We start from the raw sequence: 288358 nt of genomic DNA, 5'->3' as shown, positions 1-288358 counted from the left end.
TATCAAATTTACATACATTTCGTATTATATAAATTGTGGTAATGATTTAAACAACGTTATAAATTTAAAAGAAAAAATAAGTTAATGATTAAATATGATTGGAAAGACGGAAAAGCTATCCTTAATCACCGACGAACGCAAGAAAAATTATACATTTAACCAGGGGTATCCAACCAGCGGTCCACAACATTCTTTAAAAATAAATAATATTAAGATACTACCAAAAGTTTTCATTTTTTTAAAGCATTGCTTTTACATTGAATCAAAAAGGCCAATAAAAAATATCGTTTCATGAAAATAGACCAAAGACTATTTTTTGTTAGAGAAAAAAAAATATTTTTTGCATTGCAATAAAACTCAATTTTTAAAAGCATTATATTTATTAAACTGCAAGAAATGTACTGTATATAAAAAAATAAAGATTTGAAATAATCTTTGGTCTTAGAAACAACTATTTCAAGCAATGATTTCATAAAAAATAAATTCATTAGCAAAGGCAAGTTATGTGAAACAAATTAATTTCTAAGTAAAGCAAATTCGTTTACTGTATATGAATTTATTTAATAATCGGTTCAAAAAGTATTTTTCCATAGCTTTGGATGAAAGCACTGATGTTACAAATATGGTTCAACTTCTTTATTTACAAATTAATTTAATACTACCGAAGAACTGACTTTTCTAGTTCACTTAAGAGCAAGTTTTTTTACAGATTTTTATGAAGCAGAAAAAGCAAATTTAGCAAGACTTCGCTTATCCATGATATGTTTGATATAGTAACTGATGGTTATATAAAAAAATATTAACGAAACTACAGCGTTAGACTACGATGCAAAAAAATCGATAATTTTCATTTCATTTATTCAATAAACAATTTCCTTAAAAATTAATAAATATTATAAACGTCATCGTTAACAAAATACACTTATTAAAAATCAAAAGGATTAAATCACAGTTAATTTCAAGTTTCTGAATTCGAGACACTGTGTACTTCAGTAGAGAGATTTAGTCCTGAACTCAAAAAAAATGTATAAATAACATTTCTGAAACAAATGAAACAAATGTTTCAAACAGCGTTGGCATTTGAAATTAAACCGAAATTATAACTATAATATCTAAGAATAGGAACAATAACATAATATACTTTGAAACACTGAACAAACCCACGTAAACAGCAAAAAATATACCGTCGTCGCAGTGGGAACGTTCGGATAACTTCTTGAATAAAAAATAAATAAATTAGAAAATAATGTGTTAGAAAATTATTTTAATAGGAAGTTAATAAGAAATAATAAGTTATATATAGATTTAATAGCAATAGAGACAATTTAAGGAAAGTTAGGTATATACAGGGTGTTATTTTTAGAGGTATAGAATTTTAAAATAAAATAAAACACATAAAAATCGTGGTAATGGTCATGGGGTTTGCTTTATTGGAAAGATAATTTCATGCCATTAGTGTTTAAATGTGATTTCAGGCATATGGGCGCCGCGGCTCTAATAAAGAGCAATTTTCGATCACTTTTTCAAGCAGCTGTAGCCATATATCGGCAATAACGCGGCGAATGTTGGCTTGCAAGTCGTACATCGTCTCTGGTTTATCGGCGTAGACTATCGACTTCACATATCCCCACAGAAAATAATCCAAAGGTGTTAAATCACACGATTCACAGACCAATTTTATGCGAAATTATGCGCTCATCGAATGTTTCCTTCAATAAATTGATTGTAGCGCGCTGTGTTGCATGTTGCGCCGTCTTGTTGAATCCAAAGCTTTTTCACATTAATGCCATTTAATTAGGGAACGAAAAAGTCAGTAATCATGGATCTATAGCGCTCTCCATTGAACGTAACAAATGATTCCACCAGCCCATAAAGCATACCAAATAGTGATAGTCAATAATGCTTTAATTCTTGCACGAGCTGGATCTTGTAAGCTCGTAACCAAGATCTTTCCGCGAAATCTTCCATAAAGTGGATGGACACAGCTCCAATTGCTGTGAATGATGGCGAATCGATTCATTCATGTCCTCCTCAATACTACGCTCCACAGCAGCAACAACTTCTTCGGTGCGCACTGTACGACGTCTCTGCGGATGCGTATTATCAATTAGAGTATGCGTGGTGCAGAAACGATCCATGGTTATTCGAATTACTTGCTCGGATGGACGTTTATTTCGAATTTTGTTGTGAATTTGTATAATAATATTTCTAGGATAATAAAAATGTGGCGGGTTTCCTCAATGGAATAAAGGAACACCTTCATGCAGTAAGAAATAAATTATAATATTTTATTTTTTATGTTCTGTTTATATTATGTTTTATTAAATTTGTTTAGAGTATAAACAATTAGCTATATTAGCTAAATAAATTAATAAAATAATAATAATAACTAAGAATATGTTTTACGTCTGAAGCAAAGATCCAAGAATCCAATGGCGTAGCTATGGGGGGCGGGCCGCCCCGGGCGGCACTTGCTTGGGGGCGGCATATTCGCGATGGGATCGTTTAGTGTGGTTCTTAACCCTGAATGTACTAAAACATATATAAATCCACGAATAACAAGAGCTTAATAAAAACCAATTGATTATTTAAAAAATGCTGATTTTATGACCCTGCAAAAAATGTATGGGGGGGTGGCAATTTTAAGGATCGCCCTGGGCGGCACATACCTTAGCTACGCCACTGCAAGAATCTTAAAAGAAAACATCGAAATTTTTAGCTGCTTCCACTAATTAATCATATTTTTAATATTCACAGGTATGAATTATATATTTACTTATGAGTGTGTGACAAAAACTGGTTGTAATCTTCATAATTACTTTTGATAGGGAAGTATTTACCAATGGTTCGCATAGCTTACACATTTTCAAATCATCCGCCGTCGGCAGTACATTAAACACATAAATATATATTTTTAAACTGTATTTCTAATCAACATGCCGTTTCTGTATTTTGTCGCTATATTTACATTGTGGTGGAAAACAAACAAAGCATAGACAAATTACGTAGACAAGAGAGGCCGGCGGGCATTCGTCACGCGCGACACGCCGCCGCGCGCGTCTCTTCAGACCGACCGTAACGTATTTCTACTCTCTTTTTGTTCTCATCCCTCGTAAATAGTGATCGTGGTTTAATCCTATATAGTCCACATTGATTGAATTTCTTGTTTGATTCGAATTTAAAACCGATGCGAACTGTAAGGATAATCTGAGATTTTAAGGGATTGAAAAAGTTCAAAGTAAAGTTTTCTTTAGACATAAATTTTCAGAATAAAGAAAGTAAAATTTGTGTAATAATATGTATTTAAGTACAAGTGCCCTACACAGGTATTTAAATAAATAAATAATTGTGAATTGAGAAGTCCTTAAATAACCGTTTAATTTTTCTAAAAGTGACTTCCGCACGTGTGCTAATTTACTGGTATAAATTTTAATTGCTCGTCTCATGGGCGTTGAGTTAGTTAATTAAAACGAAATAAGTCTTGGTTGATAAAATTGAATGGTTCTTCATTGTCGACGCTGCAAGACGCCGTGAAATTAACTTTTACGCTCGACGCAACAGGTAGTGTGCAGAATTGGCTCCGGATCAAATTCGAAATTCTCTACTTCATTATATCGGGCAATAACAGAAGTTCGTAAGCTTTTTTCGCGTGCTAATTTTCATTTTTCAATAGGCGAATTAATAGCTAAAAGGTATCCCGGCAAGCTGTCGAGTGGGGCTTTACAAAGCGTTTTAATGTGATGATAAAAATAAAATTCCCAATTAAAAATGATTTGTATCTTTCATTTTGTTTCAAGTAGCTTTTTAATTATTACGTAAGAGAGCTATAGTCTATTCCTTTATTGTAAAATCATAGTATAATATAAAAAAGAAGCTCACGTATATATTGCTAAAAAATAATCTTGGGTCTCGAATTTATGTATCATGTGGCTTTATAATGTCCTTTCTAAATCTGTGAGGTTTGTCAAATAGTAAAATTAGTATAGTTTTAATTCTACTCTTCGTCACCTCGTATAGGATGGGAGTAAATAAGGCGAAAGCAATCAATCCTGAAAAAGCCCTCTGTTCTGCAGCTAAATGATTTTCACCACTCTGGTGGTCCGACTTGCTCATTTTGTACATAATGCGTTTCACATGTGCATCTCAATGGCTTTCATCGTTCAGACAAGACCGAAGCACGACCATAAACTTGGCTATGAAATATTTTAATAAATCGACCGAGAACCGCATAATCTATTTACAAATCGTCCGTTGGACTTCGCTCGGTGGTATGTTAACAACCACAAAAATATGATTATTTTTCAATTGATATATGTATTTTTATTGTAAATATTCTAAGAAGATTTCACAAATATCATAGCGAAATTTCACTAATAGTTTGTCAAGGGTGTGTACTTTTGTTATTCTAGACAAAGTTAGAAGTTATTTATTTTTTGTGCAACAATTAATATCGTTACTTACAGTTTGTATATGTTAGTTATGCGTGGGTGTCCAAGTGTCTCCGGAGCGGGTATAACTCTAAATTATGTATGTCAAACTGGACCAGGGGATGCAAAGAGAGAAGCGGCGGCTCCTGCGATCTTCGATGGTCTGAAGTTGGGTCGGCCTCCTCTTGGCGTAACTAGAAATTTTGGGCCCTCATGCAAATTTTTTTTGTATGAGGGCCCAAAAAATATTTTTTGTTAAAAATTGAATTTGTACAAATGTTTTAATATTATTTTCAACGATTACAATACGAGAGGGATCAACCCCACCGTACAAGCACCCCAACAGAGAGGGATCAACCTCCGCAATAGTGTCGCTGCCACAACAACCAGAACTGTAAGGATCTTCTATGGACAACATCCTTGCGCTAGCTTCTCCACCACTGTTCGGAGAAAACTTCTCGTCCATTATAGTCTGTCGCAATATCTAATATAATCTATTAAAATTCTCACTAGTTTCCACCTGCGTCTTACTGGCTGCGAAGTCACACACCCCAAAGGGTTAGAATCCCGAAAGTAACATTTCTAATTTCTCTAAATTTGTTTAAAATATATATCGAACGTATATAAAAATTAATTAAATATTTGATATATTTAAATAATTAGACAATTTTAATTAATTAATTAATTTATTTATTTAAAATCAGGTTTTCATTTATTTTAAATGAAATTAAATAGTGTAAAAGAAAATCGGCATTTTTGTAAGAAGAGGGGACTCGATAAACATGTTGGACTGTGGACCCGATTCAGGATGTGGGAGCCATCATCTATTCATTGTCGATATATGATCCAATTTCAGTTTCTGAACTTTAAAAAACACACACACACATACAAATTTATGGATATCTTCGGATTTTTTATTATTAATCGATCATTTGATGTATTTCATAATTTATCAAAAATAATATCAATTAAATGGCCGCCTGGATTATCTTGTATTTTTAAGTATATTATGTAGGTAGGTACCTAACACTAGATTCTTCTTCTTCTTCTTGTGGAGTTCAGCAAATTCATATTGACGTTGTCATACAAATGCTTTATTTTTTCTTGCTAGCGTATGGAAATCGATTGTGTGCGGCCATCAAGGGGCAGCAGGCTTAAAACGAGATGTGTGGCATTTTGTATCTCCCCACAGCTATATTCATTCGATTCAGTGGAGTATTCCTTTTTAACTCTATCTTACTTAGTTCTGGCCATTCCGACCCTCAATATGTGGGGTAGCTAGTCTGTTTTTTCTGAGGAACAATTCTAAGAGTAAAATAATTTGCAGTAAAAATCCGAACAAATGAATTTTATTTAATATGAATTATATTTTTATTTAGTAAAGTGTTATTGTTTATTTTTAACTTTGATAAAATGAAATTGGAAAATGTTCGAACGGACATGACGCGTGTTCGTGAACGCCATTTCGCGTCGCGGTCTGCGCGCATGCGCATTGCGACTGACGTTAGATGCTTCATGTTGGTTAACCTGATTGGGGTAAGCAGCGAGGGACACCGGCGCTGATGGCAGCAGTAACGGCCGGGGGCGCAGGCCCCACCGGTGGCGCTGGCGAACTGAGGACGCAGCTCGAAAAGGCTCGTCAGGGTCTGCAGCGCCTCGAGAAGGACATACGTCGAGCGGCGGTTATAAACGACAGACACCACACCGACAGGTGACACCTCTTAGATCTGTTTTCACCAAAACTCTGCCCTTTTGTCTTATTCTACGACTGTAACGCGTATATATACATCCGCCCGATGCTATTAGACACTATCCGATTATCAATTATTCGATAATATTACGCCTAAACGATAAACAAATATTGTTTCGTTCTATTTTAGTAACGTTGTGTTTTGACCATTTTAGAAACAACGATCGCAGCTTTCAATCTAACGCAAACAATGCGCGAGGAGGTCCGAGATTAGGCAAAGGCAATTTTAGCCAAGATAATTTCAACCAAAGGAATTTCTCAGATGAGAGACAGCCTAAGAAGAGGCCGCAAGAGACCAAAACAGTATTCAGCAGGTTCGTATTTTGTATTTTTTTTATTAGAGGTTGTCTCAAATTTCGGACCATCGGTACCGTTAATTTCAATGTAAACAACAACCTAGGACGTCATTTGGGGAGAGGGGGCACCTGCTCAATCATTGAGTAATCCTTCCTGAAGCCAAATTGGTGATTGGGGATGAGGTTTTCTTGCTTCAGTATTGGTTTTAATCTTTGAAGAAATAGTTTTTCAAATACTTTTGATAAGATCGGGAGCAGACTAATTGGTCTGTAGGACTGGTTTGATGGTATCTTTTCTTGGTTTTGGAATCATTATAATTTCTGCAACCTTCCATTGATCAGGGCAGTATGCTATTCTTAATATGGCATTTAATATAAATGTAATGAATTTCATTTAACGCCTTTTTCTGGCAATTCCTTTAATTTACCTGTAATTAGATCGTATCCTGGTGCTTTTTTTGAGTTTAGATCTTTCATTATCGCTGTTTTTATTTCTTAAACTCGAAATAATCTTATTTGTGGGCTAAGTTGAAAAGATGTTTCGAGATATTCATGTACTTCTTTTTCGGTTTCAGTCTGGGAAACCAGAATGTTTGGTTTAAAAATAGTTTCCAAATGATTAGCAAAAGTTGATTTTTCTTCATTTCTTGCTCAATTGCCTTCATTATTTAAGATTGGTGGCTAATGTATTTGAGGTTACTTTGTTTTTTTTGTCGCTCTCCAGAGTGAGTAGTCTGTTGATTCCGTCACAGATAAATTTTCCAACTATTTTTCTATGGAAGAATTTGTTAATTATTTAAGAGTTATTTTGCTTTCTTTAATGACTCGATTTAGTTTTTGTTTGTCCCCTGGAGCTCTTGAGATCTGCCATTGTTTATGAAGTTTTCTTTTATAGATCATCATTTGTTTTACTATAACTGTGGAAGATCGATCTTGGGATATATGTTTTCTTGTGATGTTGATTGCATAGGAGTTTTTTTTATTTTCAATTTTTGACATTTATTGTTGCCGCAATTTTGGGTGGTTCAATTACCCCACGGGCACTAACTTCATACTTGTTTGTCACATATTCACATAATACCTTTTTTATGATTTAATACTATTATATTATAATTTGTGATTAAAATGTTTTAGCGATTAGGTTAATTTGTCATTTAAAGAAATACTATGAATCTTAATGAAATCGAAATATTAAAAAAACGAGCACTGACTGGTCAACTTTCCCCCCCCCCCTTCTAGAAATAGCTAAAATAACGTCCCTGATTCTAAACCAAAAATTCTTGAGTTATTCCTTAAAGAAATCGTAAAAAAACAGTACCAATTCAATTCCAAAAATATTTTTTAGAATGTCATTTCAGTTAAATCATATCAGAATACATTTTCACCGGTAGATATATATTTTTACCAGTGAAAATATAATTTATCTGGCAGGTGCTAATAAAATAATATAATTTAAACTTTTTCCTACATAATAACATGTACCTTTACATACCTATCATTATTTATTAACATGCGACTTATAAATTGTACAGTGAATGTGTATTTTTCAATGAAGTTATATTTTCACTAGTGAAGTTTAAATACATTACACCAGTAGGTATATATTTCTACTAGCAAAAATATAATTTAACTGATATAACCTAATGAAAGTTCTAAAGTTAATTAGTTTTATAACTTTCATTAAGTCAAGTCCAAAATATAAACTTAAGTCAACTCATCTCTTAGGAGAAAATAGTGTAAGCGGAAGAAGTACAGATAGACGCCGCATATTACTCCATAGTTTGTCTGCATTAGGATATTACACTGTTTTAAAAATATGATAGCTATCCTTATCGATATTACTATGGATTTCTGATATGAGATTATTAAAGTATATTCAAACCAAATTTTGGTCAATAAGAGGGTGCAAAAACAATTATCATTTTTCAGAAGTAAAAAATTCACGTCAAAACAAGAAAATCGTGTGGGAACGCTCGGTAAATCGCAGTGGGAATGATCGGTAATGAGCATTCCTACTGCAATGACACGATTTTATTTCTTTTGATGCGGATTTTTGACTTCTGAGAAGGGATAATTGTTTTTTGCGCTCTCCTAGTGGTCAAAATTTGGTTTAGATTTGCTTCATTCGACTCAACAGCAAGATTTTATTGCTATGAATTCTAAATAGGGATGTTATTTAATGAAATTGAAATATTAAAAAAACGACAACTGACTTTCCAACTTTGCCCCCTCTTGGAAAAAGCTGAAATGATGTCCCTGCGACAATCCTTGCCCGATTAAAATATCTGACCGAGTTCTACATCTCCTTAAAACTGAATCTTCTTTTTGTACAACGATTGAAACTATAAATTTGTTTAAAGTTTGGAAAGTAGATAGAAAAAGATGTGATTTTAATTCGTTTGAGTATATATTGACTCAATTTAAAAAAAAGTTCTGAGTCATTTTAACCCATTGTGTAAAAGCCCTTTGTGAAAGTGAAAAATGCTACTTTGTATTTTAAAAAGGCATTAATCTATAACATCAGCAGTGGCTTTACGTTCTAGCAACTGGTATATAACTTTTCTTAGGATATAACTAACTTATGTTTTTGTTTTAAAGGCTATCTGCACGCCCTACCGGCGACAGCGATGTTGAAGATGAAGTAGCTGTAGTTAAAAAACCTCGACTGTCCTCGCAGGTGATAAGAGATCTTCCCACCAAGCAAGAAGTGCTGAAAGCGCAAGAGGGAGACGAACAGTCCAAAGCCAGAAACAGACGTATGTTTGGCTCCCTATTGGGTACGTTGCAGAAGTTCAAACAGGAGTCTATAGTCTTGCAAAATAAAGAAGATAAAAAGGCACAAGTCGAGCGTAAAATAGAAGAGCAGGCCAAGTTGGAGAAGGAGAATCAGAAGAAAGAAAGGCAAAACTTGTTTGCTGAGAGGGAGATTAAAAAGGCTACGATCAAAGCTTTGGAGGCGAAGATGGTTAGGATGAGGGAATTTGAAAAATGGGAGGCTGCACATACGATGATGCTCGGTTTTATACAAACGAAGGGTAAACCGAGTATATATTGGAAGCCTAAGAGAATGTCTGAGAATGCCCAAGAGAAATTAAACAGTAGTAGAAAGAATCTTGAAAGTAAGTTCCATATTTTTACAATTTATAGAATAAATACATGTATACTAAATTTAGAGTCCTTTTTTCTATAATTGTGAGTGGCGACTATATATTATTGCAATAATAGCATATAATTTAAAAAATCAGCTGATTCACTATGACGATGCATATTTTTTCAATTAAGTGTAGTATTTAAAAATATCTAGACTACATATTATTTTATATAATAAATCTAAATTTTATTTTTGTAGGAATCATGGAGAAAAAGCGTCAAGATGTGACGTTTGAGTTAAACAATATCGAACAAAGGTGTCTTAGAAACATTAGATTACCGCCTGGCTCTCAGCAGCGACCAGTTTCTTTGTCTGAATCCGGAGATCTCAATAATTCTTATATCGACAATGATAACGTAAATAATGATGACTCAAACCCAGACGACAGCTATGAAGAACCCGTTCAAAGAAGTAGTGTAGTTGTTAAGAAAGAAAAGGACGACTCTGATCGAAAGCCTAAGATTAAGAGTGAAGCTCAATCTGTACAAATCAACAAAGAAGATAAAAATATAGAAAATGGTAAAACACAAACTAACGAGAAATGGAACCGAGATGAAAGTCAATCTTCATCTGAAAACGAAGATAATCATTCGGATGGTAATATTTCTCAAAAATATTGTATGATTTATTATAGTAATTATTATATTAATGTTCAGGTCACAAATCAACGAATGATGCACCGCCACATGTCGATAATGAAAACGGCGAAGACGATCCCGGTGGTGTGGAGGCTGCTAATCAAGATGCCGAAACTACCGAGGGAGACGACTCTAATGTAAAAGTGGAATAATTACTGTGTTTTATAGGACGGTGTTTTAAAATGTGTGTTTTTGAATAAGAAATAAAATGCTACTTATTTTTTCCACTGAAGTAGTGTAACTTTTGTACAATTCGCTTAGTCCTAAATGTTTAAAGAACATGTATGTATAATTTAGTACGTGTACAATATTATATAAAGTATTGATAATATTATGTGTTTAAGAGTTTGTCGAACACTTCTATTTCATAAGTAATGTATTTATCTATACCGAACCGAGTTTGATTTGGTACACTATGTATTTCACGTTGCAGTTTATTGATTTAAAAAATAGTTTTACATAATAATATTTCATCTGCAAGTATGATAGGTCTGTGCATTTATAATATTTTTTATGTGAATAAATTTCTTATTAAAAATTGTATTATTTATTTACTAAAATTAAGACAACCGTGACCTGATAGGTTAACTTAAAAGCATAAAATATATTAAAATTTAAAAAATATTTACATATATGCATACAAATGTGACTAAAAACATAAAAATATGATAAAAGGATAAACAAATCACCTCAACGTTGCATTGTCCCATACGAACTGAACCAACTCCCCGTATGTGCTTGAGAAAATGTCATTATCTCGACGCACAGTATTTGAGCAGTCAGATGGCCTTTGCCAGAGAAGAGTTGACGAGTGCTCTAGTTCTAGACATCACAGCTAAGAACAGTGGACGTGATCGAGAACTATAACCACCTTCTGGAGCCTAGATTTGGGGCTGCTCGAGCACCGAAGGGTTGTCTACTATACATTTGAGCAATTATAAACATATGCAGTTTTTATCTAAGTCTTGCCTGCACGGTGTAGTTTGCGCAAACTATATGGAACAGGTGCCTTATCCATACAAAGCAGGCAAGCACGCGCAAACCACAGTCCAGCCTCGATATTCGACAACGATCTATTTCTCAGTCATGTTGCTTTCATTAAGATTAAATGACATACATTTTTTTGGTCAGATTCAAGGGAGGAGGGGGCAAACGCTTCCACCTGCCACTCCCTCAAATGACGTCTCTGAGTTCACTTCCATCATTTTTTAACTGTTTCCTTATTATTTTTATCCGTCTGATAATTCTGCAATCAACGCTTGGCGAGATGGTTTTTGCTTGTGGCCCAAGCTCTTAAAAATCTTCTCCAATTTTCTGTAAAAACTAGCAAATGTACTCAATAACAGATCTAATCTCTGAATAACTTTATTGACCTTGTGAAAATGATACATACTATACCTACAAGCCATGTTGGCTGCATTATCGTAAGACTGCCCTCGGCATTCTCTGAAGTCAATGTCAAGCTCAGTAGTGAGATAGTTATATACTTTTAATCAGACATGTTTTACCCGAGTGATTTTTTAGCTCAAGGAAAGGTAAACATCCCTCATTTGGTACACAATCTTCAGATGCTAAATATCTGATAATTAAAGTAAATTGATCAGTATGTGAAATGTTGGGAGTGGAATCTACAAAGAAGTTGAAATATCTAGCTATTCACATAAGCAACAATCACATCCATAACTTTCTTTGTTTAATCATTTCCTCATATATAGTTTTTGACAAATAAGGTTTTGATTTGGAATTTCTATACTGATTGATAAAAATGGATCGAATTTTGCTACTATTGTAGTTCTAAAAGACCAAGCTGATTGCCATCATTTAGATATTTAAATAGTTATGATTATACATCTCAGCTGGAGGCTCCTGTATTTTGAGATCTTAGGCTTCAGTCTACTTATAGATAAATCCGAACCTGCTTGTTCCCTTCGACTTCTATGTTAAAAATAATAATAATCGAAATCCAAACAACCGCATATATATTGAGATAGAATAAATAAGTTTGTAGACAGATGGAACAAGAAAAAATTGAACAAATGACACAATCATTAAGGCCGGTTTCACACGTGCTGGATGGATTCACCCGGCACCGGGCCGGCGCCGTGTACCTACCATTTCAGACGTGCCGGACGAATCCATCGGGCGCCGGCCCGGTGCCGGGTAAATCCATCCGGCACATGTGAAACCGGCCTAAAGGTTTATGTGTATGTACAACTTTATTATTTCTTTTCATGTTAAATTGCAGCTTTCATTGACAAAATTCTTCTTTTAAGTTTATTATTAATGTTAATTTTTGGAAGGATTTGGGATACTCAACGAATTAAAACGAATGGTTCACAATTATCTAATTTTATTTTAAAATATATGTAAGATTACACATATTCCTCTTATATATAATAGAACCATACAGGAGTCGGCGACCTAGGCAAACATTATTGCCATTGTATTTATGTCACTGTAATGTTTTCAATGTTGATTTTTTATAATTATTGTTTGAGGCCCTGCGAGAGAAACAGAATATTTTAAAGATATTAAAATATTTGCCTAGTGCGCCAAAATTCCTTAGTATGGCTCTATGTGTACATATGCATATATATTTACGGCCGAAAACCGTAACTGGGCAATGACTGCACAAATCATGTTTGAACCTAATTTTCACATATAAACTAAACGATATATTGAAGAGCGAATTTGAAGACGGGAATATTCTCGGAGATTAACAAGAATAATTGAGAATCTTCTCGCGCTCCATTTGTTTATATCGACCTTCTCTTACAATTGCGAAAGAAAATCCTCAGTTATTCTTTTTAAAAAATATTACAATACAACACTAGGTTTTGGTGGTTTAAGTCAAAACTTGAAACGCAAAGATTCGTTCAATACGACAACCGAACGAATCTCTGTCAAATCATAAATTGTTCTACTTGATACAAATAGAAACAAACTTCGTCGTTTTTGTATCTGATTCCTGCGTCGATCATTGTGTATGGACATGTTTTTATAGTCAACCGTCGGTTATTAATTAAAAATAAAGACATTAAAAGCCAGACGATACAACTAATTAAACTTCAACAACATCAATTTATTGATTAAAAAAGAAACTCTAATAATACATCAAATAGAAAATAAATTTTGTAATCAATTCGAAAATACGTGCGTTGTAAGTATATTATATAAATGGCACAAATCGAAGACAAACAATTCAAAAGAAGCTTGAATCGTTAACATTACTATATATTATTATATAGCGTACTAATTTAGATTAAACAATAAGTTAGAAAACACCGCTTTGCGTCACAACTATATAAATTTTTAATCTTATATAAAATTAACCACGTTTCTTAGGAAACATTAGCATAATGTACGTCGTACGCAATCACTAATGTATGTGTTTTTTGTATGTGTGCACATATAAACTAAAGTTTCAACATTGTTAAATATAATAAAGGATCATGAGTGTTAACAATTTGTAAAATTTGAATTTAACAATAGAAGAAATAAATTCATTTAGTGCTGAAGACTAACAGTAAAACTAACAAAATATTTACAATCAGACCTAGATGAGAGGTAAAATTCTCAATTTTACTATATTTATCTTTTTTTTATATTTATTTATATTGGCACTGACTTGTGTGTGTATTTTTCATCCATAACAGATAATAGATTTTCTTTTATATATATTTTTTCGTTATTACATTAAACTATGATTTTTAAAATATAATATATTTGAGTTATTTAGACATATAGAGAAGAGACATCCAAATTACTTTCGATATAATATAGATATAAATAAATGCACCACAAAAAGGAAAATAATACTTAGGCTATTCACTTTGAGAACAAAAATGACTAGAATAACATATTGGCATACATATATATGAAATAGTGAAAGGTATAAATTGATCCTTAAACACTTCAGATCAATTAATTATAACGACTCATAAAATAAATTGTTTATAACAAAGCACAGTTTTACAACAATGACTTGCTGTTAAGATAATTTTTGTTAGATTCAGTGGCGATCTGTTTAAAGAGCTGCGGCACTAATTGAAATTAGATTATAGTATTAATTTATACGATTCGAATTTCAGAAAAGAGCTACGTAGCGTCCCCGGCATTTTTACCATAAACCGCCACTGGTTATATTAAAAAAAACTATCATACATTTAAAATACAATTAAAAAAACTTAAAATGTATCTGTACGCAAACTTCATACCTTTTAATGTAAAAAGCTTTATATATTACAACATGCATCTAGAAACTAAACTATAAATATTATTTAGTGAGTATTTTTTGTAAAAAATCGTTCAGAACAACAAAATAAAAATAAACAACGCACGATTTGTGTCTAGGGCTGAATAGGTTAATTCTTATTGTATATTTTATGGATATCCAACATAATAAATTAACCACAAATTAGCAAGTGCTCTCATGTAATAATCCTAATACTATATTTGGTATAATTTTTTTTTAAATTAAATAAATTGACTATGCACCATTAATCATCACACAAACAAAATTAATGACAAGTACGAACTCTTTAGTGTTTAAAAATAATTTACATTCAATTGCACATATACATATTTTCATCTATATAAATTTTTCTATTAAAAACTAACTAAGAGCAAAAAAATCAAGTATTATATAAATCAACAAAAAAATATAATAATATAGGTAAAGTAGATTCACACAAGCGAGATTTCAGTTTTTTTACGGAGACCGATTATGTAAACTCCCTACAATAAATTAATTTATCATCGCAAGCTAATGGAGCTAATATACATATACATAATTCCGAAGAGAATATTTTTTTATTTATAAATTTTAAGCGCATATTTAAGCATTACAGATAGAAAAATAAAATATACTTTGGATATTCAAGAAATATGTTAATTTCTTATTGTGATGAGTAAGTAACATGTGTTCTGTGTTTCACATACAGAGGTGTCAAAAATTCATACTCGTAAGAAAATAAATAAACGTGGCAGAATTTGAGTACAAATTTTTGGAACATCGTGTATGTTAATAATAAACATAGGTACATACATGTATTTTTATCATATATACTTGACATGTGATAATCTTCAATAACATATTTAAAACATTTTTCCATCAGAACAAAACGTCAATGACGATAGATTTTCATTTAATAACACTTCATAAAATTAATAATCGATAATGAATATGTTTTATATATGATAATTTATATTTCTTTCAGAATCACATTTGTATAATTTGTTTCTAATTAAAAAAATAATATTTTTTTTATGTAATATAGAAAAATAATACTGCAAATTAAATAAATACTTATGATACTGAGATCTGTTAATATAGACTGATAAATGATATTAAACATAGATATTTTGTGGTTGTGCGTTGATTTATAATTTAAATATATATATATATATATATATATATATATATATATATATATATATATATATATATATATATATATATTGTATACATAATATGTATATTTATACATTATATAATATAATAAATAATAACAATGGCATTTCAAAAATATCTTCACTATAACTGCTTTCTATGTGTCAAGTATTACGTCGGATTTATCGTGTACTATTTACCTTTATTGTTTAAAACATAGTCGAGGTTAAATAATGAAAATAATATAAAGGTAAATGTTAACATTGTTTAAAGCAAATGAGGCTGTGTTCTAATAATTGTTTGATTCCAAAAAGAACAAGTTTTTTTATATACTTAATGACTACTTACAATATTACGTTGAAATTGTCACACCTTCCAGTAGGGAATTCAAAGGTGTCAATAATAATTAATTCACATAACATATCATTTTTTTTTAATTTTACATAAATTTTAACCTCGTTACTCCACTTGGACTCTTATGAGACATTGCACTTTTAAGCAACAACATTTTACTATTACTAGATATAATGGGGTCATTATTCATCCATATATACAAAGATGGGATATGTAATAAATAATAAAAAAAACATAAATACGATAGCGTAGGTAAATGAAATACCTAAGAATATAACATACAAAAATAAGTATCGGGGAATACTGAACGACCTGTTTGTCACTGTTTAAACTTAATAAAACAATAATGGAAATGATAACGTTATATCCCTCCACAAAGGGGAAAATACGCATGTTGAGTAGAAATCACAAAAAAACCTGAATGAAGGTGTCATATTTGCTGGACAATTCGGTTTGATTCAGATTTTTCAAAAAAGCAATGCGACAACATTATCAAACTATGTTCTAATACAATGGAATTCAAAAATTCGACATTTAAATTTCATTGCTTCGCTAACTATAATATTTATATAATAATATATACTGTTATAGTATATACTAATTTATACAATACATTCAATTCAATAAATAAATAAAATAAATAACAAACAGAGCTTAAGAAGCCGATCAGGTATGTAGATTATGTTATGTATACATATATAAATATAATTAGTGAAAATTTTAAATTTCCTAGCACTATCAGCAGTGAAGGGCTCGTTAACCGTACTCTTTTTTTTATAATAGTACTACAATTTTTATGTTTAAACTTTATTAATATGTAATTAACCATAAATATGATAATTTGCCGACGAACGCGTTTTAAACAATAAATACATATCATAATCGCTTAAGAAGAATTAATGTAAGAATTCACAATAAAATAATTCGTAATAAGGCATACATGACACAATAGTAACATTCAGGTTTACAATAGTGTAGATCTCGTTAGCACATAAATATACATATATATTTTTTTCCAATATAGTACCGAAATTAAAGGAAATATTCGAAGAAAGAGAATGGTGCCGTAGACAGAAGTAGAGAAAACTTCTTACACCTGCGGAGCCTTATCCGGTGTGCCTCGCGGAGGACAGAAGTCCTTATTCACAAACGAGAAACCTTTAAATTCTTCCTGCAATGCAAAAAATACAAAACAAATTCAACAAATGTATTATAATAAACTTTCGACACAAATGTAGAGGCACAAGTATTCCTGGAAATATATAAGTTGTAGGAATGTATTGGTAGGATATCGGGAAATAGGAATCTTGATTACTCAAGATTAACCTTGAAAATTCTAAGAATGGGTCATTGGATCATGATAAAGATTTACTAGAAAATAGTTAAATTTTTATATTGGAATTATTACTATGTATAAAATGTAGGAATTGCATTAAATAATAACATATATCAAAGCACCATAGAGTGACATAGTTAATACATGTTGATGTAAATCTGCAAGATTAGGGAGATCGGGAAAAAGATGATTTGAGCATAATAAAAAATATAATATAATATTAATCGATTGTTTCATATGAAGTATCTAATTTTTACTAATCAAAAACAAGATGATCATAGTATATAAATCGGTTGATTTTTAAGATTATTTTTTTATCTGATTTAATCGAAATTTTAATTAAAATATATTGGCAACAAATTAAATTGTTAGAATTTAAATCAACTTTGGGCCAGAATAAAAATCAAATCTCAGTCAGAATTTTATTAACAGCCTGGTCATAATTATATTATTCAGGGTCAGAATAAATATCAAACGGTTAGAATAAAAATAGCATACGATTAGAATAAAAATATAGGACGATCAGAATTAAAAAATTATAAAATTTATACGATAAATATATATGGGCAATAAATTATTTATATTACAAATATTTTATAAAATATCTCGCTCGCACCAAAACTGTAGATCAGAACATTGAACACCCCGTGAATAGCTCTCAACGTATCTATTTAATTATATGTAGGAAATGAAGGTATTCAGAGCGACAAACGAAACAGGAATAACGACAGAGCGGCGGCGGAGAGCACTTGTTGCGTTGACATCTGACAATGTTGCGAGCCCAACCAAACAAGTTGTCCCTAAAATACTTTGATAATGATAATGAACTGGCAACATGCGAATGACAATCTTCAGCATTATAGCAATTACAAAACTATACTATCCGCCAAAATAATTCTTACCATTTAATATTAATCCTGACCAGTCCAATTTAAATTTTAACCATTTAATATAAATTCAGACTACAACCATATTACAATTCTGACCAGAAAAATACGAGCCAAATATATTTGGCCACCTCACAACATAGGTTACAAATCTTTTTTTAATTATTAGTCCTTTTTTCCGTTCAACTTAATGTATAATATACAGCAGAAGCAAAAAGAAATGGCAATTTGGCTTCTGGATTAGGCAATACTCTATTTGTTGTAAATGAAGAACAATTGAAACTAATCCATAAATAACTGTTTGAACACTCGCAATATACTTTGAGGTATCTGCTCTAAGATTCGCGACATTTAGATCAAATCAAAAAAGTGTTTAATACTATAAGCAATGTGATAAAAATTCAAAGTCTTGGAGATTTTTTTTTGTATATGTTCAATAAAATACGAGGTAGAATTTCGACTCAATCATTTGTATATGATCTTAGATGTCACCTTTTTGGAAATAAATCCTTTAACACACCAAAGATGTTTATAAGCAAGAGGCATATTCCTTGTTATATTACATCAACAAAAATGGTCACTTTGTATGAAACAATCTAATAATTTTATTAATAACTGTAATTTATTTTGCAATTTAGATAAGGCAAATTATCTTAAAACGTCCTATATTATGATAATAAAACATAAAACGTACTTGATTGATGCAACGGAGAACGTCTGCGGAAACGGGAGTCAGTACCGGATCTTCCTTTGTGAATTCGGCGTCAAAGTTCAAAGCATCCTTCTTATTTTTCTAAAAAGGCAAAATTTAATTGAAATAATACTGAAAGCGTCGATTTATTAATAAAATAATAGAGGCAAAGCTTACAATTTTTGGTTTAAATGGTGGTCGTACACGCCGTGCCTCTAACGCTTCCCAATCCATGTCTTTGAAGAACGGATGAACTTTAATGGCGGCCTCACCCGTTGGCGCACCGTTGTTCTGGTTATTACTGCCTCCTGTGCAGCCGAGACGCCGAGCAGAATTTTTCGTCATAAATCCTTGGAAATGAATTATATATTTTTGTAATGTTTTTATTATCAGAACCATGAAAGATTGTATAATTTATACCTTTTAATATGGACACAGCTTCTTTAGATAGCCATACTGGATAAAGAACGTCGTCATGTAAAATTGATTCGAATAAATCGTCTTCGTTATCGGCTTCGAAAGGCGGCTGTCCAGCCATCATTTCATACATTAAAACACCTAAAGCCCACCAATCCACTGACGGGCCGTATTCAAGCTCTTGAAGAATCTAAATTAAACATAATGTATTATTTCATCATCTTCCATTCAAGCTGCTCATAAAATATTAAATTACCTCAGGCGCAATATAATCAGGAGTTCCGCAGAATGTCGTTGTTGTAATTCCATCTAAAAATCATAACATTATTCGGTATAATTCATATTATTAAATTATGTAGAGCAATCGTCATATTGTACTAACCCATGATCCCCTCTTTACACATTCCGAAGTCAGCCAGTTTACAGTGGCCTTCGTTATCCAGCAGAATGTTGTCGAGCTTTAGATCGCGATATATGACTCCATGTTTGTGTAAAAATTGCAATGCGAGAGTAACTTCAGCGGCGTAAAATCTGGCTCTAGGTTCGTCAAATTTTCTAGCGCGTTGTATCTGAAACATTAAATCGCCACCGTTCACGTACTCCATCACGAAGAATAGACGGTCGCGAGTTTGGAAACATGAATGGAGAGCAGTGAGGAACGGATGGCGCGCTGCCAACGCTAATATACGCTTCTCTGTCATTGTGCAGTCGACGTCGTCGTCTTGGATTATGACGTCCTTCTTTAACACTTTGACAGCGTACACCTAAAACATAAATAATATTAAATATTTATATCTATACAATTAAAATTGAAGTTAGGATTAGGAAAATTGGTAGAGAGTTATACTACCTACCGCTCAAAAGTTTAAGATAAAAAACACATAGTGAAGTTCAGTGCAATGTATTGTTGATCATTTGTTAATAATAATAATGAATATTAAAATCTAAATATATTTTGGTATCAAAATACCATTTGTAAAAGGAGACCAAAGCGTGACTCATGAGTCAAGCGTAACATATCAGTTGGCCATTCCCTTAGCAAATGTGACTGATTAGTTTATATTTTTATAGTCACATTTATGCATAGGAAATACAAATTAAAATCTTGAACGTATTTGTTCAATATTTAATTTTTTACAAGTGTTTTGAGTTCATATAAAAACGCGATTTTGGAGGAAGATATCAAGGAAAAGTTTAACGATAAAAAGCAATTTTAAACTTTGAACTAAAATAGACAAGAATTACAAAACTAGGCATAATTTCACAGTAACCTTCAATCTAAAAACTCAATATAAGATTTAGTTTATAAAAAACAGTTAATAATGTTATGGTGGCAAAAGTAAATGGTAGATTAGTAGAAGCTAATCAAAAAGACGAGTATCTATAAAAACTTTATTTCAAAAGCAACAGAAATTTATAAAAAAAATATAAAGCCATTTTAAAACATTAGTTTTTCTGCGGATCGACGATTATTTGGGTTCCGATTTTGTTTCCAACAAGACAGAAGGCAAACTAAGCTGAAAGAAAGGTAAAATGTCTTAAAAGTAATGGCATGGGCTACTCCATCACCGATTCATGTTTAACATTTTTTTTTAAATTCAAATGTAACTTTATTTTGTATTTAAAATATATATGTATGCTCTTTTATCACCATTTATTTTTAAATTTCATCAATAATTGTCTAAAATATTCCAAAATAACCGGTTTTAAAATTTTGAGCGGCAGTGTCGATATCCCTTTCTAATATTATTTTTCTAAATAATTACCTGCCCATGGGATGGAAACTATAATCCTTTAATCATCGCATGCAATAATTACTGTAAGAATGAAAATTATTACCTCATCGGTGTTTTTCTTTTCGGCAAGCATAACTTTTCCAAAAGATCCTTTACCGAGCACTTTGATGAAGTGAAAATCGTCAAGGCTCACTTTGTTAGCTCGACCGGAATCGCTTCTTTCTAAATTGCTATCGTTCGAACCTGCAAAGGCGATCAAATTAAAACCAATAACACTGCATTATAACGGATAATAAAAAAAACGATAAACACCTTTATCGTCTTTTTTATCAATATCCCTGCCTAGTTCCTGTTCTACCGATGCCGCACCTTCACCATCTCCAACGCCTTGATTCAAATACTGAAATAATCGTAAACAATTAGTAAAAACAAAATATGACAATAACCACAAAAAGACAACGAATAGAAAAATATTCACCTTGGAACGTCTCGGAGTTTGCTTATCCGGTGAAATTCCTAAACCGCTAAGTATTTCTGCCATTTGCTTTGTGTTGATGCCGCAATTGTTGGCCACGTTCTTTTGACATCGCTTGTGAACGTTTAGACTACACACTAAAATTATCACGAATCATATAAAAGCAAGTTATAATAAAAACTCCAATAATCTAATCAAATCGTTCACATACCTTCGCATTGCAGACCTTGTTTAATAAGACCATACAAAAGACTACCACAGTGATCACAAAATGTGAACCGTTTGTAAGAGTGGACGACAAATCTGTGCGGCACGTTGACGTTGAATCTTTGTCCAGTAGCCGGTACTTGGGACGTCTGCTGTAAATGATGAATAAATAAATAAATTAACAACATTATCATATGAACTATAGCTTAGATAAGTCTGTAGATTTACTTCGTCTTTCATTCCTGGACACTTAGTGACTACTGACAAATGACATCTTTTGTGAACTACACAAGTACAAACTGAAATTAAGAAAAAATAATGTTATTATTATAATTTAAAATATATTTAATTTTAATTCAATCATACCTTGGCACTGGTAACCTTGTTTTCCTAAACCCCTGTAATTTAAATATATTTTTTTAGTACAAATTCAATGTAGAATATTTGATTGCATAGTCTGACCAACTAATCTAGTCCGTTGATAGAAACTTGTAATTTTTCAGATTGAGTGGTTTACTATTATTATTATTATTGTTTTAATGAACATATTTTAACACATTACATGGCATTGAAGTACGTTTTTTTATTTATTGCAAATGATAGGCGTTAACCTAATGTGTTACTGGTTTACCAGTAAATAACCCGAAAAGTAGCTTGGTAATTCACCAGTAAATCCACAAAATATATTTAGCTGTGTTTTATCGCACTTCTGTTTTTTTTATTTTGTCTTCTGACAACACTGGTTCGTATACATATATGTATATAAACTAATAATTAACTAAAAAAATAGCATATATAGATATATAATGTAAGCTAACACTACTAACAAAACTAAACCACTAATGTATTAAAAATGAATAGAACAAGTAAAGGAAGATTCTACTGGGTATCTTCTAACGTGTAATTCTCATTCCCTTGTTCTTACTAACCAAAGAAAAAATAAATATAAAAATCACTCATTGTTAAAAGACAGGCTGTGAAATAAAGGAGGTAAAATAAAATATAAACTAAAATTGAATTAATCCATTTTATTGAGGCTTTATTGTGTTAGTTTAAAAAATTTAATATACGTATTTGATTTTTTTTTAACTATTCATATTAGGAGTAAATTTAATCTTCTTGGTAGATTAATTTCATCTACTAATATCTGCTAGATTATTTTTCACGTGGCCTCATTGGGGCCACAGAACATTTCAAGGGGTGCAAATATCAAAAATTAACTTTTGGGGAGGTATAAAAATTTCTAGGAAAGCCACAGCTGGAATAAAATAATAAATATATTATGTTTAAATAATATTCAAAAGTAAAGCTTAACACTATGTTTACGGGTATAAACCCGTCAATTTGACGGGTGTCATTAAAAATAGATATATAGTGACCAAATTTACAAAAATAAGAAGTTTCCGAAAATAAAGATAGTGTTAATATTCAAATATAAAAAGTCGTAAAAAAACAAAAAAAAAATATACAAATCTTTTGGTCCAACGACTTTAAGTCCACGACAAAAGACTAGTCGACAAAGAGTACACAAAAATATATTCAAAATGATTTTTTGTATAAATTGATGAATCGAGGGGCATAAAACTCTTTCGCAGATTACTAAGCATAGGTAAACCGATCAGATCAAATCCTATCGCGGATTAAACTGTGAATTAAAATTTTTAACGTTTAATAATCCATCTTATGTATTATAACATGAAATTGTGTATATGACATATCAATACTGTTAAATACATATTTCGTAAACCTCGTAATCATATGATACTATCAGTAAAAATATAATTTGTTGATGATGAATGAATAACACATTGTCACGCATATATAATCCTATCGACTTTCTAAAGTAATTGTAAAAACGCACTGATAAAAAGATACATAATAAAGGAAGTATAAAGGTATTATGTTTTAGTAGCGTATGTTTTTTGTATAATCATAATGTTCTTTTTTAATTTAAAGAATTTGACACTCGATAAACTTTGTACTTCGTGATAGGATTCGAGTTGATTGGCTTACTTATGTTTAGTAATCTGCGAAAGAGTAATATGCAAATTTCTGTCACCCATCGATTCATCGATTTATTGAAACAATCATTTTGAATGTTCGTTGGATCAAATGGTGTGTGAACCATTTACCGGGTGGAGCTTTTGTCGGCTAGATCTTTTGCCATGGACATATAGTCGTTGAACATCTCGTTGGCCACTGCAATTTCTCGTTTTGGTGAAAGTGGTACATAGATGCATCTGTTAAAACGCATATAAATAATATTCATACATAAACAGTATCCAACTAAGCCATAAATTACCGAACTGAGTTGTAACGATTATAACTTCTACAATAGATTAGCATGATAAATGGTGTAAGTATTTCTTTGTTACGAAATGAAAGGTGTTGACAACAATAAAAATGCAATTGTTAATAATTGGTCATCCTGAAATTAATGTCGTTTTATGGCAACCCCATTTTGCGCATGATCATTTGCGCACTGTGGTGCAGTTATGGTGTGCTGTTGAGTTGATTATGTTGCAGCAGTCCTCTTTTTGTTTAATGAAAAAATATTTATTTTTTTTGGAAAATATGAGAGTAGATTGCTCGTCAGAGGAACACTTACGTAGTTGTATGCTCTATACAGAAATTATATAGATTCAGTGAGCAGTGAGAAAAGAGACCGGCCATAGTGAAAAGATATTATTCTGCAACACGGCATCGAAGCGAAATTGACTCAGAAAAAAATTAACACTAGGAAGTTTTGTTGCACCCTATTTATTCACAAATTTGGGTGCTTCAGAATAACATTTGTTTTGGTCGATGCAACGTTTTTTAAAGGGTAAAAATAAAATTGGATCTTTATGAATAATAAAATTTTACATAAGGGATTTATGATTTGGTCGAAAAGTGGAGAAAGGTAGCCAAAAACGAGAATTGATTCAATAAATGACAATAATTTGGGAAGACCTATTATCAATTGTGATTATTTCTCTACGCATAAAAGGCTACACAGGAAACCACTGTAATAATGATAGATACTTAGTTTTTTATTTATTTATTACAGATTTAACCATTGTGACTTGACAGGTCATGATGGTCTTTATACAAAATAGTTCAAAAATTTCATACGCATACATACATACATAAACTACACATCAGCTCAAGCAAGTACTCATATTCACACACTTCAACACACATATTCTTTATACAAATGCATACAAAATATTTGGTTAAATGAAAAGATAAAAAAATGATAGGGCACCATCACACAAAAATTGTTCCAGCTCCTCATAGCTATCGCCGGAAACATCCTAGTAAGAAAACATCTGGCAAGCTTGTTGAGAAGCTGGATAGCTCGTGTAAGAGTTCTTGAGCGCTGACCTCCTAGTTGCAATAGCCAAGAATAAGGGAAGCAATCGCAATTATATGAAAAACTCACCCAAATGCCAGTTAACTGATTTATTATATTCTTTAGATTATGCTACTGTAAATTGTATTATATAGTGATAACATCCCTAAGTGGACTAGATTTATCGGCTGGCCAGCAGTATTGGTTAATTTACCATATGAACTCTCGGCAGTGGGAGCAGAACGTCGGTTGGCGAAGAAACGTCGCCATGAATTTGTGGCCGTTCACTTGGTGAACGCGCCGACGCATGGCACCACGACGCCTGTTAAAGCCGGCTCGTTCTTTGAACTCCCTGCCGGTGTCTCCAGAGCTCGTAATGACGCTTCCTCCTCCACTTCCACCGCTTCCGCTTCCTCCGGTGCTGCATATCGAGCTCAGGCCCGAAGTCATGGACGTATCTGCAAAGATGTCGCATAAATATTTTCGTATTATTTTGCATTTTTAAAACAATATGAAATCATACCTTGAGAGCTCCATTTTAGATCAATGCGGACGTGTAATCTACCTTGCGGCTCAAGATCCACCTGTAAAAAAAAACATAGTATATCATTTAAGAATAAAGTAATACTTATTAATTATTTTACTTCATTGTGTAGGCTCAAGTATTTATTTTTTTGTCGAATATTATAGATATTCTCTCGTTTCAGATAGTTCATGGTGATTGGAGCGAACATGATGGAAAATTTTCAGAAGACAGCAGTCTGTTGTAAAGTATTCGAACAACTGCTTTGCAGTATTCAGAGAGAGCAAGATAAGGTTGAATTAAAAGCTTAAACCGAACATATTGGCATAGGTGCTAATGAGTAAATGGTGTTTAAAATCTGAGTTTGAAACAATTAATTAATTAAAAATCAGGTTAGGTAACAGTATATTATATCTATATTACAAAATTTAAAAAGATACTTAATGTCTTTTGTTAAATTGTTTGATCTTTGCGGTAATTAAAAAAACTACATATCTCTTCTTTATTTACCATGTATTTTTCTATTAATTTTTTTATTGCGATATGAGCCAGTAATAAAACAGTCATATTATGGTATCATAAGTTCTAGGTCAGATTTCCAGTTTGGTAACAAAAATTAAAACAACAGTCAATAATATTTAGTTAATTATTATAATATAAAAAAATAATTTTTATAATATATAAAAATTAAGGCAATGGAAAACCACTATACTTAATTTCATTTCTAAGAAAAAAAACATTCATCCGAGTCGTCCTCATTAGAGGAGGAAAAACGGTTTTATGTATACTCGATAATAAATAATAAAAATCTACGAAGATATAGCGGTTAATATAGTAATTTATTTATTTAAAAAAAAGAGCAGCCTGTATACGTAAAGGCCACATTGATGAAGATAAGGCGTTTTAAGTAAACATACGTGCCACTCTTATCGCGTTTAGCAAACACAATTACCCAGAAATCAGCTGAGTCCTTGTCTCGTTGCACTAGATCTTCAAACGGTATTGCGCAATTGGCGACAAAGTCGTCCGGCGGTATTGCGGCGTCGTGGAAAACAGTAAGACCCAAGCTGAAACGATAACAGACTCAGTACAGTGCAATTTATGTGAATATCTATGCAAATAAGAGCGACGTTTAGTGATATATTAACCTGGCGACGTTGTGAACGTCGTGGACGAACGATTCGTTCCATACGGGATCGAACGTCTTCGGCTTGGTGGTCGATCTGTCCAGATGATGCTCGTCGGCGTCGATCGAAACGTACGGATCGATCGGCTGGTCATCTAAAAAAAATAACACATGTACTTGTTATCTCGAATGTAGTATTACTATATTGTATAGCTTTAACGCAAACCGTCGCAACGTGCGTCTTATCAATGACATTTGTCACTCGCTGAGTGTTTGTAAACATTCCATTTTGTATTTTTTGCAAGTGCTAATGAATAATTTATGTCACGTAGATAATGTGTCAAGTTATGGATATATACATATTTAGATATGGTCGTACATTGTAATATAATTTTCAAATTCTCTCTGTAGTAATTATGAGAATGTTTATTGTAAAGTTGAAAATCATTATATATGTATATATTAGTTTAATTTGTGCATATATATGAGAATCCAAAGGCAAGAACATGAACTAATTTTTTTAAAAGCTTAAACTGATAAAACATGTGATCTACAACTTTTGTGGGAGGCAAATTTATGGCACGAATGACTTAAACTACACATGTGTTTTAACATTAAGTTCTGCAGTGTTTTCATTTTAAAAAAAGATTTTCTGAATTTATTTATATTAAATCTTATTTTATCTAAAAACATAAATCGAATGTTGTTTCTTTATTTTCAATTAAAGAAGCTGTTCAATGCCTTTACTAACCATTGATTAGAAGGCACTACAGAATGATTCATCTGTAGTTTTAAAATTAACTATTTTTCTCATAAAAATATAGCAACACTAAGTTTGTCAATTAACATTATTTTATCTTGTGAATTTAATATATTATATAAACAAAACTACATAATTATGAGCTACGTTAAGTATGTACAAATAAATATTTTTGTTATAATAACAAAATAGAATATATTTTATAAAGGTTCTATTTTAAAATAGTTTATAATTAATATCCAAGATATATTACGATAATGTATACACATTTTTATACAATTAAGTATGTAAATATAATATGACAACTGATAAAACGGCACTAATCAATTTATATTTTTATGTCAACAATTTATAATATAATAACAATCATTACGTATTGATAGATAATACAATTATCTATTTTAATATTAAGCTGTCAAATAAAGACAACTATTTTTTGCAATAATTTAAATTTTAACAGAACATTATCAATAAAATGGCACTTGTCTATTATAATGACATATTAAATTCAGGGCCATTAATTTTATCACGTAATATAAAATATTTACATAGCACAATAAATCATTAAGATTGTTTTTATGTTCCATAATTAAGACAGTTTTATGTGTCATTACATAATATTTTGTTCAATGAAAGGAATGCATGTAATTTTCGATAATTATTTTAAAATTGGAATTGATCCGTGAATAGTCGCGTGAATAATTGCTGTGTTTATGTAATGTATAAACAGAAGAAACAGATCGGAGCAAGATTGCACCTTGCAGTACTTCAGAGCTTATTAAGTATTGCGAATCATAAATAGCATAGAATCTTGTAATCGGAAAACCCGAGATCCATCAGCATCGAGTGGTTGGTACACTTTATCAAATTTGTTACGAGAGATTTTATCAATAAATCTATTAATTATTTAAGGTGACTGATTTCATTTATCACAATCATGACAGTTTAATCATATAACAAATTGTTAATTTGTTATTTTGTTCCATTAAGAGAAATGCATGATAAATTATTAATTTGTTCCATTAAAAGAAATGCATGATATTTTAGATAGATCTTTAGCATTGAATAGTAGTGAACCAACATTTAAACCTTGCGGCACTCCAGTGCATGCATAGTTACGAAATATCCTAATTAGGTCATCGGAAAACCCGAGATTTATCAGTTTATTTTATCGTAAGCTGTTTTAAAAATTAATTTCTATAGATTTTATTAGTGCTATGTATGATGCTAGATGTGCCGTGGTACATGTAAAGAAAAAATCTTAAATAATACCATATAGATTTTTGTTTTTTAAATTACAAAGATAGCATAACTCATTCTAAAAAAATAAATGTAATAATGAAATTACATGCCAAAATCATCTGTATTAAAAAAAACATTTAATTCTTGCGGACTTATAATAAAAATAATATTTATTTAAATATTAAACACAATTTATTGACATATAATACTGACTGTTCATAATTATAATATTAATAAAAAAACCTAAACATAATAAAAAATAAAAAAGCAGATCGAAATATGATATAATTTTTTCCGATAAAAATAAATCGAGTATACATTAATGAAGTTTTTGGTGAAAAAATATTATTTTACATAAAAATCATCTCATTTTTATATCAGAAAAAGTGCAAAATAATTGTTAATTTAAAACGAAGTGTGTCTGTACATTTAGAATTTGCATATTTAAATTTTTTTATATTTATAAAAAAATAGCTTTTTTATGTAACAAAATATTATGTTAAATAAAACCCGAATTAAACTTTTTCTTTGACATATACAGTGAAAATAAATCACTTTTAGCAATCTAATATTTATAATTTTTCACTCTAGTGCCATAAACACTTTTATATCTACTACAAATGAGGTTAGATCTTTTTATTACAAGCATTCATTTTTAACACTTTTTTTTCTGAAGTTATATTTAAAAATGAAAATACTGTGTATGCACAGATTTATCTGTATATATGTATACCTTTTCAATTTATTTTGTTTTTGATGTGCCGAGGGGTGAGAAAAGGTATCGGAGAACTAATCTGTATGTTTATCTTATAAAGTCTTGATATTTTTCTAGTGAAGTTTTATTGCGCAATAAATTGTTGATTTGTTCCATTAAAGTAAATGAACACGATTTTTGATGTTTATTTGGAAATTTGAATCGATGGTCGATTTCCGTCGATCTTTGGCCAAAATCGTGCGTATTTTTAAAAACGATCGATTTAACGATTTCGGACGAGCCGATTTGGGGGATGCAAGTCAGGATGTCCAGGTGTTCGGTTTAGGTATTGTGACGGATTTATCGAAGGGCAGGAACCATCAGCGAGGGCGCGCGCCCCTGACGGGGTCGCCAGTTTTGCTAACGAAAATAGATTTGACGTTTGCGCGGGGGAGGTGGGAGGGGGTTGGGGAACGATAGGAAAAGCGATCGAACGGAGGAAAAGCGGAAAAGCGAAAGGCGGGGGCGGAGTGCCGGACGGTGCGGATCTCACCTGGTTTGCCGAACGTCATGTTGTGGCGCTTCTGGAAGTCAGTGGGGCGCAGGCCGGTGGCCTCGCACACCTGGAGGCGCACGGTGCCGCTGAACATGTCGGCAAGGGGCGGCGGCGCGAGGGGGGCGAGGGGCGCGGGGCCTTCGCCGCTGGGGCGCTAGGGCGCCTCGCACGCCTCGCACGCTCGCGCGCGCACGCCCGGTCGGTGGCGCGCACGCCCACACGCGCCGCCCCCACTCCCGGGCCCCAATGCGCGCGCACGGTCGACGCGAACGCCGAGCGCCGAGCGGGAGCGAGATCCGCCGCCGCTCGATGCTTTTCCGAAGCTTTTCCCGAAGCGGCGCAGCTTTTCCCTACGCGACGCCTCAATTTCCTTATCGCCGTTCGCTCGAATCCGAGAATTGAATCATCGCACGGGGAAAACGCGGGAATGAATAATAACAAAATTCCAATCGATTGATTGCCTTTTCCTGTGAAGCATGATGGCGAAATCGAAAATTTTCGCGCTACGATGTCGCACGTTTCAAATTATAATGTACAGTACTGGTTTTTGAACACTGAACTGGTTAGTCGTGAGATTCAGCTAGAAATGAAATATTTGTTTTTTATCCTATATTCCACGACAGCGAGCTATTTTAACTACACTTAGTTTTGTTAAAAATGTGCATAAAATGATGGTGGGGTACACATTAAAATGGACAGCAAATTAAATGGTCAGAATTTAAATCAACTATGGATCAAAATGAAAATTAAATGTTGGTCAGAATTTTATTAACAGCCTGATCATAATTATATTATTCAGGGTAAAAATAAATAGCAAAATGGTTAGAATAAAAATAGCATACAGTCAGAATAAATCATATTGGACGATCATGTGTATTAAAAAAGTATTATAACATTTATAAATATAAATGCGCAATAAATTATTTATTTTAGAAATATCTTATAAATTATGTCGCTCGCGCCTAAACGTTAGATAGGTTAGGTGCGAGCGTTGGTCAGAACAGTGAACACCCCATGAATATCTTTTAACTACGGACGCAAAGGTATTTAAAGCGGCTAACAAAGTGGAAATAACGACAGAGTTGCGAGCACGCTTTACTCGTTGTGTTGACATCTGACAATGTTGCGAGCCCAACCAAATAAGTTGCCCCTAAAACACCTTGATAATGCCCATGTAAGTATTATTATGCTGACCATCTGTCGACATAAAACTGAGCTTGAGGTTAAAATACAGAGCATATAATATAAATACTAACCAAGGAACTGTAATAAATACTGAACTGAATAAAAAATGATTCTGACCATCTGTCAAAAAATTTTTTTTATCATTTAATATAAATTTTGACCATTTAATATTTATTCTGGCCGCTTATATTTTAATCGATGTTTTTTGCCCTATAATATAAATTCTAACCATAAAATGCGAACCTTAAAAATATGTGCATATCTTTGTTGTTCCAGAGCTTGCTGAGAAGCTGGATGGATCATGTAAATTGAATGCTCGTTCACGAATGCTGTCGTGAAAAATCTAAAATCAACACTGGCGTACTGGCAAGAAATAAGGGACGCAATCGCGACTCTATAGGGCAGCGTTTCCCAAACTATGAATCACTACTTAAAAAATTCTCGAAAATCTTCGTTGGTTTTAACTTTTTCACGAACCTCTAAAATATAAGTAAGCAACGCTAAATTGCAACTAGTAAATCAATCGAGATAAACGACGCACTCTGTCTGGTCCACGCCGCCTGTAACTGTCGTGCGCTACACTGGCTGAATCGGACACGGTCAACTGGGCGATGGTCTTTGGGCGATACGATAATAATGCAATCCAATTAAATATGTAAGGCAAATATTATTTTAATCGTTTTATTTATTAATATGATCCATTTATTAATTCATTAACACGACTTACTACATATTAAAATACATACATACATATACGAACATATTTTAGATCAAAATATTAAAAGGTCTAAGCGAGATATACAACATACATTTTTACTAATCATTTATGTATAATTAATCATAAAATATCACTTAAACCTTCTAAAGGTGCTACTTGATATCATAAAACTTTTCAGCTTAAGCAGGTGATTTTAATAAAGACGGTCTCGCTGACTTTGAATCGCCCAATTGTCACGTACTCAGCCGAATCGTCTGGATTTTTCTCAAATCGAGCTAAAAACTTTCACATCAATGGTAGTTTTTGATTTAAGTATAAATAATATACGCCCATGATTAAAACATAATAATTTAAAATTTGCATGGAAGAAAAGTGTGGCAATGGAAGGTACTGTACTTTTTTCTGAGGATTAAAGCCATAGCCTATGTACAAATATAATATTTATGGATACATTGTAAAAATTGTCATTTATATTAACTACGACTATATAAGAGTAAAACATTTATAAACATTATAAAAGTTATGTTTGGGTTTGAACAGCAAGTCAACGTTTCGCATCTGTCAAATTTAATTTCATAGACATTTAATTTCACTAGCGCTTAGCAGTAAAATTATATTTTCTCTAGTAGAAATATACGTAATAACATATGGATATAACTTCACTGAAAAATACACATTCACGTGTATATTATTACATATGGAAAAGTTGAAATCATATAATTTTACTAGCACTTGCCAGGTAAATTATATTTTCACTGGTAAAAATATATATCTACCGGTGAAATTGTATTTCGATTAAATAAGATGAGGACTATATTAATATTAAAAAGTAAATAATACTTTTTAATTTAAATTTTCCATTATTTAACTTCAGAAAACATTAAAAATTATCGTATCACCGTAAAACTTAGCTGAGACACTAATGACAGTTAACATAACCTTACAAAATATGATGGTAGGTCTACCTAGTTCTATCTTCTTGCTATATGAGTCTTGTCGAGAATTTTTTAATCTCTTCTCGTATACATTCACATACATATATAATTGCATTGTGTCATTCAAATGGTTAAACGTATATTCTATCATTATATGAATGATTGTTTCGAGAGTTCTCAATTGAATTCAATTGGTGAGAATATTTCATTTTTATCTGTCGCCCTTCTAGGGTATTGAACGGAAACTCTTGATTGCTTTTAGTGATAGGTGAGATCAGATCATAAAATAATACATGATTATAAAAACATCGTTATGTCATGTAGATATTGTGGATAATGAAAAGTCTTTGCCATTATTAATAAAAAAATCTAAAAATATTCGTTTTGCACTCGCCTTGATATTTGTTATTACGAGGTCCTAACCGTCGAGTTGAACCTTGCTGCGACCGTATTGGGTTCTCGTATATAGGCCAGAGGTAAAAACGGGTCACCCAGAAAGGTCTTGTCCCCTAACCCGACAATTTTAGATCTTAATTATCAATTATCTGACGGTTATGTAAGCAATTTTCGAAACCGAATAATGAATAATGTTTCTGATTTATTAACAAATTAGCATTTTTTTAAATTACTTATTAAAAATAATATTTGTTAGCCCTAGTTATGTAAGAATGGTTTATCTTAAAATATGACGAATATTTAAGCAAACGTTGGAATTTGACTAAACGAAAATATCAAAAGGAAGTTTATAAAGTAATATAAGCAGTTCAGATATGTCAGGGTTACGCCCCTGAAATAGTGCCCAGACGTTTCAATGGATAAAATAGTCTATCGCAACGCTTCAATACATACACGCACAATAGGTATTTTTAACTAAAAGACACATTATACTTATTGTATACGCATAGTAGCAAAGGTAAATCACTTGAACTGTATATTTTTTATAGTACCGAACAGTTTAACGCCATACGCATATAATATTTATATACATTTAAAATAAAATCTTCAAAATAAATGATAAAGAAGAAAAATACAGAGGAAATAAAACATTGATTCGATTCAATACTATTCAAGACATGGACATATTAACGGGTATAAACATAGTTACTAAATACAGTTGAACCTCGATATAACGGACTAATGCGAAGGGTGTGTCTGTTAAAGTCGAACTCCGTTATATAAATGTAGGGTTTCCGAATGTTTTTTTTTAAGAAAATAAACAGCACAATACAGTGTCAGTGAAATTTCCATAAATTTATTGAAAATATGTGATTTTAAACAATGATGAGGTAGGTATAAAACTTTTTTCCGAAAATAAATTTCTTTGTTAGTAATTTATTTAAAATAATTTCGCAAAATAAACTATACTACTATACTCCATTTGCGTTTACACAGTCAGTTCGAGAGCTATCCATTTCATCATTATTCATGATTGAGAAAGAGATGGCAAGTTTTGGTTTTCGCCCCTTTAAGCACACGATATGCATATACGTTCGATATACTTATAATTACTCCGATTGGTTTATAAATATACAAAATATATAATAGTAATGATTTTAATCTCTATGATTTTGTTCAAAATATAAACAGGAGTAATGATAATATTATCCAACTATCCGAATATGGTAGGTTTTGAAAGTCATATTGTTGAGTTGTATTATTGTCGGCTGTGATTTCGTGGAACAGTTGGAACCCATCGTGATGCGTTCTCGTAATAATACTAGATGACTCTGTGGCGTCTCTCTTGGTGCTTCTTTCACTGCATCGAAGCTGTGATAAGTGTCACATATTTTATAGTGCTGGCTTGAGACAGCTCTGGTGAATCGCAGATGAGGATGTTTGCGCATTAAAAAATAAACGATTGGGTACTTATAGATGATTAACGTCTTGGGACGGATGTGCTATTAGGTGGTTCATGCAATATTTCCAATAATTAACTTAATTAATTGGTCATGAGATCACTTTTCCATTGTTGTGGAAATATTGCGTGTGGCCTTACTTTCGAGACATGTTTTAGTTTATTCAAATTGATCGTTAGAATAACTTATAAATTACAATAAATTGTGCAGTTGTTAAAAACTCCATAAAACGTTAATCACAAAAAAAAAATATAATATTACAAACAATTAATCAGACTAACACATGTTTTCCACTGAGAAAGCGTAGAGTAACATAGTACTATTGACATATTTTTCTAAGCAAGGCATACAAAATAAAGTCATAAAAATAATCTACAATACATATGTTTTTAATAATCGCAAAACACCAAATTAAACAACATATACACTAGAAAGTATTACACAAATATTTCGCGTAACCACACTAACCTACTAATCTCAAATATCGGAGCAGACGATAAAAACAACCGCAAATTTATATATAAGCACCAAGTGCCAAAGCACCTTTGCTTTATAGGCGGAAGCACATGTTCCAATGGTTCCAGACCTTTTAAAATCCATTATAATTAAAATTTTATATTTTTTTCATATTTTTATAAAAGGTTTAAAGTTTGTTCATTGAATTATAACTACTCATGTTTAATTTTTGTTTTTATTGTTATATAATTGTATAAAAATAACGCAATCTTAAACATGATAATGGATGAAAATCAGTGACATCTATTTTATTTATAAGTATGTTTGTAAATCATATTGCAATAAACGTTTTACATATTATATTATATTAAAATTCCTAGAGCTCCTCAATCGATTTAAATAATGGAGATAAAAAGCAGTCGGTTAGTAGTATTACTACATACACATATATTATTTATGCAATAGTCTTGAATTAATAATGAGATATTTGAGTCATGTAAAAATTACAGAGACTTTTTTTATACGTAATATGAAAATCTCTAATAAAATTTTCTGGTATTTTCTTATCATTCTAAAAAGAGGACCTCGAAGTTATTACAAATTAGGTTTTTCCAACTTTTTATACTCTTTATTTTTACTCAAGCACATAAACAAATATACAGGGAATTCACATCATTACTAAGACTAGCAGGGCTGAATTAAAAAAAACTAAAACACGTTTTCAAAATAAATAAAACAATATTATTTTTATAAATGAACACCATTAAAAAATACACACTGAGCGAGGCAAGGCTTATAATAAATACAACATATGTCATTATAATAATAGCGATAAGATTATAATCTCGATAACTGCACCGCAAGAACAATTGACTAATACTGCTCAGTGTATTTACACAAACTGTTACCGCCCCTCAGTCCGACTGAGCAATCACTGGGCAGAAATTAAGAGCACGCGATGATACTGCGTTGAACGATATATTTATGCATTCGACTATTGAAAATAAAAACACAGTAGGTTATGAATAAATGGTAGCAAAAATTCTCCAATAGAGTTTAATGTAGATCATAGAGAATATTATGTATGTAAAAAATAGTGTGTCAATTTAACAGTAAATCTAAATCTGTCATTATATTGCTTATTAAAACGAATATGTTTTATGATGTTGAAACTACTAATAGGAGTCCACTAACGCCATCGTTCGTCCGTCTTGAAGCATCTCTGTTGTAAACATATTACGGCAATGTTTATTATGATAATTATAATTCAGATCAGAGGCGGTGTACGAGCTATTTGGAGATAAAAAGTAGTCAATTAAAAATAGATAATAGACTGGTGAGCGTGCGAGTACATTTCAGCGTTTTATAACTATAAAATAGAAATAGGTTATAAAATATGTAATTCATGAAAAATAGCATGTAAAATTTAACTATGTTAAAAAGAGTGTATGCTTCAGAATGATGTAAGAATTTCGTATATATTTGTTAGCGTGGTCCGTAACGTCTCAGACTAGTAACTCCGAGGTTGTGGGTTCAAGCCCTGGTAGCGGCACTCGAATTTTTATTTATAAAAAAAATATTAAAAACGCCGGTCTCAGCAGCAGTAGTGACAGATATTGATTATAAATTGTATAGCACATAATAATTAATAATATTGATGTCACCGTTTTCCGGACTTTTTCAGTCTGGTGGTTAATACTTACTTGTAGGTATTCGTTATATCAGATTGACTTAGTCAATTAATGCAGATTTACCCCGTTGTAACGCATTGAGCTTACGCCTGTTGGGGTTAAACGGAAGATTAAAAAAAATAGTTATGAATTAGTATTATTGTACAGTTTTTGAATCACGTACGGTTTGTGTTATTAATAAAATACGTGATGGGCTCGTAGGCGTGTCTGTATCTGTAGAATTTAGTCGTCTCCGATGGTCAGGTTTAACTATTTTTAATTTCGAAGATCGAAGATGTGAAGAGAGAAGCGGCTGTTTTCTTTGAATTTCCAATCGATTCCTGTCGTCTTTCTAATAAGGCATGATCGTTCAAATTTAAACAGGGGAAGATTCGACAACACAAAACGTCCTTATCGGCGACTCATTAAGTCAAATAGCATTTTTGTCCGTTTCGATTTTAATGCTTATATTTAAATGTTTTCCTTTCCTTTGATTTATTCTATGGCACATAATATTTATAACTTACCATAACAAATCAAATTTTTCACGTTAGTTACCTTTGAATTTAGTCATGCGGCACTAATCAGCTAATTGCATATTAATATATAATACATGTTCGTATAAACCTATATAAATACAACATTCGTACATATAGATATTATTCAAACTTCTCTCTCACAAAGAGCTTGTACCAACTCATATTATTGAAAATGAGAATTATGGAGGTTATGTTTTAAGTTATCTTTGCGTTGTTAGATTATACAAACAGGGCATCAAACAGGAACCGATATAAAAATATAATATCGGTTTATTTTGGTTTGATCCATGATCAAGCACATAGACACAAAAAATGTTAACTGTGCAACATTTAAAGAATATTTGGAACAAATTATCATTTTTAAAGAAATCAATTTCAATCACAAATGAACAGGCTCTATCATCTAGTGAAACATCCGATGAAAAGGTAGACGATTTAGAGAATTTTTTAAGAAGTATAGAATTGGCAATAGAGTCGCATAGATTTCCTATTTTTACAGATGTGGACATTGAATTCATATTGAATAACTTTAACCATGTACAAAGATTACAAATATAATAAAATATATTTTAGAATTTTAGGAGGAAAATAAAATATATATCCTCATTGATACAAAATTGCAATGGTGGTGTTAGGAGCTCGTTTCTCTGGCTTAGAAGTTTATTTTACGAAACAATCGAAATATTTTAAATATAAATACATTGAAAGATAAATTAATAATTAGAGGAAACTTTAATCTTTTTTAATTATAAAAAAATATATCTAATAATTTTGTGTATATCAACCGTGAATATACGAATTTGCATTGTTTACATGTTTCATTGAATAAATTATATTGTAATCATATATTATATTATAGCTTTAATATAATTATTTGTATTTTATTATTGTATCAATTAATATAGTTAGCTTATAAACAATAGAAGAAGTAAATTGTTTTAAAATAGGAAATTAATTTTTATACAAATAAAAACATTTAAGAAACAATACCGATATTTATTCTGGAACCGAACCAATATATTTTTTTAATTGAACTGGAACGAAAACCTAACGGTTCGATGCTCTGGATACAACTCCTTTCTTTGCCAATCGTGGCAGATAATAAAAAAATGGGAGTATAATTTAACAGCATACACTTAGTGTTTACGTTTATATAGTTTTAATAAAATTAGTGAACTATGAAACATTTGTACTGTTGTAATTGTTTTATATTTTTTTGGACCTTTTTTAGTTTTTACTAAGTTCACATATATTGATGACTTTTATGCGTATCTTTAGATTTAATATCTTTTTTACAAATTGTTATTTGCGTGCTTTAAAAGAAAACGGTATCTTTCCAGATGTGTGTTCAGACATGTCTCACAAGAGATAACAGCATTGAACAGAATAATGTTTCCTCATTGTAGCAACTCATACTCAACTCAACTCATCTATCTATATTTATTTTTGGAATACTGCTTACCTCACATTTTTAATCCGTATGCAATATAACAACATTTTCCATTAGCTTTGTGACAAGTTTAGCCGCTTTTTTCGCACAAAGATTACAAACTTCAAAATACGTATTAAATTAATCTTCAGACGTTCCTCCTTTGTCTTAAAAAAAGTGTGCGGGTTGACCGTTTTTAGTGTCCTTTGATATTTTCAAAATCTGGTCACCTTGAATGCTGTACAATTTTCTCTTTTACTTTATGACCAGCATTATCGTAGTATTAAACATAATCAGAAATATCGTCGTATGCATTTTCCACATATTGTTTATTGAACAACAGCGCATATTCTTAATTGTGAACTGTAGCTAAAATATTCAGTTTAAAATTAAAGTTTGTAGTGAATGCCATTATTTGGTATTATAACTGCTTTAAAAGCGTTTCATACGTCAATTTTTAAATCTGAATAAGTAAAGTAAAACAGCTTTACTAGGCAAAACGATAGCCGGTTTGGTTACATGACAAAATGACAGATGGAAACGCCATAGATATGCGGCCATAGCGTCCTAAAATTTGGCCATAACAAATTATTAATAAAACGATCATTTTTATAAATGAGAGCAATCTAAAGAGAAGATTAACTTAAAAAATTAGAAAATACATATAGAAATAAAATTAGGTAAAGGTGACGATTAGCGTTCGATATTATTAATTTGGCAGCACTACATTGCACGCACACGCACACATGCTCATTCGCAGTTTGACGTTTGATGGAATGCTGCGCGCGCATCCATAACATGACATTTGTTTATGTCAGCTTCTGCATACCTAATAGATAAATGATGAACATGAATACAAAATAAAGTTTTGTTATTTATTTTATCGATAATTAGTAATTTAAAAAAATGTTCATCGCTGAAATGATTTCTATACGTAAATTCGTGTAGATATGACTCGAACAGATAAATAGTAAATAAGGATATATTATGAATATTGTCGTTGAGTTCTGTCGTCTTCCTGCCATCGTGGGATCAAGAAACAGTAATGCAATGCCAATCGCGCAATAATCGCCAAACGTCAAACTTTGAATGAGTAAGGTGTGTGCATGAACGTGTAAGCTGTGCTCTGCATTGCTGCCAACTTGAACGAACGCTAATCGTCACCTTTACCTAAAATTATATCTGTAATAATTGAAAAAAATAATATTAATGATCGAAATTTTTGCCGAGTAGTCAAATAAATTACAATAATTTTAGGAATATTATTTGACAAGATAACGTCAAAAAGGAATAAATTTTGCCTATAGCATTATTTATTTAAATTTATCGCAGATACAATAACATCTAAAATCAGATCAGGACAATGGCAGAACTTCATAGTTCAAGACCCCACAGGGCACTATAGAGGGGCATTTCAAATTAGTTTATAAATATCTAATGAATTATTATAATTAAGAAAAAGGGTGTAAATTAGAATCTCAATTATGCTTATATATATATATATAGAAAAGATAGCAAATTTTATATTTAAATATAACATGTAATGATTCGTTACATATTTTCATGTTATACATTTTTATATTTTCGCAAAAGTCGGAGAATTACTATATTGGTAGAGAAAGGACCGTTAAAGTCAACCTTAAGAACTTTGTTTTTTATACACAAAGAGTTCCAAAGGCCCTGCAAAATTAAGATGGAGTTTTTGGTGGAGCGCAAGGCCGGCTCTGTCTAGATATTTGAATTTCCTGAATTGTAGTTTTACATTGTGTGTTAAAAACAATATTAACGTCTGTTTTTAACCAATATTTACTTTGAGCACGGGGCCCTACCTGAGGGAATCAGTTGAATATGCTCAGAGCCGGCCCTGGTAGTGTGGAAGGGATAGTAAATATAATGAGGTGGAGTTCCGTCATATATATTATATGATACTTTTGCATACGGATGGCTTACAAATTATGGTACACGATAGAGTGGTGGTGTAAACGATCGACGGACGAGGCACCACCGGCCGTTAATTTTCCGTCAAGTTCCACCAAAGAACGTGTTGCCCTTTGCCACCGTCACGTCGGTAGTATCAGAGCGCCATCTAGTTTTGACTCTAATAAATAAATAGGCCCCCATAATACAGAAGAAGATATCAAAAATTCTTTATCTGTATTTGGGTGGAATTTGAATTCCAAACTTATCACACAATATTGTCTTAGCTCAGTAGGTGCTCTGCATTTGAATTTTAAATTACGTCACATGTTGACACCCTCTACTTTTCTAAAAATGTTAAAAAACAAAAAGGTGATACTATCGTACTGTATTTAATATATGCAATAAAAATGTGATGCCCACTGATGTCATATTAAATAATTTGTGATACAAGTGAAGCAAAAACACCTAAATATTCTCAAATATAAATGGATAAATATAAATGGAGTGCTTGCGGCCTTGCGAGGCTCCTTGAAAAATAATATAATGGAATTAATTTATTTTTATACATTTGTAAGAAATATTTATCTAGTGAATTTATACAGCTAGGATATTTCCATTTGTGCTAAAGCTATATGTGCATTTACATTAAAACAAAAATATCAGCAATGACCCTACTTTTTACCATTATTTCAATCTATAGCTAATTTTAGATTTTTTAACTACTTTTTCGGTACTCAACTTAAATACGATCTTAAAAATACATTATTTTCCAGATATGCTTGCATTAAAATTAAAGAATAAATTTATTTACAAAATTTAAACAATAAATAAATGGATTTAGAAATTTGGTGTTTATTCGATTCACCGATATTTTTAAGTGTATGTTTGTTTTAAATTTTTTTTATAAACCGTAAAAAAATAATTACGTATTATTATTGTTATCTCATAAATTAAATTTATTGATCAAAATTATGACAGCTCAAAATTGCCATTTACAAGATTTATTTTTGATTGTTTTTTTACGTATTGCAACATTATTTATTTACTGTCATTCTCTGGGCTCGGTCGCTTGGTATGGGTCTGCGTAAAATTTTGAGGAAAATAAGGGAAAAAGAAAAAGAAATGCGAATATTAATCCTGTATCCTTTTTAAACAACAAATATTTTTTCACGTGTTACTATTTCAAGGTGATACGTTTGAATATATATAAAGTTATAGGTTAAACATTTATCCTTGAAATTTAAATGTATAATGTATTGAACGTTTATAGTATATTCCTTAAGCTTTTAAATAGCGGCCTGGACAATGCCGGCAAAACGACGATAATGAAGCGTATCAATGGAGAGGACATCAGCACTATATCGCCGACGTTAGGTTTCAATATTAAAACTATCGAACATGACACGTTTAAATTGAACATGTGGGATGTAGGAGGTCAAAAATCTTTGCGTTCTTATTGGAGAAACTATTTTGAGGCCACAGATGGTCTTATATGGGTAGTCGACAGCGCAGACAAGAGGCGAGTAGAAGACTGCCGAACGGAATTAATGTCGTTACTTCAAGAAGAGCAGCTAGAGAGCGCCACGCTGTTGGTGTTTGCGAATAAATCTGATCTACCAGGTTCACTGTCCGTTGAAGAAATAAAGATGGTGCGTATAATTGATTAAGTATATTTATTGCACTACAGAAGCTATATTTTATTGTGTTAATTATAGGCGTTGGAGCTGGATAGATTAAAGACTCATCACTGGAAGATACTATCGTGTTCGGCTATCAAAGGGAATAATTTGTTAGAAGGGATAGATTGGTTGGTTAAAGATATCAGCTCTAGGGTATTTTCTTTAGATTGATTAACGCTTCCTGAAATGCAAGTATTATTTTTACGCTACGATAAGCTACTACTGTAACATTTTTAACAGTGATATTTTTAATTTATAACGTATATATATATATATATATATATATATATATATATATATTGATTGAGACTGCTGATATCGTAGTTAGACTATGAAACCATCACAGTTAAAAAAATCGCAAAGTATGATCTTAATATGATAATACGAGTTATCAAACATTATAGGAAGCACTAATTATATTTTTTTATTATTGCTTGTTAACATTTAGTTGATTATAACAAAAATGTGTTTGTTATAATTTTATTAAGATAATTCCATGAGCACATATTGATTATTATGTAATACATTTTTAATTAATAAAAACATTACAAATACTTTTTTTTTTAATATACTGTAGAATTTTGTTTATTGATTATTACATATTTTTTTATTTGAATTCAATAACAATTAATTAATGAATTATTTAAATACAAATAATGAAACATTTATTGTAAAATTTGGAGAATTTAAATCAGTATCTTTAGAAGAAATTCTAAACACATTTTGTAAATTGAAAAAAGGGACCAGTACGGATGAATTGAATGTAAATTTAGTTGAAGAAACATGAGAAAAACTAGGAACTAAATTGCATTATTTAGTAAATAGAGCACTCTCTGAAGGAGAAAAACCTGATAATTTGAAGATTGCTACTATTATACCTAAAATAAAAAATAGTAAAAAGGTAGAGCAAATGAGAGCAATTGACATGTTGCTTTGTATGAAAAAAGTGATGGTAGAAGTAATAATCAAACAATTAAAGGATTTTATTATTTCACAAAACATTCTGTGTGAACAACAATCAGGATTCAGAGAAAAACATTCCACAGAGACTTCATTACAAGTAGTAATGAATGATTGGTTGTTGACCAAGGATATGAACAAAATCATGGAGCAGTTTTCTTGGATTTCAAGAGAGCTGTTATGTTAAAGATATTAGAGATTATAAGTATTAGTGAAATAGTTTTATGATAGTTTGATAATTATTTAAAAAAGGGAAAGCAAAAAGTTGAAATAAATTATGCATATTCCAAAGAAAAAATAATATCTCACGGTGTACCACAGGGACCAAATTAGGACCATTGTTGTTTGTAATATATGCATAATAATGATGTTTGCCAACATCTTACTTTAATAAATTAATCATAAATAAATTAATAAAATATCAAAAATTATCTTGGGTACTTTAGTAGTAACCACTGTTGGGGTTCCTATATAATTGTCCAGTAGAAAGCAACAACCAAACCAAGCAAAACACGAGAAGAGTGAAAAGCAGCTAGATGCAGACTTTTAAAGACTATTAGTGTTAGCATCGAGACATACGCCGAATAATACTCATTGTCTCGGTTAGTATTGTAACATGTATTTTTTGATTTTCGGTAAGCGATCACAATAGTTTCACTTATCAGTATGGCCGTCAGGGATGTCTTTTCAGCTTTTCCCAGAAAAAGACCAGTTAGTTGTCGTTTTTTTAATATTTCGGTTTCATTAGGATTCATAGTATTTCATATGTGACATGCATTTTTCTAGCCAAATTCAAGGGACGTTCCTGTTTAGAATCCATGTTACAAGCATTAAAATGGTGCCGTCGTCGTCGCAGTGGAAACGCTCGGTTATCTAGCGTTCATGTTAAGACTTTTTATAGCAATATTATGACTATTATAAGTGAGAATCGAATGAAGCATATCTAAGCTGAATTTTAACGCTTGTTTTTATTGCTTTTGACGTGAAATTTTGCCTTCTGAGAAGTGATAATTGTTTTTGCGCCCTCCTATTGACCAAATTTTGGTTTGAATACACTTTTCCCAATACTCTCATTTCAGAAGTCTGTGGTAATATCGGTAAGGAAAGCTATCACGTTTTTAAAACATAATGTAATATCCAAGTACAGACAAACTATGAAGCAATTAGAGTCGATTACAGCTTCCTGAGAATTGTGTGAATTCCTAATTGTGTTGGTATCTTCTATTATTGGCAACCTAATTATGGCAAATATATCTTTGTAATAATTCTTTTCTCAAGCGATATTTTTATGGCAGCCGGGTACTTAAAATCAATATTATTGTTAGGACTACCTGCAGTCGTCAAGTTGTGATTAGTTTTACAGGACTTACTAAAAGGTTCATAGAAATAAATGGTGTCCTTTGTATTTCCAAAGAGGAGCGCAGGAGAATAGTACCCAAAAAAATCTCTGATTCAAACAGAAAAAAATTCTCTCATAACCGAACTCGTGCGTTCCCAAGCAAAAGTATCCGTTCCAATGTCTAGAATAGTCTAATAATATATTATTCAGATGAAAATGAAGATTCCAGTTCTGACCCACATCATCCACATTGGTTAAGGGGTTGGTCTCTTCCTATTTCCCCGATCGTATTTAAGCTGTAACATGCCGTAGAATTCCATTTTACTTATAATAATAATTAATTAACAATAATTTATTCTAATTAAATTACTATTTATAAAAAAGCTTTTTATATTTTCAAAATATTTATTTTCAAAAACATTCTACATTCTTTATTATAAAAAATATTTATATATTTGATTTATTTATTCATGTAAGTACTGATAGATTTAAGGTTTATTTTAAGTTTTTATCTAATTAAATCAAATATATGTATACGATAAAACCTTTTGTAGATTGTATAAAAATACTTGTCATGTCGAAGTATAAAATTACAAAAGTTTCATTAAAGATTAAGAGGTTTCGTCGTGATGCACAATTGGAATGAATTGACATAATCTTTTAAAATTAATATTTATATAAAAATGCACATTTTCAATATATTTACATATTTACACATAAACTATCATACACAATACAATAAGATCAACTGGCAAGATTCATTATTTTTTATTTAATTAAATATTGGCCCATTGATTTATATTACATGATATATAAAATAAATTTATCATACTTTTTAAACATAAACTGTGAAATAAAAAATATTTGCATATGAATAATAAAATAAAACAACAAATAAAATCATCATTCTTCACAATAATAATAATAATTAATAAATAAAAAATATACATTATAAGGATTCAATGGTAAATAACAATGAGACCATATAATTTGTTTACTGTTTTTTTTTTCAGTTTACACTCTTAGAGAAATACATATGTGGAGCTGCAATGAATATCTATAAAACATGTTAAATAATAATAAAATGTAGCTAATTTGACAATATTTAATCTGTAAAATAATACAATTACAATTAACCATATCGCTAACATTGTTCTATTTATTGAAATTAATAAGGAACAGCCATTTACAAATTATAATATGTAAAGATTGATTAAATTAAAATGTTTAAATATTAATTTATCTATGACGTAATAAAATAATTTTTATATATAATTTATTATACATAATATGCAAATAGCGAAATTTGTTTATAACGCTTACGCAAAGAGATCAAATTGATAGAATTTATTAAAAAAAATGTATTTTTAATTCAATATAAATAGTAACTATTTCTCCCATATATAGATTTGGTCATAATCAAATTTCGCTATGAATATTTTTTCGTAAACTTAGTATCACACGCTCGTAGTATGTTTTTAATATCATGCTAATTTTACTTTTTTTATATACGTTAAATATACAAGTGAACACTAATAAGAATTACATCTAAGATGAATTTCATACGATGCCTTAAATTAACATTTACTTAATGTTTACTTTTTTTTCATAAAAATATTGCATATTTACAATAGAAAATCGACTTATATATAATTCACTGTACACTTATTGTCATTTTTATTTATTAAGGCTATTATTTAGACTAATACTGTAAGAACTTCAGCCGGCGAATTGGAATTGCTTCCGACGTTGTTGCCGCTACTCGGTAGCACATTCATGTTTATCACTCTTTTACCAAAGTCTTTATGGGCTGTGACATCGTCGAATACGCCCGCTGTGTTGTTTCTGATGTCAGGATTTTGAGCTTTATAAAGCAAAATTTGAGAACCCCTATGAGTGTGCGCCCGGCTTCCCGATGGGCTGGACAAAACTATCGAGTCACTCGACATTCCGGCTTCGGAAAGGGGACGCTGTTTGCCGCCATCGGCTGAGACTTGCGGTCCTGCTACCCCTCCTTTCAAGCAACTCATGCTTCCATTGAAAGAATTGCTAATTGTATCGTCCTTCAACGGATTAGCATATCTATAAAAATAATAACGTTATGATTAAGTTGTTGTACAAATGAGCCTTTAAATATATTTTTCAAAAGTGAGTATAATACCTTCTGAAATTCTCTTCGTTTTGAAGATTGTTAGATTTTTCATCGTCGTGATGCCGGTGACACGTTTCACCCGAAGCTGGTAGTGGAAGATTGCTCATTGAACGTGCTCGACGTCGCTGTTGAAGACAATAAAGAGCAGCTCCTCCTGCAGCAGCTAATCCAGCAACGGCCACACATACGAGAGCCACTAAATAACCGCTAGCTGAGCTTCCTTCGCTTATTACGGCCGTTTCTACTTTTACTTCAACAACAGCGGCCAAGATCGACAAGTTACTCTGCTTCCTTGATATGTGTTCACCAAGTACACGTACACCTTCAGCGATAGCATGCTCATTATCGTCCGATAATATCGACTGTAAGTAAATTAATATAAAGTGAAAACATTCTAATATGTTTAATTTGATTTGATTTGATAAACTTACAAGTGTGACTTCTATTGTGTCATTTGTATCTTTTTTAAGATCACAAAGTAACACGAGTGCTGGAGGAATAGTCGGCTCGCTGGCTGTTAAGTATCGGAGATGAGCAGCCGCTAATAGTGTTCTTAAAGCTCGGCAGACACCTTCAGTACTACTTCCACTGTTTAACGAAGCTTGAGCGACAACTAGAGTGACTCTAGCACATTTGTTTGATAGAATTGCCTGAAAGTGATTAATTAATAGTTAGACATGTAATTTTTTGTCAAAATTTAAACATTAGTATATATATTTTTCCAAAATATATACAGTAAAAAATATATCGGTATAATTACTTGATTTGGCCAACAATTAGCAGGAGCCGGTAAAGGAGGTGGAGCCACACGACGAGCTTCAACTGTTCTACATTCACCCATAGGTTCACAAGGACCCCGTAGACATGTATTTTCACCGACAGGAACACATACCTAAAATGTTTATTTATATTGTAGATTTAATTAATTTATTTATTTTAATAATTTTTTAAAATTTATTTAGCTAATATAGCTAATTTTTTGAAGGAATTAAAGCAAAAAATGTAAAGAAAGCCTAAAATTTTTAGTTGCTATGGTATAATTATCAGTTTATCATACTTTAAAACCGAACAATGAATCCATCAATCAATATAAAAGTCAATGATCAATTTTTCAATTCCAAAACCAGTTACACAGTTGAGTTCCTAAGCTCTCTGAGCCCAAGTGGATAATCACAGCATAAACTAAATCGCAAAGTTGGTAGTCCTATTAAGCTACTGATATATTTTGATCATTATACACACACACACACACACACACATATGGGATTGTGGCAGCAATCCTGATATATAAATATATTTAAAAGCAAGATGGATATAATTAAAAAAAGTATAACTTATTGGGCTAATATGATTATATATCTTACCGCATTAGTCTGACATATCCTCGAATGAGTCGCCATGCAGTCTGGTAATCCGCACCAAACTCGTGTACAAGCAGCTCTTCCATTGATACAAGCACATGTATTACATTGCCATTGCCAAGTAGCATTTGTAGCATAATATTGTCCACGCCATAAACAAGCACCTCCATCTCCGGCTACAGCTTCAGCGTTTGCTCCGCTGTCGGCTGACCATTCATCAGCATCTATCACTGAAATTAAGCACAACATTCAATTGAATTGTTATATAATGCTATATTTCAAATAAATTAATCGATAATACCTTGATCGCAAGTGGAACCTTCACGGCCTGGTGGGCAAAGGCATTGATAATGAGCTATGCCGTCCAAGCAAGTAGCTCCACGACCGCAAGGCGAAGAAGCACATTCATTAACGTTGATTCGACAATCGGGTCCGGAGAATCCTGGAGCACACTCACACAAGAACCAGTTGACACCGTCTATACACTTCCCTCCGTTATAGCATGGCTGAAAAAATAAATAAATAAATATAAGATTTTTAATGTTTTATTATATTTATGTACACTTTTTGAAGAATTATAATTATGTGGTGTATGAAAAATAGCAAGAAAATAATGTATAGCTTTAGAAAATGTTTTATTTTATAGAATCGTTGGAAAAATAAAAATTGACGCAACATGGGATGTGTGCCATGTATTGTTAGGAAAAAATAGTATTAAATAATATGTATATAGTTAAGGAATAAAGGTTACAACACATATTGTAAGCATTGTAGTTTATTTTATTTTCAGTAATTCGAAAAGAAAATACTGGCATTGTTCGGACTGTATTCAGATTTATATTATAAAAGCATCATTTACTTGTGAAACACATTCGTTGATGTCATTTTCGCAATGCATTCCTTCAAAGCCTTCTTTGCAAATACACGAGTAGTAATCTCCTGTATTAACACAAGTAGCGCCGTTCATACACGGATTTGATCTGAAATTTTTATACACAATTATAGAACATCCATTTTATGTAATGAAAAAATATAATAATTGAGTAAAAATTTACCTGCAAGCTGGCATTTTTGCTATTTGACAAGCCGTTCCGGTCCATTGCGGTGGACAGCGGCAAGAGAAAGTACTACCTAAATCTTGACACGTACCTCCGTTCTTGCACGTCGTATAATCGCAATGCGAGTCTTTCAAGTTACATGTTTTACCTAAATTAATAATTAAAACATTTTAAATTAATTAAATAATGCATTTTTGAAATAAGTAAATCAATAGATACAAACCTTTCCAACCATCTCTACATATGCAAGTAAAATCAGCTATACCGTCTGAGCATGTTCCGTTGTTACGACAGGGATTTGGATTGCATTCGTCGACGTCTGTGAGTATATTCAATGATTAGTACAAATATTTATAACTTATTTTATAAAACATGATTATGAACACGTACTTATATTGCAAACGTCTCCTTGGAAGCCTTCTTTGCATATGCATTTGAAAGAGTTGATTTTATCGACGCACGTTCCACCATTTTGGCATGGATTATATTTGCAATCGTTGATGTCTGAAATGTTAGAGATTATGTTATATACTTAGGTTATTTATTCAATAAAATATGGGTTTGAACATACTTTCATGGCAGTATTTTCCAGTAAATCCAGGATCACAAGCACAGTGAAATCCACCGGCTGGACGTGCAGCACAACGACCATGCTCACCGCAACCACCAGCGCAAACTTCGACTCCTAAAATTTTTGTAACACAAACTATTGTAGTAAAAAATAAAACAATACGTTTAGAATCAATATCAGACATGTCAATTATTTTTTTGTTAAAAGAAAGTAAATGTGAAATGCTTTGTAGTGGTATTTCAGTATGAATAAACGGTTATTATCGATGGTTGTATATGTAGTTTTGGCCGCTGCATGCATATAATTTGGGACTCTCTTGATTTGTCGTTAAGGAGATTTTTATATACATATACTTAGCGACTAATGCTTAGGATTGCCATATATACAAATACCGTTTCTCACTACCGTGCCGTAGTCAAAACATCAAAGTCATATAATTAACACGGATCCGCGTGTGATGCATGAAGCTAGTAAATGGTTTTATACTTAGCTAAATTTATATATTTATTATTTTTTGTTTTTTTTTAAATGTATACGTGTAAATATATGTAAAAACAATAGAACTATTAATTATATATCTATAAATCTCTATATTTGGTGGTATCCGTTTTACGCGGTCAAGAATAATAGCACTTTTTAAACCTTTTAACATGAAGTCGTTTCAGTTCACTTCTAGTCATTTTTAAAACTATTTTAAATTCCAAAAAATCTAAAATTATGTGCAATATGTTGGTAGGTATTACTATTTCTTTTGCATGTATGATTTTTTATAAATACAGAGAGTTTTAACCCTTAGAGTAGTGAGTTAATATATACACATTTGTTAATTTGTTAGCATACACCTAGGAGTGAGTTAATTTTACATATTTTTTCACAATTATTTCTGTTGCTAATTATTTATTAATATTTTATATTGCATTTATAGTAAATTATAGAAAAAACCCAGTGATTCTCAACGTTTTATTTTTTGATATATTTTACTACTTTTTGTTTTAGTATGTTTTAATAATTTATTTTACATATTTTTTGTATATTATTCCGATTCTGTAGATTTGTTTTAAATCAATTAATTTTCTTTATAAAACTAATATAAAATATATTTTGTTATGTTCCTTTATTTTGTAATTTATTAGTTACGAAAAAAATAAGAAAAATATTGTATAAATTTATTACTTTTTATTTTTTCAGTTATACATAAATGTAAATAAATAACTATTTGGGGTACATCAAAATAGTGAAAGGTTCGACCACCGTACATGTACGGCGATACCGCTCAAAGAGTTTATAGATTCAAATATTGGAAGCGCTGTAAAATTTCAGCGAGAATCAAAAATCATTTTAGCTTTTTCTATAGATTGGGGGGGGGGGGGGGTAAAAGTTAGTCATTTAGTGGTCGTTTTTTAATATTTTCATTTCATTTAGATTCATAATAGTTCATTCAATGACATGCCTTTTTCTGGCCAAATTCAGAGAGGTTGCTGTTTAGAATCCACGTCAAAAGCGATAAAATCGTGCCGTCGCCGTCACAATAAAAATGATCGGTTGAGACTTTTTATAATAATATACTAACAATAAGTGAGAAGCGAATGAAGCATATCTAAGCGGAATTTTGACCAATAGGAAAGCGTAAAAAACAATTATCCCTTCACAGAAGTAAAAAATTCACATCAAAAGCAATAATGCTTTTGACGTGAATTTTTGACTTCTGAGAACTGATAATTGTTGTTGCGCCTTCCTATTGACCAAAATTTAAGTTGAATACACTTTGATCGTTACGTTTATTAATTAATTAATTAATTGCACGTGTATGAAAAGTATTAAGCTTCGATTTACGCGATATTTCGTGGATGCAATATATAACCTGTAAATCGCAAATCGAAGTACAATAACTTTTTAAGTGAATTTTGTTGTGATTTTAGTGGTAGTTTTTTACCACGACTTTTATAGCAAAATTCACACCACAAAACTCGTGAAAAAACTCACACACATTAGTAAATGTGTTGTAAATTAATCTGAACTTTAAATACGACGTGGTATTATTATATTATCATTATTTTCTATACTGTTTGATTATCAGGAAAATACAAAATAAAAAAAATAACAGATAAAATAGCCGAGCTTAAGTAATAACAATGTTGACGCTAGATTCGCATGCAACGTGTGTTCGCGAACATCGCTTTTCTACAAGGCGAACAGGCGCGCAAACTGGCATTCATACGAATCCACGGGAGTCGGCCTCTACCAGCAAACGGAGCGGTCGGTGGTTTCTAATTTTTAAACACATACAATAAACACGATATCAGATTGCAAAGTTTTATAAACTTGTCTTTTTTAGGCATTGTTTTCGGGTAAAATGTTTATTACATTTAAAAAAACTGCTTTAAGGGAAAGATATAAAATAAATTAACTATCAAAAAGAGTGTTTATGAATAAAAATAAAAATAACAATGGGAACGACTAAGAATTTTCCTGGTGAATTTTATCTGATACTTTTGTGTACTTTCTGTCGGTTTTTCAACGGATACGATATAATATAATAATACGATCTGATGTTCTCTTATTGTTTTACCTGACAATTACACACATTACAAATGTACGAATTAGCGAAAATATTTTTCACCGTCGTCGCTGTAGCGGGGCAACGTTCCAAAAAGTATTTATTACGAATACACGAGTCGACCGTGAAATTGTGATGAGTTATCGTGTAAGGTGGGCATGTTACCTCGCAAATGGCGGCTTATTGGTCTGACGGGTTATTTATCCCCAGTTATTTCCTTCGCAGCATGACGCCGAAGGTTCAATCTGAGCGAATGCAAGATCATATCCAACCGATTCTTGGGTATGTATAAACGAATTATACGTATGTATGTGTGTACTCGTGAGCATCAGACCTCAAAAAAATTTAACGCGCCAACCAAAAAGTCCATCTCGCGCGAGAGAGAGACAATTCATAGACGTTGGATTTATTTTTCGATTTGTCTTTGTTCGAGCCAGTGTTTCTCAAACGAGCGTGAAGTTAACACACGTGTGTTATAATAGGAATTGTATCTTAAAAATGCGATCGCGTACAAAACGCGAGATGATTGATATTTTTTAAATTGAAATTGACAACCAAGCAAGAGTCGAGAGGAAAAAAATGAAACGCAAGCGTTGAAACAAGAATAAAAGAGTTATTGAGATGGAAAGTTTGTCTTAATAAATTGTGATACTGTATGGTGATTCTCAATTTTTGAGTTATTATGAATAACTCAAAATACAATGCAGTTTTTTAGACTATCACTAAAATACCATAAAACCGTAATATAGGTATCTATATATCACATATACAAATATATACAAATATAGTTACTACTTTTTGCTGGTTAACTGCTATAGTATTAATCAGAGTTTAATAAAACTTTACTGACAAATTGCCCTTATAAATATCTCAGCTTAGTTAGTTACCCAGTTTGCTCTGTTATCTTGTTTCAAAATGTACCTATTACTATAGCGTTTCATCATTTCATCACACATTAAACTGTGTATTTGCCACTAATATCATATTAATTGAAATAGTTCAAATAAATCGATATCCTCTCCTCCATCTCCTCTATCTCTTTAACTAATGAACACATTTCGACTCGCCTTTTTATTATTTAGATCCCATCACCATATGTCCGCCTTCCTATGCACATTCATCAATCTCTAATTTAGTCAGTGATTTCCAACCATTTTTTTACAAAAATTTATATTTATTTTATTGGTACGAGATCCAAAATTAACTGGTTTTACCATTGCTAAAAAATAGCACTACAAAAAAAGGAAGTTTTTCAATTATTGTATTATTTATTGTAGATTTTTTTGATCTCTTTACTTTTTATTTAAATTTTTTTAAATGGAGTTGTAAATTTTTAATTTTTATTCGTTTAAAAAAACATTTTTTTAAATTTTATATTATTAAATATTTTTGACAGTTTTAATTTTTTCGCTATGATTTTTTAAGGGAGCTACGAATTTTCCAAAAAATTTTTAGCCTCCATTTTCAAACAAGATGGTGGGTTGAACTTTATTAAGCAATAATACTTATTAAAAAAAATTAAATTAGTCAACGACTTTTAGCTTCCAATGGGCTTATATGTACCATTTTAAATAATATTATTTTTACCCGCATAAATAAATACATATGTATATGATAAAAAACATTTATATCAAAAACTGATTAAAATATAATAAAATAAGGTAGCAGATAAAGACTTTGTGTTGAGAGGCAATTGCGGATTAAGCAAAGACCTGTGAAACATTGTTAAGAGAAAAGGAGAATAATCTAATTTTAAATAAATAATCAGTTGAAGAATTGAATCATGGAAAGCTCTGGATAACTGCATTAACTACAGAGCAGTCCTGTACAATTGAAGCACATAGTCGAAAGTCGTGCTAGGTGGTAGGCGATCGTCAGACAGAACCGCTAATCCGAAGATTTATTCGACAATACTATTCCACTTTAATGGGACAACACAATCACGACAATTATGTGGAACGTCGAAACTCGAACCTAACAATTATTATAATTTTGCACCCATCCGTTCAGAAGTAACAATATAACCATGATAAATAATTTTCCACTATGAAGCGTCGCAGTTAATGAGAATCACGTCTTTGGCGAACACCACCTATGGAGGCGCAGATTATTTCGTACCGATTTGCAAAACGTCAATGCGCTGAAAAATATATAGTACCCATATACCAGGCGTTTTGCCAACTATGAATCACAAAACAGCATGGGTGCTACCTTCGGGTTTTTATTGCATTCCGCGGTGCGAAATCCGCTTTGACCGCGTGCAAATTGAAAATTGGAGATAATCAACGGAAGGAAAAATATTTACCATTGCACGGCGGTGAGTCGCAAGCAGCTCTTGGATGAGAACAGTTTCTTCCATTCCATCCAGCAGGACAGTGGCAATAGTAGTCTCCTTGAGTATTGAAACAAGCTGCGCCGTTCTCGCAAGGGTTCGGAGTGCAATGGTCTCGATCGTCCTGAAAAAATAAAACAATATTTATTAAATAAATAATATAATTATCAGTGTAAAGATACTAATAAAACTATTATTCTTTTGTTATTAAAATAGCATGCTATAATATATTCATTTAGTTTGTACATTGATAGTTAGGTTAACTCTTCGTTTATATTATTTTGATTTATTTATAGCAATTACAATACAGATGAAAATAATTAGGAGAGGCATAATTCGACCAGCTCCTCATAGCTAACACCGAATCTATGTTTGGGTCTAGCGAGCTCATTAAGGAATCGCTGCATTTTTTTCTTAAGCATACAAAGCCACTAAGACTAGTTCTCAATTATTCCTAGTTTTCAACCATTCAAATATTGAATAAAAAATGGACGAAGTATTCGAATATTTAAATATATTTGTGATATATTTTTTTCCGTTTTTAGCGATATTAATTTATTTAAGCAATTAGTGCAAAAATCAATTTAATGCCTGTAAAATATAATTTAATTATTTTCATTAATCATTAATTATTATTATATTTGTTAAACTTTTTGAATTTAATAAAATATATAACGGGTGGATCTTTCCAATATTTTATTTTGTACAACGAATTTCAGTCATAGTAGACACCACCGATAAACATTCTATTCACAAATGTTTTTCAAAAGTGTAAAAGCATTTTTTTGTTGAGAAGAAGCGTCTCAATGTCTTGTATTTTGAAACAAAATTAAGATGCATAAAGGACTATGAATTTTGGAGTGGATGTATAATACATAAATATAATCCTTTTCGCCAGTGCACTTTATATTTTATATACTTATTAAATAATTTAAATCATGTGTGTAGTGAGCGAAATAAATTATAAGCACGATAAACAAATCAAGCGTGACGCCACATAAAATGTCCATATCGGGCAGCGTAAATTGCGGCTTTATGTATGTGGATTATTACTATATGGTAAAAGTGGTTTTGCTCATATTTATACGCTGTTTGTACGAATAATATCTATACGCCCATATTAGGCGATTGTACTAAGGTGTCGATATTAAAAATGAGGATTTATCTAATGAGTATCATTTGTACGTGTCTACATTCTGATGTTATTAATAAAATAGCTTGAAAAAGGATAAAATGGCAACATTGATAGCTTTGATTAAAGTTTAAAATACAATAATTGAATTGTTATAATCGATCGATCATCGTTTCGATATTAACGATGCGCAGCTTGCATATCAATTTTCTCGCATATAATATTCGTTCAATGGCTTGCGAGAAAAGCGATAAATTGCCGTATTGAGTCGTTATGTTGGCAACAGTGTGCGGAAGACGCTTCATTTGAATAACCATAGACAATAATGCGCGGTGGGCGGGTCGGCCGCCGGCGAAAGGCGGACTCGTTGTCTATGGCTGCCCCTTTCAATAAGGAGCTTCGATATTTAATTAAAACGCATAACTATTTTCAACGTAAACAAACATAATAATTATGGACGTGTTATTACAAAATTAAATTATTATTATTATATGACAAATGTATGTATGTATGTACGCGAACGAGCACGTATTTGATTGTATTGAGAATTTTCACACGGTGAGGAAACCGTTTAGTGCTCACGTAGTATAATCTTCGGACATTCGTTATGCGCGTAATTGTTGGGCGAGGCAAGAATGGTATCAATTAAAATTGTCTAAATCGACGTTTCTTGTGTCTAAAGATCTATTGAACGGCTAACAAATGGTGACGCTTTTCGCCAGAAAGCGTTTCCGCTTTAATAAGAGAAAATTAAAATTTATATCGTATTACAATGTTTTATAGATGTGCTATCTGTTTGTGAAAAAATATATAAGGAGCTATAAAATATTACGGCAACAAAAATGCAACCCTTACCGCTCTCCATGAAAAGAATTACGGTGTGTTTGACCAATATTACCCTAGAAAATTGCAATACTTAAAAGAAAATATAAATCGAAAAGGCAGCTTGCTTAAAAAAAGTTTAAATACTAAGGGAATGGCGATCTCATACCACAGCTACTACTTTAGGTATAGAGAATTTGAAAATCCGTGAAACTGTAAGGTTTTGGAGAATTGTCGGCTCTCAGCGGTGCAAAAACTTCAGCTCATGATCGAAATATATTCTAAAATATTATCGTCGATATTTCTATATCTGAAAAAATATCAATGGTATCGGGTAAAAGTTCAACAACGTCTATCTCAGCATCTGAATCATCGTTATCTAAGCTACTGTTTTATCACTTAGTAGGTAATGAGTTAAAAAAACATTAAACTAATTTTAGTTTTACCTATCTATTTCGTATTTTTTATTACTATATCAGTAACATACTTGTTTAAACTGGAAACTATGAATTTAATATTTTAGAGAATACCGTATTTGCTTTCATACCATTCAATCATCCTACACATAGCCACGTGTACACATATAGTTGATTTCAAGTTTAGAATTGCACGTCACGTATCCACGCTCTCACAAAGATAGAACGTACGAATGGTAAACAGTTAATAAGCTTTAGAGAGAGAGATGTGTCGCTGATAGTCTTCTGTTGTATAATAACAGACGATCGGTTTGCATACACAATTATTGCGCTCGGATTTATGTTAACAGCCATTATGGTCCTGTCGGCACCACTGTTCTGGCCGAGTGGAGTTACGAGCACAATGAGGGAGCAACAACGAGCGCCGGCCAACATTATCTCCAACAGATCAATTGGGATGCGATTTATCTGCTTTGCCACGATGGCTGACCGCTGGGGATCTATAGAACCACCTCTTATACACTAAACTCGATTGAAGCGTCTGTCTACTGAGTAATTAGCCTGTACGCCCCCGCGTGTCTACATAATAAAGCAATCCCTACAATTCTCAAGTCTCTACAATATTTACATATGGGATAAATAAAATTTTTTTCAACACCCTTACAGAGCAATGGGAGTAATTTATCCGAGCCGTTAATTCACACGAAAGTTTTCGACGAACAAAGATATCTTTATCCACAAAACGTCCATGTGGCATAATTGATGACCGACTAATTTAACATCCCAATGAGTGATATTCAGCAGCCGAGTGGCGATGAATCACATGTCTTATTCTAGAAGTAATGACGTTTTATGAGCGACTGGTTGTATTGAAAGTCACACGGTAGTGAATTTAATAATTAAAACTGGCACAGTGACGTCATTTCAGCTTTTTTTAGGACAGACGAAAGTTGACCAGTCAATATTTCCACTTCATTAAGATTCATAGTATTTCATTTAATGAGATGCATTTTTCTGACCAAATTAATGGGGGTCCTTGTTTAGAATCCATTTTTTATATATTATTTGGCTTTTGTGGATTTTTTAAAATCAATTTATATTTTATATAAAATTAATATAATTTTTTTTTTGTTATGTAAATTTATTTCGTACATTATTTTCTATAAAGATCACCATTAAATCAAATTAAAAAAGTATTATACAAATTTATTATTTTTTCAATTATATATGTATATATATATAGCTATTTGGGGTACCACAAAACAATAAAAGATAGACCACCGTACATGTACGGCGATACCGCTCAAAGAGTTATTATTAATATAAATCCAAATATTGAACGCGCTGTAAAATTCCAGCAAGAATCAAACACAAACACCATTTCAACTTTTTTAAGGGAGGTGGAGAGGGGAGGGAGGGCAAAATTAGCCATTCAGTTGTCGTTTTTTAATATTTCCATTTCATTATTTCTCTGGCCAAATTCAATGTTTAGAATCCACGTCAAAAGCAATAAAATTGTGCCGTCGTCGTAGCAGTGAAAACGCTCAAAAATATTTTTGTATATTGAAAATATATTTTGTATTTTGAAAATATTTTTTTTAACTGGTGAAAATATTTTTTTTCAGATTTTCAATGATTTGCTTTCATCAAGTTTCATAATATTTTATTAAATGACTGGGCAAACGCCCCCACCTGGTCCCCCCAAATGATTCTATGAAAATATTTAACTGATGAGTATATTGGATGCTATTAATTATAATATAGAAAAATCTGTAATAAAATGTTTTAAATTTAATACCTACAATAATAATATCAACGATTAACTAATCATACTAATAATGTAGCATGATAAAAAAATACACGTGCAAAAAACAATGGTGTATAATTGTTACTACTACATTAACTTACCTTATAGTAGAAAAATCGTGGAAGCTATGATCCGGAAAGACATGTAAATACATTAAATGTTATCTTATCGTACTACTATACATTTTTTATTCAGATTGTAACCAAAAGGGGAGTAATGTGCCAGAGCACGTGTGGCAGCACTGGCGCTCGAAAATCTCTTTTGACGCGGCCGACGCCGTTTCAGCATCTCCGCGAGGCCAATTTGGCTGATGATTTGGGAGTATATTGTCGGACAATCAATCGATATCTCGCGACGATCGGAATTTTGTTCTCCGCGTCACCATATAACACCGCAACAATGGATCTTGTCGAGATCACAGCTCGCCGCGATACAAACAACGCCAGCGCTCCTCAAGCGGCGGGCCGCTCGCGGTTTTACACGTCTGGCCGGCAACAATGGCCAAGTAGTGAAGGCTCGCGAGGAGCAGATGGGCAGTGTAGATTACGAGCTTCGATCCGGCCCGACTTTATAATTGGATGATAGCGGCCAATACGAGATTGAGATGGCGGGCCGGAGATAGGAGGTCGCCGTGGTAGCGGCGGGCCGGGAAAGGTGGGATCATAATTAGCGGATCATGAGGTCGTTATTTGTCAACGGGATGCTGTGGGGCCCCGTCGTCATACTCTCCTCTCGGCCGATATGTCGACTATTACGACGATAGATATCGGATCTTATCGAAGCGAGCTTTTGTAGACGGATAATCCGACACAGATTATTCAGTGCTCAATACTTTAAAACCATACACAATGGATAACTTTGAGAAAATTAGGTAGTAGCACTGAGCAGTGAGTAGATTTATGTTACTGACTATTATATTAGTGACAATAGAACGTATAAAGTAATTACAACAAATTTCGATTCAATGAACAAACCATAAGAAACAAAACCTCTTAAAAATTCACAAAATTATAATACTATAATATAATAAAGATAAAAATTGTAATCAGATGAACCTCCATCTTAATCACCAAACAAAGTAAAAACTGTTTTTAAAAGGTAACGATTTTAGTAATTAGAATAATTAAAGAAAAATGTAGTAAGTAAATTTAAAAAAAATGTAAATTATTTAGATCACTTTGAACACGTATTATATATTTTTCGTTTAAAAAATCTATGATCCTTTTTTTCCGTCAAATCCTGAAATTTAAATGCCACACCTCTGAGCCTATATTAGTGATTTATTCACGTGATAAAATAAATATATCACCAGTTATTAGTTGGAGGTAAGAAGAAATCACTTAAAAATAAAAAAATCAAATTAATTAATTTACTGCAATAGATTGTGTTTCTTCTAGAGAATTTCTCGAATAAAAAAAAAACAAATTGATTATTACTCATTTCTTATGAAATGATTTTTGTTAAAAATTACATTCGTACGAATATTTTTAAATGTTTTAAAGTCGCTGCAATTTAAAAACAAGCTGTAGCTTAAGATCCATCAAATTCACAGCTGCATTCAGAGCAGGTAGTAAAAAAAGGTACAGGGATTTACGATGAATACGCAGAAAATATTGTTTCACTATGTAAGTTTTATGACCGACTCTCGGAATAACGATTAAAAAACATTTCGTTTCGACTTCCATTAACATTTTCCAGTCAACAAAAAATTAGGAATACAAGAATCAATGACTAAAGAATGATTATATTATAGTATTTGGCAAGGATTCGTTCGCCAGCTAAATAAAACAACAGATATATGATGACATTTTTTTTTATAATAATATCATATGCGAGAAAGTTGTTCAATTAAAAATGTTATTTAAGTTAAACATAAATTAAATATTTTATTCCGCCAGAACGGTAGCGATAACAATTATATTGTGGCCTGTCAATAAAGAAGAATCTGGAGATATAGAAATTTTAATTAAAAGACCTCAAATCATTATCTAGATTTTCCGCAATAAACTTTGAACCTGGAAGCTGAGAAGAGTCGCCAAGTTTACTCGAACAAGAGTCATCAACGACACGCAGAATAACAATATAGTGATCAATATATTTGCGAAGAACACGCATCATAACAAATCTAAACAAGGTATGTCTTTAGATTTGGTCGCTATTTTAAATTAATTGTGTTCGTGATGGACGACGCAATTCGAACAGAATCAGGACACAGTCGTGGCTCAAATCGGATATCTGACCCAGCGAGAGAGAGAGGATTCGTTTAAAAAATGACGACCCTTGTGCAACTCTCTCGCGGCGACCGGCCGTTGCGAAATCTCTATAGTTTTATCCATTTTTTCCATCGGCTCCCAGAAATCGTGGGAAAATGGCTGCCGCCGGTCGCTCTCGAGCGGGGAGATTTCGCGAACCGCCATGACCTATAAAATTTATGGCCGTTAGAGTAATTACTGTCAGATTATCCGCAATTATGTTTCGACCCGCCCGTGCACGACCTCGCCGAACTTGATTTATCATTTGACATACGGCGGCCATTTTGTTTTTGGGCGCAATTTATTAAACTAGAGCGCACATTATCTGCTATATTTTTTATCGAGAACTATAAGGAATGCAACTTATGTGGAAAAAGTAAGCCGTGCCTTACTTGTGGTGTACATCCATCATATATCCTACTATATTATATATAAGAAAGGCTTTTATGCGCAAAATAAAAAGGCATATCACTGATGGATCTGGCATATAGACAGTTTGATGGTTCATGATGAAAACTAGCAATATGACTTTGAGACATGCAGATTTTATTTATAGAGATATTCATGTAAGAATAAGTAAACATACATGAACATATAATATTGAGAAGAATCATATGTTTGTAGACTTTTGTTATTCGTATGATTGCGTTAACATGTTAACTGCCATGGTATTCACTACTGCCCGGTAAAATTTAATTGCGAAAAACAATCTGTTTGCGCCATCGGTTACTTCCATGGTCGAATTTAACACTAAATGGTCCCGACATGATATTTTATAGTCAAATAATATTTTTTTTTATAATCTGTAATAAATACTATTTTTTTTGCAAATACTGAATAGCTGATTTTCTAAAATTTTGCTTGAGAGATAACATGTTAAAAGAGAAACACATATAATTTGGGTATACATATGTAAGTGCTCATCTGTTCCAGTAAACATATTATGAGTTCAAGAAATACTATCTAAACCCTTTAGGGTGTAATCTAAAGAATGTCAAGGAGACGCATTATCTCCCGTATTGCTTAATATAGAGTATACGGCTATTGAATGTAGTTTAAATATTATTTTATATAAAGTTTTTACGTCAAATAAAAAAAATGCATTAAGATGAAACTGCGATGAAACTGCGAAGAAAATAGAATTTATAAAATAACTGTGCTATTTAATGATTGCTGTTTAAGTCAGAATAAAAAAATATGATATCAGTCGTAATGAGTTGCTAAAAAATAAAATACAGCACTATTTTAGTGACAGATAATTCGAGAGATTAGTTGATTAGATTGGATTTAATATATGAAAATAAAGAAAAAAGAATGGAAAATGCTATAATTTATAAAAAAAATAAAAGAAAAATTAAAAATAAAAATTGATCTCATAAAATATCAGAAGGCAAAATTAATTTAGAAAAAAATATATAGTTTCAGATTAAGAAAAATACTTATGAGTGAGTCAAAATTAGAAGGTAACAAAATTAAAATATGACAAAGAGCTTTGTATTTTTTTTACATATTTTTAAATATAATTTTTATAAGTCTTAAGAAAAAATATTGTAAAGCTTTTGATTCATTAAGAAAATCACAACAAACAAGTAGCATTGAATAATGCATATAATAAAACGGTTAGTATTATTATTAATATAGGATCAGTTAATAATTATAAGTAGTTAATAAAGATATATAGTCGTTAATATTTTTAATTACATTACATTTTTACAATTTTGTTGTTGAATATGAGCTAAAGAAGCTTTTTAAAAATAACTTTTAATTCCTTACACGTACAACCTAGCTCGATTTTTATTAACCGTGAGATTAGGAAAATTTAGGTAAGCCTAATCTGTGATGATCGATTGGAATTATAATTATATAATAATCACTAATTCTGATCTTCCAGATACAATAGAAATTAAAATCATTAAGATCCAAATGAGACTCAAACACAGTTTTTTAGGTCAATAGTCAGAAACTTATGAAGCATATTATTGTTTTATTTTAAAATAGCAACATTAAATTAAAATATAACTAACCATTGCATCTGAATAAAATTTAATATAAAAATATATTTTAATAATTACTAATCACTAACTATTTATGTAAATTACTGAAATCTCAATAATAAAACTGGTCGTTTAATTAAATTAATGACTAACATCAAAGCAAATATCATGTAATTTTTAATGAATTTTTAAATACTGTAATTTTGAAGAGAGCCCAATTAATTATAAGTTTTTAGCACATGTATTAAATAAACTATATACAAAATTACTAGAGTAATCACGCAGTTAAAAAAATATAAATGTAAAATTTCAATTTAAATTTATCTCAATATGATCAGTCAATTTTATAGGTTTATTAATTTATGTTAAAATATTGGTTCAAATTTATTCGCTTTATATTTCTAGTCCAAAAAATAACCGATACATTTACTGTGTAATTTATGCAATGAGCAAAATTGATAACTATAATAGTTTACATTACAGGATAGACAAAAAATGTATAGTTTATTTTAATTCATTGAACTTTTCACAGCCTTTCTTTTCTAACAGGTATTTTATGGTGTGACTTTTAGTTGCAATCGAGTTGTTTTCTTTTTTTTAATAAATACATGTAAGACTTTCATAGAATATATTATTAATATCAGAAGTGTGAGAGTATAGTTTAATTTACTAAAACCCAAAAATCTAGTTAGAAATTTACATTTAAAGTCATTGATATAATATTTCAACAAAAATATTTTTATAATATCTCGACACTTTTTTAGCTATGTATATATTACAGTTAATGTGTATTTTGAGTGTAGATATATGAACATATATTTTCACTGACATTTCAGTGAAATCATATCGAAATAAATTTTCATATAATAAATTTAAATAAATATGACATTTTAGAGCAACATTTTATATCTACTGAAAAAAAAATATTTAGATAGGATTTCACTGAAACAGTGAAATTATATTTATAATAATTTAATACCTTTTAACCATGATTATAGAGTAAGAGAAATTTATTATGAGTCGAAGGATTATTATTTTTTGTTTCATATGGTTCGTTCACGTTTTTTTGTTGTTGTGCATATTTATAAATTTCCTAAAATTGTTTAATAAATAAATTGCAAATCTTACTTCGCACTGTGAGCCCGTAAAACCAACTGGACAGATGCATCTGTAGGAGTTGACTTGGTCGACGCATTCTCCTCCGTTTAGGCAAGGATTTGAGGCGCAGTCGTTTATGTCAGTAGCGCAATCTCTCCCTGAAAGTTCATCAAATTTCTGTGATAACAAACAATCAATTTTATGTATTGTGCAGTGTTGTACTATATTACCTGTGTATCCTGGTTGGCAAGCACAATGATAATCGTTGACCAGATCTATGCAAGTGGCGCCATGTTGACACTGTCCCACGCAGTCGTTGATGTTATGGTCACATCGCCTTCCCGTCCACCCTCGACGACATCGACACTGATAGCTACCGGCTAAATTCACGCAAGATACTGCATTGATGCAGGGTTCGGACACGCATTCATCAACATCTAAAAATACAACATAAATGTATTAAATAAAAAAGTAAATGTCTCATTTCAACACTGCCATATTTGGAAAATCGATTTGCGAACTGACATCGTATAATTTGAAACGTGGAACTGTAGATAAGATATCTGATTAAATACAAATAATGCATACCAAACTGACAAAGGTCTCCTTCCCATGACGATGGACAAGCGCATTGAAATCCATTTTCCAGATCGATACAAGTCCCTCCGTTTTGACACGGTGCTGAAGCGCATTCGTCGATATCTGCAATTAAAAAGGTTATTCGTTAGTACTTATACAATTATTTTATTTATGTTTGACTAATATCTATCGACACAGTTTTACTGTATGCTAAATTCCGATCAATTAATTCAAGGCTTTGATGGTGATATTATTTTTCTTGTGAATGACATTCGTTGCAAAACGAACATTAGGTTTGATCTGACGCATAAATTCAATAGCAAGACAATGTTAATAAATAATATATGTAGCGTTGCATTGCTATGGGTTGTGTGGTACGTACCCTTGAGTTGGCTACACGTGTGAAAATAAATCTGGGTGGCCATCGTCAAAAAATTTATTTACTTTCGACGGATTAAACATACGTTAGTGTCAAAGAATTATCGTTCCCGCATCGAACGTTCCAAATGTAATAATAGAATCGTTTAACACTTTCGCATTTCCAACCGGCCGTAGATTGTGGACGAACCGATTATTTTTTCGCTCACACTTTGAGAGCGATTACAATACACACCCACCCAGTATTTAATGGTCGCTTGCACAATCGCCATTGGCGTTGAGAAACACTCGTTATTATTATTCAGCAACAGCACTTAATTCCAGTCCGGAACGAAGATCGAGTGCCATTGTATTTGGATCGATTGAAAGTGTTGCAAATATTCAAAGCAAATGGTGCAAACATCTGTGAAAAAATATAATTGAACCCGCCATTACCCTTCACTTGTAATTTATGAGCTTCGATAGACATTAACATTCCAAAACAAGATAATAAGATACATCGTATAAAAACGGAATAAAACATTGTTTTAAGATTGGCTACTGTTAGTTTATTGCGTCTTAGTAATCATGGAGCCGCGGAAAAGAGAAACATACACATAGTTATCTTAAAAAATTCACAAAAATATTTTATAAAATCATTAAATCAGGTCTAAGTAAAATGTTAAAAATTAAGAAAAACTGCAGAGCTGAGAATTTATAGTAGTTTTATTATTTTTATCAGCTACTTATGACGCATGGTTTTGTCGAGATATACTAGTAATTTATAATACTTTTTGTAACTAATATTTTATCAATAATTCATCAGAATCTTGAATATTTTATATTAAAAATAGATTGTGGTTTTTAAGATATACATTAACATATATCTCTAGATATCGATAAAAATATCGCTCAAAAGAGTGAAAGATGTATTTTCCATTGAACTTTCAATAATTCTTTTTATTTCTTTTATAGCTATCAATTTTATTGTAAAAGTAGAAATACAAAAATACAACAACAAAAACACGTATAACGGATTATAATGATTCTTTTAGCAGCAAATTCAATGATAATTTTGGCTCAGGTCAGTTATGGGAAAATTAGTTCATAATGAATGTGAAGTAAGTCATTTAATATTGACTTATAAAGTAATCGTAAAATTCCAACAGCATATAAAATTTTATCACTCGGATGCTTAAAAGCATATTATATAATTTTTGATTTAGGATTAAAATATGTTTTAGAACAAAATTATGCAAAAGTCTACTTATCTAAAAATAATATATATGACTTATTTCACTTTCATAATAACTGGCTCAATAACAATATGCAGTAAACGACGTTTTTTAAAGATACAGTTTTTTAATATTTGAAGATATATTTTGTGTAAAATGATTTTGAAATAATTGAGATGCCAATGAGACATACAACTTATTTATTCGTACCTTACATAGTGTTGCAAAAATACTCTTGAGTAATTTATATTAAAAAGAACTCGTGTATTGGTTGTAAATGCGTCTTATAAAATGTATCTTGCTTAAAAAAAGAATTAAGCAATATTATTATTATTTCTCAGACATGATGTATTTGCCACTAAATTCCGTTAAATTTACATTTTTATTTTAAGACTTTCCTAATATCAAAAAAATAGCATTTCTATTAAAGAAAAACTTGAAGAAGTACAAGAGCAAGTAATGTAATGTATTCTATTTATATAAAAAATATTATTCTGTAAATATATGTATGTGTTTTTATTTATCTTTAATCTTCTTTTACTAACAAATTAAATTACCATTTTTTCACTATTAAATGTTTATTTAAAAATCGGACTAGTTTAGTTTGAGTAGGATTTGATTCAGTTTCTGCAGCCAGGACATCATCGTTTATCTTTACTGATCTCCTACATCCAGAACTTGATATCGTAATTTCCTATTCAATTTTTTTAAAACCATTTTTGTCATTCTGGTATATCTAATGAATAACTTACTACTTCACAAATGATTTTATTAGATTTATTTCTAATAAATAGTTTACTTATTAAAAATTCTGCCATCGTAAATTTTGGGGCTATTTTTTAACAAAATACATACTCTGATATCATCAGCTAAAGCAAGACTGACTGTAAAAACTTAAATTAAATTAAATTCAGCGTGAAATGATTTTCAAAAACGTTTAAAAGATACTCACTATAATATTAATATATTAAAATATAAAACATACAATTTAAAATAAAGTAAAAAAATATTAAAAAATATTAAGGGTACCCAAAAGGACGTTTTTATACTGAATAACTTTAACGGTCAATTTTGACTTATTTGTTGTTCGGGTTACTGTTTGGATTAACATATGGAGAGTTCATTACAAACATAACAAAAAAAAACACCCTAAGTTTCAATGGAAAATTTCGATTTTACCCTATTGAATATGTTGAAGATTTTTTGACTTGTCTTATTTTAAAATGTTGTTCAAAAAATTATACGACTTTTTATAAAGAAAATGCTAAATGCAATTTTTGCACATACATATATAAAGAAACCATAAAAAATAGACATTAGCATATAATTTATAATATGTATATTTCAGTCATTACATTTAGATAGATAAAAAACACAGAATCGAAGCGTAAATTTTGAACTAAATTTTTTCTAAGACAACAATTTAGAGCTTGAAATAATGAGCAGTCCGATGATTGAGAAGCTTTGAAGAAAAAAACAACACGCGGTTATCTAACTTATAAAGTATGGTATATGTCTAACGAGCATAACATTTTTTTCGATACATAATTCGTATTATTGGAATGGCGGTTGACCGAAATTATTTTCGATGATTCGAAATTCTCACGCACCTTGTTTTCCCGCCCATCCCGCCCAACAGCGGTGCCAAACCTTTCAATTAAAACCGAACAAAAAACTATTGTGCAACATCGTCGAAATTAATCGTATGGCAATTATTATTGTTCGCCCGAAAAAAAATGTTATTTACGACTGGAAATCGTGAAACGAATTAAACGTTGACGTGTCACTGTTGCCACTGGTAATTTTCGGTATCAAAAACTCGGGTCATCTTTTTGTATTATTGTTATTATTATCATTCGGCGATTATGATTGTGATAAAGGCCGTTCTGGGAAAAAAGTGACTAGCCCCATGTCAGTTTCATAATAACAAGGCGAGGAAAGTAATTTAATGACGATTTAGCACCTTTGTACGTAAATCAGGCGCTTCGTAATCGTCTGTTAGAAATGCAGGTGTGATAAACCATTCTATAAGATAATATATGTTTCTCATATAAGTTTTAACTCAGAGATTGACATGGATTTAAGGAGCAAGCAGATTTGAATGCTATCCCAAGAGTGACGACTCTAAATATTTTATGTTGATTATTTTTAATAATTATTGCACCTGCTTGACCACATCTGACACACCGCATCGTATCCTGACTATTCATTATTTCCAAAATGAAATAAAAAAGTGTTGAAAAATCAGAATCCAGCATTGTCGATTGAATGTTGCGTTGTCATTGTTTGTAATTGATAATTGGTTTGGCTACCTGCTCCCGACTGAACAAGGAAAAAATGTGTGACCACCTTTACTTGTGGGAAACGTCAACCATCGATCGACTTAAAATTCTCGAAGATCGTTTAACCTCGCGCATACTAATTGGGGTCTTTTGAAGTTGTGAATATTCATCTCTGGTAAAGCGAGATGAATATTCACATGGAGCGTCGGCCATGCTGGATGTTATTGAGGACCTCCAGTGGTTAAACTCCGCGGGTATAATTAGAGGGACCATTCTTCGTGGCCGTCAGGTCCCCAAATTAAAGGCTCAAAAGCGGAAGACCTGAAATGAAACAGCCGACAATGAAAACCAGAGGCGGCCATCAGAAACGAATGAAATAAGAATTACGCTCTTATTTAAAAAAAGGTGATTTATTCGAATCCAGCGATGCTAGCTTCTCAAACTGTGATTCTGATACATAACTGTTAATTAAACTACAATGTAATTAATGAAATAGCAAAAATTGTTATATAATATAAAGAACATACTTTTCAAAAGTAACAGAATAAATATTTTCTTTGGTATTCTACATTTCAATTACAATATCTAATCTTTAGAATAATAAATTCATATATTATTTATGAGTATAAACGATTTTCACTAAAGATATAATTATTAATTAAAATTGTTTGCAGAACGGATGTAGTAGTATTATGAACATTAAACTTTTACTATGATCGTCATGAATAATAAATAATCGGATACATAATCACCATAAATAATTTAATGGCATTTATTTTACAGTCACATCAATATTGAATTATTTTGATATAAAACGACTTTTACACTGTATTTTTAATCGAATGTTATGCGTTAGATTTTATGTTAGCTTCAGGCAAAGAGTTATATATATTCAATATACTATGTTTACAAGCAATTCATTTGAATGTAAATACCTAGTTGTAATGCTTTAGTGGTCTTTTACAGTTTTTATGGTATCATTACTAGACATGAAGAAATGTTGAACAAATGAGCTTCTATTATAAATCAGACATATTTTACATTTTCTTTTTAAAATAATAATTTTAGTGATTTTATGCTAATAAGAATCTTGTTATCTAGAAATGACTGTCGTTTTTTTAAATATAAGTTCTACAGTCTTTTGTGCTTTGATAGTTAGGTATAGCACATATGGACTCCCCATCCTGATATTTAAAAAAAATTAGGCAGCAAAATTTACAATACCAGATTTTTAACCAAATGAACATTTTTACAAAATTGCATGTTATGAATTTCTTTAAAACAATTAGGTACTTAAGACCATTAAAAACATTTGTGAAGTGATAAGTGATTGACTAAATATCCGTAAATGTCAAAAATGGTTAAAATTATTTTGAATGAGAAATTACGATATCAAATATATGGAAGCGAGAGATTAGTAAAGATGATGTATTGGCTGCAGAAATAAAAACAATTCCTACTCAAACTATTCATCAGCAGGACAAGAAATTATACCGATCCAATTCATAAAAAAGGTAAGTTGTGGAGATAAGGTGTATGAGTTTCACACAAATGTAGCAAAGTAAAAAATTTTTAAACAATGACGTTTTATTTTGATTGTCTTTGAATTAATTTTAGAATTAGAATTAATATTTGTACAATAGATACAAAAATATTTATTTATGAATTTTTATTGAATTTTAGTCAAAAGTAAGTAATGTAACATCTCTAATATATATTCAAGACATCACAGGTATTTTTTACTATCTACGCTTCCTTCAGAATTAACGATTGAGAATCGAACAATAAAATGATGCTCTGCGCTTTCAGAGCATGTGCGAAAATGGCCAGCTCTAACCATCGTTTCTGACACGCATTACCAGCATGCATGAGCTTCAACCAGAAGTAATGGCCAGGGTCGACGCATAAATATGTAATTTCATGTAGTGCCGTGGAAATGGCGCGATTTGGATGCGCCTAGACGCTTCCACCACTAGACGCTGATTCATGATCTTCGCTATGGGAAGCTGGAGCAAAAGCAGCCATCGGGCAATAAACAACGTTAGCGCATGTATTCTTCTTATTCTTCTTCCACATAACATTTATTTGTAAAGTTCTTGTGGGAATATCCTAACAATGATCAGATTTTGATTATTTCTCGGATTTTAATAAACGAAAACATATTTGTTTTAATGGCTCTGTTATATATTCATGTATTCAACGAGTCTTTATCCGCAATCCGATTCGTCCATACATCAGCAAAACATGACAGTGAAAACAACAGTTTAACGAAGTTGAGTGAAAAAGTAAATTAGTGTTGTTCTAACTATCTCCAAACGCCATGCTTACAACTTAAATTCATATAAATAGAGTAGTCGCGATTATTTTGTGGATATTTGTAAATGCTAAGAAATATATTGACAGTTTAAAGGCGTAAAACCAGTGAAATATTGTACAATTGCCATATATCAAAAGTTGCGATAGACTCAAACGCGCGATGAAGCTCGCAACCTGTCCGCTCGCAAAATCAAACCCCTATCCATTTATAGATTATTTAATAGCATAACCATTCTCATCACTGTGGAATGAATATTAAGAGGCGTATTATAGTGCATTCCCGATTCTGATCTTGCTCGCTTTTAATTGCTCATATCCATACAGGGCTAGCGTTGTTAACGCGAACATGACTTCGTCCTTTAACGCCCCCGTGCAGTATTCGATCTCCATACACAACCTATAAAGCTATAATGAATAATTATTATATTTACACACGATACACAGGCGTTCACGAATGAAAATGGCGCAGTTCAATTTTCACGCATGATTTATCCGCATCGTCTAATCTCTCAGCCGTACATACATAGCTCACGTTATACAAAGGCCGCGTTTGAGAATTAAACTCTAACCGTACGTTGGCAAACACTAAATCATTGAGATACATCGATGAATTATTGCTGGCTCTGAAACGCACCGACCGACTATTATATCAAAACAAACTGAATTTAATGCATTATGTGTATCGAATGGGGCGAAAGAACGCTCTTAGTGCTTGTGTACGAATGCGCTGTAATGATAATCTATGTTGTGTATTAGAATTATTTATTATTATTGTAATTATATTGAGTAGGATGGCAGAAAAAAATGTTTCACAATGATAAGAATATTTTTTTGTACTTATTCAATTAATTATTGTATTTTTAAGATGACATAAAATTTGTTTTACAATTTTTTCTTCAGAATTTTTGATTAAATGACAAATTTATATAATGGCATATAAAGCTATACATATTATGAGTATGTAGAATCGTACTGTATTTATTACGTTATTATTTAAACAGTAAGTAGCTGTAATAAGCTGCCAGTAATTTTAATAAATAGCAATATAAAAAAAATTGTCTATTGCGTGAACTAAATATAAACTGTATTTTATAGTCATATATTTTAAACAAATTGGTAAAAAAAACTATTGTTAATTATATAATATAAATGTAAAATTTCATATTATATTTTAAAATAAAATAAATGGATATAAAACAATTAAATTTTAGTGAATTTAAAAAAAATTAATATATTATATCAATATAACATTATAATTATTCTTACATTTACATCATACAGAAATAGTTTTCTATTAAAAACGTAAGTTTATTGAAATGATTATTTCTAATCTTTTTAATACAATTTGTTGAAAATATATGTGAAAAAGATATACTTAATAAAATATTCTTTATATCACTATTTTCACTATAGTAGCACAGATGACGAGTGGTGTAAGAATCTGACTATTGCCCTAAAATACTTACTTTCTAGGGTTTTTAAATTTCTATCGTGTCTGGAAAATTGCAATTAGTGAATATTATATAATTATAATTCTAATTTATCATCACAGGTTAAGTATATCTAAATTTTCCTAATCTTACGGGTGTATATAGTATTAATTAAAATCGAGCTCGTTCGTTCATATTATTGTTAGATATTATAATCTCTAATTATGAGATACCTTGTCATATATGTATTAAAATAAAAACATATATAAAAAAAATATATTTATAATGACAATTATTTTTTAATGGACTTTAGTTATTGGCTCAGTAATTTTGTTTGATTTTTCTCAATAGTATATTAAATGTTTAGTAATACTTTGTCTGAATGTTGTTATTTTAATAAATAACTACAGTATAAGAATCTCAAATAAAAATTAAATGTATATAAAACCAGATATATTCTTTCAAATAGTAATTATTAAGAACTAAAGTATGTATGTACTAAAACAATAGTTTTGACGCAACAAAAAATCAAACTACTACAAAAGCATATACCACCTTTTATACTAGAAAATGAAGAAATTGCCGAAAAATAATAAATAAAAAGCCATCGTATTCTCTGATCACATAACAAAAGTTTTCGAACCTTTCATTTCTAAAAGCATCACATCAACTTGACTTGCCTGTAAGAAAATAAATAGACGAGAACTTAAATATATCCATAATAATAAATAACCTAAGCCTCATAAAATCTCTTAAGCATAATTATTCAAAAGATGCTTAAAGAATTACGAAAAAAAGTTTAGAAAAATTCTAAACATTTTTATCGCAATAATAAAATGGGAGACGGCAGAGGTTGTCCTTATTCCAAAACCAGAAAAGAACCCAGGAGACAAATAGTTTTTTGCCTATTTTAGAGAGAAATATTTGAGTAAATAATCTTAAGCTACGAATTCGGCTTTTTGTAAGAGCACGGCACAATATACCACCGAGTGGAAATCAAAATTAATTAAAATCTATAAGGATGGAAATATTTCTCCGCTGATTTGTGGCATATGTGATTAAAATATAAAATTAAAAAGCGACATATATATGAAATTATAAAGTCATCTATGATATTTTATTGTAAAATATTAAGACGAGAAATCCTCGGTCTGTCTAATAAAATCTGGAGTACCTTAAGTTAGTGTGCTAGAGTCAGTACTGTACTCAGTGGCGTAGCTAGGGTATGTGCCGCCCAGGGCGATCCTTAAAATTGCCGCCCCCCCCCCATACATTTTTTGCAGGGTCATAAAATCAGCATTTCTTAAAATTATAAATTGGTTTTTATTAATCTCTTGTTATTTGTGGATTTATATATGTTTTAGTGCATTCAGGGTTAAGAACCACACTAGACGATCCCATCGCGAATATGCCGCCCCTAAGCAAGTGCCGCCCGGGGCGGCCCGCCCCCTCCGCCCCCCCATAGCTACGCCACTGACTGTACTTAACATATACAGTAGATTTGGCAAATACAAACAAGACTACATAACCTACACAACCTTTGCTGATGACAGTTATTATAGATTTTCATAAGAATACGGTATATCTCCAAGAAAATCACAACAAAATATAATAATAAAATTGTAAGAATAGTTCGACTTGCACCAATCGAAAAAAGGAAAGATATAAAATCGCTTAGCAAGGAGCACTCCTTTAATGAATTACCCTACACCACAAGTCGCAAGTTGCATATCTCATTCTGCATTTACATAGAGTTCTAACACTCTGAAAATTTTATTTTACTTAATGTTCACATACATATAATAATATGAAATCGCGTATAATAAACGATTATCGTATTTTAAACGACCGCGCATCCACGAAGTCAATAAATAAACGCCGCATTTTCAGTTGTTAGGGTATTACTTTCTGAGTGTTTGGTCATAGGCGAAACCGCGAAAGCCTTCGTGGATGCTAAATGCGTGTCCGTAGCCTTAGCGGCAGCTTGTTGCTTCTCCGTCGTGATGTATGGGGTTATTAATGTCGGAATCGAACATGAAACTCTCGCACCACACGTGATGCCACTAACCACTAGGCTATTTATCATGAAACCGTAAAGTGAGAAAAGGCGGTTAAGGAGAAAAATTATTGTTCACGCCGGGAATGCTACGGTTCATTATTTTTTCTTGTTATCAATTAACAAATTTTGCTAATTGTCTATCAATATTATTAATAATGTTTACTCGTCGCTGTAAGCCAAAAGACAGGTGAGGAATTAGCACAATGCTTTACAACAGGATGAACACAAACAAGAAGTGAGACACTAGACTGATATCAGTTTATTATTAAAGCTTAAAAACCATTTCTGTCACTATGCACGATTTTATTTAAATTATTTGTGCGTAAGATTACAAAAATTTAGATAAACCTAAACCATAATGACCTATACAAATTAAAATTATATAAAAATTGTAAATTTTGCACTCCCAGATAAGATAAAAATTAAAACAAATACTAGGGTCCATATTAGTAGGCTCAGGTTTTAGTCATCAACTTATACTATTGATCTATGAGTATTGATAGTTACAATGACTTAAGGGTTTTATCGCTAATTTTTTACTGCATTTTTTCCCCTAGATATCCTATGAACTACTTATGCTAAAGAAAAGCTTTATATACAAGTAAAAACACTAAGTTTAAATTAAGATTAAAATTTGTGTGCTTAGTTAGATTTTGACTGTTTTAAGAGAACGATATAAAATTAAATGGCTCCATAAAAATTGAATATAAAATATTTTCATACAAAATAAAAATAGTTTCTATTATGGGTTAGTAGTCTCAATTAGTGAGAAAACTACCAAATCGAAAATTCTCATTTTCATACAATCATTTTTAGTTTGATATTAAATTTATACAAATATTTTTGAGGGTTTTTTTGCATTTTTTAATACGGTTGCATTATAAAAAGCAGATCCGTGCCAGATGTTTGAAAATGTGCATGATATCTTGAAAGATTTTAATAGAGGTCAGAAGTATTTGAATGGCAAAAATCATTTTATTAACTACTTTAATTGACCTTATAAATATTTGCTTTGGTTATCTAAGAACTTCATTAATAATCAGGTAAGAAGAAACTGCTCCCCGTGAAAATCAGTAAATTTCAAAAATGGATAGGGGCTTTTCTAGTCGTTTTACATTTTTTTTTGTTATACGTATAGATATGTATTTTTATTTTAAATAGCAAAAAATCAACTACTCTAATCGGCATTATTATTAATAAAATAATCTAGGAACTAAAATATTAATCAGATAAGAAGAAACCGCTCCGCTTGGGAATCGGCAGATTACAAAAATGTATGGGGAGTACCGAAAATATAATACTACTGAAAAAAAAATTACCAAAAAAAGAAAAGTGATGGCCAATTCCACTTTAGACAGTATGTGCTTTTTAAAAAAGTTTTTTTAATGTGTGATAATGTACTAACTAATATATTCTAATAAACAAAAATTTTTTTACCGTTCTTCAAGTTCATTTACATGTTAATTACTGTAAATAAAAAAATATTGCATAATTCAAAACAACATAGATATTTTAAATATACATATATAAAGATATCTACAAAATTATACTGTAATAAAATAATCATACATTATATATTATATATATTTTTTTATTAATCAAAGTTTCTCAAGAATTCTTGAATAAAGCGAGAAGTGAAAATGAGAGTTCTAATTCATCAAGAAATAAAAAAAGTTGAGAAATCAGGTGCAATCTTATTTTTACTAACCGCTTGCTAAGAAGTTTATAACCTTTTGCTTACCGGAATCCGATATATCGGTTATTTGAAAGCATTGGCATTGGGATTATTATCATTGAAAGGGAAATCATATATATATTTTTATTATACTGTAAATATCTACTTAAAGATTAAAAGACAGATGCGTTGCAACGTGGTAAATCCGTAGCAACTGGGTAAGTAAATCAGACATAATGAATACCTACAAGTAAATATTAAAAACCTGAGTCTAGGAATCGGTGATATAAATAAATAATTTTAAATTATTATGTGTTTTTAAATTTATTTCCAATATATATCACTTTGCAGCTGGGTTCATTTTTCAATAAAAGAGTCAGCGGCCGTGGCTCGAACCCGTGACCTCTGGGTTACCAATCTCTTACGGACTACGCTAGTCGGACGTTTATATATTTTTAAAAAAAGTTTATGAATGATTGCGTTTTTAAGACAAAATGTATAATATAAATTGAAAGAGAGGTACATTAAAAACTATTATTTTTACAATAGTAATAAGTACAGTAGATGAAAGTTTATATTAAATGGTTTATCACACATATAATTCGTTTTAGTACGTACCTCTATCTCTAGCTATTTTAGATTGTGAAGTTTTAAATTATTGATGGATAAAAGGCGTTAATAAAGAGAGGGGGAAAGATACTTTTAAAAAGAGCTTTTTTCCAACTCAGCCTCTTAAGAAATCTTTCACAAGCTATTAATTCTATTAACAGCTATGTTTCGGCATATTTTTTATACCTAACCACAACAAAATGAAATATGCATCGGACATATGTAATTATATTATATATGGAGTGCCTATTCAATAGTATTCATGCCATCCATGTCCAACTTTCAACAATGAATCTCATCGATAATTGAATATTTATATCTTACAATAACACACGAATATATTTGAGTATTTACTTTTGGATCCATGAACATACATTCATCACTGGGTGAGACTGCGTGTTTACGCGCGCGTGTGCGTGTGCGTTCCATTATCCACCTGCAAACAATTCACCTGCGTCGGATGCCGCCGCGGCCACTCGTCCACAACCTCTCGAGTTGTTTTCAAACAAAACAAAAGTCACTTAACTCTGGCTGGTACTCGAAACACTTTTACGACTCTGGCCATCGAGTGGGACTCCTCGTCCTTTTGCCCGGTTGTTCGTTACATGACAATTTAATTTCGATCGAAGGATACTTCAGCGGAGCTGGTGCGACAGCTTCGTTACCGTTTGACAATCGAAGGAGAGTAACAAGTATTTCAACGCTAGAGAGTTAACTAGTACTTTACTAGGGAGTTGGATATCATTACATTTGATTTTTGCTATATGTTACGCAATACGACGCCTTATCGTTGACAGTAAATTAATATGTTACAAAGCTCCAAAGCCTACGATGGAAATGACATTGCGAGCTAAAAATAGTGTCATCGCCATAATAAGCTGTGCAAATTTAATTCTATGAGAGTTTTTGCTGCTTCAGCAAACAATTGCTCTGCTTTATAGTAAGCTCGTGTGTTTATATATAAATGATTTAACACACACATGTGTCTGTTAACTAAAAATTTGTCTTGGTATTGTCTGTACATTTGAGATGTTTACTTTTTTAAAATGCCAATTAAATCAAGTGTAATTTAAGCATGTTTGCTTAATGAGTTTTATTTTAATCTCAGATCATAGGGTGCTGAAGCATGTAATATTATATTTGTAGCACTAAGAGAATTGCGCAAAAATATAGTGATTCACTTGAAGTTAACATTTAGTTATAATTAATGAATAATTACGAAATATTTTTGAAAAAAATTACAAGTAACGTGCCAATTCCAAACAGTTCGAACAAAAATAAGCAATCGTTTTTTAAAAAATCATGGAAGTCGAAAAAATTGATACAGATGAGAGCAAGCTTCAGAGATATAGCAATGTGTTCTTTTTTTCACTCCATAAAAACAAGCCATTTATTGATCAGTTGCTTACTTAAAAATCAAAATGAATCTTTTACCAAAATAACAACCAAACCTTACTGTCATGAAATGATTTTGTATCACTTTAGATAAATCATCTCTTGAATGTTAAAATTTGAGAGTACACTGTAAGTTTCTCAACATAGGCTAAAATAATTTCGCAGTAAGATCTAGTATATATAATTGGTATGGGAACCCGACAAAGCCGCGCCGACTAAGCCGCCCCGACATAACCGCGCAATACAACCCCGACATTGCCACGACGATAAAGCCGCACCGACATTGTCGCGCAAATCAAAATTATAAAAAATAACAAAATGAAAGAAAATTTTTTTTTTAATTCTAATTCTTTTGTTTTGTAGAAAGCTCTATCACTAGTGATTCGCTTTTTGAACAGTTAGTCATAGATTGGATGATGCTGGACAGTTACAAAATATACCGAAATGAAAATAAATCAACACAATATCATTAAAAAAAGGTTAGGTTGTTTGGTTCTACAGTGAAAGTCGGCGCGAGCAGTAGCGAGACGCCTCCCTTTTCCTATATATATTTGTAATTATTAATAAATAAAAAACGTCCATGTTATAAAATAAATTTTGTTTTGACTTTGCGCGGCTACGTCGGCGCGGCTATGACGGCGCGGCTTAGTCGGCGCGGGATTGTCCTGCGCGGCTTTGTCGGGGTGCCAATTGCTATATGCTAAGGATGCATCATCTTAGAAACAGCCAGGGCTAGTGAATCGAAAAAAAGTTTTAGGATAAAATTTAAATTTCACCTTTACATTATCCCGATATTACTTTTAGCAAAAATATTTTTTTCTTGCGCTAGGTAGTCATATGCATATAAATATAACATTTAAGAAGATTTGAGCAAGGCAGAAGGCCTTGGTAGATTTTTTGGCACCATCTTTCGCATCATCTTAAAAAAAGAAACACCACAACTTATCATACATTATGAGTTACAAAAAAGAAGAGAACATTTTTATTAAAGAAACTACGACAATTGTTATGAAAAAAACACTCACTATAGTCCTCATTAAGTGCAGTGTTAAACAATGTAAGTCTAGCTAATTAGAAATTCGCTCTACGTATTAAAAAAGCGTAATTTTCCAAAATGTCATTGTTATGATCCGAGGGATTAGCTAAAAGCAACACCTACAATCGTCCGAGTATTAAACGGAAATCCCTGTACATTTTTTTACTACCTGCTCTAGACGCAGCTGTGAATTTAGCGGATTTTAAACTACCACTTGTTTTTAAATTGCAGTGGACTTAAAGCATTTAAAAATGTTCTTATTAATGTAATTTTTAACAAATAACATTTCATAAAAAATAATAAATTATAAATTTGTTTTTTTTATTCGAGAAATTCTCTAGAAAAAATACAATATATTGCATTAAAAATAATTTAAATTTCTAATTATTTTTAAATGATTTCCTCTTACGCCCGATTTCAAATAAGTAGTAATATATTTATTTTATCACGTGAATAAATAGTGAAACAATGTTTTCGGAGTAATAATCAGAAATCCTTGTCTCTTTTTTTACTACCTGCTCTGGACAGAGCTGTGAATTTAGCGGATTTAAGATATTTGTACAAATGTATTTTTTTTTGTGAAATATTGCAGTAAAATAATTTGATTTTTTACTATTTTTAAATGATTTTCTCTTACTTCCCACTAATAGTTACTGATTTTTTTTTTATAATAGGTGAATAAATCTCTAATTTAAGCTCAGAGGTGTGCCACTGCAATTTACGGATTTGGCGTAATAAAAAGCAGCACAGATTTTAAACGAAAAATATTCAATATTGGTTCAAAGTAAATAATTTACATTTTTTTATTTGGTTACTACTTACTACACTTTTCTTAAATTATTCTAATTACTGAATCGTTACACCATAAAATCATTTTTTACTTTAGTCTGATGATTAAAATGGGGGTTGATCTGAAGCTTAATTTTCATTATAAGCTTTTTTTGAATGAATATAATTTCTCTTATATACATATGAATTTAATATTTACTCGTTGATCTACTAGAATAGATAAAAATAATTTCCGTGTCATTCTGGGAATTAAATTGCAATTTTTATAAATATACATAGAGATGATAATGACATTTTTTTATGAAAATAAAGCAGTTTGAATATTTAACCATATTTCACGAAACTTCCTACAATCACATATCGATTTACCTTTTTATGTAAATAAGTCCCGAATGCGTTGTATATACAAGTCAATTTTCGACACGGTCAGTTTCTTTAACCTCTTTAGTCTTAAGCAAACAATAACCACAAAAATCGGACAAACAAACTCGAAAACGTATTTTGTGTGTATATTTGAACAGAGCGCGTGCACCAAAATTCTCGCATAGTTTCAAGAGAGTGCATCGCATTTTCAATTCCTTATGTACCTAACATGTGTGCATCGACACACGAATAAAACAAAATGCATACACGCATATTTTCAATTCCACATGCATAATATGCGACTAGAATTTATCTCTACACGTGTGCACTTTGCACGAAGGCATTAGTTCCTTAGATGCCGGAACGAGATCCTTTAGTTTTCGCGACACGACATATTTGTCGGCGCTAATATATTCCGGAGCAGATAAATTTATTCATTACGATTGCCGAGCGAAATGCATTTCCATTCATGGCGGAATCGTCCTCACTTCGAATATATATTTGCATTAACCAGTCTATTCCATGGCGCGGATGCCAGGCGCAGATTAGAGAGTGGAAAACTAGAAGAAAGGCTTGTATTTTGTTGGGCGGCAATTTATCGACTCGATAGGGCGTCGCTGATAGTGTATTCATTACCAATCAGATACGTACAATCTTCAATAGTTGGATGTTGAATGAGTTTATTGCCGTAGAGTCTATAAATAAGTCGGCTGTTGAGTTGAATTGAAAACGCGCTTTAGTTAGATGCTGTGGTTAAATAAGATTGTATATATAAGGGTTTCATATCATATTAATTTTGTATGACTAAAATAAATTTTGCACATACATATTACATTTATATTTTTTAAAATCATTTAAAAGTTGTCCTTCAAATATAAAAGTTATAACAGAAGATCACTTATGAAAGTTTTATGCTTTATTTCGATTGCTTTCTGTCTACGATTTGTAAAAATAAATGCAGAAAAGGAAGTCATTTGATAATACTATTTCACATTTCTAAATATAATTTAAAATACAAGTATTAATATTCATAACTGCCAACTCAAAAAAAATACGAAAAACTGTGTTCTTATCATCCGTTCTTTTTACAGTAAAAATATTTATTACATAATGGTTATTTCAGAAATTATGTGGTGTTACTTTTATTGACAATATAATTTATAAGCAAATTTTATTGATACGCTTTTTTAGGACACTTGCCATATAAAGAAGATTTTTGAATTATGATCAACAAAATAAATAACACAAAGGGGGTTGTACTCACTGATTTCACAAGTGTCCCCCGCCCATCCAGGGGTGCACGCACAGTTGAAGCCGGTGGGCGTCCGCCGACACCGCCCCGCGTTGTTGCAGGGTCCTGGTGCACAGGGATTCTCAACTATTTCGCAGTTAACTCCAGAAAATCCTTCAGCGCAGGAGCATTGGTATTGGTCGGGAGCCGTGTTTTCGCATGTGCCGCCATTGAGGCACGGTTCGTGGGTACCGCAGTAATTTAAGTCTGAAAATAAAATACAGCATTCATTGAGAGTATATAAAAAGGTTCATTATATCACAAACACATATAATGCACGATCATAAAATGCTAAATCGCCGCTTTCCTCCGATAGAGCAATAAAACATTATACACGTTGGCATCCAATTGAAATACGATTCGAGCGTTTAATTTGCACGAACCAAGCGATTTTATGGTTTCATAAATATTATGTGCGAATTGTTTAACAGCCGGGAACGTTCGTGATTAAACGTCGGTAGTAAATTAGGCGCCGGGACACTGTTAATTTCAATGTCAATTGAGTTGCTTACTAGAATTTGCATAAATGCGTTAAAATCTGCTGAAGAACGGTGTTTCTAGGCCTACAATATAAAACTGCGCCAACAGTTGATCGTGCCTGTTTGGAGGGAGGGGAGAGGGTACACATTCCCGACTCTGGAAAAATATCATAGCAAGAATAAAAAAAAAATAAATAAAATAACCGACCTCAAATAACGAAACTAAACTAAACTTCAGTTGCTTGTGAAATAAAAGGAGCGGAACATTGCCTTCAAAAGCATACACTTTCTAGGTCAGGGCTCGGCAACCTATGACCCGCGGGTCACCAAGTGACCCGTTTGATGATTTGAAGTGACCCATTTCAGTTCTGCAAATATGATTTTTTTTAACGTGTTACGATGTCAGGACTAGAACACATATATCGTTGTTAGGACCAAAAATATTCACTGACCCAAATAGTATTTTTAATAGTCACATTTTAATTATTTTTACCCGCTGCCAAAAAAGGTTGCCGAGGCTTGTTCTAGGTAGTACTTTCACAATAAAAACTATTATTCAAAGGTATCAGTAATTTTCAACAAAATAAATATATAATATATACATTGAGTTTTATGTGGTTATTCCTAAAAGAAAATCTAGAAAAAAACAGTCTCGAATCTATCCCGAAAATATTTTTTAAAATATGTCATTTCAGTCAAATCATATTGAAATACATTTTCACCAGTAGATATATATTTTTATCAGTGTAAATATAAATTATTTGGCAGGTGCTAGTACAATTATATGACTTCAACTTTCCTATATGTAGTAATAAGCTATCCTTACTGGTATTACTATACACTTCTCATATAAAAGTGGTGACCAATGTATATTCAAACCAAATTTTGGTCAATAAGAGGGCGCAAAAACAATTATCACTTCTCAGAAGGGAAAAATTAACGTCAAATTCACTGCGTTTTTTACAGACGTAAAAAATAAAAATAAATTAAATTTATAATTTTTGTTTTCTATAAATGTGTTCAAAAAATAAACCAGAGCAATAAAAAGAATATCGAACGTATAGCCGTATCGTGTGCTTAAAAGCCCAAACTTGCCATTTCTTTCTAAATTATAAATAATAATGAAATGGATAGTTATCGAACTGAATGTGTTAACGAAAATATAGTGTAGTAAGTAGTGTTGGTCTGCCGGGAGCCTAAAGCAAACACTGAGAAAGCTCTTATCAATTTTTGCAATCTGCCGATTTACACAAACGTGCGGTTTCTTCTTACCTGACTATTAATGAAGTTCTTAAATTACCAAAACAAATATAAGGCCAAATAAAGTAGTTAAAAAAGTTGAAAAAAATTGTAATTTTTGCTATTTAAAAGCTTCCGAAAAAGCAAGCATATTTTCAAACATCTGGCACGGATGCACCATATCTTAAACAGCGGTAAAAAAATGCAGTGGTTTTAAAATATTTAAAAATATTCGGGCAAATTAAATTTTAAATTAAAAAAAGGCTTAATAAAAATTCTTAAAAAAAATCAGTAAATTTCTCAAGAAACAAGATTTCTTGATTTGGTTTTTTCTCGAGAAATTTTAGAGTAGAAACACTAGCAACGATTACAAACTTAACCTCATTATAATAATCCTGAATATCCAGCAAATAAAAATTAGCTGACACAATTTAGATGTTCAAAAGAACTAGTCCAAAAATATCAGAAGAGGGAAATATTTATTTATTTAAATGTAATTAAAACCACCATGACCTAACAGGTTACCCCAATGCGTCAAAATGGTAAAAAAAATGTATATTATTATATATATAATTTTCCAATTTTTGGAGCAGGTGAAAACCCATCCCAAAAAAATATATAATATATATATTAAAAGGAAAAATGGAAAAGAAACATACAATATCAAAATTAAATGTACAAATAAGATCAACTTCTAGTTACTGCAATTAAATATGACTAATGTGCAATGTAAGCGTATTAAGGAGCTGGATGGCGATATTCATAGGCGAGTTGGCTAGCACGGACTCTAGTGACTCTCAAAAACGTTACGAAACCTAAAACTAAAATTCCTCGAGAATAGTTGGATTGTCAAAAGAACCCTTCAATAGTTTAAAGAAATGCTTAGTGACATAGAACTTTCTGCAAAAATGCATATTCCAATGACCCTAAAGTAAAAACGCTGGGATACAAGAACAGATAATAACCAACACATGCACATATAAATGTTGTTCAAAAACTATTTCGATTAAGAGGGATTATATTATTACTAATTACATACAAACCAAATTATATATACAGATTTGAGAATGTCATATAAGACACGAATAAGTTATGGATCGTTAATGTGAAACACATTCCTAATAACAAAGCCGAGCACCTTGAAGATTTTCCCCAGATATCGTTTATTTTCTCACAAAAATGATTCCGAGATATTTATTGGAAGTTTCTCTAGAAAAACGTTTTCACCGAGATCGCAGAAATATTTTGATAGTGAATAAGATCGGTAAAATGTCATAATATGGCATTATCAGACACTAAAGGGCAGACGGTTACCGAAAGCTCATCTTCTCAGACAATCTAAATCACTTTGTAAAGTGAAAGAGTCCGCAACAGATCAAATGCATCTGAGCAATTTTAAATCGTATCTATATAATTAATAAATAATGAAAAAGCAGAGGGTACAGGTTGGATCCTTGAGGAGCTCCCGATGGGGTGAAATATTTCTTCGACAATCGATACAGTCATAGCTTAGCAACTTTTAGATCATATAAATGAAGATGCTTATTAATGGATGCTATGTTGCTGATTATGATGCGGTAGTCAAACGGTTTTAAATTCGGTATTTTTCCGATACTTTATGACAGTAAATTTGGCATTGATTAAAAATGCGAGAATCGCCTCTTAACTTGGAGACAGTTTGTCTGGATTATGTTGATATGCGATTTCCAGTGTGTCAATTGGCAAATCCGCACACGTATTACGAAACAATCGAGGGAATTGTCGGGTATGCAAAATGGCAAAAGGAGGCGATTTTCATCCCGGAGGCGAGAGAGGCCAGCGTAACGTGAACTGTATAAACTTTGGAGGCTGAAAGAACAATGGACATTCTATTGTGTAATGGCGATGTTCAATCAATTTGAACACGAGTCACTTCGCAGTTACGCCATTAAATCACCTCATTGCCGATACGATTGCGAAACAATGAGGCGATCACACAGTTGGAGAGCATCTGAGAGTCTGTCCGTTTGAGACGGCGATCTAATAATTTGTTTATCGAATCGAATTTATTATGCTAGAAACGAATTAAAAAATGTCGCTGGTTTCCGTTGCTGCCGCTCAATGGTTTATTGGTAATATTATAATATAGTAAAATACTTGACTATTACGTATATAAATATCGAAAAAATAGTTTGCTGAACTATAAAATAACTTAGAGGAAACGTATAAAAGAGAAACGGTAAAATATTTTGAGGATTATAAAATCATAGAGGAAATGACAAAGAATATTTCCATCTGATATACTTTGAATATGAATATGTAGACAAAGATCTTATAAAGAATCTTACATTATATGTTTAATTTACATTACAATAAGTATTTTACAGATAAATATTTGAGCATAAGTAAAATAATATGTTCGTATGTGCTTTCTGTAAAATTATGTTATAGATTTTTATACAACCATTTTTATAAGATAGATCTGTTAAAACACGTGAAAAATATGTATTGATTATTTGTATATTATAATAAAAAAAATGTGACTTACTCTATATATCTAATACATACAATTAATATTATTCACGCTAATATTGATCTCCTATTATATTTTTTATAAAAAATCCAATAAATAACATTAGGGCGATAGATCTTCTATTATGTTGACATTTGCGCGAATGGTGCTAGAGCATTTTTATCCCACTATGTGACAGATGCCCTCTCGAAGGGTAGCTTTTTTAAGAGCGACAAGGGTAGTTTGCGGTTCGTATATCGAAGACAATATATCACTTTTCTAGCAATTACTATAGCCTCTTCAGCCATTACTATTATATTCATTAGGGACTCGGGTCTATTCATAATCGTTTAGGGGTGTTTTTTTCAACCCCTCCGTTTGCAAATTCACATCAATAACTTTTTGGCACACTCAAAAAACCCAAACAATATATTAATTTAATTAGCGTATCGCCATTAAATATTATATTTTAAATTATGTATGTAACACACAAACTAAAAATATTAATCTCGACTTAAAAAATGATTTCAGAATTGATAATATATCAAGGACGTGATCATTTTTTTATAGAGAGCTCTCTAAAATCCCCTGTGAATTGGGGTTACAATAACAATTCAAGTATTAGAGTATCGAGCGAAATACGATACCAGTTGTTATGAAACAACTTCGAATAAATAATTTATTGAATTAATATATGGCACAGCATAAAGGAATAGTCGCATAACTTCAATATGGAATATTTTATATGTAAACGAATCATTAAATCGCTTTATTTATGTCCTTTCAAACATGAGAGCGAATAAGTGCAGTATATTAATAAGATGAATTTATGGTATTTCAGCGTGAATATCTCGTATAAATGTATAATGTGCGTATGTGTGCGTTATAATTCCTGTATCGCCCTCATAAAGCTTTCTTGAATGGTTCCGTCGGGTTATGGTGAATGGAGAGTGGATTATGTTAAGCAGGTAGTGGCTATGTTTACATCCGCCATTGTCGGTAAAACTGATCATTCTTCGCGCAGTGAAACAAAGGTGATTGAATCGCATTTTATGTATTCAATATGAGCTTTGTATGGAGTATGAAAGTCTTACCTTGATCACAGAGTATTCCTCCCCAATTAGTATCACAGATGCATTGCCAGGATGAACCATTGCAATAGCCATGTTTACACCCGGGATATGGCTGGCATTGATCACAGAATTCGCCTCTCCATCCAGGACGACATCTGAAAAAATAAAAAATATTAAAAACATTTTACAAGAAATACATATTATTATCCTTAAATAAAACTTATTTACCGATGTACATTTACCCATCAAAAAATCGAATTAATACATATACTAATAGCATAAAAAGTATGCATTTTTACAAAATGACAGTATATTGTTAAGAGGTGAATTGTTAGATTGTAAAAATCGAATGTAATTCACGGATTCGCTCAAAAATATTTTTATGTTTGTTGAAATTTATATCCGTTTATTTTACACAAATTGTGATATTCTAAAAAAAAAGCAATCGATTGTGAAGGTAAGAAATTGATGGTAATTCGTCATTTATAACTGCTTTAATATCTTACAAATATAAATAAGTATGTATGTATGTATTTCTGACTATATGTTTGCGATTATTTCAAAGAAATAATGTATAATTTTAACACGGATTTCTTGAAAATGATACCGAACTTTTCTTTGTCCTGTAATCGTTTCCTTTTAGTCGAATTGAGTAAAGATTGATTTCAATAACGGCGTATAATATAAGAAAGGATTTTATAATGAGTACAAAACAGTTATGTAACAAAACTCAACTACCGTTACCTCGAAATATTCCTCTTCTATAAACTTCCTTTTAAAATTTGTTAAATTGTGTATGAATCTATGTATGTTTAACTTATACATATATCATTATTTAGTATCACAATTTACCATAGAGTTTTGTGTATTTTTCAGTGAAAATATTATAATACCGGTTACTAGGCCAGTTAAAATATAATAAACAATCGAATTATAATTTCACCATCATTTAAATTATGTAACAAGAACGTTCGGAAATATTGGCCTTAACAGGTGATGTGTCGCCCTACTGTCGTTGAAACTTAATTTGGATGAATATCACAGTGGTATAATGATTAATTATTTTAGGTTAGGCTTAGCTTTAAACAACAAATGAACGTTTTGCAACTGTTAAATTGAATTTCAATGACAGCTTAGAGCAGCATCTAGTCAATATTTTTGGTAGTAGAAATATGTATCTACTGGTGAAAATGTACCCGGATATGATTCCAATAAAACGCTAGTGAAGATATAACGTCACTGGTAATAATAAATCTCGATTATTTCTAATTACCGAAAATTGACAAACAAAATTTTAATTTCCCGGGAATTACCGGAACTCAAGACTTATTTTTTATTTGCAATTTAAAAAAAAATGATGTATATTTTTTTGTGTAAAAATCTGTCAAAAAGTTGTAAACTTGTAAATTATTTTTTTTGCGATTTTTCTTTAAAACTATCTTTGATTTTTCAGGGATTTTAAAATTAAACAATCTGTGAAGTTCTAAAATATTTTTTTTTCTTCAAAACAGGCCCTAAATTGAGACATACATTTTATTCATGGTATAAAACATTTATTATATGATTTAGAATTATTTAGATTTATGATTTGAAGATGTCTAATTTTTTTTATTACGGTTGCTTTGTCGGTTGTTATTGGTGTATCGAACGTATATCCGTATTGTGTGCTCTTTCTCAATTATGAATAGTGCTGAAAGGGATATCTCGCGCACTGCCCGTGTTAAAGCAAATACAGTATAGTATCGATAAGGATATCGTTTCAGATATTCCAGGGGGGAAGGGGGGCAAAAGTTAGCCAGTCAGTAGTAGTTTTTTTAATGTTAGTATTTCATTAAATGAAAAGCATATTTTTGTCAAATTAAAATTTATTAGAATCCACGTCAAAAATAATAAAATTGTGCCGTAGCAGTAGATACGCTCGGTTATAAAGCGTTTATAAAAATACTTTTTATAACAATATTATGAATTATAATAGTGAGAATCAAATAAAGCATATCTAAGCCGAATTTTGCTCAATAGAAGCGCGCAAAAAATATTTATTTTTTCTCAGAAGTCAAAATAAAATCGTGTCGGCACCGTCGCAGTGAGAACGTTTGGTAATCTGGCATTCACACTACGATTTTTAAATTAATATTACAAATTAAATAAGAAACATAAAAACATAATTTTGCCCAATAGGAGAGCGCAAAAAACAATTATCACTTCTCAGAAGTCAAAAATCCACGTCATAAGCAATAAAATCGTGCCGTCGCCGTCGCAGTTGCGTTCTTCTATTGACCAAAATTCGGTTTGAATATAATTTGATCGGCCCTTTAATATTAAAATTTCTTAGTAATATCGGTAAGGATAGCTATGATTTTTTAAAAACATAGTGTTATATTGAAATGCAGACAAACTATGGAGCAATATGCGAGAGGTGGTGTCTGTCTGTACTTATTCTTTCGCTAATTTCCCCCTGAAAGATGAGTTCGGTTAGTTTGTATTTTAGACTTGATTTAATGAAAGTTCTAAAACCATGATTAGTTTTAGAACTATCATTAGGTCAAGTAGGGTTTGGTTAATTCGTGTAGATTAAGTTTGGGTTTGAACATCAAATGAAAAAAACCCAGCAAATTTCGCAACTGTCAAATTGAAATGTTTCGTAATCAATTTAAAGCAGCATTTAATTTCACTAGCGCCTATCAATTGAATTACATTTTCGCTAGTAGAAATATATATCTACTAGTGAAAATGTATTTGGACTTCACTAGTGAAAATATAACTTCACTGAAAAATACACATTCAATGTAACATTTATGCATCGCATGTATATGTTTCTACATTAAATTTGACTAGCACCTGCCAGATAAATTAAATTTTCACTAGTAAAAATATATTCCGACATGATTTCACTAAAACGACATATTTAAAAAAAAAATTTTTGGGGTAAATTCGGCTGTTTTTTTTATAGATTTTCTTAAATAGATAACTCGAGAATTTCTGGTTTAAAATCAGGGACATAATTTTAGATTTTCACAGGAAGGGGGGGGGGGCAAAATTTGCCTCATCAGTGTTTTTATTTTTAATATTTTGATTTCATTAAGATTTACAGTATTTCTATAAATGACCTGCATTTTCCTGGTATTATGACTTCACAAGTAAAATATACAAAAAACCACATTCACATTTATATATTGCAATATAAAAATGTGAATGTGGTTTTTTGTTATAATTTCCCATTTGTAAAGGTTTTTTCATTTGTAAAGGTTTATATCTACCGGTGAAAATATATTCCGGTATGATTTCACTAAGATGACATGTTTTAAAAAATATTTCGGGATAGATTCGACTGTTTTTTTCTAGATTTTCTTTAAGGGATAATCCAATAATTTATGGTTGAAAATTAGAAACGTCATATCAGCTTTATCCAGGAAAGGGAAGGGGGGCAAGAGTTTGCCAGTCAGTGGTCGTTTTTTAATATTTTGATTTCATTAAGATTCATAGTATTTCATTAAATGACATGCATTTTTCTGTTCAAATTCAAGAGGGGGGGGGTGATGATTCCACCTGCCCCCCCTCCAAATGACATTCTAACCAACCAATATTTTCTTAAAATATCCTAATTTTTTAATTCAGTAAATTCGATTATTAAAATAATCAATTATTACTTGAGGTCGTTTGGCTGCCCTTCACCATAATTTAATGAACTTTTGAGAGCAAATCTACATTTTGTTTTAGCAAAACATTAAAGTGTTTACATATTTTTTTATCTAGGGTGAATCTAGTTACACCATTGCATGACAAAAACACTATAAAAGCGCTTACTTACTGCGTATAAACTACCAGCTATTCAATCTTTGTTTGACTACCATATATCTGTGCCGCGTGATGCTAGTGCCGCAGCATCAATCGATGAATTCAATTACCTTTCCGTATTATAAGATACAGTATATACATATACAATTTTCAATAATATAAATGCAGAAATTAACTTTCGCGAACAAATCCGATTGGTCAGAGGCGTCGACCACTGCGTGACTGTATGTTTTGTCCGCACAACGGTATTCGCTCTCAATGTTCGCCCAGATATTATCGTTTCGACATACGCAATGCAAATCGCAAATACTAGATAAGCTATTCGATTCACAGATATGCTCTCTGTGTCCTTTCACTTTTCGACATTTCGGATAGCTACGGTAGGTATAATAATTATGACATGTTTATCGGCCGAGACGCGCGGATAGTATCGTATTATAAGCGCATAATTCCGCGCGGGCGCGGTCATTAGTTTTGTTTTATATAGGTGCCATTTGGATGTGACGTTGGCCAACTGAGGAAACATTGTTTATTGGTCGTCGTATGCGCCATCTACGTGATTCACATTCGCACCGAGTCAGGTGTGGATAACAGTTTAAATGCGTAATATCTAAATCGATATAGTATGTCCTTGTTGATGTTTACGAGAGCTATTTAAAAAATAAAAATAAAAGCGAATTCTTGTGAAAGAGTCACTAAGCTTCTGTAACAACAACGTTGTGATTGTAATGTGTGTTTAAAATGGATCTGATAATAATAAATCAATCATAATGACTCGTTTCTTATGTTCAAAAGAAGAAACTGCTGCTTGTTTCTGTCTATGGAAATGACATATGAACATATGATAGGAAGGAGTGAAGTTCATTGTAAATAAGAAAGTAACATGCTATTCGTTGCACAGACATATTAATAAAAAAAAAAATAAAAAAAATAAATTAAAACATATTCAGTAATAAAATAAAAAAATCGTTTTAACAGGCGTTAAACGATGTAAGTACTTTATTAAATATATCAAAAATACACATAGTGGTTTTCATTATTAAAGATTATATTATCTAAGCTGTGCGAGCGTTGGGTGCCGAAAAAGAAAACGGGCGCGAGACTTATATGATTCTAGAATAAAGAAACACCATTACGTGAAAATAATATTTTATTTGTATATTGTAAATATGACAAAGTGTTACAGCGGGGTTTATTTACACCTTTGTTATGAACAGTCTGGATATAAGTGTGAGCAAACTTACACTACACTTCAAATTAAATAAAGTTTACAACTCCTGCTTCACAGAGTGGCGCTCGTTGCGAATTTTATAAACGGCTTCTCACGGCTGCTTGCTATTCAACGCATGGAGCTGCACATACGCAGCATCAGATATGCCGCAATATTTTGCAATTAATTAATACTTTCTATAGATACACTAGCGATAGGAAGCATATTGTTAATCATTACTACGTGCTCTTGTTGAACAACGTCGCAATTTAACTAGATCAATCTGCGGACACAGGAAAGGCTGGAGCGAGAGGAGCCGACATATTCCATACATACGTAATTGAAACATGATTGTTCATTTTTTCATCTTCATAACAACTGTGCATCGTTCGAGATAAAATGTAATTTGTAAGCAAGTGTTGTTATTCGATATTGATACGACGCAGAGATTCGGATCGGTTTATAATTTTTCAGCTGGTTGTGAATTTTTTAAAGCATTTTCAATAAAATCGGCTTTTAAATGGATGTTTAATTCATATATAAATTGTATTTTTCTGCAATTGTATTTTTATTTGATGAATATAAAAATATTGGAAAAAAACTTACTGTAACCATTTATTTTTATTTTAACCTTGGAGTGCTAACTGGACTAACATTAGAATGTAAAAAACAGCTTTGTCAGTCTACTAACATTCGAACAAGACGAAAAATGAGACTAAAAATCTAGTAAACTATCATGGAGGTTTGTAAGTCGATTTCGTGCATGAGAAACTACAAAAAAATTTTTGGATAAAATGTTTATTTAATAAAAGTTTTTCCGACAACTTTCGCGGACTTGGGTATGTCGTATGACATTCAAAGATTGCTCATATTATTAATTCTATGGCAAAAAATGAATAATGTGCTATAAGGAAAACACTACAAAGCGCCATTTAAACAATGACGCTTTACAAATCATATGTGTATATAAAAATTAGTAAAATTTAAAGACGTCACCATGAAATTCATTATAACGCGCGGTTTAGTGTTGTTATGCTTAAAATACGTGTAAAAGTCATGTAAAAATACACACGTGGCATTCAGGGCCGCCGAGATCAAACCCGGGCCCTGGGAAAACAATGATTCCGGTCCTCATGATAAAAATGCCATTTTATATATTTTTAGCTTCGTAATACAATTTCTTGAATAAATAATAATTGGTATGAGTTCACCCTTTTTATGCTACAAATAAATATATATCTACTGGTGGAAATGTATTCCGATATTATTTAAAAAAATATTTTCGGGATAGATTAAACACAGCTGATTTGAAGCAAAAAATAATTTAAATTTTATTTTAATATGTATATATATCAACCTTCTTATAATATATAGTCTTACAGCAGCTGTTCATACTAATAAATCGTAACAACTGTGAAAGTTAATAGAAAAAATGTCAGATATCAAATGTCATATTTTTTCCCTTGTTGACATAACTACTTTACTACGGTCTTTTAGAAATGATTTTTTGTTTCTTAGCTTTTTTGCATTTTTATTATTCAGAAAAAAAGTTCGTTTGAATTACATATCAAATTTATCATATTCGATTCTCCGTCGTTTATAAGCGGTAGCAAGCGCTCGATAAATCACGATTCATGCAATAATACAAAAACAATATAAAACAACCCACAAAACAATATCGCAATAATAACAAAAAAATAAAAACAACAAAACACAATAATGCAACAACGAGTAAATTCGCGTGCACGACCGCGGCGATCCAATAAAAAGCGGAACGTGTTCATAAATATAGCGAACGTGTATGCGGCTCAGTGGGCTCTCTTTTTCGGATTTAAATTTGAAGCACGCGCGCATGCGCTCTCCTCTCTCGCGGGTAATGGCCGGCTCGTCGGTCGCAACACACATTTAAATATCGTACTTTATGGTCGTTATTAATAACGAACGGCAGAAATAAGATCTCACCCCGACGCTTTACGAGCGGGTCTTAACGCGTCGCTCTGCGGCCATAGACCGTGATGAGCAAAATGGCGGGTGTTGTAATTAAGCGCTGGACTTGCGCATGCTAGAGGTCACGGAAGGCTCTATATATCATCGAGGGAGGGTTTATCGTACTTGCGAATAAATTAGATTTTGCACAAGTGATTTATATTGCCCGTGAATGAATGTTTATGGGTTAACCGTATCGTCGAACCGTTCTAACCTCGAGCGAATACATTTTTAAATAATTTCTTTATCAACTATTTTCAAACATTAGCTGCTTATTTCAGTTCTTTAACTCGAAACACGCTCGTGCGTTACGAAATCAAATACGGTTTTTGCAAAGGTATATCTCTATCATATTTCATAGAATGGAGTGTGTCAGAAAAGATAATATTTAAAAGGTCAAACAAATGGAATTCGCTTAGAGCAAGGTCAAGCTTATATGAGGGATGCACAATGTTATGCAGCAGTAACACACCTTTTAATAGTCGCTTTTTTTAGTATGTTGCACGAAGTAAATTTATTTGTAAGTCTCATTTGGTGTCAGAATGTTTGATCAAAAAAGTCGCACAACCAAGCTCTGCTCGTTAATTGTACACTTATTGAGAGGCGCTATCATCTTGCCTTAACAAGAGTTGCTTCTCTGTCTTGCAACTGCGCATATCGATTACAGTATAATTCAAAGTTTTACGACTATTATTTTAAAGCCTTTGATTTACAAGACTTCAGACTAATATATAAGGTTACACCGAAACATTTTTTTTATTTAAATTAAAGTCACTTAGGCTTTGGCTGTTGATACCTAAATATTTTTTTTATCATATCTGTATTAATGCACATTTGAACATTTTAAAAAATGGGCCGTAAAATTTACGATGGCAGAATTTTTACATAAATTTATATTAATTTAAAAAAAAAATGCTAACTACGGCCACTAAAAACATTTGTGAAGTAGTAGGTGACGTTATATATCTATAATGATAAAGAAGATGCATTAAGAAATTTTAAACGAGAGATTAACCAAGAATAGTCTTATCAAAGACTATTCTTGATTATTCTCTCGTTTAAAATTTCTTAAATTATTTAATTTTATTAAATTTCTATTAAATTATTAAATTTATTCTATTAAAATATTCTATTAAATTATTAAATTTCTTAAATTATTTAAAATTGCTCGTCCCTCACATCTGTGAGGGACGAGCAAAGATAAAGTATGATGTGTTGGCTACATAAATTAAAGTAAATCCTACTTAAATTTTACAACAGCTGGCCAAGGAGCTAAACCAGTCTGATCCAATAATACATAGACACATAAAAAATTGGGAAGGCATGGAAACAAGGTGTATGGGTTCCACAGGAATTGAGCGAAGAAAACAAGTCGGCGCATATCAGCATATGCCCAAGAGCTTCTGATTTGCTAGATCATTTGATAACTGGAGATGAGAAATGGGTGTTGTACAACAATCATCGTAGAATACAGTGGTTATCCAAAAGTCAAGTAGCAAAACCTACATTGAGTTCGGTCTCACTAAAACAATCAGTTATTTTGTGTGTATGCTAGGATTGCAAAGAGATTGTGCATTACGAAACTCTAAAACCTGGCCAAACAGCTGTATCGTTTGCAAAATAAAGTAAAAAAACATGCTTTTATCAAAAAAAGTTAAGCAGTTACAGTACGTCAATGTGGCGAAATTGATTTTCGATAAAATCAAGGGACTTAGCTGAAAGGTTTTGTCTCATCCATCTTATTATCCAGACCTTGATTCTTTCGACTATGATTTATTTCGATCAATGCAATACTTCCTAGACAAAAAAATGAGGGCTATTAGAATATTTTGCATCAAAACATTCAACAAAAAATTAACCGAAAGGCGAGAAAAGGTTAAATTAAAAAAAATACATTTTCAATCATGAAAATAAACGTAAACTTAAAAAAATGATTTTTTGTTGCATTAAAAAACGACATTTATTACGGGATTACCTAGTACTTAACTTAACCAATTTATGCCTGAAATATTTTTCAGAAGTTGTTCAAAATTTATTTGAAAAAAAACACGTATTTCTAGAGAACAATTTAAATGAGCAACATATATAAATAACTGTTCCATAAAACGAATTGCTTGTGCATTACTGTTGGACAGATTAGATACGAGAGGCATTGCTCAGAACAGTAAACACTCGATGAATAACTCTGCAACGAATCACTTCCGATGAAAAAAGCCGTAGATTCAACTTACATTAATGAACAAAGAATTCGTTTTATAATAAAAAGTATTTATTTAATGCACATAGCTCTTGAATTTTTTTGCTGTTAAATCGCAGCTGTTTTTTTAATAATATAATAAAACTGAACAAAAGAAATTATTTCAAATTCTGAGAAAAAAGAAAATTCGCATTAAAATAGTAAAATATTACTAAAATAAATTGGACGATTATTTCCAACTAGCCGTCAGTCTCTTACTGTCGTGAGGTACCAAAGATAGAAAGCGTGCGTGTACTGGACGCGTTACTTTATGTAGTTTAATTTTAATTTTTGGTTTGTTTTCATTTATTAATAATAGTATATAATTAAATATTGAGATGCAGATATTTTTTATTATATTTCATTTTATTTGTCAGAAGAGTTTGAAGGATTGGTAGAAGCTTCGATCTAACAATGAAGCACGCATGAAATTTATGAACAAGGGTTGCTTTTGTGTCAAGGGTTGCAAAGGCTTTAAATTTATTTTATTTAATACAATAACACTTCCGATAAGATTTTCATTAGAGAATCTACAGTTGCGTTTCGAAAAATATTTTAAAATATTTTCAACAAGATACAATTGATAAAAATTATGGCAAATAAACTATATACACTCTTTAATGATAAGTTTGCATTATTAGGTTATAAATAATAATGAAAACTTAACATCCTATATTTATACTTAATTTACAATATTTCAAGCATTGGACTTTATAATATTATTAAAATATATATATATTCACAAGATTTATACAATGTAGTCACTTTATAATCACAAACTTAAGCGAACAACTTTCGTACTAAGCTTCGCCGCATTAAGAGTCTCGTTATATTTATTACATTTAATTGATATACGACTGATCATTAAATATGTGTACGCATTTCATGCACACACAGTCACATAGTGGCCATTTACGGAAATTTATTATTCGCTTACTAACGGCGAGGAAAATGTTAACTTATTATTAACATTTATTAAATCTTACTACGAGCTTTCGTTTCTTTACGAGCTACATTTGCGACACCTTGTACGTGTCTTAATTTTATAATAATTATTATTAATTAATCAGTGCTTGTATATAATTATTGTCTCTTATACTCTTTATCATCGTATTTCATGATTCATTTCATCCATAAGAAACTTATTATATTACACTTATCATATTTTCAAGTACAATAAAGATAATTAAATTTTCTTTGCTGTTTGTTTTAAATGTGAATATTTTTTTTATCAATACATGTCGAAGATAGTCCAAGGAAATAAAAATAATTTTTATTTCCATTTTTCATACATTACAATTAAATAAGTTTCCCAAGATAGTATTGTACAACCCTTTGTTTTAATTTAAGCTTCGACATATTCCAAAAGTAATTTCCGCACCATTTTCAGCAATTGCATATAATCGCAATCGTGGCTCGCGAGCCGAGGTAATCCCGTCACGCTCATGCATATATTCATGGGGCGAATATATAAATTTTACACCTTCGATGCCGCAGATTGAGTATCGCTGATAGTCGGAGACAAAGGAATTAATTACGCGGCTTTACGATTCCCCTCGTGGCCCGATCGCAACGCTTAATTGAATGTTTAGTGCAGAATTATGCTGAGAATTTGCTGACGGGAAATGCACGACGGGACTGCGGCACGGCATTGTCCGCTATTAAGACTACATGTTATCGGTTTTATTATCGGGAAAACGTCTATAAACGACGGGGCGTATGTGCTTAAAGCGATACGAATCGAATAGGGAAAGATTTTCATTTCAGTTGACATTTTGACGTATTTGTAAGCGTTATTGTATAAGTTACTAGGCATGTCAAATAACTGAATCAGTCAACTTTATTTTAATTTGCTTCCGGACTGAGCAATATTTTTCTCTGCCTGAGGACCAAAGCAAACACGATGCAATAATATAAACATAGCTTGCTTCATAAAAAATGTGTGATGACAAAATATAAATAGAAAATTAAATGTACTTACTCGCATTCACCGGAACGATCGCATTTTCCGTGAACAGGATGGCATCCTGGTTTGCAAAGGGCTGAAACATAAAACATTTATTTAATAAAAATCTTCATAAATTCAGTATGTCTGATTTATAGATCAAACATATTTTAAATTAGATAATACAGAGTAATTTTATAATCTTGTATATTAATATAGTTGAAGGCATATAATTGTTTAGTTATTTTTATAAAAAATTGTTTCATTTAGTTGTTTCTATTTTTATAAAAAATATTGTATTTTTATATATTCTTATTATCGTTTTAAAGTACAGTTTTAAATGACGCTTTTATAAAACGCTATGTTTTGAATCAGATTCTGTTCTTTACTAGAGAATTTACAATTTGCAGCTAAGACCTATTTTTAAGAATAACGCATTTTTATAAATAAAAGTTAAGATTCTGTGCAGTATTTATTTAGAAATCAAAAAATCAAAATATTCCATTATAAACGTGATTACGAATAGTGAAAAAAAAACGGACGAATTTATTCGGTACTTGAATATTTTTATTGAAGTCTTTAGTATCAATTTAGATGAATAAGGCATTTATTCCTATAAACTCCATGTTTCATAATAAATGATGTAACAATATCCAATTGCCCTTTTATAAAAATATTTATATAAGATTTGCTAAATAGTCTCATTACGGGGACCCGACAAAGCCGCGCCGGACAATCCCGCGCCGACTAAGCCGCCCCGACATAGCCGCGCAATACAACGCCGACATTGCCGCGACGATAAAGCCGGGTCGACATTGCCGCGCAAATCAAAATTATAAAATTTAATAAAATGAAAGAAAATGATTTTTTTAATTCTAATTATTTTGTTTTGTGGACAGCTCTATCACTAGTGATTCGCTTTTTGAACAGTTATTCATGGATTGGATAATGCTAGACAGTTACAAAATATACCGAAATGAAAATAAATCAATACAATATCATTAAACAACGGTTAGATTGTTTGGTTCTACAGTGAAAGTCGGCGCGAGCGGTAGCGAGACGCCTCCCTTTTCCTATATATATATATTTGTAATTATTAATAAATAAAAACCATGTTATAAAATTAATTTTGTTTTGACTTGGCGCGGGTATGACGGCGCGGCTTTGTCGGGGTGCCCTCACTACTACTGTTTAGCTCACTTACTATCTTTCAGAGGTAATTCAGTGATGTTTTGCATGAACTTCATAACCTTTTGCTATCGAATCTGAAGTTATACAAAATACAAATTATGTTGCTTTTTCTTTCGATCTAAATAATTGATTATTCTAATTCAAGCTGATCAACATATGATCCACTTTGGTGTATGTTCAACTAGTAAAAGGCATATTCCAAGAATATTTTTTATATTACTAATTTTTTTCAATTACATATAATTTTCCGCATTTCCGTTCCTGACGCCCCTCAATTGATCGCCCGAGGCTACTACCTCCCATTCAATTGCGGGCCAGTTTGGAGACGTGTCAAGTGCCGGTGGCTGTGTGCTCCGAGAGGCGGTACTCGGTGACGGCAGCTCTCTTCTGGTAGCCCAACATGACAGGCAATTACCGCCTCCTCGTAAACAAAACTACCAACGGGACATGCTCGCACACACATACGGTCGAGAAGATGTATCGCGTATATAAAATGTCCTATAAGGCCAGAGCCGTTGCGACCTTTCGAGAATTCACCGAGTGTAGTTATTTCTCGGACGTGTCATCTATATTCCGAACGGTCGGTCTTCTCTAGATGCCTCAAATTCTGAAAACGCCTGATTAACCCGGTGTGTACGTAATAGATAGCGTGTAGTTGGTAACGTGTTGTTTCAGCCTTTGACCTCTCGAGGCGGTAACGGTGAAATTTACATAGGAAAAGCGAGTAGGGTGAATGTGAAAATTGACCACAAGCATCTGTGAACAATGTGTGTGTATATATAATGTATAATTGCTACAAGCTATGAAAGCTATTTAATTTACTTATAATACTGTATATTTTATAACATGCACATCGATGAATTAGAACTGCCTTATAATAGGGAAATAGGGAAAAATAATTTTATAAAAGCGACCCGAAGTTATTTAAATCTATAGGTGATAATCTCAAGGAAAATTTGATTATGTTAAAGTGCACGATAACATGTTTAATGAATGATAATGCGTTCCAGGTGGGCATGGTCCAGATGGAGACTTAAGCGCCACACATAAGTAAGTAGAGTGAAAATCCCCATCTCGACTCTGCACTTCAGCATTCCTGCGACAATGACAACCGTTTATCTCCCGACGGCGGTCATTTATCATACAATCGTTAAGAGGAGATCGAAACCCGTTTTCGGCGAAGGGGGATAATCCAGAAAATCAGGCAAGGGCCGGCGAAACACGCCACCATGCGAGTAATGAGTGTGCGGCCGAGTCACGATCCGGTCCCTGGTCCCAGACCGAACAAATGCGGAATTAATTTAAATTAAACACGTAAATATGTCGACAATGGCCGTAAATCAGGCCGCGGCGTGGCGTGTTCATTAGCCCGTCTTAATGGACGAATCATTCAATATTCGTGAGGCTCGATTCGATTGAGATAGGGCGGAGTCCCCCCGGTAAGGTGGTTGTTCTACCAGCGATCACACTGTGTAAAGGAGTGATCCGCATGACTAGATGCTATCGGGCAAGGGGTACGATGTGTGTTCTACTATGTGAATATTTAGAAGGTTTCATCGAGACATCGGTCGCTCACGAGATGTGATGTAAGCAATTAAGCGAGATTGTCGATTTTGTTCGAAAAAACGCTCAACATGCCTGACGTGCACGGAAAGGTTAGAGGTAGTGCTTGTGTGAGATGTTGTGGCTGACATAACATTGAGATCGATCTTTGATCGTGCAAAATGAGCTACAAGAGCACTTTTCGAATAACGTCTGAAAAATATGGCAATTTTTAAGGATACTTTTCTATACATAACATAAGAGATATGAAACATAGAGAAAATTACTTTCACCAGGGACGTAATTTTGGGGAGATAGGTAGGGCATTTCCTCCTCTTGAGTTGTCATTTCATGAAATACTATGCATCTTAAAGAAATCAAAATATAAAAAGAACGAATATTGACTAACGAACTTTCCTTCTCCCCGGAAAGAGTTAAAATTACGTCATTAATTATCGGGTTATCCTTCAAAGAAAATATAAAAAAAACAGTATCGAATCTATCCCGAAAATATGTCATTTTACTAAAATTTTCTATTTTGTAACCTTTATTATTATATAAATGATTTAATCCTATGTAAACTTGCAGGAAAGATTCAACTGTGTACTATTCAATATATTGCAATAAAATATATACAGATACCAAAGATTGCTTATATACTGCAATAAAATGCCTATGAAATTCAATTTGACAGTTGCGAAACATTTATTTGCTGTTCAAACCCAAACCTAACCTAATGAAAGTTCTGAAACTAATCAGTTTTACTCCAAAATACAAACTAAGCCAACTCATCTTTCACGGGAAAATAAGCAGAAGTACAGACAGGTGTCACATCTCGCTTAATGTTCCATAGTTAGTGTGCAATTGGACATTATACATTTTAAAAATATGATAGCTATCCTTACATATATTACTATTAATATAAGAGTATTAATAAAAGTATATTCAAACCAAATTTTGGTCAATAGGAGAGCGCAAAAACAATTATCACTTCTCAGAAGTCAAAAATCCGCGTCAAAAGCAATAAAATCGTGTCGGTGCCGTCGCAGTGGGAACGCTCGGTAACGAGCGTTCCCACTGCGACGGCGCCGACACGATTTTATTGCTTTTGGCGTGGATTTTTGACTTCTGAGAAGGGATAATTGTTTTTTGCGTTCTCCTATTGGTCAAAAATTGGTTTATATGTTCCTCATTTAATTTGTAATATTAATATAAAAATCCCCCCGGTTTTTTCTGTGCCGGCGACGGCACGATTTGAATGCTTTTGACGTGGATTCTAAAGCTTGAATTTCGCTAGGAAATTCCATATCATTTAATGAAATATAGAGAATTTCAATGAATTAAAAATATTAAAAAAAAACAACTACTGACTTGTTAACTTTTACCCTCCTCTGAAAAAAGCTGAAATGACACTATAAAAACATTTCTGTAACTCTAAAGTAAATTCAAGGTAATGCTTATATTTATCTTAATGTCTGGACAGTGAATATTCAAGGGCAGTAAAATATAAGGGATTTTATTATTTACTTATCATTGTTGGCGACACTGCCATTTACGCTATGACATGCTTGACATGTTTGCCTGGCCTCAGTCGCATTTGTGCAAAATTCATGCAGTTAAAAGCATAACAATTGCATGTTATTGCATATTTGTTACAAAAAGATTTTCTCAAATTTTTCTTGTTAGAATTTTTCTAATATTTTGTATTTATTTTTCCTCTAATGTACAAGTTAAGATATACTAGAAAATATTTTTTTATTATAATTAAATAAATCACGCATAATGGGTTAAAGAGAAACTTCAGCTGAAATTCCTCGCTTATTGGTTTATAGCATTATACATTGGAAAAATGGTGTCATACATTTGGAGCAGAAATAAATTATGTTTTTGGTCAAGAAAAAAAAAACACATTTTTCTAGTATTCGATACTCGATCACTTGTGTTTCCATTCGTAGTTAATTAATGCTTAAATTTAACGAAGGTAAAATATTTCGTGCATGAAAAAGTTCATAAGTTTATTTTGTAATGTGGAATTTTAATAAGCAATATATAAAATATTTGTTAACCTTATGAATAACTCTCTGCAAGAATCCCTTTCCGAAGAAAAAATCCGAATATTTAACTTACATAAATTCCCCAACAATTTGTTTTATGGAACAAAGTATTTATTTAAATGCACATGTATCTTAAAAATTACCCGTTGTATGAAACTTAAATACGAAGAACAATTTTATCTCTTATCCAAATAATTTCATTTTTTTGTTGGTTTTTAGATAACTGCAATCCACTCATAAATAAATAAGCTAACATCAATCGTTACTGAGCGGATTTTTTTCGATAGCAAAAATAATCAAGAATTAATTTAAAATACTAAACGTGCGATAGAAAATAAAAATGACTGTTTAAATAAAATATGTTATATCAAAGATTGACAAAAAAGATGAAACTAGAAATAATATACTATTGAACAGTTTATTTTAATGTTATTTCGAATACAGATGTATTATATGAAATATCATCCGAAAAAAGCTACAAAAATTCGGTAAATTTATGTATATACGAATTTGTAAAAGTATTTTTTATTTCAAGTTAAATATGAATTATTGAACATTTTTAACATCTCTACATTAATTATAGTTTTTTTAAGCATAGCTATTTAAACATTTTGGAACAAGACTATAAATAAAACTCAATCCAGATATTTATAAGTCAAATTATCATGGTCACAAAAATCATTATGTCTCATATATATTATGTACGTATATTTTTAGTTTATACAGTCAATTTTTGCATGTTTTTTTATTATTTTAAAACATTGTTTTATTCTTAACTTGAAGGTATTCTTCAAATAAAGCAATGATCTTTTATGTACCTGTTTTTTTTTTAAATAAAATGTCAAATCAAGCTAATCAAGCAATTAAAATTGCCGTTTAAAACTTTACTGTTATATTTTCACTATACAATAAAAAACATTAAAATACCTAATATGTTTTTATTTTATATTTAGAACTAATACAATTTTTAAAACTGTAAGTTCTTTTTTAGATACTAATAAATACATATATAGAGTATAGTATCTATTTATTCTATTGAATTTTTCAAGTAATTTCAAAACACTAATTTATTTTCTAAAAAATGTATAAAGTATTAAATGATTATTATTTTACTAATGAATTTATTTAATAATAAAAAAGCACGATAACATTTAAAGACTTTAATAATTAAAGCAATAAATATAACGTATCCTAAAACGTTAAGTCTTTAATTGAGAGATCACGAAAATTGAGTCTTTAGAATATATTAAATGTACAAATATGTATTAAAATATCTTTAAAAAGAATTTAAGAATATTTTTAAAAGCAAAAGTATTAAAAAACTATGAATTTTGCTTAAAAGAGAATTAACGATGTCTTACAGACGATGTGTTACACGGGAATTGATTAATATTATCTTTGTGACAAGATTCTATGGAACAATGAAATTTGAAAAAACGGAGTATATGACTTAGTTCCTTACCTTTGTCGCAGGTGTCGCCTCTCCAGCCAGGTAGGCACTGCTTATCTCCGTGAGGACCGCACTTGTAATGTCCAAACGCATCGTCACGTGGCCTGCAGAAAGTTGTACACGTGGCGTTGTAGTAATTGGTGTCGCACCTGACCCGCACGCGATATGCCACTCTAACTGTGGTGCCACGCCATTCCAGGGTGTGCCACTCTGCCGATGGATCTATGATCCCTGAGTACGACGCTTCCTCGATTATATGGTTTTCTTCTGAGAAAATGAAAACAGAAAAAATGTTATTTTTCATTACGAATATGTGTGAGATATTCTATTATCTGCTTCAAAGAAATTATTTGCACATCATTTATGAATTGATCTATACATTACTTATATAATATATTATATTATGCGAATGCATATCGAATTGCGTCAATCGCCCATTCCCACATTCTTCAGCGCAGCATCCTTACGGCGCAGCGCGTCCAAAGCCTTTCTTTTCCCGGCATCGAACGACGGCGACAATAAATTTCAAATATTAATTGAGACGGTGCTTATAGCAATCCTGCCCGTCGGCCATAAAATATTCGCATAAGCGTATAGAATTACGCGAAGAGTCTCGCGAAACCGATCAATGGAAGTTTGCGCAATTCAAGGAGCTTTGAGGACATTAATATGGCTTACAGGCGCACACTTAATATTTGACCAAACAGAGGATAAATCACGCGATTGTGATTAAGTAGGCGTGATTTATCTTGGATGCTTTGCTTATAAATTAAGAGATTCGGATGGGATCGATTTGATCGATTACCTGAGTCTGTCGTGTTGAAGTCGTCGAAAGCTTGCAGGATCAGCGTGAAGAATCTCTGTAACAAAAATTAAAAAATAGGATTAGTACAATGAAAATCTATCGTAGTTAATTAGTTAAACAAACGTCTCTCTTCATCATATAATTTTGAAAAATAAACAGACTTATTTAACGTATTTAGAAATATATACAATATTAAGCTTCTCAATCTCTTTAATTATAATAAAACATAACCACAAAGTATGCAATAAAAAATAATATATTCAATGTAAATTTATCCCTCATGTTTGTAATAAAACAATTAAGTAGCATTTAAATGTATTTTTTTATGATTTTTTAACTTAAAAAGTGAACAAGAAAAATCGTTAACGACACCCGTGCACTTCAAAAAGCAGCTTAAAACATACTGCATGGGCAGTGGGAGATGTTCCAGGTGTAGTTCTTAAAACACACTGCATGGTCAGTGGGAGAGGTTCCAGGTATAATTAGGGGTAAGCTTTTGTACGTTAAATCAAATATGTTTGCTTTTAAGTATTTATAAAATAAAGTTTTCTCAACCGCATAAAATGAGAACCGCGCGAATATCTTTTACTTTATTTCAACGTTTTATATTATAGAGGTGTTCAATATTTTTGATCAGTCAAACTGAATATCGTATTGTGTGAGGTTGGTGAGAGGTAAAAAAACAGTTCAACAATGTTTTGATCGTCGATCGTCTCAAGTCTTGATGCGATATGAAAGGAGTGTCTTTCGCGGCCGGGTCGCACAATAGCGATTTAGATTAGAGATTGTAGATGTTTGGCGTCCGATAGTCGTCGGTGTTGGTCGGACATTAACTCTGGCAGTAACCGATTGTGGTGATAGCATCTTCGAACGCTAAACAATCCGCCATTGTGTGAAACGGCCAGACGACCCAACGTATTCCATGTGGAAAATGCACGCAATATATCTTCACGTGGTCCACATAAAGACAATGCATCTTAATCAAACTTTAAAAGTAAACAAAACAAAATTTTGCTTACAGTTATTAATCACAAATTTAATTTACAATTAATATAGGATTATGAGCAATTTCCGGGAAGTATACAGTAACATCATTAAATTAATAAGACTCATTAATAAATGTCAAGTTAATTATTTTTTTGCGTCAAATCAATTTTAACATTACACCTAGACTAATAACCACAATTAATAATCCGCAATAATTTTGATTATATATCTGACCCACATCCGAGCGACGTCTGGCATAAATCAATCAAACCAATCCAATCCGATTATTAATAATCGATAATTAAATAAGTCTTGAGCAACCGAAAATTTTTTCCTCAACTAATAACGGTTGTTATCGATACGGTGTGTTCTTTCTCTTTGAGAAGACTTTCGAATCTTAGTTTGCGGGTTTGTTATTTTATCTTGGCAAATCATCTCGGGACGGTCATCAATTATTCCTCGGTCCATTGTCTTACATAGGAAATTACTCGGGCGTGTTGCAACCGGCACGGCGTGGTGCCAGTCTCTACTGAGAAGAGCTGAAGAAGAAGGAGTGCTTCTCAAAGAGTTTGGCGCACCTTTGACCCGAGTCTTTGACTCAAGAGGGATATGGGAACCGAATGGAAAAGAGGCTGTCATTCTTCCGACTATCCGTAGCAAGATGACATGACACACACGATAGATAATTGGACTTTGAATTGTTGCCGGACGTTGAGGCCGTCGTTGCAAATGTGTTATTTAAAACAGGGTCAAGAATTAACAAACAATGGCTTATAATAGACAATGCATTTAAGGCTATGCATATAATAAAAAACTAATTATATTAAATCCTGGAAATGCCAGTTTTAATTTTTTTCTTTAATTTTACACAAACTTGTGTAGATACTATGTAGTTGAAATGTAAGTATCTTTATTCATACCAGTGCCTAACCTTAACATCCCTAAGTGGGGTAAATATGAACCCCAAAATGATTGCGATTTCAACTATTTATTAAGTATTAATAATATGACTTTTATTTTAATCTATAATATTGCTATATATAGTGCTGAATCCGCCCTTATTATATTCCCACTATAAATTATTTTTTGTTAATATAGCATAACACACTAATTTTTGGAATGACCTATCATATTAACGCTTTCATTCTACGTTAATGGTCTATGTTCAAATAATAAATATTATCTCAGCATCCCCACACGTAGTGGTTAACGTGTTCGATCTTCTAAAGTTTAATTAAATACCATCTGTTTGCTCTGCAGCAACACAGATTAAACACATTACACGACCGACGCCATGTTCGAATGCCCGCCGTCGTTATTGACACGGCTGCGATCCGAATAGACATTTTCCCTTTAACTCTTAAGACACGTGTACGTGTGTGATTTTTGTTGGAAGTTTAAGAACATGTCGTGCATACCGGAACATTGGCAAAGTCACGACCCGAAATCGAACTCATTCGTGGCGTGAGTGACGAGGCCGTCACGTCTAATACTCAACCCTCACGGAGAGAGGTATGTGTCAGACACACGAGCTGAACGACAATACCACTGGTAAAAATCAGACGTGCGATCGGTTGGATTAGATATCATTTTCTATTGACACATAACTCGCGTTAAAACACATATAAATCACCTTTATAATTTAGAAAATAATAGGACAAAAATATTTTAACTGAAAGATTTAACTAGTTTTCCATTTACTATATCAAAATAACAATAAGAATATATTCACCAAAATGACCAACATTATACAAATCTGTTTTGATATTGATTTTTTTATGTAAAAATACATTATAATATTGTGTTATAAATCTGTGCCAAAATTAATTATAAATTTAATTTTTTAGTACAATAATTAACATTATTAAAATCATGTCAAGCAAAATATGTGCAATTGTACACACCAGTTTCGCACGTCCATGTTTCGACTCTTTGTCTATTTTTGAATCTCTCGTAATACGATAAAATTATCACATCATAAAAAGGGCAAACGGTAAGATGTTCATACGGTGAAACGTACACAATAAGAAGTCTGGAAACTATTTTATCGCCTCTAATTTAAATTAAAAATAACCATAGAGCAGATAGTTAGAAATATGTATCACAATCGTACCTAAAAATATTTTCTGTAAAAGTTTTTGTACAGTAAATAATATTGATATGATAATTTAATTGGCCTGTACAGTCGGCCCTCGACTTTCGAACGTTCGACTTTCGCACAATTCACTATTTCTCACATTAAAAAAAAACAATTTTTTTTTAAAAAGCGTGTTCATAGCGGTGAATCTTTTGCTTAAATCGATATGTTATGTTCAATTTTGCAAAATAAAAATATAATTAAAGAATATGTTCAATATTGTGGAAAATAAAGATATATTTCCACAATCTTTAATGAATTGTTTCCAAAAAAACACAGCAAAAAAAAAAACATGGATGAAATGGAAAATCTTTGTCATCGTAGATCGATGACCAACATCAAAAATATGTTTCTCTGAGTATTTCTATTATTCAAGCAAAAGCTCTTAGTTTGCACAAATTGGAAGGATAGATTAAAAAAATATTTTAACACGGTTTTTCAAGCAAGTCACGGTTGGTTTTACAATTTTAAAATGAGGTATTCTTTTCATAATATTAAATTTACTGGAGAATCGGCTAATGTGAATAAAGATGCTGCAAAAGAATTTATTTCCTAATTATCCAAAATTATTGAAGATGTAGAATATTCTTCTAGCCAAATATTTAATGTAGATGAGACAGGTTTATTTTGGAAAACTCTTAAACAATGAAAAATATGAATGAAGCCTTCACGCACCTTGACAATTTTTTTAATATTATGGAAGATTGTGATCCCAATGGAGAACGCATATCTTAAGTACGTGAGGCGATCAATAAAAACATAGCATGTTATAAAATACTATATGAAGAAAAGAAAAAGAATAGTGGAAAACAGTTAACTCTTGATAACTTTTCAAAGGAAACACCCGCAAACCCCACTTAAACGTGTCTCTTAAACGCCTCTTAAACATCTTATATTTACTTGATAAATAAATATTTTAAAATACACACAATTTCAATTTTTTTTACTTCCCTCGACTTTCGTACATTCAACATTCGCACACATTTTCAGGAATCAATTATGTGCGAAAGTCGAGGGCTGCCTGTATTATTAGGTAAATAATTTTGCTTAGACGATTTAAATTTTTTTAGCAATCATTTTAGCAATTATTTTTTCATTATGTTTTAAAAATACAAAGAAGCTGTATTTAACTTTTAAATGCCCCAAACACGGATTTCATATTAGTTCAGATGTATGTAGGGTTGTCTGTTTAATAATATTATTTGTAATAAACTATTCAAAACCATAGTGAAACTTACTGTGGTGACAGTTGCTACGCCTAATGAGATAACGGCGTTTTTTGGTGCATTAGATTCCGAAATTGGCGATAAAAACATGCTTATCGTAGAGTTAGATAACGTAATAGACACAATTTACAAAAAACAAAAACAATGATTACGAGACGCATGATGCGGAGAAATGTGTGGCGACCGTTGCTACGTGCAATTAAAAAACGACGTTTCTCGGAACCAGATTTAAACTGCTTTTTACTGTTTTACAGAAAATCAAATCCCGAAATGAATATTTTATACATTTTTTTAAAAATCTTCCGTTGTAACCTAACAGACGTTAACCCAATGGGTAGTAACCGGGTAAATTAATCAGATATAATGAAGCCCGATACAAGCAAGAATATTTTAACGTCCGATGAAAAGTCAGCATAAAGAAAGTATTCCGAAATGTCGATTGGACATTATTCCCTGTTATTAAAACGAAGTCTTCAAGTGAGTGTAAAGCTTCGTGTGCATGCGCACACGTATTCTCCCTTTTTTACACGCGTCACGTATTCAATTAACACTATCGAGATCATTTCTACTCGCGGTTGCGATCGACAGGCAGTTAATCTTGCTCTTGGCCTTAGTTTAATTTACACGATAGTAATTGAAGAGCGGACTATTACCCGACGGGAAATGCCATCGTTGGTAAGAGCGGGCGAAAGTTTGCGAAGATGTTTCTTTTACTGTTGCTAAATTAAATTGGGCTTGGCAATTTAATGAATAAAAAAACGCACACGCATCTGTGAGAATGTTGTAAATTGGATTGTAGGGTGAAAACATTAAAAAATGATTTGGGGAAAGCGGTTATTTTTGATACATGTCTTTCACTGTGTTGATTGGATTCATGCAGCATTACAATAATAAAGTCACTGCGAAAAATATATTTTACTGCAGCCAATGAAACATCATTCTGATTCACACATTAGTATTACAAATCATCAAATAACGTATTATGACTTTTTCATATAAGTGTTATATAACAAAATGGTATTAGTTATTATTTATAAAATAAAAAAGTAACAGTCGTAGAAAATATTAAATAGGTAAACTGACGCACTATATATGCATGTTATAAAAAACTATTTACAATCTCACAATTGCTAATACATACACTAATCTAAAAAATCTAATATATATATATATATATATATATATATATATATATATATATATATATATATATATATATATATATATATATATATATATATATATATATATATATATATATATATATATATATATATATATATATATATATATATATATATATGTATTTAGATTGTTTAAAAAAAAATATACAAATTATGCATCCCTGTCGTGTTTGATTCGAGCTTTGTTCAACTCGTCCGGATCTTCGAGATAACCAAGGGTCGGAGCACTACAATAATTCTAACGCGGCTAGGATAAGCACTACATACCATTATATAATACATTAAACTGAAATATATTTATAGTTAACCCAGCCGGTTGACTGAATTTTCAGTCGGGATCTCGCAGTAAATCAGCATCGGAACGGACTTAGCATAATACATACAATATCTTGGACCTCTTTTCTCCTGTCTACCTCTGTTTTATCTGCCGTTTTTGATCTGGAAAATGTGTTTGTTCTCTTGCGAGCATCGGGCAGACATGTTGTTGCGGAGGTGAACTTTCACCGTCGCGAACGAAATTTTCCAGCGATTGTATTAGGGCATCATCTGTGAGCGAATTGCGTTGGTAAATCAAACCCTTTACGGTCTAACGACGCATTTGAAAATATAGTTTATAAATTATACTGAATAAACAAATTATATGACTATTACTTGCACATATTTTTAAAATGTTTATAGCTATATATAATTTAGTAATGCATGTAGCGATACATAAATAATTATACTTTACTCATCATATGCAGACTAAACGTGATGCCAGTAACCCTAAAATTCCTATGCTGAAACAGAAGCAGCTTATGTCCGCGCGCATGCTTTCTGATCTCCTCTTCGACAATCTTACTTTTCAAGTTTAGATACAGTCTCAACTTGAAAAGTAAGATTGTCGCTCAATAAGTAAGTCACATGTGGAATTCAGAAGTAGACAAACCGATAACATTACATTTAGCAAATGCTCTGAAATCTGTTACAATAGCAGTGAAAGTCATAAGCCAACAATATGCTAATCTTTTAAGCGCATAAGGTATATTCTTTTTTTTAAATATTTTTCTCATAGCCTATAATAAATAAATAAGTAAAGAAGTACTATATTAAATAAAAAAATAGATTTCTTAAAAACAAGATGTGACATTAATATCATTGTTTTTTTGCTTCACTATAATTCTTTTTATTTAGACGAATCGCAAACTTTCTTTTTTTATTATCCAAAGCCATGGGTGTTTCATTTGCCTCTGAGAAAAATACGGTTATGTAAATAGACATATACCATAAAGTAAATTTAACCTTAGAAGAACAATTACAACACTATTCTTTAGAGCATTAATCCAAAGATGAACATCTACTAACCAATTGGAAAATTGACACAATCTAAAAACAGCATTAAATACAAAAAAAGCAACGTCGACACAGAATGATCAACAAATTTTTCAATCTTTCGAAATTTCATGTCAAAAAAGAACAAGTTTATCGGATAAATCAATAAATTGTCTTTTTTTTAAAAACGCCATGATCTTAAGGAATAAATTCTTCCTTAAATTTTATATTATTATTCTTCAAAATATTTTTTAATATTTTTTCTTGTTATAAAACGTGATTCGTTATATATTTTTTGTAAATATTATTGTTTGTTGTATTATTTGTGAACCATTTATAAAAAATAAATTAAGCTAAGCCTCGTATTATTTCAGTATTTAGTTATAAGTAAAATATTCCAAAAAAAATAATGTATGATATTCCTAATAAATTTTGAAAATTCTAGATTTTTTCGAGAATATATTCTCTAAAAAATTCAAAATTTTTTGGTAAAATCTTTTAATTTATTAAAAGATTTTCAGAAATATTGTAATGCATATTTTTTATTTTCATTGTAATGCATATTTTTTTATTGTAATGCATATTACAATAAAAAAATATGCAGTAATGCACGCGAATCATATCATATGATGGACTCGTTATACTGCATTTTTCATTAAAAAAGAGTTGTCTTATAAGCTTTACAAATCATAATTATATTATTATTTGAGATGCAATAAAAAAATATATAATTGGTTGTGCGTGCCGGTTGGCGTGCTTGTGTGCGTATAAATTCACACGTGTGTTTATCGCTTTATTAGTGTCATATTATTCATATTAAACAAATAATATTTAATAAGAATGCGCTGGAAATCTAGTTTGATGTAATATCAGCAGCGCTTGGGAATTACACGCGTTAAGCAAGCGTCGCGGCGAAAAGGTTAAACTATGTATACTATTTTAGTAATGTAATATTTATAAAAAATAAAAGTATTTCATCTATTTTTATTTTTAGTCCGAAGCAAGATGAGTTATGCTTAGTATTTTTAATATTGTGACGCATTGGTCATGATAATCTTGATTTATTTTAAATAGATAAATAAATAAAAAAATAATTTTACGTGTTCTTTAAAATAAACACACTCACCTTAATTGTAATCGGCTAGAATATGGAGAACAGTGAAGAACTACATTTTTTTTATGGGTGGCAAATATAAAAACGGTGTTTTTCCCATTTTTGTGTTATAACATTGAACACAGTATATATTAAGTTTAATGAATTAGATGAGGCATTAATTAATTAATATTAAATCTAATTTTAACATGATCAATGTTATGCATGTCCATAATAAAAAAATGAAAATGGTTGTTAAAATTACAGAAAAATTGTTTAAATCGGTAAACAGATAATATTATGGAATGTATCAGTTGTAGTATTTAAATTAACGGCAAAATATTTATGAAGCTCATATTTGTCTTTCTGCTATAAATTACACTGGGCTACTTTTAAATGTTTCACATATTTTTTTAAAAATATTTTTGATACCTTATTATATATTAAATTAATTTTTTATAAATTATTATTGAATTTTATAAATGTAACGTTAGACCGAAATGTGTTATTGTTGCTAAAATGTTATTAATATTATCAAAAGCTCCCGAAAAACGAAAATGTCCGGATAGCAGAAAAACACAGATGGTATACTATAAGCGGAATTTATTTATACGAAAATATTAAACATTTTAGCGATCCCCGCGTCTGTATTGTTTCCTAATATATATATAAATTTATTTTGTTAGGTCAAGGTAAGATATTATTAATCTCAGAATTGTTGTATTATTTTATAACAAGAAAAAATCTTTAACGAAAAACTAGCAGGAAAATCTGATGGGATGGGGAAAATATTTAACAAATCTAACTTTATAATATTATATTATATATAACAAGATTTCAATATTAAAATAAATATATTTATAAAATATATAACTTTAGTTTCATATAATAATTTAATATATAATTTAAGTTATCTCATCATAGTTTCCTATCTGTCTTCGCGCGTGATACTCCATGCCATAAAACTAACTCGTATCAGGAGAACATAACTGAAACACAATTTTCGTGAGAATTTGCCCTCGATTCGCACGTGCTCCAACATTAGGGTGGCATAAGTTCATAGAAGGTATCGCAAAAATTATTTATTAAATTTCGCAGACAGTTTACACGCGCGACCCATACACGCTACAAACTTTATATTAGTGGCGGGCGATAAACGTGTTCAAGCCAAGAACATGCGATTTTAGACAAGCTGGCGATCGCTACCAATACGGTTGCTCAATAATGGTCGTGATAATGAACTTATAGTTCGCAGGTGCAAATGCTATCTAATAAACAGTTAACCTTTTAACAATTATTGTATTTTATACTTCAAATAAATATCGACATGATTGAGGGATAACATACTGAACATTTTGCTTTTTGATATTTAGTTTAAACAATACACATAGTTATATTATCTTGATTTATAACAAATATTCGTTGAGGTATGTGTATACATATATTCAAGAGAGCCATTTATATATGTAGATATATTAAAAAACGCTTCTTCAGAAAGATTAGAAAAATATAAGTTAACTCAACATTGAATTACTCCAAAATGTATGCGAATTTAGTCCAGGGGGAGATAGATAAATATATCATCGTTAGGGTCCTAAAGTTGAACTGAAAAAACGATTGCATTTAATAGAGCTATCATAAATGTTATCAGGAGTAACTATAATATTTAAACTTATATGACGGTTTTTGACCAATAAATGGTCTTAAAATTGCATATAACAGGGGTATCTAATTTTTTATTGTAAGTTTAATTTTTGTACCATTTCCTTTCCTTTCCATTTAAGAACTAGAAAAAATCAGTTTAACTTGACTTTTAACAGAGCTGGTTATTAATTTTTTTTTCTATGCAAAACCTTGTTCTATTGTATTCTAATTATTTCTCTGCAAGATCAGGAAAATCTAGGAAAACCTAATATCTCATTGACTTACTCAGTTGGTACAGATTTACCCCGTTGTAACGCATTGGGCTTACGCCTGTCAGGTTACAATGGAAGATTTAATAAAAATATATCAATATCACGATATTCGTCCCAAAGATTAGGAAAATATAGGAAAACATAATTTTTGATATTCGATCGGAAATATAATTATATAATAATCAGTAATTTCGATCTCCCTTAGACACGATAGAAATTTAAAAACATTAGGGTTTATATGGAATTTGAAGCAAGGATGTTTCGATATTGAAAAGTAATAAAAAATAAGTGTTTTTAGAATTAAATATAAAATAGTATATAATTATGTTCATTAGAGACTCATATTTTATTAAAAATCCATGTTAGATGGATTTATAATGTGCTATAAAAGTGTTGTATTGCTTTTATACAAAATAATGTTTTGTTTTAAGTACATAATTACAAATTATGTAAGAATATCTATATACTTAATTGAAATATAAGAAGTACTAGAACAAAATTATTTTGTTTTTGCTCCTAATTTTTATAATTTAATCAATTCAATAAAAATATTAAATAATAATAAAAAAATATAAAAATAGACTTTTTTGATTGATTCATAGTATATTTTAACGTTTTTTTATAGAACAACTAGCAGCAGTATTTTTAGTAATGAATATCTGAATTTTGCCAGTTTTTCAATTATAAGTTAAACCCTATATATATTTGTCAGTTTGTGTCGCCAGTGTATCGCGTAGCACCAAGGTAGTCAACTAAATCGGCCCCCACAAATTATGAATTTATTTGCCTACTATAATTTTTTCTATATACATAATTATATTATTGAGTGGAATTATTTTTATTTAATCTGATTTATACGTTGTTTTATATTATATATACAATGTATAAAATGTTTTATGTGCTTATACAACACTGGGAAATAAATAAGTGAAAATTCAAATAAATTGATATTTACCATTGAAAAATTCTAGGGTTCAATTGGCTGCGTAGCGCAACATTTTGGTATGGTTTGCTAATAATATGTATTTAAGTATAATATATAATTAAGGACTACTATTTATATTTAAGAAAATAACTGGATTTAATCAATTGAGTATTTTTAATATAAATTAAAAAAAAATATATTATATATTATAATTTTTTAGGCTCAATTTGTCGCACAATAAAAATAATAATGAATACCTCTGATATGAAATTAAGATCAACATATATGTATATATACATATAATAACGAAATTGATTAAATATTATATTTTATTCGCATAAGTTCGTAGACGATTCACGCGCGGCCCATACACGCTGCAAAGCATTTCAACATTATTTACAGCGAGCAATAATCGTTTGTTTGTTCGCCAGCTGATAACACGCGAATCGAACAGCTTGGCAATCGCTGCTTTAATATGCGCAATTAATTCATACATACACGAACCAAAGGCGTGTAAAGCTGGTCAGCCCCGGGGCAAATTATGGCAACGATTACTGTAAAGCGGCGCGCGTCGTGAACATGATCACAACCGTAGTGCCGAAACGTTGGATAAAATAAAAATTCAGAAGTTATTGTTATTGTTTTTTGTGTTTTAATTTCTTCACCTTGTGTTTGTGCGATCGATAACGAAACTGTGTATCTATCAATTTCCGAGAATTAAGCGTATCTGTAATGATCGGGTGTGCGTGTAGTAATCAAAGATAATTCTCTAGGTAAAATTATATAGTGCTCGTCTGCCATTGAGCAGACGGTTCTCCACAAAGGGATGCAGTAATTGAGCGAGATGCAGTAAAATCGAACCGACGATATTTCGACAAAAAGTGGCCCTTTTAATTTGTTGTAGAATATATTTATACTACATATATATGTACATACATATATTTGATTAGATATTACTAACACTAAAAGACAGTTTTTTAATTCGATGCATGGGGGGAAAAACTAAGATGCGTTCAATGTTTAACACATGATGTTCATTCATCAAAATCAAATATATTTCTTTAAAACGAATAATTATATCTAAACAAAAATGTTTAATTATTCACAGGTGGCTAACATCAAAACTTTCTACACTTCTTTGGGTTTCGTTAGCCATTTTTGCTACAGCATTTGTAGCATAAAATAATAAAAAATAATATTTAATAGCATACTTCTATAAATTAAATTAAATACACGTGTCTCATTACCTATCGTTAGCAGCTAATGAGTTATTTATTGGTTTTAACGTCCGTTAAACGATCACCAGTAATAAAAGCGTTCAGATCTCCGATCAAACTGTCCGAGCGCTCTTTTTTACTTTTGCATTTAGCCTGTTCGGACAATTCGTTCGGCCATCCGGTCTCGTTTAACCTGTGGGCATATTCTCGTTTGCCTTTCGCCGGGTGTAAATCTCGATAAGATCTCGCCAGATAAATACGGAAAAATTGAGTTAATGTTTTAATATACGTGGCGTGTGAGAACGACGCCCCAGGATAGAAGGAAAGGATCGAATTGTTGTATGTTTAACGGAAGAAATTGCGACACGCGCTGTGTCTGTCATTCGTGTGTCAATCACTTTATGTCGGTATTTATGCGAAGTATGTAGTTGTAGAGTTTAAGAAATTAAATGCGATTATCTTAAACGTTAAAATATACTCGGGGCGAAAATAATATCTGAGCCGCTGGAGGGAAATTGTGAGAATTATGAGGCTTTTACATGATCATTATTTCACTGCGATTTCTCTTTGCATATTTAACACTACAAAGTATAATGGTTTAAGTAAGTAGCTTTATTAAAAAAAAATGATGGGCATGGGAAAGTAGAAAGGGTGAGATTAAATTGTATTAACGTGTGTTTTTAATAATAATTCTGACTATCTATTAAAATAAAATAATTACTTTAAATATTTTAAATACAAATGTATTTTTATATGCAGAAAAGAATATGGCAATATCTAATTTAATAGTAAAATAATCAGAAATTCAAACAAAACTGCTTTTTGTTATGAGGTGAACCTAATAACCTAATTGCAATATATAAAATTATAAGTTTAAAGTTTCGTTTAGTTAAAAATCATCCTAATTTGAAAAAAATATATAGTAATTCAAAAAATATATATAATATTTGCTAATCAATTTTTTATGTCTTTATTATTCTTTTTTGCCTAATGTTAATAATATTTAAATTACTGGATTATAAACTAGTGAGTCACCGGCAATTACGAAAACATGAGCGACGCGACATTGACAGATATTAGATGCAAACAAGCAATAAGTAATTTTCTAATTCATTTAGAGCATGTCTACTAAAATTATTTTTATGGACAAAATGCTTAGATCTACTTGAAGAGAAATTTGCCAGTCATTATTAAGCCGCTGGTCTAATTATTTGTTGTTAAACATTTAAAAAGTCGAAACAATTGATTTAAATAGCAATCAGAGTGTTTCGCTGGTCCTTCGATGCCTCGATAAGACGGTCTTTCTACAAGGATTTAGGTAGCATGCAAAAAAAGCATACCCGCTGACATTTTTTTAGGGAAGAAAAAAATATCTTTAATCTCCTCAATGCTGATAACATTAACTATTAATTTTTGTACTTAAGTTATATGGTGTCGCAACTTGCTCTGTTTTTTTCATATATGTCAGTAAAATTTTATTAATTTTGTACTTCAGATTTCTAACCATAAGGGGTTTGAATTTGAAGCCAGTAAGATGCAGGTGGGAACTAATGAGAATTTTATTAGATTATATTACATATTGCGATAGACTATGATGTGCGAGATCGTTTTCTCCGAGCAGTGAAGGAGAAGCTGGCGTAGGGATGATGTACGTGGAAGATCCTCGCACTCGCATATGTATTAAATAAGTATACGCCTATAGAAAGTGATAGATTTCACCGAGGGGATAATTCTGAAATTTCGTAAATTCTAATTTTAATTAAAAAATATTCTCAGAAAAAAAATGTTATGCAATTATGTGATGTAATACCGTTTCTAAAGTCATCAAAAAAAAATTTTCTTCGTTCTTTTTTTAATGGTGATAATTAAATTCCCCCCTTTTATATATCTTTTTAGTTGTTGATAAAAAACAAGTGAGGGAACGTTTTTATCAAGTGCGCCGAAATCGTGATATTTCTCGAAGGCCCTCGTCAATATTGAAGCGGATCCGCATCCATCATCCGCGGAGTCCGTGGATTATCGTCGGCCCCAGTTGGCCACAAAGCGCTACCGCGGTAGCCATCTATCATTGTCTATGGTCCGAGCGCTTTGTATTATCGATTGATTCAGTGCGCATTCAAATATCGACCATTGCCTCCCCTTTTAAAATGGACGCGTCGCTTATTTACACACAACTAAAAAAATCAATTGTATAGAATTTCCTGCCGAAGAGCGGTTAAAATTTATTTAGATTGAATGCAATTTTGATTATATAACTTAATGGTTATGGCCAAATCGTGACTGCGCAAAATTTAAGTAATTTTGTAATTAAATGGGGTATTGTGATCGATGAAAAATTATTCACATACACTTACCGGTTGTTCCGATAAATCTTTATAAAATGTATATGTATTTTTAATTAACATTCAAGTTAGTGTTTCTTTATTACGTGAATAGATACAAACAACGCTTTAGATGGGCAGATGCAACTGATGCTTAGGCATAGGGCCCAGAAATAGAGCTGATAAATATTATGCACTCTGTGCGAAAATCTGACCCTGGATCTGTTATGAATATATATTTTATGTTACGGTCTTATATCTTTATTATTATTGCTGCTGCCAAAAAGACTCTTTTCGAAAAAAAACTTTATTTCTATTGATTTAAAGGAAATAAAAAAAAGTAATACTAGTTATTGAGAAAATTCACAGCTGCAAATTATTTACTCGAAGTATTAATAATTTATGGATTTTCAGCAAATAAAAAGTCTTTTTTTTTCTCCATTAATATGTATGTATGTGACTGCTTGTTTGACGGTTTTTAGATTAAAACTAGCTGTAATTATTACCTTTAAGATAAGAAAATAAATTTCGTAAAATAAAAAAACTGCAAAATAAGGTTTATATAATGCAGAAAAACACAGGAAAAAATGTTGACTACCTGCTTTGTTAAACTGTGTTTAGAGTTAGTGCAATAATTATTAAATAAAATATAAAATTTCAAATATGAAAGAATACGTGACAAATAGTTTGACAAATATACTAATAACGATATTGTATTTAATCATTCATACATAAATATAAAAAAGACAAATTACTACCTAAGGTACAAATATCAGTTTTATTATACTTTTATAAGCTATTCAGTATGCTTATGTATATTTGAATCAATTTCATTAATTACACCTGACCACGAATTTACTGTAGGGTCCTCGGACAATGGTGACCCTAACGTTGCCGTACGCTTTTGTCCACATTAATCTCTTTGGAACGACATCCCTTATAATTTATGCAAACGTGGGGTAACATTATCTTAATGCCGATCAACGAATAAACACAAACAGCGTCGATCTATCGTGACGAATTAATCGGAGCAAGTGCAAACCGTCCCATGATCACGATCTATTTTTTTTTAGTTAAATTCTATAAACTATTAAGGGTAGATAAATATGTTTGGGGGTGACTTAGTGAAATCGCCGTGTCACTGTCCGGTGCTACAGTACGAACATTCTCGACATGTCTATCATGACGTTATCTCACATCTTCATCAAGCCGCGGCTGTAATGTACCCTCTAGAGCTGGTGTTCGAGATTGAGATCGACGATATACGAATCGAGCATTTGAAGACCGACGAACAGTTCTATCATCGGCGTAGAATTGTTAATGCGTCTAGGATGCGCGTTGTATCTATATAATGTATTCATTTTATTGTATTACTTTAGAAATAACAATGGATAGATAAGTAGCTTGAAATAAATTAGATGGTTTCTTAAAATGTCCATGCCGTATTTTTAATGGGAAACGGTCTTAAATAAATACAAGTATTAAGAGACAGAGAGAGAGAGAGCCGGTGCTAAAATACGCAAGACCCGAGGCAAGAATCGGGTGCGGGGTCCTCTTCCAAAAAAAGATTTATAAATATGTTTATTTTTATTATTTAATTTTATAAAAAAAAAAGCATATTTTTCAATATTGTATATTATATACAACCCAGAATTCAAGAACTCATACTAATTTATTTTTGAAACTTGAATTGTATATGAAAAACTGAAGCTCAAAAATATGTGTTAGAGATTAAGATTATTAAGTATATTAAATAAAATAAATCATGACACACTGAATGAGCAGCGGAAGAGGTTCCAGATGTAGGTCAAGTGCAAGAAGTGGGAGTAAACTATTGCGTTTGTACATCATGAGTTTGATTTTGAGTATTAAAAAAAAGAGTTTTTTTTTTTAAAAAAACCGTAAAAGTAAAACCACCTGAAACGAGAACCGCATAAATCAAGGGTTAAGTTCTTGACGGCTAAATGTAACACATATTTAACTACCGATTTTTTTTCAAATTAAGACAAACAAAATATTTTATTAGAAACCATATCAATGCTTCATGGTTTGTCCGCTTTTTGGTGTTTCCCCATGAGTTTATATTTTTGGTGTTTCACCTAAACTGAATTTTGGTCAATAAGAGAGCGCAAAAAGCAATTATCACTTCTCGGAAGTTAAAGATTCACGTCAAAAGCAATAAAATCGAACAGTTGGTAACGAGCGTTCCCACTGCGACGGCACGATTTTATTGTATTTGACTTGGATTTTTGACTTCTGAGAAGTGATAATTGTTTTTTGCGATCTTTTATTGGGAAAAATTCGGTTTTGCTGTACTTCTAATAGCCGGCCACACACGGGCGGATCTGCCCGCCGGATTTGTCCGAAGCGGATGTCCGACGGACAAATCCGCCAGTGTGTGGGGTTAAAACGCTCGGACAGATCTGTCTGTTGTCTGTCCATTGTCCGTGCTCAAAACGAACGGATCGGACACGGACAAGCAGATCTGAGCAGAGATCGTGCTCGCGTAAACGACCGTTTACAGTGTTTTTTGTTAAAATTTGTCCCTTAAATAATTTTATGACCCGGGCCTTTATTAATTTGCGCCAAAGTTGCCGTCAACGTCTAACGTTTTATTATTTTATGACCCATTTCTATTATATCACTATACAATAGAAAAAAGAATATAAATTTAAGATGCACTTAGAGACTCTAGATATGTAAATATTACATACATTAATACATAATAAAAAATATAATTTTAATTATACTAAAATTAAAGTTATTATTATTATTGAAAATGTATGAAGAGATCAAGGTATATATACGTATGGATATATTATTATTATTAATAAATGTCATTTAAATTTAGAATTAACTTTAAACACTATATAAATTTAACTTTTTTTCTATAATATCTACCGAGCTCAGTCAGACAGATCCGAGCTCGTACATTTTGCGTCTGTGGCCAAGCCCGGACAAATCCGTCAGATGTCCGACGGGCAAATCCGTACGTGTGTGCTTAGCTAGTAAATAGTAATTTGCTACCGTCGCCGTCGTAGTGTGAATAATGGAGCGTTTCACTACGACGGAAAGCTTTTGATACGTTTGATTTGGAGTATTTAAAAATAAAAATAAATGACAATGTATTTTTTACGTGAAGATCTTAAGACAGCAGATTTCCAACAAATTTTTAGTTACCCCACAATGAAACTGTATAAATTTTAAAAGCTATATTTGCATCATTCTTTAATGACTTATGTCCTATGGGAGATAAAAGCATTTAAACAATTTTATAAAATTCACAAGATTTGATTCTAGTATACAGAGTTTCTGAATTTGAAAGAGCATATGAAAATGTAGTAAATGAGACGAACGATAATTTAATCGCTAATAGCTCCAAAAGCTTAAGAAGAAAGTTATACAATATCAACATTATTTTATGTTTTTGATACTTTCAATATTAATTACTTGTATCACTCTTAATACGCATCTTGTTCATATTCATGCATATGTGCACATGTACCCATAATGTGGCATGTTAAAAAGCAATCCAACATTAAGTGTTTCCGAACAGCTTTGTTCTCATTACAATAAAAAGCTGCGCGAGATTACATCTCGTTCTCGCTCACAGAAGGGATGCTGCGGCGTGCATATCGTTCGATCCGATAAATAATGCAACAACACGATGTCTACCGATATAGGACCATCTCACAACATAAACAATTTTTATCACTTTATTGTTTTATTATTGTTTATTTTTTTCATATATGTGTATTGCACGTAAGGTGTATTGGGATCACGCGAGCTTTTCCCGTTTGCGTATTTGTGTGACATTAAGGCGAGAGGCTGCGGATTAGCATATGTTGTTCGTGGGAACTGATCTGCACGTACGGCATGCACCTGACTATCGACTTACATAATAGGTTATGAACAGGCCAGTTCAAATTCCTGACTAGATAATTCCAAGTGGAGCCTTTAAAGGAGCTGAAATTGAGAGCTTCTCGCTTAAACGCTCCTGTTACATAAATAAATGGAAATCGGGGAAAAATATTATTTAATATTTTAGTTGAGGTATTTAATATTTAGATATTATATACGAAGGTAACGGCGGTTTCCTCATTCTCTCCCGTTCGGCCGTTTATTCAATATGCGCACACGGGTAAATATATAATAAAACACGCTGTATATAATTAGAGCGAGGATGAAAAACAAGAACAACAAGAATATTGCGGATAACAGCATCGGCGCGCGTAAATCATAGGGTATATGCAAAAACTGAGCTTCGAAAGTGGCTCTGGTGGTCCGGAGCGAGTTAACGGCTCTCTTCCAGTTTTTCTTCTATCATGAGGAAAGGAACATATGTCAAGCTAAACATATGCCATAAACATGATTTATAGTTCGTTTAAGAATAGTTCTAAAAAATTAAAAATAAGCCATTAAGGAATATCATTTTCTGTTTATAGAGAAAAGAGATTTATACTTTTTTCTCGAGATAGTCAAAAAATGTACAGAAATATATTCACATATACATTAACATATTATTTTTCTTAAAATCCTAAATCTAATACAACTTTTGTATATGTACATATATGGTAACTAAATATAAAACGTACTTATTAAATTATGATATATAAAAAAAATGTAGGTTTACTTATAGACAATGCATCCCTTAGTTATTGTAAATTTGTTATTTCTTTAATAGTCGTTTATCATAAGTTAAAGTTTGATATTTATCATTATTTTTAAATCTAATTTCTATTGAGCTTTCTGTTTTTATTGTTAAAATCAATGCAGAAATTTTAATAATTACTAAATTAAAAAAAATCATCAATTAATTAATTATTTTTCTGAACTGCATTATTGTAAGCTACCATATGTTATGCAGTCATAAAGCAAACATATACAGTGAAATCTCAATATTACGGGACCAAAGAAAAAAAATCGCAATATTGAATGTAAGAAAGATGATATATTTTTATTTTATTTTTAATTACAATATTACTACAGCATCAAAATAACCTCTTACAAGATTGACTGATCGTTTTTTGTCCATTTTTAAGGATACTGTAATGAACACAACAAAATTTGTTGTTAAAAGTCATTGACGGACTAAATACGGAGAAATATTGTGTCAAGTTGTAATGTCATTCTTAAATTCGAATCAAAATATTTCGTTATACTGAGATCAGTCTTCGTTACAATTAAAACATTTTGTATGAAAGTTTTTTGGGGACAAATTGAAGATACTGGGAAATTTGTTATTTTGGTATTCGTTACAAAGAAATTTCACTGCATATATTTTCAATAATTATAATATATTATTACACATTTTTTTTCAAAAAAATTTTTTGAAAAAAAATGTGTAATTCCTAAAAAAAATTAATTATAAAATATTCAATACATAAAATAAAATATAAGTAAATTATTTATTTTAAATATTATTTTTAAATACTGTAAAATGAAATTCAGATTTGTAAAAAGTCCCTTATTGTAGAACAAATTAATTGTAATTAATTTGTTTTTGGATTTTCACAGAGCTTATATTTTATTTTATGTATTGAATATTTTATAATTAATTTTTTTTGGAATTAAACATTTTTTTCAAAAATTTTTTTTGAAGTATTTGTTTTTGTTATTAGAATTTCAAAAATAATAATAATTATTAGTCATTATATACATATGCAGGAAAAAGAGCATTGACTTTCACTAAGAAACAAGTTTAAGGTACTGATAACTTTAAAGCTTTTCAAAATTTGTTAGTGTTATATGTTAGAAATAAATTATAATATGTTTAATGCCGGGGTACGAAAAATTTATCTCCTGCAATTCACCACCAGCATTTTACCGCTAGCAGTTTACCGCCGCGTCGATTGATCGCATAAACAAATTGTCGTTAGCATATTCAATCGCTAGGCAGTACATTTAATTGATATAAATTTAGTTATTTCAAATTGAAAATAAGGTTTTTCTGTAGGTGTTATTTTGACCATGCGCGCGTAAATTATTGTTACATTCATATCAATCAGTGGAATTTTAAATAAATTATCTGCTACATTTTACCTGAGCTACTTAGTAAAATTATATTTATACTATTAAAAATATGGCTTCACTGTAAGAGTTGCGAAACGTCCATTTTCTGTTCAAACCCAAACCTAACCTAATGAAATATCTAAAGTTTTTAATCTTCCATTATATTAGATCTGGGTTTGAACAGCAATAGGACGTTTCGTAACTGTCAAATTGAGTTTCATAGACATGTAAGAAGTGCATATAATAAAACGTCTTGATTTAAAAAAAATGTATAAACTTGCCACACTGTCATTTAACCAATGAATGAGCGAGTTTGTATAAACACATTTCTAGGCAATAAAATATGCTAACGATCATTTGTAGGCTATAAATTGCTTATGTGATCAATTGATGCTGCGGAAATTATCTAGCGAATAATTGCTGGTGGTGAATTGCGGACGATAAATTTTCCTAGACTTGACTAAACATTTAATACACAAAATACCATCATGATATTTTGTGGTATTAAATATTTAATTAATCATTTAATAAAATCTTTGACGTCATTAAAAAAAAATAGTACATAATGTAAATTCTTGACAAACACATAATTTTTTACTTTAACCTTCATAAATTTTTGTATACGTTTGTAACGAAATTTAGAATTCAGATAAATACATACTTTTAGTTAAATGTTGTGTTTTTATGTGCTATTATATAATTTATATATTAAAAAAATATTAAAAATATACAATAGAAGTAAATGTATTAATTATGGTACCATTAATAAACGAATTAATTATCCATGTTATGTTAATATGAGAAGAATACGAATGTCTGCTGTCAGGAAGGTCCAAGTTGCTTTCCGAGTCTCTGAGAAATTGCATTATATATTCAGAGCAAACGGGAAGCTATCAATTTTATCACAAACGATAAGTAGAAGGGTTAAGGAAGTTGGCCATCATGCCGCATTTGGGAAACTTGTCAAGGAACGATAGTCAGATTTATAATAAAAACAAAAAGTGAAACTAGTGGTTATTAAGTTTAAAAAATCTTTGTTAGTACAATATAAATAAATAAATAAATATTTAAAATACCAGAAGTTTTGAAACTAAATTTTATAATTATGAAAGTGTGTCGAAAAGTCAGATAATAATATTTCGCTGATTTTATCTCATGGCATGCGGTCAAATAAAGGTTCAAGTATTATAGTATGTGTTCGTATGACAGCAGTAAGAATCGTGTTAATGTGCAAAGGGCAAATGAATAATACTACATATGACTTAATGTTGAAACATGGTCAAAAATACTTGATCTACAAATTCACAAGACTTCGATCAATCAAAAAAATTGTGTGATATTAAAAAAGGTAATCAATACAATCAAAAATAGGAAGATGAGCTTCTAGAAAAATTGTAGTTCCTTGACAAATATTTTATTTATATTTTCTCTTATTATTAGGAATATAGTGCCCCACTATTTTGGACTTAGCTCTACATATGGTAGAAATATATTGTCAATAAATAAAATCTCTAGTTGAATATCTTCTTAATGCCTTTGCTATTATACCCCTTGAATATAACATTGTAGCATATATTTTAAACAAACATAAATCGTATATTTACATGCGACACTTGTTATATAACGCTGTCGTTGTGTCGCACATGTTACATTTTTTGTAATTTTTCCCCAAGCATTTGCCCATTGTCGGCAGAATTATCGTTTTAATCAATCCACTTGTTCTCGCACCGACACATTAACACGACAGGGGTGCGATTCTGTTCCAAATCTAACGGTAGTCCTGCGGGATTCGTACGTACCCCTAACTGTATAGTTTTCACCCCAATCGCGGTCAATTTTGAACCGCGTACGACTGAATGCGCCGTTTAATTGGGGCGAGGGTATGAACTCTTGTGGGATAATCTAAACAATTTTATTAATTCAATGGGTGGTGAAATAGGGCGTAAATCATGTTTTTTTATATTAGGTTCAAATTGAATATTTATATGTTGATTATGTATGTATGCAAATAAATTTATATTAAATTTTTCAGCCACAAATTAAATATAATATTTTAAGCCCTTAAGTATCCAGTCTTACTGTTATAAAATAAACGACAAAAATATTAACTCGTCGCCTCGAGGCGACCCCATAAAATTCAATTTCGCTACCGCAATTCTGACGCCGTCCACACATCAACCAACACATCCGACAACTTTTCGAATAAACCTCCGGCACGAGAGCCTCCGGGACAAGAGCGCAATCGTAAACAATTTATAAGGCGCTTCCGTCACCGTCAGCTCCCATTTCGCGACACGCGAATTTATCGCGTCAATCCGCGCATAACGAGCGTGATTGATGGGCGTTCGTGCATCGCCCGGGGCGACTCGTTTTGCATCGGCTGACGATATTTTATGGATCATCGGCTGTCGTTTAGCCAGTCGTTTCCCGCTATTCTCACGATCCAAGCAGATTGACGCGCCTTGACCAATTTCCTCGCTTCGTACTCTCTGTACCTGTACGTTGTTTCTAATTTTTAACTAACCAGAAGGATGTATGACGAACTAAGGCTAATAAAGTTTTTTTTTTATATATCTTGGTGACTGTATATATCGTGCCACTTTTGTGCACCACAGGACCTAGTTCCAAGCAATATTGGCAATTACTGATTTTTAGCAAAATATTTGAGATGAAAATTATATGAAAATTTAAATAATATTTTTAAACAATATGTATGATTGTAAATAAAAATTACAGGTATTCGAAAAATTGTAAAATAATACAAGCAAAATGATTAATATATTTGTATTTTAGATAATCATGTAAAAATATTATATATTCATAATATACAAATATTTGATACGTAAAAATTGGATTTACTGTGCTAAAAAGCTACATGAAGCAGATAGAAAAGCATTATAAATGATAGAAAATAGGACCATGAAAGCAGTATTGTTTAAAAATAAACGTATTTCCTGATATTGTAAAAGTATGCTTTAATAATTAGAATGGTTGGATGTTAGAGAAATATTAAAAAATAATGTTTTGTATTTATACAAGTGAGAAAATATATAGAAATATAGATAATAAAAAAGTACTTAAAAGTAAGTAAGTTAATGTTGAATTGTCAAATACATACAAACATAACAGTATGTACAATACATACAAACATACAATACAATGAATAATATAGCATTATGGAGTGTAAAATTTAATAGAATCGAACTGTTAAATGTTTTATTAGACAATAAATATTAAAAATAATATGCGAAATTTGATAAATTCTATAATAAAGAAATTAACCATTTTATTATTGCGTAAATTCTATAAATTACTCATATTACACTAGAGATTTCAATTAATTACATAGTTGAATAAATTTCAAGCAATTTATAACCATTTTATGGCTCAAAAAAAGCCATAAACAGTATTGCTAAATTTCTGTATTTTTTATTGTGAAAAAAAGTGTTTTTACTTTATTGCGAATATCTCCGGTTCTAGGTGGCTGATCAAAAAGTAATTTATATAAAATTAAAAGTAATTGAATTTAATAATAATCATATATACAATACTTTTTAATCAATTTGTATATTTCGGCAATTTTGAAATGGAAATGATATGAAAATTATACCAATTGTAAGAAAAGTTGTTTGTAATTTGCGCTTTTAAGAGTTCTCAAAAACACAACAACACAAATTCCAAGAAACCGGAACTAAAAAAACTTTCTTTGTATAATTCACAGTACAATCAAAAGTTTTTTTTTAGTTTTTATAAAAATGATCCAAATTGACGATTAGTACATACACCAATAATTTATTTACCTTTAATTTGATATAAAATAATTTGCAATTGACCAACTAAAATCGAAGATATTTGCAAATATTGCAAAATATTCGGACTTAGTGCGCAATTTTACACAAGAAACACTTGTCTAATGTCACGTAATATTGCACGGACAACCTAATAGCACATTCGTCCCGAGACGTTAATTACGTTAATCAAGTACCCCCCAAAAAAAAACTACCTATTGTTTGGAAAGGACGAGTGCTAAACTTCTACCTTGCGCATATATAATATACACTTATTGTATATATTTATTAAATCAATATAAGTATAAAAGTAATTCATTTTTTAAGATAAAATGTGAAATTCGGTAAAATTAAACCAAATTTTAATATCTGTCTAGTATTTGGGTAGATAAAAAATTTTTGCATTAAAAAAATATATCACTAGTTAAGTATTGTTAATTTAAAATTACGTTATATTTTTTTAAAAACCATGTTAAGAATGTGTTTTTTAAACTGGAATGTGAAATTTGGTTAAATCGATCTAAATTAGAATAACTAATATATTATTTTTTGATTGAAAATATAAAATATATTATAAGAACTACATTTTTATAGGATAAACTACATTTTTTGTTATCCCAGAATCAGTTTACATATTTTTTGAACCATATTTTAAAAGAAATGCATTTTTTTAACATGAAGTGTAAAATAAAATGAAATGTACAATATAAAAAAATGAATAATAAAGTAAGTTCTTTGTTATTTGATAACCTAAAATATATTTAAGTCCAATATAAAAATATACATTTTCAAGGACGACTCAAATTTGGTAAAACTAAACTGAATTATAATAACTATCTTATATTATAACTGAAAGGATAATTAATTTTGTTTCAAAAATATGGAATATATGGAAACTCAAGAAAGTACTGCTTCTTCTTAACCTAAGATCAGTTTATATGTATCTTTAAAACCAGTATTTAAAAAACGCATTTTTTTAGATAGAATAAAATCTGCTATAATTAAACTAATATTTGATTAATTTAATGATAAATCGTATGTATACATATGAAAAAAGTAATTTTCATCCAAAAGCGGAGGTAGAAAATATATCTTTAAGGCTTACTAAGGTTTATTCATTACAACCAATGTTTAATAAATACACATTTGAGTGCATGTGTGTGTTAAACACGACCACTTATTGCTAAATTCCATAAAGCAATGTAAATATGGTGTATACGTGTTTGCCCAATCAGCGTAAAGACACCGATCAATCATCAGGTACATGCGAAAGCACCAATGGGACGTGTTGGCAAACATCCACAAGGTAAATATAATAATAATTATATACAAAAATAAAAATATATCCAGTTTTTGTTTGAATACACTGGAGGTCGATGCATTGCAAACATCCTAGTTGATCTCATCTCGTGTGCCTTATCGCAAGATTATTTCATTTCAACCATATGTAAATTATAAATAAGCTAAATTTGATTAAAAGCAATTCAATTTTGCTAATCCCAGTTTGTAATTGAAGGACTCAAATACTAAAAGGGTCGTGTCTCGTGAGATTACCTCGTTCATTTTCAATGAACATTTCAATTTAAATAATGCACATTTGAGATGGTTGTACACGAGCAGTCTGAATATTTTATTTATTTTAATCAATTAAGTAATAATTTTAAACTTAATAATTTTAAATATAAAACGTGTTTTAGATCTGAGAGATCCATCGTTTACCGATGACACATATTGTGCGTGAAAAAGGTTAACGATCGCACCTTAAGAATCTCACTTAAGCCGAGATACCTTATCTTTATATCCGCACCCAGCAATTACAATAAATCCTTTCGGTAAATATTCAAAAATAAATCGCGCCATTATCGAATCGGCAAAGGGTTAAAAACACGTCCGCGCACTCAGCCGAATCGAAATCCGATCCGACCCCACAGAATCCCAATCCCCGGGGCAATCTGACCAGTAGATTTCCGCATCTGTCGGCCAATTAACGCCGATACCGACCGACACTTTTCGTTTGGCCAAATTTTGCAAGTGCGTCTTAATGCGCCGCGAGACTTATAATCTTCCTCCTACTGAGATAAAATTAACGAAGCGGTTTAATTAGGTGCACCATCGCCCCCTATCGGCCACCGAGGGTAATAAACGTCCAAATGATTAAGATATTGGAACCAGTTCGAAACGGTACGGAGGCTGTGTCGGAACAGTGTCTTGGATATTTCCAGGGCGAGAGACACGCAACCAAGGCGAGATGGCAATTATTTCAGATGCCAATATATTTTTGTTGGTGTGTGTTAAGGCAATTTGATCTTATGGTACATATGTACGTCTGCTTAAATCTATATCTGGCCAATGGCAACCTTGGAAAGATTCTGTCACATTTTGCAATTGGGAGTTTTAGACAGGCTATGTCTAGGGTTTTACTTAAGTAGTGTTTACAACAATTATTTATCTACCATTATATGATCTTTACCACCTTTAAACAATACAGTATTATTGATTAAGTGACAAAATACTGATTAATTCTAGAATATAGGAGTAAATATTGCGTAGTTAGTGCTTAGAAGTACAACTTAAGCAGTGTCAATTTGATAAAATACACTAAATCTGCAACATTTAAGTATATATTTGATGAAGAGATATGTCCAGGACATGATGTATCACAAACATTACTAGAGCAAAATCCTACTTTTGGAAAAATGACTAGATATGAAAAATGGATTCTGTGTATTTATATTAACAGATAAAAACAATGGGTTAACCAAAAAGAGATCTTTAAAGCCAAAGGGAAGCCTCCATCCTAGGAAGGTTGTGTTGTCTTATGTTAAGTTAGGTGATGTATTTATTACGAACTACTGCTACAAATAAATCATACTATACCAAATTTATTGTATTGTCAAAAATTAGATCGACTAAAACAATCCATTAAAAAATTATTGAAAATTTAAGAGCAATCTTTAAATATTATTGAATAAGATTTCGGATAAAACTATAGTAAACATTTTTTTTATATATTTTTAAACATGTGTTTAAAATCATTATCTACAGGTTGACTTAATACTTTAGTACAAGTAAGCTAAACAGTTTTAGAGCACGAATTTTTAAACTATACATTGCTAAAACGATTATGCATAAATGGGAAAAAATATTTAAAAACCCTTTCTTTGATATTCAAAGATGAAGATTCAATAAGTATTAATATGATAAACATATATTCCGTTAGTCATGAGTAAAATATTATTTTGGCTAAAAAAGTTCATATCTATAGAAAATATATTGATACTAGATTTACAAAATACAACAATATTATTATCAAGTGTGACAATTACAATAGATACTCTAAACCAAATATTCGAATACCAAATATATTTGCCCGTTTTTAAGCTATTATTATTTTACTACTTGACCAAGTATTTGTTCATATTAGTAGTGGATTATTTCAGAATTTTCAATTTATAAAAACAGTAAATACCGCCTAACTAAATTATTTCTCAAATTTTCGTGTATTTCAACAACGCAGGTAGTCATTTTTTATCTCATGTACTACTGAATTATCTATAGCTTAACCGAGCATATTTAATTATTTTTTTTAATTATGTTATTTATAATAACCATAGCTATGATCACTAATAACCGATAAATTAATAAAGAAATTAACAATTTAACTATTGCGGAAATTCTAGATATTACTGTGAAGATTCAACCAACTGTATAATTTACTCAAATTTATAGATTATTTTGAAAAACGAAAACACGACTCACAAAGAAAGTTACAAGCAGTACGTATTTCCACAACAATGGAATAGAGATTTCGTTATCGAAAAATTGCGTTAATAACACTAGTTTACAGCGATTTTGACCTATGACTTTTGATCACTTATTATGTAAAATTATGCGCGTAATGCAAAAATGAAGAAAGTAAAACAGATTTTGAAAAATTGCTAAATTTTCGTATTTTTCATTCTGAAAAAAAAGTGTTTTTCTTTACTGCAAATATCTTTGGTTTTAGGTTGTCGATTGCAAAGTATTTTATATAAAATTAAAGTTTATTTACGATTTAAGATAATTCTTAGCAAAATTTTAAAAATCTTAAATATGAATAAAGTAAAAAAATTGAAATGAAATTTTTGTAATTTAGGCTTTTCAAGATTCCCAAAAAGCAAACAACAATACAACAAAAAGAATTTCAAGTATACAGGAGTAAAAATTCTTTGTTTAATTCACAGTACAATCAAAATTTTTTTTTGAATTTTGCTAAAAATGATTCAAAATACTTAATAAATTCATAAATAATCCGATTTGAAAGTATTGTAAAAGCAGTTAATAGAAATTTTATTTAATTTTAATTTGATATAAAAAACTTTGCAATCGGCCAACTAAAACCGGAGAAATTTGTAACTAAAAAAAAAACACTTTTTTTCAGAATGAAAAATATTCAAGATCTTAAATAATAGACGTCTGGAAAATGTCTTGATTGTTTTAGTGTAATTAAAATTATTGCATGGTCTACCTAATAGCACATCTGTTCCAAGACGTTAATCACCTATGAGTACCGATAAATACTACTCTTTGTTTGGAAAGGACGCGTGCTAGATAATAATTCTACCCTGCGCAAATCCCCATCTTTGGTTACCAATCGCCTGAGTGACAATCTGGATCGTATATCTTCAGACGTGTACACATTTTAGGGTGTGCCTATGAAACGATACAATTGGCTCGCAAACATCATCATTTGCGATTTGACAGAGCTGTTTAGAACCGGTATTATAAAATATGTGACACTTGATCACAGAAGTGGAGACGAGCCAGGAAATTGCATCAACACATGATCATTCAGAGAGCGTTACGAGAACACATATCGACAAATCCCAGTTGCTCCACAGACATCACAGCCGACAACAATACAACTCGACACGCCAACGAAGACTCTCTGACTTCAGTTCAACTACATATATGTGGTAATTTATATATGTTTATTAAATAAACTGTAACAAGCTTTTATTTACTATTCAATAAATTTAAACACATAAGATAATAGTAGAGGTGTAAATTTGATTTAAATTTAGTTTAATTCTACACTGTATTTTTATTTTATTTTATTAAATAAAACACAGTTATAGTAAATCCATAAAAAATAATTAGTCACGCGATTGGTCATTGCCTGTTTCTATGACGAAGCTGATTGTTACTTCGAATTATTTTGCCAAAATAAGACATTTGTATTAAATTCAGTTATAATGTTAGACCTTTGAGTCGGTTAAAAGCAAAAGCCATTTATACCGAATTTTAGTTGAGCTTAAATAAAATTACAAAAAACATTTTTATTTGTTTCGAAGTAAAAATTAAAATTCTAAAAAAATAAGCGCTAGATTCATTACAAGGCTTTGACTAAGCTAATGCGCACTTTATGACTCACAAAAACACATAATATGAGGAAATATAATGACTATTTACGTATGACACTTTCTAATTATTAAAAAAATAGTTTATGTAACGTATATTGATTCTAAATGTTGAAAGTAATATATCGGGTTATTTTTAAACGCTCCACTACTAAACTATTGCTATTTACAAACCATTCTTATTGTTTTTAAATTCAGCTGTGAATACTATACAATAGCCACTGCCGAAACGATTCGAGCTCACCTGTTCCGTTGTTAAACGTTACATTATAACGGTTCAGTCGTGATCGAAAAATAATTAAAGCTTATCTCTCGCTTTCCAGTCGAATGCGTATATAAATATATCATAGACGGACAGGGAATAATTGCCGACAATTACCGATCGGCCCCTGTGGCATGCGTATATAATTCACAATTTAGCCTTTTGTGAATAGAAATTATGGCAATAAGTCGAGAGCGCGCGGGGCGAGCCATTACCCATGCCGTGGTATATCCTCAGGATACGTTTTGAGCGGCTACTTCGTGTCTTATTAAGCACCAGGTGGGTATATCGGCTCCTCACCAGGTGGTTTCCAAGTCCTCGGGCGTCGCTACCGTCACTCCTTCTCGCAGTTTACACTTCAATCTTGGCGGCTACCGTGTTGGTTTCAATTTGCGTGGGAAAACGACACCGTTGACGTCTCAATTTCAATTAATCAACCGGTTGAGTTGAAAGACTTAAGTTAAATCGTCAGTTAATCAATCATTTACAGTAGGTGATACGCAAATTTGAGTTAGTGATTAGTACATGTAATGTTAAAGACTTCTATGAAGCTGAACAACAATTTTGATTGCGATTTTATTCCGATATTATATCTCTTATATAAAGATGTTATTGAAATTCAAAGGAAATGAGAACCGGTAGGTTAATCAATAAGACGTTATATACACTGAGAGTTTTATTATAGACGCAGGTATGAATCCTTGTCTGATTTATTGTTTTTACATTAACATTTACGTCAAATACAGGATGATAATGATATATGTGTGGAGTCGTTCATTCCTTTTTTTATTATTATTTATTGCGTTGTCACGATTAATAGTATATATATAAAGAGAAAATTTCATCTACTTTTAATGATTATAAAATAATAACTACTGTAACTATTAAAAAACATATTTCTATTTCCACTATGATGAATCAATTAATCATTAAAGTTGTAGTTGTTTAAATATTGAACAAAAATAGCCCAATATTATATTTTTCAGATTTTTTCAGTCTTATTGACAAATATAAAATGTGCTTGACAACTAACTATGAAGCTTGTACGTATATTGCAATTAGGTGCTTAATCGCATCTCTAAGTTTTTTCTATGTAAATTACTATATTGTGCAGTTTTTAACAACATTTTAAAAATTAATATTGCAAATAACCATTGCAATAAAATTGCAGTTTTGGCATAGACTGATTTTAGAACAAGAATTGTTCAGACTGCTTTGATCAACAGCGATCACTTTTGTTTGCCAATAATTTTATTGACTTAGTGACATGCATGTATTCTGAGAATTTTCAATTAAAAAATAAAAGTACAACTTTTTTATGAACTTCACAAAAAATAACTGAAACATAACGTAGCCAGGATTTTGTCAAGAAAAAAGGCAAGATAATGTTTGAAATTTATATTTAATTAACATAAAATGCCGCCAAGGGGGGTTGTCCAGACCCCCCAGATTCTCCAGACCCCCTTTTTGCTACGCCACTGATATCAGATGCCAGATTACTCTGACCGTTTCATTTGTTTCGCGTGGAAGTCGCTTTTTAGAAATACTTTAAAGTTGTAAAACTGCATATTTATCATAAAAAAGGATTATGTAGAAAGGATTTCATAAAGTTCAAAGCCCCTGGAAGAGTAAACGTTAAAATTCTTAAATAAAGATGTAGATTATAAAGAACCGTTCACGTGCAAGATGTAAACGATAAATATGAAAAAAAAATATTAGATTAAATTATAATTAAAGACATATGTTAAATAAATATCATTCCCAGACTTTTTATTATTATTAATGTGGCTACCGTTTGCTACTCCTTTTGCTACCCAATTTGCCAACCAAACGATGATTATCTGAACCATTTGCGATAAGATCTTTATAAGGAGTATAGTAACCGTTTTCTTATCATATAATACATTTATAAGTTCTTTAAAAAAACTCCAATTGTTGCCAGGTGCTAGAGATAGCAACAGTTGTGACAGTTGATATTGGGTCGTTGACCAGAGAAGAGGGCACGAAAAATTCCTGATGCCATGAAAAAATCACGAAAAATTCCAAAGAATTCAAAAATCAAAATTAAAAATAAAATAAAAATAAAAAATAAAATAAAAACAAAAAATAAAAATTCAAAAAAAAAAATTCAAAAAAAAAAAAAAAATTCACGAAAAAATCCTAATGGCGTGAATTGTATCTGCTTCGGTGAAGCTAAAAACTTCATAGAATATTGAAACTAGATTATTTTAAAAATAAAAGAAAAAGGAGAACAGATTATAAACCTGCAGTATACCAATAGTTGAAAATCCAACGAAATATTTAAGAAACAATCACGGGAAAGAGGTGTTTTAATAATGCACAGATAATAAAATAATATTATTAAACTGTGAGGATTTCAGGCACCTGTATTTTTTGTTAAAATTTTAAAGACATTTTCAAACAAACAAATAATTAAGGCCGCACACAGTATTATGCAAAAAATGAAATATAAATCTCGTGACCAAACACTTGCGTTTATATGGAAATATTGCACGACCACACAGTAGCACATCAATCCCGAGACGTTATTTATCCATTCGCTGAAAAACTACGCTTTGTTTGGAAAGGATGCGCGCTACACAATACGTTTTTTCTACTAACAATAATATTTTTATTCTACCATTTGGTTACCATTTGATATCCAAAAAGCGATGCAATTATTTCTTAATCATGCTCATCTGCGATTCCTAAGAGTTGTCTTAAACGAGCATTATATAATATGTGACACATTGTCACAGAGAGACGAAGTCTGCATCATTATAACAATCGTTAATTACAATGATTGCTTAAACACAAAAAGGCACAATAGCAAAATAGCACATAAAGATGAAATTTCGATGTGAAGTTAATCAAATTTAAATCAAAATAATTTGCACAATTTAATAACAGTATTTCAAATATTGCAAAGCTTTAAAAGACTTTAGTTTCTTTAAATGCTGATAATATAACTGCACATTATTTAACTTTTACTTACAAAATATTCGGGAAAAGCAAAATACGTGTCGAATTCATATTGAAATATTATACATTTATGGCTGCTAAATAGTGGTAAATAAAATTCATATAGTTGTAATTAAAATATATAGATAGCTTTGATTAGAGCAAAAATATTGACAGTGTATTTATATTAATTTTTAAACGGGTACGATATAATAAAACAATAGTCAGCAGATGTTCTATATAGTTATTGATTTAAGAGTTATTTATAAAAAGCTAAGCTGAAATTATCTTTAGCTATATGTAAAGCGCTCTAAAACTCTATGCACATATAATAAAATCATTTCTGCAGATAAGCACACATTAGACAGTTAATATTCGCGTAAAATTTACGTAAAACTTTACGACCGTGCGAACGAAACGAGCACTGTTAAGCCATAACCGATTAAGTTATAAATTAAACCGAATCTAATTATCGGCGCTCGTAAACGACGTCGACGCCGTTTTGCCGATTCTAAGATGTATTCGTGATTTTTATTACTGCACTCGTATCATACGTATATTGCGTAGAGAAAAAATGCGTATAGACATTTTAATGTTTCCTGACGAACAGGTTTGCAGCATCGCATCGACTGTCGTTGACTGATCTGGTCCAGCCATTCGTTGGCTGATTTATCAAAACGCAGTATGAACGGTGACGAAATACGAACCGGGACTGTCTCCGCAGAGATAACTATACTAATTGATGACTATACTCGGCTATCTGACTAATGTACGAGATCGGTGATTTGTGGCGATCTAAAAGCTAAATCATCGGTACAGTTACAAACGAGGTGTATCTCAAAGCAGTAACTGTGGCAGGTGTTTGTCATTGAACATATTGTATCGAGTTCTAGATATATTTTGTGATGTAAGAATTACTAATACTATTTTGAGACTGTAGCTGGAACATTTCGAGCACACGGTGGATATATTAGCAAATGATCTGTGGGAGAGCGTCGCGGTGGGCTCTCAATGATCTGATGGATGTCGGAGGCAGATAACGTGATTAATGAACGTTCATTAACTTGAGCTCGAGGTCTGCACCATCACATGCAGTTATATTTTGCATGCATCTCCGCCGGGCTACACCGCCGGTGTAGAGGAGGTCTCCTATCTGCCATCTTCTCGAGAGAACCACCTCACCCCACAGCGTGAGCTGACGACGTAGAATGCCGCTTTTATATATAAAATGTAGAACTACTTATTTTTTCCCCCTTTTATTTTGCAACATTGAGATCTTTGGACGCGACAAACCAAATTGATTCTTGGAATTTTTTATTTGGAATTTTTTTCCTCCTTCTTGTATCTCGATTTGACCAAAGAACATTATTATCTTTATTGGATTGTCATTTTAATCAATTTCAACAAAGGCTTCCGTTCGTCTCAGAAATAGCAGGTCAAAAATTTGTCATTAGATTTTTTACGTTTATATATACAATGTGAAGCAATTTGCTATAAAATATAACTATTTTTTTCGAACTAAAATAAGAACAATTTAAAAACCCCCACTAAAGTTAAAGCATACAATTTAATATAGATCTCATTTTTTATAAAAATCAAGTTGCTTCATGTATAGTAGTGGATTTTAATTTAGTCAAAAACTGACTGTTATTGAAACAGGTCACTCGTAATAAATAATCATATATTTTTATGTGTTGCAGTAATACTTATTTTAGACTACTATACATTATAGGGTAGAAAAATATTTTTATTTTATACATACATAGTATATAATATTCTCAATAAGTTTGTATACCTAATATGTACGATATTCATGCATGAGATTGGAAAAATCTAAGAAAACTTAATCTATGATAATAGAACGGAAATAAAATTAAATAATGATTACTAATTTAATCTACTAAATACGATAAAAAATTAAAAACACAAGGTTCATATGGGGTTCAACAAACCTAGGTATTAGTAATTTAGTGCATCGTTCAGGTAAAATATTTACATACGATAAATATAAATTTGCGATTTAGTGAAGGTAATGTTAGTCAGAGAATTATAAGATTAGTGAATTAAAAAATAATCGTACTAGATATATTAAAATTTAAATGCGCCTCATCTGCTATTTCTAAAAAATCACTAATTGTCAGGACACTCGCATCAGTTTAATCATGCAATAAATTCAGATTATTTAAATCTGTAGTTGCTAACCAATTAATAACATTCACAAGAAAACAGGTTCACAAGAAAATTTAGGTGGTCCGCGGAGAAATTTTAATGTGTTTAAAAATGTTGTGTTTAATAAAATGTTTTATTATATTTTTGTTGAATTTTTGCCTTATGTTCATTGGAAGCTTAAACCAGTATATGGTTTTAGGGATGCAATTATTAAGTAAAGTTATTCTTCCAGGTACAAAATAATTAAAGGTTTCATGATAACAAATAAATAATAGGTAATATTAACTTATTATTATTTTTTAATAATAATGTGCGAAGTTCTTATTGAAATTGGCGCATATTTTCATGCCAGATAGTGCGGACCGTACGTTACAATAGACGGTTTAAGCAAGTGGCATTACAATATCCATTCCAGAATTATTATATTATAACAAATTACAATACTTTGGGATTTAAAACAATTGCTCGCAAAGTTGCCAGGTCTTACACTTGTTCAAAATCTGTTCAGATGATAGATTACAATCTGTTTAAATTACAATGCAACGGTCATAAGAATCCAGTAAAAAAACAAGCTAATTTAATTAAACTCCTTTCTCGTCGTAATTGATCGTGGTAGCAAAAAGTAAATGAGCACTATACGTTTTCCAAGCTGGCCATATGAATAAAATCTAATATAAAGCACTCAAATCTATAATTATTGTTTGAGATTGGCTTCCGAAAACACATCAAAAACTTTCACTTGAGCTTCTTAATTTAGACCAACGAGCTTGGACGAAGAGCAGCCACCAATCAACAACAGGTGAGATCGGGAAAGCAGCCGCTTCCCTCTTCACGTTAACAACGCTTTGCAAACGACTGCATTGTTCAGATGCGTATACGTTAACGTAATTATAAAACTTCACTTCAACATTATGAACATAATTAGATAATTGAAGCAAAATAAAAAAAATCTCTGACACATAAATTTAAACCGTTGCAAAAATATCAAATAAAAATAACATCATTGACACAATATACAATTGAAAATGTTTTTTTTTGTATTTTTCATTATAATTAGGGCATTAAATCATTAAATATTTATTTATTGATGATATCATTTTTTTGCAAATAGTTTGGAGTGCAAAAATAAGTACCATTTCATATTTGTAATGTTACTTGCGGGATAAATAATTTTAAATGGTCTGTGAGGTCCGAAAGATGCCATATCAAAAGTCGATAGAATGCGTACCGCACTGTTTTGAAATATGTTCTTTATTTGTTCTCAGAAAAAATAAGTAATTATTATTAAAGAGAAACATTACTTATAATGATAAATGGATTATCTACGATTAACAGAAAAGATCAAGACAATGTTTAATACAAAACATTCTTTAAAATATTTTTTTACATAAAAAATATGGTGACAGTATAGTGGTACTTTATTTTTTTTAAAGACTTTAAGCAATATTGCTTTATAATAATGCGAGACTACAAATAATAATTACTGACAAAAAATTAAACAAATTAGGGTCAAATTATACCTTACAGATTATTTATTACCTTTTTAAGCAATTTATTTATTCGAAATAGTAAATTAAATAATTACTGTGAAATTGTAAAAGACAACTTTACAACATATAAAATATATTTATTCATTGTTAAATCGCTGGCAAAGGATACTTTCTGTAAATGGAGCATATTTTGATTATTAAAATTTTGGTTCAAAAACATAGCTCACAAAAAAATCGTCAAATTCAGATAACACTACTTAATATATACTAAATAAATAGTCCTCCTAATTGATCTTGAATTAAGCTATTTTGTCATGTTGAATTTTTATAAGTGGGGGTTTTTAGGTCACATTGTATGTACGTAAAATTTTAAGATTTGGTACATATTTAAAGAATCTATGACTACTTGAATTTTAATGAACGTGGGAAAGAATAAATGGGTATTTGTTCGAGCAATGACTATATAATTGAGTTCTTATTCGGATAGTGCGCATTTTGCTGTTTGTTTGTTGTATATATATATAAATATTTTTATACCATATAAGGGATTAACGACCTTTATACTCAATGGTGAAGATAATAGCTTATTAGTTGAATACAAAATCCAACTTTCGAATACTTTAATTACTACATAAGGTTCTTAATATATTTCAACCTTCAACCACTGGCGCTAATTTCATTTCAATCATTATTACTATTGCATCGTCCGTACATGGCGCGATTTGATTCGCTCATTCGAAAGCCTACGAATATGGGAAGGAATTCAAAGATGAGAATTCGAAAATAAAAAATAAGTTTGCCGGTCATGAGCCACCGTTAAGAAGCGTGTAATCGACACAATGAGCGTTGGGAAACGTTCTTAGTAAATTTTATTACTATTCCTTTTGTTGACCGTGACACATCGCATTTCGTTCCTTTTCTTTACAATAAGTATTTTTTATACTACAAATTACAGTTTTAATTAAAACGGTCGCATAAATATTTAATCTAAATGCTTAACGAGGACAGTCGATGGCCAGAACGTGCCGAAAAACCGCGTCGATTGACGGATAATCGATTATTTGAAATTTAACCGTTGGCATGATACAAATTTTCAACGGTTAGCGTGCGTTCTCAGCACGTACTAAAATTTTCACACGAGCTGTGTGAAGTACGATTTGATTTCATGGCAAATTTTCGTGGAATCAATTCAATTATGTAAAATAAAAGACCACACATTTGGAAATTGACCTATAATTTTATAATTTAAAATTCGTCACTGTATTGAAAAATATGAACTTATAGCTAAATGTAAAATATAGCAATGATAATCCACATCAAATCTTAAATCACAAAATATACTTAAAATGGTAATAAAATATTTTTTCGATATCCTATATTTTAAGTGTATAAATGGTTTTCACTGATAATTGCACAGTCGTCAACGAAATATGTCTTAATGAAATATTCCATGAATGGGTCGTGATGGTCGTGGGAGGTAATTCAAGTGTTAAATCTCTAAAATTTTCCACGAATGTTAACGCCTTTTTTCCTCGGCACGATCCGCTTCTTGGTGATATAATTGTGGAAGACGCGAGCTTTTTGAGCGTGCCGCCATAAAAAATCGATGTCATCGAAGTCTGTGAGAAACGACCACCATCTTTTTGCCACTGTCATTCGAAATCTTTGGACATTTCGTTTTTTAAAAACCTCTAGACCGAGACTGATTCGATAAGTCAATTTTTTATCAAAATAAGAACCATTGCGTGATGATATTGCATCAATATTATTAGTGGCATATAAACTGAGATATTAAAAACGTTTTATGACATGTCAGGCGAGTGTTTTTATTTATTGATCGTTCCATGAAAGTTTTTCAATGATTTATGTAGTGAAATAATTGAATAATGATTTGGGTAACATTTCAATTTAGAAATTCGTCTGAATGGGTGCGAATTTTATTAAACACAACAAACACAAATCAAATCACTTTGTCATGATGGATCGTTTGGAACATTTTTAATGTAAAAATATTAGACGTTTGAAAAACGAAGTAAAAATAAACGCTAAGATGGGTCGAACCCGGTTAAATCTATCTATCAATTACGGAGGCTAAGACGAACGGTAGAAGTAAAAAATGAGTTAAACATACGTGAAATGCAGTGGCAGCGTTGTGTATATTTTATATACATAATAAAAATATATTTTGTTAAGAAATTGCATAGAGATATTCTATTAGTCAGAATTTAAAAAATAGATAAATACAAGATTATTGTAAAAATTTGAGAAACAATTATAATATATCATTATGATTATTTTTTAATTCTTCAGTTTCTACTTCACCTATACCCACATACATATATCTTAAACAATACATTAAAAAGCAATACTTACATGAACATGTAGGATATTACTTAAAAATAACAATTAGTCAAAGTATTACTTAAAACTACCAAGTTTTTAATTTTTTTAAAAGTTATTGTAATATATACAATGCAGATTAAAATATATAAAATAAAAAGGAATATATGTATATGTATAACTTCATTTCTTTATATATAAATGTTTTAAACTATTTTTAAACGTGTTAAGAATATATTATTTTAATTATGTTACGAATTCATATTTAAAAAAATTTGATATGACCATATTATGTTCAGAAATCACAGTCAGTGGGAAGCAAAAAACGCTTAAGTCTAATAAGCTCGTCATACAATTTTCAAAATTTATTTAATAATAGTCGCTACGAAAGAACGTCTTTAAGGTGTATATTTAAAAATACCAATTGTTTCGACTAATCAATGTATTATTTCCAGATGTATTTTTATTGATGTGTTTTATCACACACTTATTGTATTTAATATGAGATTGGCAATAAAGAATCATTTAAAATTGGAAATACTATTTTCATATTTAAGAATAACAGTAGTAATTCAGAAGAGAGAGTTATTACATTATAAATAATATTAACTACAAAAAATTTCAGGTGTTCGCAAAAAAATCAAGTGGTACATATTGCAACATTGAATTTATTTTTTAAAATTCACTACTATAAAAATCTGGTAAGAAACATAGGTGTTTTCACTATAAGTATACTTATACCATTTTATATAGCAAAGAAAAAAATATTTACAAATAAACTGTACCAATAATTTAATTTTTCAAAAAATTGTGTAAAATATAAAATTCAGTTAAAATGATAATATAGATTATACGTGTCTTGACGTACGAGGTTAATTATGGGAGTGTCCATTTTTAATTTTTTTAATATTGAGGTAAAACTATACTCTTTTTCCTAAAAGTCAATGGACAAAAACACTCGTAAAATATTTTTTTTAAATAAATACAGCATCAATAATTAAATTAATACAATGACAAACAAATAATACATAAAGAGCTTTTAAATATTAGGATATTTAAAGCAAGATCCGGAAAATTTATCGCCCGCAATTCGCCGCCAGTAATTTATCGCCAGCAATTGCTAGCATAAATAATTTATAGTTTACAAATGATCACTAGCATATTTTATCGCCAGTCAATAGACATAATTTACATAAATTTATTGGTCATTTTAAATTGAAAATGAGGTTTTTCTAAAGGTGTTATTTTCACCATCCACGCAGTGAATAAATACTATTAACCATTGAAATTTCAAATTAATTGTTTAATACATTTTAACTAGCATACTTTGTATAACTTCACTGTAACAATTGCGAAACGCCCATTTGCTATTCAAAACCGAACCAAACCTAATTAAACTTCCATTAGATTAGATTTGGGTTTGAACCGCAATAGGACGTTTCGCAACTGTCGAATTGAGTTTCATAGATATTTTGGAGTAGCATGTAATTTAAATTTTCTAAAATACGATTTAATTTAAAAAACAATTTAGACTTGCTACACCGTTAATTAATCAATGAATAAGCAAATTTGTATAAACACATCTTATTGCTTTTAGACAGTAAAATATGCTAGCGATCATTTGGACGATATAAGCGAAATAAGGACGGTATAGCGTAATCCGTAACGTCTCAGACTAGTAACTCTGAGGTTGCGGCTCGAGCCCCGGAAGCGATACCCAAATTTTTATTTATAAAAATACGCTACTATTAAAAAACTGGTCCCAGATAAATTGTATAGCACATACAAATCTATAATTAATAATATAGATGTCACCGTTTCCCAGACTTTCAGTCTGATACTTAATACTTATTTGTAAGTATTCATTATGTCTGATTGACTTACTCAGTTGGTACAGATTTTCCCGTTGTAATGCATTGCGCTTACGAAGATATAATAAAATAAATAAATAAATTTGTAGGCTATAAACTATTTATGCGATCAATTGACACGGCGGTAAGCTGCTAGCGATTAATTGCTGGTGATATTTTTTTCTAGATTCTTTTAAATGATATATAATCATAACAAAAACTGCGTTATCGACAAATTTGGGTAAAACGAATTCAAATGATCTTACATTTTTTTTTGTGGAATTTATACAGGAATTTTTTCCCACAGCTAATCTGGCACAAATAAGTTAAAAAAACGGTTTTTAATGGATTCTCTATCTATTAATTCGTGATAATTGCCGGACTTTTTAAATTCAAAGAATCATAGAGAATCTGACACAAAACATATTATCAGTGGTTTTAGAAGACATTTTTATATTTTCAAAAGTTTTGGAAATACGTATATTTTTTATTCTAATAGATTAACTCGCTTATACGCTGCACAAAAATAATAAGCCCCCATTAAAAAAATTAAATTAGTTGCGTTACAAATAGTTTTTCATACATAATCAATTTATCTATATCTAAGTAGTTTTTAATTTCAATACTGCCCATAAGATCAGAATTAATTATATAATTATAATTTTAATTGATTATTACAGATCAGGTTTTTCTAGATTTTCCTAATCTCGCAGATGAATAAATAAAATAAAATCGTGCTGGGTTGTGCAATGTGACATATAATAATTGTGTCACATTAATTACTTCTCAATCTTATATAAATCATATGTAATGAATATCCTCAACTTTAGCATAAAACATAATTAGAAAATTTGGGACGTATCTTAGAGATGATTTAATTATTGTCTAAATGACTAGTAACTGGTTAAATGTTTTTGTAAAAAATATCTAATATTTTGTAAAGAATTGGAGTTTTAAATAGTAACAGAAATTTAAAAGTAGCTCATTGTAATTATATATATATATAAATCAACAATGATTTAAAATTAAATATATTTATAGTGCGCCACTGTGCAGCATCAAAAAACCCGAAGCAGCGACTTGCTCTTATTTTTCTAATGGAAAGGTTTTTAAACCAGACGTCTGATACATTATAAAAAACATGCAATTTAGACAGTCCACACCTGTACATCCTGACAGATTCACTATCGACACGAATGACACGTAGGAGATTACCACTGCACACCATTTTTCGTGGGCTCCTGTAGCGTTTTCTTCCGATACCCTGAAGGCGGTGCTGGGCATTTAAAAATGTTTAACGACGATTTGAGTGGTAGCCGACCAGGTAAACGGTTTATAATGAGCGTATAATAGTAAATTGGTGAATGAACCTATTAAATATGGTCCTGGACGTTCTCAGAAGCGGGTTCGCCGACCCTAAGACGCCAGCCAAGATGCGAATAACCAATCCACTATAATTAGGTAATTTCATCTTTTGTGTTTGTGTGGATTGTGTGCTTATACACGTATAAAATATACATGCATATGCATAAATACGGATGATGCGAAAGAGAAGAAAATGCTCGAGCCGTGTCGTAAAGCGAATTAAAACAAATCACAAACTGTCCGATCACGATAACACAATTATGCGAGTGTGCGTGTAGATATATAATTTATTTTGTAACTGGATCGCTTTCTCTTTCACGTTGTTAATAATAAAAAAATATATACTCGAAGAACGTTATCGTAAAAATTTTATACGAGATTTTATGTTTTAAGGACCGGTTTTTAGATAATGCGAACGTAACAATTTCGATTAATGCATTGGTGTATTGTTATCTTAATAATGTAATTTATTGTGAATATATACAATAAACTGTATAATTTATAAGGTTGTTATCATAATTTAAAAATATATCAAGGATGATGCTCATGACGTAATGCTAAAATATTTAATAATTAGATATTTCACTGAGAGCGTATCATATTCATTAAAATATAAATCATATGTACATGTTCCTATCTATTTATTTGTAATTCATTACAAGAAGTATTGAATAAAACCACTAAGTATGTCAAAAACAAGGTTTATCATAAAAGTTATAGCGCTGTAAAGATATTTGTTTCATATATCCCGGATTTTTTAAAATACTTCTTAATGGATCATTCTTTTAAGTTGTACCATGATCACGATTGTATACGTGTTAATTTTTTAATAGCAAATTCACCATCAAACATCGTGATTTGTCTCAACATTGAAAGGCGTGATAGCAAAATTATAACGTCTTCATAAAGTGTATGTAGATATGATGTGTAACAGTTCGAAACCGCTGTTTACGGTTACGTCTCGTCTGGAGGTGATTACGCGTCTCGAGGTTCATGAGAAGCGGCGTCCGCAGCATCAGCATCGGACGAAGAGTATCAGGCCTCTGTCAGGCATGTATATGAATGACATGACAGGCCAGAGTGACGTGCGAGCTGACCCCGGCTCGGTCGAAGGTGGGTCGCTTTGTTCTCCGAGTGCAAACAACGACTCGGCCAATTAACGAGCTGAGGTGGCCGGTTAATTGATTGTTTTTGTCTTTGTCGGCAAATGGACAGTAGGTTTGATATTAAAAAAAAATGCATCTTAAGAATTGACTTTTGATAAGTACTGCGCTGAAATCCTTATATAGACATAAGATGGATGTATTTTCAAAACATGAACTTTTGCCCTTTAAGAAAATACATTCAATTCGTGATTTTTGGGGCAAGGTTAAATAATAAATGTAGAAGTGGTCTATATTAAACTTTTACGCTTCAAATATAAATTGTCTATTTGATGAAATCAAAATATTTTCGGTAAAAACGAACTATTAAAGTAAAGACTATTTGCATATAATTGTATTTTTGTTGACTTAAAGTTACAGCCTCCTAATCTATCATGATATTAATCCCATAAGATTAATCACCAACTCATTTTATAAATCAACAAAAATCGATCAACCCTGACAAGAAAACATGTTTTTAGGTAATATACAAAGGAGTAATATTATTATTTATATAGTGGTTTTAATGTGACTATTTTGTACCATAATACCATTTAAAAACAAACTAAAACTACAGACATAAAAGTGGTAAGTTAACTGACGATTTATATGTTTATTATCCATTCATAAAAAAATAAAAGTAGTTTCAGGTTTGATGGTTTAATATAGTTGCAGCTATCAGTTCAAAAGTTTTCTTTAAAAATGAGTAAGTTAGTATCATAAGTGGTTCTGTAAGCTTAGATGAATTAGGCCAATTTAGGACCAATCGTATTATTGCTAATCTCCACCTCCAGTACATCATTTAGTGAAAGCGCATTTTTAAAGTAGCGGTTTGTGGCGGCATTTCAATGATTACAAAGGATATGTAGAGCATTACCAATGTATTGTTTCTTGGCATATCTTTATTATTTGGAATTGAGACTCATAATATTCGTTATTTTTATTCAACCATTTAAATATTGTAGTTAAAGTATAGTTTATAAAAAATAAAAAAAATACTAAAGGCTGAATAATGAACACACATAATTTTATGTTATAAATATAACAAAAAGTGTCAAGACATTTTTTTTAAATAAAACATATTGCTAATTAGCATAAAAAATATAACGATTATAAATTACTTTAGACAGATATAAAATTAAACATTATTCATGTTTTTTTATATGAGATATTCTAAACGTATATTCTCTTTGAGCTAAAGTAGCTTATTATTAGGCAATTTTTAATACTTATATGTATGATCTAGCTCGATTTTATTTAATCATCATGATTTTTGTCTGTGAGATTAGGATTTAGTCTGTGATATTGATCAATCTTCACCTACTGTGAAGATTGATCAATATTAATATTAAAATCACTAGTTCTGATTTCCCAAACACGATAAATTGCAAAATATGAAGGCCCATATGAGATTCGAACCTAGGTCTTTTAAGTTAATAGTCAGTGACTTATACCACTCTTTTATTGAACTGGTGATTGATTTAAAAAATACAAAATAAATAAATATCATTAAGAAAGTCTACAACTGCACAAAGTTAACCCGGCTATATGAGTGATTTCTGAAATTTAGGCACATACGTGCGAGTGTTTATTATCTATTTTTGTTTGTCGCTAATTATTTATAAAGACATGGCTGTTATAAATAATATAAATATTAGAAGATACGTTTCGCAAAAAGACACAATAATATTTCAAAACTACAAATATTTGACGAATATTGGAAAATAATCTAATAATGAATAATTAAAAACAGGCAAATATATTCGATACTTCAACATTGAAATGGGAGTTAGTATTAAAGCTATAAAAAAATATGTTTTTTAGTTAGGCTGACTTTTGAATTTTTGACTATTGTTAAAATTACGATTTACTCGTATTTTGTTTAGTCAAACCTTTTTTGTTGTAATTTTTAGAGGGCCTTATAATAATAATTTATGAACAGATCAAAAATATTGTTGTATTTTATAGAAATAAATGCTTAATTTTGAGCACGGACAACGGACAGACAGCAGACGGATCTGTCCGAGAGTTTTAACACCACACACTGGCGGATTTGTCCGTCGGACATCCATTTCGGACAAATCCGACGGGCAGATCCGCCCGTGTGTGGCCAGCTAAAGCCACTAATAAAGTATTTTACAGATATCTGTTTGTTTATTTATTTTGTTAATATCTATTAAATTATGTGGTCATCTATTTTAATATAGAAAAGCAATAATATTTTTTATATGTATTACATATTTATGTTGTAGTTTGCTGCTTGCAATATTTTTAAATATATCTTAGCTTTTAAATTTATTTACGTATATAAATAAATTTAAATGCTAAGATATATTTATTAACTTATCAATTACATATTTTTTATTATTTAAATAAAACCAAAAAAAACATATTTTAATCAAAACAACTATAAAAAAGTTGTAAACACTAAATTTAAGGCAATATTAGAATCGCTATTGAAAATGTAATACTTTAATGGGCTACTTTTAAAGGCGCCACTCCTAATAAATCAGTATATAAGCTACTCAACTCAACATTTTATCGTAAATATAAATTTATTCATAACTTAGCTAAGACATAATGCAAAATAATATAAATAGTGCGTTAGTTGGATAAAAAAACGTTTTACTTTAAAAAAAATTATTAATGTTAAGTTAAATAGCTTAAGAACCTTAACATATTTTTTGAATACGTAAAAGTCAACATGTAACAAATATATCTATAACATGCATTGAAAAATTTGTTCTCTCAAAAAATGAATAAGATTTTTTAAAGATAAACATCTAATATAAAAATTATATTTAAGGTATCGTACATTATAATTAAGAATTCTGTTAATATAAATTATTCTGTTTTATATAAATAACATTAAAAAAAATCTGACATGAAAGCTTAAAGTGATAACTTGAAATATAAATACATAGAAAATTATTCAACAGTGCGTTTCGTCGTTCTTATTCGTTATGAAGTTATATCGAATTATCCGAACGAATTAACCGAAAAAAATTGTTGATTGGATGCGATGAGTTGGACAGATAAAAAAATATTATGTTATAAAAAAAATAGCCGCTATTATAGTAAAAATATTTAACGGCGTTTTATAGTCGAATCAATAAAAAACAAAGAGCTCCAATTAAGTCCACAAAATATTATCATTATAGAGGGTCAATAACAATAAAGTTATATATTATTTACTAGTAAAAAATATGCTCCCACAAACATGGAAGCGGATGAAACCGCTCTGGCGGTTATCAATCAGGTTTTATGGACGTGAACTATGACCCGAGATAATGTTCACGGTGGTTTTGAGAATTATAGCGATTTCGCCACGAGATACTATATAAAAAAAATGTGTATCGGTACCGTTTGAATCCGTTCACCTGGTTAATTGTACGTGTAAAATATAGTATACACACAAATACTGGTTATCTGTTTTTTTCTAGTGGTTAGCCACGATTGGCATTAGTGAAATTAACTAAAATCACACAGCGTCCGAGGTTGAATGTTTGCTCAGCGGTTGCGAAACTGTGGCTCGGTCGTGACACTAGGAAACGGCTAACTGAATTTTCGTGTGCTCGGCATGTCAATCTTAGCCGGCAATAAATTACCGGAGGTCGCTGGGTCGAACCCACAATCAATTATATGCATTACCGAATCTATGTCTAAAGTTTTGCGGTTAAAAATGTACGGAAAAAGCTCGTGAGGTCGAGTCGAAAGCGGTGATTTAAGGACGCCATATAGTCATCTAGTTATAATATAGTGTTTATTTTTAATAATGGTGCAAATTTTAATGAGCTCTATAAATTTTATATATTAGATAAAATATGCATTTTAATTTTACTGATACAATAAAAACAGTCTTTAGTACTTAAAAAAATTTAAGTTTGATTGTGCGACTCTTTCGATATGCAATTTTTTTTAACTTTTGCATTGGCAATCACACCGCAATTACCGTTCGCTAATTAGCGAATTCTCGCTCAATGTAATCAATCCAACAGGGTGTTCTCGCGCCAACTTCACCTCTCGGAATGTTCCCGAGGCAATGAGACGAAGATTCATTATCGTCGACTCCCGACGTCGGCAACTCCTATTATGGTGCATGTGTTCGACAGACACTACACACTCGTTGGCAATTTTAATTTTTGCAATGTCAGGGTTGAGAATCGCAGCGCCTCTGCCAGCGAGTAAAGAGGTTATACGAGCAGTTAACGATCAATTGGTACATAACTCAAGTCGCTAGCCTAAAATGGAGCTCCGGACGTGACAAGAGGCTGAAAGAACCGCGCATCTGGCGTGCATCGGATGCAGACTGCATTTTAATCGCAGGTTAATAAGTAATAAGTGATCGATACGATGGTTTAATAAATTGCTATCGCCCCGAGGAGATGGGAGGTTTTCCGATCGATCGGAGGTGATTTAATCAATCAGTGACATTACATGCGAGTATGCGATGTGATGGGAAGCAAAAAATCTGGTGTGCTTAATCAGATTTATTCAATCTGATACTTACATTTTAAAATGTTCACAGAAAAAAATTTTCGTCATTATTTCTGTTACAGTGCAATAGCACCAATATTAATATATTTTTAAAAATAACTTTTCTAATGTGAAGATATTTATATACAAATTGTATTTTAGCAATAGCCAAGTATTAATTAATACGTATAAACACCATTGACCTTATGGCATATTTTTCAATAAAATAATAATTTAATTTACTATTTTTGATAAGATGTAAAGAAAACACATATTTAACAGAAATACTATATATAAAAGCAAAGTATAGTATAAGGAGCACAGATCAAAATTTGGTTATTCATATTATATATTAAAGTAAGGGTATGGTAAATATTATTTTAATCGAAAATAATGTTTTTTGTGTTATTATTAATAAACAGTCTCACCAATAAATGTATAAACAGTAAAGTGAAAAGCATGCTGAATGCAATTTATATATATAGCAGCAAAAAAATGTTTTTATTTATACAGCTTTTTTACTAAAAATCACTGAAGATTTTTTTTTGATTCATGATTCTGAAGAAGAATTGTGAAAATGTAGTGAAATATTGTATGTTTATTAAAATAAACATCAAATGCTTTCACATATTTTACAGCACGATAGACTAGTGGTATAGTCGGTGACTTTTACCAGAAAAATCTGGGTTCAATCCCATATGAACCATTTTGTTCTTTTAATTTTTTGCAAAATATATTTTTATATTCATGTTATTTATAACAAATATGCTTGTACAACTATTAATCTACAAACAAAAATAAATAATGAACACTTTGTAAGTGCCGAAATTCTAGATATTACTCGTATTTCCAAGTTAATTTTGTGCAGCTGTGGACTTTCTTAACCCTTTGGGTGCTAAACAACAAAATATTAATTTGTGAACTTGTTTCTGAATGACTTTAATTATAATAAATATAAATAATTGATGAATATGTAAAAAATAAAAACTCCGTTGTACTCAAAGGGTAAATGATTGGTATTTCTTTGTTTTATCTTTTTTAAACCAATTACCAGCACGATAGACAAATGGTATAAGTCACTGACTATTGACCTGAAAGACATGGGATCGAATTACATATGACCTTAGTGTTTTGCATTTTTTATCGTGTCTGGAAGATTGATAGTAATTATTATATAATTATAATTCCGATACTAGATTTTCCTAATCTCATGATGTTTAATTAAAATCGAACTAGGTCGTAAATATTAAGTATATTTTATTAATTTTTTCGTTGTAACCTAACAGGCGTAAGCCCAATGCGTTACAACGGGCAAATCTGTACCAACTGAGTAAGTCAATCAGACATAATGAATACATATAACTAAATATTAACCACCAGAATGAAAGTCTGTAAATCAGTGACATCTATATTATTAATTATGAATTATAATGTGCTATATAATTTTTAATCAATATATGTCACTGCAGCTGGGGCGGTTTTTTTTAAATAATAGCGCTGCTGAGGCTCGAACCTGCAACCTCCGAGTTATTAGTCTGAGCCGTTACGGTCTTTAATATATATTTTTTTAATAATGAGCGAATATCATATATGATCGAGTATAAGATTTTGCTTTAGCTGTAATTTATTTAAAAAGTATTCAGAAATAAAAACGTTTAAAAATATAGAACTACTTTTAATAATATATATTTTAAAAGATTGCATTAACATAAATATATTATATATATAAAGAAATTGTAATATTGCGATAAATTATATGCAGTTCAAATATATCAAAAATACGTTAAGTCAATGATAATGTTTTTGGGGTCTTTACATATGTGTTAAAATATATTTTTAGGTACTATATTATCTTTTAGATAAATAATTATAATCAGGATTTGTAAAAATGCCTATTTTAGATAATAAAATATGAGAATAATTTTACATTCTAATCTAAAATGTATTTAATAAGTCTGTCTATAATGTTCTACACCAATAACATTATAAAAATACGATTTATTTATATATTATTCAATTATTTGTATAGTAAATATCTAATATAAAAACACATTGCATATAACATAATTCAACTAACTTTTGGCATAATATTTATTACCCAACTTAACATAAATAGCAAAAAAAAAGCATTTAAAAAGTTAAAATAAAAAGCATTTTAAAAGTTGAGAAAAACTAATTCAACAAACTTTGCAACCAAATAAATAAATTTAGCATTAAATATATGGACTTATACATGAACACTAAGCACAGTATAAAATTTTGCTTAAAAAAGCCTGCTGTCATTGCGGCCCTTAAACCGATATTTAATAAAATGATCGCGCTTACCACAAAAATAAATACATGGTAATGTAACACCAGTAATACTATTTCTTATAAATTGCAAGTAATCCACAAAATAAAGCTATACAAATTTAAATATAAGTGCAAAATGCCAAAACACGATTTGCTTTAAAAGCTGAAAAAAACTTTTTAAAAAAAAAGATATTTAGCTAAATGTACAAATGCACTTTTTTTATTTTATCTTCTATTAAAATTGTAAATGTTTTTTTTTAATTTTGTACTCTTTGATTCTAACTACTGATATTATATCTTATTTAAGCTTTCTATGTTAATAAAATTATATTTAAATTATTATAACAGATAATATATGCTTTTAATAAAAAAATATAGCTATAATTTAATTTGTCTATTTTTAATGGTACTTTTGCTATTTACTATACTTTAAATTAGTATAGTATTAAAAAACTCACTTTCTCACATAGGATATTTATATGATATATCCAATAACAGCTTTCTAATATTTACTGTTTGATAGTGGTATTCTTAAAGCATTTTTTTCTAATGTAATTTGATTTAATTTGTCGTGTATGGCACGTAGAAATCGCTGCAGTATTATTGTTTTAATCAATCACACATAAAAGGACTAAGAAAACACTATGCTTCAATCGAGAATAAATTTAATTTCAATCAACTTTGCTGCGCAATAAACAAGAAAATAAAAATCTTGTAGCGAGACTGGTAAGTCTGGCAATATTTTACGTAAAGGCAACCCTTTCAAAAGCAAAAAAGAATCGCTTGGAAGCGCTCGTCTTGTATAATGCTCACAGTACAAGCCGGAGAGATAAAAAAAATCTGTCAGCTTTGAACGAAGTGATCTATAAACCGTGGCAGGCCGGACAGCATGCGAAAGAAAGTGGAAGAGCAAAGCCACAGAAACGTCAAACGAGCCGCCTTCGGAGGACAACATACCTCATTAGGGTAATAAGTAAAGCCGGAGACGGTGCCACACGAGATGGCGATCGTCTCATCTCGGCTACTTTACGACCTCTCTGGCGAAACTTACATGCGAATTCCGCGGCGGCAATAATAACAGTAAAATCAATCGACCATTCGAGGGGTTTCAATGAGATGAGACTCACCGGGAGATGATGAGACGAACGCAGATGGGAAAATACAAAACACTCACCTGTAACAAGAAAGAGAGAAATAGATTAGTACACATATAAACGACATATTTCAAAAATAAAATATTATTACAATACATAAATATGTGTGTATTCATATTGTCATACTTTAGAAGAAATGGAATAAATTTGTCTATATCTCTTGAACCATTATGTATGAAACTAATTATTTTTATACGTATTAATATTCAGAAGCTGTACAATTTCTGATTCGTCACGCATTAATAAAGATTACGAGTGCATGCCTTATCTTTTACAACGCTTCAAAAATTATAGCTCAAACCCAGAAGAACATCAAATAAACAGCACGATCTTCTTGGTAAAGCTTTTACCAGGTGGAAAATCGTCCAAGACCATATTTTACGAGCGTCTCGCTTCATATTTCGAGTGTTATTACTGAACCAAAGGTCGATTAGTGCATTATTTGCGGTCAGCCGCTAACAAGGCTCCTTAATGATGACATAATGAAGACGAGATGTGCAACTAACTGCCGTAGAGAAGCTCACATGATCTCCGGAGACCTGCTGAAAACCACAAACCTCCGTCGGGACATTAAACTCCTCCCGTCTTAATACGTCTTCTTGCTTCTAGACAGGTGATCTCTAGTTTCCTGTTCGGAACGGGTGCATTTGAATGGCGATTCTCAGTAAGTAGCTATATGTATTGCTATGTGAGTGTGTATATTCCGAGCACGCACCGAGATGCTCCGTCTTATCTTTGCATCTTTGGTTTTGTTCCTAATGTCCGTTTGACGTTTGAAACGGCTGCTAGACGGGCCGCTAGATGCACCATCTTCGATGATTGATTTTTTACTGCTTCTTCATACTGTTACACAGAAGAAGAGGTTCATCAACATTTTTATGGAATTAATTTGCATCTTTTTACATAGTAACAAACTTATTGCCATCATTGATTATACAATTCTTTAAGCGTACTTTTTCTGATTGTTTCATGGCGCCTGTCGTTAAAACTGGAATTCCGTCACGCAGTTTCACTTTAGTCTGGTTCTAATGAATTTTTTTATACTCTATCTCTCACCTAAGCTTTTCTTAAATTGCTGAATATTTTATAGTCGTTCTTAATTGAATCGCATTCTGATTGTTTTATGTGATATTATTTAATATTCCCTTGCAAGTGATACAAAAGGACTTACACTATCAATACCTACTTAGTAAATATTGAAACACCAGACTGAAAACAGTGACAATTTTATTAAAAATAAACTATTATTACAGTTCCGGGCTTTGAGGCCGAAGGGGTGTGACTTTGCAACTTTGCAATATTGATATAAAAATAAATCAGGCGGTGGAGTTGATATAGCAGATTGTACTATAAGAGTTTTTTCTGGCGTGTCGAGTTGTATTATTGTCGGATGTTATGTTTGTGGAGCAGCTGAGACGTCTTTTGGATCGTTTCTGCTGGCATTGCTAGTTCACAGCATTATAGACAGCTCTGCCGTATCGCAGACAAGGATGTTTGCGAGCCAGTTGCATAGCTTTTTGGATACACCCCCGAAATTAACTGTCTAGATGGTCAATAATTTTATTGGTAAGCAAAAAGAACAATAGTAATGTGCACAGGATAGAATATATTGTCTAGCGCGCGTCCTTTCCAAACAAAGAGTAGTATTTTAGGCGTTAATTAAAGGTGATTATTAAAAATCGACGAAATAACGCATTTAGTTATATGGAAAACTTTGTCGTAAAAATTTAATATGCATAAATTTAGCTACGGAAGTATTCTGAAATAACCAAATACAGCAAAACATTTTATTTAACGGCAATTTTGATAATCCATTGATTAAGACTTAAATATATATTTATAAAATATTCGATATTTATTAGGTAATACCGTTTTTCTTTGACCATCGATAGCTACACATATGTACTTTACATTCCAATATTTAAGAAAAATTTGGTCCTTAAATTTACAATGGCAGAATTTTTATCATGTGGACAATTTATACGAAATTGCAGGTTATATGATTTTTTTAAAATGGCAATTACAGCCACTAAAAGTTTTTGTGATGATTCATTAAATATCTGCAAATGTCAAATAATAAAGTAATTACGATATCAAGTATAGATGTGGAAGACCAGAAAAAAAAGATGAAATACTGCTCAATCAGTCTGATTCAAAAGTGCATATACACAAAAAATATTGGGAAGCCTTGGAGACCATATGAATGAGTTCCACGAGAATTGAGAAAATTAGTCAGCACGTATCCGCATGTTCAAAAAGCTTCTGAGCTTTAAAGCTCATCGCCTTTTCTCAATCATTTGATAAGTAGAGATAAGAAATATGTGTTGTACGACAACAATCATCGTAGAAAGCAGTAGTTATACAAAAATCAAGTAGCAAAGTCTACCTCGAAGCCCAGGCTCACTGTTGAAAAAGTTATTTTGTGTATGTGGAGGAAATACAAATGAATTGTGCATTACGAAACAATAATAGCAAGCTTATATTATGATTAGCTGGATCGTTGTGCACGAGAAAGTAAAAAAGTTCTACAACACGAAAATGATAACATCTAGGATTTTATTCTCCAGACCTTGCTTCCTCTGATTATCATTTATTTCGATCCATGTAACACATCTTATATGAAAAAAATAAATAAATCAAACGATGTAAAAAAAGTGGGCTATTGGTATATTTTGCATCTAAGCTTATACTAATGGAATTAAAAAATGAAAGAGAGGTGTTGGAAGATTAAATCTTTAAAATAAAATTATATTTAAATAAATAAACAATTAAATGATTTTTTGCTTCGTTAAAAAACGACATTATTTCGGTATTATCTGATGTAATTTATATTATTGATTAATTACAAAAATGCAATTAAATATTCATATTTTTTTTGTATGAATAACAGTACTTAGAACAATTAACTTTTATTAAAATAAAATAAATATTAGTTATTTAATTTACTACTAAATATAAAATGCTATGAAAACTTGATTTATTAAATAAAATCAAATAAAGTTGATATTCTTTAATCAAATCATGACTCAAATAAACCTAGTTTTATTCAACGGTTAATTCTAAAAAAAATATTCCGATAGCAATCTTATCGTAAAAATATTTTTACATAAAATCGGAGCACCAATAATTTTGGGCTGCGTTTTTAATAGCTTTTATAGCTTTGAACAAAAATAATTATAGATTTCAAAGACTACGTTATTTATTTGTTCTTATTTAATTCGATACGACCGAATCCAATTTGATCGTATACGTAATATTTTTTTTGACAGATTGAAAGCTCGTGGGCGTCACCGTAACAATGTCGAATGTGCCATTAAAATATACGGCATAATTTATTTATCAAACATTTTTATACGACTACGATTCTCAATCTAATAAAACATCAAACACCATTTTGCACTTAATAAATCTTAAAATGCGACGCTGCATATACATACATAAAATCCATCAACTGCGATCGGAATCTGATCATAATTCACTAAAATTTACGATTCGTAGTCTTAATAATTTATCGTCGTTTTTAATTGGCCGGCCCACAGTTTGCGCAACGCTGCTCCACATGCGTTTGATTTTTTCTCTCCTACTCTCGACATTACTGAGAACGGTTTTATTGCGGCAGTAAAAAGCGCGGGCGATTAGGCTAGCCAATAATTATAATGGAATCAAATCGAGATAACATCTACACAATGCGCAGCGTCCAATCACGACCTCAAAGGCACAAAGACTTCCGTGGATAATTTATAAAGCCTGCTTTACACGCGCAGATATTATTTATTAATGATAATGACACATTTTAGAGAGCGGTCGCCAACAGTTTTTCGTCTCTAAATCCACGGGCCATCAATCAATCAATCGGATCGATAAAAACGGTTCACGATCTGCCTGCCGTTCACGGAATCGAAAAGCAGGTGAATGTGAAGTTGAAAAAATGTAACGTGTGTATGTGTAAAGTTCGTTCGCCTATGAGAGAATGTTGGCAATAAATAATAGTAATGATTTAACCGGGTTGTTTATATGTGAGAACGATTCGTTAATGTGTATTATTTAATGCAAAAAATACTTTTAAGCAACGTAATACACGTATTAAAATCAGAAAATGTAGTGTTTTATGTCCGTTATAAATCAGCGGTTAACGCAGAATTATTTCGTGGGATCATCGCATATTAAAATGCAATTAAATTAAAAATGCGCTTATAAGAACGAAAAGTGTTTTTTAAAGTTATTTGTGACATCTATAATTTAAGTTTAATAGCTTTACAATAATAAAACTTTATTAAACTTACAGTAATAAGACATAAAATATATTTTTAAATTAATTTTTAGTTGTGCAGAGAAGTTCACTTAAAGTTATATAAAACTATTATTCTATGTAGTTATAATATCATCTAGATTATTATTTCTTTTGCTTTCATCAAATAAGTCCAGTTAGATTAAATTTCTTACATTGTATAGGTTAACATCAAAAAACTTTTAAATAAAAAAATACCGTTCATATATCATATATAATATGTTATTATTTTAGTGTATCATAATTGATTATATTACACAATAACAATTTATAAAGATTTAGAATAAATTTATTATATATTGTATATATATATTTGCAATAAAGTATTATTAATTTTGTATTAGAAATAATTATATAATAAAATTATTCTGTTCTATAGTCTTACAAATATAGTTGAAGAAAAACGAGATGCATAAAAATGTAAAAGGAACAATAATGAGAAATAATTTACATAAATTAACAACATCAGCGACTATATGTAGAAAATCGTCAAAAAAGCCATGCAATTTTAATGATATTGTTAAACTTATACACTAAAAATTGCTAAGAGATGCAATATCATAAATATACAATATATTTTATTGCATACAAATCTAAACATAAAACTAATACATTACACTTATCATAATAAAACGGTTACTGTAGTAAAATTAAATACTTTGAAAGATAAGATCTTATTACATATTTAGTCATAATTTTATCAATGATTCGATTCATAATCACTGATCTGGCACGGTTTTAATAAGACAGTTAAACGACAGCGAATTTAATTGCGAAACAACGTCTTAATTCCCGCAATCGCAATCGATCTTATCGCATCGCATTATTGGCAGACTTTTATCGATTTCACAGAAGCGATGCTGGCGTGAAATGTTGAATTTGTTCCGCGAGATGATGTCGATCGAGATAAAAAAGCAGATTTTTATATACGACATTAAATTTTATACGCTTAACGACAATCCCGCTAGCAGTTCGTGTAATGTGAAAGGGTTGAAAAAATGGGCAGGAATGCTGATACAAATAATATAAAAATTGGATCAATTATTACAATAATATACATTGTATTTTTATTTTATTTTACCTTATAAGTTATATTAAAATTAAAAAAAAATTATACTACATATTTAATTCCTAGAATTATAAATTACTCAACAATGAGTCTTTGTAGATTGTTTTCATATACTATTTTTTTTATAGAATGCAATTAATGTTTATATTCATACATTTTTATAATGCAAAAAAAATATTTTACTTAAGTGCATAATGTACATTGAAATTTGATGTTAAAATAATTCATTAGAGCAAAAAAAAAATTAAACTAAAATGATCAATAAAATCATCTAATTATCTAATTTAAAAATCAACTTTACAAAAATATATTTATTAAATTAAGTATATGTATTATATGTAGATATTTATTAGTTAAAATATATGTTATAAATGACTCGACAATGAGTAGTTGTAGATTATTTTCATATAATATTTTTTTTATAGAATGCAATTTTGTATATATTTATATAAAAAAAAATTAATGCAAAAAATATATTTTATTTTAGTATAAAATATACATTGAAATTTTCTGTTAAGATAATTCGCTACAGCAACAAATAACTCAAATGAAAAAAACTAAAATAAACATAATTTATATGGTTATTTTAAAATCAACTTTACAAAAATATATCTTTTATATTTTGATGTAAGATATTAGTATTTTTTAATTGGAAAACCACACTATAACCATATTAAAAGCAATATTTAAATAATATTTAGTTTAAATACAATTAACAATAACACATTTTAAACTAATTTTATAACTAAAACTCTGATTTCAATGCATTCTAAATTATAAATTTTTTTTCGTAATTTTTGTATTTAAAAATATAAATTCATAAATATTATCTAAGATGATATTAAAGATTAGCATATATCTTATATTTGTGGCAAAATATTGTTTTGTAGTAATTATATAGATAGAAAATAAAGAAAACTAAAACTGAATAAATCAGCGCTGATAAAATCTAGAGAATGACAGATTTTCAAAGTTTATTTAAAAGCTTCATATCTTGAGTTTTATAATTTTTCTAACATCTTAAAAAAAAGTCTAGCCTTATACAAAAAAACACATATTTTAAATCTTATCTTTTTCACAAAACATCGTTGTATAGTTTAATTTATATGATAAAAAAACTGACAGTAAAAATATTATTCTGATTAAATTACATATTTCTAGAGAACTTAGCTTAAAAGCTTCGTAGCTTAAGCTTTCTCTAAAACCAACTCATGAATATCTTAAATACGAGTTTTACCTCATCTAAAAAAATAAATATTTTTACATATGTAATTATAATTTATTTGTGGCAAGCTATCGTTGTACAGTGTCATTAAAAAAAAAAACTAAAAGTTTTAAATCACTTTTGTACAACCTTTGTCTGAAAATAAAGCGCCGTTAAAAATCAAGGCTTGAAAGCTTTATATGTAAGATTCAGAGGCTACATTTAAGTGTGCCTCACCTCCTTTCATCCCACGAATTATCCGCGAAGCCTTTAATTTCCATTTCAAAATCCGCTGAATCGATTACGAACCACCACCTTTCAATATTTGTTCCACGTCGAATCGCGACTACCGCAGCTCGTCAAAGTGTGGCTCGCACCGTTTCGTCGCGGCGATAAACGACTCGTTTTCCGGTTTGTCAACGTACCACGATTCTCAGTAAAGCGTGCGCCTTTGCATATAAATACCACGAGCAAAAGTGTAGCAAAATGCGAAACGAGCCGTGAGAATTGAGAAACACGTGTTATGGAGTCGGTTTTCGCACGCAATTCTTGTCAATCTGACCGATGCAAATTTTGGCTCAGAACAGACGACTGAGAAAAGCGTTTTAAGCCTCATTGTGTTGAATCCCAAAAGCTTTTTATGGCGTTCCATTCGGTTGTGATTGGGAATGTTTTGGAAAGTATCTCAAGTGACCATATAAATAATTTGGTGAATAAAAATGCCTCATATATGACATCAATCTTAACATAAACAATAAGCTTCTAATCCTAATTAGTAGCTTAGCAAAAATAATTAATATTTCTGTAAAAAAATAATCAACAACATCCACTTGTGAATTTTAAAGTACTACTACCAACAAGATTTGTTTTATAATATGAAATAATTTGAGAATTTGTTAACTGTGCATGTTGAAACTAACATTCATTTTTGGCCACCTTGTAGTACATACACACATTTGAGAGTTCACGTGATCGTTCGAAATTCCCAGTGTGAGGAACGACTGCAATGATACGTGGTCTGAATACCGATCAGCCATCCTGGCAACTTGTGTCACGATGCTTCTTCGACTGCCACTGAAGCGATCTGATCGTTTTTCTCAACAATGTCAAAAAAAAACTGGAATACGTATCTAAAATGGATGTTGTTAACATATATTCCTTAATTAATTTTAAAGGTTTTTTTGCTACAAATATATAATAACTAAATTGCTATTTAAGAATTTTAAATATTATTTGTCAATGTTAATTTTATTTATTTTTTATTTGACATTAAATTAAAAAAAAAACAATTATGATAAACAACTTTCGCTGACGTTTCGAGTTGTATTATTGTCGGCTGTGATATTGTGAAGCAGTTGGGATCCATGCGTTATTGACAATGACAAGTGACAAAATCCAGCATATCAAATAGAATCGATCCATTGCAGATTAAGATCAACCAATAAGTTGTTTCATTTACTTTATAATGATATTGGACAAGATGTTGCGACAAAGCGAACTAAATGTGATAAGCGTGTCGAATAAAAAAAGTACCGAGGAGCTTGATGATACGTACTGTCTTCTCTCGACTACATGCGAACATCACAGAAGGTTTAATTCACAAATAAAAAAGACAGTGGCTGATTGTAGGTGTTGGTGGCGAGCGTGACCTGAGTGGTCAGGAGCGAGCGTGTAATAAGGGCTGGTAAATCGTGGCCTCGGCCCTAGGTGTCCGTGGCCGTCATTACACCTCCTACAACACAAATCTGATCCGAAGCATAGCCACGTTCTTAACACTCATTGGAAAATATTTGCTTCCAGTTTTCAAGCATATGGAAAAGGGAGAACGAAGGCAGCTAAACAAGTACCATATATTGTTATTTTGGTAGTATACGATGCTGGTTCAGGAAGTAGAGCGGATTTAGAGAGTAGTAGAGTCGTGTAACAATGGTTGGAATTAACATGTGCATATCATTATCGACATATCAGGAGCACACGACGCAGGAAGAGGTGTGAGAACACAGGTCACGACCGGCGCCCAGACTCCAAGATCTTCATCGGAACAAAGGAGCTATTCTAGCAACTTCTGGCACCCCTGCCAACACGCGAAAAGCTTACACGATACCGACGCTCCATTAGTTTTGATTATTTTCAGGGTTAACAGATTTATTTTTTACTATTATAATATATAAAATAAAATCATTGGTTATATTAGATTAGGTATATAATTAATATGTAAATCAGTATATCGCATATTTGTGGGAAAAAAATGTAATGTAAATCAATATTAATATGTAATGAATAAGCTTAATGTATTTTCTATGCATTATTTGCTACTCAATTATAAGGATATACATAAATAATAAGAATAAGTTTAATAAACTAGAAGCATATAGCTCTAAAATGCGTTATAAAAGGTGTTTACGTAATAAAGTGTGCTTATCAAACCTCAAACTTAAGAGTAGAAATTTATTTGGTAAGCAGAGCGCAAATAACCGGTATCTCTTTTGTCTGTCCGATTCCTGATATCTATTATCACCTTAAATGTGTTAAAGATGCTTGAGGTAATCTATAGTTTCGCGCCGGTGTACCCGACCGCGACTGTCACTCGCGACAGCCCAGGTAGGAGGTCGAGCTTAGCCTCAATCTATGCATTGAACTAAAGCGAAAGGATCACAAACTCAACGTCACCGTGGCTGAGTCCCGACTGAGCTAACCGAGTAAAATAATCTCATATATTTTTTCTAACTTTGCCTACTAAAGCCCGATGATTTATATACTTAAAAGGATGTCAAAATAGTCAAAGCAATTATTGTATAATTTACAATTCTTCCCATTACCGTCACCTATTCAGTTGAATAATTGCATTTTGCACTTATACGGATTTGAATAATCGAACCCCGTTAATGTCCGCGTCCATTAGCGCGCACCCGCTGCAGAAATTCTTATTAAGTCACACGACCCGCGAGTCATGAGTCATCGCAAGCAACCGAGCACCGGTTAATGATAAGAAAAGCTCACAATGGGGATCATGCGAGCATTGATATATAAATTGCACGTCTACTTAGTCGCGACAAGCGATTTAGTACGCCGTTCGTTGTGCTTGTTGCCGGCCGAGTAATACGCTGTTTATCTCGCCCCGGAGAGGAACAACAACAACAAGGCAGCCCAATGAAACAGATGTGAGGCTATGGGAGTTATTAGCTTTTTGCCTGGCCTTTGTTGTCGTGCAGATGAAGATCTCCGGAGAGGAGTCCATATTTGCCGACCCCTGGTGCCTGACCCGAGCGGTCTATCTGAGGAATCGCGCACCGGAACGGTTCGATGATGCGACGTCTTCATACCAGGCAGGGTCGTGTGACTTTTCCTGCTTTCAATTTTTTATAAGGAACGATTTTTTATATAAAAACAAAAACAGTGGTATAAGTCAGTGACATACATGAAAGACCAGGATTCGAATACCATATGGATCCTAGTGTTTTACAATGAATTCGGGAATGGGGGTTAAAGTTTTCCTAGATTTTTCTTAATCTCAGAGCTGAATTTTTTAAATAAAATCAATATAAGTCGTACATTATGACATATTTTAATTGCTTATGAATTATAAAATAGGTGTCACTTATGTACAAACTGTTATCTCACTACTTATTTAGCAGTGGTTGATGGTGTTAAACGCATTGGACTATCGTCATGTTGATAATAAAAAAAGAAATAAAATATCTGCATATTTTTTACAAAAATACTATCAAATATATACATTGCTTTTTAACGAGCAACGCGAGATTATAAACGCATCTGTCAATAAAATTTTAATTTTAGTGTTGTATTACCGTACTACAATATTTTTATCTATAATATATAATAATTTAATCAATGCCTGAAATTTAAAATTACTTTCAATTGTATTATTAAGATTTTATTTTTTAGTTATCGTTACAGAAAATTTCAGAGAATCGACAGAAAAATCTGCTCCTGAGTAATTTTACTAAAAGCACTAAAATTAATTTAATATAATTTAAAAAGGTAATATATACATTTTTGTATATAATAAAAAATATGCATGATACATAAAAAATACAAAATGATCATACTACTACCTACTTTACATCCCTATAAAATTCATTGCTAGCACATGTGTATTACATTTTGAATTAATTTAAAACTGAGAAAGAAAACAGAAACAGTTTTTACTGTAGTAGTAATGCATATAACCTATTGCTTTCTATTTGGTCAAGTTTGTTTGTTGTTTGACGATTGTCGGTGATTTATACCTAAAGATATTGATTATATATATATATTCACAACAATCATAGATCCCTAATAACATACGTAGTGGGGGTACAGCGGGTCTACATAGCTGCGTATAATATATAGTACGGTACCAAAAACTATCATTTCGCTCTAAGAAGGTCCTGGCCTTACCTTCGTAACACGCGCTTAATACAGAGAAAGAGATGATAAGTTTGGGTTTACGCCCCCTACTATTAGCTCTAAAGCACACGATACGGATATAAGCTCGATATACATAGTAATTATTTAAATTTCTATTAATTTGTTCAAGATATAAACAGGAGTAATGATAAATCGAACGTAATATATTGTATAATGATGAAACATATAGCTCTCGAACTGACTGTGTTAACGCAAATATGGTATAGACCACAAGTACCGACGACTTTAAGAAGGATACTTATAGACTTAAATGAATAGATCTTAATTAGAAATTATTATATAATTTTAATATCGATCAATCAACACAAATTAAGTTTTCCATGTTTTCCTAATCTCGCTAAGGAATAATTAAAAAAAATGTATCAGGTCGTACATAGTGACAGCTATTAATTGACAGTTTTATTAATAGTCTTCAATCTATAAAATAGTTATCATTGATTTACAGATATTGAATTTTGTGGTTGTTGATTGTGTTTACCTTGTTGTGATGTAACGAAAGATTTTTATTAAATAAATAGTTTTTTTTTGTTATATTTTTTATTTGCTACTCGTAATATGCTATTTTTTCGTCTTATTATGATATAAGTTATGCACTGACTTCAAATATATTATTAGATTTATTACAACCAATATTCAATAAATAATCGACTTTATAAATCTATAAACAATAGTTTTTAAATTACAAACATTTAATTGCTAAAAATTAGGTATTTATTTGGGAGTTGCAACCATCTGCATAACTTAGAGTTTATTTATTTATTTTATTAATTTATTTAGCTTAATAGCTAATCTTTACATCTAACAAATTTAGTAAACATATATAAAAATATATAAAAAATACATAACAGAAAGAAAAAATAAAAATATACAATAATAAAGAATTAATATTATAATTTATTTCTATATGTACGAAGGTGTTTTTTTATTCCATTTATGAAACCCGAAATATTTTTGCTGTTTCGGATTTCTCTTGGAAGACTATTATATAAATCAAAACCTCCGTACATAATTCCCCTAGCCGTACTCGTTTTCTTATACTTAATTATCTTTAAATTTTCTCTATTTCTAGTATTATATTTATGTACATCTTTATTTCTTATTAAATACTTATTAAAATATTCTGGTAACATATTATTTTCTAACTTATATATAAATACTAAAACATTCATACTCAATATTTCTTGAACATTCAACCATTCTAATCTATCAATCATACTTTTACAATTAGTTAATCTATTTTTATTTAAGATTACTCTCATTGCCCTATTTTGTAATTTTTGCAACATTTGTTTGTCTAATTTATTTAACATATTAATTAGTGTTGCACAATAATTAAAAAAATTCTAACGAGAGTTTCAAACAAACGGAAAGATGGTGCAAAGTCTCAAAAGTTAGTCCACACACAGTATTTTAACAACAATGGAAAAGAGATCTCGTGACCAAAAAATTGCGTAATAATTTGAAATATTTACGAGCACTAATAAATTTTGTTGAAAATTTTTTTTTTGCCAAAAATGATGAGCGCTAGACAAACGTTCTACCCTGCGCATAATACTATTGCTTTTTTACCCTTTAGTTACTGATCGCCTGAGTGGCTATCTGAAACATTTATATTTTAAAGCGTTATCACATCTCATGGGCATGTCTAAGAAGCAATACAATTAGTTTATAAACATCCTCATTTGTGATTTGTCAGAGTTGTTTCGAGCCAGTATTATCACAACAGCAGAGGTGAGATAGAACACTGCATAGATATGAGACACATCAGCGAAACGTCTATCAAGACAGATCCTAACTGCTCCATGAAATCACAGCCGACAATAATACAACTCGACACGCCAGTAAAGACCTTTTATCTCAACTCCACTGCCTGACAGTAGTATTTATAAATATATATTTATAAAATAATCTGTCACTAGCTTTACAGCGTCTATTTTGGCTGTAAATTCAAACCCATTTGGCCTTGAAACCCGAAATTGCTAAAATATGTTATCATAAGTAATATTTTTTAACGATTTTATTTTTTCTAATAAACTGTGAAGTATCATAATATATTAGAATTAATCTTAAAAACGCAGTTAAATATTTTGTGTATTTTGTTCAAGCAAAAAATGAGAGCTAATAGTTGTTATGAAAAAATATATATAAAAAGGTTTTTTATTAAATAAAATCAATATTTTAAATTATGGTTCTAAATAAATATAGTGTATGACTTAATCTAAAATAAATATTTGGTATTCAATACATAGAATTAGAGTATCTAATAGCTTTGAACGATACATTTTACAGACTTACAGAATCTTCGTATACAGAATACTTTTTTTAATATTGAAAGCTCACAGGCGTCACCATAACAATGGCAATATAATTTTACAAATAAAATATGGCAAAAATCTCTAGAGATCTATTCATAAATTTCAATATGTGAATCATCAAGGATAGATCACGATTGATTATTGGAGTAAGTTGATGACTAACACCAGGAAAACTTAGGATCAAATTTCACATTATGAACCACAATGTTTGAGAGAACCGATTTAGAGATTATGATTATGTAAATTCACAATTTTTTTAATAATTTACTTTAACTCACGAGTATTATATATGTATGTATAAATAAACCAAAATAGTTAGAGAAAACTTTTTATAGTTAAATTTTAATACTATAACAAAATAAAATATTTCATATTTGCTTTTATTCTTGAACAATTGTAATGAACTAACCCTGTGGCAAATTCCGCTCTATCAGTAAGCTCACGGCTCGAATGCTTACATATGCAGGCATTCTATCGACGACGTTCCGTTGGGAACTCGAGTGTGACTGTGGATCTGTGTAAGCAGCCTCATTAGAGGCAATCAGGAGTGGATGCTGAACTGTGACAGAATGCGCCACTTGTGGTTGCAAGAGGTGGCAACTTCTAATTAGCTCACAGGGTCGTGATGCAGGTGAGTTCGGAGACAAATGAACCGCCATTTAAATGCTATACAGAGCACACAATACACAGACAAAGACTACTATTATTATATACATATACATATAAAGTGAGCTTATTTTTTGGATGATTCTCGAATATATTAGTATTATATTAATGTTATAGAATGTAATCAGATTAGAAAGCAAGCTTCATCTTCCATTAAAACTTTGAGAAGATTCATGTTGATATTTCTGACACTGTAAGAACTATATGGATATATAATCAGAATTAACGGTGGAAGATTAGTACCGCACAGTTATCAACTATGTATAGAAAAAATATGTATTTTTTTTAAGATAAGGTAATATGTCATAGTTTAGGAAACGAGCCCAGTTATATTACCACAAAAATAATATTGTCTTTGATTCTTAACATATAAAAATATATTCTGATTTAATTTATCTTGTATTGGTGTTACATTTTCAGATTAAGAAACGTCTTAAGTCTGTTATTTTCATGGATACTATAGATATAATAAACTCATACACATTGTACGTAAATTAAAACAAATCGTCTTGTGCAGTGGTAGTAACGAAACGGTTGATTAACGAGCGGTTCAGTAATCGAGACGCTCCGGGGTACGGCCACGATCTACGACTCCTCTAATCGTTTCCAACCACTCTATCTCATATTTTGATTCATTCAGAGAACGTTCAATATCAATATTTCATATAATATTCATTTAAACTTTAAATTCTGCAATACCCAACGAGGAAAAGCTTAGCACAATGACATAAGCGCACTATCACGTCACAAGCGTTTATGACCCGTCATTTGTCGGTCTCTGCGGGTCGCAAGAAAACCACTGCTCGAACAATGACCATCAATCCAAAGTGAGCAAGTAGCCGAGGCGATCCATTATTGGATTACAGAAACGCTTTATACTTATCCGAGTCGGACGCTCGGTCCATTTGTAACGGCTTTAATTAATCGTGAGATGATCGTTTAATAAAGCGGTGTGTGAAAAAGCAACGTTGGCGTTTCAGGCGTTTATTGAACGTGATCAATCAAGGTGGAGTGTGATTTTTAACGGATTTTTTAGAATAGTTGTAACGGATGATTTGCTATGCGAATAAGCTATAACATCATAATTAAAAAATAATAATTAGTTTTTCTCTACCATTAAATTTTAATTTTAATTAAACGGTGAACTTTTAACACTTTTATGCAGGTTAAAGTCATCTTTACGAACAAGGCGGGCAGCTAATTAAAAGATCATAAAAAATACCATAAAATGTTATTCGTCAAATTTAATAAATATTCTGATTCAGAAATCAGTTATAATTTTGACAGCATAACGACTGGAATTGTAATAATGTGAATCTATTTTAGAGTAGATACTTTTTGTAATATTTTTAAAAGGGATGGATTCAAAACCTTCTTTGTTAATTATGTGCCATATTATAACCATATGGATTCTTCGACTTTAGTTGAAAATAGTTGTGTTTACGCAGGTAAACATAATAAAATATTAAATGAACGAAATCTCAACATCGCAATACAAAAAAGTTTTCATGCTTTTAACCGATAAGCATTTGGTGTTAAGCTAGGTTATTAATTTTATGGTAATTCTATATTAATTTGCGTTGTTTCATCTATATAAAAAAATTGAACAAAGTTAACCTTGAAAATTTCAGTTCTATTGGGTTTCATAAATAATTAGCGTTCAAAGCAAATTTTAATTGAATGTTAACAAAAGGTAGAGAAAAGCGTTTTTATCATTGTTTCAGCCTCTACTAAAATCTCAAATGAAATTATACATATTTTATTAATTGTTTAAAAAGTATGATTTAATATTTATTGGGAATTTTTTAAAAAACGATACATAAAATTGATTTTTTAGTGAATTTTCACTAATTTTACGCAGTTTTTTTATTGTATTTACAAAAAAACTGTTTCATTTTATAAAATACAACAATATTGGACGAATATTAAACGATTTCTTCTTATTTTTTCATAAGAGTAAGCAGTTCATACGGTTAGATTATTACAAGAACTAATATCTCATAAATAAAAGTATGGAAGGAATGCAAAAAAACAAGATCACTTATTTCTTACAAAATTAAAAGATAAGTTCCGAAAAATGGCGTAAAATAAAATTATATATGCATATACATAACTTTTTCAAACGTTATGAAAACACAATGGTTTACTATCAAATATATTACACAAAGCTCTCATATTTCTGTGCAGTTTAAATATTCAATAAAATGGAAGTGATCTGAAATGTATTTGTGTTAAAAGGGTTAAACAAATTGTTGTTAATCGATTGTTTCTTAATACAAATGGGTATATAGTTTATTTAGGTTATTTTATAAGAATATAAAGGATACAATAATGGCAATAAAATAATTTAGTTTTATATTTAATAACTGTTTGATTCATATCAACCTGAATTTATAAAATACAACAATATTATTCTCACGTGGAATAATAATATCTATTGATTTTTAAAGAATATAATAATATTTTAAAGCAGTTTATATTTAGAACTAGATTTATATTTATTGATTTTAATTATATTTAATAATTTAATTTATTCCTAGATAATAATAATAATGTAGAGAGGTATGAATTTGTATAATAATATTCCTAGAACAGTCCGCAAAAATAAAAATGTAGCGGGTTTCCTCAATGGAATAAAAAAATATATTATAATATTATAGTCTTTTATTCTAGGTAATTTTAATAATAATTCAAAAGATGTCAATAAAATAATTTAATTTTATATATAATAACTGTTTGATGAATTTATAAAATACAACAATAATATTCACACGCGTCATAATTAAATGGCACGATTTTAAACATCTGTTTTTAAGGAATATAATATTATTTTAAAGCAGTTTATATTTAGAACTATATTTTGATTTTAATTATATTTAATAATTTAATTTCTTGATAGATAATAATAATAATGTACAGATGTATGAATTTGTATAATAATAATGCTATTCCTTGGATAATCCGCAAAATTAAAAATGTAGCGGGTTTCCTCAATATTTTAAAAAAACACCTACGTACATTAAGAAATAGTCCTTTTCTTCTTAATCTTAAGATTAAATTTATTTAGTATATAAACAATTAGCTATATTAGCTAAGTAAATAAATAAATAAATATATGATTTTCGGTTATTATATAACAAATATACTACCGCTAATTTTCTTTAAGGATTCGATACTGTTAATCAAATAATTTAGATAATATCATACTATTGTGTACATAAAAATACATTGTTTCATCTATATTTAATAACAAATTTTATAGAATAAAATATTAGTTTTATACATTTTATACTAAGAATAAAATAATTTTTATTAAATTAAAATTTTAATAAGCACATTAAATTTATCACTGATTTTTCAATAGATTTATTACCGCTAATCAAATGATTCAGTTAATTACACACTATTGTATACATAAAACATACTGTTTTATCTATATGAAATAACAAACTATTTGATTTTATAAAATACAACAATATTATTTCTACGCGTCATAATCAAATGGATTTTTTTTATAAAATACAAGATGTAAATATAAATTTTGGATTTTTTTAAAAATTTAATTTTATCTAATGAATTCATTGACACATTAAACTATTCAAAGATAAAAAGATAATTTTAGTATATTTATAGAAATTTATGTATTATCCACTGATTTTTTTTTATATATAGCATACTATTTTTGTGGCAACCGTTTCGTTGCCACCTTTTTTACAACAAAGGAGATAACAATGTTTTTTGGAACCACTTTAAATATAAAAATCTCTGTCAAGTATTTCTAAGAAAAATAAAAAGCGATGGCTTATCAAAAGGAATTTAATTAAGTCACTCTTTTGGGTGTCTCTGAGAAACCAGGAATACTAATGACTTTGAAATGTAAGCCGTACAGTAGGGTTTGAGTCATCAACGAGAGAGAGGATAGCGATTTTTTTGTTGGCCTGACTAAACAATATTTTACAATTTTCGATTTATTCATACTAATTTCATACACTCTCTGATAATTTTTATCGGATAAAGTAATAGCAGGTAAGAATCATACTTCAATGAAAATAAAAAGTAAACACTACAATTAAAATATGAAACTAAGGAGTATTTTTCAGCATATTAATTTATTTCTCGTTTATTATAAATGTATATTTATGACCTCAAGGAAAATTTATAAGCAATTTTACATTTTTTTTTATGTTAACACACTCGTGTTATTCACACCTATCCATATTCGATAATGAGTTTTCATACAAAATCATCAGAATAACGACCGGTCGCGCAGAGGTCGCGAAATAAATAACAGCATCGCACCGAACTATGCGACGGGTCAAAAAGGTCATACTTTTAACTTTTTTTTATCATATATAATATAAAATTTATTTATTATTAAGCTCTCTAATTTGTGTACAAATTTCCACTGCACACACTAGGATAGAGAACGCGACGGAATTTCAATTTAAAATAATGGGCGACCGCCTCCGAATTCCCGGCCCTGGACGATTAATCAAACCGGCAAGGATAGCGAGGCGATGTGAAAAAACGAGCAAGGTTCGTGGGTGAAGCTGGTCATCTGATCTTGAGGTGCTCAGCGGGGGCGGTCGTTTACAACGGACGACACAAATGTGTGACACACTGGTCGACGTGTAAACACGCTCGTCGACGTGTAAAATATGCAACTTTGTGTGTGACGACTGTACACGAAATTGTTCTACGGGAATTGTAAAAATGCACTCGATAAACATGTGTTTTTGACAGTTGAAGACATACAGTTTGTATGTACGAATGCAAAGCGCGATAGTGATCACCTTGAGAACTTAAACACGAGACCGAGACTGGACACTTGAAGATTGGGCGTAAGTAAGTCGGTCCGACAAACTTGAGATTGAGAAGAGTGGGAGAATACTATCTTACTCGCTTCGTACTTGCAATCAAATATGGAATTGAAGTATTATGGTAGCAGCAGAGGCAGAGGATAACGCCCCTATAACAAATCCAATATAAATAAAGCACATTTATTTATCAATACTATTTAAAATAAGAATGTATGTGCTTATAGATATATCAAGAATAATCCTTAATGGATGTTTTTATTATCGTTGATAACCTATCATTGAAACTTGTTAAAATATTCCTACATGCTATTAGTAATGGCATAACAATCTGATGGAAGTCGTACAAGTACTACTCGATACGTATAATCAAAAGATGTTAGATACATTAAATTTGAATACTAAACAGTGAGTTTCTACATTAAATATAATTAAGCGAGTTTAATAGCAATGATTAGAAAATAGTTTTTTTTACATTACTAATTATTTTATGGCGTTATTTATCGCTATTTATAGACAATGGGTTAATGACTTTTAAGAGATCCGTGGTAATAGTTAATTAAAGTTTTACGTCCACGAATATATGTAGAATACAATTTTTAGATTTAAGGTATGCTAGTCCTCCCTAGGAGGTCACTTTTCTTAGACGCGAGTGGAGCAGTCTCCCGGCGCGAGGGATTCTACTTTTACTCACTACAAAATTGTAAACGTTAAATCACGCCACCGTTAAGGTATGTTTTATGGTTTTTAAGCTACATGAGAAACTACCCTAAATGACTGCGTTAAAGACTTCTCAACGACTTTCCGAATATTTAAAAAACGATCTACTACTTAAATTAGATGTTTTTAAAAGAAAATTATAATCGCTCGCTCGAAAACAGTTTGAGAAGCCTTGTAAAGGAATTAACCGAATATAAACCTTAAATTAACACGTATACCTAACAGCGTTGAACATTCCTGCGATACATCCACCATATATCATAACTGGATTTATGAATGCAATTTCTTTAGTTTTTCGGATTGTTTAATTATTTGTCAATAATTTATTGTCAGAAATAGTATTTACAATATAACAACTCTACGTAATTATATATGGCTTTGTTAGTCAAATTAATTAGCAATGAAAATAAATCAAGGATTGGCTCATATTGCTATAAAATGTGAACTTAGTCTCTTAGTCTACGAACGGATTCTGTTCATGTTCGAGATTCAGTAATCATCTGAAGACTCTAAATCAGGAAAATTGACATATAAGTCAATAAATTTAATTTAATTAACAAATTAAGGGTCCCTTATATCACGTATAACTGTTCTATATTTTAGACTTTGATTGTCTTCTTTGCCTATAACCATATCTTTATTTAATATATTTATAGAAGAGATCTTAATATGGCTTTTAATGCCTAATACTAAGTACCAATATTCTAACATTTTGGCTTTTTTTTTTACCGGTATTTGTTATTTTGATTTGGCAATCAGAAACAAGTTTGCCGCTGCAAAATACACTGTTTCCAACTTGGCGTAGATTGACCAACTAAATCGACCCCCACAAAATTATTATTAAATTTTTTCGCAAAGAATTAAAAAAACTTTGGAAAATATTTTAAGATGAGAATAATTAGGTTTTGAGAAACACTTGTTAATATTAACTTCGTAATAATATAGTTCTTATTAACAAACTGATTGTAAATGCTGAAATGTATTTTATAAAAAAAATATAAAATTGTTATTAACTGATTTAAATTCAATAAATATTATCAATCTTATTTTTGTAGTTTTGTCATATTTGATTTATATTTTTGACCCCAATGTATATAAGTCGACCCCAATATTGAAAGTTAAATCGTCGGAAAGAGAAATGAATGAGAGAGAGAGAGAAAAGACACGATACGCAAGCCCTTTCTAATACTAATTGCTTTAGAACTTTCATTAGGTCAAGTCCAAAATACAAACTCTCACTGAAAAACATGATAGCTGATGTTTTAAAAATATGATAGGTATTACTATGGATTTATAATATAAAAAGGCTGATCAAAGTATATTCAAACCAAATTTTGGTCGGTAGGAGAGCGACAAAATCACTTCTCAGAAGGAAAAAATTCACGTCAAAAGCAATAAAATCGTGTCGGCGCCGTCGCAGTGGGAACGCGAGCGTTCCCACTGCGACGGCGACGGCACGATTTTTTGCTTTTGGCGTGGATTTTTGACTTCTGAGAAGGGATAATTGTTTTTTGCGCTCTCCAATTGGGCAAAAATCGGTTTAGATGTACTTTATTCGATTCTCACTATAAAAAGTCCTAATATAAACGTTTGTGAATCGAGTGTTTTCACCGCGATGGCACGATTTTATTGCTTTTGACCTTGATTAGAAATTCATTATATGGCAACACTGATCAGTAAAGAAAACACGACTAATTATCAGGAAAATTTTTATGCCTAATTAAAATATTTCGCATGAAATATGATTTCAAAAAATATGTCGCAACAGTGGCTAATTTTTATATTTATTTGTAGCATTAACTCGTAGAGTACGCTCGGGATAAGGATGCCGGTTTGTTATTGTGTGCATGTACATGTATATGAGAGGGAGAAGAAATGTAGCGTGTACTTCGTTGTCTCGCTTTCTCTTTTAAGGACAGTCGCTGATTCGTCAACGCTGGTATTCGTCATTAAGTGCAGTGTGGCACAGAAGTTCGATATTCTCTAGTGATTTATTTTAGATAGTTTTGTGTTGCTATTGGTTTAACCCAGATATGCCCACTGTCCCATGGGTAGGTCACTAAACTCGTGCCACTGTTTTTTATTTATAAATGAAATTTTAAGAGAATAAAATTTCTTGGGCATATCTGGGTTAATTGATATCAAGGCTTCAAATATACACTTTAAGTTATTCGTTCTCTTACCCATGGATTAAAATATTTTAATTATTTTTCCATTAATCCGTACGTTGTTGGTTTTTTTACACTATTCTCTGTAAGGCTTAAAAAAGTTATTATTCTTATCGTTGCGCCAATGATAATTTTTAATTTATTCAATGGATTCTAATAATTTAATAGAGTCGTCGAGCCATTAAACAATCTGCGAATAATTTCTTTCCCCATTTTATATATTTTTGCTTATAAAGAATAATAATAATATAAAAAGGCTGATCAAAGTATATTCAAACCAAATTTTGGTCAATAGGAGAGCGCAAAAATCACTTCTCACAAGGCAAAAATTCACGTCAAAAGCAATAAAATCGTGTCGGCGCCGATATTTTAAAAAATTAGTCGATTTACACTTTCATAGATATATATATATATATATATTATGCACATACGTACATACATATAACTATGATAGGAATACACTTATAACTCGTTTGAATTAATGTATTCGACGATGAAAAATTAACCCACCAATTGAATCGACGAAAAAAAAACTAATCAAATTTGAAGTTAACTCCGATCATGAAGATCCATAGATCCTGGCCCGAAGAAGCGCCACTCGTCTAATGAATACGGAAACCGACGTCGACTTTGATCGATAGGCCGATTGATCAATTGATCGATGGCGCGCAGGCGCATCGACCACCGTCGTGATCCACGATTGGCAATCGTCGCGATTGTGATCATCGTCTCTCTCTGTGTTTGTGTTTTTATCCGATCCGATATTGATATTGGACGTTGGATAGATTTATTTCGGACCGAGGAATGATCGAGCGACTCATTATGACCTGGACTCGTTACGCAAGCGCCGCGATCCATGGATCATTAATAATTCGAAAGTCGAATTAGTACCATTAAACGACACTAAGTAATATCGAGATCATGCGCGAGAGTGACTGATCGAGCACATCTGAATAAAATTAATTGAAATATTCAATCGTGTTTGCATTTTAATAATTTCAATCAAATGAGTTTTTTATTTATTCATGCGAGAGCTCCAACTGTGATTTTTTATATAATTAGAATGGTTTTTATTTGACGATTAAAGTCTCACAAAAGTTTCGTGTCCCTGTACAAGAAAGATCTCATAAGGTATATATTTTATAAATCAATAAATTAAAAAAATATCTAATCCACCATTGAATATAAAAATGCTGACAAACAGGATTCCTGTGTGCACATGGAAACAATTATTAGAGATGTGTAATAACGAAAAGTAGCTTTTAAATGCAGTTTAGTGAGTGCTATCAAAATACTTGCACGCAATGTGTGAGTTGTTTAAAAAACGTCCATATAAATATATATATATATATATATATATATATATATATATATATATATATATATATATATATATATATATATATATATATATATATATATATTATATATTATATACACACATACATACATACATATGATACTCCAGGGATAAACGTGATTAAATCGCAATTTTATTTCACCATTAAGTTTATCATTATTATTTTATTAATATACATATAACATAATTATGTTAATAATAATAATAAAAAGTTCTAGATTCTTACTAATTTTATTGCATAACATAAATTTATACATAAATAAATATATAATAATGAACCATAAATAATATGTTTGTATACCAATCTATCTTATATACAGATATATTAAATTATATTAGCCAAACTAATAATTATAAAATTAAATTAATATTACTACGTCAATAGTATTGTTTATGATTAGCACGTTTCCAATTTCCACGATTCTTATAATAAAGGCATAATCTTGAAATTTTCACATCACCAATATCAATAGCAATTATTTTACACTTTATTTATTTATTTTCTAGAAGGTGTATTTATTGTGCTATATATATTTTTTATACGAACTACGCTTGTATTTTATTATAGCTCAATCGTTTTTGCTCGATTATATGATTGCTTGAACTTGAGTAAAAGCTCAAATTTACTTTATTAAGTTCATGGTCTGTAGCTAAGGAAAATATAATCTCGCATGCAAATTTAGAAATGTAAAGTAATGAGAGTCTATGTATTTATTTAATTCAATAAACCAAAACCATCTGATATGTAACGAAAAAAAAACTAATAAATGGAACACAGAGTACATGTTTTAAAATTTGAAATAAAAAAATCTTGAAACTATGTACTCTCTATTTCTCGTACAGCAGTAATTGTATAAATATATTACTTTCTGTTCCTTGGTTGTTTAATACTACAACTGTTTTATATATTGATTTATTTTCTAATTTGTTTTAAAAAGCAAATTTTTATTTGCTTTTTAAACGATATTTTTGGAATATTTTTTTTGTAATAACACAAGCGAATTTAGTTCAATAACTATAACTATTTGTATTCATTATTATTAGTTTCGGGATTCTAACTCTGATAGGCATGTGACTTCACAGCCAGTAAGACGCGGGTGGAAACTAGTGAGCATTTTATTAAATTATATTTAGTCCAGTCACATAAGGGTTTAACCTCGGAATGAAAGATAACAAGCTGAAATTTTGCACAGACCTTTGTTTTGGCGTTATAAAGATAGGGTAAAAAGTCTCATAAGATATCGTGTCTGCTAATCAAGATATTTAAGGTCAAAGGTCATAAAAATCGTTTTTTTGCAAATATCTCGCCTCCTTTGCGTCGCATGTCATTAGATGTTTCACAAAACTTATAGAAAATAAAATTTTCTACAAGTTTGTTTTAATTTATTTCTTCGTATGGTTAATGGTTTTCGAGATATAGCGCGGGGAGTCGGAAGCGCGCATCCATTTATAGGATAACGCTATGTAAACTACGGAGCCAGAGTTACCTGCACATTTTTCCACAGTTTCATAGGTAACATCGCAAATTGTTATCTGCTGAATGAACCCATCTAAAGCATTATAACTTTCAATCTCCATATCTTCAAAAATCATCATCGATAATGCAAAAAGTAATAGCGTATGGCCTCTGATACTTCTTGCAAAAGCGTGACCATCCAACATTTTGTCGACAGAATTCGAAGCATAAATCGTACTGAGAGCTTCCTTGATTCCACTTCCATTCATTATATACCCTATGCATCCAATAAAAGACATAAGCATATGAAAGCCTCCTAGTTTCACAACTACTCTGGACAAGTCTGAGTTAGCATCTGAAGCTGCTACGATTTCACGTGCTTTTATGTATAACGGCTGATCAAAAGTTATTAAGCATGTTCTTTGTTCATGTTTCTTGGCAGTGTTTATAGTACACTGTAGTGTGGTGTAAATTGTGTCCATATTACTCGCAGGATGATGAATAAAAGTAAGAAACAGAATCCGAGAAGTTACAAAGTTCTCATTGTTTTTTGTAAGTTGTTCAATAAATCCATTCCACCCTGGCAACGGTGAGATATTTTTCCACTTTCCGTACATCTACAACAAATCAACTACATTCAATATTTCTTGCTCAATCCGGGTACGACATGATTTTCATACACTAGAAGGGGTATATGTGATAGTGCTGCTAACTCCTTTGCACTTGGTTTTGTTGTAAATTTCTTTATGCGGTCAAATCAAATTCAGATTTTGAAGTTATTATTTTTATCATTCCCATTATATGAACAGTATTATAGCCATCAAGAGTATTCATATTTTTCTGCATTATCCGCTGCATACTGTACTAAGGCACTTGACTCTGATGGTTGACTACGAGGCTGTGGGTGAAAAACAGCTGAAATTTAACATTTTACAGTATCACTATATGAAGCGAAAAAACCTAAACTTTACAAAACATTCAAAAGTCTTTTTGGATGTTTGGCCTATCTGTATTTCTTATATGAAGAAATACAGATAGGCCTATTAATAACTGCGAAGAAAAGGACCGTTTTCGTATGGAAGTCATTATAGCATGACTTATAGCTGTGAATTTCGTTTTAAAATGCCCCGTCTTTTCTTTTCTGTTCTTTATAATAACTTCTTGCAGAAAATGTAATAAAGTTTTTGGAATTTCTTCATTAATATTTTACTCGGGGGCGGATAGGACTTGGTCTCAACAACAGAAAATCGAATATCTTCTCTAATAATCGCCGCAGCAGCTTCCACTACGCGCAAGTGTTTTTCTTCCGAAGAGCCTTTTTTATTTTCTTACCAAGCTATGGATACAATTTAAGCTTGAGCATCGCGAAAAGAAAAAATATGGAATGATCGAATCTTCGTTGTAATTATAATATCAGTTAAATATTTTTCTCTTAATTTGGAAATTATCTTCTTATCATCTGGTACATACTCCGTAAGGACATCTCTAAACTCTTTCAATTTTTTCGCACATATTTCTTGTCGAGCAATATTTCATTCTTAATTCCTAATAATACAATGAAGAAAGTAATAAAATTATGGTTCAAACGACTTTCCGAGACCACTTTTTTCACGATTGTTTACTTTTTCAAAGCTTATACCAAGTTAAGCAGGTAGAAATACTCGCTGGATTCCATAAAGGGATGTACGCCTCCCACTCTTCGCGCTATATCTCAAAAACGGTTAATCAAACAAAACAAATATATTAGCCAAACTTGTAGAAAATTTTATGCTTTACAAGTTTTGGAAAGCATCTAATGACGTGCGACGTATAAAACGCGAGATATTTGCAAAAAAACAAATTTTGTGACCTTTGACCTTTGATATCTTGATTAGCAGACACGATATTTTATGAAAATTTTCACCCTGTTCTCAAAACATCAAAACAAAGGTCTATGCAAAATTTCAGCTTGTTACCTTTCATTCCGAGATTTAGCCTTTATTTCGCCTTATTTGACTGGACTAATTATGACTATGATGGTCGAGATGAGTTCTCCGAACAGTGGTGGAGAAGTTGGCGTAGAGATTTTGTCCGTGAAAGATCTCTAGAGTTCTGGTTGGTGTGGCAGTGACAGTATTGCCGAGGTTGATCCTTCTCTGTTGCTGTGCTCATAAGGTGGAGTCCTTCTCAGAATGTGAGTTTCCATGACAGTGTGTTGTTCACGGACTGCCAGGCATTTGCTTGTTTCTTTGAGTGTCAGGTGACTGCTCTCTCCTAATTGGAGTCCGGGCTTAAGTATTCAGGGCTGCAAAGCTTGCTCAGCAATCACAATCATTCAGCGATCATCCAGCCAATCGTTGCACTCGCTTCTTAGAACAACGAGGTAAGTATACGCTTTTAGAAAGTGACATTAGCTTGATGGATCTTTCTGAGGTTGAATTGTGTAACGGGAATGTTGTGGGCTTACGGCGCTATTTGTCTTCTGGTGATATATTGTTTCCCATGACCGTTTCGTAGCAAAGAAATATTCATTCAATGCACCGAAAAATCTTTGCGTGTTATTTATTTGACCCTTTTTTAGTCATAACAAGGGTCACAATTTATCCTTATTTATAAATAATTACTTTTGGTCAAAGTAATTAAACAAACGAGGGCCATTAATGTGGTCCCCCACATTAGTATTTTTAAATGTTGTAATTATTTTAAGCAATATCCAATTCACATATAATGAGAGAGTATATCTAAGAATGCGCATTTTCTCATCGATACTCTCCGCAAATGTCGCGAAACATGCTCAACCATTACACATCCTTTTCGACAATCTTCGTCCCATATAAAGCGCCGCTTTGAATTAAATCGTATCCGCGTGCCATCACGGTAGTCGTTGATTGCAGCCGTTATTTTTTAAGACAATTTCGACGGACCTCAAGGCGCACACTCAACGTTGATAATGATGGCCCGTGAAGGCATTTTACTCGAGTCGCGTGCTGGGCGCACGTCATCCTCCACTCGGGTCAAAAAATGACCGATGATCGATCGTTCCGGTCATTTTTTGACCGATTCGTTAATTTATTTATAGAGTTGTGGACCACCCGCGCATTTTCGGGGTCCGAGGGGGCATGTCTTTCAATTGGCCCGGTCGTGATCGACAATGGCTGGAAGCCTCCATTGTGTCCATGTTAGAGCTTCGTGACCGTCATGGGCACGTCGTACTCGGGATAACCTGACTAATTGTTCACTACGATCATTGTGACCATGGATAGCCACCGTGACTGTGATCGAAACGCACCTAATTTCAATATCGACGTGCGATGCGGAAATCGGGAGCTTTGGATGAGCTTTAAGCGCTCTAATCGAATAGTCTGTAAGCTTATTTTGATAATCTGACATTGCACTGAAGATATAATCTTTAAATAGTGTCTATTGCCTATAAAAAAATGAATTACACACGGACAGGAGAAATTTTTTCTAACACATCTATTTTTTTCCTGCAACTTAGGATTTGCAAACTCGCTTTAAAATTTATCACAACTGTTCAATTAAAATTGTGCAGATGGTTACAGAAAATTCAGTTCTTGCTAGTATGCGTTCGTCCAGTTGCGCAGTTAACGCCAAGGTACCAACGATACCTTCGAACGTAAAAAAAGAAAATAACAACTCGTTTGGACAAAAGAAAAGGAAGACGATCTTGCGATTCAAGACAGACAATCAAACGCATCAAAAACAGATGACCACGATTTATATACACTACAAATAGTACAATTTATTTTAATTAGTAGTTTGTAATTTGTATAATATGTAGTATATATTTTAATTTTATATCGCAAATAAATTAATCATGTATATCAAGGACTTACTGTACTTAATGCTATTTATGATTTGTGAACTATGATTTTTATAAAAAATATTTAATTAATATGTTGGACTGATTCTACTGGGAATCGAACATTCCCTGTGTTTATTAATTTATAACTTTATATCAAATACGTTGGATAGATAGAGACGTGTTAGTTTATTTACGATATTTTAATTGATATTTTATCTATGTTATTTTTATGACACTAAATAATCGCGTCGCACTTTTAATAACTCGTAGGCGTCAGATGAATAATTGATATAGCGCGATTTTTTTCCATTCACCAAAACATCCAAAACGCGCAATCTCCACACGGCTAACGAGCCGGGAAAGGAATCGCTCTGATTATATCATCTCGCAGCAGCGGCGCCGCTTATGCATTTTTTTCACACACCGTTTTTTTATTTATTTTTATATAAAAAGCACCGAGATGAAAACACCGTCTGGATATGGCGAAACGAGATGCGAGCATGTCAGGTACAAGCTCTCCCCGGTGACATCGTGAGAAATAATGGTGACAGATTTAACGACCGCGGACACAAAATTACGCTACCTGTTACTACAGATGCTTTACGACGTGGTTTTTTATTAATTTTTGAAGCAAGATATTTTGACCTCTGAGGTCCCAAATCTGACGCGATGGGACGGAAGCGCGCTATCGGAGCGAACGGCACGTGCCTCTATCTGTCGTCGGCGGAAGTATTATAAAACCGGGCCTCGTTTTCATTTTTTTAGCGTTTTATATACCAAATTTTGCTAGTCGATGCCATAATCTCATCAAAATCTGCATATTATTGTCCATAATTTATGATCTTTCTGATTTATTTTATTTACCTCAATATATATTTTTTTTATTTTTTCTATAATAATTCATTACAACTATTTTATTACTACATAAAAATACCGGCATTTTTTAATAATATATTTATGTCAAAATATATAGCGTATCGCTATTAAAAATAACATATTTTATAAAATATATATGTAGCAATAAATGTGCATTATTAGTGAAAATATATTTTCAGTGAAATCATATCAAAATACATTTTCACCGGTAGATATTTTTTTATTATTTTTTATTACAGATTTGACCATAAAACAAATTTGTACGAATACTCTAAAATGCTTTGATGCCTTCAGCATATAATAAATATTCTAAATTATTAATTACCGTATTTATGTATGTCATTATTAAAAAGCAAAGAAAGCTAAAGGCCCAGATTGCATCTCTGTTGTATTCCAGAATGAGCGAAATACTCATCGGAGCGACGCAATATTAGCAATATATTTTTTATATTATTTAATTTATCTCATAGGTACTTATGGTATGTCACCAGCGAATTTATACATAGGTATGTCACCAGCGAATTTTGTTTTAAGAAATAGGGTGACACATAACCTGATTAAAGTAATTGTTCATACATTTTTACTGACATACTAGTGATTGAAATTATATTTTTACCGGTTGAAATATTAATATATAAAATATGTAAAACAGTTGCCAAACGTTACAGTAAACGTGTTATATTTTAAATTAAAAAACTTGACCTAAAACCTAACTATAGTTTTTTAACTTTCATTAAATTAATTAATTTTGATTAGGTTTGTGTTTGAACAGTAAGTTCTGCAAATGTTAAATTGAGTTTTAATGACGGCTAAAAAAAACATAAAATTTCACTAGCGACTATCAGTTAAATTATGTTTTCGCTAGTACATGTGAAACTTTATTCGGATATGATTTCACTGAAATAGTTTAGTGAATTTGTATTTATTCTAGAGAAAATATTTCTTCGCTGAAAAATACGCATTCACTGTAACATATATAATGTATTCTTTAAATATACATATTATTTAGTTTTCATTTGAAATGTTGTCGTTAAGTAAATTTGTACCATAAAATAAAACAGATAATTTAATAGTGAATTTAAAACACAATATAAAACAGATTATTTGATAGTTATTTTGTGATGCTACTTCAGTTATTATTAATTATTTTGTGATAACGTTCTACAATAACATAACATAAAAGTTATTTCATCCTTGCTAGTTACACTTTTATTTTCATAATTATGATCATTACATTCATTGTTATTGTTTTGATTATTATTTTGTAGAAATAAGACCCATGAATATTAGTAAGAGCTAAATTAGTACAGATTAAAAAATTTAACAAAAACAAGAAGAATATTGGAAATGTCAGATTCATCATCAGATGAGAAAACTTCTGGATATAACAAAGGGAACGATGATACGTGCATTCAAAAAATAAGAAAAGCTTAAAGAAATAGTGGTAAAAAATATTGTAACAAACAGAAAAAATTGTTCCTGGAAAAAAAAATAAAAATAAAAACTGTCACTATAGGAAAGGTTGTATGAATCACTTTAATTCCGAAAAGAGTTTTGGAAATTTTGAAAAAAATTGCAGACTACAATAAACAAAATATACTTCTAAATGGTTTTATGCAGAAGTGGGCTAAGAGAAAAATGCAACTGAGAAATTACAGGATAACGCAAAGGACTTGCAGTTTTAAATATTATTTAGATAGCAAAGAAGCAAAAATTTTAGTATGCAAAAGATTTTTTTAAACACATTTATTATATAGTGGACCGTGCTTTCAATGCAAAAACATTTGGAAAAGATTTTCATGGTAGAAAGGAAGGTTCCTCCATGAAAACATATGAAGGAATACAGAGAGTTTTCCTTAATCAGAAAGCCATTATACAAGGTCTCACAATCCAAATAAAAAGTATATAAACTTTGAATTGAATATAAGAAAAATGTACAATTTATACGTTGGCAAATGTAAGGAAAATAACACAAGTTATGTTAAGGAGAAAATTTATAGGAATATTTTTAGCAAAGAATTTAATTTGCACTTTCATCGTCCACGTAAAGACACGTGTCAATATTAAAGAAAAAACAAATCTGATGAAACAACATGAACTTATTTAAAAGATGTCGAACTAGCTAGAAAATACTCAAAAAACCAGGAAAATTTTGCTTTTACATTTGATTTGCAAAAAGCACTTCCATACCTTAAACTGTCAATTTCTGTTTCATACTATAAACGAAACATGTATGTTTTTAATCATGATGATGAAATTCATATGTATACCTGGGATAAACCAACTGCATCCAGAGGATCACAAGAAGTAGCTTCTTGTTATTTAAAACATCTACAAAATATGACAGCTCAAAAACATGTTATCACTTATATAAATATAAAGTTGGTCTTAATGTAGATGAAAATTGTTCAGTCTAGCGATAACAATATAGATATTATTGACCATAAATTCTTATTATCCTTGCCAAATGATTGCGATTTTGGTGGTGTTGTAGAAATGGATATTCGAAAAATCAATTTTCTGTACATTTCCGAGGATTATTACAAATTAATACAAAAATATCGCAAACAAAATCTATTTTTACTACACGAAATGAAAAATGTAAGCTTTTATTAAAATTAATTCATATAAATACTATTTTACATATATTTACATGGCCAACACAATCAAGTCACTACTTATAAATTGAAAGGTATTAAATTAGTAATCAATTCAAATCAAGTTAGGAGCAACAAAACCTGAAATTGATTTAAAAATCTGTAATTTCTCATGTAAAATAAAATATAAAATTCTAGTTGCTATTCATATCCTTTAAATTAAAAAGTTAATGTTGAACTAGCTATTAATAAGATGTCATAAATATTGGTTGGCAACGCCTGGTATAGGCAAACATCTTACAATATCGTCTCTCTTAACCATTTGATTTAAGTGAATTATAGATTATTACAGCATCTATGCATCTACCCATGTGGTAGATGGCCTTTGTTCTCCGTCTGGGAAAGTCGTATCACGTAGCAGGCAAAGGGGCGTGTTGACTAGGAGCACAAAGCAAGGAGGAACATAGGATCACGTCGCCACACACATAAATAAAACTTTGACATGCTGACCGCATTCAGATTTATCGTCTAGGAAACGATATTATATGAAGTGTGTAAACGGCGCTCGTTACCACCGAACGATTCGAACGTGATTCAGCATCTAGAACCGAACCGATTCGATGTTGTTTAGTCACACTCGGACGGAGCGATTAGAAACGGATTTTGTCTGACAAATTAACTCAATAACGAGATTGGTGTGTTACAAAAAAGAGGCTCTATAGAAATTATAATTTCATTTGGTGGAAGATAGGATGCGGTATTGTGATGTTTGGGAATAATGTATGACGCTAATGTGTGTGATATTTTAAATTAAAATTACGTTATGTAATCTACTTAACTATTAAATTATTTCATACGTTGTAAATTACCGATAAACATATGTATATGTATTACTTCTCAATTTGATAAATTTAAAAGAATATAAATACAATAATCAATCAAAAGCGAAAGGGAGTGGTTACTAATAAAGCATTCCAAATCAATGGCAAGTATTATTTTTACTAATTAGTCAAATCTCTCAGCTGCTCTGGGGTCACCGTGACGTTACAGAGTTTACAAGGCCTCAAATCGTAGCAACGTTGTGCTTACAGTCAGAGTGATCACGGGCCTGGAAAAACAATGATTCCGGGCCTCATGACAAAAATGTCATTTTATATATTTTTTTAACATCGTAATATAATTTCTTGAATAAATAATAAAAAGTACGAGTTAACTCTTTTTATGCTACAAATAAATATAAAAATTAATTAAAATTAAAAATTATATTAAGACTTTTTATTAAAATATTACAAGTAAGAATCGAATAAAGAACATCTAAACCGAATTTTGACCAATAAGAGCGCAAAAAACAATTATCACTTCTCAGAAGTCAAAAATTCACGTCAAAAGCAATAAAATCGTGCCGTCGCCGTCGCACTGCGACGGCGCCGACACGATTTTATTGCTTTTGACGTGAATTTTTGCCTTCTGTGAAGTGATAATTGTTTTTCCGCTCTCCTATTGACCAAAATTCGGTTTGAAAATACTTTGATCAATCCTTTTATATTAGAAGTCCATAGTAATATCAGTAAGGATAGCTATCATATGTTAAAAACATAGTGTAATATCGAAATGCAGACAAACTGTGTAGAAATATGTGAGATGCGTCTGTCTATACTTATTCTTCCGATTTTTTCCCCCTGAGAAATTAGTTGGCTTAGTTTGTATTTTGATCTTGACTTAATGAAAGTTCTAAAACTATAATTAGTTTTAGAAATTAGGTTTGGGTTTGAACAGCAAATAGACGTTTCGCAACTGTCAAATTGAATTCAAGGACATTTTAGAGCGGCGTATTAGCGCCTATCATTTAAATTATAATTTCGCTAGTAGTAGTAAATATATATCTACTGATGCAAATGTATATGGACTTGACTTTACCAAAAAATACACATTCACTGTAACATTTATACATCGGATGTAAATAATTAATGATAAGTATGTAAATATATATATATTATTACATACAGAAAAATATAAATCATATAATTGTACCATCATTCGCCAGATAATTTATATATTCACTGGTAAAAATATATATCTACTTGTGAAAATGTATTTCGATATAATTTTACTGAAATGACATATTTGAAAAAATATTTTAGCAATAGATTCAAGACTGTTTTTCTAGATTATCTTTTATGTATAAGAACATAAAACTGAGTGTATTCTTTATTATTTTTTTTGCATTAAATCCAGTTGTCAAATTACTGATAATACAATCTATAAAAATATTAAATTTATATATAATAATTCAGCTGGTGCTGTTTTTAATTTTTTGTTATTTTTTTGCTTTTTTTAAAATCTAAAAATTCAGATCGAATACCTTAATTTACTGCTACTAATTTACATTCGGTGAATATTTCATGTCTAATATTTTTAAACGTTCAAAAAGCAATAAATTCAACAATTATTTGCAAAAAAAATTAACACAAACGGAGCCGTATCAAAAAACTATAATCTGTCTATTTTAATAATAATGTTTATTGTAAAAGTACTACCTAGAAAGAGGGTGCTTTTGAAGGCAATGTTCCGCTCCTTTTATTTATTGTATAATATGTATAAAAAGGGCCTTATACCTGATATATATCAGTATATAGGTACATCTCAAACTACTGTAGTTTAGTTCAGATTCATTATTTAAAATCATTTTTTTTTTTTTATAAATATATTATTGCCATGATTTTTTTAGAGTTGGGCCTCAACTCTAGAAAAAATAAAATAAAAACATCACAAAACATTAATCGTTAACATTGTTTCAGTTAATGGCAAAAATTTTATGAACAGAATACACGAGGAAAATGATGTTTTGATTTAAGTTTTATACTGAAAAATTAACTGTCGTGACTAACGAAGTCAAAAATGCGAAATAATCATTTAGCTATTGTGTAATGCTCGATTAATGTTCTTAATGAAACGCTTATACTATCGAAAAGTAACAAAGAACAGAGTAAACCAAAAACTAGAGTATTTGTCCGCTTACCGAAACTTTTTCAACAATAAACGATTTAATTTGGAAATAATAGCAATTTTGTGTTTTTGCGATTTGCCAGTTAATAAAAAAAAATATTTTAAAAAGCGATTAAAATGTTATACTTTTCTTTTAATTCTACAATTTTTTAAGTAATATCTCACAACACAAAATATAAAACTGCAAAGATTGCACCAATAAAATTTCAGAGATTTAAAAACATTTTTGGAAATCAATTGTTTTTCATAATCACATGTTTGATAACTTTACATTTGCTTTACACTTTATGGTATTTGTTTTGATATATAAAAATATAATAAATATATTTACATGATACAAAAATATTATATATACCTTCATTCACTAAAATCGATTGCATTAAATGTAAATAAATAATCTAACTTGACTTCTAGGTGAAAAATGTATAATAATATAGGTTAATTCTAATTCTAGTCATCTATTCTAACCTTAGATTATAATAATGAAAGACTATAAATGCATTTGACCGCGTAGCGAAATTTTTGTAACAACGTATAATTAATTTTAAAGAAAATTTTAATTCTGTGCTTCTAAATTTGACTGACTTTATAATATTAAAACTGACTAAAATGTTGTATCCCTAATTTAAAATATTTTTAAAGCAATACCACACAAAATTCTATATTTAAAAATTTTCTTTCAAGCATAATCGAGTTATGTTTGATTATTTAATAAAAAACGAAGGTTACTTTAAATAACCTAAGCCCCCGGTACATCTGGAGATGCTGTTTATTAACACATCATTTAAGGACAATAATTTGTTTTATTATAATTATCTTACGTTTGACTAATTATTAAAAAAGATAATTTAAAAACAACTTAAACGCATAGTACTATTAAGGCTACGTTTTAATTAGTACATATGTATGGCTTAAAGTGTAAAATTGCCAACTCCATATTTGACAACTTTACAAGAGAAACAGAAAACAAAATAGACAACTTGAAAATCGGAAAATAAAACAAGATGAGATTTTAATGTTAAGTCATTTTCACTCATAAGTGGATTTAGCAAATTTATACTTTAAGCCATCGATATTATGTTATTTCTTTTGATATATAAAAGTTTAATAAATACATTTACACAATTCAAAAACATTAAAATCTTACTCTACTTCTGGGGGGGGGGGAAGTTATAACCCTTAATTATAATAACGAAAGATGCATTTGACCTAAACAATATATAATTTAATTTTCAGAAAATATTTATTTCAAAGACTGTCTTAAATGCTATATTTTTTCTACATTAAAAATATGTACCTTCAAAAAAATAACTCGCGACACTGGTTGAAAAAACTGTATCAAAGATTTTCTTGTAAAATAATTTATTTTAATATGATGATTAATAAAAAAAAAATTAAATTAATTAAAAAGCAACTGAAACCAAATAATATTATTATACATATTATGTATAATAGTTTAATAAATACATTTACATGATACAAAAACTATACATTTAATTTAAATCATTACAATCGATTGTTATCTGTGTAAATTTAATGAATTAACTTTAAAATTGTATAACAAGTAATTTTAAAAAGCGTTTTTAGACCATTTAAATTGAAAGTAAAATTGTCTTAAAATAACTCATTCGCGGATGTAAGAAAAAATATGTACGTAGTTGAACTGAAAAAAGTTGCTTGTAAAAAGAAGAGGTGATAAAAAAACCTCACGAATTTAGAAAACCCTATTATTATAATATTGAAATGTATTAAAATAAACCAATATGATAAAATATAATTTATGAAAATATGTAAGTCATAAAAATGTTATAAACTATGTTTTGACAGGTTCAACAATAATAGTTCAATTTTATAAGCCATGATAGAATATGTGAGATATATCCTAAACCAGCCTCAAACAAACGCCGAGGTTAAGTATGTTTTTTAAGGGATTAAAATCTCTCAAAAAATAAATAAAAATGTAAATAATAGTACTTACATTCTTTGAATGCTAAGTCAGTTTGTCGTCGATCAGAGAAAATTAAAAGTACTCACCTGTAACAGAAAAATAAAAATGAAATTATTATTAAGACGATAAAATTTATATTCACAATACAATCAGCATTAACGCTGATTGCTTATATTAATAAACATTTTATTGTCAGAAGCGGTTTACAGCATAATGCCACACACACACTCAATCATCGATTATTTCTTAAGACTACGAGCGAAACATTACAACCTACTCACCCGTAATGGAAATATCGAGACGATGCTTCTTATTGACTTTTGTACCGAACACGGCATTGTTCCTACATGGCGAGGATGCAAATAAATCCGTTTATGGCACACATAACACAAGACAACACAACACAACTCGAGTTATTCAACGCGTCAGATATACAATATGTATTATGACTATAAATGACCGCGCAAAAGAGAGAGAGAGAAAGAGAGTTCTCACTGAAGGGCCCGCCGGCCCAGCATCCGAAAGATAAACTATCAGATTGCGAACATTCGCTATTATTATTATATGGGGGTACGGGCGCGGTGTTGTCAGTGTGTCGATACGATTTATGGAGTTGTTCGTACTCGTGTTATAGCGCCGTCGAAGGTATCATGTTGTAAAATGTTGTCGACGCCGGCCACTCGGTTGCAACGTTCGAAAGTTGATAACGTAAACGTGATTTTCATTTATTTTTTTTATGTTAGGGTAATCTTTATCTTTTACATTTTACATGCTTGAGATTTATTGATGATTGTGAGTATCATAGAGAATGAATTTTCAGCACAGTGGTGACCCTTTGTCTGCAACGTTAAGATGCACGTTTCAGATCACTCACAGCAATAACTGATCATTTAATTTTTGTGGAAATTAAATTAAGAACCTATCCAATGAAAATGTGACATTGCATTGTCACTGAATAGATGCATGCATCGCACTTAGGGATTCTGTGTCGAGACAACCCGGGAATTTATTCCCAAGAATTCAAAGATTTTTTGCTGTCTCGAGTCCCGGGAATTTAAAAATTAATAACCCGGGACACGAAACTTTCCGAAGTGCAATTTTACAAAAATATGTAAAGAGCGAATTTGATGTCGAGCTTAATTTATGTTTCGATATGAAGACAAGGTGGAATTCCTTATTACCCATGATCTCGAGATTTTGAAAGTTACGAAATTGCATTAGAAAATCATTAATTGATCTTGGCATCGGCCAAATTTGGAATGAATCGAACATTCACGTATTGAAAAATATTTGTGAAGTACTCACTCCTATAAAACTGGCAGTTGAAGCTCTAAGTCGTCGAGATGCCACTTTATTAACTTCCGAAATTATTGTTAATTTCCTTTTAAAAAATATATTTTAAATCAACACAACTGTCGCACGAACCACCAAAATATTTCAACGACTAGAAATAAAAAATTCAACTTTAAAAAGGAGTTTCAGATATTAGATTCAACTATCAAGCGAACTCCGAATCTAGAGCTTTTATTCAAATCATTGCTTACAATTAAGCTAACATCTACAGAAAGCGAGAGAGTTTTTTCTACATCTGGAATATTTGCCACAAAAACCAGGAACAGGCTATGTGATTCATCATTAAACGTCTTGGTGTTTTTAAAAACATATTTTTCCTTACAAAAGTAAAGGTTTTAACTTAATATTGATATAAATATTTTGATTAAAAAAATTGTAATAAATTAAATTTAAATAAATATCGAATAAAGTGTTTTTAAATTGTTTCAATAAATTTTCACCTATCGTACCTATAACACAAATAATAAAAGTTAATAAAAATAAATTAATTAAAATTAATAATAATAAGGTAATTAAAGTTAATAATAATAAGTTAATTTTTTAACATAATTTTTTTCATGATTATACGAAAAATAATCAAAGTCTCGAGTCGCGGGAATTCCCGGGACTTTAAAAATTTGGGTCTCGAGTCCCGGGAATCGAAAAAACCCGAGACTTTAGAATCCCTAATCGCACTGCTACAACCTTACTTGGGAGGTGCTTTTCAATAAAATTTTATACTGTTTCACAGTTATTTGGTGATTAGCTCTTTTTCACTTTTTTTTCTGATGTCAGGTCCATCAAAACTGCCTACATTTAACTATGCCTCTGACAAACTAGAGAATTGGTCACAGAGACTTAAAACATTCTGCACAAATCGTTTAATCAGGCCCAGCTTAATGTGAATTGGTAAAAATAAAACTTTTTTCGGATCAATAAGGCTGTTTAATTAATGTTTTTGATTTCAGACTGATGTATTTCTGATTAGTCATACTGTCTGGTACATAACACATAAGAATTTTGTGACACTACTATCCAAGAATCATCGATATTACTTTTAAGTTTGTTAAGAATCAACTAAAGATTTTCTTAGCATTCTTTCAAATAAACTGAACGTTGCACGGGAAAAGATGCATACTTATTACCGTTGTTTGAGAGTACTGCTTTTAGACTTATTTTTGATGAAGCAATAAAAAGCTTCCAATCGTAAGGTTTGTATTCAATTTTGAATAATAAATACAAAATCACTTTCTTGAGTAAAATAGGAACAAACTTTTTTCTCTAATTTGAAATCAATATTTTTTCTTTCAATCTGAAATCTAAAAGCAAAACAGTCATAACTATGATTTTTGGCTCCCTTCAAACCACCAAAGCGAAAAAAAAAATTTACCATGAAACCACTGCCTTAGTTGTTCTATGCAAATCGAACAAACTTTATGGGGGCTTATCCTGATCCCCCAACATCATTCCAAAAATAAGAAAAGTACATTTTTTCTACAAAATCTGAAATGTTTCCTTGTTGATTTTTTTAAATAAAATTTCTACAAAAACACATTTTCGTTTAAAAAACAAGCACAAATACTCCTAAGTGACACTGTGTGACTAAAAAATAGTTTCACAGAGCACAGAGCACTATGACACGGGTATTGAACATAGTCTAGATACACACTGTAGGTGGACAAAGGGAACGGAGAGGCACTAAGATGAAAGAGGAAATGTGTGGGGGATGTGAAAACAGACAGAACGATTATCACTAGTTTCATTATTGTAATTATTTTTTATTTTATTTTTTAGATTAAATTAAGACCATCGTGGCCTAACAGGTTACCCCAATGCGCCACAATGTTCGAAAACAAATTTTAAATTTATAAAACATAAAAAAACGTATATATACATAAATATAACAAAAAATTATAAAATATTAAAATTAAATGATACAAACTGGATCAGATCCTCGTAGCTAACATTAAATAAGTCAATTTGTAATGCCAGCGTATTAAGGAGCCGGATGGCCACAGCTATAGGCGAGTCGGCAAGTGCGGATGTCCTAGCCCTAACGGACATCAAAAGAGGTCTCGATCGTGATTCTCGAAAATGTTCCGGAACCCAAAACTGGAATTTCTCGAGAATAGCTGGATTGTCGACAGCACCTTTTAGTAATTTGAAAAAATGCTTAGCGACATACATCTTTCTGCGAGAACTCAGCGAATCTTATACCAACGCTCCTAAAAGAAAGGCGCTGTGATATAATATAAGTACGGATAATAACCAAATGTCCTTTTGTAAAGTTATCTTAAATACCTTTTTCGAAATTTTTCCACTAAAAGGGAATATTTTGCTATTTGGGGATTCCAAATGATTCAAGAATGCTACGAACTAAGGTGTCATAGAGGATGCGAATAACTGACGGATCGTCAAAGTGAAAGGCATTCTTCATAACAAAGCCGAGAATCTTGGAATATTTATCACAGACGTCGTGTATGTGTAGAGAGAACCTCCATTTGCTCTCGAAAGTGATTCCGAGATCTTTAGTGGAAGTTTCTCTAGTCAAAATGTTACCACTGAGATGGTAGAAATAAGCTGATGGCGAACGGGATCGAGAAAATGACACAGTATGGCACTTTCCGACACTAAAGGGTAGACGGTTAATGGAAGTCTAAAGTCTAAAGCACTTTGTAGAGAGAAGGAGTCCACAACAGATCGAATAACTTTATATAATTTTAAATCATCTGCGTAAAGAAGAAAACTTGAATTTTTAATTGTTGTATTTATGCCATTAAAAAATAACACAAAAAGCAGAGGTCCCAGATTGGATCCTTGAGGAACCCCCGAAGGGGTAAAATATTCTTTTGACAATCGTCCACCATAGGTTACAAACTGTCTACGATTGCTTAAATAACTCGAGAATAACCGAGTTAAATTATCTGAGCAACCGATGTTCGACAATTTTTTAATAATAACCTATGACAAACTTTGTCAAAGGCTTTCTCAAAATCTGTATACACGAGTAGTAGTGCTAGTTTCAACTAATTTAGAGGCAAATCCTATTGATTCTGATCTGTACTCCTTTCTTAAGTATTAGTACACCTAAAATAATTTTTTAATATACCATAAATATGTATGTATAGTACAGAAAAACTATAAAATTACTATTTACATCCAATACAACTGAATTAAGAATCTAATTGAACTCAATACTTAGTATGCGAATGGTAAAGATGTGGGTCATCCGTCAATTAAAATATTGGGATGAATAATTATTTCTATATAGCAAACCATGATACATTGTATACATGACTCAATTTGAGTCATGACACCTTTTAATTTTTTGTACATCATTAAAATGATGTATGTGTACGTCACGTAGTCATTTCACAGTTACATCACGTCTATATTTATGTACATAGAGGTGTAACGATTAAATCATTACAACTACACTTCCTTTTAATAGTAGACTCGTGCGTTTTAATGAAAGATACAATACAATAGTTTTCCTTTAATTATTTGCGAGTACAATTGCTGTCAAAGATATAAACATATTGACCAGAAAAATAAGATCAACGTAGATCCAAATCGCATTTGCATTGGAGTGAAATCACTGAATGCTGTATAATTATGAAGTTCTTTAAATCAATAGATATTGGAAAAGCGAGATTCTCGTCCCTGGCGGTGGAAAACCGTTGGCGTTGGCCGTCGATCAGATACCCGACGGACAGAAGTAGAAGGTATCCGTTCTCAAACGGAGAGCATACCGGATCGAATTCCTCCGGAACGTGCGGTCACGGCTCCGTCAGTAATTTATATTTGCTACGATCCGGAGCTCTCTCATTGGCAACCGCCAACGATATATCTCGCGGGGCAGCGCCGCCATTGGTTACGGGGGGCGTCGTGCTCGGCGGCTTGCCACAAAAGGCTCTACTGCCATCTACCGTACTTTACGGTCTTTTACCATCTTGCTCTAATTCCTGATGGACGACGGTTTCCATTAAATGCTGAAGATCTCTTCATTCGATAATGGAATTGGTTGAAAAAAATAGTATGCATTGGTTTAAGAATACTGTCTGAAACTAAAAATGTTTTTTATAGCTATCACAGACTACAGTAAAAAATTAGAATGATAAAAGCAGCGATATCAGAGCTGTTGCAGATCTAGATAGCTGAGTCTGATTAAAATTTATTGTCTTTGATCGATAAAATATATCGCCTAAGAAAGAGTTTGTTATACGTAAATAAAAACTGTTATAAATATAATTTAATAGCGATTTAAATTTAACAAAGATGTTCAAAATGACGTTATAATTTGCGTTAAAATGTAGATTTGATCCCATAATTGGTGGAATTGCATAAAATATATTGCTGAATAACCTATTAATATAGAGTCCAATTAGCTCTTCTAGATTTTAATTATATACTTGAATCATAAAAAAATATGCCAGCTGTTTTGATATTAACAATGAGCTGAAGTACCTTATTAACAGATTGTATGTACCACCTAACTCGATTTTAATTAATCGCATGATATTCATCTGTAAGATTAGGAAAAACTAGGAAAACATTATCTGTTATGATCGATAAGGCCACCGAGAGTGAATCCGGCCCTAGAAAAACAATGATTCCGGGCCTCATGACAGCAGTGACATTTTATATATATTTTTAGCACCGTAATATATTTTCTTGAATAAATAATAATAGGTAGAGTATGCTCGGGATAAGGATTCCGGTTTGTTATTGTGTGCGTGAACTGTGTGGCTCAAAACAATTTCGCTCAGAATATTTAATTATTTATTTTAAAAGAAAATATATGTTTATTTAACATAAGAGCTAAGTTAGAAATTTCAACGGACAATTAAAAATATATTATAAAATCGAAGTAACCAGACATTGATGTCATTAATTAAATATTTGCAAAATTCAAAATCTTTCACTAGTCTTTAGCTATTCTTCATAAGCAAAAATATATAAAATGGGGAAAGAAATTATTCGCAGATTGTTTAATGGCTCGATGAATCTATTAAATCATTAGAATCCATTAAATAAATTAAAAATTATCATTGGCGCAACGATAAGAGTGATAACTTTTTTAAGCCTTACAGAGAATAGTGTAAAAAAACCAACAACGTACGGATTAATGGAAAAATAATTAAAATATTTTAATCCACAGGTAAGAGAACGAATAACTTACAGTGTATATTTGAAGCCTTGATCTCAATTAACTCAGATATGCCCAAGAAATTTTGTTCTCTTAAAATTTTATTTATAAATAAAACACAGTGGCACGAGTTTAGTGACTTACCCATGGGACAGTGGGCATATCTGGGTTAAACCAATATCAACACAAAATTATTTAAAATAAATCACTAGAGAAGATCGAACTTCTGTGCCACACTGCACTTTAATGACGAATACCAGCGTTGACGAATCAGCGACTGTCCTTAAAAGAGAAAGCGAGACAACGAAGTACACGCTACATTGCTTCTCCCTCTCATATACATGTACACGCACACATCCTTATCCCGAGCGTACTCTACGAGTTAATGCTACAAATAAATATAAAAATTAGCCACTGTTGCGACATATTTTTTGAAATCATTTTTCATGCGAAATATTTTAATTAGGCATAAAATTTTTCCTGATAATTAGTCGTGTTTTCTTTACTGATCAGTGTTGCCATATAGTGAATTTCTAATCAAGGTCAAAAGCAATAAAATCGTGCCATCGCGGTGAAAACACTCGATTCTCAAACGTTTATATTAGGACTTTTTATAGAAATATCGAATCGAATAAAGTACATCTAAACCGAATTTTGACCAATTGGAGAGCGCAAAAAACAATTATCACTTCTCAGAAGTCAAAAATTCACGCCAAAAGCAATAAAATCGTGCCGTCGCCGTCGCAGTGGGAACGCGAGCGTTCCCACTGCGACGGCGCCGACACGATTTTATTGCTTTTGACGTGAATTTTTGACTTCTGAGAAGTGATAATTGTTTTTGCGTTCTCCTATTGACCAAAAATCGGTTTGAATAAACTTTAATCAGCCCTCTTATATTATAAGTCCATAGTAATATCGGTAAGGATAGCTATAATATTTTTAAAACAATTAATATTAAGTATAGATATTTTTAATGCTTGATTAAAATATTTCGCATAAAATATGATTTCAGAAAATATATCGCAACGGTGGCTAATTTTTATTTTTATTTGTAGCATTATTATTTATTCAAGAAATTATATTACGATGTTAAAAAATAAAATGTCATTTTTGTCATGAGGTCCGGAATCATTGTTTTTCCAGAGGCGGGGCTTTTTTTATTTGGCAAAGACCCATATTATTTGGCAAAGCTGCTAAAGATTAAACATACATACTGTTTTTAAAAAAAAACACATTCTTGTACTCTATTCAGTATTTCAATTTGGGTGCTACGCAGAATTTCAATTAGCAATATAATTTTTTACCCTTTGGTCTCAGTTTTCACAGCAGAATCTGTATTTTATTATTATAAGTGTCTTATTTGACTGATAAGAGTCACTAACGCAGCACCAAATACATGAAGGACATGAATTGTATATTTTTAATGTGATATCAGCATTTAAAACACATTAACTGAGAAGTTTGAACGGATAAAAGGGACAGAACGATTTTCTATAATATATAGTAATCAAATATAGAATACTACAAATTTAAAACCATCAGAAGTGCTTGAATCTAATGATGGTATAATTGGAAAAATAAATTGAAAAAATCACGAGCCTTAAAAATCTCTTACAGATGTTTATTATTATTTAATAAATAAAAAATATACCATTTTACCTTATGCGAATGTATTAAGATGCCAAAAAAGAACATACTCCAAAACAACTATATTCATACGGTATAATTCCATTCAGAAACGTTTTTTTTAAGTAGTTTTTTTTGCATTACAAACACGTACTCAATTCATTTTAATCACTTATTGACTTATTCGTACGACATAAGAGAAAAGCTCCCTAGCGACCGTCGCATCTTGAGTGGTTTTATCCTTACCTGTACCACTCGAACGTCCAAGTCTTGAATACAAAACGAACATTTGAGTTTTTTTCGACCACCAGTCATTTATTACGTAACAATAAACGTCTATTTAAATTCCACGCCGTTTATTCAATTTTTTCACCGCATTTTCAAACGAAATTCAATTAACTACGCAGTTAAACGCCTCGTCTCGTTGCTTTGTACATATAAATGCAATAATAATGATACACAGATTAAATTGTATCAGATTAGACGCGTATCGGTCGCAATTATCTTTTCATAATAATTGTGTGTATGTATGTGATTCATTAGAGATGAAATCGCGAAGCTATTAAGGTTTCAAATCTTGGTTAGGCGATCAGAGCACGCGATAGGAGCTAAGCGATTCGTTTCGAGATTTGTAATTGAACTTCATAGTTCGTGAGGGACTATTCTCGCGTCGGGTTATTTATGGCTTCATAATTAAATTTGTTGTTAGTTTGCAAATATGAGTGAGCTTTTGTGGTAGTTAAATTCGCGGACGCGCGGCGCGAGTTAACTGATTTAACTTCTGAGCGGCTTGATTGGATTCGACTTTACTACTGCGGTTAATCAAGTTTGCTTTGATGTTAAATAATATAATATTTTTATGACGGTGCTTATATGCGTAGATTGCTTCAATACAATTTTTATTTATTATTTATTTATAATGAGTATTTTTTTTATTGTTTTTTTTCAGTTTTTAATTTGAGTTAAAACACCGTCATTAATTTTTATATGCTCTATATGACGATTGAAAGTTACCTAAATTTATTTATTGATTATTTTGATTATATATATATACATGTATCAATAATAATATATATTTAATATAATAAATAATCAAAACCTTCATTTCATATTTTAATCTGATAGTCAATTATTTTTCAATCAGGATATCCTCATCATCCCGATTGCCTAGATAAAATAGTAAGATAATTTTGCTATGTTAGTAGGATCAGCAATTTACCCATTAGATCCATCCTACTCTTCTCTAAGATTGTATGCTTACTATAAATTTACATTAAAATAACAAATTACAGAATAATCTCATTAAAAAAGATTATATGTCGATTAAATAAATAATTTTAAAGAAACTGCTTAAAAATATTATCGCACGTTTATCACAATTCACTCGTTAAGTTAAAAAAGTTAAACTTTTAAAATTGAATTAAAAAGCTCTACGTTCATAAAATCGCCGTTTTACGAACGGTTAATGTTCGAAAATCATACGTGAGCCTGCGGTCCAAATTGCTTTCGCGATTTCTGATATAAATTGCATAATGCGTGTTTAATCTCTGTCGGTAAAAAAATCACGCGTAATTATCGTACGAAAGCACACAAACCGTAAATCATCCCATAAACCGGCTCCCGGCGCTCGGTTTAACTTTAACCAACTTTGACTTAACCATCGTGCGTTTTATCGACCGCGAAATCTTTCGACAAAGTGGAAGTTTCGCCGATACGGAAGCGCATGAGATAATTTTCGCTACGCGGATTATCTCGAGAATACTTGTAGTCTAACGGAGAATGTGATTAGATAATTTTTTAACTGGTTCTCATTGAGTTACGGTTAAATTGGCCCCGCTCGGCGCGTTCATTATGTAGAGTTTGAGTTTAAACGCTGTTGTGCAGTGTCCGCGACATGCATCGGAAGCGATAACTTTATTGAAACATAGTTCAACATAATATTTAATAAAACCGTTTATGAAATATTTATTTCAATAAATATAATAGTTTTTTATTATTTTGGTCAGTAGTCAGTAACTATTATAGGGTCTGATTAATTATATTTATTGCTATGTTTTAAAATGAATTAGTTAGGTATATTTTGACATAACGATAAAAAAAGTTTTTAAATATGAAATAAAATGGCTACAAAAAAACATGTAATTCGAATACTGTAAATTTGTACATATTAAAATATAGTTTTGTGATCATAACTGTTCTGTTAATGCTACTAAAAATTCATATATATTAACTTGCCTAATATTATTAGTAATATTAAAAAAAAGTGAACAAATATTTTTTGGTTAAAAATAAAACTAATTAAAGAAATCTCTGAAAATATATATAGTTATTTGATATACTTTTTGTAGTTAAATTTTATCGTTTATTAAGATATTGCATTTAATATAAATCACAAAAAATAAGTACTTATGTGCATACATATATTTAGGATATATTAACAAACATTTTTTTTTAGTGAAATCAAATGATGAGTGTCAAAAACATTATTTCTATAATTTTATAAAGAATTATTTTTTAAATATGTATATTAAAAATAAATAAATTTGTAATTTATGATAAATATAAAATTTACTTTAAATTATTTATGTTACTGTATTTTAGTTAATTTACTAATATTATAATTATTAAATCAACACAACACAAAAAATATATTCACTATCAACATAAAATTAAATATAATCAAGCGTTATTATTTTCAATATTTAATTAAATGAATCATGCATACACTTTAGGGCGCATTTAAAAGTAGCCTATATGAATATTTTCTTTAAAAATATTTTTTGTGATTTTTAAAAAATGTAAAAAAATAATAATCATAATCCTCAATATTTCTTGCTTTAAATTTTGATTTTAAAATTTGTATATACATAGTTAAGTGTTAATGTAAGCATATACAATTAAGGATAACACAAAAACTATGCGATGAAAAAATACTACATTAATAAACACAATTTTTTTTTGATAAATTTGCTTACTATTAAAATTAATATGTAAAAATTAACTAATTATTTACCTAAAAATATCATATAATCTAAATATATTTATATATCTAAATAATACAAATTTCACTAGTTATTTTTTTGTTATGATTACAGAATCCACAAAAAAATTTAACGAAAAAATCAAATGCTTCGAAATTTATACAGAAAAATATTTTATATCTCCTGTACAGACACATTTTTCGATGATGAATATATCAAAAAGTCTGGTATTTGGACGATGCTTAAAAAAGTTATAATATTATCAATTATCACTAAAGTTTTTTAAGAAACGGAAAACTTCATTTTCATTATTTGAGGCCATTAAAATTATAGAAAAAAAAAACAGTTTAAATTATTTGCTACTATGAAAACGATAAAACCTAGTTTATTAGACAGTGAAAGGATATTTTTATTTTCTTATCATTTTGTATTTATATTTGTTTACCATCTATCTTTCTATCCTGACATTCAGCAAAGCTTTTATTATCAAATCTCACAACTATAAATCAATAATTTTTCCCTCTTTCAATCTTCTTAATTAATTTATTGGCTTATTTGTTTTATTTTCTATTTTTCTCTTTTGAAAATTTTCATTTTTAATTCTTTGAGAATAGAAAAGTTTGCGATATATCATAGATCACCCAATACTAATCTTTAAATTTTATTTTGGATAACATTTTAAGAGTAATGTTGGATGCTACGTGTATAATACAATTTGAGCATGTATATGTAATCACAGTGTCCATTTTATATTGCAACATTATGTAATGGTTTTATAGTTTAGAAAAAGGTTTTTACTGCTTTTCTAATAAAATATGTTTTTGTATAAACCCTAGTTCATTACTGGATATATTTCAAATTTTTAATCAAATACAAAAAGAATCATTGCTTACTAATAAATAAATCAAATTAGGACAATGGTGTCAAAAAGTCAATAATCAAGTTTCTCAAGAAACTTGAAAAAGTAAATCAAAGACTGATTTTTTAATATTTAAAATAGTTATTAAATAATAAAAAAAATAATTCTTAACTGATGTCATGAAAAGACATTTTTTTTTGTGTGGAAATTATATTTTGTAAAGAAAAATACTAAATGATATAAATATTGTGATTTATATTTTTAATGGGGTTGTGTTATTTAGGTTCATTTATATATTTTGCATATGGTTTGGTTTATTATGTTATATATTTCATTATAATAAATATTAAAATAGACACAAATAAAAATAAAACTGAAAAAACTTGGAAAAGCAGTTTTATTAAAAGTCGGTTTTTATGTATTATTATATATATACATACATATATATGTTAAAAAATTGTAGCAATACAATTTTATAATAAAGTAATTATATTAATTTAAGAACCTTAAAAATTACGTCAATAAATTAAATATCGGAAGATTTATAAATTATAAAAATATTATTTAATATAATTTGTCAGTCTAAAAATTTTGAGTAACGTTAAATTTCTACAAAAAGTTCGCCAACGAGACAGCATTAGAAAAAAATCTAATACAGTTTAAACCAGGGAGATTATTTTTATATAAATCTGATTCATTTTTGTGGCAAAAATGCAATAATGTCATATTTTATCGATCGTCAGTAATTGTCAATACTAGCTTTTTAAATATTCGAAAGTAAAAAAACACGATTTTAATATACAGCCGCGTGAGCTTATATAGTTGACTAAGCTTTGTATGCGTTTAAAATGGCCGTACAAATATAAATTTGAACTATAAAAATAGTGTGAAATTTGTTTAGTCATTTACTTTTACTGTGCAAAAGATGATGTATGTTTAATGATGAATCATAGAAAACCCGTTTTTAAAAACGTTCTTTATGAAATAGTAACTAAGGCTAATAAAAATTCGCGCCTTGGGTGCTAAAAAAAAAATTTACATTATGACTATGCATCTATATGAAATATCCCTTGTATAATACAACGGCTAACTATAAAAAATATAATCCACTAATTTATATTCACTACTGATCCTTATCTCCCAGGTATCTAAAATAATATTTATAAAAAAATAAATGCAGTTACACGGATGCTTCTTATTTTCTACGGATGCGCCCTTCGCCAATTAAAACTTTCCGCCTTCGATTATTTCCCCCAATTCTACCTGATAGTAACTGCCGGACGCCATTTTTTAAGAGTCGCGTGCCCCTTGCAGGCTGCACCTGCCAAGATCGGTATCACAATTTTAAAATTCAGGTTAATTGCAACGCTCAGTTTTAAATGCGCGAGCCAATATCGAAGACTTTCTTATATATATCAGCTACGCACCATACACAGGATGGCCCTAAGTCTTTACTTTCGAACCGTGTACCGTAATTTTCCCATTCGCTTTCGGTTTGGAACAATTCAAGCGCTCGCGATTCACACGGTGAATTTTTAATCGCTTTTGATTTTTTCGTTATTATTTAAACAGCTAGTATTAATTATGATTTTCTTATATGGTTTATATTTAATTAAAAACACAATGGATTATTATTTAATTTTGGTATGAAAGAACTGCGTTAAAAATGTAATACAATAAGTTTGATTTGAATAAACCATTATTTAAATTCTTAAGAAAAAAACTATTTAATCGTTAAATAGTTTTATTTATTTAATACATAATATGTTTGAAATAGAAGTTGAAAACCACTTGCTTAATTTATTCTATACTTTCACAATAAAGTAATGTAGTATTTCTAACAAGCAAAATGATAAAATGTAGCAATTTAGTCGACTCTTTTGCAGATATTGGATCTAACTTTCCAATGCACTGAATTCGCAAAAGCTTTCGAATACTGTAACTAACTTATTAAAATGTAAAGCCATAGCATCTTTGATAAATTTAAATTCAAACATAACTTAGTTTTGATAATAATAACGAGATAATAAAATCACACACCATTGGTTTTACTCGCTCGTTTAAGTTAATCTACGTTCACCTTTCTATTTAAATATTTCAATGTTTACTGCATGCCACTAAGCTAATTTAACGACGCCATCAAATTTGCTGTAACTGGCATAACGACGAAACGTTTAAGACTTAACGACTGCGTAAAAGTGCACATAACTAACGAATTAGTGCGATTGTAAAATAAATTAACGAACACACCGCTTTTCGAGAGTTGGTGATAATTTTGATACGATAAATTATACCCTAATCTAAGTTCAAGAGATATTGGAAAAAGTAAAAGGTAAGCGGATTATTGTTTCAAATGGGACTCGGTTTTCTAGTTACACCTGACCCTAGGTGACCGGAACAGGTCGCAAAGTATACATGTGTGTATGTAAATTGGCGGGTTGTCGTCAACATGTCGCTCACGATCTATACTTTCTTTTTTACGAACACGAATAATCGAACACGTGATAGTTTTTTCAATGGCTGCTCGTCCACTTGGATATCTCACATATATGTATGTATTAATATAAGTGGATAAGCAATGCCGGTAACGAGCAAGTTATGTACTAATAAATACACGTAGTTGTATTAAAAACATGGCATGTAAGAAAGTTAAGTTTTAAATGAAGACATGTTTATTCAATTATGTGTTTTTAAGACATAAAATTCTAATAAAATAAAGCGGGATTTATATATTTATTTTATTAATATAAAATAGGTTCTAAATAATTAGATTAAATTGTCTTAAAGTTTCAAATGAAGTGTGGATATTATGACTGCATAATTTAAAAGTAATTCGGAAAAAAGTAAGGTAATTTAGAAATATTTAACAGGTAATTTATAAGGTTTGTACTCAAAAATATACTCAAAAATAATTTTTTATTAAGGTTTTATGATTGATTATAATAGAATATGCTACATATTAAATTATAAACTTACTTTAAGCTATGTTTTAAGCCTAATTTTTGGTAATAAAATCGTTGAAAAAATAATACGCTGAACGTATGCTATTTATAATTTTTTTATTTTATTTTGGCAAATTATTAACAATTTTATAAAAATATTTTTAGGTGTATTTTTGTGTTTCATTTTAATATCAAAAATAATATTATTTTTTAAGCTTATTTAAAGTTAAGATTTATGCTAAATTTGTGGTAGGTAAATCGCTAAAAATAAATTTTATCTAAATATGGTTTTTATAAACTTTTAAAAACTAATTATATTTTTGTCTATAACGAAAAGCTATCTCTAAATGTAAAATTTTATGTTGAAATAAGCTGTAGCATTAGAATTATTTATAAAGATTTCGAGATTTTTTAGATCTTATCAATTAGTATTTTAGAAAAAAATTACAATTTTTTTAAAAAATATATTTAAAAACATTTATAGTTATATTTTCGTCTTTGATATAATATTTAATGATTAAATTTAACTTAACCCTTATTTTAAGCTGGTTTCTAAGTGTAATTTTTGTTATCAATGTTTTGATTTGTAATAAGTATTATTTTACCAAATAATAAATATAGTGAATTTAAAAAGAGATGGTTTTTAAGAATTTAACTGTACAAAAATATTTTGCACAAATGTAAAATTACAAGACAACTGCAATTATATCGCTAAATTTTCAGTTTTTTGAATATCATTTTTTTATTTTTAATAAATCAGCAATGTTCTACACTTGGTTTTAAAACAATACTTTAAAATACAATTTAATGAGTAATTATAATATGCTATCGTATATAAAAAAAATACACATCAAAACATCTAAAACCAAGTTCTTTATCAATATTTACTTATAAAATTTACAATTATTAAACCAATAAGCAAAGTGAAACTCTTTTAGAAACCAATAACTTTATGTACATATATATATAAAATGACATACTAGTTTTTGTAATTATTAGATATATCGTTAGTTTAATTTAATGTTCCGTTTTCACCTAAAGTTCAACAACTTTTGTTAAAAAAATATATTGAAAAAATATTTTTTGGTACGGATATATGATTGATAATATTTGGATTTAAATACAATGAAAAAAATATTATTTTCTTATTAGAAATTCTTTTAGAAACTTTTGATATTATATATCACCACGGTTGCCACAAATATATGATGACTCTATTTACATATTAAATCTCATACTAATTTTAACTGTATTATTAGTTTTATTTATTTATGTCTAATTTTGTATATATCATTGATTTTTTCTTAAATTTTTAAAAATATTTTTAAATACATTTTATGATTGATTTTATTTTTCTATGATACATACAATTCTTCAAACCTTATTTAAATTGTACTGAGCCTATTTTTGGTAATAAAACTGCAAGTTTTAACTAAAATTATAATTTCAATAAATCTGGTTATATATGTATAGTGTAACACTTAATTATTAATACTACTTCGATGAGACTGAAATTGACAACATTGTTTTGCCACAAAGATTAAATAAATTGAGCTATATGTAAACATCAGAAACTGAAAATTCAGCGATTTAATTGCAGTTGTCTTGTAATTTTACATATAAATAGAGTAATGTTACAACTGTGGCAGTTAAATTCTAAAAAACATATCTTTTTTAAATTCACTATATTTATTATTTTTACAAAATAATACTTGATACAAATCAATACATTGATAACAAAAATTACACTCAGAAACCAGCTTTAAATAAGGGTTAAGATTAATTTAATCATTGAATATTATATCAAAGACGAAAATCTAACTATAAATGTTTTTAAAATATATTTTTAAAAAATTGAAATTTTTTTAAAATATTAATGGATCTAAAAAATCTCGAAACCTTTATAAATAATTTTAATGTTACAGCTTATTTCAACTTAAAATTTTACATTTAGAGATTACTTTTCGTTATAGACAAAAATATAATTTAGTAGTGTTGAAAGTTTATAAAAACCATATTTAGATAAAATTTATTTTTAGCGATTTAACTACCACAAATTTAACATAAAACATAACTTTAAATAAGTTTATAATATAATATTATTTCAGATATTATAAACAAACACAAAAAAAATTTCAGAAATTTGTTTATAAATAATAATTTGCCCAAATAAAATAAAAAAATTATAAATAGCATCTAGTATCTATAAAAATGGGACATTTATAAAAACAATAATTAATACAGAAAATATCAGCATGATCTTTGTGACAAAATTGTATAAGAAGCTCTCGATACGTTCAGTATTCAAATAATATTTATTTTTGCAACGATTTTATTACCAAAAATTAGGCTTAAGACATAGCTTACAATAAGTTTATAATATAATGTGTAGCATATTCTAATATATATTCAAAACAGATGTTTAAATATAATTTTGCTAAAAATTTTAAAAGAAAAAATATGAAATAAATATAAACCTGTTGGATATTTCTAAAATAACTTACTTTTTTACGAATTACTTTTAAATTATGCAGTCATATAATGATTTTTAACATGATTTGTAATATCCTCGTTTCATTTAAAACTTTAAGACTAGAGTATTAATCTAATTTAATCTAACTATTTAGAACGAATTTTATATTAATTAAATAAATTTATTAGTTCCTCTGTGCTTCTAACCAGTCATTAAATTATTACATGTAGTTTTGTTATTGTAAATTATATTACATTTACGTCTGATGCAATAATATATGGCATTTAATAAAATCTTTAATAATTATCATAAAGAACAATATGTATAATAAAATAAAATAAAATAAAAAATCTTGAATAAATTCAGTTTTTTAAAGCAAATTCTCATACATTAAATTTTATACTTAAAATAATTCACCTATACTAATTTAAAATACATAATTTTAATCTCAAGTTTAATTGTCAATTAGTTTCATATGCACTATTATATTCAATCATAAAAATAAAAAAATAGTATTTTAGCAAATTAAAAAGTTGGAAGGTAAAATTGAAATCTTTGATGTCTAAAAAAACATTATATAATATTAAAATAGAAACAAATAATACAGCTTCAATTAAATAATTTGTGGCAAAAATTGTGATAAAACTATAGTTTATGATTAGTTCTGTACGTTTTTTTAAAACAATGGGACGTCCAATACGAATATGATTGTAAATTAAATAACTTGCCCTGCATCTTTATGAATCACACAAACCCTATTTTGCTACATATACATAATATCTATACTTATATATAAAGCTATAGATTTTTTAATAAAATGGCATTTTTATTTATCATTAATTAAATTGGATAAAATATTTCTAAAATTCATCATATTTTAACGCTTCACCTTCGACAAAATAATTTAAGAACTACTGTATAATTGCAATTTTAATAATATATTTTTTATTGTTGAATACATACAAGATATACTCTATGAGCTGAAGTAGCTTATTATTAGAGAGTTTTCAATACCTAACTCGTTTTTAATTGATCATCATATTTATCCGTAAGATTAGGAAAATCTAAATATGTATATGTAGATAATCTGAGAAAATTGATTGGAATTAAAATTATATAATAATTACTAATTTTGATCTCCCAGACACGATACTAGGTGCTGTTTATTTTTATAATATAATACGATTTTCAAGAGTTAATAATTTTTTATCAACTTTTCAGCACATTATTTAACTGACAAATTGCTGCTCTATTTTTTTGACACCATAAAGCGATGTTTTCGTAAGCTTAAACATTTCCAACACACAAGTACCATTATAAATTAAACGAAATTCAGTTACCAAAAATTACAGTCATTAAACCCGGCGCATAACTCGTCCTAAATGACAATGATCAGTGCGTCGCGTCACGCGAACGATTCGTCCATACCGAAGAAGAAGAGAGGAAAAAACGCGATAAAACATTTCCGTTAATTGTCGACCCTGTTCGGCCGCATGTCGAATCGGATTTGTGGCCAATAAACTTTCAAGCATTGAAAAAAGTCACATTCTAATCGTCGGCCTGGAGCCGTTTCTCACGAGGACGCCCACGCGAATGTTACGAATTAGGGCACAGACGCAAAGCAACAACAGGTGTATGCACGATTAATTGCCTCGGTGCGTTCGAGGCTTATTACTGCGAGAAGCGAGCTTCTTTGAGCTTATTAAGTTCGATTCGAAAAAAGGTTCGTGTCGATATCGATGTCGGGCTTAATTGAGGAAATTAAGCCAAAAGCGATTCGGCTAATTAAACGGCGTTTAAATAAATTTCGCGTTGAGAGACACGTGTTATGAACTGGTTTTATGGACTTAAAAGATCTAATTATCAGTAGCAGTACCATATATCTAAGGTAAGAATTACAAAACTGCAGCGTTGTTAAAATTAAATGACATATAATATGTTTAAAGCGACCTTTCAAAGTTTAGTGTTTAGCTTAAACACTATTTTTAATTGTTAAATAATAATTTATATTGGTGCCTAGTAGTGTAAAGTTTGTTAAGATAACAGTGCATTGTATAGAACGTATAATTAACTGAACTTGTGTACAGAAAAATCTAGATTCAGGCGGCGGAGTCGAATTGGCATGTTTTGAGAGTCCATCGAGCGATCGTCGCACAGTGGGGTATTTGCGTGATTTAAACGGCCAAAAATAGATTATAAATACTTTTTACGCATGTAAAAAAAGTTTGCTCTGTAAATCTAATCATTGTGCGATTAACGATCAACGATTTCCCTATCCTCTGCATAACGATAACATCCCCAAAATGAGTCGAAAATCAGTCATCCCTTTGAGTGCAAGCATCGTTTCCCGGCGTCCATTGCATACTCGCACACTGGACAGTAATTATTGTTTTATTTGTACACAGTTAAAAATGTTTGTTAAAATAAAACAAAATGGGGTTTTGATTAGGTGTGATTTTTTAGTAATTCTTCCTGATGTTTTTTCTGATTTTAAGTTTATTAGTTACATTTCCTAAGGTTTTTTGGCAATGATTTTAGATAAAATAGGAAACTGGGGTATTTTTTTATAAGGTCGAAATAGCTAAGCTAATCGCATTAGGGTATAACTCCACCTACAAAATCATCTCATAGCTTATATTTTTCAAGGCTCCTAGTTGGGTGACCGTTCGATAATTACAAAGGATATTTCAAACGATGCTTATTCACATCGAGCGCAATATTGCTTTCTAAACAATTTTTAAACATTATTAAAAAAACAGTTCAAGGAGTTTTTGTTGTAATTGATGGCTTAAGAAAGCCCCCACGAATATTGTGCAATTTTGTATGTTTACATTTATTCTAAAACAAACTATTAAAGGTTTGAATATTTAAAATTGCTGTTAGTAATACATAAAATAATCGCATTATGAATACATCTTAGTAATGATTTGATTTACTATATTTTTTTCATTTTCGCTAGGAGTATATAAATATAAAAGGCTAGGCTAAACTTTGATTTTAGAGGAATGAGTTTTATCGAATCAGTGTTTTCTCAAAGTTATCAACGTATTATTATTGTGCTTTTCATAAAAAAAATATTTTTTAAAGTAATAATGTCGTTAAATTTTTTTTAATACGAGTATTTATTGTTTCACAAGGATTTTTCAATATTTACTGTATGTAAAATAAATTAATTTTGTAAGCACATGTTGAGTACAAAATTTACACCACATTAATAATAGATAGCATTTTTTAATTTTATGCAATCCACAATTTGCACAAGTATTTATATTTTTGGTTGATACATTAATGTACGACTCTTTTCAAGATAATCTAACAGCAATGGAAAATAAAGAAAATTGTATAATTTTATCTATTATAAAAATATTGAGAATGTACAATATTAATATAAAATAATTTGTAAATAAAATAGAAAATTTTAGTAAAACTTTCGAACAGTTGGAAATAATAAAATAATGTAATCATATAATTTACAACCTGTACCAGATCATTTGATGCTTATAAGCTAAAAAAATATTGGATAAATTGGTATTATTTATTATAAACGTTTATAACAACAAATAAAAGAAAATGTTGGTTTATAACTATTTTTTAGTTCACAAGAGGATGAAAATATAGAATATGACTAATAGTAATAAATTAAAGAGAAACTCAGAAGTTTACACAAAAAATATAAATTAAGAATAAATAAATAAAGCATTAAGCTTAAATGAAATGTTTAAATCTATAAATTTAAAGCAGATCGTTTAAGCACTTTATAGTTATGCTAAAATTTAAGTTTGTTTTTGTCATAGTCACTGATTCTGGAGATTAATGATATTTAAGTATTTTCAAGTTAGTTCAAGAATCTATTAAATATGTTTTTAAGGTTAGTATAAAAAGTTATGTTTCATATTAAATGTGTCGCATTATTTAAATCGAGCAAGCTTAAGTTTTTACTGGCCTATTATTATTTTATATGTAATGCGCTATTATTGAATATTGGTTTTAGGGTCGCAATGACAGCAAGCTCATGGAAATTAATACAAGTTTTTCAAGCCTTTAAATATATTTTAATATAAATATATTTTTACTCAAAGTGCGTATTTGTTATTTAATTGACAATGGAGCGACATTATAAATAAATAGCGTTTGGCTTGTAAATTACTATAATTTAAATATAATAAATATAATTTAAAAAATATATACACTTATTATTTATTTATAATTAAAATACAACAGAATATACTTATTTACTCTGATTAATATTAAATTAATCAAAAGCACGTACAAACTCGCACCTGAAAGGCTAAGCACGATTTTTTTACCAAACTTCGCCATGCGCAAAAATGGCGACAGCTGACATATTTACAGCTCGCGATCGGCATTCCTGAACTCGATCGATATCACCCGTTTATTTATTATTTAACAAATAAAAAAAACACACACACAAATGTCCAATATCAAATTTCTGCTTTAGAATAAATCCGCTATTCTCGAATTGCACATATTTTTTATTGTACCGGTTACTAAATACGGTCTCGTATTGTAAACGATAATTTAGTGCCTACTTCATCTTTCGACCGTTCGGCGTATGGGCGTAGGAATTAATTCGCCATAAATTAGTCGCTTGGCTCTGTGACTAGACTTTTGATACTTGATAGAGGTCCGAGATTTTGTAAATAGAGCCGAAATGTGACATTCTTCCAAAGCTCTTCAAATTGTATACAGATTATCTATGTTGATAGATAATCTGTGTACAATTTTTGAGTTGGTCCGTATTCGTCCACATAGTCCATTCTCACCATCGTCTGCCTTGCGCGTGTCTTTGTTTTTCGTGGTGGAAGTCAAGTGAGAAATCCGGTTATCCTTGTATCGAACTAAGAATGTACGCACGTATGCCTGTACATATAATACATACATACGAACCACAACATACCCAACAGTCGGCAGCTTTCTGGTGATGGATTGACTGCTGGCCGCTGGTCCGAGATCTATATTTCAAATGTGTGCTGGTAATTTGTTAAATCGATGCCAGGACGAGCGATATGTGCTCTGAATACGTGTCCTGTACCTGTCCTTGCTACAGCAGAAAAATCAGAATACCATCATGAATAATTTAATGAACGGTTGTAATTGAAGCAACAGTCATACGATTTCAATCTGTCAATCATGCTTGTATGTGATCAATTTTAATATTGACACAAGCGATTGACGTTACGTTATAATTTGGAATATCGACGATCATACGATCGTATAAAAATATAATAATTATAACTCAATTTAATCTTTTTACGGTCTGTGTATAGTTCTCTTTCCATAGTTGTACGAATGAATGTCTATATCAAATATGAACTATCCACTAACATTTGCATCGTAACTCAACCAGACAATGCCTTCCAATGTAGTGATCTCACATTTGCCTTCCGCTATAATGGAAATATATTTTAAAATAAATTAATGATAGTTGATATTTAACTATTTTTATGACATTTAATATGCAAATATAGTTTTATTTTAATTTTAACAATTTACATTTTTATAGTTTCATCGCACTGATAGTAGCTATGTTGGACTTAATTAATTGCCTCGATACGCATATATTTGATAACACATTCTGAGGTGATCGATCAGAATAACTCTAACCGATAAAAATGTAAAAAAATTGAGAATATTGCTTAGATACAAGCGCCACTCGTTCTCCGCTCAATTGTTAATCATTAGCATTTCCTTGCTTATAAATTGTATCATTCTTCCAGTCGTCCACACCAATAAATATCAACCGAAATTGCCAATTTATAAAAGTCAGCTCATAACGACACTGTCGCAAAACCGCATTTGAATAATCCCACTAAATCGGCAATATCATAAAAATTTATACGCCATCTTATCTGTTTAAATCCGACGTTGATGTGCGTTTAACCATGTCTTTACTTGGAAGCGAAGAAGAGGAATAAAAAGCAAATTTCCAGTCATGTCACCGGTTTCCGGTTCGGTTCCGAGTCGAATTTCCGGATCGGTCCTGTGTGCAGATGCCGGCGCAAAAAGTTTGCTGAACGTGAGTTATACCTGCGTACAAATGAATAGGTCGGATGCAACAAACCTGTCTTTCCGGTATGCACAGGTTGTTGGTCCACAGAGGATGAGGCAGAGGAGGCTGAGGGACCAACTTCGTCGCACACGATAAATTGCTCGAGAGGAGCAAATTCGATTCGTTTCCCACAAAGAATAACTTAATTATTATATGCACATATATATATGTATAGCATTGCAAAATATTTTCATTAAAAATAGTTAATATATTCAATAGATAAAGTCTCAAACTTGCATTGATAAAAATAACTATAAGATAACTATAGAGCACATTAATAGATTTAGTATTTACCAACAACAAAAGAATTTATTGTAAAGTAAAATCAACTCCAAAAATAACTGACCATTCTATTGTATATATTTATATAGAAAAACATAATAAACTTAAGGTTAAAAAAACCAAAAAAAATTATATAATTAAAAAAATTAATTTTAATAAATTAAGATTAGAATTACAAAAATGTGACTGGAATGTAGATAATATGGATGTTTACATGATATGGAACAAAATTTAATATAATTTTAAAAAGGAATATCGTTACAACCCAAACAAAAAGTATCGTATCGTAACAAAAAGTCAATATAATTTTAAAAAGGAATATCGTTACAACCCAAAACCGTGGTTTAATGATGATGTTAAAAATGCTATAAAGAAAAGAGATGAGTCATACAAAATTTTTCAAATATTAAAAACAGAACAAATAGAATATAAAGTCTTTAATGAAAAATGGAAAACATACACACAATGTAGAAATATGGCAGTCAAAGTATTAAGAATGGCTAAAAAGAAATGGTATGAAAAATTGATAGATGAAATACAAAATGATCCAAATAAGATGTGGAAATCAATAAAACAATTAATTAATCCAACTCAGAAAAACGACATAATTAAAATGGAAATTAATGGAAATATATACCAAGATCCTTATATAATAGCAGAAAAAATGAATACATATTACATTGAGAGCATAGAAGAAATTGTGAATTCAATGCCAAGGATTAGTAATTTAGTACAATATAATAATAAAGCAATAATTGTAAAATTTAGTAAATTTAAATCAGTATCATTAGATGAAATTCATAACATAATATGTAAATTTAAAAAAGGAACTAGTACTGATGAACTAGATATAAATATAATTAAAGAAACATGGGAAATAATAGGAACTAAATTAAATTATTTAATAAATAAAGCACTCTCCTTAGGAGAAATGCCTGAAAATTTAAAGATTGCTACTATTGTACCTATACCTAAAATAAAAAATAGTAAAAAAGTTGAAGAAATGAGACCAATCAACATGCTACCGTGTATAGAAAAAATAATAGAAGAAGTAGTAATCAAACAATTAAAGGAATTTATTACTTCTCAAAACATAATATGTGAACAACAATCGGGATTCAGAGAAAAGCATTCCACTGAAACTGCATTACAAGTAGTGATAAATGATTGGCTGTTGGCTAAGGATACAAACAAAATCATTGGAGCAGTTTTCTTGGATTTCAAAAGAGCCTTCGAAACAATAGACAGAAAAATAATGTTAAAGAAATTGGAGAGTATAGGTATAAGTGATATAGTTTTAAGATGGTTTAATAATTACTTATATAAAAGAAAACAAAAAGTTAAAATAAATAATGTATATTCTGAAGAGAAATTAGTGTCTTATGGAGTACCACAAGGGTCTAAATTGGGACCATTGTTATTTGTTTTGTATATTAATGATATAGTTAATAACGTGAAAAAATGTAAAATTCATCTATTTGCGGATGACACATTAATGTATTGCATAGGTGATAACATTAAAGAAATTGTAAATAATTTAAATAATGAATTAAGTATATTAGAAATATGGTTAAAGAATAATGTACTTAAATTAAATGAGAATAAAACTAAATGTATGTTTATTAATTATAAAAATATGTTAGATAATAGTACCAAAATAGTAATAAATAACTCTAGTATAGAAATAGTGGATAATATAAAATATTTAGGAGTAATTGTTGATACAAAATTAAATTTTAAAGAACATTTTAATTACATATTAAAAAAAATTAGTAGAAAAATAGGTTTATTATCTAGATTAAGAAATATATTAAGTATAAATACAAAAAAAATAATTTACAATAGTATAATATTGCCCCATTTTAATTATTGTGCAACACTATTAAATATGTTAAATAAATTAGATAAACAAATGTTGCAAAAATTACAAAATAGGGCAATGAGAGTAATCTTAAATAATAATAGATTAACTAATTGTAAAAGTATAATTGATAGATTAGAATGGTTGAATGTGCAAGAAATATTGAGTATGAATGTTTTAGTATTTATATATAAGTTAGAAAATAATATGTTACCAAAATATTTTAATAAGTATTTAATAAGAAATAAAGATGTACATAAATATAATACTAGAAATAGAGAAAATTTAAAGATAATTAAGTATAAGAAAACGAGTACGGCTAGGGGAATTATGTACGGAGGTTTTGATTTATATAATAGTCTTCCAAGAGAAATCCGAAACAGCAAAAATATAACGGGTTTCATAAATGGAATAAAAAAACACCTTCGTACATATAGAAATAAATTATAATAATAAGTCTTTATTATTGTATATTTTTATTTTTTCTTTCTGTTATGTATTTTTTATATATTTTTATATATGTTTACTAAATTTGTTAGTTGTAAAAATTAGCTATTAAGCGAAATAAATTAATAAAATAAAATAAAATAAATAAATAATAAAATCAGTAAGCCGAGAACATGCACTGTGAGAAACAAATATGTGTTTAACTATGTTACGTATTTTAGTTAAAATGCTACTGCCATTATGTCATTGTTGACAAAAACATTGTTCTGTTTTATAGATCTAAAATTTAGGTGAAATATGATGAGTTTATGTCATCCATGTCTTACCTACAATACAGAATGATTACGCAGTATTTTTTTTAATTACTACAGTTTTAGATATATGCATTTATGCTGAAAATACTGTAATTATTCACCATCATACTTTGTATTGGGTTATGGCAGTTAGTTTTTGGGTCTTGGGTCTTGCTAGAAATATTTAATTTTACAGCTAATACACAATTACACGAATTACAAAAAATATTCGTAATATAATGACGCAAAGTAGGAAAAATATTTTATAGGGCATTTTTTGCTAATTTTTTTATTTAGTACATTAAATGGGCATGAAATTTTTTTTTTGTATTTTTAAATAATATGGTGTACACTTTACACTGTGATGTATAAAAGGTGCTGGTGAAAATAAGCCGAAAGTTGCTTCAAAAACACGCAATAAATTATTCTACATTGCAATGTGCACCGGGACTAAAGAGGTTAAGAAAAAGGCGATCAATATTTTGATTCAATTAAAGTTAATTGTCATTAAAATAAAATATCGATCTAGAATGGATTTTGAAAATGACTACGGTCTGCTATTTTCGATACAGATCCAAACAATATGAGTTTGTTTTAAGCTTTTTTAAAGTATTTTACACTATTAAAATACATTATTAAAACCATTGTTTCATAAAATTATGTGTTTTATTCACAAACACAAGTTCCACTAAATAATTCTACTTCATGTCGTGCTAATATTATAAACAAAATGGAGGGTCGCAAATGAAAATAGTTTACGCAACACTGTTCTAGCGAGTCGCGATTGCGTCCTTTATTCTGAACCGGTGCGGTCAAAATGACGGTGCTCAAAAATGTTCCATTTACATAAGACATCCAGCTTCTCAACGAACTTGCCATACACATCTCTTTTAGGTGTTTTATTTTAAATAAATTGTATCGTGCCGCATTGAGGAACTCTGTGTATTACAAAACGATTTTAATCTGCGTATCATTCACAGAAAACTCCCGATTTTCGGGGATATTGTATACAAATCTAAGTCACGCTAAATAACTACAACTTAAATGCGTGGCTTCCAATATTGAAGTAAAGGATATCTTTAAAAAAATACGTGTATATATGTTTTAATTGTTTAACTTTGCATTTTATGGTGAAGAATCTATTGAAAAAGCTGATGGATGCATAAAACGCAAATTAGGAACAGCATGAGGAATTTTTCGGGTTGTCCCGAGACGCGAAGGAAGGTTTGGTTGCGAGTTTTAAATTGGATATTCTCGGAAATGGGTTCCAATCAAGGTTTGTTTTGTTTTAGAGCCGAGTCTATTCTATATCGGAATTGGCAAATCCCACACGGCTCGAAGGTCGAATTTGGGAATTTGGAATGGTTTATTTTTCGAAGCGGTTTGAGAGAAAGAAATATACTTTATAAAATTAATTGGATTAGAATACACAGTTGTTTTATACTGATACAATGATAAGCAAGTGATTTTTGAATGATATATGGATTATGATCAACGAACTTTTTTCTCTCCCCCAATCCCTCAGTGTGATATAAATTAAAGTATGCATATGATTCAAACCCATTTTTCAGGTATTAGTCACCACTGGTATATCGTGCTTCTGACTATAATAATTTCATTAGGAAAATTATACGCAAGTCTGGGTGTTTCTATCTACATTAAAAACGAACTCTCAGTTGTCAATTAAACATATAATACGTTAAGAGTATTTTTAATCATTTAACGCATTTAAAAGTAGCCCAAGTATATACAATTTATATGATAAAAAAGCATATTTGTTACATAATAAAACAGCAATTTCCGTTATAGCGATCCATTACCATTTTTTAATTCCCTCAAATGTGTGAAATATTTAGAAGCGACGATCCGATCGAATCCATAAACGACCCATTCGTGGCCAATCAATGAAAACAAGAAGGGCCGGTTCGGGACGCACCGAATAGTTCGCCCACACGAAACTGGAACCCGCCGACGAAATTACGCCGCCATAAACAATACTTCACACATCCGACGAACGAAATAATAATAATAAAAAAAATCCACCGTATATGTGGAAGTGGCGTAATGGTCGTTAATAAACGATCGTATTCATAACGGAGCGCGATGATATGCAAATGCTCAGATTTTTTTCATATACACATATATAATATAATATAATAATGTTTAGAATATCTTGTGACTTGCCCCAGGCGCTAACCCATTCTCACCTATGGCGGAAAGCGAGCGCACCTGGCCGTCTCGTTTGACTCGAGATGATTTATATCTGACGTCCGTTTGCCTTGGAAGGGTTTTTTATTTCAATTTGGAACCGAACCTCGAATCGAGTGTCCCGAGTGCGTAAAAACAAACAAACGCGTACAAACAAAACGCAGCTTTGTCCGCCTCGGGTTGTTAGTAAAAGCTACCCTTCATAAATCCACCCGGATGGTTCAGTAAATGCAGAGTTCGAAAACAATTTTATAATAAAATTGACTAATTAATTAATCAAAAAACCCATAGGAATGAAACAATTTTAGAGTTCTAGTCATGCAGAATAATTTAATATTTTCGATTGTCGAATGAGTAAATCAAATGTTGCAGTTCCTTGACAATACCTATCAGTTGTAATGGTTTCGCAAGGATTTCACAAATTCTTGTGGATATGTTACAGTGAATGTGTATTACCAGTGAAGTTAAATTTCAGAAAACAAATCAAAATAAATTTGTACCGGTAGATAAATACATATTTCTACTAGCGAAAATATGCTCTTCGGAACTCTCGTTGAAAATCAATTTACCAGTTGCGAAACGTCTGGTAAATTGAGTTTAAACATTTGCTGTTTAAACCCAAACTTAGCCTAACTCTACTGGACCTAATGAAAGTTATAAAACTTACTCTAGTTCAAGACTATAGTTTGGGTTCATTTTCTTTTTTTAATATTATAGTATTTTGTGAAAAATATTAATTCACTATTCATTGTAACATATATTGAACGAACAATTACTCTAATTTTTTTGCTGAAATTATGGTTTTGTAATATGTTATAGGGCTTCATTTTTAACCATTATCGTAAGTAATTCCCATTGTGTTGCACCTAGCAATAGAATCTAAAAATGGATTGTTTTTGTTCATTACGATAAGCGCAGAAAAAACTATGCAACAGCGATAATTTTCGATTTCATTATGTTCGTGCGGTACCCAAACATTTTTTTTTTAATTTTGTCAGCTGTTAAAAGTGATTCAAAATTATTGAATTACCAACAGCTAATATTTGAAAAACTCTCGGGATTTTGATTCAACTAAAGCTTTCATTTTCTAGTTATCAACTAAAAAAGAATGCGCAAAAAACTTTTTCATATTCAAGAATTTAATTTTAATACCCTAGCACAATTTTTTTTAGAACCGCCATTGTAACACACGCTTCATATTCTGTACACTTTTTGAAGTCATGTATAAACATGCTCTTATTTGATTTTTTGTACATCTTAACTTAAAAATAAATAATAAAACGAAATTTGCTATCACAAAAATGAATAAGTGCAGTTAATAAATACACTAACACAAACACGATGTCATTTTTTTTAAAAATTAAATTAAATTTAAAGTTCATAAAACCAATATTACTCTAAAAACCTATTTTATATTAAAACTTGTAGTTTTTTAATGTTCCCATACTATAATTTATGCAGATTTATTTAATATTAATAAAACGTTATCGAAAAATATGAAAAATATGTTTAACAACATTATCGATTTGTTATCAAATCAACGCACATCAATATTTAATCTTTATCTTCTAGCATATATATTTTTTAATATAGTCGTTTTTGTCATTTTTACGATTGCATGATGAAACTACATGTGATACAATTAGACAGGAAAGAATTTGCACGTGCAAATAATTACACAAGGAAAAAAAGTTCAAAGTAAAAATTTAACAAGAAAGGAATTACACAAAAAAATAATTATATAAACCAAAAAATTTACACTGCAGTAGTTTTACATTTTTTTAATAACACGTGTAACCCTTTCAGTATGTACATCAAATTTAAAAAATGGAGCCAAAAATGCACATTTTTTTCATAAATATATTATATTGAAAATTATTTTTTTAAATATTTTTAAAAATTTAATTTACATTGAGTCTTTTTTAAATTTAAATATAATTTCTACTCTTTAGCTGTTATAAAAATAAAAAATGGTGTTAATATTTTTTGTTTTTACTTTAATTTCAAACTTCTTTGTATTTTACACTATTTTTGAGTTTTTTTGTAAACTGAAAAATATCAACATACTTGAAAAATATTTTTGAATTTTTTTTTTATTTAAAATCATTTTTTATGAGCAATAAAAAATATTTTTTGAAAAAAAAACACATGTTCAGTTCCGCATTTGATATTTTATATGCATACTAAAAGGGTTGAATATGCTACTGGAAAATATAAAATTACTGTAGTGTGTAATTTTTTGTATCATTATTTTTCATGTAATTTTTGCTGTGTTTTGGTTATTGCGTGATTTTTTAATTCCAACACAGTTTTACGACTATATTATTTTTAAATAAATCTTCCGTTGTAACCTGACTGGCGTAAGCCTAATGCGTTACAACGGGGTAAATCTATACCAACTGAGTTCAATCAGATATAATGAATACTTAAAGTAAATATTAACCACCAGACTGAAAGTCTGGGAATCGGTGACATCTATATTAATAATTATAAATTAATATGTGCAATACAATTTATAACTAATAGATGTCACTGCAGGTAGGTCCGTTTTTTTTGTAATAACGCATTTTTTTATAAATAAAAATTTGAGTAGCGAAAAAGTTACTAATCTGAGACGTTACGTATAATTTATATTTAAATTAATGAGCTAATTAGCGTACTTATTTTGTTAGAATTGCTATATTATTGTACATACCAAAAATTATAGTACCACAGTAATATAAATGTGAAAACTAAATTTTTATTATCAGCACATTTTAATTTCAACCCAAGCGAAATAATTTATACTGAATTGATTATGCTATAAAAAACAGACGTTAATCAATCTTTTGAAGAACCAGAATTAAACATAAAACGTCTTAAATTGCTTCGGTTAGATAAGAAAAAATGATGGTGTAAAATAGGGAACCACTAAAAAAATTAAAATATGTATCTATAATACATACATCTAAAATTATGCATATCGATATTTTGTGATTCTATACTAAATATTAAATACGATTAATACATACATTAATACGTTTTGTCGATCAGAGAAAATCAAAAGTACTCACCTTTAACAAAAAATAAATACAAATTAGTTATATATTGCAAATAAAATCTTTAAAGTTTGTTTAATAATATATATAGTATACATAAAAGTACTGAAATAAGTTCATATGACATGCATTTTTAATATTTTAACGTAGATTCTTAAACAAATATTTTAAATGATGTTAACTCAAGAGATATTTTAAAAGTACAGATTTTTTGTGGTACTTCAAATGGCTGCTGTGCTAGTTATATTTTTTTTAAAGTTTATTTCAAAAATATCCATAAGTACAATAGCATACAGACACATTAAATGCACAACACTGGTTTATAACCGTTTTCATTGTTTACAATTGGTCAAGCTATACAATATTTTTTATTAATCTATCCGTAAGAATAGAAAATTGAAGGAAAAATACAGAAAATATTTTATAAATTTAAAAAAGAAAAAAAATATGCTCGTTATAATAGTAGTGTATCATTTAGTCATACATCTTTAAAATGAGCTTGATAGTAAATTTTTTCACAAGTTTGTTTTTTACAGCATACATTACAAAATTGAAGCATTAAATGTACATATATATATCGATTCTTTAACTCTTATTTTATGTGAAATAACTTAATAATGTCACTTTGTTTTCACATTAAAATCCCATACATATGTTGAAGAGTTTGTCAATAAATTAAAGTCAATCACACAGTTTTTCCTTTAACGTTGACAAATATGTACATTGTCTATTTACACTTAAAGCCATCGATATCATCAGGGCTGCCGAGAACGAATCCGGCCCTGGAAATACAATGATTCCGGTCCTCATAACAAAAAAATATTCCTTAGATATTCGATCTGAATTTTCAGATCGAGTACTTAAATTTACTGCTACTAATTTATATTCGATGAATATTTTCTCTCATGTCTAATATTTTTTAAACGTTCAAAAAGCAGTATAATTAACATTAATTTGAAAACAAATTTTAACACGAACGGATCTGTCCTTTTGAATAATAATATTTATTGTGAAAGTACTACCTAGAAAGTGGGTACTTTTGAAGGCAATGTTCCGATCTTTTTATTTATTGTATAAAATGTATAAAAAAAGACTAAAGAAACTTATACCTGAAATACATCAGTATATATGTATGTATGTACATCTCAAATAACTGTATTTTAGTTCAGATTCATAATTTGAAGTCGGTTTTTATTTTTTTTCTCAAGAGTAATTTGTCCCCCCTCTCCCCTCGGCAAGTCTGAATATCATAATGAAACGATGCCTTAAAAAATAACGGCGATCGCGCAAAACGAGTCATAAATCGCGCACATATCCAAGTGAAAAATCGCTACGTGTGTCTTGCCATCGCACAAAAATCACAAAGTGAAAAATTACACGCCGAAAGCTCACGGACGTATGCTCAACTGTCAAATTGTCCGTTCTGATTAATTCGAAGCCGAACGTTGAACGATGATCGGATACATTTTTGTGATGGACGTCTTCGGGAGTCTCGGCGTCAGACAATGGCTACCAAGGAAAATTAATCTCCGACGATATGCTTAATTGTACGACATCACGAAGCGCCGCTTTCGTTCGACCAATGCGCAGTCCCATCGCACGAACTGCACTGACCGACGCAGCTTTGATACTCGGATTGTTATATAACTCGAGTCACGATTCGGCGCGAGTAAAATTCTCATCTCGTTCCAGCGTATTGTTTATCTATTGGATTTTATTTATAATTTGTCTTTACGTCTCAGCCGTACAATACGAGTTCATACGGTTTAGAATTTGCGATGCGAAGATATTGGACAAAAATAATAAAATGTGGAAATTGTGTTCATATTTTCTTATAAGTCTATGATTAAATAAATTGAGAAGACTGAAATATCTGCAGAAAGTCACACTTTTGTCGTCACACAAGCAAATTCATTTTTAAACAGATAAATGACTACTGTCTGTGATCTCTCTAGATTCTCGACCATATGTATCTAACTGACAGTTACAAAAAGTCAAGCTACAGATTGATACACATACGCTATTACTGTCCATAAATACTTAAGTACATATATTTTTTTAATTAATTAAATGGAATGATTATTGAAGAACACATGAGAAAAGGCATAAAGAAAATTGTTTTACAGTATTCATAAATTAATAATATAATTTTATTGCATCGAATCGTTTTATTCGCAATTTCGCGTACACGTATGTATATAAACATTGATCGCCGTTTGATTATTATGCGTTTTATCGACGATTTTTTCCGATGTTTAGTGCGTCGAAGATCGTCTTTTAAGTTCCCATTCGCAGGTTTATCGTGACCCCTCATCTCCAGACGACCGCTGGACGACATTCCACTGTCAGACCCTCGCGCTGGTTACTCCACATGCTAAACTAAGCTATCAATGCTACACGGGACGTTTCTTATACACTGTTTGTGTGTATGCTGTGCGTCGCTGATCTTCGTCGACGATAAGGGACTAAAACCCATAGGGGCAGTGGTTGCCAAACTTTTCAACGTACCCTTTCGTCGCTTTCTTTGATCTTTGAGCGATGGACGCAAAAAGAAGAATTTTCTTCCGGGCGTTGTTACTGAATTCCGTTCGAAGTTCGAAATTAGAACCGGATGTTGTAAATATTTGTAACCGGCGCGCTTTTATTTCGTTTCGAAATTCGCGCCGTGTCCGGCGATTTCGTCTCATTAAAGTTTGCGCCGCGCAAACGCACTTCAAAGAATTAATTCACAAAAAAAGTTAAGCGAAAGAGTAATCGTTTAATTTATTTTCTGTGCCTCTGAGAACCGAGCTTGTGTAGCACAATCTTTATAGCAATTATATCAAGTCAGTCCGGTAATTCGTGTATATTTTTTATATCAAATATATATGGTTAAAAATATAAAATTACATTACTTTTTAATAACTACGAAAATAAGGCGTTTCTTAAATGCAAATTGACAAAATATACCAGTTATCTAGCTGCATTTTTAAGCTCTTTGAATAACCTATATGTAACCCGAAGTGCTGATAGCTATTATATACTTTTGAAGAATCGTGCAATGCGATTGTTTATTCCTAGACAAGAACGATATACTAGTGATATAAATCGGTGAATAATAATTGAAAGACATACGTTCGAATGCAATATTAATGCTGGCAGGTACTAAAATTAGTTTTGAAACCATGTGAGTAACATATCATAAACAAATGTAGAATTTGACGTTTCACTGATATCATTAAGTTGATTCGCTCGAGGAGGACGCCAATTTGCGCTGAATACTCACACATATCGTAGATGTGCAATTAACATTAATTATTAAGTTTACATTTTAGCCCGATAACATTGACACGAAGCGATAACAACAACCAGGAACGTGTTACACGCTGTTTCGATTTTATAAAGCCGCCTTTGCTCGGCCGGCGTGTAAATCTTAATCAAAAATGATACACCCACGCCCGAGATGTGTTACGAATTAATATTATGATCGAACACACATTTATTGCATGAATAAATTAGTTATTATTAATTATGTACAACATTATGAGTTTTTATTATAAATATTACATGTCCAAATAACACCTGAGGGTGACCGGCATAAGTAGACTTGAATCGTGATATCAAACTCAATATATAATGCTATGTACATACAAAGGATATTTTATAGTGCAACTGTGTCTGAGAGATCCAAAATAATGTTTATTATATAATTATCACAGATTAGTTTTCTTAGATGATCTGATTCTGTCATATCAGAATATAAAAAAAATATTATATCAAATCCATATAACACGCAATGCCATGTTATGTTATGTTAAAATTTACTTACTACTTTTTTACGCAAAACTTAAATACTATCATATAAGAAAAGATTATAGAATCAGGTTATGTATCAATAAAAGCAAAGATTCAATAATAAAAAATATTTAAGAACTACATTTTTGCAAATATTTTTTCTCAACAAAAAATCTTTATATGTATGTGATTAAAATAAAAGTAAACCAATGCCGTAACTCTTCTTCTTTAAAAGAATAATACTCAATTTATTAACTAGGTTCTGAAACAGACTAAATTAACCTAATAAAAATATTTTTATAAATATCTTTTCAACGAGAAAAATACTTTAATATAACCGTGAAATTAAAACATCCTGAATTAGACAGAAATAATACATTAAATGATTTTTAACAAATCACTCACACAAACTATAACAGACTAATTTATGGGTTAAAATAATCTTACAGGTAGTATTTTATTTATTCAAATTGAGCATAAATAAGTTGAAGGTATGTTATAGCAAGAGCCTTGACCGGACATTGTAAATTAAGGAAACATCTGCTTGAAATCAAGGGCATAAAGAGCGATTAATGTAAATTCTACAACATAAATTACTATATATTGTAGAAAATTACTTTCTATTAAATATTTCTATAACACTTTTAAATATATACAATAAATGCGTTATTAAATATATTTTGGAACACTTTGTGCTTTCCAAAAAAAAAATATGGTACATATTACTGATGCAATTATTTTTTAAGTTGTGGTGACCACACGCAGATGACCACTTTAAAAGGATCTCAAAATTTGCATTAATTTACTGTGACCAAAATGATCAACCATCAACAATGAAAAAATACCATACGACCTTGGACAATGCCCATCAAGCAAACGTCGCTTTCTAAAGACGTATACCTATATAACTACAATATCATATAAGCTTCATTTTGCCCTTCATATAATTAAACAAATATTTTTTACTATATTGAATATCGTGTTATTAAAATTATTGAACAAAAATACTACTCATGATTTGAAATAAAATTGTTCTACTAATTAATTAATTAATATTAGCTTTTAAAAGTCTGAAAGTATAAAAAATTCCCACGTATCCGTTTCGAAACGCCCCAGCAGCGGGGAAGCCTCCGATTCCAGTAAATCAAATTTACGGCGGCGGCAAAGGGCCGACAAAAACTCGCTGAGATCGTTTCTGTTATTGTTGCTACAAATAAAAATGTAATAAAATTAAAAACTTTGTGAAAAGCGTGTCTGCCGACCGGGTCGTAACTAATCAGTGTGGTTTTTTGCAGGGCTGCCAAAAGTCGCGCACAGACAATGTGAGATCGACGCGCGCGATTCGAAACTCATCAATTCTCGTTAGCGCTTATCGACTCTTCAATTTTTTCAAGTGTTTTATTTTTTTGGTCCTTCTCTCTCTCTGTTCTTAGCGGCTGACGAAGTCGCGTCATCTCAGATGCAGATGAGAGATAAACAGATTGGCGATACTTGGGAAAGAGACGCGCGCACGATCGAGATAAACGAATAAATAAATAACTGCCAAATAATACGACGTAAAAATATATGAGAAATTGTTAAAGAAACATGCAATGTATATTTGCATTAAATAATATTTTATTTATATTACATACTATTTATCAAATGTCATATATGCTAATGATTGTTTTGAAAAAATAATTTCAGGATATTGAATTAAATAATATTTACTAAATAAACGGCATTCAATATTCACTATTAAGTTTACGAATATTTACATTGCCTAATATATTTTATTTTTACGGCCATTGAACCCTTATTTAATAAGAACGATCGCGCAGAAACGTTTACCCCTTCTTTTTTCACCATCCAGAAAAATTCCCAGCTACCCATAACAAAAACATAGCTAGCAGGTTGTTGTCGGAAAGGTGACCCGAAACGGCGACAATGGTGGTCAGTGGCGCGTGAAATGGTCCGTGTCGAAGGAGAATTGACTCGCGCATTGTGCTCGGCCACCCTCGCGAAGACCACCGGACCTCACACTCAATCTAATTACAGAGATTCGTGTCAACTTTCAAAATGCTTTGCCTTTTTTCCTAAGAAAAAAAATAAGCCTCGCGTAGCAGCTACTTGTGCCATCTAACAAACCGAAAGTCATCCTCGATTGTGACTCGGTATTCAAATCGAATTTTGACTATTTCAGTACCGTAATGGAGCTTCTTTTTAAGATTCAGTCACCTGTTATAAACATATAGATTGCTTTAAATATATTCGCGATTTTGTTTTTGCAATAGAAATGACATTTTATAATGCATTTTGGTAACACAAATATTATTATCTTTTAAAATATTTTTGATGTGAGAACGGTTAAGATAGGTGCAATGGTGGCTCTAGAAAATCATACAGGGGTCAAGAGCAAGTTAAAGTTTTATTCATTAGACTAACTAACAAGTGTCCATACTCTATTTGTGTTAGCACAGTCAGTTCGGGAGCTATCCATGTCGTCATTATTCATAATTGAGAAACAGATTGGGTTTACATCCCTACTCTAAAGCACACGATACGAATATATTACGTTCGATATACTTATAATTTCTATAAATTTGTTCAAAATATAAACATGAGTAATGATACGTATATTGAACGTATCCCAGTATCGTGTGCTTTAGAGCTAATAGTAGGGGCGTAAGCTTGCCATCTCTTTCTCAATTATGAATAATAATGAAAGGACTGTGCTAACGCAAATATAGTATAGTATATAATCATATTTTTATTTGATAAAAAAATCAAGCAAGTATTATTCGCACGAATAAATTATAATAAATTTATACAAGTCGAAACTTTAATGATGACTGTATGTAAGTTTTTTTTTGATATACCCTCAACCGCTTATGTGCTTGCTGCGCGCGCGGTTTGCATGCAAAAATGAAGCTATACGTTTCGAATTAATTTTGTGGTTTATGCAAAATGGATTATCTCACACACGCACCGAGAATGACCAAAAAAATAGGCATACACAAGACACGCAAACGGCGGCTGTAGATCGCTTTGCGGCCGACCGCAAATTCTGCTGCAGTTCGCCGGCCGCTTCATTAGCTTTGCGGCCAACGGACTCTTTTGTCTTCAAAGCGCCGAAACGCCTCTCTAGAAGGTGTATGTAAAAATGCTATAATAACATTCAGAACTTGATCTACCTCCGTAAAAAAAAAGAAAGTGGGATTAAGCAACCAAAATGAATATTCGCATGTAGGAGTAACCGCAAATTTGTGGCAATTTGGATGAGAGCGAAAGAAAAAACTTGAGCTTAAAGTGCAGCGTTATCAAATTCAAATATTATTTGACACTTATACTCTTGTCTAATTAAAAAAATGTTTCTTTTCTCACACCGCTAAATCTTTATTAGGAGAATTTTTTACTTCACATTGCAAACGCGTGCGTTATGCGCCAAAGTAAGCGCCTCAATAAAAAGTAATCACAGTCATCGCTTACGCTGCATCTCGCTCAAGCGGTAGTCTCACAGAACTATCAATTCCCGTATGAGCATTAAGGGTCGTAAAACGAAAGCCAAATACCGTATTCGTAAGCAATAACCATTGGACGAGCTCATGACAAGCGAACAATGCGCAATCACCGCGCCAGTCGAACACGAGACCGCAACTTGCCCTAACGACAAAATTGCATTACGCCAAGAGAGTTTTGTTATTAAAACCGCAAATCGAACCGATCGCAAGAAAATACCGCCGTTACGTACGTAGGTACACGAGGAGTCGCCACGACATGTAAACCCCCACGAGAACGTTAATGGGGCTTTTTTCCGCGAGATTTAATTGTGGTGTAGCTCTTGTATGTGTACGTCTCAGTTAATGGGCTTCGACGGCTGAATATAAATATATGGCGACCGAAAAAAGTTTGTCAGGCTTGATAAATTTAATTTGTACACCATTGATGCTCTGGAAAGCAAAAAAAACACTGCTCTTGAAAGATTCATTCAGTTTCAATGCAAGTTTTTTTATTATCGATATATATATTTCATTTTATATTCAATTTACACTGTGTCTAACATAATTATGCATCAGCTCTCTCTCTCAATCAAAATCACAAAATCTTATACAATCGTATTAGATATTTTTCTGAAAAGGTGACAAATTATTTTGAGATATTTGAAATAATTATACAGAATTAATACAATTCTATCAATTAAAATTTTCGCAGAAAAAATAAATATGCACCCTTTGTTTACACATTTTTTTACAAAAACCCTAATATGTTTTTAGTAAAAACTATTTTTGAAATTGCTTTTAAAAAATATATTTAAATAATGGGAAAAATTTAAAAAACGACTTTTTTTCTAATTTAGATAGTTCGGAATTAGATATAATTTGTCGTTGACAATCGAAGAAGAGTTAAACTGACAACTAATAAACCACCACAATATTTATCCAATGAAAAATAGGAGAATGAACTCAAAATCTAAATCTTTCATTAAAATCTTTGCTCATAATTAAGGCAACATCAACGAAAAGCGAGCGCGTGTTTTTAACGGCAAAAAATATTAACTACAAAAATATTCATAAATTCATCTGTTTTTCTAAAAAGTTATTTTGCCTATCAAAAATAAAAAATCTAAGTATTCTTAACTTCAAAATATAATTTTACAATTACTGCATTGTATTTATTATATATTTATAATAAGTATTTTAGTTTTTGCTATAATTAATAAATAGATATAAAATAAAAAATCCTAATAAATTATGAATACAAACATTTTTTCGCTATGAACATAAAACAAAAGTCTCGTTTCTTGAAACCTTAGAATCACTATGTACACATACATGGCTCATCATGTATGTGGTCCCCACACAGTGATTAGTGCGATAATGCGATGACACAAAGGCTCTCGTTACGACTAGAACTAAAGGGTTCCCTCATAAATAACACGTAAGAATACTCCGGTACATTGACTGAATATTTATTTTTTACGAAACGGTCACGGGAAGCAATATATCACAGGAAGACAAATAGAATCGTAAGGCCTCACATTCCCGTTACCAGCAAATGTCACTTTCTAAAGGCGTATGTTCTAAGAAGCGAGTGCAACGATTAGCTAGATGATCGCTGCATGATTGTGATTGATGAGTAAGCTTTGCAACCCGGAATACTTAAGCCTGGACTCCAATGAGGAGAGGGCAGTCTCCTGGCAAACTCCAGAAGACACTCAAAGAGAGTAACAGACGCCCGCCCGCCCGCTCGCGGACAGCATACTATCATGGACGCTCACATCCTGAGATGGGCTCCACCTAGGGCATTCGAACCGGGTAGAACAGGAACCGGGTACCCGGTTACTCGCCATGTTTTCCATGGAACCGAAAACCGGGTAATTTTTGACGGATATCCGGTTAATTTCATTTAAATATTTTTTTCCATTAATTCAAATTAAATGGAAGAGCCGAATCGGCGTTCTTAAACGACAAACGTCTTTGAACGACAAAAAAAAGGACAGCACTTAGCGACCTATAGATTTCGAGATAAGCCAATGCATAGATAAGGACTATTTTGAAAGGATGCAGATGTAAATAAAAATAAATTTGAATGCGTTGTAGGGTGAAAATATAACACATTAGATTCGTTAGTGTTTTTAAAATATAACTTTTTACAAAAAGAACATCACTAAAACTTTGTTTCTCTACCTACATATAATACATATAATAAATACAATCATCTAATTTTTTTTGTAATTTTAATAAAATTTATTTCCTCAGTATTTTTCATGTGCAATTTGTATTATTATTGCCAAGTATGTGTTAAAATAAATATTTCGGTTTTGTACTGTTACACATGTATGTAGCATGTAAGTATATGTATATATGTACCTACCGATGGAATGTAAAAATATTTCGATTTAGTAAAGTATTAATAATTACATAATATATTGATTTTATTTTAATACCTTATTTTTTTTAAAAATGATATTAATTATTAAAGTAAAATTAAATATATCACGTCATATTTAATCAAATATTCAAATATAATAAAAATTGGACTCTTAACGGCTTACAAAAATTACCCGGAACCGAACCGGGTACCCGGTTCTTTCCCGTATAACCGGGTAATGAATTAGGCCCGGTATTTGGATGCCCTAGCTCCACCACTCGAGCATTGCAACAGAAAGGAATGAACCTCCACAATACTGTCGCTGCCACACCAAGCTGAACTCTAGGATCTTTCACGGACAACATCCCTGCGCCTGCTTCTCTACCACTGTTCGGAGAAAACATCTCGCCCATCATATGATATATAATCTAATAAAATTCTCACTAGTTTATAACTGCATCTTACTGGCTGCGAAGTCACACCCCTCAGGGTTAGAATACCCGAAAGTAATAGACCCCGATTTGATACGAATTTACATATATTTGTAAAGTTCAGAATCCCAAAAATACTTTGTAATTATTTTGGCTAGTTCCCCAACGTGGGGGATTACCTTAATAATTTAAGCTTGGGGGAGCTAAACACCAACGCGAATGGCTCATCATTGACCTTTTATCCTATCGTCCAAGTTTCCTCAAAGACCATATTAAAGATGTGACACGGATTCTTAAGACCTGCCAATGCGAGACTTTTATATAAAATATTTTATATAAAATACAAATAAAAGCTCATAAAGCATAATTTTAAATTAAATATATATATATAAACCTATTAAGTGTTTACAAAAATTGGCTTAGGCGGAATTTTAAGCACTTAGTCCTGTATATTATAGTAGTTTCATCCACAATATCCAACAAGTCCTTTCAAATTGTCTAGATCACGTTTTATAAAATGATCAAAAATCTAAAAGACTCTCCTTTAGCGAATATTCAAGAAACATTTATCTAGGAAGCATTTTATATAGGGAGTTCTGTGCATCCTTCACCAAAACCACATTTTAAATATGTCAATATTTTTCATTCTATCTATAAATTCTTTCTTATAGTATTGTTGAGATATGGTGCAAGACATGATGACTTGAATGATGTATCAAAACTCCCCATATAGATTAAAGACAAATTAAGACAAAGGTGTTGGGGTATGGCAATGAATGAAAAATAGTCAGAAGACGCCAAGAATTCGTTCTCATTCAATCTATTACTGGAGATGAACTGGATAGGCTAAAAAATATGTACTAATAATATATTATAAAGATAAAACCAATGGTACTGAAGCATAAAATATTGATGATTTATAGATAGAAATGCTGAGCCATAACAAAAAAATTAACAAGATATATTTTTGGTTAGGAAGTTTGCTTGATGGCTCAAATTGAGGTAGAGTTTACAACCGGAGAAGATTCGCCATAGATAGATCATAGAAGGAACTGCATTTCCATTGAAGAAAGTATTTGATAAAATCAATTATAATTTGTAATAACTTTAAAAATAATCTGTTTCAAAATACGTTTCACTGAAACCATTGTATCTATATTTATATATTATATATATGGAAGGATTTTGAACGCTCTGTATACTATAAAAAAATACACGGCAAAATTTATAAATCAGACCATTATATCATTTATTTTGATTTGAAGTACGTATCCTTAATTTGATACACGTATCTCCAGGACCGCCCAAATTCGAACCCCAACCAAAAAAAAGGCCATCTCGTCCAAAACAATTTCGATTGTGTGTGACGTCTCGCCGAGGGTAACTGGTTTGTCCGCGGAACCAGTTGATGTTTCAATATTATTCGTGACCCGCAATGGACCACGCACTTCAATTAATAATAAGAACACCGAGCTCCCAGGCGACTAATTACGGGGCCGTTATAATGAGATTAGAGATTCGGCTCTCTGCTGCTCGTAATTAAACCAAAATCGGGGACAAAGCAACACGAAATCAGATCGTGGTGGTCAGATTGCGCAAACAATCGTCTTGCGCAACGGTGGATTGACAAAAAATATATGTATTGCGTACATCGAGTGAGATTTTAGAGAGGTATTTTTTTCGTCTTGCGCTTTGATGTTTTTAATTAATTATGACTGTATTGTGTGTAATTGATTTTTTATTAAATTTTTTTGTAATATGTACTACATACATATGTATAATAAACAGCAGGCTAAATGTCAAGTACGTTTGATAATGATTGTAGCTGTAATTGATAAATTTTATTGACGGGGAGTCAAGAGGCTAATTAATATTTTTTATTATGTGACACATATGTTTTAAAATGGGCCATTTTATTGTGCGAGTAATACTTTATTGTAACAAATGTAGCACAAAAATAATAATTAAGTATTATAATGAAGATTTTCATTATTACTTTCGCTTTGAATGGAGCAGTTAAGGTTTTCTCACACGTTAAATTTAATGCGCATGCGCGCGCACACAAACATAGCGAGAAGCTTAATGGCACCTGTCTATTTGATTCGATAAGCTATCTTAGCATATTATGCGGTACACGTTTAATGCAGGGTGTACAATAAAAACACGAATGCACACTTCAATGTAGAATATCCCCAGACGTTATCAGAATTATATTAAAGTGTAATATATAAATGTTTCATGATAATATAAATGACTTATAGTCATTACTATCAGTGACAAGTAAGTTATTTGACAAGTTTTGCATGACAGCAGTTTAAGGCTATTTAAAAAAGCTGGAATCAGTGATGTCTATTTCATTAATTATAAATTATTATTAGAACTTAAAGCAATATATATTTCAATATGCCCGACGTAGCTCTTATTATAAATTTATTTTAATCATTCATAACGAAACACATCCGTGAGATTAGGAAAATTTAGAAAAATCTTATCTGTGTCGATCGATCGGAATAATAATTATATAACAGTCGCCAATTCTGATCTTATAGATGCGATAAAAATTGAAAAACACAATGCTAGTGTATAATTTTTACAAAACATTCTGCTACAAACTTCTAAATTAACAAAACTTTGTATGTAGCGAATGACTTTAATTAAAGTAAAAAAGAATACATCGAGAATTATTAATCTCCTCCCTTTTTCCAATCGTATATAAGCCATAAATATACTATGACATATAAAATCATCGTCGTTTGGAACTACGGGCCGTTCATACTAAGCGTACCGTTCCGAAACGGTTCGTTTCGGTGCCGGATGATATGAACAACGTTTATATTGCTTTTCAACAAACTTTTTATCGTATACGCTGTACAATAATATAATGCACACATTAGCTGATGTGGCTAGAGCATGATACCCTATCATTTAAAGTCTTTATAGACATCTCTGTGGTCATTAGTTGTAACCGCGAGGGACAGATGAACTGGCGAGACGCGCGCTTGACGTACGCGGCCATAACACTTTTTATACCGCCCATTATCGCTATCAGTAATCGGCCAGAACATCGCTCAACACAGCCATATACGCGTTTACGTTTTTACGACAGTACACTAACGTTGGACGAGATTTTATTTCAATTTGTATATTGTATATTACCTAGAGGCGGTGGAATTTCGCGACCGTTTTACAACTGTAAACACAATCGTATGCGAATGTTTTGCATAAATATGATGAAACTAGCAAGTATGTGTAAGAACTTATGCCATTTATAATTGTGTTTTATGTGCGAATAAATGTAATTTGCACTTAGCAATACATTTTAAGATGATATAAGTAAAGCATTATTTAGTATGACAGTACTATTTTATTTATTTTTCTTTAAAACGGGATTTAAAATATTTGTACGTCTTGGCAAAATTTCTGTTGATGAGTCATCTCTTATCTTGCCACGCCATTATTTTTTTGTTTGACTATTTGAATATTTATATTTTTATTTTATTCTAAATGACTCTAATATAAAATCAAAATAATCAAAAGAGATGTAAATATTCAATAATAATATATGGTAAGCCTAAATTTTCTTGAATTTATATTTATGAATATTCCTTGAGTTTCTTATTTCAAATAAAAAATTTGAAAATTTACAAGAAATAGTAATATATTTGGTAATAGAAAAGCGATACAAATAAACGCATCCAATTAAATCCATATACTTATAGAGATAAACTAATAATATACACATGTATAGTACACAGCTGAAATGAAAAATATAGCCAATGACGATTTATAAAAAGATATTTTTTCAGCAAAAAAACAGCAATGAAAACCTATAAAACATAAAAATATGCTGTCTCTAATTCAAAACAGCAATACTATTATAGAGAATATGGAAAATAAAGAATAAATATTTGCTGTACATATCTTATATATTAATTAAGGTTGCTCTGAATTGCCCTGAGAACTGATTCTCTGGTATTTCCAAGTTTATTGATGTTTTAGTGTCTCAAATCACTAATAATTTATATTCTAATTCATGGATTAATTAAAAATATTTTGCAGTTAATCTGACAAATAGATAAGACAAATTCAGGAATTAAAATACCTTTGGCTTTAACAATTTTTATAATTAAAGACCATCCAACACGCAACTGGCCCTTTATTAGATTACCGATATGTAAGATTTTTTTTGAACCTCAGCAACATCATTCAAAAGCATGAACCGATTTTAACTTGGCAAAACAATAACATTTTTATCTGTCCTCAGTTTTTTTTAAGTTGACCGGATGAATATTGTTGTACTGTTTTTTGTAATATTTTGGATAGCATTTATAAGTAAGTAATTAAAAAAATATTTTGTAAGCTTACATGTTTTTTTACATTTTATCCTATAATATAAAATCACTTGCAAGTATAGAATTATTTCAAAGAAAGTGGCAAAATAAAATTTAGTAAATGTTTCAAATATTTTTTTCCAGCTCTTCATAACTATTACCAAAAATAGTATTGTATCTGGCAAGCTTGTTGAGAAGCTGGATGGCTCATGCAAGAGAAGTATTCTTAGGCGCTGACGTCTCGACCGCAACGGGCAAGAATAAGGAACGCGATCGCGACGCTCGAGGACACTATAAAGCATCCAACCGAGCCTTAGCAATGTGTTTCATTGAGTAGAATCTACACTAAGACTGAAATTAATTTGATCCCAACGCTCCTAGTAAAAGGCGCTAATATACAATTACGAATATGATTTGTACTCATAAATTTTCGACCACCTTCACAGCGACTTCAGATCTCTCTGTAAATAGAGGGAGCCCGAATTGGTGCGATTACTCTGAAACACTTTCAGGTCATCATTATATGATAAATATTCCGAGTTAATAATTGCCGCGTGTATGACATAAATGATAAGCATTTCTTGAATAGGACTGTTTATTCTACAATTTAATTGGACAGATATTTAAAGAGATTAGTAATAAAATATCTGAAGTGTAGTAGTCCATGTAAAAACAAGTAAAATCTCAAATTGTGAAATTTATATAATATATTGTATATATTTTTGTTATTAAATATTCTGTTGTAACCTGGCAGGCGTAAGCCCAAAGCGTTACAATAGGATAAAAATGTACCAACTGAGTATGTCAATTTAAATTTAATCTATTCATTTAATATTTTTTCATTATGATTTTTGTTATATAGATATATAGATACTTTTGTCAAATCTTCTATAAAGAAAACTTTGGTACAAGATATTTGTACATAAAAAAATCATACTACTAAAGAATGATTATATTGACTGCAAAGCAGTACCGAACAATATTTTTTTTATAAATAATTCAAAAATATGTATCTCTATCTGATTGGATATATTTTTTGCCAAACATTAAACGTGACGCGTATTAATACACTTCTGAAACATATGACGCTTTTGAGAGACTGAATAAATTACGGCACAGAGATGTCTTATCTCGAACAATAAATAATACTCGCAGCACACAGAAGGAGCTCTTCAAAGATGGTCAAATAAGCCAAGAAGGAGCCAAGAACGACTTCTGATGCTATCGACGATAGGGTCTCGGTAATGATGGGAAACGTTTCAGAACTGAACGATGGAACGATACTCAACAGTGATCGATCTTGTTTCGATACCATCGTGGCACCGTTTTGCTCGTGTGTGACATCGATCTATTATATTAAGGTTGACTTCAATAATAATTTATGTCACTGTTTAAAAACTCAAAAGTTTAAAAATTCATCGATTTTCTAATGGGCGAATTGTTGAATAAAATCATACATATATATGTGAATGGTCGCGTTAATTTATTATGTTGTCACAATTGACAAATAGTCCGGTTATCCGTCAAAGAAACGATACAGATAGAGCGATAGTGAATGTGGTAGTAGTTGCTTGTGAAGCAGGAAACCCTGATCGCATATGCTCAGCTTTTATGAATCATGAATATATTTATATGACATATTTATGAAAATTGTTTCATTGCTATCAAGATCTCTTTAGAAAATTTTATATGATTCAAGTGATTTATAAACATATTTGCTTTTTTTTAATGGAAACGATAAACTAGAATATCTGATAGATCTTTGAGAATAAAGTAACTTTATAATAATATTTTATGATATGATTTCAGGATCCATTTATTACTTTAAAATAAAATATCTAAAAATTAGTTAATTTTTTTATCATGAAAATATAGTAAAACTAAGCTTTAAACAGATAAGCAATGACTAAAATTTTATAAGGTTTAATTACCTATTAAAAAATGCGTTCCAGATATTTCATTGCACACAATAAACAGTTAAAATATAACAGCATTAAAAAAATAATTGAAAGAGTAGTAGATATTAGACCGCACACAACATGCGATGCTCAAACGTGAGAATAATAATATTAAATTCTAAGCACACAATAACGACAAAGTTAATTATAGAAAAGCATCGTTTCTGCCGACGTGAGCGTATTAACATTTTTTAACTGACTATTCTAATTACTTCTAATAAACCAATTAACGTATATATACATATATTTGTAGCACAGCGCATGAGTGTTAACCTCACCAATCGGACAAGTCGTTTAATATGAGTATTAAACGACATGATATGAACATGTTTAACATGTTCATATCATGTCGTTGAACATGTTTAAAGCTTAATGAAAATAACAAGATAACTAAAAAACTATATATAAAACTAATTTTAGGCCCACCTACATTTGGTTACGAGCGCAATCTATTTTTTAATGAGGATCATGCTGCGAATCCACTTTAATAAAATTACTACGACTATGAAATCATTGAATGTAAAAAAACACATATTAAATAGTGTGAAGCAAAAAATGATCTCTTTAATATGCGTTTTCGTTGAAGGAGCGTTCTAATTTATTTTTTCAACCATAAGCGTCATATGCTACTTAATATTTCTGGTTGTAGCGAAATAGTTTTATTATGTCGTTAATTGTCAATTATCTCGTAATAAATGGAGTGCGAACGAACCAGATCTGCAAGACCGGGAATCTGAGCTATGAGGAATATTTTCTCAATATGGTAGACAAAGGTGCAGCAATAATGTCGAGCCAATTTGTTTACTTTATAATGTTAACAAGAAGTAAACTATGGGTGGAAGAATGCTATTTTGCTCTTGTAGCGCCATCCTACGCGCGAGCGCTCCGGACAATGAGGATAAATTAAGATTGCTCTGCTGGAACATACGGATTAAGCTATTCTAATCCGTTTATGGTATTATGTGCATGTTTTAAATAGTTTTATATTGTGTTGTTGGAGAGAAAAGCACTATCTGTGAACAGCTTTAGTAATATTAATTGAATAAAATCAGAGATGAAGTATGATTTGACTGTTATGGAACTTGATAAAAAAAGGCATTATGAGATCTCATCAGATTTAGTACATATGTTAACAACGCAAATAAAACACAGTTTAATATATTTAGGCATCTTGAATCAATAAAATAGTAATGGTTTGTCCAAAAATATAATAAATCGGTAGAACAACAAGAGTTGCACAATAGCCACGCAGTCTATATAAGCTTCGCAAGCTCGTCTAAAAACCGAACCGTTTTAACTGTCATATGTAATTATCAGACGCTTTAAAAATATAAGCTTTTACATAGGGTCATATTTTCCTAAGCATCCTCAAAAGACAAATATAAAATATGTAACACTACATCCTCACTCGACAGGCGTCTCAATCATAACCCATTGAATCGTCGCCGACTACAGCGAAGGCTCTCAAACTGATTCCGGTGCCCAATATTGACGATATTTGTCCGTTGTTACTTAAAATGCACTCTGTAGTTTAAACTTAAAAAATCTAAGATTGAGATCTGGTAGCTTAGTAGCGAATAAAAAAATGATCCTATTGAAGACGCTCATAATCATAACGTTGAAATTAGTTGTATAAAAAAGTTGAAGGGTCAAAAAAAATAATGATAAAATGAATAGTTCTCGAACTAACTGTGCTAACTCAAATATAGTATCGCATTTATAAAACCCATATCAGTCTGCACTTTTTATTTATTTCTCAACAGAACTGTTTATCTAGAGCTTTGAAAGCTCTAAAGACGTATTTTTTAATAACTTTTGATGCAACTTTCTGATCTAGACTTATTTATAACGTATTCATTTCACTGTGAAAAAAATAGCTAACAATTATTTTAATTTAATAAAAACATATCCGATATTTTTCTATTAAATTAATAAGTCAAATAAAGCGTCAAATTTATGTATAATACCAAAAATAAAATTATTTTCACTAAGATCTCAGACTGATCATTTTTATATATTATACATATAAGCTTATTTATATCGACTAAGAGTTGAATTTTGGTGACAATGTAGAATTCTTAAGCATCCTGTATATGTTTGCTAGCAAAATCCAATGTGTCAATTTTTTGCAAAATGGCGGCAAGTTTAAAAACTTAACCCTTAAATGCATGGTGTTGCAAATCTGCAACAGCTTATTTAAGCGCTTATATCTCAGTATACGTTCAATAAAGGAACTCTATTGTATAGTGTTACATATGTGTAACAAACGCCGAGACATTGTGTTTTCAAATTATTCCGATAGATGTCTCTGTACGCGTGACAATGCCATTTTAAAAAATATTCATTGGGTGTAGATGTGTCACGTTTTTATGAATGTCAACATTTGTTTTCATTAGTGCTAGTGAATATAAAACGAAATAAAATTAATTTATATATTCCAAAAAAATTAGTCTACCATTGTTTATTTACTTTTGATTTCTCTTTTTTGTAATAGTTGCATAAAATAAACAAAACATGCAGTTGTAGACACTGGCCCATATTGACTAAGAGGAACAGATGCAAAATGCCGAAATACACAAACAATGTGTGAAAAGTGTGGTGTGGTCTTATGTTTTAGTAAGAAGAAAAATTGCTTTAAAATTTCCACTTGTAAATATTTTTTGTATGTTTTTAATTTTAATATATTTGGTCACGTTCTACATGATGTTGCATATTATCCACAAATAAGCCTAAATATTTTTTTATTTATTTTTGTCGTCATTTTTAGCTTAATTTTAGTATAAAATATTTTTTTTTTTGAATTTTAATTTGGAAAAATCATGCATTTAAGGGTTAAATACTCATAAATCAGTAGGTTTAAATTTTAACGAAAAGATTGCTACATATAAAACGTTTATAAGCTAAACCTTCATCGAAATAAAATATAAAAAAAATAGTTTTTTGCTTCAAAACAAACGATGTATCAGATCGATCGGACCCCCATACGAGCGATTTTGAGACTTGCAGAAGAGATAACGCTCTTAATTCCTATGTTTTGACGATTAAGAATTGAATTTTTGGTATCGTATAGAATTATTAAGCACCCCCTAAATATTCAGTATAAAAAAAATAATATAATTTTTTTAAACAAAATGGCGCCCAATTTAAAAATGCGAAATGAAATCCTATTGAAAAATGTTGCATTAAAAAAAAAAATTTTTCTTAAAAAAAAGTTTTATGTTAAATTTATCGGACCCCCATACGAGCTTTTTTGCGACTTGACATATAGTTAACGTTGCTATATCGTTCCTTTCAAAGATTATGACTTGAATTATTGATAAAGAATAGAGCTTTTGAATACCCTTATGATACCATTTAAAAAAATATAGTATTTAAAAAAAAGTTTTTTGCTCCGAAACAAGGTTAGTGTTATGAGTCGATCGGCTACCATACAAGCGCTTATAAGACTTGCAATATAGTTAAGATCAGTACGTATCATATTGATATTCTTTATAAACCTACGTTTTTAACCATTGTCAACAGTACATATTTCAATTTAAGTTACACTTAAAAAGCTTGCAATAATACAATGAGATAAAATACAAAATATTATTGAATTGCCACATTAATCAAAACGGCATTATAATTAATGTAAATTAGTTTCGCGATTTTCCCCTGGCGTGATTAATCGTTGCGTGCTTAATTAAAGCGTGTTGAGTTCTTAGGGACAAATTGATTTCATACCTGAGTGCGGTTAATTGTTTCAAAATTGCATACTTTGAATTCGATGAAAACAGCACAGAGTAATTGTTTGGATTATTTTAATAAAAAACCCAAAGTTTGATTATATTAATATTTTTGATTGAAACTAAAGTGGGATTATAATAAAAGGAGATGAAATTATATAAATATAGAATAGAGTTTAAAATCGTAATTATAGATCTCATGTTTTACTAAATATATATATGCCTTCCAGTGCCAATGGAGCTTTCAATTTTTTTTCATAACCTGCATAAAAAATTATGGCATATGTAGCGATCAAATGATTCGGAAGCTTAGATTTATTTACAATGCTTTTTCCTAAATTTGTTTCTCGTTCTATCTAGATATGTTAAGTCCTTTCCTAACAACAAAAGCTATGAGACTCAAGAGTCATCCTTGCAACACAATCCTTTGGCTTTCTCCCACGTTTAGTATCGCACGTCCGGTCACCGCGATCGCCACCTGCAGGACGTGAAGGAATCCACCATCGCCAGTTTGCAATTCAATTCAATCGCAAGAGACGGCGACACTCGACTCGCTCGGATACAAGTGTTATCCGTCACTCGACTGGACCCGTTCCAGCATCCATCATTGATGGATTTCAATTCACTTTTGCGGGATCCGGTGCGCGACAAGGCCCTTTCAAGTTCAACACACTTCGAAAACCGGATTCAGATTGTGTATTTTTTTCTTCATTCACCAGACACAAAGATCAAACGGTCTCGGATTTATTGCGCGATCGCTGTATCCTGTCGTCGGGATAAAATGGCGGTTTTGCATTGTTATCCATAACAGTTGAAACTCTGACGAGGATTTGTTTATGTGCGCGAATGCAGGTCATACATAAATTATGAATATCAACAGGTTGGCGCCTTAGCTTTATGAATAAATGTATTTATTTTAAATCAGAATATAGATCAATAATTTATAAAAATATATGTAGTATATTGTAATATAAAAATGCGATTAAATTGCAAATATATATTAATAATATAAAATACCCAAAGATGTATGCTTAAGTGAAGCATAAATATAATTTAAATTAATATTATATAATGAGCTTTTTTTCATAGGATACAAGCATAAAAAATATATCAAAGATAAAGCTGTATCAATGACAGACCAAAAGCTGTATTCTCGTTTCTTATTTTTATTGTCGTAATAAAAAGGGTGTGCGTCTGGGCGTTGCTGTTAATACCGGGATTATAAGGAGCCAGGTAAACGGTTGGTTAATGGTATGTGGTTTTGATTATAGGTGCCGTAGGACCCGACCCGATTGTTATAATTTCGTTGAAAGGATACACGCACGCATACGCACACGCATGCAAAAAAATGTGACTCGCACGCAACTTTAAAGGCAAAATTGTGTGCAATTTTGAGCGTATTCAAATCAGCTTATTGTCTTGCACGTATGCCTGCATCCTTTTCGCAATGCAACTGGGGAATCAATGAGATTGATCTATGGATGGAACCCGTTTCAGCGGCACGCATGTAAATCTGCTGCATTATGTAAACAACTAGATCAACATTAGATATACAGAAGCTCTCTTGGACGTACGCTTTGAATGAACAAGCGATTTTGATCCCTGCGCATATATGAAGCATGAGATGCTTTTAGCAGTCGAAAGCTCGCGGATAAAGCTCACTTTGAATTGTTGCAACATTGATGCGAAATAAAAATGAGAACTCAACAATCAGCTTAGTTCGATCAGCTCTCTCTGGGATCCTTGAAAATTATATACTGTTATTTTTTTACGAATTTCCAAAGTCCGATCTGGCTGACCCTGTCGTGACCCGTGAAAGCACTTGTAAAGTTTGTGTGTGTGTATTAATAATAAATTCTTGAGGCGTGCTCACCGCGTCGCGATTTTATTCGCGGCACGTCTCGATAAAAGGGACGAAATGCTAAAAAAAAAAATGGTACATAGAGTGCGAGACAACCGGATCGCCCGGCGCTCGCTTTCAATATCTACTTTCGTTGAACGAGTCGCTATAGTACAAGATTAACTAGAGTAAAAGCAAGATTAATAACGTCAGATTAAAGCATTGATTGCGATTATTAAATCAGGAAATTGCATCTGTGCCTCTGCGGCACTAATGTCTATCAGTGTTCTTCAACATCCTGGATTGACGCTAATGAAACGCGTAGAACACCATTAAAAAATAACTAATCGATCATCTAGTGAGCCTTGATGAGATGATAAGTAAAAACTAGATTTATAGAAAGTGTAATTCTCATAGAATAACAGTAATAAAGAACATTTCTAAGCCTTAAAGGTGTGTGATTTTTTATATCTAATTTATTTTCTTGTGCGCATTAGAGTAAGACTAACTTGTCAAGTACTGACAATTATTAAATGTATCATAGTACAACAAATCCTTTTCTTGTTTATTATTATTAATGCAAATATATACAATAGCACTTAAAAACTATCCTTTAACTCATATTTATAACACAAGTTAAGGATAATCCCAAATTAATCCTGCCACATCAGATTATTTACATCATTCGCAACAATAAAATATATACATAAATATTTACCACGCATAAAACATAAATGTTATGGTATTTTGGTGTGATAAATGGTGTGATAAATGCAGCAAGTAATTGCTTTATATAATTATTATAAAATTTAATTAAAAATAATCACAACTGTCTGTGAAAGATGTCTTCAAAAAATTCTTTATTCATAATAGAAAAGAAACTAAGTTATCAAAAAGTCACTAGACTAATCTGTGTTTAATTAAAAACATGATCAATATTTTAACTATAATGATAATTTTATATAACCTTATTTTCATGTATAAGTTTTTAATTTATTGATAAGCTTTTAAGCTTTCCTTGGATTATATTATATATTTTAAAAGTACAAATAAAACGTTAAATGTATATATTATATAAAAGGAATTATTAAAAAAAAACACGAGCTTTGCCCAAAATACTTTCTTAAGTTGTTGTACAACTGACATCTAAAGAACATTTTTATGGTAAAATGAGCATTATATTATCTATTTTTGTAATTACTTAACATTTACCCACAATGAAAAATAAACTGATATACACAACACTACCTTAATTTAAATACTAATGTTTTACAGATTACAAGATTTTAAGAAAGTATAATAAAAACAAGAAGACTAAACTGGTCTTTAGAAAACTTGACGATGCATAAAGTGAGAGAGAGTATTTTTTTCATTTTTCCAATATATTTACTGTTTTTTTTATTATTTTATGGGGCTTATATTATATATATTTTATGTACTGATTTTAACCGATTATTTTATTTTAAATATATTTTTTAAAGCCATTTTTACTGAATTATTTTCTAGTTTTGCAAGAATGAAAAGTAAGCATTATAAATGTTTTTTTTAAATAAGTTAAAAAATATGCTGAAACATCAATATAAAAAACTATTGACTATATATTGCTTTATTTTTTATGTTTTAAAATTACTGCTCTAATAATGGACCAACACTCATAAGAATTATAAATAATATCAGATATTTTACATTTATTAGAGTACGCTCGGGATAAGGATTCCGGTTTGTTATTGTGTGCATGAACTGTGTGGCTCAAAACAATTTCGCTCAGAATATTAAATTTTTTTATTTAAAAGAAAATATATGTTTATTTAATCTGAGCTAAGTTGGAAATTTCAATGGACAATTAAAAATATATTATATAATCGAAGAAACCAGACATTGATGTCATTAATTAAATATTTGCAAAATTCAAAATCTATCACTAGTCAAAAAAATAATGAAGTCTTTAGCTATTCTTCAAAAGCAAAAAGATATAAAATGGGGAAAGAAATTATTCGCAGATTGTTTAATGGCACGACGACTCTATTAAATCATTAGAATCCATTGAATAAATTAAAAAATTATCATTGGCGCAACGATAAGAATAATAACTTTTTTAAGTCTTACAGAGAATAGTGTAAAAAAACCAACAACGTACGGATTAATAAAAAAATAAATAAAATATTTTAATCCACGGGTAAGAGAACGAATAACTTACAATGTATATTTGAAGCCTTAATATCAATTAACCCAGATATGCCCAAGAAATTTTGTTCTCTTAAAATTTCATTTATAAATAAAAAACAGTGGCACGAGTTTAGTGACCTACCCATGGGACAATGGGCATATCTGGGTTAAACCAATATCAACACAAAATTATTTAAAATAAATCACTAAAGATCGAACTTCTGTGGCACACTGCACTTTAATGACGAATACCAGCGTTGACGAATCAGCGACTGTCCTTAAAAGAGAAAGCGAGACAACGAAGTACACGCTACATCGCTTCTTCCTCTCATATTCATGTACACGCACACAATAACAAATCGGCATCCTTATTCCGAGCGTACTCTAATAGTAAAATAAAAACGAAACATTACATTATATATTATTAAAAATGCAATATGTCACAGCTATTTAATTTAAGAAAATAGTATTCAATAAAGATTTTATAATTTGTCTTTATTTAGTATCAATCTATGTTTATGTCTATATATGACTTAGAAATCACTCAATAAGTGAGAAAAAATCGCATTATTTAGGTTACAGTACCTCAAAGTCAAGAAACAAATATTCAACCGATATAATAATATATCTTATATTTATATTTGAAACAACTTTATATAAATTAATAGTATTACAATAATTTATGCAGATTTTAACTGTTGTTTATGATTGATTAAAAGGCATAAAGTAGAAGGATGCTTTTTAATTTTTAAGCTGTTCTAAATACATGTTCCTTATTACTTATTGTCAATTAATAATAATATTTTAATATTTACGAAAAAAGTTGTTTTGGTTTATTAAAAAAATATTCAAGTATAGTTTGCGTTATTGATTATTTAACATTCATATACAGTATATAAATATTACATTTATTTACATGCAATGTTTAATAATAATAATTTCAAATGCTTCAACTTTAATAATGGTCATAAAAATACTTGTAAGAGATGTAAAGCAATACAATTGTAAAAATACAATTATTAGTATATTTTACCTGGCTTTAAAATATGCTAGCGATCATTCGTAAGCTATAAATTTTTAATGCGATCAATTGACGTAGCGGTAAACTGCTAGTGATTAATTGCTGGCGGTGAATTGTCAATGAACGATCCCCATATATATATTATAAAACAAATATGTATCAAAGTCATGCATAAAATAAAGTAAACAAGTTTAAAATCGTAATACAGAACGAAAAACTTTCTAAGTAGAGTCAAAAAAATAAAAGTACTGCGGATAATTACAATTATATTAGAATATGCATTTTTTTAAACTTTCAATAATTAAACAACCTGAAGTCATTACCAGTTCTATACAAACCAAAAAAATAGTGGACTGGACTGGACGGACAAAAGTAAAATAAAAATGAATCAGTGAATTTCATTAAGTAATGGTCCATCATTGAATCTAACACAGAACTGTGTATTTAAAGCAACACATAATTTATTTAAATATACTAGTTTTATTTACACATAAACTTAAATAAAATACGAATAAACTACGTGCAATGTTGATTTTATACGTAGAAATTTGTTCTTCAACGTGTTATCTTAAAGCAAAGCCATATAAATGTAGGGTTGTTGTATAAGTCTCATTAAATATCCTATTCGCACCTATCGTAAAATTTAACTACCCATAACAAGACTAAATAGTAAGAGTTTATATTTCTCAACAGCATATCATGTTTACTTGTTGAATTTAATTTGTTTCGCGATGTTTTCAAATTTATGCCTGACACTTTGCGACTTTTAGCACATCTATACACTGAGGTGCTTAAACGGTTAAACTCATTTGTACACCTATTTAAGTCTGGCTATTTATAGCTTGATACTAAGAACCATTCTTTGGGCTAATTAAAATACTTAGTCACTAATCAACAGACAGTTCTAAGTAGCGGCCAGCATCTCTCTGAAACGGTACATGTTGACAAGAGATCATCATCATCGACGCATCAACAATTGCGTCCAATTTCGCGAGCTGGCCGCGTCTCTTCATTTTCATCTGTCTCTTAATTAGATAACCCAATTCCCGGTCACGAGTACTATGACTCGACTCCGTAGATAATAATAATTAAACGTCTAACTTTTGCGATTAAAATTCGGACTCCGAAAATCGATTGTGCTCGCATTTTAGACGGCCTCTACGTGATCCGGCCGAGACGAGACGCGTTACGAGATTTTTCCCGAAGATCGACCTCCCGCCGAGACAATAAGTAATAAAATTCGATACGCGGAATGGCCGGTGAAAAAATGTTGGCGATGACTGGGCGAATCTTTAGTCTGCGCGCGCTAAATTAACTGCAAATTACTTGGCGACCGCGACGTACATGCGACTGGTTCGTATAATCCTTAATCAATTCCTAGACTATTGTGTGCGTTAATTGAGCGATATAGGAGGAGTTGAGATGGTGAAAAAATATTTCTAAATTATGGCGATGACAGAATAAAATATTTTTTTGGACTTTATTACGGTTAGATTGAAAAACGAGATGTGTCAAGATGTAGTTTTGCGAACGTCATCATGGTATAACAATAACCGGTATTATTTATTGATATAATATATATTAAAATAATAAGCATTCAGATCGATTAGGAACATAAAATTAAAACGTAATTTTAAATTAAATTATATATTACTGTTATAAAGAATCACCAAAAAACTTTACGATAAATTAAAGCTATCAATATTGTCAAATATATTTATCAAATGATTTCGTGCTAAAATAATTTATTAATTAATTAATAGGTATACAATGAATAATATTAATGAATAAAATACCATTGTCTTTTATAATCTTAAAATTTTAGGCGCAGTTATATTTTTTAGTATTTAATATTAAATTAAATAAAATATTGTTTGATGAAAGAAAACGTTTGATACCTAATTAAGATAAACATATAGAACCTTTTTTCTTTTACCAACCAACAACACCTAAAATTCTTCCTCGTTATTTATGTTTATTTTTATTTTGCATCACCTGCGAATCATCAGTTGCGAATACAAACCGATGTACTTCTCTCGAGTACAACTGTACTGCAATAAAAGTGACTATGAAAGGTGGTTATAGCCGGCAGGTGATGGCGTGGGCGAACTGCTACAAGACTTCGAGACTTTCGATTCAAACCATACAAACGATACCGTTAACGTCTCTTTAAAGAATGCCATTGTTATTATTCACATTAATTGCTAGCGTAAATTGGAATAAACCAGGTGGTCTTGTAAATCTAGAAAAGGACGTATATTTAGAGATCACTGTCAAAAGACCTATCGTTGACATGGACCGTGATACAGATCTAGAAGAGCGGAAGTGTGCAGATAATCTGACCCATAGCTGTAGAATGGAAAAAACCGGACTATGGATTCGATATGTAATCGTAAAAAAATCCGGTTGCTTTGCTATGTCGGCAACGGGATCAACGTCCAGTTGACACTCCCGAGATATAACTAAGATCTTGGTATCTATAGATTTGCATTCGAATCGAGACAATTGCTGGCCGGTGGACGCGAAAAGGCACTCTTCGTGATTAATCTGTTATGTATTCCACGTTTTTTGTTGTTGTATGCATATACATACAAGATAACTATGACGAAAGATCGCATCTCGAACCAGTTTGAGTGTGGAAAGATTTGGGTCTATTTTGACTTTGTGCTCATCGACGCTTGATAATCGATTTAATGCTAGACAGAGATTCAATGCGCTCTCTCTGGCGTAATAACGAAATCATATCATCGCTGTAATAATGTGTTCATTAAAAATGAAAGGTACGATATCTAAGATAAAATCTTACTACTAAATAGCTTTTAAAATGTTCTTTAATCAGCCGTGTTAAGTTCTGATCTTAAATAGATTTGGCTGATTTATTATAAATTGTTCTATAATGAATCTTATTTTTTTTTAAATAAGGTCAAAATTTGCTTTCAGTCAGAAAATAATAATATACATTTATGAATTATAAAGTTGCAACTAAAAATTTACTACAAAGTAATTTTCATATATACTAAGTATAAATGATGTAATGAAAAAATAAATAAGTTTTGGTATTGACCGATTAATATTAGCAATCGGAAATTTACTGATTTATATCGACGTTATTGATGGTTATGACCAAGCCTGCCCAGAGGAAAGGGAGAGGGGACAAACTCCCGGGACCCTCTGGCAAAATTGTAGCAAAATATATTTAATAAAAAGTAAAAACCGACTTTAAATATTGAATCTGAGCTAAACTACAGTTGTTTAAGATGTATTTCAGGTAGAAGTTCCTTTAAACATTTTTTTATATATATTTTACAAGAAATAAAAGGAGCGGAACATTGCCTTCAAAAGCACCTACTTTCTAGGTATTATGTACTTTCACAATAAACATTATTATTCAAAGCTTTTTGACGCGGCTCCGAATGTGTTAAAATTTGTTAGAAATTATTATTACTTTATTGCTTTTTGAACGTTTAAAAAAAATTTGACATGAGAGAAAATATTCTACGAACGTAAATTAGTAGCAGTAAATTTAGGAATTCAATCTGAAAATTCATGTCGAATACCTAAAGAAGAAGCAACAACAGCACCAGCTGAATTATATAAATTTAATGTTTTTATATATTGTATTATCGGTAATTTGGAAACTAGATTTAATGCAGAAAAATAAATAAATAATATATTTATTTTCCTGAGCTTATTCATAAAAGAAAATCTAGAAAAAACAGTCTCGAATAAATCTCGAAAATATTTTTTAAAATATATCATTTCAATAAAATCATATTGGAATACATTTTCACCAATAGATATATATTTTCACCAGTGAAAATATAAATTATCTGGCAGGTGCTAGTAAAATTATATGATTTCAACTATTCTATATGTAGTTATATATATATTTATATACTTATCGTTACTTATTAACATCCGATGTATAAATGTTACACCGAATGTGTATTTTTTGTTAAAGTAATATTTTCACTAGTGAATTCCAAATACATTTTCACCAGTAGATATATATTTCTAATAGCGAAAATATAAATTTATCTGATAGGCGCTAATATGTTGCTCAATTTGACAGTTGCGAAACGTCAATGAAAATTTTGAAACTAATTTTAATTTTATAACTTTAATTAGGTCACGTGCAAAATACAAACTATGCCAACTCAGATGAGCGGAAAAATAAGTACAGACAGACATCGCATCTCACACATTGCTCCATAGTTTGTCTACATTTCGATATTATACTATGTTTTAAAGTTATGGCAATTATACTTTCCGATATTACTATAGATTTCTAGTATAAGAAGCTGATTAAAATATATTTAAACCGAATTTTGGTCAATAAGAGAGCGCAAAAAAACAATTATCACTTCTCAGAAGACAAAAATTTACGTCAAAAGCAATATAATCGTGTTGGCGCCGATACAAAAAATACAGATAATAAGAAAATATATAAAAACGACTTACCGTCCATCGAAACGTGAATGGCAACAGCATGCTGGCTTTGTCCGGATTCGACAACGTGAAGGAACTGTCTCCCAATACGGGTGCTGTGGTGTTACCAAAGGAGCAACCTCCGGCAGTAACGCTCGTTTGATACTCTTTAAGACACAATCGGAAGTATGTCCTGCAGGATATGGCGCAGGGAGGTCCTGGAGTACCCCCGCAACAATTTCCGTTGGCCAAAGCCGAACGAGGGTTAGACATTTCGAGGATTTGAAGCTCGAAGAACCCCGACGATTGCGCACACTGTAACAAAATAAAAATATAAATTACATATTTATTCGATGTATATTATAGGTTACATATTTGTATCGTTTATGATCAATAATAATATAATAAGTAAGATAAAAAAAGGGCAAACTTAGCATAATTTTAAAATACTTGTATACACTAGTTGTTTATTATGGAAAATAATATAAAAATATGTAGATCTGATTATATTCTTACAATTATATGATCAACTTAACGTCATAAAAATGTGGAGGTGTAGCAACGTGACATTAAAATGTTGTTTAGTGTCAATGAGACTGATTTAAAAATATTAATTAAAGCCTTAGCTTATAAATGCTATAAATTTATATTAATGATATATATTCCAAAAGTCACTCGTGGTTTTTATAGTAAAGTGATTTTTCATTGCATTCTACACTGGATTTATTGAGTACATGTCTTTAGCACAAAATATATTTTGTGCTAATTAGCAATGGATAGTATTTGAATTTCTGTGTATAATTTTTTTTTTATATCTATCATAAGGAAATCATCTGAATTACCTTCAATAGTAATGACTACTTTATTTCGCTGGAATTACAATGGAGCCTTATATTGATAGTAGATCTACACAATAATAACACACAGCAATTTAATTGATTGATGTTTCAATACAGACTTTTATTAGTATTATAATTTTTATGATAAAAATTCGATTTCACCGCTGAGAATAAAACCGGTATATGATGTATATATATAGCTGCCGGAAATATATTTATTACTTCCATATATATTAAACAATAAATATAATTGGAAAGGGTTGTCAAATTGTCAATTTAATTAACTGCCCATATATTATCGAATCAATTACAAAACTTCAGACACATATTCAATCATTAACGCGATCTAAAACAGACACGTTGCTTTACATATATATATTTTGACAGTAAAACTCGGTCGAGTTTTACCTACACGCCATAAATTACACTGCATTTTAAATGTCACATCAGATTTACGCAAAATTGGCTTACCAATATTGAAAAAAAAAATAAAACACACACAGTTAGTCATTGTATACTTACAATATAATGTCTAATGTCGTGAGTTTTTTTTTCATTCTCTGTCCACCAATTGATTTATGGTCCCGTTTGCGGTCAGATTGTGATCGAAATATTAAACGAGCGTTGTTTTTTGCCGTTATTATTTATTTATTTGTACGTTGACTTTTTTAACGAGCGTCTGTTTTGTGTAATCGTGTGAAAGCGCATTCTATAATCTAGTATATACACAAGTGGTAACCACTTGAAGGCTTCCTCAGCAGCCAGCCACCCTTTGGCGACGACTGATTTATGAATCGTAAAAAGAGTCTTCGAATTAACTCTTTGTCAAATTCTCGCCATGGCCCACGCAATGTAACGAAAATCATCAATCATTAGCTGCGATGACTCACGCTTAGTCTAATGTCTAATGTGATTTTAAACAGGATAGAATATGGACATTGTATGGGTTGTTAAGGCGGTTGACTGTTTAGTATTCGGACAGAACATAGCGAGAACACGATGGAATTCGGATGGCGTTTGAATATTATATGAAACTGTCATATTATATCAGATGACATGCACGTATGTACATGTGGATATAAAAAATAGCATATATGTGGATAAATATGACCATTTATGGCAACGATCTTACGATGTGCATATGTATTATGCATCGAATGTTGAAAAAGTGGTAGGCCTTGAAATAATATGCATGAACTATATCGGCTTGTGAATTGATCATTTTTTAATCTGGTGATGATGATGATGATGATGATAATAATAATATAAAATGTAAGAGTATATTATTTACTCTGAAATCTACGAGTTTCAAATTAATTATAAATTAATATATTGCTCTACATATAAAACTATAGTAAATATTAGTGATTTAAGATTATTAGATATTTTTGCTACTATTATGTATTACATATTTTTTAAATATACAGTAGACCCCCCAATAGTACGGTAAATTGGGGACAATCGTTACTTATGTGTGAGCGAGCCAAAGAAAGGATATCTCACATCACGCGCCTGATTCATACGTATTGTCTATTCCTCCAACTACACGCACCCAAATAGCACGTCCTCAAATTACTGTGTTATTGGGGGGTCTACTGTATGTGATTTATAATCAAAAAGTATCGAAACATATTTATTTTAAATATAATGAAGTATATACCAATTACAATTCTTGAATGTATGTATGTTTAAAACACTCGTACACAAAAATTGATCACAGCCCAATCGGTGATTTTTCATTTTTAGTTTTAAATAATCATTATACCATATTATTATTATTAAATAAAATTTAATAATAATTTAAGGTGCAGCTCGTTACGCTATTATCTATGTTTGTAATAAATTTATTTAAATTAAGTCAGAATCTATGCATTTTATATAAAACCTGGTAAAAAGTTCACTCAATAGTATCAATTTGTACTATATCAAAAGGTGTTCTTTAACTAAAATAACATTAGTGATACAAATATTTAAAATATATAATAATTGAAAACATCATAAGTGTTTTATAATCTATAGATATTTCGATTTTCTCATTTTTTATACGAAAGTCATCATCTAATCATTCTAATCCAACAATAAAGAGAAGTTCACATTTTTGGATTGTTTTATAAGCAATAGTAATATTACAAATACAAATATATAAATATAGTCTAGCAATAAATATTAAAAAAATAAAAAAGTATATACTCATAAAAAAATATGTAAAAAAATTATATTGTCGCTTTGCTACAATAAGTCAATATAACAAAAGTTATATAATATATTGGTAAGGAGCTAAAGAAACTATGTTCATTAAAATTTGGATTTGTGTATAAAAGATCCTTTTAATTTTATATATTTTATTAAAATATTTTTTATATATATATAAAGAGAAAAAAAAACATTTTGTTAGAAAATACTACTTTAACGACAGTTATAAATACATAAAATAGAAGTTGAATAACTGCATTTTTACATCATTTTTATAAAATAGTCACAACTATAAAAACATGTTAAGAAACCTTATAATTTATTTTATTCAAATAAATTATTTTTTGCATCATTAGATAAGCATGTATGTGAAGTATTGCAACAGCAATAAGCGGAATGAAGTTTGAGAAACTTCAGAAAAATAATTTATTTGAATAAATTAATATAAACATATATTTAAAATTATTAAAATAAAAACCTCATTGAATTTTATTATTATATTAATTTAACAATTTTAGAACGTTAAAGCTTAATTAATACTAGTCATATTTTTAGCAGTTATTATTATAAAAAAACGAATGACGCACATATAAGTTTCCCGAATTTACGTCTCATTTTAGCAATCTAGCTATTTTTTATTGTGCAAAAATCTTTGAATTTACGGCTAACGATGAACGATAATTGATTAAATTTGGCAAAACCCTAAAGAAAATATAAATATATTCGAATACTATATATGTACAGTCCGTCCAAGATATGAACGCTCATCGTCACAGTATTGGTGAGAAAATATAATAGGGTGACCATGTGAAATTACAAGTGCATTTAATTTTCACTTTTTTAATTTAATTTGTTGAGGAAAGTGTAAAATATCACTTTCTTATTTATTTTGTTTATTTATATACATATTTAACTCAAAAACCTGTTGACAGTTTTGAAATTACTCTCCAGGTTGAATATCTGTTTAATATAATATTTAAAAAAATACCAATAGAATATTACAGGAATTGTTGTATTGATTACAAAATTACATATGACAATAATTTATAATAAAAATATAACACATTAAAAATTTTAATTCAATTTCCAACGTATGGTCATCCTACCCTTAAAACAGCCCTGATTTAGTATTGGTAACGTTCTCTTATCGGTGTAAGCAAATTCGCGGGAAACTGTATATGTATATATGCATGCGTACACGCACCCTTATTTCCAACGATGATGAGCGTTAACGTCTTGGATGGACTATATGTATATTTGACATTTTTTAATTATTCGGTATTTTAATATTGGTTGAACTATTCTTAAGGTATTCGTTAATAAAGTATTATTGTTGGAATATAAAAAAAAATTGATAAGAACAATAATAACAAAAATACTGAATGTATATTACACAGCAACGCAGGTAGTCGTTTTTTTTTCTTTGAAATATTTTATTACATTTGATTTACTTTAACAGCAATTGCCATAACAACTAATAGCTGACAAATAAAATGAACGGGGGGGATAAAAAACACTTTTAATTTGCCAAAATTCCGTAAATTTCTCACATATGTGAGTTCCAATGTGCAACTGTAGACCTTCTTAACTTTTTTAAGTTAATACGAAAATGTCAAATAATTTTTGGTAGTACTATTTTTATTATCATAATAAAAAAAAAATTCGAGAGCAAGAAAAATTAAAATGAATCATCGTACTGATTTATAGCTTAAAACATTTATGCTAAAAATAGATAGTCATGATACTTCAACTATTTTTTTTAAAACATCTTTATAACTTTACTAATATATTTGAAAGGTAAAATATTTTATCGTTTACTATTCAAATAAGTTAAAATATTGAATACTTTGCTACTAATGTATAGATTTATTTAAAAAAATATATTTTAATTGCTATTTAAAAATAATATATACTATTTAAATAATAGTAAAATCATGGAAAATAAATGATAAGAAAAATGCGAAATATTGGTTCTATAGAAAAAATAAAAAAATTATTAAAATTCGATAAGAAAGCTCTAAAAAGCTCCTAGGCATTTGAAGTTTTTTTAATAATGAATTCCATGCATTATTCATATCAGAAAAAATCAGTAACAGACATCTTTTTTAAGTTCTTTATCAAATTTTAAGATATTAAAAATGCACTTTTCTATGAACCTTAACCGACGCCATGTTAAGGTTTAATTAGTAGCGTAGTGTAAATATTTTTGTTAATTTTATTAAAATGTTAATGGACCTTAATTTATTATATAATTAATATGTATTTCATTATTTTACTTGATCGGAATATTTTTTTAATATAATAAATAGTTTACTATGAAAATTCTTAGCAAAATCACTACATTTTCTCTAATCTATTAGTAATAAGTGCAAAATTAATGTGTTACGATGATTTAAATTTTATGTGTTAAGAACTTTGCTTACTATTTCAATAATAAATATTATATTATTAGACATTATCTTTGCGAAAAATGACAAATTTCGCGTTATGCAGCAAAATATTTTTCACAAAGAATATTTACAATATTATACAATATATATATATATATAATTATACAATATTTTTTGCTTGTTTTAAATAAAAATATTTAAATATATTAAGACTGCCAGGAAAAGTTAGTAGCTAAAGGTGGTCTTAGATATAGCAACCACCCTGTCTATTATAATATGACATTATAAAATACACCAGAGTTTACACTAGACACGTATCTTATAATTGAACGCAATACACTATTCACATGCAAGATTTACTACCTTGTATCAAACATAAAAAATGTCGCATTGAAACCGCGTAAAGCACCTATTGCACGTCGCATTATAGGAGAAAATTACATGTCGCCCGGCCAATTAACGAGAAATTTTCCAACCACATCGAACGTGCACGGGCTGCGTGCATACGCACTGGTACATATCGTTCGGCAAACATCAATGGGCTCGCTCATCGGCGATAAATCACCGATCAATGTCGCCCAATTATACAGTTATGATCGGCGTCAACCGCTCTGCGCCATTAATTGCTTGCATAATGCATGAATTCAGCATAAAGCAGCCACCACACGCCGAGCGGCCATGAAAGCGTTTCCAAGTTCACCGGTGCACCGATGATTAATTCATAACACGGATGCGCATAGTAAGTACGTATATAATATATCGCAGCATCGACACGATCTCGTTGCATTTTATTGCTTGCCAGAATTAGAATGCAAGGCAAGCGGGCGCCCGCCGAGCATTCTAAGCGAATCGACGCCTACTTTTTGCCGTGCTTTTTCTCAGCCTCGATACCGAAACGCGGCCATTTTTTACGCACTTGAGATTACTAAGCCTTTGGTTGTGATAAGACATGTGAACGATATTCAATTTATTCACGAATGATAATCGAAAAGTAAAATTACAAGACTAGTAAAAATGAAAGCGCTTTTTACTCAGTTAACTATTTTTTTCTTTTCAATAGGATCCATGTAACGAGGCAGTTTATTTACAGTGTATGTTTTAAATGGCTGTGTCAATTTCTAATCTTGTTTATTTTGTACAAACAGAGAAACTGCTAATGAAATTCTGTGCTAGCTCGTTTCTTTTTATGGCAATGAATTACGGCTTAAACAAGCAAATATTGACATTCATAATAATAATAAAAAAGAGTGAAAGTACATTCATTGTCACTGATGAACTTATTGTGTTAGACACGACTCGTGTTAGCATATCAAAATAATAAAATACATGCGGAATTTTATTAACCGATTTTCTCAATCTTTGCAAGAATATAAACCCAAAATTTAAATATTTTAAAGGCGCACTAACATATTCACTTATGTTTTAACCCTTTGAATGTCCGTTCCTAGTTATGTATTTTTTTTTGTGATATTATGAAATAAGTTTTTTGAGTACTGACTTTGATAAACAATATTTTATTTTGTTCCTTTAATAAATTGTAGTTGACACAAAAAATATTCAGTAATATTTATTTAAATATATTTTTAAAAACATGAAAAATGCTTAGCATTCTTAGCATACTAATTTCGCTTGGCACTAAAAAGGTTAATTAATCAAAGTAGTGAAACTTTTTAAAAATAATATATCAACATCACTTTATTTAATATTATCACAAGAATTGGCCAATTCAAATACAATATAATTGGAACATATGTCATTAAAATTATTATATTGAACCATGGCGCTTTTTTAAGTATAATATCTAAACCTACTATAAATTTAAACGAAGATGTCAAACACTTATCGGTACACAAATTATTAATATTTTAACTCAACGCTAGTAATAAAAATATCACAAAAGCATAAATCACAGACTTTACCGAAGAACAGTTGTAAACTGTTGTTCGGTTTAAATTTCAGACTAGAAAAGTCCATTTTATTAAATAGGTTTTTACTAGTTTTATTAAAGTGAAGATGATATTTTTTAAGAGCAATAAAATACACAAAAACACAATTGACGTTCCATTTCATTAATTAAAATGGCGCTTCTGAGGTACGATTCGAGCTTTAAAATACACATTATGAGCGCAAAAACTCCATGAATAATACAAAAAGTCTCAAAACTGTTATTTATGTAATTGTTACCGAAAATTACGAAGCACAAAAAAGCAGGCGCGAAACTTTTATGCCATTAAATAATATTTTTATAATATCGGTCAAAAAAATAGAAGTGAAGTAGTAAAAATGATCAAAACTTCACTGCTTATTTTTTTAATAAAAATTGGGAAAAATATATAAATATAAATAAACGAGAATAAATTAGACTTAAAATACAGCATCGTGTTTCTGTCGGACGTCATGGAGCAACAAGTAAATATTTCTGTTTATGTAAATTAGTAAGCTGCAACATAAACTGTTGGAAATTTGTAAAGTAACACTATCTGTACTAGTATGTCTTAATAGTTTTAAATTTAAAAAAATGGCGTGGAAAAATATCATCTCATTCTTGTAACATAGATTTGATTGAAAAAGTTCTTTAAATTGTGTAATGATCATGGCCAAATAATAATAATAAGATGTACAGAAAAAAAAATTTGTATGAAAAATTTAGGAATATTTTTTTTTAAAAAGTGTATTTATTCTTTGTTATTACTTATTTTTTCACTAATTAAATGATTTATAATGAAAGAGAAGTGATATTAGAACGTAAAAAGTATTAAAAATCAGTTTCTTTAGTCGTCCTTTACAACGTCCTTAAAAACGTTGCAATGTTTTATTAAAATGAAATACACATTTTACATTCATTTTTAATTAATCTAAATTTTGTAATATAGACTTTAAAGAAAAAGTTTATGAAATTAATTACATGATATAAATGAGTATTTATTAATATTAACAAGAAGACCATTTTACTGATCTCGTATGAAGATTTCAAAAGAGGGTAGTTATTATTTGTTAAATAACTTATTTTTGCACTTATGATTTCTAATCTAATAAAACACGTTTGTTATCTTTCTTAAAATAAAAACCGAAAAGTTAAGATAAAAGTGATATTTCTATGTATAATGTTTTTATAATCAATTTAAAAACAGTTTTTAACTACTGTTCAAAGGCTTTAAAACGTTAAAATATAAAAAAATAGATACATATATTATAACACCATACAAATAATATATTTTATAAAATTTTTAATATATATATAAATAATATATAAATCCTAAACTTTAAAGTATCATTTTATTTAGTTAATCTTAATTAAAATTGATAAGTTACCTATTGTTATTTATTGAATTTCATTTCATTTTAATAAATTAGTGTCAAGCAACTATTACAATCGTGCATCTTTGGTTAGCAAAACTAATTGTCGTGCAGTATGCAATTTCTCTTTTAATCATGATGGCATTAATACATAAATTTATTTTATGAACACCACTAACCATATCCTTATAAATCAGATTTAATTCATACACACTTATTGTGTACATTATTCTTTTATGGTATTACATTGATATTTACAGCATAAATAAATATTAAATGTGTGAAAAGATTTTATTTAGAGATATACTCTAGCAGTTTTATTGAACCATGTGTATTTCAATATAATACATAGTTTAAGAGTAATGTAACGAACTTTTATCAACTACATAAACTAGGTTTATAAAATATTGCGCTGATATATTACATTTTTTTATTATTAATTATTGCAAGCAAATCATAATAATTGATATATTTATAAAACAACTTAACGACCGGTTTTCCGCAAATCTGTGGGAATTTGCTCAATTACACGACTAAGCGAATGCAAGTGAAATTAATATATAAATACATATACGTATTTTAAATGGTTTCAATTATTCTAAATAAATTCATGTCTTTGGAAACATTTTAAAATAACACACATCTGAATCATATCATATTCACGTTATATGCAACGGTTACATTGTAAAATATATTCAGAAGGCATCTGAGAGAACATTTTCCTCATCAAAAATATTCATTGGCAATATGATAATTTGCTAACAACATTCTCACAGTATTTCGCGAGTGTCCAATAATGAACGGTTGTATGTATTACGGCAGTATAATTTGTAACCACGTTTATGGGGGCCATTAAGCTGCGATAAATTGGGGTAAGGTCTGAAGGTGGGACTCGAGGGTCCACCTCACTTCATTATACTCGAACGGCTATTGTAAAATTTTACGGCGTATTTTATTATTTAATAAGAAGGATACGCACATCATCGGTCGCGCGTATAATACCGATACATTGTCGGCGGGTCGCGGCCGATTGAATGGCGTCGACTGGGACCGCAAACCGACCGGGAGCCGTGGCGAATTCATCATAAAACATCATTTAAATATGAATAGAGAAGCGATTAACCTTTCAAAAAGTTCAGGTATATTATAAGGGCGAGAAATAAAATAATCGAATGTGGTCGAACCTACCTAAACAGGCTATATAATGGTTAGTTTGAACCATGTCATAAAAAATGTCAACGTATGTTTATAATCTTTATTCAGAAAAACATACTCTACATTAATTTAGTATTTAGAAATTAATGTAACATTATTTTCAACATCAGATATGTTGCAATTAAAAATCAAATTTTAACATAGAATATAAGAAAATTTATTGCATTGACATTAGACATGTATCTTTTTGATTAAGTTAATATAAATATTTGTTTATCCTTTATATTAAATTTATTTAAAATAATCATGAAATATTATTACAAAATTCTGAATGGAAATCATTGATTAAAAATATAAACAAGTAATACAATACAGATGTACTATATCAAAATTACACGGTGTTAAAATTTTCCGAATCAATGAACGATATCAGATTAGTTGCAGTTGGGAAACTCGATACTAATTGACTACTTGGCATCATATTACGCTTCAACCTCAATTTCACGTAAAATATTTAAATAAAATTGTATTATTAATACAAAATTCAAGCTTGGATCTGCATTGTTATGTAAAAGTATAATAAATGAAATTTCAGAACGCTTTTTGCTGGATTATGGCAAACGGTCTCGAAAATCTCGTTCGAAATCTCGGCATGAGGAAGTCAACGGGCGCTTGTTAGTCCATCCTCCATTGTTTGTTTCTCGAGATGATCTTTAACGTTTCGTTCGCTTGAATACGGAATTAATTTCGCATTCGTGTGTGCGAAGGCTGCACCGTATACCGCTGAAGATGTTCGCGCAGATTTCTTTTCAAAATGTCTACGACAATGCGCAGAGCATACCTCACCGTCTCGAATGAGATCAAGGAATTCTTAAAACAATGTAAAATAGTTTAAAGCAGTAGAAGTCAACGGTTGCAGGTAAGCAATATATGCAGCAACGTTTCAAAAAATATCTTGAAAGAATTTTTTTTTAAAAGCTACCTTTTCTATTTTACTTATGCTTTTACCTAAATCATGCAGTTCACATACATATTTGCATTCAGTTCTATGTATTTTTAATACCAATAAAATATTCCGAGATTTTTTTACCAATATATAAAGCATTAGAACAGAATATGTGTATTAAAAACTCCTATCTTTTAACTTTGTAAAAAAAAACTTAGAAATATGCATTTAACATATGGCAAAAACTCTACAATATATTGCCCCACTTAAATGATGTTGCAAAATTACAAAATAGAGTATTACAAAATTAAATCATAAATGCTAGTGACAGAACCAGTCGGTTAGAAATGTACAAAACGGATTTTAAACGACTAAGACAAGAACATATTAGCAATAATAAAATTGGACACCACCGTGAGAAAAACTTTTTGCATATTGAGTCAAAGTACCCGCCATAAATTATTTAAAGCAAATGCTTTAAAAATGGATTACACGTGCAATTTGGACTGCCGTCTGAACGGACGTTTATAACCTGCTCTAGCGGCCAACCGCAATCAGATTAAAAAAAGCTAATCAAATGCCACCCTTTTGTAATCGGTCGTCTTACTGAAATAGGAACAACAAAATCTCTTATAAAGGGATCATCATAGGAATACATGAAACAAACACTCTCTCAGAGACCTTTTTTGTGTCACTTCTACTAAATTTATAATATGAATTATTATATAACCTGTTTTATGTTACGATCTTTACTGTGTGTTTGCCAAATTTTCTTTCAGAAAATAAGACCGCACGGGCGGTAGGGTATACCCAAATTGTTTTACAATACTTTCACAAAGTTTGGAAAGCAACGAAAAGCTCACTCGTCTTAGTAGAGTTTCAAGCTTTACGGGTCTTAGCTAAGAAAACTACGATCTCATGTCACCAGGAATACTTCAGAGAATGTGAAAGTTCTCTTATCTGTGATCCCAATTCGTTGGCTCTAAGCGCAATCCGTGCCTATAGTAATGCATCGCACTAAAAAACTTTCGATGTTTTCTGCGAGTTTTAGACTACTCTAGAGAGTCGTGATTCGTCCCTTATTCTTGTTCATTGCCTAAGAATGCTTCTTTTGCACGAGCCATCCAGCTTCTCAATGAACTTGCCAAACACGCGAATGTTTTCGGCGACAGCTATGAAGCTAGAATAAAATTTGTAGGCCAGAGCGCTCCGGCACATTTTTCAGAGGCAGGAGCGCGCTCCTGTACATTTTATAAAGTTCGAAATTTTTAAAATGTACCAGAAATTTCACAACAAATCAAAACTGAAAAAAATTGTTCCTATCTGCGCCCGCGTAACACAAAAGAATCAAAGTAACAATAGGCAATCCAATTCTATAGGTTGTTTGTACAAAGTCATTAACATACAACACAGAATCTTTCTTCTGTGACATACAAACACTTTTGCAGCCGATTGCCTTTTCTTTTGAATTTTGACCTAATCTATAGACCGTATTCAGGGGAATGCAACCTCGGTTGACATAAGATCGCGAACTTAGGAAAATTCTATAATATATTACTGAAATGTTGAAATAAGTTTTTTATTCTCACAAAAATATTAAAAAAAAAAAAAAAATTTTTAAAATATCAATATTTGCTATTTAAAAAAAAAAACGAAAAAATTTGGGAGGGGGGGTGGATGTAAGTTCAGTGCTCCGGCACTTATTTAAAAAAGGATTATTATCAAAATATGTTTACTTTCGATATTTATATAAGATTAAGTAATTTTGTTCAAATCTGCATATCGCAAAATCTTTGAAATAATCGTTTTTTTAACTCTATGGTAGAATATTGTTTCGCTTTAAATATATGCAATTTTAAATGAAATATAAATTGATAGATCATTTATTGATATAGCATATCCAAAAAATAAGCTTAATACATGTTTTACGTACATAATTTTGTTCATATTACACGAATTAAGTCATAAAAACACACACGTTCTAAAATCCACCGTTTCGACCGAATACTCCAATTAAAATTCCACCAAACGGGCAAAGCTGCTGCGCCAGATAAACGATATCAAGAGAAATGTAGCAGAGGAACGTGTTTCGTATTAATATACATTTTTTATCTTCCGTTCTTTTTTTTTGGTAATTCATATATAAAACATCGTGAACGAAGCATTAACGGAGAGTTATATAAGCGCGCTTACGGAGATTATCGACCGTACACTATTAATTACGGTTCACGTGAAAAATCGATCGCAGGAAAAAATCTGACCTATCCAACTATCTTTTTTTTTTCTTAAATAAATTTATTTAAAATAATAATTGATGAATCAATAAATAAATTTTATTATTTTATTGACGATAAACTTTTAACATGCAGTTTCCACACGTTTAACTTCCGAATATAAATTTTATATTAGATTTATACACGTCGAACCATACAATGAAATAAATCTTTTAATGCCCTTATTCGTCTTAGTTTGATTGACCGTCCGAACATTACTTTTTTTATCGTCTCGCCTAGGTAATCCAGCTTATTAAAATTGTCCGATGCGGTCGTCAGATTAAGAAGTAAAAAGCCAGTTACGTCAGCGTCAAATCATAAAATTAAAAAAATATAGCTATATTATATTAGCCGTCATTACTCAAAGATCTATGATTTAAACAGAATAACACAACAAATAAATTGAATTTTCTTTGTGTAATGCTTCCGTTGGCTTCAAGTTTTAATTGAAACCGTTCAAGAGGACGATTAAGAGTATCGCAGGTACGCGGTTCAATGTCGCTTATCCGGTTTGATAAATTGTCGGCAAAGATGCATTGTCTCGGCGTTATTAAGTCGGAGAAGTTTATTTGCAATGTACAATTCTGAGGAATCGAATCGAAGATTTGCTTCGACTTGAATGAGACGCGCATGCGCATACTGTGCGTGCGTTATTTATTTATTTATAAGTTTATAAGAAAAATGTATTGTGATCATCTGAGAAGCGACCACCCATAGTTTGTATAATATACTTTAAATATATAACATATAAAAAGCTGTACACTGCATATTCGATACAACATCAGTTTTCTTATATGATTTAATTATTTCAAAAAAATATATAAAACACAATTATTACTACCTGTTCTCGGTGCATAAAGAGAGAAAGGCTGATGGTTCGTTTATGGCTAATGAAGTGTGTAAATTGAAAGACTTAGTTATAGCCACTATGTGATTTATTACACTTGTGCTTATATCACTAAACAGTGACTTGTTTGCATCTATAATTGTGTATCAAAGTTTTATATTAGTAGAATAAATACATATTGTTCTTTTATGGTTTCATTATATACGCAAAAGCCTAAAAGTAAAATACAATTGTATTGTATATAATTTTAGATAAAATCTTTATGTAATACATTATTAAAAGAGCCATAATTTTTACAAACATTTGTTGAGCTTACTGAAATGCAAGGAATTTCAGAAAACTTATTTTTTTATACAATTAATGGTGCAATAAATATATCGAACTTGTCTCTTAAATAAATAAAAAAAACAACACGTCTTTAGATTTAATATAATTAATATTGTGTATTTTATTTTTAGACATCTAATGGTAATGCAAATTAACAGCTTTACAAAAAGCTTTCGAGTCTCTAATTCTATACAGAATTCTGAGCGAATTGAAACAAATAATTGTATCAAATTAATATGGATTTTTTTAATGAAGATCGACTTCAACAAATTTCGGTTATTTAAAACCCATTTTATTTATCATACTTTTTTTAATTTACTTTATAGTGATATTTATAATTAATATTTATAATTAGCTATTGAGAGATTGGTCATGTTTTTTAAAAAAATATTAACTTTTCCTATATAAATATTAAAAAAAATTGTAATTTTGGTTATAGTATTAATATGTTTACATATGTATTTACATTCAAATATAAATTATTGATTAAAGGTTAGAATAATAAAACGTGTGAGGCACGTCTTGAATTGTTACTCTCAATTTTCATTTATATTGCCATTTGCAATCTAATTGAATAAGATTTTATTCGATTTTCTTCTACAATATAATAACAACTCTTCATTCGACTATAAAGGCTAACCAATACCTATACATTATACGGTATTGCTATACAATCAAGTAGCTCAAATAGTGCACATAATTCCAATTGCTACAATACGACGGTCGATACATAAACAAGCCAAGGCAGAGGTATTTTATAGTTTAAATAAATAAAATAAAAAAAATACAAGAATGCATTTTCTCATCCACGGGTAACCACAGTGTAGTATATTTATATTGCATATAAACGGTCATCTGAGAGGTCATCGCAATTGACAAGGATACGCTTTCTAAAAGTCAAACAATCGTCATCGCCGTCATCGTCACAATTAATTAAACAACATAAAAAAACACACACATAACGCTATCAGAGATGAGAGTCGGTCCTGTCTGAATGAAATAGTAATTAAGCACCCGGTTTCGAATACACCTACGTGAATTAGATAACCCCACAGTCGTATCTGTGCATTATACAATAAATGTATGTGTGTATATATGTAAAATAACAATGTTGTAATATTTGATAGTGGGCATCGTGACAGTCCATGTCGGGGGTCATTGGGTCGAATGTGAGTCCTGGGATAAATTATATCTCTCTCAGATATGGCATTTTATTTATAAAAATACGTATTTTTTTGCTTTTGCGGTCTATTCAATTATGCAAATTGTATTTCAGATGAGAAACGAGAGATAAAGTGTGTAACTTTGTATAATTTGAGGCGAGCGTTTTAATTGGCCGTGTAAACGACCAATTTCCCCCGTGAGTTATATATTGTATTTAATTTATTTACTTAATAGTTTTGCGCTTTGTTACACTGTGATTTATAAATAATAATTGCTAAGAATCAAAAAAACATTAAAAAGAGAAAATGTGTTGAGTACAAGCGATGGTTAGTTACATTTTGCTAATTATTTACAGGAGAGTAATAGAACATACAACTGCTAAACTTTTTTTCTATAAGCACAGCCTAAACTGAGTTCAACCAAACTTCTAAAAAAATGTTTGATATTGTCATTTTAGTCAATATTTCAGATTCACATATATGTTTCAAGCATGTATCATATAAGCAATCAACAACTTATAAATCAAATCATCGCTAAAAATAAACGTATGATTCAAGTCATTTCATAAATATGTAATTAAATTCAGCAAGAAAAAAAATATTTTTTCTTAGCGCAGTTTACACAAAAAATGAAGTTAAAATTGGCTTGTTCTACTTATATTTAATAATCTATGTTGGTGCACATTTTTTTTAAAAATAGGTTCCAAAATTTACAATGGCAGAATTTTTACCAAGTGAACAATTTATAAAAAATTATATGTTTTATGAATTTATTGAAAAAAAAAATAAAAATCAAAATCACTAAAAACATCTGTAAAATGGTAGATGATTCGTTAAATATCCGTAAATGACAAAGATGGTTTAAAATATTTCGAATGGGAAATGTGAGAGACCAGCAAAGATAGACGATGATGTCCTGGATATAGAAATGTAAATTATACTTTAACTATCTATCAGCTGGTCTAGAAATTAATCCAGTCCGATTCAACAATACATAGCCACATTAAGAATATGTATGGATTTCACACAAACAAGCTTCTAGATCTTGGATCTGGTCGCTTTTTCTAAATCATTTGATAACCGGAGATGAGAAATGCGTGTTGTACGGCAATAATCATTCTAAAATATGTTGCTTATCTAGAGGTTAAGTAGCAAAATCTACCTTGATAACCAGACTCACTGTAAAAAAAGTTATTTTATATGTATGGTGAGATTGAAAATAAATTGTGCATTACGAAACTTTTAAGCCTGGCTAAACATTAACAGCGAGCTTCTATTGTGATCAGCTAGATCGTTTGTTCTACAACACGAATTAAAATTATACTACAACACGACATTGCGCGCCCCTAAGTAGCTATCTCATCCACATTATTCTCTAGACCTTGCTCCTTTCGACTAACATTTATTTTGATCAATTCCTAAGCAAAGCGATGTAAGAAAGAAGATATCGGAATATTTTACATTCTAAAATAAACTATTTTTTTCACTGTAAAATGAATATGTTATAAATAACTCTAGATCAGAAAGTTCACAAAGAGTGAGCAGACACAGAGCTTTCAAAGCTCTATATAAACAGTTGTATTGAGAAATAAATAAAAAGTGCAGGCTGACGCGAGTTTTAGAAATACTATTTGCGTTCACACAGTCAGTTCGTGAGCTATTCATTTCATCATTTTTCATAATTGTGAAATAAATGACAAGTTTTAGTTTAACCCCTACCATTAACTCTAAAGCACACGATACGGATATACGTTCGATATACAAAAAACATAGTAATGATTTCAATTTATATAAATGATAATAATATTGAACGTATATCCATACCGTGTGTTTTGGATCTAATGATAGGGGCGTAAACCTAAGCTCAATTATGAATAATAACAAAATGGATAGCTCTCTAACTGACTGTGTTAACGCAAATATAGTATAAATATTAAGTAAAAACATTATCATTCTATGCAATATAAATACTAGATTCTTAAGAACCAATTATATTTATAAATATGCACATTGACTGAACTCTTTTTCAACAAGCAAAATAAAATCTATAGACTTATGGAATTTATTAGAAACAGAATAGAGATGTTGATTGCATTTCAACATGATTTAAAAAGTAGGGCAATAGAAACAATGCATTGATTGGTATTCTCAAATATGCATCTTTTTACGAAGCTGAAAGTGGACCAAGAAAATATTTTTAATAAATGCTACCTACTAACTGTAATTTCTGAACAGTGTGTATATATGTAGAATATTTTTTGAGTGCTGAATGAATCGATTCGCAAGCTTTAATTTAATTTTTTTTTATTTATAAGTAATTAAGAATCCATTAGACATATGCATATCATTGCTAATTGATAGTATTTTAAATACTAAAGTTTTGCTAAATAAAAAGGCATATTATAAGAATAGAAATATAAAAAAATATTTTCATGAACTAACAGTATAAAATTAATAAATAACGTTTAAAAAAAATTTTTCCTTCGTCGTAAAATGTTTGTTGTCCCACCTGCATATACAACTAATTATAAAATTAAATTTAAATATAAATATACATCGTTATAAGTTATTGTGTTATTTTCAATAAAAATCAACAAAATTATCAAAAAACACGCAATGAACTGATCAAAAAAGAATTGAGACACACCTTGGAGCGACGACAAACGAACCGTCTTGAAAAGACCGGCCGGCCGCGTATTGTGTCTATTTTTTCGCAATAAACGTATTAAACCTAGCAAAAAAATACAGTCGCAAAAGAGCAGCCATGATCATTGTTGGTCTCTCGACGAAACTTTTTTTTTCCTTCGAACACATCCTTTTGTACCTCGGGACAGAGAATTCATTCGTCGATTAAATTTACTCTTCATTTTCGGCTTGAGTCATTCTCTTTGTTGCGTTCGGCGGCAGAGGAGAAAAAAAACCAGAATGATTCTATTAAAAGTTGTCAATTAAAGAAGATTTATTGCCGCGTCTTCGCCTGGTATTTTATGCAAAGAATTTTTATACGGCAGACCTAATGTGCAATAAAAACTACCAAAAGATGCTAATTCAGCCGCGCGATTGTTGTATCAATGTTAAATATTAAACGTCCGCTATGACATAACGAGACGCTTTATATGTATGTATACACACAAGTTTTTTTTAATACGTACAATGAAAATTAAGAATAAGATAAGCATAATATGATCGGATCACTAACGCCTCGCTATTGAAATGATTAAAATTTATATGTATAGAAAGTAGACATATCGAATAAAATCCTTAATCGCAAAGTGACAATTTAACATTTGTTTATAATACGTATTTAACCAGTTGAAAAATCAACGGAGAATATATAAATATATACACATTTAGATAACATGTTCCGAACACACAGAAGTAAATATATTATTACATACATGCCATAAAAAATATGAGACATTAAAATTTTGTATCTAAATAATATTGAAAAATAATCCAAATATTATGTAATTTAAAATTTAAATAGTTACAAGCGTGTTCATTAAATACTACTAAACATTGACTGAGATAAAAAATAGTTAGATATTTTATTATGGTGTTTCCCTTATCTCGCATACAATTTACATGAATGAACCTACACCACAAGGAAACCATTGTTGAATTTGGACGCGTTACGTATCCGCCTGGGATTTCCACAGAAAGGAAACGTGATTTGTAGATCATATAACATTATATTGAAATATATAAATTGACATAATAAAAAAACCGTCAGTATCTCCATAGTAGGAAATGAAGAGATACGACCATACGTTTCAATCGTCGACGAAACGACCATACCAGATAGGTATATTTATACGTGTGTGTAGCATGTTTGTCGTGGGCCGTCCAATCGGCCAAATTAAATTTATCCATTAAAAAAATATCATTTGTGTTATGCGTACGGCATCGAATTTATGGCACTTTAAAAAAAACTGGAACATAAAACGCTTCGATAAAAAAACAAACCGGAAAATTAACCTGTCCGCGGGAATTATTTATTGTAGCGCACTGGGCCGAACTATATATGTAATATAATACAAAATACCATTTAAAGAGTATAACGTCGATAAATATCACTTTAAAAAGTTCACTTCTAAACGCCCGTCTCAAATATAAATAATCTAATTTCGCAAGCGGCCGAAATTCTGCGCGTGGCTTAATCGGCGTGAGATTTTTTCGTGTAAAACCAATTGTCATTGTGTGGTATTTTTGGCAACGGCCAAAGTCAAATTTTGCGCGAGCAAATTCGTTAGCGGGCGACGACGAAATTTTGCGGATGATCTCATTTTTATAATTGGCCTGTGAATGAAATTGTGTCAAATCAGGATATCCACGTTGTAAACTAGTAGTAAAAAAATGCCAACAGGTCATGACACCTTAAAATTATTCACTAAAACATGATGATGACAAAATATTAAAGCGAAAAGTGATTCGGATATTATTTTCTCGTTAAAATTTAAACTTGAAAGTTGGTCAGTATGAAAACGTTTTAATTCTAAGAATTCTGACTCATCAGTGTTATTATCTTTACTAACCTGGCTTAGAGTTGTTAGGGTTCAAGATTATTACAGGCTTTACATTTTTACTCTAAAATGCGTATAAATAGAGAGCACACAATATAATATAATTTACTTAATTATAAATTGCGTTCATTTTTAAATTAAATATGTATATATATTGCGTAGATCAATAATATTTATTCATTCATAGTGTATTAAGCTAAATTATATTTGACATAAACTACGATAAAAAATCATTTTCTATCAAAAAGACAATTTAACAGCAAAAAAAATAATTTAAATACAAAAAAACCTTTCAATTTTTTTTTAATACGTTAGGTCAAGTTTAAAAAATCCATCATAACAAATCACATTTCAATTTAACGCAATTTTTGCAATAAATTAGTTTTTAATTAAAAAGCTATAAAGGTGCATTTAAAAGTAGCCTGACTACAAAATATACTGTTCTAAATTCACATTTCAATTTAATAATCGTAATATATAATATAAAGTTTTAAAAATCAATAATATATCTTAATAGAATTTTTTTTACGAAAAAACTATAGGGGAGCATTACAAATATTTTAATAAATACTATCATAAATGCAATTTATTTATTTATTAAAAAGTTTTTAAAAGCTTCTTCCAGCTATACAAAGGTAGAAAACGTATGTATAGGTAGCGAAGTTTATTTAAAATTAATGAATTAATTTCATACACAAAAATGTATTAAATGAAATTATCTTTCAACTTTTTTAATAAACTAATATTAAATAAAAAAAACTATAGTGACGCTTTTAGAAATGTAACGTAGTTCATTTTTATTATATAATTAATTCTTAAAACATTTTTAAGAACTTTGTATATGAATTAAGAAATATAATAACGCATTTAAGGTAGCCTGATTTTACCCAAAATACCATTAAAAATATACATTTGCATTAAAGATTTTTGTATAGTATTAATAAAATTAGAATCATGATTAAAAAGAGCTTTTTCAAATTACAATATATATATTCAATTCTAAGCATAAATATATGTATATAGATAGATTAATAAATTATGTATAAAATAAAATTATCTTTTATCATTTTTCTTGTTAAACTAATTAAAGATAAGAAAATTACAGTGACGCTTTTAAAATAAATCTGTTTAAAAAGCTTCCATAAATGTTACGTTATATATAGACAAGTAATTTATTTTATATAAATAAAATAATAGTAAAACATTTTTTAAAAGTTTCTGAAAATTACCAGTATAGGTAAATTATCTGTATAATTGTTTTGCATGAATATTTTTATGGAGCATACATCGTTTAAGATAAATTCATTGATTTTAAGCAGAATGTGAGATAATAAAACATTTTTTTAATAAATTAGTATATAATGTAATGGCTTATTTAAAAATAGCCCGATTATAACCCAAATACGTCATTAAATTTTAGAAACGTATTTAGTACAAATAAATTTTAAAGAAGTATAGAAATACATTAAAAAATATTTTCTACGATTCTAAACATAAATATTTATTGATAGCAAAGTGCATTTAAAATTAATTAAACACAAAAATGTATGAAATTAAATTATTTCTCAATTTTTTTTTATTAAAATAGTGTTAGATGTTAGTTAAAAAGTGACGCTTTTAAAAGTAGCGCATTTTAAAAAGCTACCAAAATTTTTTTCTATAAAAATAAAATAATAATTAAACATTTAAAAATGTTTCTTAAAATCATAAATCAAATTTTAGTTAAATTATCAATAGAAAGAGTGTTTTTTAATAATATTATATATAAAGCATAATTAATTTATTTCAAAGCAAAAATGTATGGAATTAAAAATCCTTTAACATATTTTTTATATAAATTAGTATAGGACTAAGGAAATATAGTGGCGCATTTAAAAAGAGACCGATTATAACCAAAATACATATTTTAAATAGAGAAACGAATTCAGTAGAAATAAAATTATAAAGATATATAGAAATATATAAAAAAATATTTTTTATGTATAGAGCTGCAAGCATTAATAAATATGTATAAATGGCGAAGTTCATTTAAACTAAATTATTTGATTACATTAATCTTTCATAAATTTGACTTTAATAGCTTGTATTAGATAGAGTTGCACATTTAAAAGTTGGTTAATTTTTAGCTTTTCAGTTAAAATCATGTATTTAGAAAAAAAAATATTTATGAAATCCATCATTTTTAAAATACAATTTGCAAACATTAAATAATTATTAAATGATTTAAGAATTAATAATATGAATATAGTCGTTTTATTAAACGATTAAATATATATACTTTATCGTCACTTTTATATATATATATATATATATATATATATATATATATATATATATATATATATATACATATATATATATATATATATATATATATATATATATATATATATATATATATATATATATATATATATATAATATATATCACCAAATATCTCTGAAAATTTAACCTTAAGAAACACTCTAATAATACTATTATTCTCCTAATATAAATTTTATATGAATTTAAATTTATTTTATATAAATATGTATAGTCAAAAAATCTGAAAATTGAATATGAATATTTAATTCATTATTGACAATATTACACGGAGATTTTTCATATATGAAAAAATTTCCAATGGTACAGTTAAAATTAATCTGATAACATTAAGACTACCAAAACTTTAGCTTGAATTATTTTTAAGCACGAAATAAATAAATTATAATCAATTAAAAATTATTATAGACAACCTTTTTAAAATTATTTTTGGGTAAAAAATATTTATCAACCACAATTACTAACATGTAATAAATTAAATTTACTGATTGTTCTGTTTTGTAAACATGTTTACTATTTTTACTCACTACGTAACAGAAACAGTTACAAACTAAGCTTACTAGTGAATATACTTAACGTAATGGTTTGCCATTTGCCTTTAGTATTTTTTTAGGATATTATTTTATTGGAACATTTTTTTATGATGTTAAAAAATATTAAATTTTTTATTGGGATATTTTTTTCTAATATACAATACATATATACAATTATTAAAATGCAACAGAAAAACCAATTATATTTTATGATAGGCTAGCTTTTATAGAAAGTTAAAGTATAAAACTTATTACATATATGCTAAACTAAGACTTGATCTATTTGCTCTTAGAAATAGTTATATAATGTTTATTTAAAAAATATTTATTTTAATCCTATTTTTATAAGGTACAATATATATTATAGTGAAATATATAAGTAAAGCCAATAATGCTAGCGTTTGTAGAAAGTAAAAATAAAATTCATTACATACTTAATAAATTGAGACTTTCGGGAATAGTTAAATCATTACAAAATAATCTATATTTTAAAAATATGAGAACAGTAAGACTTGAATAATAAATATCTATAATCATACTAATGTAAAACATATTCTAATTATAGTTCAAGACATTAGTTATTAAAATCAATCTATTTTTTTATGTGATAAGTACTAAATATTGTAAATTAATTTTGCTATAACTATAACCGTTTTATTAGCTACTAACTTTCTATTAACTTTATGTAAATCTTGTTTTATTATGAAATATTTTATTTTATAGATCATTAAGTTGTTATATAAATTTATATAAATATATTTGTATATATATATATAGAATTAATAATATCATAGTAAAAAAACATAAACACGCATACGTGCTTATGTCAAAAAAGAATGTTTAAATAAATACGGAGAAAGATTTTTCAGACAAAGAATGTTCAAAAAAAAAGCTCAAAATACAAATAGAACTTGGTGATTTAAAAAATATATGAATAAGTAATTCTCACCTGTAGAAACTGCAGGAGCAGCAGGAAGAACTGCAGCTGAAGTCCATGTGACATGCTGCGCGTGAGCAGCTTCCAGACGACCCGACACATGTCTCTTTATCAGTGATGATCACGCGGTGGGCATGGTCTCGGGTTATGCACCCAGCACTAACCAACACTGAATTTGTCACACATCGCCTGATTCAAGCGCATTTCACAACCCCACTTCACAAACTCGACCCGAAAGAAAAGTGAATCAACACACCACCGGAATCCTAAGCACCGAAGAGAAAATGACGCGTGTATGATAAAATAAATTTTCGGCCCGAGTAATTAATTAATAGGAATTAGCCTTGCAACGGTCGCCGGCCGGCCGTAAAACGACTCTAATTGCCCGGTCATTAATACACCCTGTGAAAACGAGTGCACAATTAAGTGGGGCAACGGATGACAAATAAAATGATCATGTTCACACGACATCAAATTGTGCGCATGCGCGTACCCGCCGGCTGCCAATTTTGCATAATGATACCCTTCAATTTTTAATGATTGAAATTATTTTTAATATTGCTGCGAGCATCCCTCGGATTATGCGATGAATGGGTTAAAAGTATTATATACATAAAGTATTATGAGCATGCAATAAAATAATGCGAGCACTTGATTACAATATCTGTGTTTATCTAATCTACATAGTTAACTATAATAATCACTCAAACATACTGTACAATAGAATCCAATTATTATTAATTAAAACCGAACTGTGTCCTAATTACTAATTTATAGGATAGACACAAATCTCTACTGCTAGATTTATCTTCAGTGTTGCTTTCAGTGACAATAGAACTAAATTTTATTAAGATCCATTTCTACGATTATTCGATGTTTTTGAGATGTTGCGACAGAATCAGAATAATATTATATATAATCAGGATACTAATAGCGATTAAAACTATGCTATTATTAATTAATATATTTATATGACTTAAATTTTCATCAGGAGGTACATCTAGGTACATTTTTTTATTATAACATTGCTTTGAATACTATTTTATAATAAAATCATTTTGGTCCATAATTATTAGAGACGGTTCAACTTTATTGTATTTTTTTCATATGTCAAAGTTAAGAGAATAGATTATTTCATTTAAATACAAATTAAACATATGCGATGTTTTTGCATGATATATGAATGGTATAAGTCAACGACCATTGACTTGAAAGACCTGGGTTCAAATCCCGTTTTTTTAATTACTCGAATTAGTGATTATTATATAAATATAATTCTGATCGATTATCACAGATTATGTTTACCTAGATTTTCCTAATCTCAAATAATCAAAATAAAAGCTTATCGAGCATAACTAATATTGATGTATACACCGTTGTAACGCATTAGGGTAACGCCTGATATGTTGCAACAAAAAAAATAAAAAATATATAAATTAATGAATCATTGAATTTCTGAACCGATTAAACAACAGATTACTTTACTGTTTCGCTAGCAAGTGTTTTTTTTTTAAATAAATAATAATAATAACTACTACGCTTAACATATTTTTTCTAGCATATATATATATGGGCCTGATTTTTTTTATATTGATAGCATTTTCAGCTTAAAGTGCAGTTAGACAATTTACGCATAAGATCATCGATATGAATCTAATTAATGATAAATGTACAATATGTTTTTTTACATGAAGTTTAGTAATATATTGTTAGGCACCTATCTAAGTTAATAAAATATATTGTTTATAGATATTTAATTATTGATCTATGGTATATTTATAATATGTTTCTTTGTGGCAAAATCTAGTAAATCCATTCAAACAATATATTTTATACTAATATTACTATTTATGCAAAAAAACAGTATGCAAATCTCACGATATATTTTAAAACATGCAGGAAATCGGCAATTTTAAAGATGGAAAAGGTACGTGGGTTTAATCATTTTTTTGTAAGGCTGCTAATTTACATAAATTTATCATTTAGAGAATTTCGCTCCAAAATTCATAATTTCTTTTATATGTATAATATATAAATATTTAGATAAACACATTGATGAAAATAAAAATGCTTTCACATCGAAACAAATAAAAATTATAATTAATATACAATATAAAAACCGACTTCTTTCAAATTATTTCACATGAAACAAATATTATCGTATCTGCGGGGTTGCTTAAAAAAATGGTTTTAACATGAGGTGATAATATGCTTGATATATATATATGTATTACTGTCACTGTGCCTCGTTATATTTTTAGATAGTCAAATAATTGTTTTATATTCATTTGTTATCAACCGTTCATTTATTCAAATAAATTAACCGTTAAATGCTCAACATTAAAATATATATTTATGTTATAATAATAACGGTTTTTCCAAATTATTATTATTAACATTATTCGTTAAAGCTTACAGATAATTTAAATAACAATTTAATTGTTTAATAATAACGGTTTTTTCCAAATTATTATTATTAACATTATTCGTTTAAGCTTATAGATAATTTAAATAAAAATGTAATTGTTTGAGCAATATCTAACGTTCGCTATTTTAATTTGTGTATTTATGGCCACTCTATTTTTGATTGAAATATGCCTAATTTAATTGAATACATTTTATAGTATTTAATCAACGACTAAACTTTACACATTCCAAGTTAAAAAGTCACTTTACACAAATTTTATTTGCTATCAAAATACAACACGATGCATTTGAGGGTTAAGTTTCACTATCTATTATTATTATCACACGGCAAAATAATTGCGCAATCCGAGGGATGCACACGCATGCTTTTTACCCGCGCAAATTTAAACTTTAAAATTTGATTTAAATTATTATTATAAGTATTATGATCACTGAGTGTATGAATAAAATATCGTCACTGTGTATCGTACCGTATTTTGCAAAAGAGTACCGATTGTGTGTATCGTGGATGCGCGTTCGCGCGCGTGCGCGTCACTGCTGGCCCGTGACCGGAGGGCGCGGGGCGACTGAGGCCTGAGGCACGGCGTTTCCCCCACCACCGAACCGAGGACCGAAGTTCCCCCTCCACTGAGCATGCACTCTGCACCGAGAAACAAGTGCGAGCTTTCCGAGAAAGCTTCCAAATTATCGTTGCCGTTGTATTGCAATGTGCGAGACAGGGGCGCGGCAATGTCGATTCGTTGCTGTGTTTGGATACGATTTTATAAATGGTATATGTTGATATGTTTGAATTGCCCATTACAAGAAATAGGAAAAATGTAGCTACTGATCACAACAGTGTTTCTCAAAGTTTTATACTCGACGGTAGTAATTAACCTTTAGAAGTACAAAGGCATGTATGTATATCATGCTTAAAATGGTTTACCATTACAGTCCAAAGACATCTATGTCATGCCCGATATATTATTTTTATTTTTTTAATCCATTTTAAATGACTTTATGATAAAATTTCTATTATTTTATTTATTTATTAAAAATATTCAGTAATTCCTAATTATTTTATCGTAATTGTTAAATTACTAAAATTCGTTATAAAATTTTATTTTTATTTGATTTCAAAAACAATTTTTTGACTAGTCTATATCAGCCACTCAAAATTTTTTAAAATAATTAAATTACTGTTTTTAATACAATTCCATATTTAGACAATATATTTTTAGAGCATTAAATTCCTTAAGTTAATGTTGATGAAACAGTTGTTATATTTTTAATATGTTGTGCTTTATTATAAGTTTATAACGTCGCGAGGATTAACTTCAGTTGTACGATATATTTTTGCGAAATTGTTCATGCTGAAGGAATACATAAAAGATGAACCAACTTCAGTTTCCAAACTATTTAAAAAAATAACATACAAATTTAAAGATATTTTCGGATTTTTTTATTATTCTAACATTTGCTGGATTTTATTATGCCTCGCATTTTTCAGGTCAGAATTTTATTATGGTTGTGGTCAGAATTTATATTGCATGGGTTAGAATTTATAATAAAAGGTCAGAATACATCAATCAGAATAAATATTAGACGGTCAGAATTTATATAAATTGGTTAAAAAAAATAATTTACCGTGTTTTATATTTTAGTATGATATGCGTGAGGTGCCAAAATAAATGGAATAAATTTGATTTATATCTGGCCAGTCTAACGGTAATTTAATAGTTTCCAGTAATTCTGTTAGGAACAGAGAAATGACTGCGCCACAGCGACCTGCTAGCCATGATAGGGATGGCTGGCGAAGTGAAAACAAAAGCAAGTATTGCATAAACGATTTTTTTTTACTATTTATACTTTTTTATCTCCATTCAAATAGTCTACGGATGCTTTACTAAACACAAATGTTAAATATGATAAATAAATGGTGTTAACTATTAGCAATAATTGAGTAGCAATAATTATATTAAAATAAAGCAATGTTATTTTTTTATTGTTAGGTAAAGTCAATTCGACGACAATTGGCGTTAATTTAATAATCATTTATTTTAATTATGTACCAAAAAATTTAAAATAAATGAAATCCCTATTTAAATCTTGATGCAAGTGCAGAATCTTGCAATCCAAGAAAAAAAACAAGCTGGATTCTAAATGTGTGTTTCAGTTGACGACTATGGCTAAATTAGATTATATACTTAGGGATTTATATTCGTATGTTGTAGCACCTATGTAAAAAGTCATTTTCATAGATGATGTACATAAAATAAAATTTTTAGATTAGAATTAACAGATTACCATTTGCAATCAATTTTGCCGATAAGAAGTAACGAATAATAGTGCATATTTTTATAACCATAAATTGAGTCTGCTGATGTGGCTCGAACCCGCGGCCTCTGGTTTACCTGTCTGAGACATTACGGATTACACTATTTCGACCTTGAAATCATGCGCGCAGGCATAATATGTGTCTCCTTTAACATATGTTGAGACAGCAATATGTTTTGCCAGCGAATTTATATTATGTAAACTAATTTAATAAATAAGTTCTTTGATTTCAACTGAAAACATTTTTGCGATCTTGAAATAATGTTAATATAAAAAAACAATCTACGCCAATTGCTAAAACCTTTATTAAACCATATGTAAATATTCTAGTAAAAATATAAACTATTTTATTTATATGTAATTGAAATGCATTTAAAAAATTTTTTACTACAAATATTTATATTTTCTCTATAGTGAATTTAAATAATTATTTGGATTCGGAGTTTAAGAAACGTATTGTAGTAAGCGTAGGAGATTTTATTACAAATACAATTATCGTAAAATACTGTAGAAATGAATCAATATACCATCCTCATGTAATTTTCCTTGAGGTAATTTTATGGCAAACGGAAATCATTTTTGCTGTTGTAACATGTTAACGCGCATGCTAAATATTTAAATTAACATTAAAATGTTTAATTTAAGAATAAACTTAACCACAACCGCTGAGTTTTAAGCTTTGTTTTATGTCCTCGTATGATATAACATTATTCCCAAGTTTATTATTTTAAAGTGCCAGAGATCACGCATGTGTGCGAGTATATATTTTTAAGGTCCAATTTAATTATTCATCACAAACAGGGTCCTCTTTTATAAACACGCAGCCAACATAAGCTCGAACCGCTCACCTGTTTGCTCCTAAGAGCGATTCACTCCCGAGTATTGAAATCTTGGCGCCCGGGGCAGGCGTATCAAAACGGCTCCCCGTGTTGTTAAATAACGCATTACGCATCGAGTGCTAAAATCGTGGCGCCCGGGGCCGCCGTTCATTTTCACCGGCCCCTTTCAATTGTTGCCACAATGAACACATTCGTAACCAGCGCCGGAGGTATAGAGGTTAAAGCCGACAATAAAAACGCCCGAACCGCTTCCAAAGTAGACCCTCCGTTTAATTAGACAAGAGCATATAAACATAATTAAAACACAAACGTTAACCTCCGCCCGATAAACAACAACAAAAAAGAACTCCAAACTCATTTAAAGCCGGGTTCTCTCGTATGATCTCTCTCAGGTAAGCGCTCGTCACTAATGAGAGGTTTCGAAGTAATTTTTTCGAGAGCCGATAATCCACCGAATTCGTATTATAGATTGTATCGTAATTAAAATACATTATTTAATATTAAAACATCTTTCGTAAATTATTACAATTAAAAATAATCGTGCGAAGAACACGATTGATGCGATGTTCACAGAATCGGTGGGTATTTTGTGGTTTTGATTTCTGTGATACAGTATGGTTCAAAAGTCAACAAATGATTCACTAAAAACATTCCTTAAAAGCAGATTTAAATGACTAAGCAGTTTAATAATATATCAGAGTGCACTAAATCTCAAAATAATGCCTTTGCTCATTATATTTTTATGGTGCACACCTTAAATAGATCAGCACCATCTCACATATTTTTACAATCTGTGTAATTCGATTCTCGTAGAATCCAGTTGTTTCTGAAGATCAGTTTGAACTCTGTGTCAAAGGGACCAGAGTTGACGTGAAGAGAGAAGCGGTTACTTGCTCAGTATTCCTGTTTATAATGTAAGTAAATTCAAAATTGAGGTGTCTGATATACGTTGATTACCCCCTTATATACGCTGATCGAGTTGGAGAAAGTGATTTTGCTCTTTCTACTCTCAACGCTTAGAGCAATTGCGACAATTGGGGGTGAAAATTGATTTCATATTTTCTGTTGTCTTTCTTATAAGAATGATTTTCTTTGTCTATGTGTAATATTTGTAAAACATTAAACGACCTTTGTTTATGCTTAATTTTGCAATCTATAAACTTTTTCCGCCAATCGTAACGATTTATTGCGCTTTTAACACGTTTTTAATATTTTTTCAGTTGATAAATAAAGCTATTTATTATTTTTTCTAATACATAAAATATTTTTTGTGAGCTGAAGTAGCTCGTAATTAGAGAATTTTCAATTCGTCATATGTACGAACTAGCATGATTTTTATTAATAATAACGATCAATGAGATGATATTTAGTGACGAGATCATTTATGTTTTCGATATTTTCGACGTTAGATCAACAATGACAGTGGAGATGAAATAATATCAGTTAAGCTTTATTATGCTTTTTTGAGTTTCAACTCAGTTAAATCAGTTAAGAAAAATGTAAGATAAAGGGCAGAGATACCATTTAATTTAGAGAGTATCAAATGTGGTTCTAAAAATTTCGTTCCAAGCATTTTGACATTTAATATCTACGTCCTTAGGAGTTGTTAGTGAGTATATTAGGGCTGCCATCAAAGAGGGTCCGAGATTAACGATACAGAAACTAGCCTAAAAGGTCAACGTCTCACCTACATCAATTCACAGCAACTTCAAAAGTTAATTTGCAGAATATGGATATCTCATAAATCGTTTGAGTAAAACCACGCACAGCGTATTTCAATATGTCAATAATTAATGATTCTAGAACAAAAATATTTATTTTTGAGTCAAATTTTTACTGAAGATAAGAAGTGGATCATTTACTCTAACACGTGGTTGTATGGCAATCAACCTCCAATTCCAAATCCGAGAACAGAATTATACCCCAATATTATGTTATGCGTTTGGTAAAATATGAAAGGCATAATTCATTATATATTTATAGATTTATAGTCAGAAAATTACGACAGACACATAGTGTGCTTAACTAATTCGTTAAAAAGTGACTCAGACTATAAAAAATACCTTCCCTTATAAATTAAAGAAGCGTAATTTTACACCAAATCAGCGCTCGCCCTCGTGGATCCAAGAAGACGATAGAAAAAATCAGTGGATCTTCTTTGACTCTCCTTTCTCACCCACCGTATTCTTCAGACATTGCTCCAGACGACTAGCTTCTATTTTCATCCCTGCAATAGTTTTTAGGTGGAAAAAAATATTTTACAAAAGTAGATATAAAAAACCACATTAAAGAATTTATTGCTTGCAAAAAAAATACTTTTTGAATCAGATATAGATAGAGAATAAAAAAGATAAAGAAGATATAATTTAGTAAAAGTATTACACGTTTTTTTTCAATTTCCTTAACCCACAACTTAAGAAACGCAAATACTTATGGAACAACTTGATATAAATACTCCCTCACAGCAATCAAAATTATAATTGTGTTAATTATCATTAGACTATTTTATTACAATTCTTCAGTAGACTGTCTTTAAAATAAAGTAGAACAAATAGTACTGTAACATTGTTGCATGTTTTTCAAATTCACACTATATAAAAATAATACCAATAAAAGCCCAGACGGTTATGTATGTATTATTCGCAAGTTTCGCACGGAATATCAAAATTGACTGCTACATTTAGTTCATTTGCTAGTATATTATATAATACGTGCATAAATGGTTGTTTTAGCTTTTTCAAACTATCTGAAGAATTTTATAATCTTTCAAAAAATTTCATAATTAATTGAATGTCTGTCATAGGTATATGTAAAAGTAAGTATTTTAAAACTCTTCACAGGCTTTCATCAATTGCTTTAAATATTACATTAACAGCATACTTTGCAACTATGTTTGTGTAGTATTTCTTCAGATTTTCGTGCTGCACCGTGTATTATTAAATTATTAAACTCTGTAGATACACAACATTGATAATATAATTGCGCGCATTACACATGCTCCGGTGCATAAAAACGTTCAATTAATTAAATTTAAATAATTTGATTCTATCTTGTAATACGGTCTTCTTACCTGAAACCTGTTTCTCGTGTTCCTGTGCGATCGCTACCTTTTAACGTAAAATTCGAACGCCTGCTCACTGATTTTTTTCGACGCGCAATTCGCTTGGACTGCGCTCAACTCGATCCGTAATTATTATTCGCTATCCGCCGTGAATAAAGGGAACAACATTTCGAATTCGGAATTTATCGCTGCGATCCGGGACTCTCACTTAACGAATGAACTCACTTATTTCGGACCCTTAACCTTAAACTTGAGAAAAAAATATCCAAATTTATTTTCGTCGTCGGCGAATAAATTTTAATGAGGCGTTATTAAATTACTATTTATTGATTTTGTATTGGAATTTGATTGGTATTTGATAACTAATTTTAAATATATATACATTATTTTAAACAAACTAAACAACATATTTTATATTATAACTATTCATTTGACACGTCAAGAAAAATTTCATTTGTTTGAGATTGACTTTATTTCAAAACATTTAATTGAAAATAAAAATGGAAATGTAATTTTATTTTAATTTAATTGTGAAATTAAACGTAAAATATTGCTAATTTGATATAAATATAAACGATTCCATTTTGTTTGACTTAATATAGAAACAAACTAAACTCGCAATGCCAAAGTTATTTTGCATTGTTTAAAGAGAAAATATTATGAATAAATAAAATAAACTATCAGAACCACGCATAATCATTGCGTCAAAATTAGTTTGCATGACTCATTAAAATTATCATGCATCTACTAAAACCGTTGGACCTTACTTTACCAAAAAAAAAAAGATTGGTTACCAAAAATCTTTGACGAGCGGGTACCGAATCCGATCCACGAATTGTTAAACATTTTAGCAGTCGCTAAAATCTTCAACAATTCATTTCGATCTTCGATACGACTTCTGGCTTAAACCGTGAAAAATTTTCGTTTTGCATGTATTATAAATTATTTGCCTAACTATCTATAAATTATTTACATGTCTGCTCCGAAGACAATATGGTTCTTAAAACTACATAATTCGCAGAAAATTATATTTTTAAATAAATTTAATGCAAGTACATGCACTTTTACTGAACAATTATTAAAAATACAATATATATAAAAAGCACACTTATACATTGTCACTTTGTAAAAAGTTCTTGTACTTTTTTACTTAATTTATCTTATGTTTTTATTACTATGATATTAGTCTTATTTTATCTAATTCATTTCCTCTTGTAAACTATAAAATTGTTATAAGCCAGCAATTTATACTTAAATTTTAATGTATGTAATTCTCTGTATTCCTAATATTAAAAAATAATACATACATATAATCCGTATGGTAAAATTATTTCAATATTTTTTATTATAATTAGATCTATAAATATTTTATGCAATACTTTAATACATATTTTCTGACTAGGTTTTGTATATCTACAGATTAAATTTAAACGCTATTTTTTGCAGTTAGGCATTTTGTTTTGTATTATTACAGAGCTAAACAACTCCAGATACAAAAATCTATGCAAACTTCATTACACCGTAGCCCACCGTACGAGAGTTAGTTTATTCTCAGGCATCACCACGTATTAGACAAATTAAACATTAATTTTAGAGTAGTATATAAATGCTTTGATTTAGATCATTCATAAGTGGATTAATAATTATGACTTAATTCTTTTTTCGATAATAAAAAGTGTATTAGAAAGGAACCGATTTGGTTCATTTAGTATTTTTAACAAATTTTCAACAAATAAAATAAAGATAATATTTTTACATTAGGTACGTTATTCGTAACGCAACTAATGAAATCATTAAAGGGTACTAAATACATATAATTTTAATGTTTCTGAACGTTCATAGGGCTTTAAAAACGAATTTCAGGAAGTCAGTTCTATTTCATGAATATAAAATATGGTAAAACACTGCTCTACAAAAATAGTTCTATGAAAAACCGTTTTTTATATGATTTTCCCTTCAAGAAATATTTTAATTTGTGTTAGCATACGAAACTTTGTCT

The 288358-nt window shown here is 30.3% G+C and overlaps 4 protein-coding genes and 2 long non-coding RNA genes across 14 annotated transcripts; 3 read left to right on the top strand and 3 right to left on the bottom strand.

The window, feature by feature from the left end:
* Positions 1 to 5933: 5933 nt before the first annotated feature.
* Pnn (desmosome associated protein-like protein pinnin) lies at positions 5934 to 10800 on the top strand. Its single transcript, XM_088194498.1, has 5 exons — positions 5934 to 6138; positions 6333 to 6491; positions 9072 to 9592; positions 9823 to 10221; positions 10281 to 10800. The coding sequence occupies exons 1-5, from the start codon at positions 5990 to 5992 to the stop codon at positions 10412 to 10414; spliced, it is 1362 nt and encodes a 453-aa protein (XP_088050624.1). The 5' UTR covers positions 5934 to 5989; the 3' UTR covers positions 10415 to 10800.
* A 5999-nt stretch (positions 10801 to 16799) lies between these two features.
* Pkc98E (Protein kinase C) lies at positions 16800 to 30218 on the bottom strand. 9 transcript variants are annotated; one of them, XM_088196112.1, is made up of 17 exons: positions 29990 to 30218; positions 26763 to 26895; positions 26567 to 26681; positions 25615 to 25675; positions 25306 to 25549; positions 22124 to 22155; positions 21986 to 22056; positions 21762 to 21909; positions 21554 to 21687; positions 21388 to 21475; positions 21179 to 21318; positions 19722 to 20103; positions 19596 to 19648; positions 19343 to 19529; positions 19100 to 19272; positions 18926 to 19024; positions 16800 to 17179 (listed from the first exon to the last, which is right to left on the bottom strand). In XM_088196112.1, exons 1-17 carry the CDS (start codon positions 30084 to 30086, stop codon positions 17099 to 17101), a joined length of 2238 nt encoding a protein of 745 aa, XP_088052238.1. In that variant the 5' UTR covers positions 30087 to 30218; the 3' UTR covers positions 16800 to 17098. The 9 variants fall into 9 exon arrangements, with proteins under 9 accessions (XP_088052238.1, XP_088052239.1, XP_088052237.1 ...); XM_088196113.1 differs by having other exon boundaries at positions 21418 to 21475; XM_088196111.1 differs by having other exon boundaries at positions 21388 to 21687.
* LOC148231021 (uncharacterized) lies at positions 23676 to 24147 on the bottom strand. Its single transcript, XR_015811219.1, has 2 exons — positions 24060 to 24147; positions 23676 to 23997 (listed from the first exon to the last, which is right to left on the bottom strand). It is a non-coding gene; the product is annotated as an uncharacterized LOC148231021 (long non-coding RNA).
* Positions 26548 to 31847, top strand: LOC148231019 (uncharacterized). Its single transcript, XR_015811218.1, has 2 exons — positions 26548 to 26669; positions 31454 to 31847. It is a non-coding gene; the product is annotated as an uncharacterized LOC148231019 (long non-coding RNA).
* A 9863-nt stretch (positions 31848 to 41710) lies between these two features.
* Positions 41711 to 42933, top strand: Arl2 (ADP ribosylation factor-like 2). Its single transcript, XM_088194328.1, has 3 exons — positions 41711 to 41839; positions 41995 to 42349; positions 42416 to 42933. Exons 1-3 carry the CDS (start codon positions 41775 to 41777, stop codon positions 42548 to 42550), a joined length of 555 nt encoding a protein of 184 aa, XP_088050454.1. The 5' UTR covers positions 41711 to 41774; the 3' UTR covers positions 42551 to 42933.
* Positions 42934 to 46352: 3419 nt separating this feature from the next.
* Ser (protein serrate) lies at positions 46353 to 280747 on the bottom strand. The gene is made up of 23 exons (XM_088194899.1): positions 280614 to 280747; positions 277729 to 277982; positions 254004 to 254285; positions 105143 to 105197; positions 104350 to 104604; positions 98137 to 98197; positions 86950 to 87083; positions 81620 to 81853; positions 64819 to 64932; positions 64461 to 64667; positions 64261 to 64388; positions 54683 to 54833; positions 49821 to 49934; positions 49640 to 49753; positions 49473 to 49568; positions 49247 to 49397; positions 49051 to 49171; positions 48493 to 48697; positions 48195 to 48421; positions 47591 to 47722; positions 47262 to 47480; positions 46840 to 47192; positions 46353 to 46760 (listed from the first exon to the last, which is right to left on the bottom strand). The coding sequence occupies exons 2-23, from the start codon at positions 277816 to 277818 to the stop codon at positions 46376 to 46378; spliced, it is 3828 nt and encodes a 1275-aa protein (XP_088051025.1). The 5' UTR covers positions 277819 to 277982; positions 280614 to 280747; the 3' UTR covers positions 46353 to 46375.
* Between the last annotated feature and the right edge of the window lie 7611 nt (positions 280748 to 288358).

This window comes from Plectrocnemia conspersa, unplaced genomic scaffold (genome assembly GCF_051122295.1).
Source record: "Plectrocnemia conspersa isolate PC_06_02 unplaced genomic scaffold, ASM5112229v1 ptg000010l, whole genome shotgun sequence".
Lineage (NCBI taxonomy): Eukaryota > Metazoa > Arthropoda > Insecta > Trichoptera > Polycentropodidae > Plectrocnemia > Plectrocnemia conspersa.
The sequence above is the reverse complement of the archived record's forward strand: the minus strand, read 5'-3'. Positions and strand labels throughout refer to the sequence as shown.

What these genes read in the sequence shown, in the direction of transcription:
- Pnn (XM_088194498.1), top strand. Translation starts at nt 5,990, where the DNA reads ATGGCAGCAGTAACGGCCGGGGGCGCAGGCCCCACCGGTGGCGCTGGC. An exon ending in ACCAAAACAGTATTCAGCAG is followed by an intron (nt 6,492 to 9,071) that starts GTTCGTATTTTG and finishes TTTGTTTTAAAG; the next exon opens with GCTATCTGCACGCCCTACCG. An exon ending in TAGTAGAAAGAATCTTGAAA is followed by an intron (nt 9,593 to 9,822) that starts GTAAGTTCCATA and finishes TTATTTTTGTAG; the next exon opens with GAATCATGGAGAAAAAGCGT.
- Pkc98E (XM_088196111.1), bottom strand. Translation starts at nt 30,086, where the DNA reads ATGTTCAGCGGCACCGTGCGCCTCCAGGTGTGCGAGGCCACCGGCCTG. An exon ending in ACAAGGTCTGCAATGCGAAG is followed by an intron (nt 21,688 to 21,761) that starts GTATGTGAACGA and finishes TGATAATTTTAG; the next exon opens with TGTGTAGTCTAAACGTTCAC. An exon ending in TTCTCCGTTGCATCAATCAA is followed by an intron (nt 17,180 to 18,925) that starts GTACGTTTTATG and finishes TTTGCATTGCAG; the next exon opens with GAAGAATTTAAAGGTTTCTC.
- Arl2 (XM_088194328.1), top strand. Translation starts at nt 41,775, where the DNA reads ATGGGTCTGCGTAAAATTTTGAGGAAAATAAGGGAAAAAGAAAAAGAA. An exon ending in GAAATGCGAATATTAATCCT is followed by an intron (nt 41,840 to 41,994) that starts GTATCCTTTTTA and finishes GCTTTTAAATAG; the next exon opens with CGGCCTGGACAATGCCGGCA. An exon ending in CCGTTGAAGAAATAAAGATG is followed by an intron (nt 42,350 to 42,415) that starts GTGCGTATAATT and finishes TGTTAATTATAG; the next exon opens with GCGTTGGAGCTGGATAGATT.
- Ser (XM_088194899.1), bottom strand. Translation starts at nt 277,818, where the DNA reads ATGTGTCGGGTCGTCTGGAAGCTGCTCACGCGCAGCATGTCACATGGA. An exon ending in TGCTCCTGCAGTTTCTACAG is followed by an intron (nt 254,286 to 277,728) that starts GTGAGAATTACT and finishes ATTTTGTTACAG; the next exon opens with TGTGCGCAATCGTCGGGGTT. An exon ending in TTACGGGCTCACAGTGCGAA is followed by an intron (nt 54,834 to 64,260) that starts GTAAGATTTGCA and finishes TTATTTTTTCAG; the next exon opens with GACGATCGAGACCATTGCAC.